This window comes from Homo sapiens, chromosome X (assembly GCF_000001405.40).
Source record: "Homo sapiens chromosome X, GRCh38.p14 Primary Assembly".
In the NCBI taxonomy this organism is placed as follows: domain Eukaryota; kingdom Metazoa; phylum Chordata; class Mammalia; order Primates; family Hominidae; genus Homo; species Homo sapiens.
In genome coordinates, this window is record NC_000023.11 from 63,594,214 (window position 1) to 63,882,571 (window position 288,358).

Consider the following 288,358-nt stretch of genomic DNA (forward strand, 5'->3'; position numbering starts at 1 on the left):
AAAAAGCACAGGTAACAAAAGCAAAAATGGACAACAGGATTACATCAAGCTAAAAATACTCTGTACAGCAAAGGAAACAACAAAGTGAAGAGACAACCTACAGAATGGGAAACAATTTTTGCAAAGTCTTCAACTAATAGGGAATTAATAAACAGAATATAAAAGAACTCAATTTAATAACAAAAAGCCATGAATAATCTGATTTAAAAATGGGCAAAAGATCTAAATAGACTTTTCTCAAAAGAAGACATACACACGTTGCCATCAAGTATGTGAAAAAATGCTCAAAAGCATTAATCTTCAGAAAAAATTGTAAATTATAGCCACAATGAGATAGCATCACTGTCTGGGTTAAATGACTTTATCAAAAAGAGAAATTCTAACAAATATTGCTGAGGGTGAGAAGAAGAGTGAACACTCATTTAATGTTCGTGGTAATTTAAATTAATATGGCTATTGTGAAGGAGAGTATGGAAGTGTCTCGAAAAAGTAAAAATAGAGTTATTATATGATTCATGAATCCTACTGCTGGATCTATGTTCAAAAGAAAGAAAATCACTATATCGAAGACATAGCTACACTCAAGTGCTTATTATAGCACTATTCACAATAGCCAAGATATGGAATCAACCTAAGTTTCTATGATTGAATGAATGGATAAAAAATGTGAAATATATACATGGTGAAACATTATACAGTCATAAAGAATGAAATCCTTTTATTTTCAAGAGTATGGCTGGAATTGGAGACTATTATGTTAAATGAAATAAGCCAAACACAGAAAAAAATATGAAGTATCACCTTTTTACTCATATGTGGAAGCTAAAAATTTGATCTCATAATGGTAGAGACTAGAAGGATAGTTACCAGAAGTTGGGAGAAGTAGTGGGAAGGAAGAATATAGAGGTTTGGCTTAATGAGTACAAAAATACAGTTAGATAGAAAAAAATAAGATCTAATGATTTGTGGTAGAATTGGACAGCTAAAATTAACAATCATTTATTGTACATTTTAAAGTAGCTAGAGAAGGAGATTTGAAATGTTTCCACCACCAAAGAAAAGTAAGTGTTTGAGGTGATGGATATTTTATTTGCTTGATTTGATCATTACATATTGTACACTTATATCAAAATATTACATGTATTGCATAAATATGTACAATTATATATCTATAAAAATTAAAATAAAAAGTTTTAAGAGAAACTTGCAAGCATCTCAAAATCAAACAGAAGAATATTTTCTTTTTGATTTTTATGAAAGAAATTATAGTTTGTAAAACAAATTTTAATTTTTGATTCTTGTGGATACATAGTGTATATGCATATGGGGTTCATGACATATCTTGATACAGTCATATAATATGTAATAATCACATCAGGATAAATGGTGTATACATCACCTCAAATATTTATACTTTTTCTGTGTTACAAACAATCCAATTATACTCTTTTAGCTATTTGAAAATGTAAGATAAATTATTGTAGACTGTAGTCACCCAGTTTTGCTATCAAATATTAGATCTTATTAATTCAACCTAACTATATTTTTGCACCCATTAACAATTCCTTTTTCCCACCTACTACCATTCCCAGCCTCTCGATATCATTCTTCCAGATCTTCATGAGTTCAATTATTTTCATTTTTGGCTCCCACGAATAAATGAGAAGAAACAAGTAATGTTTGTCTTTTTGTGCCTGGGATATTTCACTTAACATAATGACCTCCAGTTCAATCCACGTTTTTGCAAATAACAGGATCTCATTCATTTTTATGGCTGAATAGAAATCCATTGTGTATATGTATCATTTTTTCTTTGTTTTTAAACTTTTTTTTTAGGCTCAGGGGTACATGTGAATGTTTCTTATATAGGTAAACTTGTGTTACAGGGGTTTGATGTATATATTATTTTATCCCTCAGGTATTAAGCCTGGTACCCAATCGTTATTATATTATTTTCTGCTCCTCTCCCTTCTCCCATTCTCTACCCTATGATAAGCCCCAGTGTCCATTATACCGCTCTTTGTTTCCGTGTGATCTCATTATTTAGTTCTTACTTATAAGTGAAAACATGCGGTATTTGGTTTTCTGTTCTTGCATTAGTTTGCTAAGAATAATGAACTCTCCATCCATGTTCCTTCCAAAAATATGATATCCTTATGTTTTATGGCTGCATAGTAGTCCATGGTGCACATATATCACATTTTTTAACCAGTCTTTCATTAATAGGCATTTAGGTTGATTTCATGTCTTTGCTGTTGTGAATAGTGCTGCAATAAACATACACATGCATTTGTTTTTATGTTAGAATGATTCATGTTCAGTTGGGTATATATCAAGTAATGGGATTGCTGGTCCAAATGGTAGTTGTGTTTCTAGGTTTTTCAGGAATCACAACACTGTTTTCCACAATAGTTGAACTAAGTTACACTTCCACCAACATAACTGTTCCCTTTTCTCCAAACCTTGCCAGCACCTGTTTTTCTTTTTTTTTTTGACTTTTTAAAAATAGCCATTGTGAGTTGTGTCAGATGAAATCTCATTGTAGTTTTGATTTGAACTTCTGTAATGATCAGTGATGTTGAGCCTTTTCTTCATATGCTTGTTGGCTGCGTGCATGTCTATGTCTTTTTTCAAAAAGTGTCTATTCATGTCTTATGTTTACTTTTTAATGAGGTGCTTTACTTCTTACTTGCAAATTTCTTTAAGTTTCTTATAGATGTTGGATATTAGACCTTTGTCAGATAGATAGCTTGCAAATATTTTCTCTTACTGTGTAGGTTGTATGTTTTATCTGTTCATAGTTTCTTCTGCTGTGCAGAAGTGCTATAGTTTAATTAGATCCCATGTCAATTATTGTTATTGGTTTATTTGTCATGAAATATTTGCCCATTCCTATGTCCAGAATGGTATTGCCTAGGTTGTCTTTCAGGGATTTGAGAGTTTTTGGTTTTATACTTAAGTCTGTAATCCATCTTGAGTTGATTTTTTTTTTATTATACTTTAAGTTTTAGGATACATGTGCACATTGTGCAGGTTAGTTACATATGTATACATGTGCCATGCTGGTGCGCTGCACCCACTAACTCATCATCTAGCATTAGGTATATCTCCTAATGCTATCCCTCCCCCCTCCCCCCACCCCACAACAGTCCCCAGAGTGTGATGTTCCCCTTCCTGTGTCCATGTGATCTCATTGTTCAATTCCCACCTATGAGTGAGAATATGCAGTGCTTGGTTTTTTGTTCTTGCGATAGTTTACTGAGAATGATGATTTCCAAATTCATCCATGTCCCTACAAAGGACATGAACTCATCATTTTTGATGGCTGCATAGTATTCCATGGTGTATATGTGCCACATTTTCTTAATCCAGTCTATCATTGTTGGACATTTGGGTTGGTTCCAAGTCTTTGCTATTGTGAATAATGCCGCAATAAACATACGTGTGCATGTGTCTTTATAACAGCATGATTTATAGTCCTTTGGATATATACCCAGTAATGGGATGGCTGGGTCAAATGGTATTTCCAGTTCTAGATCCCTGAGGAATTGCCACACTGACTTCCACAATGGTTGAATTAGTTTACAGTCCCACCAACAGTGTCAAAGTGTTCCTATTTCTCCACATCCTCTCCAGCACCTGTTGTTTCCTGACTTTTTAATGATTGCCATTCTAACTGGTGTGAGATGGTATCTCATTGTGGTTTTGATTTGCATTTCTCTGATGGCCAGTGATGATGAGCATTTTTTCATGTGTTTTTTGGCTGCATAAATGTCTTCTTTTGAGAAGTGTCTGTTCATGTCCTTCGCCCACTTTTTGATGGGGTTGTTTGTTTTTTTCTTGTAAATTTGTTTGAGTTCATTGTAGATTCTGGATATTAGCCCTTTGTCAGATGAGTAGGTTGCGAAAATTTTCTCCCATTCTGTAGGTTGCCTGTTCACTCTGATGGTGGTTTCTTTTGCTGTGCAGAAGCTCTTTAGTTTAATTAGATCCCATTTGTCCATTTTGGCTTTTGTTGTCATTGCTTTTGGTGTTTTAGACATGAAGTCCTTGCCCATGCCTATGTCCTGAATGGTAATGCCTAGGTTTTCTTCTAGGGTTTTTATGGTTTTAGGTCTAACGTTTAAGTCTTTAATCCATCCTGAATTGATTTTTGTATAAGGTGTAAAGAAGGGATCCAGTTTCAGCTTTCTACATATGGCTAGCCAGTTTTCCCAGCACCATTTATTAAATAGGGAATCCTTTCCCCATTGCTTGTTTTTGTCAGGTTTGTCAAAGATCAGATAGTTGTAGATATGCGGCATTATTTCTGAGGGCTCTGTTCTGTTCCATTGATCTATATCTCTGTTTTGGTACCAGTACCATGCTGTTTTGGTTACTGTAGCCTTGTAGTATAGTTTGAAGTCAGGTAGTGTGATGCCTCCAGCTTTGCTCTTTTGGCTTAGGATTGACTTGGCAATGCGGGCTCTTTTTTGGTTCCATATGAACTTTAAAGTAGTTTTTTCCAATTCTGTGAAGAAAGTCATTGGTAGCTTGATGGAGATGGCATTGAATCTGTAAATTACCTTGGGCAGTATGGCCATTTTCACGATGTTGATTCTTCCTACCCATGAGCATGGAATGTTCTTCCATTTGTTTGTATCCTCTTTTATTTCCTTGAGCAGTGGTTTGTAGTTCTCCTTGAAGAGTTCCTTCACATCCCTTGTAAGTTGGATTCCTAGGTATTTTATTCTCTTTGAAGCAATTGTGAATGGGAGTTCACTCACGATTTGGCTCTCTGTTTGTCTGTTGTTGGTGTATAAGAATGCTTGTGATTTTTGTACATTGATTTTGTATCCTGAGACTTTGCTGAAGTTGCTTATCAGCTTAAGGAGATTTTGGGCTGAGACAATGGGGTTTTCTGGATATACAATCATGTCGTCTGCAAACAGGGACAATTTGACTTCCTCTTTTCCTAATTGAATACCCTTTATTTCCTTCTCCTGCCTAATTGCCCTGGCCAGAACTTCCAACACTATGTTGAATAGGAGTGGTGAGAGAGGGCATCCCTGTCTTGTGCCAGTTTTCAAAGGGAATGCTTCCAGTTTTTGCCCATTGAGTATAATATTGGCTGTGGGTTTCTCATAGACAGCTCTTATTATTTTGAAATACGTCCCATCAATACCTAATTTATTGAGAATTTTTAGTATGAAGGGTTGTTGAATTTTGTCAAAGGCTTTTTCTGCATCTATTGAGATAATCATGTGGTTTTTGTCTTTGGCTCTGTTTATATGCTGGATTACGTTTATTGATTTGCATATATTGAATTAGCCTTGCATCCCAGGGATGAAGACCACTTGATCATGGTGGATAAGCTTTTTGATGTGCTGCTGGATTCGTTTTGCCAGTATTTTATTGAGGATTTTTGCATCAATGTTCATCAAGGATATTGGTCTAAAATTCTCTTTTTTGGTTGTGTCTCTGCCTGGCTTTGGTATCAGAATGATGCTGGCCTCATAAAATGAGTTAGGGAGGATTCCCTCTTTTTCCATTGATTGGAATAGTTTCAGAAGGAATGGTACCAGTTCCTCCTTGTACCTCTGGTAGAATTCGGCTGTGAATCCATCTGGTCCCGGACTCTTTTTGGTTGGTAAGCTATTGATTATTGCCACAATTTCAGAGCCTCTTATTGGTCTATTCAGAGATTCACCTTCTTCCTGGTTTAGTCTTGGGAGAGTGTATGTGTCCAGGAATTTATCCATTTCTTCTAGATATTCTAGTTTATTTGCATAGAGGTGTTTGTAGTATTCCCTGATGGTAGTTTGTATTTCTGTGGGATCAGTGGTGATATCCCCTTTATCATTTTTTATTGCGTCTATTTGATTCTTCTCTCTTTTTTTCTTTATTAGTCTTGCTAGCAGTCTATCAATTTTGTTAATCCTTTCAAAAAATCAGCTCCTGGATTCATTAATTTTTTGAAGGGTTTTTTTTGTGTCTCTATTTCCTTCAGTTCTGCTCTGATTTTACTTATTTCTTGCCTTCTGCTAGCTGTTGAATGTGTTTGCTCTTGCTTTTCTAGTTCTTTTAATTGTGATGTTAGGGTGTCAATTTTGAATCTTTCCTGCTTTCTCTTGTGGGCATTTAGTGCTATAAATTTCCCTCTACACACTGCTTTGAATGAGTCCCAGAGATTCTGGTATGTTGTGTCTTTGTTCTCATTGGTTTCAAAGAACATCTTTATTTCTGCCTTCATTTCGTTATGTACCCAGTAGTCATTCAGGAGCAGGTTGTTCAGTTTCCATGTAGTTGAGCAGTTTTGAGTGAGATTCTTAATCCTGAGTTCTAGTTTGATTGCACTGTGGTCTGAGAGATTGTTATAATTTCTGCTCTTTTACATTTGCTGAGGAGAGCTTTACTTCCCGGTATGTGGTCAATTTTGGAATAGGTGTGGTGTGGTGCTGAAAAAAATGTATATTCTGTTGATTTGGGGTGGAGAGTTCTGTAGATGTCTATTAGTTCCGCTTGGTGCAGAGCTGAGTTCAATTCCTGGGTATCCTTGTTGACTTTCTGTCTCGTTGATCTTCTAATGTTGACAGTGGGGTGTTAAAGTCTCCCATTATTAACGTGTGGGAGTCTAAGTCTCCTTGTAGGTCACTCAGGACTTGCTTTATGAATCTTGGTGCTCCTGTATTGGGTGCATATATATTTAGGATAGTTAGCTCTTCTTGTTGAATTGATCCCTTTACCATTATGTAATGGCCTTCTTTGTCTCTTTTGATCTTTGTTGGTTTAAAGTCTGTTTTATCAGAGACTAGGATTGCAACCCCTGCCTTTTTTTGTTTTCCATTTGCTTGGTAGATCTTCCTCCATCCTTTTATTTTGAGCCTATGTGTGTCTCTGCACGTGAGATGGTTTTCCTGAATACAGCACACTGATGGGTCTTGACTCTTTATCCAATTTGCCAGTCTGTGTCTTTTAATTGGAGCATTTAGCCCATTTACATTTAAAGTTAATATTGTTATGTGTGAATTTGATCCTGTCATTATGATGTTAGCTGATAATTTTGCTCATTAGTTGATGCAGTTTCTTCCTAGTCTCGATGGTCTTTACATTTTGGCATGATTTTGCAGCGGCTGGTACCGGTTGTTCCTTTCCATGTTTAGTGCTTCCTTCAGGAGCTCTTTTAGGGCAGGCCTGGTGGTGACAAAATCTCTCAGCATTTGCTTGTCTGTAAAGGATTTTATTTCTCCTTCACTTATGAAGCTTAGTTTGGCTGGATATGAAATTCTTGGTTGAAAATTCTTTTCTTTAAGAATGTTGAATATTGGCCCCCACTCTCTTCTGGCTTGTAGGGTTTCTGCCGAGAGATCTGCTGTTAGTCTGATGGGCTTCCCTTTGAGGATAACCTGACCTTTCTCTCTGGCTGCCCTTAACATTTTTTCCTTCATTTCAACTTTGGTGAATCTGACAATTATGTGTCTTGGAGTTGCTCTTCTCGAGGAGTATCTTTGTGGCATTCTCTGTATTTCCTGAATCTGAACTTTGGCCTGCCTTGCTAGATTGGGGATGTTCTCCTGGATAATACCCTGCAGAGTGTTTTCCAACTTGGTTCCATTCTCCCCATCACTTTCAGGTACACCAATCAGATGTAGATTTGGTCTTTTCACATAGTCCCATATTTCTTGGAGGCTTTGCTCATTTCTTTTTATTCTTTTTTCTCTAGACTTCCCTTCTCGCTTCATTTCATTCATTTCATCTTCCATCACTGATACCCTTTCTTCCAGTTGATCGCATCGGCTCCTGAGGCTTCTGCATTCTTCTCGTAGTTCTCGAGCCTTGGTTTTCAGCTCCATCAGCTCCTTTAAGCACTTCTCTGTATTGGTTATTCTAGTTATACATTCTTCTAAATTTTTTTCAAAGTTTTCAACTTCTTTGCCTTTGGTTTGAATGTCCTCCCGTAGCTCAGAGTAATTTGATCGTCTGAAGCCTTCTTCTCTCTGCTCGTCAAAGTCATTCTCCATCCAGCTTTGTTCCATTGCTGGTGAGGAACTGCATTCCTTTGGAGGAGGAGAGGTGCTCTGCTTTTTAGAGTTTCCAGTTTTTCTGTTCTGTTTTTTCCCCATCTTTGTGGTTTTATCTACTTTTGGTCTTTGATGATGGTGATGTACAGATGGGTTTTTGGTGTGGATGTCCTTTCTGTTTGTTTGTTTTCCTTCTAACAGAGAGGACTCTCAGCTGCAGGTCTGTTGGAGTACCCTGCCGTGTGAGGTGTCAGTGTGCCCCTGTTGGGGGTTGCCTCCCAGTTAGGCTGCTCGGAGGTCAGGGGTCAGGGACCCACTTGAGGAGGCAGTCTGCCCTTTCTCAGATCTCCAGTTGCGTGCTGGGAGAACCACTGCTCTCTTCAAAGCTGTCAGACTGGGCCATTTAAGTCTGCAGAGGTTACTGCTGTCTTTTTGTTTGTCTGTGCCCTGCCCCCAGAGGTGGAGCCTACAGAGGCAGGCAGGCCTCCTTGAGCTGTGGTGGGCTCCACCCAGTTCCAGCTTCCCGGCTGCTTTGTTTACCTAATCAAGCCTGGGCAATGGTGGGCGCCCCTCCCCCAGCCTCGCTGCCACCTTGCAGTTTGATCTCAGACTGCTGTGCTAGCAGTCAGCAAGACTCCGTGGGCGTAGGACCCTCCCAGCCAGGTGCGGGATACAATCTCGTGGTGCGCCGTGTCTTAAGCCCGTCGGAAAAGCACAGTATTTGTGTGGGAGTGACCCGATTTTCCAGGTGCCCCAGGTCTGTCACCCCTTTCTTTGGCTCAGAAAGGGAACTCCCTGACCCCTTGCACTTCCCAAGTGAGGCAATGCCTCGCCCTGCTTCAGCTTGCGCACAGTGCGTGCACCCACTGACCTGTGCCCACTGACTGGCATTCCATAGTGAGATGAACCCGGTACCTCAGATGGAAATGCAGAAATCACCCGTCTTCTGCGTCGCTCACACTGGGAGCTGTAGACTTGAGCTGTTCCTATTCGGCCATCTTGGCTCCTCCACATCGAGTTGATTCTTGTATGTGGTATAAGGAGGGTGTCTGGTTTTGACTTCTGCATATGGCTAGCCAGTTATTCCAGCACCATTTATTGAGTAGGGAGTTATTTTCCCATTGCTTGTTTTTGTCAGGCTTGTCAAAGATCAGATGGTGGCCTTATTTCTGGGTTCTCCATTCTTCTCCATTGGTCTATGTATATTTTCGTGCTGCTACCATGCAGTTTTGGTTACTGTAACCCTGTAGTATAGTCTTAATTCAGGTAGTGTGATGCCTTTTTCTTTGTTCTTTTTGCTTAGACTTTGCATGGGTATTTGGGCTTGTTTTGTTTTATATGAATTTTAAAATAGTTTTTATCTAGTTCTATGAAAAATGGCTTTGGTAGTTTCATAGGAATAGCATCCAATCTATAAATTTGGCAGCATAACCATTTTAATGATATTGATTCTTTCTGTTATACAAATGAACATAAAATTTTTTTCCATTTGTTTGTTGATATGGTTTTTCTCTGTGTCCCCACCCAAATTTCATCTCAAATTTTAATCCCCACAGGTTGAGGGAGGGACCTGGTAGGAGGTGATTGAATCTCCAGGGTGGTTTTTCCCATGGTGTTCTCATGATAGTGAGGAATTTCTCATTAGAGCGCATGGTTTTAAAAGTGGCAGTTTCCCCTGTGCCCTCTCTCTCTCCTGTTGCCTTGTGAAAAGAAGGTGCTTGCTTTTCCTTTACCTTCTGCCATGTTTGTAAGTTTCCAGAGGCCTCCCAGCCATGTGAAACTGTGAGTCAATTAAACCTCTTTCTTTATAAATTACTCAGTCTCAGGTAGTACCTTTATGGCAGTCTGTGAACAAACTAATAGAGAATATTCGCATTGGGTTAGCGGGTTATTCTATAAAGATGACCTGAAAAGGTGAAAGTGACTTTGGAACTGGGTAATGGGCATAGGTAGAAACAATTTGGAGGCCTTATAAGAAAACCAGAAAGATGTGGGAAAGTGTGGAACTTCCTGGAGACTTGTTGAATGATTTTGACCAAAATGCTGATACTGACATGAACAGTGAAGTCCAGGTTGAGGTGGTCTCAGATGGAGATGAGGAACTTCTTTGGAACTGGAGCAAAGTTCACTCTTGCTATGCAAAGAGACTGGTGGCATTTTGTCCCTGCCCTAGAGATCTCCAGACTTTTGAGCTTGAGAGAGATGATTTAGGGTATCTGGTGAAAGAAATTTCTAAGCAGCAAAGCAGTCAAGAGGTGACCTGGCTGATTCTGAAAACATTCAGTCATATGTGTTCACAAAAAGATTATCAGAAACTGAAACTTTTATTCGAAAGGGGAAAACAGCATAAAAGTTTGGAAAACTTGCAGCTTGACCATGAGGTAGAAGAGAAATACCAATTTTTTGAAATAAATTCAAGCTGGCTGCAGAAAATTGCATAAGTAACAAGGAACCAAATGTTAATCACCAACACAATGGGGTAAATGTCTCTAGGGCATTTCAGCGATCTTCATGGCAGCCTCTGCCATCAGAGACCCAGAGGCCTAGGAGAAAAAAAAGTGCTTCATTGGCTGGGCCCAGGGCCCCAATGCTTTGTGCAGCCTCAGAACTTGGTACTCTGCATCCCATCAGCTTCAGCTCCAGCCATGGCTAAAAGGGGACAACATACAGCTCAAGGTATTGATTCAGAGAGTGTAAGCCCCAAGCCTTGGTGGCTTCCATGTGCTGTGGGGCCTGTGGGTGTGCAGACACAACAGTTCAGTTTTGGAAATCCCTGCCTAGATTTCAGAGGATGTATGGAAACACCTGGATGTTCAGGCAGAAGTCTGATGCAGAGGTGGAGCCCTCATGAAGAACTTCTGCTAGGACAATACAGAGGGTAACTGTGGGGTAGAAACCAATATCTTGCACCATGCATCTGGAAAAGCCACAGGCACTCAAAGACAGCCCATGAAAGCAACTGTGGGGAATGTACCCTGCATAGCCACAAAGGTGGAGATGCCCAAGACTTTAGGACCCCATCCCTTGCATCAGTATGTCCTGGATGTAACATAGAGTCATATGAGATTATTTTGGACCTTTAAGATTTAATGAATTACCTGCCAAATTTCAGACTTGCATGGGCCTGTGGCACCTTTGTTTTGGTCATTTTCTCCCATTTAGAATGGGAATATTTACCCAATGCCTGCAACCCCAGTGTTCTTGAAAGTAATCAACTTGTTTTTTATTTTGCAGGCTCATAGGCATAAGGGACATGCCTTGTCTCAGATGAGATTTGGTCTAGGACATTTGAGTTAATGCTGGAATGAGTTAAGGCTTTGGGAGACTGAAGGGAAGGCATGACTGGTTCTGAAATGTGAAAAGAACATGAGATTTGAGAGGGAGAGGCCATGGGTGGAATTATATGGTTTGAGGATTATAAAAAAGTCAGGAAACAATAGATGCTTTGAGGTTGCAGAGAAATAGGAATGCTTTTACACTGTTGGTGGGAATGTAAATTAGTTCAATCATTGTGGAAGACAGTGTGGCAATTCCTCAAAGATTTAGAACCAGAAATACCAGTTGACCCAGCAATCTTATTACAGGGTATATACCCAAAGGAATATAAATCATTTTATTATTAAGATACATGAGCATGTATGTTCATTACAGCTCTATTCACAAGAGCAAAGACTTGGAATCAATCGAATTGCCCATCAGTGATACACTGGATAAAGAAAATATGCTACATATACATGATACAATACTATGCAGCCATAAAAAGAAACAAGATCATGTCCTTTGCAGGGACATGGATGAAGCTGGAAGCCATTATCTTCAGCAAACTAATGCAGAAACGAAAACCAAGCACCGCATGTTCTTACTTATGAGTGGGAGCTGAACAATGAGAACACATGGACACAGGGAGGGGAACAACATTGACTGGGGCCTGTTGGCGGGGAGCAGGAGGATGGAGAGCATCAGGAAAAATAGCTAATGGATGCTGGACTTAATACCAAGGTGATGGGTTGATCTGTGCAGCAACTACCATGGCAAACTTTTGCCTATCAGGGAAAAGAGATGATGCATGCTGGGCTTAATATCAAGCTGATGGGTTGATAGGTGGAGCAAACCACCATGGCACTCATTTACCTATGTAACACAACTGCACATCCTGCACATGTACCCCAAAACTTAATTAAAATCAATAAATAATAACAATAAAAAATTTTCATAGCATTTTTATACAGCAACAGTGTTCAATCTCAGAGCCAAATCAAAAATGCCCTCTCATTTAAAATAGCTACCAAAAAATCTAGGGAGACATTTAACCAAGGATATGAAAGATCTGTACAAGAAGAACTACAAACACTGTGGAAAGAAATCATAAATGACACAAACACATAAAAAATTATATGTTCATAAATTAGAAAATTAAATATTATTAAAATAGCCATTCTGCCCAAATCAATCTACAGGTACAATGCTACATGTATCAAATTATCATGTAATTTTTCACAGAATTAGAATAAACTCATTCTAAAATTTATATGGAACCATAAAAAAGTGAGCCTGAATAGCCAAAGCAATCCTAGACAAAAACAAAAACACACAAACACCATAAGCAGTGTTATCACATTACCTGACTTCTAACTGCACCACCAGGACACAGTAGCTCAAACAGCATTTTATTGGTTACAAAAGCAGGCACATAGACAATAGAAGAGGAAGTACCCAGAAATAGAGCCATACATCTATAGTTATCTGATCATTAACAAAGTCAACAAATGTAAGCAATGGCGAAAGAACTCCTTATTCAATAAGTGGTGTGGGGGGCAGTTCCAAGATGGCCAAAGAGGAACAGCTCCAGTCTAAAGCTCCCAGTGTGAGTAACGCAGAAGACAGGTTATTTCTGCATTTCCAACTGAGGTACCAGCTTCATCTCATTGGGGTTCATAGGGCAGTGGGGGCAGGACAGTGGGTGCAGCCCACCGAGTGTGAGCTGAAGCAGGGAGAGGCATCACCTCACCTGGGAAGTGCAAGGGGTCAGGGAATTCCCTTTCCTAGCCAAGCGAAGGGGTGACAGATGGCACGTGGAAAATAAGGTCACTCCCACCCTAATACTGCACTTTTCCAATGGTCTTAGCAAATGGCACACCAGGAGATAATATCCCGTGCCTGGCTCGGAGGGTCCGACGCCCATGGAGCCTCACTCACTGCTAGCACAGCAGTCTGAGATCGAACTGCAAGGTGGCAGCAAGGCTGGGTGAGGGGTGCCCACCGTTGCTGAGGCTTGAGTAGGTAAACAAAGCAGCCGGGAAGCTCAAACTGGGTGGAGCCCACTGCAACTCAAGGAGGCCTGCCTACCTCTATAGACTCCACCTCTAGAGGAAGAGCATAGCTGAACAAAAGGCAGCAGAAACCTCTGCAGACTGCAGACTTAAATGTCCCTGTCTGACAGCTTTGAAGAGAGTAGTGGTTCTCCCAGCATGGAGTTTGAGATCTGAGAATGGACAGACTGCCTCCTCAAATGGGTCCCTGACCCCTGAGCAGCCTAACTGGGAGGCACCCCCAAGTAGGGGCAGACTGACACCTCACAGGGCCGGGTACCCCTCTGAGATGAAGCTTCCAGAGGAACGATCAGGCAGCAGCATTTGCTGTTCAGCAATATTCGCTGCTCTGCAGCCTCTGCTGCTGATACCTAGGCAAACAGGGTCTGGAGTGGACCTCCAGCAAACTCCAACAGACCTGCAGCTGGGGGTCCTGACTGTTAGAAGGAAAACTAACAAACAGAAAGGACATCCACACCAAAACCCCACCTGTACGTAACCATCATCAAAGAGAAAAGGTAGATAAAACCACAAAGACGGGGAAAAAAACAGAGCAGAAAAGCTGAAAATTCTACAAATCAGAGCATCTCTCCCTCTCCAAAGGAACGCAGCTCCTCTCCAGCAACGGAACAAAGCTGGATGCAGAATGACTTGGATGAGTTGAGAGAAGAAGGCTTCAGACGATCAAACTTCTTCAAGCTAAAGGCGGAAGTTCGAACCCAATGCAAAGAAACTAAAAACCTTGAAAAAACATTAGACAAATGGCTAACTAGAAAAACCAGTGTAGAGAAGTCCTTAAATGACCTGATGGAGCTGAAAACCATGGTACAAGGACTACGTGACAAATGCACAAACTTCAGTAACGGATTTGATCAGCTGGAAGAAAGGGTATCAGTGATTGAAGAACAAATGAATGAAATGAAGCAAGAAAAGAAGTATAGAGAAAAAAAGGGTAACAAGAAATGAACAATACCTCCAAGAAATATGGAACTATGTGAAAAGATGAAATCTACGTCTGATTGGTGTACTGAAATTGACGGGGAGAATGGAAACAAGTTGGGAAACATTCCTCAGGATATTATCCAGGAGAACTTCCCCAACCTAGCAAGGCAGGCCAACATTCAAATTCAGGAAATGCAGAGAATGCCACAAAGATACTCCTTGAGAAGAGCAACTCCAAGACACATAATTGTCAGATTCACCAAAGTTGAAATGAAGGAAAAAAAGTTAAGGGCAGCCAGAGAGAAAGGTCGGCTTACCCACAAAGGGAAGCCCAACAAGAGATCAGACTAACAGCTAATCTCCTGGCAGAAACTCTAAAAGCCAGAAGAGAGTTGGGGCCAATATTCAAAATTCTTAAAGAAAAGAATTTTTAACCCAGAATTTCATATCCAGCCAAATTAAGCTTCATAAGTGAAGGAGAAATAAAATCCTTTACAGACAAGCATATGACGAGAGACTTTGTCACCACCAGGCCTGCCCTAAAAGAGCTCCTGAAGGAAGCACTAAACATGGAAAGGAACAACCGGTACCAGCCACTGCAAAAACATGCCAAATGGTAAAGACCATCGAGGTTAGGAGAAACTGCATCAACTAACGAGCAAAATAACCAGCTAACATCATAATGACAGGATCAAATTCACATACAACAATATTAGCCTTAAATGTAAATGGGCTAAATGCTCCAATTAAAAGACACAGACTGGCAAATTGGATAAAGATTCAAGACCCATCAGTGTGCTGTATTCAGGAGACCCATCGCATGTGCAGAGATACACACAGGCTCAAAGTAAAGGGATGGAGGAAGATCTACCAAGCAAATGGAAAACAAAAAAAGGCAGGGGTTGCAATCCTAGTCTCTGATAAAACAGACTTTAAACCAACAAAGATCAAAAGAGACAAAGAAGGCCATTACATAATGGTAAAGGGATCAATTCAACAAGAAGAACTAAATATCCTAAATATATAGGCACCAAATACAGGAGCACCCAGATTCATAAAGTGAGTCCTTGAGATCTACAAAGAGACTTGGACTCCCACACAATAATAATGGGAGACTTTAACACCCCACTGTCAACATTAGACAGATCAATGACACAGAAAGTTAACAAGGATATCCAGGAATTGGACTCAGCTCTGCACCAAGAGGAACTAATAGACATCTACAGAACTGTCCACCCCAAATCAACAGAATATACATTCTTCTCAGCACCACATCGCACCTATTTCAAAATTGACCACATAGTTGGAAGTAAAGCACTCCTCAGCAAATGTAAAAGAACAGAAATTATAACAAACTGTCTCTCAGACCACAGTGCAATCAAACTAGAACTCAGGATTAAGAAACTCACTCAAAACCGCTCAACTACATGGAAACTGAACAATCTGCTCCTGAATGACTACTGGGTACATAACGAAATGAAGGCAGAAATAAAGATGTTCTTTGAAACCAATGAGAACAAAGACACAACTTACGAGAATCTCTGGGACACATTCAAAGCAGTGTGTAGAGGGAAATTTAGAGCACTAAATGTCCACAAGAGAAAGCAGGAAAGATCTAAAATTGACACCCTAATATCACAATTAAAAGAACTAGAGAGGCAAGAGTTAACACATTCAAAAGCTAGCAGAATGCAAGAAATAACTAAGATCAGAGCAGAACAGAAGGAGAAAGAGACAGAAAAAAACATTCAAAAAAATCAGCGAATCCAGGAGCTGTTTCTTTTAAAAGATCAACAAAACTGATAGACTGCTAGCAAGAGTAATAAAGAAGAAAAGAGAGAAGAATCAAATAGAGGTAATGGGATGCAAGGCTGGTTCAACATACGAAAATCAATAAACGTAACCCAGCATATAAACAGAACAAACGACAAAAACCACACGATTATCTTAATAGATGCAGAAAAGGCCTTTGACAAAATTCAACAACCCTTCATGCTAAAAACTCTCAATGAATTAGGTATTGATAGGATGTATCTCAAAATAATAAGAGCTATCTATGACAAACCCACAGCCAATATCATACTGAATGGGCAAAAACTGGAAGCATTCCCTTTGACAACTGTCACAAGACAGGGATGCCCTCCCTCACCACTCCTATTCAAAATAGTGTTGGAAGTTCTGGCCAGGGCAAACAGGCAGGAGAAGGAAATAAAGGGTATTCAATTAGGAAAAGAGGAAGTCAAATTGTCCCTGTTTGCAGATGACAAGATTATATATCTAGAAAACCCCATTGTCCCAGCCCAAAATCTCCTTAAGCTGATAAGCAACTTCAGCAAAGTCTCAGGATACAAAATCATTGTGCAAAAATCACAAGCACTCTTATACACCAATAACAGACAAACAGAGAGCCAAATCATGAGTGAACTCCCATTCACAATTGCTTCACAGAGAATAAAGTACCTAGGAATCCAACTTACAAGGGACGTGAAGCACCTCGCCAAGGACAACTACAAACCACTGTTCAATGAAATAAAAGAGGATACAAACAAATGGAAGAACATTCCATGCTCATGGGTAGGAAGAATCAATATCGTGAAAATGGCCATATTGCCCAAGGTAATTTATAGATTCAATGCCATCCCCATCAAGCTACCAATGACTTTCTTCATAGAATTGGAAAAAAACTACTTTAAAGTTCACATGGAACCAAAAAAAAGCCCACATTGCCAAGTCAATTCTAAGCCAAAAGAACAAAGCTAGAGGCATCATGCTACCTGACTTCAAACTATACTGCAAGGCTACAGTAACCAAAACAGCATGGTACTGGTACCAAAACAGAGATATAAACCAATGGAACAGAACAGAGCCCTCAGAAATAATGATGCATATCTACAACCATCTTATCTTTGACAAACCTGACAAACACAAGAAATGGGGAAATGATTCCCTATTTAATAAATGGTGCTGGGAAAACTGGTTAGCCATATGTAGAAAGCTGAAACTGGATCCCTTCCTTACACCTTATACAAAAATTAATTCAAGATGGATTAAAGACTTAATTAAATGTTAGACCTAAAACCATAAAAACCCCAGAAGAAAACCTAGGCATTACCATTCGGGACATATGCATGGGCGAGGACTTCATGTCTAAAACACTAAAAGCAATGGCAACAAAAGCCAAAATTGACAAATGAGATCTAATGAAACTAAAGAGCTTCTGCACAGCAAAAGAAACTACCATCAGAGTGAACAGGCAACCTACAGAATGGGAGAAAATTTTTGCAATCTACTCATCTGACAAAGGGCTAATATCCAGAATCTACAATGAACTCAAACAAATTTACAAGAAAAAAGCAAACAACCCCATCAAAAAGTGGGTGAAGGATATGAACAGACACTTCTCAAAAGAAGACATTTATACAGCCAAAAGACACATGACAAAATGCTCATCATCACTGGCCATCAGAGAAATGCAAATCAAAATCACAATGAGATACCATCTCACACCAGTTAGAATGGCGATCATTAAAAAGTCAAGAAACAACAGGTGCTGGAGAGGTTGTGGAGAAATAGGAACACTTTTATACTGTTGGTGGGACTGTAAACTAGTTCAACCATTGTGGAAGTCAGTGTGGTGATTCCTCAGGGATCTAGAACTAGAAATACTATTTGACCCAGCAATCCCATTACTGGGTATATACCCAAAGGATTATAAATCATGCTGCTATAAAGACACATGCACACGTATGTTTATTGCGGCACTATTCACAATAGCAAAGACTTGGAACCAAGCCAAATGTCCAACAATGATAGATTGGATTAAGAAAATGTGGCACACATACACCATGGAATACTATGCAGCCATAAAAAATGATGAGTTCATGTCCTTTGTAGGGACATGGATGAAGCTGGAAACCATCATTCTCAGCAAACTATCTCAAGGACAGAAAAACAAACACTGCATGTTCTCACTCATAGGTGGGAATTGAACAATGAGAACACATGGACACAGGAAGGGGAACATCACGCACTGGAGCCTGTTGTGGGGTGGGGGAGTGGGGAGGGATAGCATTAGGAGATATACCTAATGTTAAATGATGAGTTAATGGGTGCAGCACACCAATATGGTACATGTATACATATGTAACTAACATGCACGTTGTGCACATGTACACTAAAACTTAAAGTATAATAATAACAAAAAAAGTTTTAGAACAAAGTCTGGAAGAGGAGTGGTTTTATAACCATAAAATCTGGACTTTGCTGGGAAGAAAAGGGTCAAATTAAATGTATATGTATACTAAAAAAAAAAAAAAAAAAAGAAAGTCTACATATCTTGTAAACCAATATTTTCATCAGTGAAAATTTATTTTTAATATAAATTGTACTAATTAATAAAACCACTGGTGTTGATCAAATATAAATATAGCTGAAGAGCTTTTAACAACTGCCTTTGGAGTACAAAATTTCAATTAAATACTAGCTAATGACCCCTGCAGTGTGTTTACTGGGTTAAGGCAATTGGTTGCTCATAGAATATATATTAAAGCTAATCAATATGCACACATATCACTGACTGAAAGAAGAAATAAAATAACAGAATAGAGATACAACTTTCGATTAAATTGAATAAATAATTAAAATTTATCCCAATACACAAAAATAAACAAGCAAGCAAACATAAAAAATCAATTGGCCCAGAATTCCTGGGCAAGATGGCCAAACAGGAAAAACTCTGGTCTGAAGCTCCCAGCAAGATCAATGCAGAAGGTGGGTGATTTCTGCATTTCCAACTGAGGTACCTGGCTCATCTCATTGTGACTAGTTAGACAGTCGGTACAGCACATGGAGGGCAAGCAGAAGCAGGGTGGGTCATCACCTCATCTGGGAAGCACGAGGGGTTGAGGAACTCCCTCTCCTAGCCAAGGGAAGCCATGAGGGACTGTGCTGTGAGGAATGGTGTACTCTGGCCCAGATACTACGCTTTTCCCATGGTCTTCACAACCTGCAGACCAGAAGATTTCCTCGTGTGCCTACACAACCAGGGCCCTGGGTTTCAAGCATAAAACTGGGTGGCTGTTTGGGCAGACACCAAGACAGCTGCAGGAGTTTTTTTTTCCTACCCCAGTGGCGCCTGGACACCAGTGAGACAGAAGCATTCACTCCCCTAGAAAGGGAGCTGAAGCCAAGGAGCCAAGTAGTCTAGCTCAGCGGATCCCACACCCACAAAGCCCTTCAAGTTAAGATCCACTAGCTTGAAATTCTTGCTGCCAGCACAGCTGTCTGTAGTCAACCTGGGATGCTTGAGCTTGGTGTGCGGAGAGGCGTCTGCCATTACTGAGGCCTGAGTAGGCGGTTTTCCCCCCACAGTGTAAACAACGCCACCAGGAAGTTCAAACAGGGTGGAGCCCACCGCAGCTCGGTAAAGCCACTGTAGCCAGACTGCCTCTCTAGATTCCTCCTCTCTCGGCAGGGCATCCCTGAAAAAAAGGGAGCAGCCCCCATCAGGGGCTTATAGATCAAACTCCCATCTCCCTGGGACAGAGCACCTGGGGAGGGGGTGGCTGTGGGGGCAGCATCAGCAGACTTAAACGTTCCTGCCAGCCAGCTCAGAAGAGAGAAGCAGATCTCCCAGCACAGCACTTGAGCTCTGCTAAGGGACAGACTGCCTCCTCAAGTGGGTCCCTGACCCCTGTGTATCCTGACTGGGAGACACCTCCCAGCAGGGGTCAAAAGACACCTCATACAAGAGAGCTCTGGCTGGCATCTGGCGAGTACACCTTCTGGGATGAAGCTTCCAGAAAAAGGAGCAGGCAGCAGTCTTTGCTGTTCTGCAGCCTCAACTGGAGATACCCAGGCAAACAGGGCCTGGAATGGACCTCCAGCAAACTCCAGCAGACCTGCAGAAGAGGGGCCTGACTGTTAGAAGGAAAACATACAAACAGAAAGGAATAGCAACAATGTAAACAAAAAGGACATCCACACAAAAATCTCATCTGAAGGTCGCGAACATCAAAGATCAAAGGTACATAAATCCATGAAGATGAGGAGAAACCAGCACAAAAAGACTGAAAATTCAAAAAACAGAATGACTCTTCTCCTCCAAAGGATCACAACTCCTTGCCAGCAAGGGCACAAAACTGGATGGAGAATGAGTTTGATGAATTTACAGAAGTAGGCTTCAGATGGTGGGTAATAAGAAACTCCTCTGAGCTAAAATAACATGTCCTAACCCAATACAAGGAAGCTAAGAACCTAGAAAAAAGGTTAGAGGAATTACTAACTAGAATAACCAGTTAGAGAAAAACATAAATGACCTGCTGAAGCTGAAAAACACAGCACAAGAACTTCTTGAAGCATACACAAGTATCAATAGCTGAATCGATCAAGTGGAAAAAAGGATATCAGAGATTGAAGATTAACTTAATGAAATAAAGTGTGAAGACAAGATTAGAGAACAAGAAAAAACAAAGCCTCGAAGAAATATGGGACTATGTGAAAAGACCAAGCCTACGTTTGATTGGCATACCTGAAAGTGATAGGGAGAATGGAACCAAGTTGGAAAACACTCTTCAGGATATTATCCAGGAAAACTTCCCCAAACTAGCAAGACAGGCCAACATTCAAATTCAGGAAATACGAAAAACACTACAAAGATACTCCTCTAGAAGAGCAACCCCAAGACATATAATTGTCAGATCCACCAAGGTTGAAATGAAGGAAAAAATGTTAAGGGCAGCCAGAGAGAAATGTCTGGTTACCCACAAAGGGAAGCTCCTCAGACTAACAGCAGATCTCTCTGCAGAATATCTACAAGCCAGAAAAGAGTAAGGGCCAATATTCAACATTCTTAAAGGAAAGAATTTTCAACCCAGAATTTCATATCCAGCCAAACTAAGCTTCATAAGTGAAAGAGAGATAGAATCATTTACAGACAAGAAAATGCTGAGAGATGTTGACACCACCAGGCCAGCCTCACAAGAGCTCCTGAAAGAAGCACTGAATATGGAAAGGAAAAACCAGTACTAGCCACTGCAAAAACATACCAAATTGTAAAGACCATCAACAGTATGAAGAAACTGCATTAACTAACAGGCAAAATAATCAGCTAGCATCATAGTGACAGGATCAAATTCACACATAACAATATTAGCCTTAAATGTAAATAAGCTAAATGTCCCAATTAAAAGGCACAGACTGGCAAATTGGATAAAGAGTCAAGACCCATCAGTGTGCTGTATTCAGGAGACCCATCTCATGTGCAAAGACACACACAGGCTCAAAATAAAGAAATGGAGGAAGATTTACCAAGCAAATGGAAAGCAAATAAAAAAAAAAGGAGAGGTTGCAATCCTAGTCCCTGTTAAAACAGACTTTAAACTAACAAAGATCAAAAAAGACAAAGATGGGCATTACATAATGGTAAAGGGATCAATGCAACAAGAATAGCTAACTAGCCTAAATATATATGCACCTAATACAGGAGCATCCCGATTCATAAAGCAAGCTCTTACAGAACTACAAAAAGACTTAGACTCCCACACAATAATAGTGGGATACTTAACACCTCACTGTCAATATTAGACAGATCAACGAGAGAGAAAATAAACAAGGATATTCAGGACTTGAACTCAGCTCTGGACCAAGCAGACAATAGACATCTATGGAACTCTCCACCTCAAATCAACAGAATATACATTTTTCTTAGCACTATATCACACTTATTCTAAAATTGACCACATAATTGGAAGTAAAACACTCCTCAGAAAATGCAAAAGAACAAAAATGATAAAAAACAGTCTCTCGGACCACAGTGCAATCATATTAGAACTCAGAATTAAGAAAAGCACTCAAAACTGCACAATTACATTAAAACTGAATAGCCTGCTCCTGAAGGACTACGGGGTAAATAACGAAATTAAGGCAGACATAAATAAGTTCTTTGAAACCAATCAGAACAAAGATACTACCAACCAGAATCTCTGGGACACAACTAAAACAGGGTTTAAAGGAAAATTTATAGCACTAAATTTCCACAGGAGAAAGCAGGAAAGATCTAAAATTGAACTCACAATTAAAAGAACTAGAGAAGTAAGAGCAAACAAATTCAAAAACTGGCAGAAGACAAGAAATAACTAGAGCCTCAGAAATAATGCTACACATCTAAAACCATCTGATCTTTGACAAACCTGACAAAAACAAGAAATGGGGAAAGGATTTCCTATTTAATAAATGGTGTTGGGAAAACTGGCTAGCCATATGCAGAAAACTGAAACTGGACACCTTCTTTACACCTTATACAAACATTAACTCAAGATGGATTAAACACTTAAACCTAAGACCTAAAACCTAACCACCCTAGAAGAAATCCTACACAATACCATTCAGGACACAGGCATGAGCCCAGACTTCATGACTAAAACACCAAAAGCAATGGCACCAAAAGCCAAAATTGACAAATGGGATCTAATTACACCACAGAGCTTCTGCACAGCAAAAGAAACTATCATCAGAGTGAACAGGCATCCTACAAAATGGGAGAAAATTTTTGCAATCTATCCATCTGACAAAGGACTAATATCCAGAATCTACAAGGAACTTAATCAAATTTACTAGAAAAAAAAACAAACAGCCCCTTCAAAAAGTGGGCAAAGGATAAGAACAGACACTTCTCAAGAGCAGACATTTATGCAGCCAACAAACATATGAAAAAAAGCTCATCATCCCTGATCATTAGAGAAATGCAAATCAAAATCGCAATGAGATACTATCTCACACCAGTTAGAATGGTGATCACTAAAAAGTCAGGAGACAACAGATGCTGGAGAGGTTGTGGAGAAATAGGAATGCTTTTACATTGTTGGTAGGAGTGTAAATTAGTACAACCATTGTGGAAGACTGTGTGGCGATTCCTCTATGATCTAGAACCAGAAATACCATTTGACCCAGTGATCCCATTACTGGGTATATACCCAAAGGATTATAAATCATTCTACTATAAAGACACATGCACACATATGTTTATTGCAGCACTATTCACAATAGCAAAAACTTGGAACCAACCCAAATGCCCATCAATGACAGACTGGATAAAGAAAATATGGCACATATACACCACGGAATACTATGCAGCCATAAAAGTGGATGAGTTCAGGTACTTTGCAGGGTTATGGATGAATCTGGAAACCATCATTCTCAGCAAACTACCACAGGAACAGAAAACCAAACACTGCATGTTCTCACTCATAAGTGGGAGTTCAACAATAAGAATACATGGACACAGGGGAGGAAACATCACACACCGGGGCCTGTCGGGGGGTGGAGGGCTAGGGGAAGGATACCTAATGTACATGATGGGTTGATGGGTACAGCAAACCACCATGGCACATGTATTCCTACGTAACAAACCTGCATGTTCTGCACATGTATCCCAGAACTTAAAGTGTAATTAAAAAAAAAATCCACCAGGCCCAGATGGTTAAAAAATAACTTTTTTTTTTTTTTTTTTTTTTTTTTTAAGATAGTCTTACTGTGTCTCCCAGGCTAGAATGCAGTGGTGTTATCTTGGCTCACTGCAACCTCCACCTCCTGGCTTCAAGCGATTCTCCCTCCTCAGCCTCCCCAGTAGCTGAGACCACAGGCATGCACCACAATGCCTGGCTAATTTTTATGTTTTTTTATATAGAGACGGGGTTTCACTATGTTGGCCAGGCTGGTCTGGAATTCCTAGCCTCAACTGATCAGCCCACCTCAGCCTCCCAAAGTGCTGGGGTTACAGGTGTGAGGCACCACACCAGCCTAAACAGATAACTTTTAACACACCCTTAAGAAAGTGATAATCCTAATCATATACAAATTGTTTTAGAGAATGAAAGTGTGACAGCTTCCCAACTTATTTTAAGAAAGTAGATCCTTTTAATGATAACCAAACAAGACTAACTCAAGAAGAAAAAATTACAGGAGAATTTTACCCAGTGATATAGAGGAAATGATTCCAAATCATAAAGCAGAGTTAGCAAATATATTCATTTAAATATAAAATAATAATTTTATAATATTTCATATTGTTTATTTTATTATTTATATTAACATTATTTATTATTTATATTATTATTTAAATTATATTATTTATTTATATTTATATTTATATTATCAATTGTTTATTTAAGATTATGTATAGTTACTTATTATTATTTACATTATTTGACATTAATAATATTAATTTTATATTATATTAATAATAATTAATATAAAATATTAATTTCTATATATTATAAATATATATATATTATGCTTGATGCGCATTTTGGAAAGGATAGCCTTTACAATAAATGGTGTTGGTTATCCATTAGGGAAATTAATCTTAACTCCCTCACATCCTATATAAAAATCAATTTCAGATTAATTATAGAATCTAAATCTGAATGGTAAAATAATAAAGCTTTAAAAAACAAACATATATTAGTTAGCTTTTCTGCATAACAACCACAAAATATCAGTGGCATAAACAATGAGCATGTATTTAGCTCTTGGGTCCATAGGACATCTGGAGGTTGGCTGATCTAGATTGGACACAACTGGGCAGCTCTCCTTCAAGCTGCCAGTCTTATAGGACTTGTTGTTCCTTGTTTTGAAGGCAGCTGAGATGTGCTTTACTTATCTCTCCTTTTCTTGCACAAGTGGGCTAGCTGTGGTATGATTTTCTCAGTGTTGATGGCAGAGGAGTGAGAGAGCATGGCCAAATATGTAATTAATTTTCAAGCTTCTGCTTGCATCTCATCTGTTATCATTGAATTGACCAAAGCATTCACATGGCCAGGTCTAAAATCAAGGAACAAGGAAGTGAACTCTGTTCATAAAGGTAGAAAGGGGAAAGGTAGAACAGGGGAATCTAACCTACCACAGTAGAAAAATATCTTCATGACTTTGAGGTAGGCAAATATTTCCTTGAAAGGACATAAAAACTGTTGTGTTAACTATTAAGAAATTAGACTACCCTGAAATTAAAACTGCTTTATTAAAAACATACTATTTATTAAGAGAGGGTCAGAACTTAACATTAATGCCTTAGCAGGAATATCACAAAAGATGATATCCAAATGGCTAATATTAGTCATTACAAAAACGTATATTAAAACTATCATAAATCCACCAGAATTGTTAAAATAAAAAGATAGCTAATACTAAGTGTTGACAAGGGTGTGGAACAAACTACTGCAACACATGACAGTATAGATGACTTTCATAAATATAATGTTAAGCAAATCCAGATACGACAGAAATACACTGCATGATTATGTTCATATAAAGTTCAAAAAAACAGGCAAAATGAATCCAAGTGGTAGAAGTCAGGATAGTATTTACTCTTGGGAGGTAGTGCCTGAAAGTCATCATGGGATGAAAGGCAATAGAGAGTTTCTGGATAATCTTTTTTTAAAAAAATTATTATTGTTTGAGAGTTGTTTAAATTTGATATTTTTAACTTGTGAAAATTTATTCATCTGAGTCCTTATAATTTGTTCACTTTTCTGTATATGTTCTATATTCCAATTAAAGAGTGAGCATAAAAAATACCATATTTCATGACTAAGTTGGGTTTATCTCAGAAACACATGTTTTTTATTGTTGTTGTTGTTTAGTTTTTTTTTTTGAGATGGGGTCTCTCTCTGTCATCCAGGCTGGAGTGTAGTGGCATGATCTCATGTCATTGCAGCCTTGACCTCCCCGGCTGAAGTGATCCACCCACCTCAGCCTCCCGAGTAGCTGGGACTATAAGTACGTGCCACCATGCCTGGCTAATTTTTGTATTTTTTGGAGAGACAGGGTTTTGCCGTGTTTCCCAGGTTGGTCTTGAACTCCTGAGTGAGTTTTTTTTAAAGATCCAGAAAATATTAATATAACTTACCATATTAATACATCAGGAAAGAAAAACATAATATTGTCTCAACAGATACATAAGATGCATTTGGTGAAATTCAATACACATTCTAGATTTTTAAAAAAATACTTAGAAACTTAGAGTGTAAACTTCTTTAATTTTCTTTTAGAAATGTTAATATATTCACATGATTCAAAAATTTTAGAATGTAAAAAGGTGATCAAGTAAAAGTCTCAGACCCACTTCCATATTCTCAGTCTTTTTATCACAAGAAATTACTTTGTCAATCTCTTATGTATCTTTCCAGTTGTTCTGTGTAAATATAAATGTATGTCTTATTACCCCCACTCACTTTTTATACCAAGGCTAACATAATATAATAAACCATTCTATACCTTTTTCCTCCAAAATCATTTATTGAATATTCTATCTTTTCACCACAGACTTATAAAGCTTATTGTGTTATGTGTTTGGTGACCATGTATTTCAGTTTGTTTAGACTAAAGCTAGTGTACATTTGTTGTCACAGCATAATTATTAGTAGTTCCTCACTTCACTTTTAAATAAGTGCTACCATTTATATAGTAAACTATATGATCACATGAGTTCTAGGCCAATTCTGCTTAAGTTTGTTCTTAGGCTTTCTATATTTCAATGCACTTTTTGTCTATGTCTGCACTTCTTCCATACTGTTTGTTTAAATAGGTTTAACTTTTATAATTGTTTTAGATTCACAGAAACTTTGAGATGATAGTGCAGAGAATGTTCTTATATTCGCCAGTGAATTTCTTCTATTAGCATCTTACTTTACTATGATGCATTTGCCCCAGTTAATGAATCAACTTTGATGAATAATGATTAACTAAACTACATACTTCATTTTATTAGTTTTCACCTAATGTCCTTTTTCTGTTTTAGGATCCCATCCAAGATAATACATTATATTTAGCTATCACTCTCCTTAGACTCCTTTTGACTGTGATAGTTCCTCAAACTTTCCTTGGTTTTTGATGACATTAACAGTTTAAAGGAGTACTAGTCAGACACATTGTAGAATACCCATTTATTGGAATTTTTATGATATTTTTCTCATCATTAGATGGGCATTATGAGTTTGGGAAAGGAAGATCACAGAAGTAAAGTGCCATTCTCATAATATCTACTATAGTTTAGATGTTTGTCCCCCAATAAGTTATGTTAAAATTTGACACTCATTGTTGGAGATGAGGCCTACCAGGAGGTGTTTGGGTAATGGAGACAGATGTATCATTAATAGATTGGTGCTTTCCTTATGATAATGAGTGAGTTATTGCTCTATTAGTTCCCACTAGAGCTGCTTGTTAGAAAAAGCCTACCCACCCATCTCTTCCTTTCTCTGATCCCACATGATCTCTGCACACAGCACCTCCCCTTTGACTTCCACCATGAGCGGAAGTAGCCTGAAGCTTTCACCAAATGCCTAATCTTCCAGCGATTGTTATCATGAGTCAAATAAACCTTTTTTTCTTTATATATTACACAGTCTCAGACATTTCTTTATAACAATACAAACGGACTAGGAGAACATCATAACAAGAACACATATAAAAATGATTTGTCACTTTTGATGTTGACCCTGATTACTCAGCTAAGGTAGTGTTTGTCAGATTACCTGTTATAAAGTTAATCTCCTTCCCACCACTTTCCATGCTGTACTGTTTGAAAGAAAATCTCGTAAATTTGTTTGAGTTCATTGCAGATTCTGGATATTAGCCCTTTGTCAGATGAGTAGGTCGCAAAAATTTTCTCCCATTCTATAGGTTGCCTGTTCACTCTGATGGTGGTCTCTTTTGCTGTGCAGAAGCTCTTTAGTTTAATTAGATCCCATTTGTCAATTTTGGTTTTTGTTGCCATTGTTTTTGGGGTTTTCAGCCCTTGCCCATGCCTATGTCCTGAATGGTATTGCCTAGGTTTTCTTCTGGGGTTTTTATGGTTTTAGGTCTAACATGTGAGTCTTTAATCCATCTTGAATTAATTTTTGTATAAGGTGTAAGGAAGGGATCCAGTTTCAGCTTTCTCCATATGGCTAGCCAGTTTTCCCAGCACCATTTATTAAATAGGGAATCCTTTCCCCATTGCTTGTTTTTGTCAGGTTTGTCAAAGATCAGATAGTTGTAGATATGTGGCATTATTTCTGAGGGCTCTGATCTGTTCCATTGGTCTATATCTCTGTTTTGGTAGCAGTACCATGCTGTTTTGGTTACCGTAGTCTTGTAGTATAGTTTGAAGTCAGGTAGCATGATGCCTCCAGCTTTGTTCTTTTGGCTTAGGATTGACTTGGCAATGCGGGCTCTTTTTTGGTTCCATATGAACTTTAAAGTAGTTTTTTCCAATTCTGTGAAGAAAGACGTTGGTAGCTTGATGGGGATGGCATTGAATCTGTAAATTACCTTGGGCAATATGGCCATTTTCACGATATTGATTCTTCCTACCCATGAGCATGGAATGTTCTTCCATTTGTTTGTATCCTCTTTTATTTCATTGAGCAGCGGTTTGTAGTTGTCCTTGACGAGGTGCTTCATGTCCCTTGTAAGTTGGATTCCTAGGTATTTTATTCTCTTTGAAGCAGTTGTGAATGGGAGTTCACTCATGATTTGGCTCTCTGTTTGTCTGTTATTGGTGTATAAGAATGCTTGTGATTTTTGCACGTTGATTTTGTATCCTGAGACTTCGCTGAAGTTGCTTACCAGTTTAAGGAGATTTTGGGCTGAGACGATGGGGTTTTCTAGATATATAATCATGTCATCTGCAAACAGGGACAATTTGACTTCCTCTTTTCCTAATTGAATGCCCTTTATTTCCTTCTCCTGCCTGATTGCCCTGGCCAGAACTTCCAACACTGTGTTGAATGGGAGTGGTGAGAGAGGGCATCCCTGTCTTGTGCCCATTTTTAAAGGGAATGCTTCCAGTTTTTGTCCATTCAGTATGATATTGGCTGTGGGTTTGTTATAGATAGCTCTTATTATTTTGAGATACGTCCCATCAATACCTAATTTATTGAGAGTTGTTAGCATGAAGGGTTGTTGAATTTTGTCAAAGGCCTTTTCTGCATCTATTGAGATAATCATGTGGTTTTTGTCTTTGTTTCTGTTTACATGCTGGATTACATTTATTGATTTTCGTATGTTGAACCAGCCTTGCATCCCAGGGATGAAGCCCACTTGATCATGCTGGATAAGCTTTTTGATGTGTTGCTGGATTTGGTTTGCCAGTATTTTATTGAGGATTTTTGCATCAATGTCCATCAAGGATATTGGTCTACAATTCTCTTTTTTTGTTGTGTCTCTGCCAGGCTTTGGTATGAGGATGATGCTGGCCTCATAAAATGAAGTGGGCGAAGGATATGAACAGACACTTCTCAAAAGAAGACATTTATGCAGCCAAAAAACACATGAAAAAATGCTCACCATCACTGGCCATCAGAGAAATGCAAATCAAAACCACAATGAGATACCATCTCACAGCAATTAGAATGGCGATCATTAAAAAGTCAGGAAACAACAGGTGCTGGAGAGGATGTGGAGAAATAGGAACACTTTTACACTGTTGGTGGGACTGTAAACTAGTTCAACCATTGTGGAAGTCAGTGTGGCGATTCCTCAGGGATCTAGAACTGGAAATACCATTTGACCCAGCCATCCCATTATTGGGTATATACCTAAAGGATTATAAATCATGCTGTTATAAAGACACATGTACACATATGTTTATTGCGGCACTATTTACAATAGCAAAGACTTGGAACCAAGCCAAATGTCCAGCAATGATAGACTGGATTAAGAAAATGTGGCACATATACACTATGGAATACTATGCAGCCATAAAAAATGATGAGTTCATGTCCTTTGTAGGGACATAGATGAAACTGGAAACCATCATTCTTAGCAAACTATCACAAGGACAAAAAAACAAATACCGCATGTTCTCATTCATAGGTGTGAACTGAACAATGACAACACATGGACAAAGGAAGGCGAACATCACACACTGGGGCCTGTTGTGGGGTGGGGGAGTGGGGAGGGATAGCATTAGGAGATACACCTAATGCTAAATGAGGAGTTAATGGGTGCAGCACACCAACATGGCACATGTATACATATGTAACAAACCTGCACGTTGTGCACATGTACCCTAAAACTTAAAGTATAATAATAAAAATAAAAAAAATTCATTTAGCCTAGGTACGTGGTTCATCTTCATTGCCCGCTGTCCTAGATCATAACTCAAAGGCCAGAGGAATTGCCAGCTGGCCCTGGCTTTACTATCTTCTAGCTATATTTTTACTTGGTAAAGAACATTTAGCTCTCTCGGCCCCAATTTTATCATCTGTTAAAAGAGGGAATTTTTTAACAGGTATGTTGTAATGTAAAAATGAGAAACTATATTGTCTGTAAAAAATATCTGAATGAGCTATAAGATACTATACAACAGTAAAATATTGTAATTATTAAAAAAAAAAAAAAGAAAATCTCTGTGTGTATCCCACAACTACGGAGTGGAGCGTTATGCTGCACTTTCTTGAGGGCAGAGTTTCTATGTGTATTATTTGAAAACATATTGCTTAAGTAGCTATAATTTTATAATCCATCTTAATATCTTACTACTGAATTTCAAAAAGCCTTGAAAAATCACTTTACTTTTCCATATAATGACTAGACTAGGTTCGTCAGGTAACATTAACTGTCTTGATCAAAACTGCATTTACTACATAGATGCTTGGAATAGATGTGCCACTACTAAGTCTTTGCAAACTTTGGACTTGTTACCTAGGTGTTTGGTTTCATGTTTTCTATATTTCACAGTTTTCTCTGTGAAAATCTTACATGTTGTTAAATTTATTCCTAGTTTTCAAATATTATTGATACTTTTGTAAATTTTATCTTTTTATTACACTTACTCTTGCTGATGTATAGGAGTGTTACTGATTATATAGATTAAATGTCTAGCAACTTTGCAGAACTAATTCTCTTAGCAAGTAAGTTTGTAAGTCATTGAGCTACTCTTCATGGTAATGATGAATATGAATTTATCATGCTGATCATATGGTGGTGTATTAGTCAGGGTTCTCTAGAGGGACAAAACTAATATATATATAATATATATATAATATATAATATATATAAATTATATATATAATATTTTAAATATATAATATATATATTATATATATAATATTTTAAATATATAATATATATATAATATATATAATATTTTAAATATATAATATATATAATATATAATATAATATATGATATTATATATTATATGTTATATATTATATAAAATATTATATATATTATATATTATATAAAATATTATATATTATATATAATATTTTATATAATATTATATATAATATTATATATTATATATAATATTTTATATAATATTATATATAATATTTTTTATATATATAAGTTTTATATATATAATATTTTATATAATATTATATATAATATTTTATATATATATAAGTTTTATATATATAATATTTTATATATATTTTCTATATATATACACACATAATATTATATATATATATAAATATTTATATATATAGGCTGAGATGGGTGGATCACTTCAGCTGAGGAGGTCAAGGCCGCAATGACATGAGATCATGCCACTACACTCCAGCCTGGATGACAGAGACCCCATCTCGAAAAAACAAAACAAAAAACAACAACAACAACAAAAATGTGTTTCTGAGATAAACCTGACTTAGTCATGAAATATATATATATGTATATACATATATACACATACACATATGTGTACACACATATGTGTATGTGTATATACATATATACACACACATATACACATACACATACATATACACATACATATACATATACACACATACATATACACATAGATATACACATACATATACATATACACACACATACATATACACATACATATACACATACATATATATGTGTATATGTATATACGTATATACATATACACATACATGTGTATATATGTATATACGTATATACATGTACACATATGTGTATATGTATATACATATATACACATATGTGTATGTTTATATATGTATATACATATATACAGATATATGTGAATATATGTATATATGTATATACATATACAGATATGCGTATATGTATGTGCATATGTATACACATATACAGATATGCGTATATGTATGTGTATATGTATATACATATACAGATATGCGTATATGTATGTGTATATGTATATACATATACAGATATGCGTATATGTATGTGTATATGTATATACATATACAGATATGCGTATATGTATGTGTATATGTATATACATATACAGATATGCGTATATGTATGTGTATATATATACATATACAGATATGCGTATATATATACATATACAGATATGCGTATATGCATGTATATATGTATATACATATACAGATATATGCGTATATATGTATGTATATACATATACAGATATATGTGTATATCTGTATATGTATGTATATACATATACAGATATATGTGTATGTATATGTATATACATATGCAGATATATGTGTATGTATATGTATATATGTATATGTATATACAGATATATGTGTATGTATGTACATATATGTATATACATATATAGGGGAGTTTATTAAGTATTTACTTACATATACATAGATATACACATATATATGTGTATATGTATGTACATATATATAGGGGAGTTTATTAAGTATTAACTTACATGATCACAAGGTCCCACAATAGGCTGTCTGCAAGCTGAGGAGCAAGGAGAAGCAGTCCGAGTCCCAAAACTGAAGAACTTGGGAGTCTGATACTCCATGGCAGGAAGCATCCAGCACGGGAGAAAGATGTATGCTTGGAGACTAGGCCAGTCTGTCTTTTCACATTTTTCTGTCCGCTTATATTCTAGCCATGCTGGCAGCTGATTCGATTGTGCCCACCCAGATTAATGGTGGGTCTGCCTTTCCCAGCCCACTGACTCAAATATTAATCTCTTTTGGCAACACCCTCACAGACACACCCAGGATCGATACTTTGTATCCTTCAATCCAATCAGGTTGACACTCAGTATTAACCATCAAAAGTCCACCCCTTGTCAACATGAACCCATACACATCTCCTGAGATTATACATTATCTTCAAATAAAGACAATAATACGGTCATACTTACACCTAACATAACACAGCTATCCTTCATACAACTGGAAATGCACCCAATTCCTACCCAAATACTATTACATAAGGTTAACAATACTTAAATGCTGATGTGAAATCAATAAATCTTATGTCACAGGATAAAAAAGAAAGGAAATAAAATTAAGATACTTTCTTAGTTTAAGTGTATATATGCCTGAACATTTTTTAACAAAAGAAGGAGAAAATACTCATGACAATTACAGTCCTCTTTTCTCTAGCTGTTCACATGGTCATAGCTAGTATTGATAACTACCTTCTTCTATTGCCCATTCTGTATTCCCTGTGACTTCAGCAAGCACCTCAGCAGGTCACGTTTTTTTTCGTGGTGGAGTGACCCAAATCTTCATTCCTGAGGGGTTTTGGACATTTGTAGTCCTGCCTGGATTGGGCTATTGTAGTTTCCCATTGACCTTAGGATCTTCACAGGGCATGGTAATACTAAGAGACATCCTAATGGATTTGCTGTATTCCATGCATACTCTTCCTTACCTCCATTGTGGAGTAGTAGACTGATTTCATCTTGATAGTCTGGGTCAATCACCCCAGCCAACACTGTAACTCCCTTCTAAGCCTGTTGACTTAAAGGTAGGAAGAGCCCAAAGTGTCCAGGTGAGAATTTTAACTTCCAGTTTAATGAAATTTTTGTTGTGTCTCCTGGTGGCAGTGTTTCTCCCTCTGGAACTAAGAACTCTAGGTCAGCAGAATGTAATGTCACAGGTACAGGAAGCAAAATTTTGCTAGTGGATCACAAGGAGTGATGGTGAGTGGTGCCACTTCCATTTCCACCCCTTGATTCCTGGACCCGTGAATCCCGGCTATTGGAGAAACAGTACTATGTATTGGCCACTGATTCAGAGCATACATGGCCTTGTGGAGAACTTTGCCCAGCCCTGCAAAGTATTGTCACTTAGTTGGTATTGTAATTGTGACTTCAAAAAGCCATTCCACAGTTCTATCAATCCAGCTGCTTCAGGATAATGGGGAACATGGTAAGACCAGTGAATTCCATAAGCATGAGACCACTGCCACACTTCTTTAGCCATAAAGTGAGTGCCTTGGTTAAAGGCAATGCTGTGTGGAATACCATGACTGTGGATAAGGCATTCCATGAGTCCATGGATGGTACTCTTGGCAGAAGCATTGAATGAAGGATAGGCAAACCTATATCTGGAGTAAGTGTCTATTCCAGTGATGACAAACCTCTGCCTTTTCCATGATGGAAGAGGTCCAATATAATCAACCTGCCACCATGTAGCTGGCTGATCACCTTGAGGAATGGTGCCATATTGAGGGCTCGGTGTTGGTCTCTGCTGCTGGAAAATTGGGCACTCAGCAGTGAACATAGCCAGGTCAGCCTTGGTGAGTGGAAGTCCATGTTGCTGAGCCCATGCATGACCTCTATCCCTGCCACCATGGCCACTTTGTTCATGGACCCATTGGGTGATGACAGGGGTGGCTGGGGAAAGAGGGTGAATGATATCCACAGAACGGCTCATCCTATCCACTTGATTATTAAAATCCTCCTCTGCTGAGCTCACCCGTTGGTGAACACTCACATGGGATACAGTTATCTTCACAGTTTTGGCCATTCAGAGAGGTCCATCAACATACCTCTTCCCCAAATTTGTTTGCCACCAATTTTCCAATCATGCTTTTTCCAAGTCCCTGACTATCCAGCCAAACCATTGGCTACAGCCCATGAATCAGCATATAATCACACATCTGTCCATTTCCCCTTCCATGCAAAGTGCACAACCAGGTGCAGTGGTCAAAGTTCTGCCCATTGGGAACATTTCCCTTCACCTGTCCTTCAGGCAGGTCCTAGAAAGGGGCTGTAATGCTGCAGCTATCCACTTTTGGGTGGTGCCTTCACATTGTGTAGATCCATCTGTGAACCGGGCCCTAGTCTTCTCTTCCTTTGTCAACTGATCATAGGGAACTTGCCATGAGGCCATCAGTGCAGGCTGGAGTAGAGAAGGCAGGGTGGCAGGAGTGGAGACCATGGGTAATTTGCGCTAATTCCTCATGTAACTTATTTGTGCCTTCAGGACCTGCTCAAGCCTGTCATGTATATACCACTTCCATTTGATGATGGAATGCTGCTGTGCAGGACCCACCTAATGGCTAGATAGGTCGAAAGCACCCAGTTCATGATAGGCAGTTCAGGTCACATGGTGACTTGATGACCCATAGTCAAACGTTCAGTTTCAACCACAGCCCAGTAACAAGCCAAGAGCTGTCTTTAAAAAGGAGAGTAGTTATCTGCTGAAGATGGCAGGGCCTTTCTCCAAAATCCTAGAGGCCTCCACTGTGATTCACCTATGGGGGCCTGCCAGAGGCTCCAAACAGCATCCCTATCTGCCACTGACACCTCAAGCACCATTGGATCTGCTGGGTCATATGGCCCAAGTGGCAGAGCAGCTAGCACAGCAGCCTGGACATGATGCAGAGCCTTGTTCTATTCTGGACCCCACTCAAATCTGGCAGCCTTTCGGGTCACTTGATAAATGAGCTGGAGTAACATACGCAAATGAGGACTGTGTTGTCTCCAAAATTCAAATAGGCCCACTAGGCGTTGTGTCTCTTTCTTAGATGCAAGAGGCGCCAAATGCAGTAACTTATCCTTCACCTTTGAAGGAATATCTTGACAGGCCCCACACCACTGGAACCCTAGAAATTTTACTGAGGTAGAAGGTCCCTGAGTTTTAGTTGGATTTATTTCCCATCCTGTGGCACAAAAATGTCTCACCAATAAGTCCAGTGTGTTTGCTGCTTCTTGTTCACTGGATCGAATCAGCATAATGTCATCAATGTAATGGACTAGTGTGTTATCTTGCAGAAGCCAAAAGCAATCAAGGTCTCTCTGAGTAAGATTATGACACAAAGCCGGAGAGAGTTGATATACCCCTGAGCTAATACAGTAAAGGTATATTGCTGGCCTTGCCAGATGAAGGCAAATTGCTTCTGGTAGCACCTTATGCACAGCAATGGAGAAAAAGGCATTCACCAAGTCAATGGCTGCTATCAGGTACCAGGAGATGTGTTAATTTGCTCAAGCAATGAAACCACATCTAGTCCAGCAGCTGCAATTGGAGTAACCACTTGGTTAAGCTTACAATAATCCACTGCCATTGGCTAAGCTTACAATAATCCACTGTTAATTTCTTTTGGGAACACCCATACAGACACACCCAGGATCAATACTTTGTATCATTCAATCTAATCAAGTTGACACTCAGTATTAACCATTACAGGGGGTGTTCAGAAATGACTCTTATGGTGATAAGGGGTGTTTCATTTCACTCTCCAAGACCCATCTGTCTTCTGCACAGAGCAAATGGGAGAGTTGAACGGGGATGTAGTGGAAGTTAGCACCCCTGTGTATTTCAAGTCCTTGATGGTGGCACTAATCTTCACAATTCCTCTAGGGATGTACTTTTTTTTAATTTAGAATTTTCCTAGGTAGAGGCAGCTCAAATGGCTTCCGTTTGGCCTTTCTCACCATCATAGCCCTAACTGTACCAGTCAGGGAGCCAATGTGGGGTTTCTGCCAGCTGCTAAGTATGTCTATGCCAATTTTGCATTCGGGCACTGGGGAAATGAACAAAGGATAAGTCTAGGGACCCACTAGACTCACTGTAAGTCAGACCCGAACTAAAACTCCATTAATTACCTGACCTCCATAAGCCCCTACTTTAACTGGAGAACCACAATGACGTTTCAGATCCCCTGGAATCAATGTCGGCTCAGAACCAGCATCCAGTAGTCCCTGAAAGTCTGATAATTTCCCTTTTCCCAATGTACAGTTACCCTGGTAAAAGGTCAGAGGTCTCCTTGGGGAAGGATGAGAGGAAGATTCACTGCATAAGTTGTCAGTAATGTAGTGGGGTCCTTCCTCAAGGGCACCTGGCCTTACCTTCATTCAAAGGGTTTTGGGTCTGTAAACTGGGTCAAGTATGGAAAATGATTGAGGTTGTCATGATTCTGTTTTTATAATTCAAATTTGTCTTTTGTCCATTCTACCTAGAAGCTTTCTCCTTATACAAATTAAGGAAGAATGCAGTAGGCTTCCTACCAATTTCACTTCTAGGAATGCCGTGATTAATTAGCCAATGCCAGAGCTCTACATGAGTCAGACTATTCTGATTGCTGCTTCTGTCTCTGCTGTCCGTTATGGTAGCTATGCCCACCTTGCCATTCATTGATAATTGAGTGCCAACACTTGGCATCTGCCACCTCGAGATCCAATTATTCCCATTGTATTTAAATTTTGTAGTTCAGTGACCATGGTTCCGACTGTTAAATCTGACATACAGAGAAGAGCAATTATAGGGCTCTTCAAAGATGCAAGTGCTGCCCTCACAAATCTATTTTGCAAGGCATTGGTCAAGGGTACATCTTCTGGACCCTCCCAGCTGGGATGAGTAGGTCTAAAGTGACTAATCCAGTCCACCATCCCAGTCTCCCTAAGCCTTTGGATCCCTTCCTCTATATTAAACCAAGGGAGATCAGGCACTTCCAGCTCGCTCACCATGGGCCACCTTTTAATCCATATTTCAGCTAATCAAGCAAATAAACTATTAGAATCTTTTTTTTTAACTCCCCAAGCTGCAACACTAAAAGCAGAGTCCCTATTTAATGGGTCAAATCAGTAAATTCAGCCTGATCCAACTCTATGTTCCTTCCACCATTATCCCATACTCTTAATATCCATTCCCATACCTGTTCTCCAGATTTGCTTATATAAATTAGAGAACTCAAGCAGTTCTTTTGGAGTGTAGCCCACTTTCTCATGGGTCACACTCTCAACCTCACCTCTAGAGGCCCACCAGGACTTTACTCTAGTTATAGGTCTAGAAGCAAACAGGGATGTTGTGGGTTGCTCCTGAGGAAAATCAACATTATCTGTCCTGTCAACTGCCTCAGGGGAGGCCATCACTGTGGCCTTAGGCAATGCAGGGTTTATTTCCTCAGACAAAGGTGGAAAGGCTGATGGCAGCATGGGTCAAGGAGGGGATGTTGCCATTACTGGGGATGGGGAAGCTGTTCCTTCTGGCAAAAAGGTTCATCAGAGTTTACAAACTCAGTGTCCTCAGGTTCATCAGCATCCTCCCAAATGTCTCCATTCCAAGTTCCAGGGTCCCATTCTTTTCCAATCAATGTCCTCACTTTAACAGCAGACACCTGGCGAGGCTGTGCATGCACCTTTCATTGCAGGTCAGCCACATGCATGATAAGAGCTTGTGTCTGTTTTTCTCCTATTTCAACTCTTTCTCTAGAGTAGATAAGACTCTCACTAAGGGCAATCTTAGCAGATTGGAGGCTCAGTATTTGCTTCTGAAGCTGGGAGACAGAATCCATTGAGTTCATCATTTTCTTTCATCACTTTGTCCACTCCTTGCCTCTCATGAGCGGTGAATCAGGAGTATCAAATGCATTTATTTTACATTACTCTCTAAACAGTTCACATCAAGGACTATCAGTGTTCTCCATACTATTAGAAGTACAGTCCTTAGCATTTTTGGGCCTAATCATATTAAGCAGTCAACTCCAGAAACCCCAAAACCAAGGAAAGAACTCTATCCTTAATATTGTGTTCCTCTAGAACCACTCCCGTTACCAAAATTTGTATTAGTCATGGTTCTCTAGAGGGACAGAACTAGTAGGATGTGTGTGTGTATATATATATATATATACACACACACATATATATACACACGTATATATACACACACATATACACACACACACACACATATATATATATATGTAAAGGGGAGTTTATTAAAGATTAACTTACATGATCACAAGGTCCCACAATAGGCTGTCTGCAAGCTGAGGAGTAAGGAGAGCCAGTCCGAGTCCCAAAACTGAAGAACTTGGAGTCTGATGTTCGAGGGCAGGAAGCATACAGTATGAGAGAAAGATGTAGCCTGGGAGGCTAGGCCAGCCTCTCTTTTCACATTTTTCTGCCTGCTTATATTCTAGCCATGCTGGCGGCTTATTAGATTGTGCCCACCCAGATTAAGGGTAGGTCTGTCTTTTCCAGTCCACTGACTCAAATGTTAATTTCTTTTGGCAACACTGACACAGACACACCAGGATCAATACTTTGTATCATTCAATCGAATCAAGTTCACAATCAGTATTAACCATCACAGGGGGTGTTCAGAAATGATTCTTATGGTGATAATGGGTGTTTCATTTTAGGTACCGTAAGAGAGAACCAAGTTTATCTTAGAGTGTAAGACCCCCACCATTTGTCTCCCCACTTCTAGTGCCCTTGGAAAGTAGTCAGGGAAGACTGAGACCCGATGCTGCCCTCTTGCTCTCTGCAGGAGGTAAGTGAGATTTATTTCCAGAAATTGGGGAAGCTAGGAATTGGCAAGATGCAGAAGCGACTGCTGAGAGCTAAGTCCTGCTGATTTTGGTGGGGAGAGATGGCAGACTCTAGGGAAAAGGGAAATGATGGTGATAGCAGAGGAAGGGGTTAAATAAGGAGAGCCAAGAAATGGAGAAAGGGGAAAAGTTAGTAAACGAGAGGAGGGTTTAATTATCACTTTCTTCAAATCAAATCCTGGGGGTGGTGGTGGGAGGATCCTGCAGGCCAAGACAGACAGGGCTCACATTCTAATCCAGAGGCCCAACATCTGCTCCCCCTTCCAACTCTACAGATTGGAATAATTATCTGGATCCTTTTAGTAAATAAGCATTTAATTGGAGTGTTTAGTTGCTCTGAAGAAAGGCAGGTAAGGCAATGCCAGAAAGCAACCTCTATTGGGTTTCCCACAGGGAGCATCAGATACCACATAGAGGCCTACTGACAGCAAGGAACATCTACATCCAGGTGACACCATGATGGAAGAAATAGTAAGGTCACTCCACCCACTCTGAGGAATAGATAAGGAAGATAACTACCTCTGAAGAGACAGGACCAAAGGCTTTAGGAAGGAACTGAGAGTTGCAAATTCCTAAGTCATATGGTCTCTGGATGGGTTCAAAAGGCAGCCTTTAAGCTTCCATGAGGGCCCAGGGCCAGTACTGGACTTGCTGCTATAAGGAAAAAGAGCAAGGTCAGAAATGGACCTTTAAGTCTTGTCAAAGGGCTGGGTGACATGAAGGACAGTCCCATCCATAAAGACATTTGACTGCCCCTGGCTACAGGATCAAACATAGTCCTTGTGGTCCACTCTTCCAGAAAACACATGCAAGGCCATAGGTGGCCCATAGGATGCCTGGGAATAGAACAGCAGGGTGGGCAGGTCAAGGCTGGGTTGGGGTAAGCTGCCCCACACCAGGCAAATTCCCTTTATTTCACAATTGGCAAAACACACACACACACACACACACACACACACACACACGAACGAGAGCTATGCCAGGAGGTGTCTTTTTACTTCTTTTATTGAACTCCATAAATATTTTCATAAGGCTTTGTGTCATTACAACATTTTTTTTGTTAAACATTTTTTAACACACAACTTTGACACTTGTTTGACAGAGTCAGTCAGATAAAAGAAACAAAAGAATAAACTGGCAAATGCAGAGCAGCAAGGGTAATCAAAGTCACTGTTGCCCATCCATCCACCCCAGCCCACCCCATCCCCAAAGCACTAAAAGATCACTATTTGGCTTCACACTAGAATTGTTAGAACTCTCTTGTTGCTGTTCTTATAGATCCATTAGAAATATACACATAGAGAGGGGGGGAAAAAGAGAGAATAATTAGATGTCTGTCTTAGGACTCCCCACAGCAGGTCCCATTGAACACACTAGCAAAGCCTTTTGGAGAGCAAATCCTGGCCTCACTGAGTTGAGGAAAAGGGAGCTCAGGGCCATGCGGAAATTACAACATTACAGAATTACTGGGGTTACCATTGCTGTCAGGACATAACAGGTTAGGATACTGAACCCAGGTATTTAATTGGGCTCCCCTTGGGGCTGTTGGCCACTGGTCTGCTTTGATGCTATAGGCTGAGGGAATACTCCAACCAATGGGGAAATGATTTCTTGTTGTTCACAAATTAGTGGCATCAGGTGATGCCAGTGGGTTCAGTAGAGGAGAAGTGCGGGTTGAGAAGTAATATCCCTGATCCTGGAGCCCTGGGCAGAAGCCCCAAGGAGGGAGGAAATGAGAGGGCCTAGTCAAGAAATGTAGGCCCAGAAACTTGTCCAAGCATCCCCTCCCGGTGTGCTGCCAACCCTCGAAGAAGCATGTCAAGGCCAAGCCTAGTAAGGAGGAGTGAGAAGTTGGAAAAAGAGGTACACTGAAGGGAGGCCTGCATAGCTACCAAAACACTCTGCCAGACAGGATATTTTAGCCTGGGTGCTGGGCACCAGGACCCTTGCCAAAGAGGCTTACGTAGTTAGGTCATGTGCTGAACAGTGGTGGCCAGTCCCGAGCCCCGGCCCTCTCCCCAGATCAGGCTCATCCTTGACTTATAATACAAGTCTGACTTGGTTGTGATGGAATATAAACTTAAATAGCTTGTAATTTGATTCCCACAAAGAAAAGATTCCCAGGCTGGGCAATGCCTGGTCTGGATCAGGAGGCATAGAGCAGTAAACATGCTAGCTATGCTGAAGCCTCCACACAGCTATGGCTGCTGCTTGGTAAGCTGAAGTCCTGTCATGATGAAGTCTTCTCCCATGGGGTTTAGGACAGACTCCCAGTCTCCACATTCCTCACTACAGTGGCTTGCTCTTCACAGCAGAGTTCATCCTTATTCCCTTATACCCTTTTTGTTGTTCAAGGTCTATCCATGAAAAGGGCTATGTGTGGAGGAAAAACAGGTACTCCAACATCCATAGGAAGCCTGCCTCCTTGTGAAAGAAGTTAGATTTTCCCAAGCAAAAAGCTGGCCAAAAGCGAGCCTGAGGGTAGCATCCCTGCCTCAGACACGTTATTCAGAGGGAAAATTGCCCCTGGGCCCCTAACTCACTTGCCCCAAATGTCCTGGGATGAGAGGATGTTGGAAACACGGCCTTCTTTGAGTGCCAGAACAGCTTTAACTATATCAATACCAAAAATCCTCCTGTGCTAGGATGGCAGGAGAAAGAAGAAAGAGAGAGGGAAAGAAAGAAGCCAGGGAAGATTGTCCATGCAATCTGTTAACAATGGGAGAAGTCTCACACAATTTTAGGGTGGTAGAAAATGCAGGTACAATACTGTGGATCAAGGCTATCTCTTTCCATTCCCATCCCTGTTCTTTCTTGTAAAAGGTTACTATCAGACTTGGACCCTGTCCAGGTCAATAATTTGAAGGTAGCTGATGATCTTGATCAGGTGGGCTCTGTCTTGAACCCCTCCATACTTCTATCAATGCTGCCCAAACATCTGTAAATGGGAGCAGGGACAACCAGGACACTGAACTGATTGCTGTAGAGATCACTGCCCTAAACCTATCTGGTACTAGGGGGCAGGTAAATCCCTCTCCTGGGAGGCAGAATCTCAACCTCTGCTTCCAGTTCAGATCTTTTGGGCTAAGGGAGAGACAGGCCTAGGGGGAGACCTATAACAAAAGTGACTTGAAAAAAGAGAATAACTCGATCAAACTAACTCCTAGATGCAAAATTGCAACGACCCAGAAGTGCTGCAACATGGGAAACCCCAGTGATAGAAGAAACAGCCTGAATGCAAAATGTTCCCTGAACAGAAGTCCACTCCAGCATCATCATAGTCTGATACTCCCTTGCTTCTGTTTGGTTTTTTGATCCCTTCACAGTACCTAAAACACAGTAAAAGCAATAGGAATACTGAGCAGTTTTGTCACAGGGCACAACAGAGCATGTCCAGACTGGCATGACTGAGGACAGAGGATGCTGAAAAAAGGTTATTTGGGGCAACTGCAGGGCTGAAGGAACATTTGATAATGATTGGCTGAAGGAGAGGAGAAAGGAGCTCATTCCCTTCCTCAATGGAAAGTAAAAGAGGGGAAAAAACCCTGAAACCTCCCAACTCTACCACATCAAATAAAATTAAAAATTCATCAACATCAGTATCATCAGAAAAAAAACAATACAAACACATCTATCGTAATAATGACAAGGCAGTGAATCACTCACAGGGGAGTAAAGAGATTATCTTAACAAGAAAAGCAATGAATAGAAATGTCAACTTCTGAAAGCAAAGGGAAGGGGGACAGGGTAAAAATGGAAAACTTTTAAGACGGAATCACATGTTTGGAAGTCATTGGTACCTCTTCCTACCAACCACATATTTCACTTCCCCAAAACAACAGAAAACACTTTTGTTCCTTATCTCTCTGTGTGTGTGTGTGTGTGTGTGTGTGTGTGTGTGTCTGTGTGTGTGTGTGTGTATGTGTACTCAAGGGTCTCTGTGTGTGTGTGTGTGTATAAATTTCAACAGTGCTTCTCCGAAAAAAGGTCCATCTATAAATATAATTTTATTTACTTTATTTTAAAATTATCTGCCTCCCTGTAGGTATCATTTTTTGAAGGGGGTTAACCTGCTGAAGTTTTGCCAGAATGGTGACTGGCTGCGCTTGGGTTCGGTGAACTCAAAGACCTGCGACTGAGCGATGCCGTCGGGGACCAGGTACTGGCCGTGGTTTAACGGGTCCTGCGGTGGTGGGTAGGAAGGAGGAACTGAGCGGGCAGAGTTGACACCTAGAGTAGATGAGAGATCAAAGGGAAAGGGTATAAGTTATGTAACAAAGGGCTTCTCAAATTACCCAGTGACCACTCTGGGCAGACAACTCAAGGCAGACTGGTTTAGAGAGTGTGAACTGGTTTTACAAATCATCCAAGGGGAGAATTCCTCTTTCAAACAGATTTTGGAATACCATGGCTACTATTGCAACCCTACACACTTCCACATCTAGTCAGGTATCAAAGAAATTTGGGGTATTGCTATAATCTGTTTTACAGGTGAGAACACTGATATCTGAAAAGAAATGTTATACCCAAGGTCACATGGTAAGTTAGCGACAAAGCAAGGGTTAGAACCTACATTCTTTGACTACTCAGTTCAGAGCTCTTTCCAAGACACCAGAATCCCTTATGCAGGGGTTGGTCCTGCAAAGAACCCAACAAACTCTATTTCGCCTTCTCCAGTCCCCCCTGGAAGTTTTAAAAGAGCCTGGTTAAGAACTATTGACTTCAGGACAGGTTTCTAGGAGAAATTTTCTAAAAGCATAAGGTGCAAGTGATTTAGTGTTCTGTCCTGGGTTGAGAGTGATGAACCTGCACTTAATAGAGAATTGACATTAGTAGGTGAAGGAGAAAGTAAACTTACTACCAGAAGGTATAATTCATGGGGAGCAAGGAAGACGGAATATGTGTGTGTCTTTTCAAACGGAATAGCTTAAATGATACTAATATTAAAAACCTTCTCAACATTTGTAGGTAGGTTTGCAACCATCAAAGCAAAATCCACATTAATGGAGGATTCCAGGAACCTGGAGGCCTAAAGTGAAAGTTTAATCCTGATCTACATTCAGAGCAGAATAGGACAAGACATACAGCATATAATTCAGACATGTCAGGAAGGCTTCTCTGCTGCTCCCAAATACCTTCCTCATCTGCTACTCAGGGTCTGAAATTCCAACATTACAGTTACTTTTTTTGCCTTTGCTTGATGACTAAGTCCCTTTGCCTGGAAGTAGTATCATTTAAGCCATCATCAGCCACTGGCACTTCAGTGAGAAAGATCAGAATCTTTTCTAAGAGCTAGTTTTGCAAGGTGGTAAGTGTCAGAAGTATGAGGGTACTGAATGCCAACAGACAATACGCAGATATTAGAGAGGGAATTTTGTTACTAATTTGATTTTTTTTAAAAGCATTTATTTGAAATCATTACAGATTCACATGCAGTTTTAAGAAATAATAGAGATCCTGTGTACTCTTTACCCAGTTTTCCCAATGGTAACATTTTGCAAAACAATAGTACAATAGTACAATATCACAGCCAGGATATTGACATTATAACAGGATACAGTCAAGATATAGAACATTTCCATCATCACAAGGATCCCTGTTGTTACACTTTTATAATCACAATCTCTTCTGGGTATATATCTAAAATAAAGGAAATCAGTACGTTGAAGAGATATTTGCACTCCTATGTTTATCACAGCACTATTCACAATAACCAAGATATGGAATCAACCAAAGTATCTGTCAATAGATGAATGGATGAAGAGAATGTAGTATACATACACAGTGGAATATTATTCAGCCACAAAAAGAATGAAATCCTATCATTTTCAGCAACATGGATGGAACTGGAGCTCATAATGTTAAGTGAAATAAGCCAGGCACAGAAAGACAAATATCAAATGATCTCACTCAAATGTAGGAGCTAAAAAAGTGGATTCCATGGAGGTAGAGAGTACAATGATGGTTACTAGAGGCTTGGAAGGATGGTGTTAGGGAAATGAAGAGAGGTTGGTTAATGGATTCAAAAATACAGTTTGATAGATGGAATAAGTTCTAGTGTTCAGTAGCACAGCAGGGTAACAGTAGTTAACAATAATTTATTGCATATTTCAAAATACATAAAACAGAAGACTTGAAATGTTCCCAACACAAAAAAATGATACACGTTTAAGGTGATAGATATCCTAATTACCCTAATTTGATCATTACACATTGTATGCATATCAAAATATCACATGTACTCAGTAAAGATTTACAATTATTACATATCAATACAAAATAAATTTAAAAATCAATTGGGCATATTTGTGTACATTTATTTCTGGGTTCTGTGGCATTGATCTGATATGTCCACCCTTCTGCCAAAATTACGCTGTCTTGGTTACTGTAACTATATAATGAGTGTTGAAACTGGGTAGATTGATTACTCACATTTTATTCTTTTTCGAGATCATTTTTGCTATTCTAGGGCACTCATTTGATTTTGTGCTGGCCCCAAGGCCTCTGGAGATGGAGTCTGTGCTCATAGCCATGGGGAGCTCTATACTGATCTAGTTAATTAGGTTTATGTACCAGGAATTAGCATAAAACTTTCAAGAAGTTATATATCAATACTTAAAATGAAAGCAGCGTGAAAGACAAAGGTCAAGTGAAAAGGCCTTTCTTGGAGCTAGATCTGGTATTCTCTACTGTTATTTCAGCCAGGTTCCCCCTCTCCCAGAGCAGTAGACTGAGTTGATAATGTCCCAGTGTTACAGATGGTGTTGGAAAGGGACATTAGAGTAGTTACCTATCTAATGACATCCGCATTGGAGACCTCTTAACAATGCCCCTCACTTCCTGTGATGGGTCATTGAAAAGCTCAAGGAAGCCAGCTTTCATGGTTATCTTAAATAATCCCTTCTTGCTCTTCCCATGTACATATTGTAACTACTGAATTCCTACATTTGAGAACCACTTCCACATGTATGGCACTCTTGAGTCTCAAAACATATCAGTTACTACAGCCCTGGACTAGGAGTCTTGAAGACCAAAAATAGAAATAAGGGAGGAGATTTGTAGTAATCCTGGGAGGTTTGAAACTAAATGAAGCTGGGCGCAGTGGCTCACATCTGTAATCCCAGAACTTTGGGAGGACGAGGCGAGGGGATCACCTGAGGTCAGGAGTTCAAGATCAGCCTGGCCAACATGGTGAAACCCCGTCTCTACTAAAAATACAAACATTAGTCGGGTGTGGTGGCAGGTGCCTGTAATCCCAGCTACTCGGGAGGGTGAGGCAGGAGAATCGCTTGAAACCAGGAGGCAGAGGTTGCAGTGAGCTAAGATCACACCATTGCACTCCAGCCTGCACGATGAGAGTGAAACTCCATCTCAGGGAAAAAAAAAAAAAAAAAGAAAGAAAGACAGAAACTAAATGAATTTCTTTGAAGACTTTAGAATTGCTGTTAAAGAAAGAAAACTGTTCAAGTGAATCAGTATTTAGACACTGGGAGACAAGAAAGGCCCTAAAAGGAATGGCCTGGAGATACATAGGGTGGGGAAGGACCTTGACCAAAATGCTTGGCATGAGTTAGCAGGGCTATCTTCTGGTTAACCAACTCCTGGTTGCTTTATAGATATTCCTTTGTTTGAAGTGTTCTCAGTGAAAAGACAATTCAGTCTCAGATATGCTTGAGGAACCCAGGCTTGGATAAAGGAGTACCATAAAGGTCAGTATGGTGGATGTGATGGTTAATAGTGTCAACTTGACTGGATTGAAGGATGCAAAGTATTGTTGCTGGGTGTGTCTGTGAGGGTGTTGCTAGAGATTAACATTTGAGTCAGTGGACTGGGAGAGGCAGACCCATGCTCAATCTGGATGGGCACCATTTAAACAGCTGCCAGCATGGCCAGAATAAAAAGCAGGCAGAAGAACCTAGAAACACTAGACTGGCTTAGCCTCCAAGCCTACACCTTTCTTCCATGCTGGATGCTTCCTGCCCTCAAACATCAGACTCCAAATTCTTCAGCTTTGAGACTCGGACTGACTTCCTTGCTCCTCAGCTTGCAGATGGCCTATTGTGGGACCTGGCGATTGTGTGAGTTAATACTCCTTAATAAACTCATATAAACTCATATATATATATATGTCTCCTATTAGTTCTGTCCCTCTAGAGAACGCTGAAGAATACAGTGGGGGAAGTAGAGGAAATCAGAGTGAGAAAGTTCAGGAGTTGAGAGCGTCCAGGAGACAAGCTGTTAGGACAGTATCCCTTTTGCAGCCTGAAAACTTCAGTTGGCTGGGCTCTTTTCTGCTCACATTTCTGTCTGAGGAACTGGAGCAAAATCTTACCAAGTTCTGTTAATACAGGTCATATCCTTACTGACATTAACTCCAGATTGCTTTCTAACACCATCTCTCACATGTTATTATAGCAATCAAAAGGTTAGGAGTTAATTCCCCACCTTAAATTAACTCCCAACTTTTTGGTGGCTAATTAAGGCTGGCCTCATTCCCTATATAAGGGGAATCACATTCGCATGATGAGGAAAAGAGACAATAAGGGCCTCCCAAGAGCAAGAAGTAATAAGCAGTTGAAGGGGAGGCATGTCTAGTCAGCGGAGCTAGGTGCACTGCTTAACTGGAAATCAGATGTTCACAGGCATTCAGCCTCAATCAAAAGAAGCTTCAATGGAAAAAAAATAGTGCTTTACATGGCTGCTGGAAATTTCAGGAGACTTGAATCTGATCATTTTGGATGGTGACTCATTCAGAACCACAAAGCCCACTGAGAAAGCAGAAGGAAAGGCCTGGGGAAAGTAAGGTCTCATTAAGATTGCCCACACCTGGGGACAGTGAACATGGCTATCAGTAATAGAAGCAGCTGTCAGTAATTGAGGCAAGACAGAAAACCAAACTCTTCTTTCCAAGCATGGGGCTTCATCAGGACCCTGAGATGGAGAGGAGAAAGCAGTGGACTCTGAGTCAAGTCAAATTAAGTTCAGTTACTTCACTCAAAGACCCTCAGCTACCTCATCTGAGAAATAGAGTTAATAGTGTCCAGCTTCTCAGGATTACCATAAAGATGAAATGAAATAACATATAAAGTGACTGACACTGAATAGGTATTCCAATAAGCAGAAGGTAGTTCCTTCCCTTTGTTTGGCTGAGCATGATAGTTTTGTTCTGGTTCATGAGAAAAGAGAAACTAAAGCTTAACTTCAGATTTAAATTGATTTGCAAGGTATTTTTTCTTAAGTACTTTGGCTTGTAGTTAAGAGAAAGAGAATATCTGAATCTTTTGTCTTGGCTTAGTTTGAGATTCTTTATTGTGATTTGGGTCTCCTGATTTGGCACATGCCTCCAGACCGGTGACAGAAAGCTGAGCAATATCTTTATACTTTTTTTTTTTTTTTTTGAGATGTAGTCTCACTCTGTTGCCAGACTGGAGTGCAGTGGCACAATCTCGGCTCACTGCAACCTCCGCCTCCCAGGTTCAAGCGATTCTCCTGCCTCAATCTCCCCAGTAGCTGGGACTACAGGCACTCAGCTGATTTTTGTATTTTTAGTAGAGGCGGGGTTTCACCAAGTTGGCCAGGCTGGTCTCAATCTCCTGACCTTGTGATCCGCCTGCCTCGGCCTCCCAAAGTGCTGGGATTACAGGCGTGAGCCATCATGCCCAAACTATACTTATTAAATAAAGATCATGTTGTCCATTGATCTATAAATTGTTAGTAAAGTTTCCCTTATTTTTAAGTAAAAAAAAAAAAAAGAGGAACAGAGGTTATATTTTTTGCTATACTCAATGAGCTATCTTTGGATACCAATACCCTATACTATTCACTCCTTAGCCTTAAGCATTTAAAACCATTTGCTACCTGTCATCAAGGACACCTAGGGACCTGGATACTCCTCCACCACCCCCAAGTAAACCTCAGCACAGAAATGGGCCTAAGAATATGTAAGCATATAGCTTATGATTCCATAGTCTTTCACAGAGACTGAGTGGGGCAGCTTTACCTTTTTGCTTAGGGACTTTTCTCACAGTCATTGCAGCCTGCCTCTTCTGGTTTTCAGAAATTTCAAAGCCTAAAAAAGAAAAATATATGATTTTTTAAATGAGAAACACACACCCTTACTGAGTGTATAAATGAGTAAACTTTTCTGTAAGAAAGATTTGCTAAGACATATAAAAAATCTTGAAATACAAAAAAAAAAAAAATCATTCCCTTTAACCCAGTAATTTCTAGGAATTTCACTAAGGAAATTTGTCACAAACTTGAACAAAAACTTAGCTACAAAATGCACAACACAGAATAGAGAGCCAAAAAAAGAATTATGAACATGGGCTAAGAGTCTGTTAATGGAGAATCGTTAAATAAAGCATGACATAGGGAAAAAATATTTTGTAACCAAAAGCAAAATTATAAAGAAAAGGACATAATGAGGCAAAAGATAATTCAAACAGCAAATGTATATATAGATTATAAAAGTTTAAGAAGGAGGAAAAAATCAAATGGAAAATAGTAACAAATAAGTAACAAAACACTCGGTTAAGGGGAAAAAAAGGATATACTTACTGTGGAAAGAATAAAAGGTCTTGCTAAGTCCCAGGCAGGATGAGCATACATAGATGCACATCTACATATTGACTAGTATAATTCCCAAACTTCAGGATAAAAAAAAAATCTGACAAGCTTCACAACAGAAAGGACAGCTCACTTAACAAAAAACAGACATCATAATATTACTAGAATCCTAATCTGAAATATTGGAAGGAATCGCCTTCTATTATTATTATTATTTTTTTTTTTTTTGGAGGCAAGGTTTTGCTTTGTCACTCAGGCTGGAGTGTAGTGGCATGATCATGATCATGGCTCACTGCAGCCTTGATCTCTCAAGCTTAAGCAATCCTCCAACCTTAGCCTCCTGAGTATCTGGGGCCACAGGCTCATGCCACCACACCTGGCTAATTGTTTTTTAATTGTTATTTTTTGTAGACACGAGGTCTCCCTGTGTTTACCAGGCTGGTGTTGAATTCCTGGGCTCAAACGATCCTCCCACCTCAGCCTCCCAAAATGCTAGGATTACAGGAATGAGCCACTGTACCCAGTGTAATAGTCTTCTGAATAAACCCTGGATCAAAAGGAAACCATAACTGAAGTTATAAAATATCTAAAAATAAATAAAAAGGAAATTTTATATTAAAACCTCTGAGATACAGTTGAGACTTTATTCAAAGGAAAATATACTCTAAAATGATTTTTTTTTCACTTTTTTTAATATACTTTAAGTTTTAGGGCACATGTGCACAATGTACAGGTTTGTTACATATGTATACATGTGCCATGTTGGTGTGCTGCACCCATTAACTCGTCATTTAACATTAGGTATATCTCCTAATGCTTTCCCTCTCCATTCCCCCAACCCCACAACAGGCCCCAGTGTGTGATGTTCCCCTTCCTGTGTCCATGTGTTCTCATTGTTCAATTCCTACCTATGAGCGAGAACGTGCGGCGTTTGGTTTTTTGTCCTTGAGATAGTTTGCTGAGAATGATGGTTTCCAGCTTCATCCATGTTCCTACAAAGGACATGAACTCATCGTTTCTTATGGCTGCATAGTATTCCATGGTGCATATGTGCCACATTTTCTTAATCCAGTCTATCATTGTTGGACATTTGGGTTGGTTCCAAGTCTTTGCTATTGTGAATAGTGCCGCAATAAACATACGTGTGCATGTGTCTTTATAGTAGCATGATTTATAACCCTTTGGGTATATACCCAGTAATGGGATGGCTGGGTCAAATGGGATTTCTAGTTCTAGATCCCTGAGGAATCACCACACTGACTTCCACAATGGTTGAACTAGTTTACAGTCCCACCAACAGTGTAAAAGTGTTCCTATTTCTCCACATCCTCTCCACCACCTGTTGTTTCCTGACTTTTTAATGATCGCCATTCCAACTGGAGTGAGATGGTACCTCATTGTCGTTTTGATCTGCATTTCTCTGATGGCCAGTGATGATGAGCATTTTTTCATGTGTCTTTTGGCTGCATAAATGTCTTCTTTTGAGAAGTGTCTGTTCATATCCTTCACCCACTTGTTGATGGGGTTGTTTGTTTTTTTCTTGTAAATTTGTTTGAGTTCATTGTAGATTCTGGATATTAGGCCTTTGTCAGATGAGTAGATTGCAAAAATTTTCTCCCATTCTGTAGGTTGCCTGTTCACTCTGATGGTAGTTTCTTTTGCTGTGCAGAAGCTCTTTAGTTTCATTAGATCTCATTTGTCAATTTTGGCTTTTGTTGCCATTGCTTTTAGTGTTTTAGACATGAAGTCCTTGCCCATGCGTATGTCCCGAATGATACTGCCTAGGTTTTCTTCTGGGGTTTTTATGGTTTTAGGTCTAACATTTAAGTCTTTAATCCATCTTGAATTAATTTTTGTATAAGGTGTAAGGAAGGGATCCAGTTTCAGCTTTCTCCATATGGCTAGCCAGTTTTCCCAGCACCATTTATTAAATAGGGAATTGTTTCCCCATTGCTTGTTTTTCTCAGGTTTGTCAAAGATCAGATGGTTGTAGATATGCATCATTATTTCTGAGGGCTCTGTTCTGTTCCATTGGTTTATATCTCTGTTTTGGTACCACTATCATGCTGTTTTGGTTACTGTAGCCTTGTAGTATAGTTTGAAGTCAGGTAGCGTGATAGCTCCAGCTTTGTTCTTTTGGCTTAGGATTGACTTGGCAATGCGGGCTCTTTTTTGGTTCCATATGAACTTTAAAGTAGTTTTTTCCAATTATGTGAAGAAAGTCATTGGTAGCTTGATGGGGATGGCATTGAATCTATAAATTACCTTGGGCAGTATGGCCATTTTCACAATATTGATTCTTCCTACCCATGAGCATGGAATGTTCTTCCACTTGTTTGTATCCTCTTTTATTTCATTGAGCAGTGGTTTGTAGTTGTCCTTGAAGAGTTCCTTCACGTCCCTTGTAAGTTGGATTCCTAGGTATTTTATTCTCTTTGAAGCAATTGTGAATGGGAGTTCACTCATGATTTGGCTCTCTGTTTGTCTATTATTGGTGTATAAGAATGCTTGTGATTTTTGCACATTGATTTTGTATCCTGAGACTTTGCTGAAGTTGCTTATCAGTTTAAGGAGATTTTGGCCTGAGACGATGGGGTTTTCTAGATATATAATCATGTCATCTGCAAACAGGGACAATTTGACTTCCTCTTTTCCTAATTGAATACCCTTTATTTCCTTCCCCTGCCTGATTGCCCTGGCCAGAACTTCCAACACTATGTTGAATAGGAATGGTGACAGAGGGCATCCCTGTCTTGTGCCAGTTTTCAAAGGGAATGCTTCCAGTTTTTGCCCATTCGGTATGATATCGGCTGTGGGTTTGTCATAGACAGCTCTTATTATTTTGAAATACGTCCCATCAGTATGTAATTTATTGAGAGTTTTTAGCATGAAGGGTTGTTGAATTTTGTCAAAGGCCTTTTCTGCATCTATTGAGATAATCATGTGGTTTTTGTCATTGGTTCTGTTTATATGCTGGATTACATTTATTGATTTGCATATGTTGAACCAGCCTTGCAACCCAGGGATGAAGCCCACTTGATCATGGTGGATAAGCTTTTTGATGTGCTGCTGGATTCGGTTTGCCAGTATTTTATTGAGGATTTTTGCATCAATGTTCATCAGGGATATTGGTCTAAAATTCTCTTTTTTTGTGGTGTCTCTGCCAGGCTTTGGTATCAGGATGATGCTTGCCTCATAAAATGAGTTAGGGAGGATTCCCTCTTTTTCTATTGATTGGAATAGTTTCAGAAGGAATGGTACCAGCTCCTCCTTGTACCTCTGGTAGAATTTGGCTGTGAATCCGTCTGGTCCTGGACTTTTTTTGGTTAGTAGGCTATTAATTATTGCCTCAATTTTAGAGCCTGTAAACGAACAAAGCCTCCAAGAAATATGGGACTATGTGAAAAGACCAAATCTATGTCTGATTGGTGTACCTGAAAGTGACAGGGAGAACGGAACCAAGTTGGAAAACACTCTGCAGGATAGTATCCAGGAGAACTTCCCCAATCTAGCAAGGCAGGTCAACATTCAAATTCAGGAAATACAGAGAACACCACAAAGATATTCCTCGAAAAGAGCAACTCCAAGACACATAATTGTCAGATTCACCAAAGTTGAAATGAAGGAAAAAATGTTAAGGGCAACCAGAGAGAAAGGTCGGGTCACCCACAAAAGGAAGCCCATCAGACTAACAGCGGATCTCTCGGCAGAAACTCTACAAGCCAGAAGAGAGTGGGGGTCAATATTGAACATTCTTAAAGAAAATAATTTTCAACCCAGAATTTCATATCCAGCCAAACTAAGCTTCATAAGTGAAGGAGAAATAAAATCCTTTACAGACAAGCAAATGCTGAGAGATTTTGTCACCAGCAGGCCTGCCCTAAAAGAGCTCCTGAAGGAAGCACTAAACACAGAAAGGAACAACCTGTACCAGCCACTGCAAAAGCACGCCAAATTGTAAAGACCATCGAGGCTAGGAAGAAACTGCATCAACTAACGAGCAAAATAACCAGCTAAGATCATAATGACAGGATCAGATTCACACATAACAATACTAACCTTAAATGTAAATTGGCTAAATGCTCCAACTAAAAGACACAGACTGGCACATTGGATAAAGAGTCAAGACCCATCAGTGTGCTGTATTCAGGAAACCCATCTCACATGCAGAGACACACATAGGCTCAAAATAAAGGGATGGAGGAAGATCTACCAAGCAAATGGAAAACAAAAAAAGGCAGGGGTTGCAATCCTAGTCTTGGTTAAAACAGACTTTAAACCAACAAAGATCAAAAGAGACAAAGAAGGCCATTACATAATGGTAAGGGCATCAATTCAACAAGAAGAGCTAACTCTCCTAAATATATATGCACCCAATACAGGAGTACCCAGATTCATAAAACAAGTCCTTAGAGATCTACAAAGAGACTTAGACTCCCACACAATAATAATGGGAGACTTTAACACCCCACTGTCAACATTAGACAGATCAACGAGACAAAAAGTTAACAAGGATATCCAGGAATTGAACTCAGCTCTGCACCAAGCAGACCTAATAGACATCTACAGAACTCTCCACCCCAAATCAACAGAATATACATTCTTCTCAGCACCACACCTATTCCAAAATTGACCACATAGTAAAGCACTCCTCAGCAAATGTAAAAGAACAGAAATTATAACAAACTGTCTCTCAGACCACAGTGAAATCAAACTAGAACTCAGGATTAAGAAACTCACTCAAAACCGCTCAACTACATGGAAACTGAACAACCTGCTCCTGAATGACTACTGGGTACATAACGAAATGAAGGCAGAAATAAAGATGTTCTTTGAAACCAATGAGAACAAAGACACAACATACCAGAATCTCTGGGACACATTCAAAGCAGTGTGTAGAGGGAAATTTATAGCACTAAATGCCCACAAGAGAAAGCAGGAAAGATCTTAAATTGACACCCTAACATCACAATTAAAAGAACTAGAGAAGCAAGAGCAAATACATTCAAAAGGTAGCAGAATGCAAGAAATAACTAAGATCAGAGCAGAACTGAAGGAAATAGAGACACAAAAAACCCTTCAAAAAATCAATGAATCCAGGAGCTGGTTTTTTGAAAAGAACAACAAAATTGATAGACCACTAGCAAGACTAATAAAGAAGAAAAGAGAGAAGAATCAAATAGACACAATAAAAAATGATAAAGGGGATATCACCACTGATCCCACAGAAATACAAACTACCATCAGAGAATACTATAAACACCTCTACGCAAATAAACTAGAAAATCTAGAAGAAATGGACAAATTCCTCGACACATACACCCTCCCATGTCTAAAATGATTTTCTGATTTTGTAAAAATCAAAATAAACAAAGTAAGTATTCAGTCAATGAAAGAGTGGAAAGGATCTAAAATATTCCTTAAATCCTGAAAGTAGGAAAAAGAAGGAAATAAAAGTGAAAATTAAGAAGAAACAGAAATAAACTGCAGAAGGGATAAACAAACCAAAAACACGTTCTTTGAAACGACCAAATGTAAATTAGTACAGCCATTATAGAAAAACAGTAGAAAAGTTCCTAAAAAAATTAAAAATAGAACTACTATATAATCCAGCAATGCCACTGCTGGGTATGTATCCAAAAGAAAGGATATCAATATACCGAGGAAATATCTATGCTCTCATGTTTATCACAGCATTATTCACAATAACCAAAATATGAAATCAACCTAAATGCCCATCAGTGGATTAATGTATAAAGGAAATGTGGCATATATACACGATGTTATATTATTCAGCCATAAAAAAATGAAATCCTGTCATCTGCAGAAACATGGATGGAACTGGAGGATATTATGTTAAGTGAAATAAGATTATTTTCCCTCATACATGGGAGCTGAAAGGTGGATTTCATAAAGATAGAGAGTAGAATGGTGATTATCAGTGGCTCAGAAAGAAAGGCTCAGGTCAATGGAGAGGGGCTGGTTAATAGGTACAAAAACACAGTTAGAAGGAATAAGATTTAGTTTGTGATAGGACAGTAGGGAAATTAGAGTTAATAATAATTTATTGTATATCTCAAAATAGCTAAAAAAAATATTTGGAATGTTCCCAACACAAAGAAAAGATGAGCATTTGAGGTGATGAATATCGCAATTACCCTGATTTGATCATTACACATTGTATACAGGTATCAAAATATCACATGTACCTTAAAAATATGTATAATGATTATATATACATAAAAAAGATCAATACTCCCTGATAAGCCTGATTAAAAGATTAAAGTGAGAAAATAAAAATATATGAAATATTATGAACCCAAAAGAAGAGAGATAACTACAATTATGGAAGATATGATAATTAGAAAATATTATGTGTAGATATATAGCATTAAATTAAAAATCCAGAGGAAATGAACAATTTCCCAGAAAAATAGAAATTATCAAAAGTAATGTACAAAGAGGCAGAAATGTACAGAATCTAAAGAAAACTCTACCATTTTCCTGAAGCATACAGAACAAGATTTTGATGAAAGGAGAGCAGAGCCTTGTCTTAAATGTGAAAACTTAATAACAATGCCAAGCCGTTACATATTAAAAAATTTAATATAATGCCAATCAGAATCCAAATGGGCTTTCTATGCCAGTTTTTACGGCAGTGTTTTTAAACCTAGAATAAATAAATTTGATATTCATATCAAAGAATAAACATCTAAGAACTGCTAAGAAGCAATGATAAGAGTGAATAAGAATTGATTGTACCAGGCATTAAATCTTTCTCAAAATCTACTGTAATTGAAACAGCATAGTCTTGATACAAGAAATGACAAACAGAAGAGTGGAACAGAATAGAAAGTTTAAAAACACATCTAAGTATATATGCAGAGTTACTATATATGAAAAATGGCATTTAAACTGTGTGGAAAATAAATGATTTATTTAATAAATGATGCAGATGCAACTGACTATCCACCTTGAAGAAAAAAATGAGGTCCCCTTTCTCACATCATATAAAAATGTAAATTCCGGATGGATTACTGTTCTAAAAATAAACCAAAAATATATTTTTAATCAGGAAATTTTATAGTTTGGATGGCAAGAGATCTTAAGCAAGATGAAACTAGGGGCCAAAAAAGGAATAATAGATACATTTTTCAAAGTAAAAATTTAAATATTTATAGAAGTAGGCAATATAAACAAACTCAAAAGACAAAAAACAGACTGGTGAAAACGTGAAATTCGTGACTGACAAAGTGTCACATCAACAATATAGAGTCCTTCCAAATTTATGTTAAAAGAATGAGTAAAGGGTATGAGGCAATTCACAAAAGAAATGAAAATAGCCATTAAGCATATGAAAAAAAAAAGGTTCCAACACTTTTTTTCAATTTACTAGTTGAGAAATGGCAAACTGAAACAAATAGATACTATCCAGTGCTGGTGAGGCTATGCGGAAGTGGGTACTCATAAAATTATGCTAGGAGTATAGATTCTACAAATCTTTCAGAATTTAATATGCAAGTATGTATTAAAACTGTTCACATCCTAACATTCAGTCATTCCACTTTAGGGTACAGATCCTACAGGAATAAAAGCATCAGTAAGTAACAATCAGATACGTACATGGATATTTATTGCAGCAATATCTGTAGTGGGAAATAAAGCTAAATATAAAATGAATGTCTAGCAAAAAACGAACAGTCAGCCCTCTGTAACCATGGGTTCCACATCTGGATTCAATCAACTGTGGATCAAAAATATGCAGAAAAAAGCGGCTGGTTGCTTCTTTACTGAACACATATGGATTTTTGCCTTGTTTTTATTCCCTAAACAATACAGTATAACAATTATTTACATAGCATTTACATTGTGTTAGGTATTATAAATAATCTAGAAATGATTGAAAGTATATGGAGGATGTACATAGGTTATATGTAAATACTATATCATTTTATATAAGGGATTTGAGCATCCATGGATTTTGATATGCACGGGAGTCCTGGAACCAATATCCCGTGCATACCAAGAGATGACTGTGGTTATTACATAATATTATGGAATGTTATACAGCTGTTTATAAGAAAAGTGTGATGAATTTATTGATGTGCCCATTCGACTAGACTGTAGTCCTCACTAATGTAGGTGTTGCCATGAAGGTATTTTACAGATATAATCAAAGCCCCTGATACGGTTTGGCTCTGTGTCCCCACCCAAATCTCATGTGGAATGGTAATCCCCATGTGTTGGGGGAGGGGCCTAGTGGGAGGTGATTGGATCATGGGGGGAATTTCTCCCATGCTGTTCTCATGATAGTGGGTGAGTTCTCACGAGATCTGATGGTTTAAAAGTATGTGGCACTTCCCTCTTGCTCTCTCTCTCTCCTGCCACTATGTGAAGAAGATGCTTGCTTCCCCTTTGCCTTCTACTATGATTCTAAATTTCCTGAGGCCTCCCAGTGATGCTTCCTGTTAAGCCTGCAGAACTGTGAGTCAATTAAACCTCTTTTCTTCATAAATTACCCAGTCTCAGGTATTTATAGCACTGTGAACATGGGCTAATACAGGCCCTAATCAGTTGACTTTATATAAGGGACAATATCCTAGATAATCTGGATGGACCTGACTGAATCTGTTGCAAGACCTTAAAAGTAGAGCCTAGGTCTCACACAGAAAGGGCAGAAATTCTACCTGTGCACCACAGCTTTAGCCCATGTCTGTGCCACTTCATCCTTCTCATGAGCTTCTCTTCCTGACTGCCTGTAGATGACAGCTTTGGCCTATGTCCATGGGTTTGAGCCTGCCTGTGATCCTCCATTTCTGACTGCCTGCTCTATGGAATTCTGAGCCACTTAGTCAACATTCACAATCACATAAGCCAATTCCTTGTAATGCAATTTTCAGCAGTGGTATGATATATCTCCTACAGGTTATGCCTCTTTGGTTGAACCCTAACTGATACAAGGGGTTATAGTTAGATTCTATATTATTTATCTGGGGAGTTACTTATGATAAATTAAGTTTAAAAAAGCAACCTACAAGGTAATATATATAATATAATTTTTGTAAATATAAAAGTATTATGTTTGTATATGTTTATATGGACATGAGATAAGTATGGAAAGATGCATACTGCACTGTTAACACTGGTTATTTCATTCAGTATGGAAGTGACAGAGAAGGGGAAGGAATGCTAAGTTTTCTTTATATATTTCCATATTTGTTTAAATGGTTATAATGGTCATGCATTAATTTTATAATTAAAAAGTAAAAGTTTAAAAAAGCTATGATAAAACTATATGACCCTCATAAAATAATGATTAAAAATATGAAGTGATCTGATAGAAATGCTAATGATATAATGATGAGTGAAAATGAGGATACAAAATTATATCTATCCACTATAGAGAGGCAGGTATGGGGAGAGAAAGAAAAAAGATTCAGTCACCTTGATTTTTCTAATTAGACACATAAAAAAGGCTGGAAATATATATCAAAATGTTTATGAAAGTTATTACTGAGTATGTTCATGTGTTTTTTTTTTTTCTTGTACTTTTCTGTTGCTTTTTCCCTAAATTTCCTACAATGGAAGTGATTTACTGTTATTATCAAACCAAAAAAAAAAAACCTCAACATTTTTAAAGATGAACATATGCCTGTTCAGAAAGTAATTTCTAGAAGCTTTTCTATTAGAAGCAGATAAAGTCACAGGTTTATTAGGGCATTGTGTGGGAGACATTGTGTTAGAGCCAATGGGAATGGCAGGGGCCTTCTAATTGATTCAGGGTCTGAACACTAAGACCATTCCTTTAATAACTCTAACAGCCTAGGCAAGGTCAGTGGCTGCTGCTGCTTGCTATTGAGAGAAGTAGCCAGCAACATTTATATGCCACTCCACATCATGTCCCAATGGAGTGTCCACATACTGAAAGCAGTCTGATTCCAATGAGACTCAAAGTGAGTTATTAATTTGCACTCTACCCAAGTTCTGAGGAGAAGACTGGAGTTAGATTTGTCTTTCTGACCATCCTTTCTTACCTCTGGATAATTTCAATCGCCCACATGGAAGGATAAGAGAACCCTTTTGCACCAGGATTCAATGAGTAGGCCCATTTTTCTAGAGACAATTTCCATAAACTTGAGCTTTCAGGCCTTCTAAAGTACAATTTCACTCCCATAAGCAATAGGGCAAAGACAGAAACTGTATGTCTTCTCAGGGAATTAACAAGTCTGGTTGCTTGGTATTTTTTATGACAGAAAGGCAGGACCATGAGCAAGAGACCAGACAGTACTTTATAAGTCACAAAGCTATAGCCAATGGCGTCTAAATCCCACAGTTGGGAAGCAACATGAAAAATATCTCTACTATCTATATCCCCACTGGAAAAGAGAAACAACTTATTGTAAGGCAAAAAAGTATGTTTCAGTGTGATTTGAAATCATGAAAATGGTCATGGTTTTAAGTCCTGTTATATTTTCTATAATTTACTTTAAATACTTCCACACAGAAAGTGTGAAGTGTATGTGCATATTATTTGAATCTACAGTCTAGGGGGATTTAGTTAACATCTGAAGTATCCTAATCAGGAGTACAAACTATATACCTAATGACAGAGAGCTCAGGCTTTATGAAGATTACAGAACAGGTTGTATAACTGATTTTTGTTTATTTGCTAATAAATGTATGTTTGGGAGAATCAAGCCTGAGGCTGGCTTTCAGTGTGATATTCTTAGCTAGTAGGGGAGGACAACCTATAGTTCAAACCTACCACTGACTAATGGAAGCTATTGGTACTTACCAAAAAGAACCTAATAATAAGGAACCACCAAAGTAGCTTAAGTCAGTTTGCAACAGAAATCTTCCCTCTGACTCCAAGAAAATGGAAACCAATTCAAACCTCCTATGTTCTTCATAGCCATGTTCTTCTTTCTACTCTCAGGTCACTTACCAATTTTTTCATCTTCCTGTACCATTTTCCTCTCTTCTCTGAAAGCCCTGAGCCAGCGTATTTTTTCCTCCAGCTTCTTGGCAAAGAACAGATGTATCTCCTCAGTCTCCTTGTTGTGAAGCTTAAAGGCATTCTTCATGCTGACATTGAAGTCATCATCTCTGCCATCCTCAATGTCAACTACCTCATATTTATCCATGTCAATGCGGCCTTTGTAGTACAGGATGTCTCTCCGGATTAGGTCCTAGATGGGAAGGAAGAGGTTTCTTGAAGGTATGTGCACGGCGAGTACTAGAAGAGTTGGCACAGGGGCACAGCAGAATGCTAACACTGTCACCGTTTTGAAGTACCAATGGGGGTTGGTTTGTTCTAAATTTGGCCAGGTTATACTAGTAGTCTGACACTGACAGGTTGGTTAACTAGATGCCCAAAGAAAAAGCCTCTGTCTCACCTCGAAAGATCATTTCAGACACCAGAATCAATCCTTGGACGTGTGTGCAAGTCTGCTGATGGGAGGTAGGAAACAGTAAGCCACATAAACACGGCTAGCAAGGGCTTCTCCTTTTCGAAAACATCAGCAAGCCCACTAGAGGTATGAAATGAGCTGGCTGGTTGCCTGGAGTGTGTTCAAATATCTGTGCAGGCCAGTGAGACCTGAACATCAGAGGGGGACTGAGTAGTAAGAGTAGCTAGGAGGCCACAGACTGCTGGCAAAGGATTACCTAGGGGGGGTCTAACACTTAGCACTCTGGGGATTTTTAGAAAAGGCCCAGTCTGCCAAGAGAAATGGAGGTAAAATTAAATAAAGAAGTTCACATATCAACACAGATGAATGTCACAAATCTTATGGAGAAAAACAGAAGTTGTAGATGGATACAAACAGTATGTCGCCTATTTGTTATTGTTGTTTTGCTCTCATAGACACAAAATTGGATTAATCCTAACCCTAGTCCATGAGACACTCATAATTGGTCCATGCATGGCATTTTTATTTCTCTATTTATTCATTTACTTACTTATTTTAATAATATAAAGTACTGGTGAATCTGCCACCAATCCCAAAGTTACAACTCCAAGGCATCCTCCATCCTAAATCCTATGTTCATCATTTCCATGGTTTCCTTTCTATATAGTTTTACCTCATCTGTATCTGTTACCTTGAAAAACATACAAAAAAATGCCACATAATGTTTAAAGATACATATGTATGTAGAAAATTATAAAGAAATAAGTGACAATGATATATGCCACGTTCCAGACAGTACAGAGCAGAAAACGGGGAGGGGCAAGAGAGGAAGGGGAAGAAAAAGAAGCAGAAGAGAGGGTGGGAAGGAAAACTATTTGTAATGAATTATTTCTTAATGCGGATAGTAAACACGTGGGTACTCATTATATTATTTTTATATCTTTTTGAATGTCAAATATTTCATAAGTTAAAAAGGAAAATAGAGGGATGGAAGAAATGACATATAGGCCTATGGAATGTCAGATCTTATAAATATCTTGGAGTGGCCTTTCAGCCCCTCCTCCTCTTGGCGCTGCCCTCAGCCTCCTCTGAGAACACATCCACTGCTGGGAGATGTGGTATGGCTGAGTCAGGTTGAGGAAGGCCCCTATGAGTCCTGTCCTGACAGATATCTTCGGGCCAGCTCTCCCTCCTCTCTGCTTTATCTGCTCTTTCAGTCAGCTGGACAGAGTCAGAAATGCTCATTAATTTTTATTAGCATTTTACAGTTCAATTAAACCATTTCCATTCTACTGAATTGCCTAACTTGACTCACTTCTCAGCTGTGTGCTCCCTATGAAGGATCTTCTTTTGCCCACTCACATTCCCAATCCTAACTCTTCACATTGTGCGGTATACTGAGATTTTCAGTTGGGCTGGGAAAGGCTACCTTGCAGGATTCCCAGCATAGCAAGGTTTCCCAGCATAGCTCTGTCAACCTCAAAGGCCCAGGCTGGAAAATACAGATGTCGTTGAATTGCTTTTGAAAAAATAACAATCATGTTACTTTTTTCCTCCCATAATGATTGTTCATATAAATAAGAAAAGAATATAGATGGATTCTGATCTATTGGTTGTCCCCAGGATCAAGTTCACAGGAGAGGAAGAGTTCAGCTATACAGAGAGGGCCAATGTTGCCCCAAGCCTATTTCAGAACCTGGGTTCCTTTTACCATGTTCAGTGTGCACAAGCTCAATCCTGGCCAAAAGGATAGAGTGATTCCCATACACTGAGTTCCACAATTCTCAGGAACACTTTTTGAGACACATGTATAAAAAGTGGGCCCTATCAGGCTAATCTAAGTACAAAAGCAGGATAAGCTAGGCAGAATGTATGAATGTAATTTATCTCGATCTCAGAAAGGTTTGAATTGTGCCTTACCATACATAATATAATACATACAAACCTGGAAAGCCAGATCTGAACCACACATTCTCACCGGACCACATTGCCTAAAACAGGCAGCCTCAACTTCCTTGTTGCTAACTTCAGTCCGCAGCCTCCTTCCGCTCCGCCCCCATTCCGAGTTGGTGTGTCATAGTCATTGAGAGCTTTCAACACATTTGCTAGTTCCCAAAAATAGAAAGAATATGCATGATCTTGGAGCTACATTAAAAGCATCAATTGAATCTCCTATTGTTTCTTTAGATATGTAAGGATGACAAGAAGCTAGAGAGAATTTCTGCTTCTGTGGTGGGGAAACAGGGCTAGAGAGATGTGTTACTAAAATTATCCCTTTGCCTGTTCTCCCTGGTCCCCCAGAGGGTTAAATGTGAGTTTTCAGGCGCTAGATTTGTCATAAGCCAAATGTAAAGATGTGATAGGAATAATTAAGAATGACCTACTAGTTGAGGAACTCCAATCAGAAAGAGTAGCTAAGACTATAAGCAGTAAGCAGCATGGAACAAAAGAAAGAGCATGATGTAGAGTCTGAAGCCCTGAGTTTGATGCCTTGCTGCCTAACCTACCAGCTGTATGGTTACGGACAAGCCAGTTAACCTCTCTGAGCCCCAATTTCCTCAACTAAGAAATGAAGACAGTTATCCTTACTCTGTAAAATAGCTATAAAGCTCTAATATAAACATGTCATTTCCAGGACATGAGGCCAGACTTGTCCACCAAATACAGCCCTGAGCTTTCTTGCTCCTGGGCCAGTGTTTCATAGTCCTTAAAACCCTCTTTTGATAAACTTAAAGGAAAAACATCTCACTACCTCCTTTAGCTCATTTAAACTTTCCAAATAATTTAAATATTGTGAGTAAAAATAAGTCAAAGCAAGGGTAACTCTGAATATTTTTTCAATTTACATAGCTGCCCCACTGTCCCTGGAAATTCTATACATCCTTTCAGGACAGGGTGGTATTTGTCACCAAAATAACAGATATATATTTGGGGTCACACTAATAGCTGCTCTCTGGCCCAACTATGCTTCCTATTCCAATCTTAGCCTTCGAGGTCAAACTTACACATTCTTATTCCTGAAATAAACTTTCTCTGACTGCTCAAGCTGATGTGGCTCCCCTTCTCCAAATTCTGACACCAATTGTGAAGGCCCTGACATACCACACACTTGGCACTTAGCCACCATGCTGCTCACAGCTTTTAGTTTGCCTGCCCATTAAAGGCTGTGCCCAGCACTCTATCTTCTTTGGTCTTGCTTCACTTAGGGATTGTCCAGAGAAGAGCAGCTGACAAAGCCCCAGAGTTTCCTCTGGTTGTCCTCTGCACATGGCAAGGGGACAAAGTCCTCTTGAACCCTGGTTGCCTGTGGTCTTGTTGGAACCAGGCTGCCCATATGCCACTTGTTAATGGTAGTCTGAGTGCCTTCACAGGGACACGGTGAGCAGGTGCTCAAAACAGATGCTATTTGGATCATCACAACTTTCCTGCCTAATGAAGTTTATCATTTCCAATAAAATGCCAGCCTTCCTCCTTTTTCCTTGTGCTCGTCTGAATTGGGAGACATTAAGGGAGCTAGTTCCTCCTTAGTAAGACATTGCAGGATATTCTCTACAAATGACAGATGCTGCAATCTGGGGAATGTAACTGTTCAGGATTGTAGCCTGCTTCACTTGTTTGTAAATAAGGTCCTCCCTGCCCCTTTATAGAGGGGACCCTAGTTACTCTTCTCTAGCCTTTTCTCTCCAGATCCTAGGGAAGGTACATGGGGTTTGGACTGGATTTATTTCGCTCACTACTATATTCCAGCATCCTAGAATGCATGCTTAATAATTACATCAAAATAATAAGAACAACAATAATAGCAACAGTGACCCCTTAAATAGCATATATTATGTACCATGTACTGTCCTAAATGCTCTGCATTTATTAACCTAAATAATCCTCCAATGTAGGTACTGTTATAACCCCATCTGATGAGGAACTATAGACATAGAGCAGCTAAGAAGCTTTCTCAGGAATAGAATGCTTATACACTGCTGGTGGGAATGTAAATTAGTACAGCCATGATAGAAAGCAGTTTGGATATTTCTTAAATAACTTAAAAAAGAACTACCTTTTGACCCAGCAATCCCATTATCGGGTATGTACCCAAAGGAATATAAATCGTTCTACCACAAAGACACATGCACGCGTATGTTCACTGCAGCACTTTTCACAGTAGCAAATACACGGAGTCAGCCTAAATGATGATCAATGATAGACTGGATAAAGAAAATGTGGTACATATACACCATAAAATGCCACAAAGCCATCAAAATAAATGAAATCATGCCTTTTGCAACAACATGGATGGAACTGGAGGCCATTATCCTAAGCAAATTAACACAGGAACAGAAAACCAAATACCGCATGTTCTCGCTTACAAGAGGGAGCTAAATATTGAGTACACAGGGACACAAAGAAGGAAACAACAGACACTGGGGTTTACTTGAGGGTGGAAGGTGGGAGGAGGGTGGGAATAAAAAACCACCTATTGGTACTATGTTCATTACCTGCGTGATGAAATCATTTGTGTACCAAAACCCGGCAACATGCAATTTACCTACGTAACAAATTTGAATATGCACCCCCTAAAGCTAAAATAAAAATTGGAAGAAAAAACAGAAATTTTTCCAGGAATAAAAGCTACTAAATGGCAGAGCTTGGCTTTGGGTTCAGGCTGTCCAGCTCTAAAATCTCTGCTTTTGTTTACAATGTGCTATATTGCCTCTAAATAAAAAAGTACTGAATGAATTATTAGTAACACTGCATATATAGTAATAGTATTAATAGCCAACATTCACTAAGTACCTACTATGTGCCAGGTACTACATCTGCATTGTCTCATTTAACCCTCACAACTTCCCTTCCTTGTAGATACACTGTCATTCTCATTTTGCAAACAAGGGCATAATTATAAGCACAGAAAGTTTGCCCAAGGTCATATAGCTCATGGGCGAAAGGAGATTGCCTTCTAGTCTGGCCCTAGCACCCATGCTCTTAACCCCATACTCCACTGTTCCCCACTACCTCAGGTGGTTCTCTCCCAAAGCCTCTTGAGATGACTTCTATCATCAGCCTGATTTGACACTGAGGAAAATAAGGACAAAGTTAAAGAACTGGCCAATGGTTAGAAAAGTTAGTTAAGAGACAGAGTAAAGTTAAGTACTCAGGAGTTCTGGTTTCAAATCCCCTTCTTCTTTCTGCTCCAGCCCCATCTCTGTTGCTATTATTGGATTTATAAGCTGTCCCAAATAGCTCATCCTCCAAGTCTGACCCTTCAGTGCAAGAAGAAATTGTCCAAATGCAGAAACTTCCCTGAACAGAAGTCTTCTGCCCAACATCATTACACGTTGTTTAGTTCTGATCCCCTTGAATATGGTGAAAGCAACAGGAATAAAGAACAGTTATGACACAAGGGACAACAGAACATGGCCAGACTGGCACAATAGGACAGAGGGTGCAGGAAAAGCGGATCTGCTCCTTTCCACAGTAAATAGTCAAAGAGAAAAAAATCCCCTCAAAGCATCAAAATAATTTCCCAAATAATTATATCACGAAGAAAATAATAAAACACATCAAAAACTAAAATAAAAATTCAATGAAACACAGAGGAGCAGAGACTGACAGTATAGATAATACGAAGAAAAAGAACAGAGTCTTATCTGGATTTTTTGGAAGAAAAGTTAAAAGAGTGGTGACAGCAAAAATTAAAGAAGGGGTCACATAATTAGAAGCCACTGGTGACTTTCCCACACACTATAATTGCCATTTTAAAGGTACCTTCACACATGCCCACGTACTCTCTTGCTCTCCTTTTCTCTCTCTCTCTCTCTCTCTCTCTCTGAAACAAGCTACAAGCTGCATAAGTTGTTTAAGCTGTTCTGAGTGGATTAGTCAATCCCAATTCCCAATGTACAAAACAGGCACATTGTTGCATAATTGACTGGGAATTAAGGGAATCTTAACAGTTGGATGAGAACTTAGTGGTGAGGCCACATGCTCATGGAGAGAGATCAGTGTTTCAATGTTTACTATACTATCTTTGGCACATAATAATCTAGCCCATATTTGGGTACATCTAGTGATGGGGACCTCACTACTTTATAAGGCTGTCTATTTCTTTGTTGGAGGTTGGGTAAGATGAGATTAATGAGTACCAGGCACTCTATCAGGCATTTTATATGCATTGATTCCATTTAATCTTCATGACAATCCTGTAGAATAGTTATTCTCACCATTCACAACTGATATAATGGAGGTACAAGAAGGAAAAAGTCACTTGCTTGAAATCATATAGTTAGCGAGTGTTGAAATCAGGATTTGAGCCCAGAATTGTCTGATTACAAACTTTATGTTTTATCTATCACTCCATATGACTTCTGTCTGCAAGGAAACCATGGGAAAATCTGAAATGCAGGAGGACACTCTCTGTCCTGTGCAATCCTCCTATTAACTAATTAAGTTACTGGCAAAATAGAAACTGAGTTTTATAGGATATGACTTGTTCTCAGAAAGCCAAAGATGACCCCTGTGGCCACTGTATCTCTTTCTAAATGTTCACAGGCTGTTTAATAATCAAGTACAGAATTTTGACAAGCTCAATGGTAATAATGACATAAATATTACCAATGTGGAATCTGGAGCCAGCGTATCTGAATGTAATTCCTGGCTCTATCACTCATTAGCTATTTCACCTTGGGAAAATTATATAACTTATCTAGGTCTCACTTTACATATCCTTAACATGGAAATAATATAATAATAGTACCTACCTCATAGGTTTGTTGTGAGGATTAAATTGAGTTAATAAGTGTAAAGTTCTTAGAACAGAATCATAGAAGCACTCAATAAATGCTAGTTCATTAATACTTTATTGTTGATTTCTACTTTCTAGAACATATTATTTTCTGCTTTGAAAACTGGTACATTTTCCTATGTGTAGTCTTCTCACAGATCTCCTGGAACCCATAATTCTGTCAAGATGACCTAGAGCAATTCCACTTGGGACATCATAGAATTATTTCAGTGCTCTGGGATGTATATATTTTTAAATAACATCATACTTAAGTTCTGTTAGACTAGAATCCTTATGAAAGTAGAGCTGGTTGGCACAGAAGAGGGGCTCAATATCTATAGCATGAAAGAATTCAGAGCAGTAAAGTACTCTCTTACAACCTCAGATCCTTTGGGCTTCAATTCCCTTTGAAACAAGTTTATGACTTCTTTTCCTTGATAGAGAAGGAATTTATATTCCCCTGTTATCAGTAAACCATCTGCCTCAAACAGGGGGTTGTCAGACTATCACTTCTTTTTTCTTCATTTGAACATAGCTTTAAAAGTAATTAAAATTAAGCATTTTTAAAAACTAATTTTGACTCATTCTAGGATTCATGAAACTCTTTTGTCACCCCTGTTAAATATTATATCATATGTAAAATATTATATATTATTTAGCCACTTCCTAGGGGTCTTTGTTTCCTCCTTTTTAAATATGAGATCATCAGAAAGCTTAATGTGGCCATATTTCATTATTTAGCATCCTCACCTCCTTTCTTCCTGGTAAAAAGGATTACTGAACTTTCGGACATCCAATTAAATTGTGTGCCTGAGGTGAACAAGGTGACAGCCTCACTCACCTTGGCCCAATCCAGACATTCCCTTCCTTTCCTCCATGGATTCTCTTTGTCAAAGGAATTTTCACCTCCAGAGAGCCTAGTCCATTCCTCCCAGCTCTATCTCAAGAAGAGAGTCTTTTGTAGTAATGGCAAAAGGTCCCTAAACAACCCAGCAGACAAAATACCTTGTCTCTCTGCATACCTTCTTTTGGTCCCATGATCATTTTTCAAAAGTTTATCCCTACTTGTTGAATGGAAAGTCTTATTGTAGATAACAAATGGAAATCTTCAAAACAAACATCAGGTAGTTTTAATGGCCTTTGAACAATTAGGCTATAACTGCTCGTGTTCTGGGAAGCCAGTGTCAAGAACACCCAGGTATATGGAGTTGGTAGCCTTTATACTCCAGACTCTAGGCTGGCTGTGTCTTGGGAAGAAAGCCTATGGTTCTTGTGAAAACAAGAAAGCTCCCTTCTGTGGGAAGCTATGACTGCTTCGAGGTTTCTCTTGTTTTCACCATCCCTGTTATATGCTTCCCCTACCCTGCCAGCTTAGCTGGTTTGAATCCCCAGCCCTGGCTTGACTTCTAGTTTCTTCCTAATCATTGGCTCCCACTATCTGGCTTAGACATGGCTCATTACTCCATCTTGGTCTTCCACTGCCCGTTGAGTTCTAAGTTAAACCCATTGTTTATCTTGTTTCTTCCCCTTTATTCCTGGCTTCTGACTCACTGTTTTATGTTCTGGATCCTGGTCTATCTCTTATAGCCACTGCTTTCTAGAGCCTAGTTTCACAATTTAGTTAAAGTAATCCCAGCCTTGGCTAACAGATGCCAAAATTAACAGGGCCTAGGGGGTGCAGAACTATAAAATAAGCCAGGTTCCTATTTGTTTACTGCCTCTATGGCTACTTGTTCTGAGTGTAAACACCTTAGTGGGAAGAACAGGCACATTAGTGTTGGTGACATGGCTGATATGCTGAGAATTTCCATGGCCACCTAAATTAACCCTCAAAAATCCTACCTCCTGATTTTATGAAAGTCCTGAGAAGAGTTGGGGGAGCTAAAAAGAAGCATTAGTGTTTGGCTGAGTTTCAGATTCATAAAAGTTCTCTGTTTGAGGGTTAGCTCCATACTGAGGTAAGTTATTATCCCCATTAACTGACTGGCTATTGGTTCTAGAGTGGACATTCAGAGCTTATCACCAAACACTGAGGCAGTCTGAACCTAAGCTCAGTGTTTTTCCCCTCAATCCACTGTCAAAGCAAATGGATAAAGATTCAATACAAGATATGGCACACACATACACACACAGAGGACAGGGGGCTTAAAACTGTGTGGTTCATGTTCCAGCCCAGAAAAATGTAACACTATTTACTCTGGTGTTTTGTGACTCAGCACTCCTCTTCAGAGGCATTCACTACTGGGTGAAGGAGAGGACAAAGGGACTAGATGATGGCAAAAGAGCAAAGGGTAGCATGGTGAATTTGTAAAGTCACTCTAAGCATTCTGGTTTCTTCTTCCATTTTTACTTTCCTTGGTCCCCAATTCTTCCCAGTTAGCCCCTGGAGCCAAAACTGGTCTGAACTCTCTACTGTGAGTGAGGAAGTAGGGGTAAGAGTATCCCATAAGGAGGAGTGACGCTTAGAACATATGCTACCCTTCCCAGCCTCACAAAGGAGAAGAGTCCTAGAAACCAACATACACAGAGTTATCCAGAGTCAGTGACAAGAGTAAGACCTCTCCTCTAATGGATTACAAAGAAGGAAGAGTGGAGAAGAGCACGGTTGGGGGTTGTGGGGAACCAGTGCACCTTGTATAGGAAATAGGTAGAGGCATGGAAAAAATTCCTATATCACAAAGGTACCTACCTGTCAGGGCAAAAGTAGGAGGCTCCTCGTTGGTTCCCAGGGCAGAGAGGGGCCACATGGCCAGAGCCATTAGAGTGGAAATGAGGGAAAGTGCTCAGGGAAACTACTATTTACCAACTAAGATAGACATATTTCAATATTTTTTACAAATGGTGCAGACCAGCAGCTCTGGGTAGAAGAAAGTGAGAAGGAGCACCCCAGGGTCATTAGGGCAAAGGGTAAAAAAAATACCAAGACAAAATGCACCGACTTCAGAGTTTTTCACTGCCCACAAGCCAACCCTGCCTGTGACATTCATGCCACATTAGTGTTCCTGATACAGAATTGCTGCCAATCTCCTGTCTGTTTTCCCCCCATCAGTATTTGCCCACTTTGTTGGGAGCCTGGGGATGATGAAGAGGAGGGTCCGGTACCCTGTTAGGTACCCATCTCCCTCAGGGAAGAAGGGGGCAGGGTTACCTTCTTGCAGAGGACCATCTGGTGGTCAAACAGGAAGAAGACCCGCTGCTGGTTGCGGCCGTAGGGCTGGTAGATCCAGGCCATCTCCCCAGTGTAGATCAGCTCCGAGCTCCTGTCTAGGATGTCCTCGCCCTGGGAAGGACATGTGATGATGAGAGGCAGCCAGGCAGAAGGATGGCACCATCACCTGCCTGGAGGCACCCAAGGCTGGGCATAGACTGGGATAGGAAGAGGCCAGAAAGGGCCTGGTAGAGACAGAGGGAGAGAGGGACTCCTGGGACTCCTCAAAAAGCTTTACAGCTCTGTGAGCTAGGAAGACCCATTTTCTTATTCACCCCAAGGCCAAATGTGCCCTGCCACCCGGGACTGCTACAGCTTTTCTACACCAGTTACCCTCTGGTCCTATAAGTTCTCTGTCTGTCTGTCTCTCTCTGTGTCTGCCTCTCTCTCTCTCTCTCTCTCTCTACATACACACATATATATGTGTGTGGAGAAAGAGAGAGAGAGAGATTTTCTTTATATATATATATATACACACACACACACATACACACATATATATATACATACACACACACACACACACACACACACACACACACATATATATATTTCTCCATCTCTCTTCTCTATAAATCTCTTTTTCTGTCCCAGTCTCTCAATCCCTGCTCTGGTCCCTCAGTCTCTTTCTAATACTTGAAGAACAGGCCTTAATCTCACTGCCTCCCACATGAGTAGAAGGAAACGGGAGGACAAGAAGGAAGATGATAACAGAGGGAGAGAAAAAGAACCCACTCCCCTCTTATAATTGTTTTTCCTTCTCCTCTCAGTTCACTAAAATCTACTGATTGAATAAGAAACTTAACTGCCACATGATTCCTTGGTCTGTTATCCAGAAAGCCTAGAACTACTTATCCTCCTTGCTACAAAGAGTCTGACACAAATAGGCACCAAGACACCTAAGTCCTAGCTAATTCAATTCTACAGAGTTTCCAAGTCCTACTCCTTCTTTATGGCAACTCTGATAGGTCAGAAGTATGTTGCAGGTGTGTGTCAGATGTCAAGGTAGACCTGGCCCCTGTCCTCAAGGAGCTTATGTCTTCATGGAGGAGACGAATGCAGGTATGCTCAAAACTCATGAAACACAAGGCAAACCAACACCGAAGTTGTGGGCACAGGGGTGAGTATTCCAGGGCCTATGTGAAGATAGGGACAAAGAGTAGTGTCCCAAGACACAGAAGAATTAATATTTCCTGAGCACCTATATGAGTCAGACAGTGCGCCAGATATTTTCAATCTATCTTATCTGAGACTCGCGATAGCCCTGGGAAGTAGATATTCTTGCTCCCATTTTACAGTTAGAGGTACAAAAAGATCAAGTGATAAGCCAAAGTTGCCCAACTAGTTAGCTACAGGTCCATGACCCAACTCCAACCTCTGGGGCTCCATAGAATATGCTCACTCCTTGTACTATATTATACTGTCTTTAGGCCAAAAAGGCATTGGAGAACCCGTTCCTTCCTCTCTCTCTAGGTGTCAGTTTTCCCAGATGTAGTATGAGGATGATCTTCATGATAGGGCTGATACCTTGATGCTAAGATCTCAGCCTTTCACCCAAAAGCTTCAAGGCAAGGTTAGAGATGGAGACCTTTATACCTCCCAGAAATAATCAGAGGCAAACACAAATCAGGCAGGGTAGTAGGCCAGAGAGTGGGGCATCTAGAAATGGTGTATTCGAGCATACCATTTTTTTCCCCAGTCTAAAGGATGGGAAGGAAAGGGGGAACTCAGTAGAATTATTTTCTAATAATAGAACCCCCCACCCCACTGCCGAAAAAAAGCTTAGAAATACTGCTTCAACTTTAGGCTCCCGACTTAGCCTCAATATTATCCAGGAACTAGGTAAACACTCCTTCTAGAGGGGCTGACATACTAGCACAGAACCTCTGGAGGCCTGATACTGGGAAAGAAAGCCACCAGGTTAGGGAGCAGTACAGCGATTTCCTGCTGGAGGGATGGGAAGCTGAGAGAGGTTCCCACCCTGATGCAGGCTAGGAAGATGTGCTACAGTCCACTTTGAATATGTATGAAGTCCAATAAAGCCATAAAAGAGAGCCAATGCCATAAGAAGATGGTCAGAATGACTTTTAAATATACAATTTACTAAATGTGGATGATACGACCAGGAGGGCTACCCAGTATTATCTGGTCCATCCACTCCACCAGCCAGGGGCATCTCAATTCTACATTTTTTTTTTTCTTTTTTGAGACAGAGTCTCCCTCTGTTGCCCAGGCTGCAGTATAGTGGCACGATCTCGGCTCACTGCAAACTCTGCCTCCTGGCCTCAAGCGATACTTGTGTCTCAGCCTCCCAAGTAGCTGGCATTACAGGCATGTGTGTGACACCATGCCCAGCTAATTTTTATATTTTTAGTAGAGATGATTTTTTGCTATGTTGGCCAGGCTGGTCTCAAACTCCTGACCTCAAGCGATCCACCGACCTCAGCCTCCCAAAGTGCTGGAATTACAGATGTTAGCCACGGTGCCCAGCATCAATTATATTTTAATTACTTGCAACATGTAACTCCACCAATTAGAAAAAAAATTAAAATAATACTCCTCTATGCTCACCAAGCTGACTAACCTTGAGCAACACACGTAGTCTCTCTATAACTCAGTTGCCTCATCATTAACATGGGGATAATAACAGTACCAACTTCATTTGGGTGTTGTGAGGATTATTTAAATTAAAACATATAAAGTGCCTAGAAGGTACACATCACACTATAAGCTCAACATAAGTGATACTTATTTTCTTGACTATTACTGTGTGCCCCAGTTTCCATACCTATCCTGTCTCCTAGTAATATAGCAACCCAGTAAGTGATGTTTTGTTATTACCCCAAAACCAGGGTCAAAGAAATTGGAAGTAATTTGCCCAAAGGGGCAGAACCTAGGTCAGAAGCCCTCCAAAGCCTATGCTCTTATCCACCAAACCACATTAGAATGATGGCCCCCACCCAATCTCCTCCTACTGTCACCAACCCAGGGGAACAACCAGATGCCATGGAAGATTTCTAAGGTGAGAATCTCAAAAGACCTGGGCTCTGAGTCCAATGCTGCTACCAACTCACTCTTGAGTTAGAAACTAGCTTAAACTCTCGCCATCTGTTTCCTCATTTGTAGAGGGGGAATATTAAAACAGTTCCTGTTTGACCCACTTCACATGGCTGTTTGAGAGCGTCAAATGAGTTCATGGAAAGGAGACAGCCCTCTCATTGTTTAGAGATCTCACCCTTGCTTCCTCTGCTCCACTTATATAACACATCTCTTTGTCTTGCCCCCAAAAGTACAACTCCTTCCAAAAATCCCCAACCGTGGGCCTTTGGATCTGTTCACTCCCTCCAGGATTTTGCTCACACTGTTCCCTCTGCTGGAATATGTTTGTCCGCACTAGATGTTCAAGGCCACATCTCATTGATCTCAATATCCTCATTGCCCAGCATAGGGCCTGGCATATGAGGGGAAATGTTCAAAACATAAGTCTCATAATTTCACGTATTTGCTCAAAAACCCTCCAGTGGCTCCCATCTCACTCAAACTAACAGTCAGTCTTATGAAGACAGGATCTGACCTCCAGTCACCTCCCTAACTTCATTTGCTCCCACTCTCTCACTCACTTACTCTACTCTGGGTAGAGTAACAACACTGGCTTCCGTGTTGTTCCTTTAGCACACACTCCTATATTTCAGGGTCTTCGTGTTTGTTTTCCCCTCTGTCTGGAATTCTGTGCCCCAAGAAAACCACATGGTTTGCTCCTTCCTCTCCTTCAGGTCTGTTCTTAACTGTTACTTCCTCAGGTAGTATCCACATTACTCCCTAACCTGTTATCCTACTTTATTTTTCTTCAGAGGCCCATCTACCTGATGATATATGTTTGTTTGTTGCCTCTTTTCCCTACTGGAATATAAATCAATGAGAGTGGAAACTTTGTCATGTTCACTGATGTCTTTGCAGAACCTAGAATAAGGTCTGACACAGAGTACTTGATATTTAAATACTCAATAAATACTGTTTGACAACTAAATCAATAGGTGTGGAATGAACAGTGGCCACCAAAAACTACCCAAAGCTTTCTTGCCAGCTTATCTACCTTCCTTCCTTGGGGTCAGAGCCCGAGCGAAGAGGCCTCACCCCATTCTAATTCTAATTCACCCCATTCTGCCTGATTTCACCCCATTCTAATTATAGGCCAATTGATGTGGGGCTGTAATCTGAGCAGATCCAGGGAAAGGACAAGGGGAATGCCATACTTTTTAACTAGTTTATTTTCAATGCTGCCTACTGACAGGAAGGCAGAGGAGTAACAAATCCATCTAGCCCTACATTTGATCTTCTTGTCCCAGGAGTATGCCTCATCAAGCCACTTTAGCTTTTAAGTAGATGCTTTTGCTGCCTTCATCATGTTGGGTTTTCTTGTTTCCTCCAACTTCTTTGGATTCAGTCATCAAATAGCAAAGTGGAACAGGTCCTTGGGTATTACACAACCAGGCTGGGAGGAGAGGGATCCCACAAAGAGGAAATTACAACCACACACAATCAAGCTCCCAAATATGAGCTACAATGTTAGGTTCCTGCTACAAATCTCCAGAAAAAAAAAAAGATTAAAAAGAAGCTATCCAGGATATGTTACCTTTCCCTTGTTTTCAAGTGGATTAAATGAGTGTGCAAGGTGGCAAAGTGACAGCTCAACCAAACCTCAGCATCATGGAAATTAGAAATAGAAATTTCCCAGAAACTGCAGTCCCTGGGAACAGATTATTCTCCCTGCTGCTCCCGCATACTGCTCTAATGTATTGATTAGTAGAGAGATGACTGACACTTTTACTCATCCATTTGATTTTCAGGAGCCCTGGGGGGTGGGGTAAAAGGAAAGTTACTTCAGGAACTCTAGTCCCTATAGAATGGTAGAGGGCAGGGATAATAACCAGAGTTGGGCAAAGAGACCAAGAATGTTCACGGAATAAGCTAAGAGAAGGGTCAGGCCTTGATATAATGCAGGGCTTCCTGCTCTCTAGCCAGACACTCTGATCTATTGAGCAGACACTAATTGCCTGCATGCTACCCTCCAAATTCCTCTTCAAGGGAGATTAAGCTCTGAAGGTTTCCCCTATGACTCCTCTTTTTCATTTGACAAATGAAGCTGAAATTATCATGCAGATGCTTTTGACAGCCACTCTGTTTGTTCAAACATCTGGGAGACAAGGGGGGTGGCAGAGACAGCAAAATATGGCATCTTTTTCTTGATTTGCACGGTCTGTTCACAGCAGTCCTCGGCAATCTGGCAGAATGTCTCTCCTTGCCTAGACAACTTCTTGGGCAGGTGGAATGCACAAAGAACCTATACCAGGGAACCTGTGAAATTGGGCCACCAATCCTAACCATCATCAAGCCATGGAGCATCCATGTCTCATTGCTTTCTTGGGGAGACTCCCCAGCACTCACCCACCACCTGACTGGGATTTGGATGACCTCCCCAAGGTAGTCTCACTGTCTTATTTAAATATAAACTCTTTACTACATACAAAAAGCAAGTCGCTGAAATATCACAAAGAACAGCAATTGGGCTGTGAGAGGCAGAAGGTTGAAGGAATATGTGGTACCTTACTGAAAACAATACCACACAAGGAATCAGGGGACTAGATTCAAGTTCCAGCTTTGTCACTGACTTGCTGTGTGGCCTTGGTAGGAAATAAACCTCTCTCTGCTTCTCTGTCTTTCACCATCATTGCAAGGTGTTTGAGAGTAAGTGTGTGAGAGTATGTGTACATGTGCATATGTGCATGTGTATACACACAAGAATCGTCAGGGTTGTAGGGGGAGTCCTCTAAGAGCCTTGGTGATTCTGACATTCTAGAAGTCTTTAACACAGGTATGGCAAATATGACAGAAACTTTAGGCTTGGCCTTTGAAATATATCCATCAGGCTTTACTAGAGAAAAGACTTCCTAGAGGACAACTTCGCTGGAACTGGCAAGTTCCACAGTGACCTCAGTCTGACAAGAAGACCATGAAGAATTTTTCTTCTTACAAATTGCTATAGGCTGAATGTTTGTATCCCCATAAAATTCACATGTTGAAACATAATCTCTACTGTGATGGTATTTGGAGGTAAGGCCTTGGGGGATGATGGTCATGAGAATGAGGCAGTCATGAATTAAATGGGAATAGCATTCATAAAAGAGACCCCAAAGAGTTCTCTCATCCTTTCTGCCATGTGAGGTTACAATGAGAAGACAACAGTCTATGAAGAGGGCCCTCACCAGGCACTGAATCTACTGGTTCCTTGATCTTGGACTTCCCAGCTTCCACAATTATGAGAAATAAATTTCTGTTGTTTATAAGCCACCCAGTCTATGGTATTTTGTTATAGCAGCCTGAATGAAGTAGGATGTCAATTTAGATGAAGAAAGGCTTCACCAAGCAGGAGCGTACAAGGGATGTGTGGGCTTACATGAGATTAGAGTACCAATCAATCAGGCTAATAAAGGAGGCAGACACTGTTAGAACTGTGTTTTTGTGGCCCCATTCAGACATACATGCAGGAAATTCCTTCTGAGATGCTGAGTGTTTAAATCATAGCTCAGTGTTATTGAGCTTGGTGCTACTGAAGCTCCCTGAGTAGGCCAGGTAATTTCATGCTATTTTTGGTTCCCCATGGCTCCTGCTCCAAGGACTGATGTCCCAGAGCACACAGGGGAATCAGAAAGTCTTCTAGGCATTGGGAAGTTGGGGAGATGCTCCAGGGAATAGGAAGACAACTGCTGCTGGGCACCTTCTCTTACAAAAAACCCTGCCAACGAGAGAGAATAAGGCCAGCTAATCCACCTTAATTTTAGAGTGTCTTAGAGTTGATGGGCTTGCTAGAAGTCATTTGGTCCAGCTCTCTGCCTTTAATCAGGCAAATGGCCAAAGCAATGCCAACACAAGGAAAAAAGGACCCACAATTTTCTAGTAAGTCTGGCCCAGTGCTGGCTTCTGCTTAAGAGAATGAGGGTCTCTTCATCTAGACAAATTCCTTTCTCTGCAAATCAAAGTGCTGTTCTACTTATATGGGAACATTATCCTTCAAATATAGCCCAAAAGGATGTCAGCTGATCAGAATTGTGGTCTTTTTCAGCAATCTACATTAAGGTAGGACAGAGGTAGCAGAATAAAAGGAAAGTGACTTTTTTCTGGGCCTTGGTTAAGCAGCTGTTTGTGAGGATGATGCTTGGTTCCCTTGGAACGGGCTAAAATACTTTAAGTATTAAGAGAAATACTACCTCTTAATCACTGAAAATGACACTTGAGTTGAGGTCAGTGGAATAGGGAGCAGACCCTACCTCTATATTGTGACCACAAGGCTTAAGATTGCTAATCCCTCCCTAGTAGCACGTCCAGCCTCTCCTATCTTGGTTATTTTAGCCAGCAGACTATCAGATTGCACAACCTGGGCCTGCAAGACATATGTGAAATGTCATTACTCCTGATACTTTTGGTGGGCATCTAGGAAGGGAAGGTCTTTCAGAATTCAGAGAAGTCATGGCTGTCTGCAATGAAATAATCAGGGATTATTTTAAAAACAGATGTGAAAACTGTGGATTTGGCAGGGATGATGGTTGTGGCCTATAGTGTACAGGCCTAATAGAGAGACCTAATAGATGTGCTAGGGTGAGGTGGTATCACCGATAAAAAAAAAAGTATGTTGGCTGTCCTGCATGGTTGGGAACAGGAGAACCAACCTCGTATTCTGTGTCTGGAAGTAAATTAGTATATACTATTTCTTATCTAAGTGTGAATCTGTTGGTCATAAATCCAGAAAGAGCTTTGAAAGGCTACTGAATCAACCCTAATTGTTCCTTGGCAATACCTGAAGAAATGAACCTTTCATTTCTTAATGAGGTATCATCACAAAAATTTCTCCAAGCTTCTTAGAAAGTTATTCAAGTATCCAACACTTCTCATTAGCAAGAAATTTTACCTTGAGTCTAATCTAAATCCTTACTGTTGCTCTTCAAATGTAATTTCTCTTCACCTGTCCTTAGCTAAGATGGGAAGCTTTTGCCAAGCTATTCAGATTTCCCAATACCCTGGTTGGTAAGTTTCCTACCTCCCAGTCTAGGACAGAAGCCTGCCACTGAGCAATCTTGTCAATATTCTCTAAACGTCGCTTGCGTTCGTTGATCTGCTGAGTCACATTTCTCATGACAGCCAAAGCAGCTGCCACATACCTGTAGTCACTGTGAAAACAAAAGAGTGCAAGTTGAACCAACCAATGTGCCAAAGAACCAATGTGCTAGGTGCCAATCTTAACATCCACTCTCCTCTACCTCCTTAGTAACAGAGTCCTGATTTTCAGATGGGAACCCACACCACCTAAAGACTACATTTTCTATCTTTTGTTTCAGCAAAAATGACTATGCAAGTAAGTTTTGTACACTGATATGTAAATAGAAGTGTTGCGTAGTGTAAGAATTAAAGAAAGAGGAGAGAAACATGAAGGATGGCTTTTCAGTCAACAGGGACAGGTTGATTTTAAATAAACCTGAGAGGAGCGGCTGGCCGAGTTAGGTCAGAGCCACACTTTCTTACAGACTAAGAGTTTTTAAGGATTCAGGGTGGGAGACTTTATCAGAGGCATAGACTGCTTTTGCGCCTCTTTGTTGTGCTTATCTGGGAAGAGAGAGTTGTGTGTCTGTTCCCATACATCTTTTTGCAGCTGCAGGCATATCCCCTGAGTCTGCTTTCATCTTCTCTATCTTAGTGCACCTGAAGGAAAAGGAATGTGTTTATTAACGCCCACTGTTTTACTGGGGCCCATTGTATGAGGGTGAAGTTTGGCAGTTACTCAAGAGACTTTCCCCCCTACCTCCTTCTGTGCCTGAGCTCTCTTACTGTCTGCTCTTTCTGGCTGCTTGTAGTTAGAAAAGAAGTGATTTCCTTGAAATGCATGAGGCTAGAAAGGGAGCTGGAACTTGAAGTGGCAGTGTTTGTCCAAGATGACGGTGCTCCTGCTCTATCAGGTAGGCCTTCTGAGAAATCACCTTTAAGGTAGAGAGCATACGCTTCTTTAGCCTTTACTCAATCCTGATGCTTGGAATGTTGATGTGATGGCCGAACCTCTGGTAGCCATCTTGGACCATAAGGACAAGGTCAATACCCTAGGTATAGGATAGTAGATAGCTGTAGGGTGCTCATGTTTCTGATGACCATGAGGCCACCATACCAGTCATAAACTTCAGAATACATACTTCTTTTACATGAGAGACAAATGGACCACTATTTTGTTACATCACTTTTTTTGTGTCCTATCTGATACAGCCAGCCAAGGACCAAGAAGGGAGCCTCACACATGACACAGTATAGACCACCTTATCATCTCTTCCATCATCTATTTCTATGGAGCTTCTGCCCAAAATCACTCTGAAATATCCTCACGTTTGCTTTTGCACAATATAGAAACAGAATGTAGCACAGTGGGTAAGAGCATAAAGTCTGAAGCCAGACTTTGTGGGATCAAATGCCAGTTTTTCTCACTGACTAGCAGTATGGCCTTTGGCAAGCCTCACTCCCTCTCTCATTGACTCAATTTCCTCATCTGTAAAATGGGGAAAAGTATAGTTTATTGAAGGTTTCATAAATTAAATACAATCATCCATGTAAACTATTTTACTCTTGGCATATAACAAATGTTAGCAGTACTATTATTACAAATCAAACATTTCCGTAGTAGAGCCATCACATGGGATGCCTCTTAAAACCCCTAGTCTCAGACGTGTAACCCTTGGCCCCACATCCTGGGACTCTGGATAGCAGACGTGTTGAGAGTTACATATCCTATCCAGTTTTTTTCTGCTGTTCTTTTCTGATTTGCAATCAAATGGCTCTTGGGAAAGGCAGATTGATAGTGAGATCTCAGCCATTCAGTGGGGGCAAAAATAAACTGAGAAGACAAGAGGATGCCTTACAGTTCAGTGTTAACACCTTTCTTTAGAGAAACTGAAAATGCCTTGTGGTCACTAGTCTGCTTAATCTCTCAGTACCATTTTTTAAAAAAGGAAGGAGAAAAAAATAGATGTGCAACAACCGCACATCTTTGCACAACTGCACAACTGCACACCCACAACATTGAATAGTGGGTTGATGGACCAAAGAAAGGCAGAGGAAAGGGACTTCTAATTGCCAGGGCAGATCCTACGTAGTACCTCCTCCTAGTTCACATCCCTCACTCCAATCTGTGATCTGCACACCTGTCAGAGCCATGGCTCTCAAACAATGTTACATTATCACCTCCAGTGAAAGGCTTTTCACTATACTTCCTAACCAGTCTATTCTGTCTCAAGACAAATATGTTAGAAAAGTCTTTATTCTGAGCCTCAGTGAATGTTAGCTATTATCAGTTTTTCTTCTGGATCCCATTGCTGACCCATATTGAGCTTATGGCCAACTAACACTTCCTAAGTCTCTTCAAAACACACTCTAGAAGCTGTATCTCTCTCAGCCTGTCCGTGAGCTATTTATTTCTTATCTTAGACCCAATGGAAACACTCTACATTTGTTTCTGTTACATTTCATTCTTTTACAGTTAGTTGCTCCAATGTATGGGGATCTTTTGGGCTCTGTGACATCACCGAAGTTTCTCCTTGGCAAGATGTCTGAGCCTGACACTTAGAAGGAGGTAGAGTGGTGACAGAAGGGAAGATTGCAGCACAGAAGCTGCTAACATAAGTAAGTGCTCCTGCTCTTTGGACCCATTTTCTGCCCCTGTACCTTTCCTTTCTCTGATTTGAGGAGATCAGTGCTCTAAACCACTTTCTTGGAAGTAAAGCACAGAGCTGTACTGTCCAACATGGTAGCTATTAGCCATATTTAATCAAAATTAAGTAAAATTTAAAATTTAGTTCCTCAGTTGCACTAGCTATGTTTCTTAGTACTCAAGTAGTCACATGTGGTGGGTAACTACTATATTGAATAACACAAATATAGACTATTTGCATTGTTGCAGAAAGTTCTACTGGGCAGTCCTGGCATGACAATGTTCATTTCCTCTACACCAAGACTACTCAGTCATGGATTCCTCACTGTCAGTGTCCCATACTGCCTATTTTTGCCATCTTTAGCTGGCTGCCTTTCTCAAAATGGCTAGAGGGGGAATGTGCCCATCTCTAACCTGTCCTACTAGTTTTAGCAGTCGGCAGGAGAAGAAAGGAATAGCTGTGGTCCAGCCTAACCCTGGTCAAAGCCCTCAGATGAGGTCTGGGCCCAGCCTCTTATTGGGGAGAACAACAGAACAAAGATTTTCTACTTCCAGACATGTCAGCTAGCCTCCCTCTTACATGCAGTCTTCATTCTCATCAACTTAAGGAAGGTAGGGTAGGGAATTATATCAATCATCTGTAAGCAAAGTCAGTATTCTTCTCTATTTATCATTCTTCATCTAATCTTCTCCCTCAGGGGCCATTCTGACTGCCTGTATTTCAGCCCTACCTATCTGAACACCTATCTTACTAAGCTTCCAAGCTGGCATCAGCCTTTAGTTGCCTTCAAATCCGAGCTACTCTTGACATGCATGGCAGGAGCCATCATCTTAATACAGATTCCTGAGACCTGCCAAAAGGGGTTGTCTATGTCGTGGGAGTTGTGCTGGGCCCAACGGGTCACTCTGAGAAAGGGCAGAAATTGATGTCGCCTGACACTGCCTGAGCTACTCTACTGTCACTCTGGAGCGCAAGGGGTGAGAGGAGAGGGAATCAGGGACCTAGATGGCAAGAGGACTTTGAAGCAGGAGTTCCAGTCACAAGGTGAAAGTGTACAGAAATGGCAAATCCCAGGCGAATGTCCTATCTTTTTGGTGCCCACCAAACCCCCAAAAAGCTCTGAGGTTGTTTTGGCCTAAGAAACTAACATAGCTTTGAGCTATGCTTAAAAACTTTTTTCTGGAACTTTTAAGATGAATTATGCCATATATAATTTACCTAGTGAATATTATCAGTCCACAAGTATGATTTAGCTCCATTGCTTGGTCTCCTTGGGGCTAACTTTCAGACCCAGATGCATGAGCCATGGGTGTGGGCCAGTTGGTTTGGTTTACATCTTTGGGTTCGTTTTTGGATTGATGCTGCTTCTCTAACAAATCATATCTTATATGCTTTAGTGGTTCTGGAGCCCTAGGCAGATTTCAGATTTTAACCCAAATATAGTGGCAAAGGACCCTCCTTTTGTGTGAGTAACAAAGCCAGTGATAGCTCTGCCTTCTGTACCCTGTTGGCTATGAGGCAATCAAGAATGTATCATCCTGTTTTGCAGATAAGTTAACAGAAGCTCAGAAAGGGCAAAAGGACATGTATTCTCAATGAGAACCAACAGATAGAGGAAGTTCCCTCATTCACTCCTGACTCCCTCGATCCCTTACCTGTGGTCTTGGGCAGTATACTTTAGGAGCTCAGCCAACTGTAAGGGATACTTGCAGATCTTCTGCACTGGAGTCAAAAGGAAACCATCGATAGCAATGTCAATCATCTGCTGCAAGAGGCGACAGGCCTCAAAGAAGTGCTGGTAGCGGCTGTCCTTCATCAGTTTGGAGAGCTCCATGCAAGCATCCAGGTGGTTGTTACAATACTCAGAGTATATCCAGAATCCATCTTGCTGTGGGAAAAGAAAAAAAGGAAAGGAAAAGTCTACCAAGGACCCCAAAAGAAGTCTTGAAGTAATGGAAAGACAGATCATATTCTTAGGCAGAAATATTAAAATGATAATGAGTCAATTATTCTTAAATTGATTCATAATTTAATAATAAATATCAAAACAAATTATTCAGTAACAAGACAAACTGACTGTAAATTTCTTATAGAAAAATGAGTACATAGGAATAGTAGGGACATTCTGTAAAAGAAGGGTAATAAGGGAACACTGGCCCTAATAAGAGTAAAACACAGCATGGAAATAAAACTCTGGGACTGGATCACAAAAAGCAAGAGATCAGTGACTCTACTTCTGGCAATGACAGACTAAGTTGTTGCAGGCAAACCCTGCCACTGAGAGTAGCTGGAAAAGCTAAAAATATAAATAAATATCTGTTTGAAGGAATCACACAATCCAGAGCCTGATATTATCTCCATAAAATGTCCCTAAGGAAACACAATGTGATGAAGTGTTTAGAGGTAAGGAATCTAAGATGTATGCAAGTTAAAACACTAATGGCTGAGAAAAAAATGTATGAGTGTGTGTATATGTATGTATGGACATATAAATATGTACATAAAGAGAGGGGAAGAGGAGAGAGTCAGGAGAGAGAGGGAGAGCACACTCAAATGATAAGACAAAATGGTAAAATGTTAACAACAGGGGAATCTGGGTATTTTTTGTATGGTTCTTATTTTTCAACCTTTCCATAAGTTTGAAATTAATTCCAAGTAAAGTTTTAAAAAAACTCTATAATTTTTATTATATATTGACAAGTACTTAATAAAAGATAACCTGATACATTAGAATAGAAAATATTTATAAAACCCAAGAGAAACAATAGGCAATAGAAACTGATCAACAAAAAATCAAGATAGAGTTGTTATATAAGGGTTGAAAAACAAGCAAAATAGCACATAAAAAGAATAATATACCATGATCAGGACAGACTTATCCCAATGTAATTTACCACATTGACAGATTAAAGGAGAAAAATTACATGATCGTTTCAATAATGCTGAATAAGCATTTGAGAAAATAAATTTATGACAAAGACATCAGCAAACTAGAAATAGAAAGACACTACCACAATGTAATAAAGGACACCCATGAAAAACGTTAAGCTAATTACTTGGTAAAATATTGAATGCTTGCCCCTAAGATCAAAACAAGACAAAGATGCCTGTTCTCACCATTTCTAGTTAACACCGTACTGTATATCCCGGCCAGTGAAATAAGATAAAAAAGGAAATAGACAGAATATAGACTGAAAAAAGAAGAAATTAAACTCTTTTTTTCAGAGATGACATAATTGTATATGCATAAAATCCTAAGAAATCTACAAAAAAAATACTGGAACCAATTAGTGAATTTGGTTATGTGTCAGGACACAAAGTCAATGTACAAAAATCAACCGTATTCCTGTGTAATAGTAATAGACTATAGGAAATTGACATTTTAAAATACCACTTACAATGGCAGCCGAAAAAATTTTAAATACTTAGAAATCAACTTTTAGGAGAGGATGTCAGTAAGATGGCAGAGTAGGAAATATCGCCTTCCTTTCTTCAGCAAACAACAACAATTTGGTAGCTATCCATGAACAAAAAATAATTCTGGAAAAGCTTAGGGGTCCACTTAAGAAGCCACAGCAATATAGTGAAAGAAAAAGTCAGAAAACAAATACACAAAACGAGTAGGAAAAACAGTTTCATTTTGCTTGCATCACCCCGTCCCCATAGCTGGTACTGCTCATTATGAAACAGCAACTTGGATCTTGGATCTTGTGTCCTACATACAGGGAGGAGACAGGAGTGTACAACCAGCTTCCCCAGCTTTATGGGACACTGCCCTAATGACCAGCTTCAGTTTCATCCCACCCAGATCTCTGAAAAGACAGATATAGCCTAGATGTCTGGAAACAGCAGAGAGCAAAGAATAGGGATTGGTTATATCAGTATCAGCAAAGTAGCAGGAGTCGCAGTGATCTGCCGTGGCCTCTTTGGCACAGGGCCCCAGTAGGCCTCTCTGTCAAGGACCTCAATAGCCCTCATAGCCACTGGGTACCTCCTGTAGATTTTACCTCTCAAGATTCTTCAGTGTTCACAGTCACAGACCCCAGAAGCTTTTTCAGCTTTTCCTGCTGAGAAAACCAACTGCTAGTATAGTATCAGCAGACGCCCTGCAGCTTATACTGCTAAGGGTCCATGGGTTGTTTTTTCTTCCTTTTGAGTTTTAGGAGAAAAAACAAACAAACAAACAACAACAACAACAACAACAACAACAAAAAACATGCCTGAGCCATGTCCCTTCTTCTTCTCTACTTCCTGGAGCCACCCAGAGCTGCCCAACTGCTGCTGTGGTTACTATAGCCCAGTGGGAAGGGGTGATGTAGGCCAACAGCTTTCACATTCTCCAGATCCCTGATCCACCAGAGCTTTCCCTCCCCCATGCCCAGAGCTGCCTGAGCTACTCCTACCACAGGTGCCTTGGCAAAGGGACTCAGCACAGGAGCCTTTGCATTCTCTAGGTACTTAAGCAAGTACTACCTCCTTGGATGCTCTGGCCCAGTGACCCAGCACAGCTACCATGCATGTACCTGCAAACAGCCCTAGGGTCCCAAACTAGGGATTCTAGTCTCACTACCACATGTTACCAAAGCTGACCCACGCAGACAGGCTATCACACAAATTCTTCTAAAGCACACATGGAATACTGTCCAGAATAGACCACATGCTATACCACAAAATAAGTCTTAGCAAATTTAAGAAGATCAACATCATATCAAGTATCTTTTCTGGTCATGATGATATAAAACTACAAGTCAGTAACAGGAAGAAAACTAGAACATTCTTAAATCAGTAGAAATTAAACAACATATCCCTGAATAACAAATGGGTCAAAGAAAAAATCAAAAGGGAAATTAAAAAATATCTTGAGACAAATGAAATTGAAAGCACAACATACCAAATCCTTTGGGATGCAGCAAAAAAAGTTCTAAGAGGGGCGTTGATAGCATTAAAAAAAATCTGAAATAAACAATCTGATATTCCACCTCAAGGAACTAGAAAAAGAAGAACAAAGTAAACTCAAAGATAGCAGAAGGAAAAAAATAAAAGATCAAAGCAGATATAAATCAGAGAACAGAAAAACTTAGGGAAAAAAATCAACAAAACTAAGACTTGGTTTTTAGAGAAAAAGAATATAGGTAAATAAAATTAGAAATGAACATGAAGATATTACAAAAGATGTCTCAGAGATGAAAAGGATTACAAGGGACTATTATGAACAATTATATGACAACAACTTGGAAACACCAGAGGAAATGAATATATTCCTAGAAATATAAAACCTACCAAGATTGAATCAAGAAGAAATAGAGAGCCTGAACATTAACAAATAAAGAGATTGAAGTAGTCATTTAAAATCTCCTAACAACAAAAGATCATAGGACCAGATGGCTTCACAGCTGAATTCTACCAAATACCCAGATAAGAATTAGTAGCAATCCCTCTTAAACTCTTCAATAAATAAATAAATAAATAAATAAATAAATAAATAAATAAAAGAACTAAAGGGAATACTCCCAAATGATTCTAAAGTCAGACAGAAATACAAGAAAAGGGCCAGGCGCTGTGGCTCACGCCTATAATCCTAGCACTTTGGGAGGCCGAGGTGGGCAGATCACAAGGTCAGGAGATCGAGACCATCCTGGCTAACATGGTGAAACCCCGTCTCTAATAAAAATACAAAAAAATTAGCCAGGCGTGGTGGCGGGCGCCTGTAGTCCCAGCTACTTGGGAGGCCGAGGCAGGAGAATGGCGTGAACCCAGGAGGTGGAGCTTGCAGTGAGCCGACATTGCGCCACTGCACTCCAGCCTGGGTGACAGAGCGAGACTCTGTCAAAAAAAAAAAAGAAGAAAAGAAAACTACAAGCCAGTATCACTAATGATCATAGGTATAAAGATTCTCAATAAAATAGTAGCTAACCCAATTCAGTAACATATCAAAAAGATCATACATCATGACCAAGTGGGATTTATCCCTGGGATGCAAGTATGGCTTAACAAATCCAAATCAATTATTATGATACATTACATTAGCAAAAGGAATAATTTAAAAACCACACGGTTATTTCAATAGATGTGGAAAAAGCTTTCACAAAGTTCAACATCCTTTCAGGATAAAATATCTTCACAAATTAGGTATTAATATTAAAAATTTCCTCAGCATAAGAAAGGCCATTTATGAGATGCCCACAGGTAACATCATAATCAATGGTGAAAAATGGAAAGCTTTTCCTCTAAGATCTGGTATAAGACAAGGATGCCCACCCTTGCCAATTTTATTCAAAATAGTACTAGAAATACTAACCATGGCAATCAGATAAGAAAAATAAATAAAATGCATCCAAATTGGATCAGAAGTAAACTAGCCCTATTTGGAGATAAGATGATTATATATGTAGAAAGCCCAAAAGACTCCCTCCAAAAATTAAAAAGAAAAAAACCTGTTAGAAAAAGTGAATTCAGTAAAGATGCAGGATACAAAAAAAAAATCAGTGTACAAAAATCAGTTGCACTCTTTATACCTATAATGATGTATCAAAAAAAGAAATTTTAAAAAATCATATTTATGATACCATCAAAAAGAATGAAATACTTAAGGAATACATTTATTCAAGAAGGTGAAAGATCTGTGCACAGAAAACCAAAACACCCTGATGAAAGAAACTGAAGAAGACACAAAGAAATAGAAAGATTTCCCATGTGCAAGGATTGGAAGAACCAATATTGTTAAAATGTCCCTACTACTCAAAGTGATATAGAGATTCAACACAACCCCTATCTAAATTCCAATGGCATTTTTCATGGAAATAGACAAAAACATATATAAAATTTCTATGGAACCAAACTAGACCCTTGATAGCCAAAGCAACTCTGAGAAATAAAAATAAATCTGGAGGCATCACACTCTTTGATTTCAAACAATATTAGAAAACTATGGAAATCAAAACAGTATGGTACTAGCATAAAAACAGATATACCAATGTAATAGAATAGAGAGTCCAGAAATAAACCGAAGCAAATATAGTGAACTAATTTTTGACAAGAGCACCAACAGGACACAATGGGGAACGTATAGTCTCTTCAATAAATGTTGTTGGAAAAACTGGATATCTATATGCAAAAGAACAAAATTGGGCCCATATTTTAGACCATACACAAAAATCAACTCAAAATGCATAAGAGACTGAAACATAAGAGCTGAAATAATAAAACTACTAAAAGCACTACTGCTGTGCTTTTTTATATGACACCAAAAGCACAGGCAACAAAAGCAAAAAGAAACAAGTGGGACTGCATCAAATTAAAAAGCTGCTATGCAGAAAAAAAAAGTCAACAACATGCAAAGGTAGCCTATAGACTGAGTGAAAATATTTGCAAACTGTAAAGTGGTTAATATTCAAAATATACATAAAGTGGTTAATATATATAAAATATATAAAGTGGTTAATATTCAAAATATATAAGGAACTCACATCACTTCACAGCAAAAAAAAACAAATAAACAAATAAACTAATTAAGAAATGAGCAAAGAATTTGAATAGACATTCCTCCAAAAAAGACATAAAAATAGCCAACAGGTATACGATGATGCTCAACATCATTAATCATCAGGAAAATGCATATCAAAACCACAATGAGAAATAACCTAGCATCTATTAGGATGGGTATTATCAAAAAGATAAGACATAACAAGTGTTGACAAGGGTTTAGAGAAAAGGAGACCCTTGTACACTGTTAGTAGGAATATATATTGGTACAGCAGCCACTGTGGAAAATAATACCTTTAAGATGTTCCCAAAGAAATCAAAAATAGAATTATCAAATTATCCAGTAATCCCTCTTTTGAGTATATGCCCAAAGGAAATGCACTCACTACCTTGTAAAGATATCTGCACTCCCATGTTCATTGCAGTACTATTAACAATAGCCAAGATGTGGAAGCAAACAAAGTGTCCATTAATGGATAAATGGGTAAAGAAACTGTCGGGTGTATATGTATATGTAATATGTTGCCTATATTTTAATAAATTACCTCTATTTTTAATTTATTTATATATATATTACATATACATACAGAGACACAGAATAGAATATTATTCAGACTTTAAAAAGAAGGAGGGAAGGAGATTATGTCATTTGTCACAACATGGAGGAACCTAGAGGACATTATGCTACATGAAATAATCCAGTCACAGAAAGAAAACTACTGCATGATTTCACTTATATGTGGAATCAAAAGGAAAAAAAAAATGAATACATAGAAACAGATTAGGATGGTGGTGACCAGAGGTGAGGGGGTGGGAGAAAATGGGAAGATATAAGTCAAAGGGCACAAAGTTGTAGTTACACAGGAAAAGTCTAGAGATCTAACCTACAGCATGGGGACTAGAGTCAACATTATTGTATTATACACTGGAAATTTGCTAAGAGAGTAAATTTTAGATACTATTACCACAAAAAAGTAACTATGTGAGATGATATGTTAATCTGTTTGACTGTAGTCATCACTTCATCATTTATATCAAAACATCACATTGTACATCTTAAATTTATACCTTAAATATTTTTTAAAACAATCAAATTTTAAAAGGTCAAAATCATACAATGAAAACTAAAAAACAATCCTGGGAGAAATCACAAAAAAATCGAAATAAACAGTTAAATGTTCATGGATTTGAAGACTCATCATATCAATGTTCCCAAAACTGATCCACAGATTTAATGCAATCCCAACCAAAACACTGATAGGGTTTTTGTTTGCTTGTTTTTGGTAAAATTTGGCAAGATTATTCTTAAATTTATATAGAAATACAAATAACCTAAAATAGCTAAAATTGTTTTGAAAAAGAACTAAGTTGGAGGAGTTATGCTATCTGATTTAAAGACTTGCTATGAACCTATATTAATCAAGAAAGTGGGTTACTATTACAAGAATAGTCATATAGATCACTAGAACAGAAGAGTATACCTAAAAATAGATCTGCACATATATGCTTAATTGATTTTTGACAAAGGTGCCCAGGCAATTCAATAGGGGAATCAGTATTTTTTAACAAATATCCATACAGAAACCAATTAACCTTGATCTGTATTTTGTGCCATATATAAAAATTACCACAAAAGGGATCATAGGCCTAAATGTAAAAAATAAAACTATATAACTTCTATTTTTAAAAAAGTAGAAAACCGTTATGATTTTGAGATAGGCAAAGAAAGTAGGAAACAAAAAGTATGACCCATAAAATAAAATAAAGCGATAAACTGGATTTCAATAAAATTAAGATACTCTTAAAACTAAAAATCGAATTACCATTCAATCCAGCAATCCCATTACTGTGTATTGACTTAAAGAAAATAAATCATTATATCAAAGGAATACTGGCACTTGCATATTTACCGCAGCAACATTCATAATAGCAAAGATAAGGAATCAATCTAAGTGTCCATCAACAAATGAATGGATAAAGAAAATATGGTACTTCTACACAATGGAATAGTATTCAGCCATAAAAAGAATGAAATTATGTCATTTGCATCAACGTAGATGAAACTAGAGGTCATTGTCTTAAGTGAAATAAGCCAGGCACAAAAAGACAAATATCACATGTTCTCATTTATTTGGGGGTGCTAAAAAATTTGAACACATGGAGGTAGAGGGTGGAAAAATAACAGAGACGGAAGTGTGAGCAGGTGAGAAGGGAGAACATGAAGATAAGTGGGTTAAAGGGTACAAACATAAGATAGAAGGAATACATTCAATGTTCAATAGCAGAGTAGGATGACTATACTTAAAAAAAATGCATTGTACCCTAAAACCCGACTTGATCACTATGCATTATACATATGTTAAAAATTTCTCACATACTCCATAAATATGCACAACTTAGAAAAGACACAGTTAAGAAAATGAAAGGCTAAGCCACAGACTGGGATATAATGTCTGCAAATAACTTATCTGACAAAGGACTTGTTAACAAAATATATAATTCTCATAACTGAGAATGTCACCAAAATAGCACAGTATATGTAGCTTTACTCTCCTCCACAGAAAACCAAAAAGAACTAGCCACTGCCCAGATTATCAAAAGGAATATTCCAGAACTCAATGACTGAAGTTGTGACAATCCCAGAGGCCACAGAGAACTGAAAAACTGCAAGCAAAAGGTAAAATAGCTCCTTCCCCAAGCTGCCAGGCACTGTGTAGAAAGGCACCCTCAAAATCAAGGTTCCTATAATACTGGAAAAAATAAAAGTGGACAGCTAGCTTCCCCACCATCTTAGATTCCTTTCCAGAAAAATTATTCCTGCCTCAACCTGTAAGAAGCCTCTTGAATGCCTGCAGAGTAAAAAATCCCAAAGGCAGCTAGAGTTAGAGGGTGGGGGTGGGGTTAGCAACACCCAGTGCATGAAACTCCAGCTTCCCTTCATCTGACCTCAAAAAAGACACCAAATCAGAAAGGCTGTTTAACAGCATCACGTTGCAGGAAGCACACTTCATCAGTCCTCTGGGAACAAACCTCCATCCAGCTTTCCCACAGAGCTGGGGTATCTTTGGGATTCCTCCCCATCCAGGATGAGTAGCACTCTGAAATTGAGAAAGACTATGTCAAATCTGGGTTCAGGGTGCCATCTAGTGTTGAAAAGGAGGCAGTGATCTCAGGCTAAGGGAACTAAATAGTCACTCTGCACAAAACCTCTAGACAGACATACTTCTGAAAGACCAAACCAAGCCAGACAGTGAAGACTGGAATAAAGAACTAATCCTTCAATGCAAATGCACAGACATATATCCATAGAAAGAGCAAACAGGAAACCATGACATTCCCAAATAGACAAAATAAGGAGCCAGTGACTGACCCTAATGAGATGATGTTGTGTGAGCTCTCAGATCAAGAATGCAGAATAGCAATTTTCAGGAAACTCAGAAAATGCCAATGTAACACAGAAAAGCAATTCAGAAATGTATTACAGAAATTTAACAATGAAATTGAAATTTTAAAAAATTAAACAGAAATCCTAGAGCTAAGAAATACAATAGTCAAACTGAAAAATACATGGGATGGTCTCAACAACAGAATTGATCAAGCAGAAGAAAGAACCGGTGAGCCCTAAGACTATTTGAAAATACACAATAAGAAGAGAAAAAATAATGAGAAAAATGAAGAACGCCAACAAGATCTAGGGGATAGCCTCAAAAGAGCAAGTCAAAGGGTCATTGGCTTTAAAGAGGATGTTGAGAAAGAACAAAAGGTAGAAAGCTTATTCAAAGTAATAATAACAGAGACTTTTCCAAACCTAGAGAAAGATATAAATATCCAGGTACAGGGTTAAAGACAACCAAACATGTTCAATCTAAATAAGATTACCCTAAGGCATATAATAATCAAACTCTCAAAGGTTAACAGACAAAGAGGGAAATCTTAAAAGCAGCAAGAGAAAAGAAGCAAATAACATATAAAGGAGTTTCAATTCCTGTGGTAACAGAGTTTTCAGTGTAAGTCCTACAGGGCAGGAGGGAGGGGGGCAACATATTCAAAGTACTGAATGAAAAAAACAAAACAACAACAACAAAAAAACCTCCCATACTGTGCCCAGCAGAGCCATCCTTCAAACATGAAGGAGAGATACAGACTTTCCCAGACAGAAGCTGAGGGAATTCATCAACAGAAGATTTGTCTTACATGAACTGCTGAAGCCAGTTGTTCAATCTTAAAAGAACACTAATATGTATCAAGAAAACACCTGAAGTTATAAAATAAACTGGTAAACGTATATAGACAAATTCAGAATAAACTATGCAGACAAATACTGAATTGTGGTGTGTAAACCGTTCACAACTTTAGTATGAAGACTGAAAAAAATCTATCAAAAATAATGACAATTTATTAAGGTCAGCCTGGCCAACATGGTGAAACTCCATCTGTACTAAAAAATACAAAAATTAGCTGAGTGTGATGGCACGTGCCTATAATCCCACCTACTCAGGAAGCTGAGATAGGAGAATCGCTTGAACTCGGGAGGCAGAGGTTGCAGTGAGCCGAGATCGTGCCACTGCACTCCAGCCTGGGAGACAGAGCAAGACTCCATCTCAAAAACAAAACAAAACAAAAAGGCAATTTATTAAGGGATAGGCAATATAAAAAGATGTAAACTGAGAAAACAAAAAGTTAAAATGGGGAAGTAATGGACTTAAATTTTAGAGATTTTAGTTTTTAATTTTTCTTTTGATCAAAGTTAAGTTGTCATCAGTTTATAATAAGATGTTCTAAGCCCCACAGTAACATCAAAGCAAAAACCTGTAAAAGATACACTAACAAAAGCAAATAATTAATACATGCCACCAGAGAAAAATCACTAAACAACAAAGGAAGATAGTAGTAAAATAATGGAAGACAGGAGTTACAAAACAATCAGAAAATAATAACAAAATGGCAGTAGTAAGTCCTTACCTTTCAAAAATAACATTGAATGTAAATGGGACTAAATTCTCCAATTAAAAGAGAGTGGCTGAATGGATTAAAAAAAACAGCATCCAACTATATGCTGCCTTCAAGAAGTTCACTTCTTTAAGTGAATTTCTAGTGAATAAGACACATAGAGACTAAAAGTGAAGGGATGGAAAAAGATACTGCGTACAAATAGAAACCACAAAAGAGCAGCAGTGGCTACACATATATCATACGAAACAGACTTCAGGTCAAAAACTGTAAGAAAAGACAAAGAATGTCATTATATAATAATAAATGGGTCAATTCAGCTACAGGATATAACAATTATAAATTCGCATGCACCCAACACTGGAGCACCCAAATATACACAACAAATATTAGTAGATTTAAACAGAGAGACAGACTACAACACCATAATAATAGGGAACTTCAACACTCACTTTCAGCAATGAACAGATTATCCAGACAAGATATCAACAAAGAAATACTGGATTTCAGTTGTACTATAGACCAAATGTACGTAACTGAAAATAACAGAACATATCATCCAACTGCTGGAGACTACACATTTTCCTCATCAGCATATAGAACATTCTTGAAAACAGGCCATATGTTAGGCCATAAACAAATCTCAACAAATTTTAAAAAGTCAAATTAATATCAAGTGTCTTTTCTGACCACAATGAAACAACACTAGAAATCAGTAAGAAGAGCACTTAAGAAACTGTACAAATACACCGAAATTAAATACATTGCTCCTGAATGATCAGTGGGTAAATAACAAAATTCTTTTAAAAAATAGAAATTTCTCAAAACAAATGAAAATGAAAACACAAGATACTAAAGCCTATGAAATAAAGCAAAAGCAGTACAAAGAGGAAAATTTATGGCAATAAAAGCTTTCATCAAAAAAGAAAAAGAAAGTCTTCAAATAAATAATCTACCAAGTCACTTCAAAGAATTAGGAAGGCAAGAACAAACCAAACCCAAAGCTAGTAGAAGGAAATAAATAACAAACACCAGAGCAGAAATAAATGAAATTAAGGCTGAAAAATACAAAAGATCAATGAAATGAAAAGTTGTTTTTTTTGAAAAGATACTCAAAATCAACAAATCTTTAGCTAGACTAAGAAAAAAAGAATACTCAAATAAATGAAATCAGAGGTGAAAAGGGAGAATATAACTGATACCACAAAAATACAAAGGATCATTACAGAGAATATGAACAACTACAGGCAAACAAATTGGAAAACCTAGAAGAAATGGATAAATTCCTGGATACATATGACGTACCAAGATTGAACCATGAATAAATAGAAAACCTGAACAAACCAATAACAAGTAACAAGATCAAAACAGTAATAAAAAGTGTCTCATCAAAGAAAAGCCAAGGACCTTACGGTTTCACTGCTGAATTCCACCAAACATTTAAAAAAGAACTGATAATAATTCTATGCAAATTATTTCAAAAAAGTAAAGAGGAGGAATACTTCAAACTCATTCTATGAGGCCAGCATTACCCTGGTACCCAAACCAGACAAAAACACATCAAAAAAAGAAAACTACAGGCCAATATTACTGGCAAACATAGATGCAAAAATTCCAAACAAAATACTAGCAAACTGAATTAAACAACACATTAAAAAGATCACTCACGATGATCAAGTGGGTCTCATCCCAGGGACAAAAGTTTGGTTCAACATATGCAAATAAATAAACGTGATACATTACATTAACAGAACCAAGGACAAAACCTGTATGATCACTTCAATAGATGCTGAAAAAGCATTTCATAAAATTCAAGATCCCTCCATGAGAAAAAGACAACAAACTGGGTACAGAAGGAACATGCATCAAAATAATAAAAGCCATATATCACAAACCCACAGCTATCATCATACTGAACAGGAAAAAAATCAAAAGCCTTTCCTCCAAGATCTAGACCAAGACAAGAATGCCCACTTTTACCACTTATGTTCAGTGTAGTACTGCATGTTCTAGCCAGAGCAATTTAGGCAAGAGAATGAAATAAAGGGTATCCATATTGAAAAGGAAGAAATCAAATTATCCTTGTTAGCAGATGATATAATCTTATATTTAGAAAAACCTAAAGACTACCTACACACACGAAATGCTGGAAATGATCAACAAATTCAGTAAAGTTGCAGGATACAAAATCAACATACAAAAAGCAGGTGCACTTCTGTTTGCCAATAGTGAACAATCTGAAAAAGAAACCAAAAAAGCAATCCCATTTAAAACAGGATTTAAAAAAAAATAGGAATAAATTTAACCACAGAAGTGAAAGATCTCTAAAATAAAAATAAAAAGCACTGCTGAAAAAAATTGACAACTACACACAAAAAGGGAAAGATATCCCATATTGATGGATGGGAAGAATTAATATTGTTAAAATGTACTGCCTAAAGCAACCTATAGATTAAATGCAATTAATTAATATTAAATTAATATTGTTAAATTAATATTGCTAAAATATACTACCAAAAGCAATCTACAGATTAAATGCAATCTCTATCAAAATACCAATGACATTCACCACAGAAATGGGAAAAAAATCCTAAGGTTCATATGGACCCACAAAAGACCCAGAATAGCCAAAGCAATCCCGAGCAAAAAGAACAAAGCTGGAGGCATCACACTACCTAACTTCAAAATACACTGTAAAGCTATAGTAACCAAAAAAGCATGGTACTGAAGTAAAAACAGACACATAGACCAATTGAACAGAATAGAGAATCCCAAAATATACCCATGCATTTACAGCCAATTCATTTTCAGTAAAGACACCAAGAACACATATTGGAGAAAGGACAGCCTCTTCAACTTATGTTCTTGGACAAACTGGATGTCCATATGCAAAAGAATAAAACTAGACCCCTATCTCTCACCATATGAAAAAATAAAATCAAAATAGATGAACGACTTAAACGTAAGACTTGAAACTATAAAACTACTAGAATAAAACACTGGAAAAATGCCTCAGGTCATTGATATGCACAAAGACTCTATTGAGTAATACCTCTAAAGCACAGATAACAAAAGCAGAAATACCCAAATGGGATTATATCAAGCTAAAAAGCTTCTGCACAGCAAGGGAAACAATCAACAGAGTGAAGCAACAACATACAGAATGAGAGAAAATATCTGCAAACTATCCATCTGACAAAACATTAATAGCCAAAATATGTAAGTGACTCAAACAACTCAATAGCAAAAAAACACAAATAATCTGATTTAAAAGTGGGCAAATGCTCTGAACAGACATTTCTTAAAAGAAGACATACAAATGGCCAATAGGCATATGAAAAATGCCCAACATCATTAATCATCAGGGAAATGCAAATCAAAATCACAAGGACATATCATCTCACCGCAGTTAGAATGGTTATTATCAAAAAGACAAAAAATAACAAATGCTGAAGAGGATGCAGAGAACAGAGAACTCTCATACACTGCTGATCGGAATGTAAATTAGTACAGCCATTATGGAAAATGGTATGGAAAACTAAACACAGAAGTACCATATGATCCAGCAATCCCACTGCTGGGTATATATTGTATATAGCCAAAAGAAGAAAAATCAATATGTCAGAAGAGATATTTGCACTCCCTTGTTTATCACAGCACTATTCAAAATAGCCAAGATATGGAATCAACCTAAGTGCCCACTGATGGATCAATGGATGAAGAACATGTTGCTATATATACACAATGGAATATTATTGAGCTATAAAAAGAAAATCCTGTCATTTGCAGCAACATGGGTGGAACTGGAAGACATTATGTCAACTGAAATAAGCCAGGCACAGAAAGACAAATATCATATGTTTTCACTCATATGTGAGTAGGGGCTATCAAAGTTGATCTCATGGAGGTGGAGAGTATAGTAGTAGTTACCAGAAGTTAGGAAGGTTGTGGGGAGAGAAGGATGAAGAGAGGTTGTTTAATGGGTATAAAACTACAGTTATATAGAAGAAATAAGTTCTAGTGTTTGATATCACAGCAGTTAACAATAATTAATGGCATATTTCAAAATAGTTATAAAAACAATTGTAGTTAACAATAATTAATTGCTTGTTTCAAAATAGCTAGAAGATTTGGAATGCCCCCAACACAAATAAATGATAAATGTTTGAGATGATGGCTATCCCAATTACCCTGATTTAATCATTACACATTGTATTCATGTATCAAAACACCACATGTAGTCCCAGCAATTTGGGAGGCCAAGGTGGATGGATCACGAGGTCAGGAGTTCCAGACGAGCCTAGCTAATATGGTGAAACCCCGTCTCTACTAAAAAAATGCAAAAATTAGCTGGGCGTGGTAGCACATGCCTGTAATCCCAGCTACTCAGGAGGTTGAGGCAGGAGAATTGCTGGAACCCGGGAGTCAGAAGTTGCAGTGAGCTGAGATAGCACCACTGCACTCCAGCCTGCGTCACAGAGTGAGATTCCATCTCAAAAAAAAAAAAAAAAAACCACATGTACCCCATAAATAAGTAAATTACATATTAATTTTTAATAAAAGAACTCTCAAAACTAAACAATAAAAAAACAAACAATACACTTAAAACGGGAAAAATACATGAATAGACACTTCACCAGTTTTTATATAGATGGCAAATAAACACATGAAAAAATGCTCAACATCACTATACATTGGAAATGTAAATTAAAATTACAATGAGATACCACTACACACCTACATGTTAGAATGGCGAAAATTAAAAAAAAAAATAGTGACTGGCCAGGCACGATGGCTCACGCTTATAATCCCAGTCAGCACTTTGGGAGGCCGAGGTGGGAAGATCACTTGAGGTAAGGAGTTTGAGACCAGCCTGGCCAACATGGTGAAACCCCATCTCTACTAAAAAGACAAAAATTAGCTGGGTGTAATGGCACATGCCTGTAATCCCAGCTACTTGGGACAGTGAGGCAGGAGAATTGCTTGAACCTGGGAGGCAGAGGTTGCTACAAGCCAAGATTGCACCACTGCACTCCAGCCTGGGTAACGAAGCAAGACTCTGTCTCCAAAAAAAAAAAAAAATACTGATAATATCAAGTGTTGATGACCATGTGGAGTAACTTCAACTCTTACGTATTAGTAGTGAAAATGCAAAATGGTATAGAAACTTTGGAAAATAGTTTGGCATTATCTAATAAGCTAAAAAATCTACCATGCCACCTAGCAACCCTAACCCTGGAAGTCCTTAACCAAGAAAAATGAAAACATATATTCTCAAAAAATATTGTACTAGAATGTTCATAGCAGCTTTATGCATTAGAGTTCAAAACTGGAGACAACTCAAATATCCATTAATTTGTGAATAGGTGGTATATCCATGCAATGGAGTGCTACTAAGCAATAAAAAAGGATAAACGAAAGATATATGCAACAGCATGGATGGATATCAAAGGCACTATGTTAAATGAAAGAAGCTAAACATAAAAGATTATATACTGTATGATTTCACATATATGACATTCTAGAAAAAGCAAAATTTCAAATAAAAAGGAGATCAATGTTTGCCAGTAGCCAGGAGTAGGGGCACAGATTGTTTGCAATGTCTAGATAAGAGGACTTTGTGGAGTTATAGAAATGTCCTATATTTTGATTATTATGGTGGTTACACAACTATATACATTTGTTAAAACTCCTTAAAGTATACACTTAAAATCACTTAAAATGAATGAATCTTATTGTATGTAAATTATATCTACGTAAAGCTGATAAAAATGAAATTCTAGAACTAATAAAAGGGTAAACAATTAATTTTAAAAGGTAAAATAATACATTAAAAGAGATAACACACAGTGTTTAAGTGGGGTCTATCCCAGTAATACAATGTTCATTTCACATATGAAAATCATTCAATCCAAATTCACTGCATTAACAGATTAAAGGTAAAAGTATGTTATCATTTCAAAACATAAGTGATTCTTTTTTTTCCCCAGGGGACATTTGTCAATGTCTGGAGACATTTTTGGTTGTCACAACTGGGTAGCAAGGCATTGCTACAGACATCTAGTGGCTAGAGACCAGGAATGCTGTTAAACATCCTACAATGTACAGGGCAGCCCCCGGTTGAGAACCACTATTCTATATTCTACTTTCCCCATTCAATACTATGTTTCTGATATATGTTGCTATAAGGTACATACATCTAGTCTTCGGTTTGTTGCTACATAATACCTCACAATAAGCAAACCCCATCCACTTATATATCTCCCTGGTGATAAATACCTAGGTTGCTTCTAATGGTATTCCAACACATACGACACTGCCATGCAATCAACAACAGCCTTGTATGTGCTCCCTTGTGGACTTCTGTGAGAGTTTCTCTGGAATATACATTCAAGAATGGAACCAGAAGGTCATACACATCCTTAACATTTATAAATACTACCCAGGTGCTTTCTAGAATGGTTGAATGAGTTTACATACCATACAGAAAAGAGTTATCGTATCAGGCCTGAAATTGCTGTTCTCAGAAAAACCTGCTGGAAATATTTCCCCTTGACTGGCATCTTGAAACTTGGTTCTCAAGAGGGTTCCCCCACTATTCCCTGATAAGAGTGGCTCACTGTGTCCAGACTGCCTGTACAAACAATGTGGTTTATGCTAAATACCTGCTTTCCTTCTGGGAGTCTGTAATTTTAGTACACACTAGGCAGAAGGTGTCTACATGATGAGCCCACAATAAGAACCTTGGACACTGAGTCTCTAATGAGTTTTCTTGGCAGACAACATTTTATATGTGTTGTCCCAACTCATTCCTAGGGGATTTATGTGCATCCTGTGTGACTCCATTGGGGGATGGACTCCTGAAAGCTTGTGCCTGGTTTCCTCTGCACTTTGCCCTGTGTGCCTTTTCCTTTTGCTGATTTTACTTCGAATCATTTTGCTATAATAAATCATAGCTATGAGTATAAACATGTTCTGAGTCCTAAACCACATTCAATATAACCATATTCTGAGTCCAAATCACTAAACATAAGAGTGATCTTAGGGAACCCACCCCAACACAGAGTCTCAGAAGTAAAACAGGAATATTTCCAAGAAGGCTTATTTTTAGCTGCATGCTTTTGTGTGTCATTTGAATTTTATATTAAGTGCACATATTAAATCTTTAAAAATAAATACTTTATTAAAAGGGGAAACATGCTGTCAAAACAACTAGGTCACCTGTGAATGAGACTCAGATGATGTCAAAGAACCAGAGAGATCATACAGTGTAACCTCACATTCCAGATGAACAAACCAAAGCCCATGAAGGACTTGCCCAAAGTAACCCAGACAGACACTACAGATACAGGACTCAAATCGTCACTATCCTGTTTCCCAGAGCTCCATCCTCGAAGTCCATGTGTTCTTTTCCTATTTTTGTCACTTCACCTTCTCCAGTGCCCTTCCCATAAATGTCTTGCAGGGACCACTTTCTTACTAACCATGGTCCTTGTTATTTCTCAGATTCCTTGATTCTCTGTGCAGTGAATATTTTGAATTCCTCCCAAAATACTGAGTCTCATGGAAACTTAACAGAAACAAAAAAGGGAAGATGAAGAAAAATTCTACTGGTAACTGCCAAGAAGGAAAGGGAGAGGGGAGGGGAATGGTAAAGAAGGAGAATCCTAGGTTGCTTCTAATGGTACTCCACCACATACGACACTGCCATGCAATCAACAACAGCCTTGTATGTGCTCCCTTGTGGACTTCTGTGAGTTTCTCTGGAATATACATTCGGGAATGGAACCAGCAGGTCATACACATGCTTAACATTTATAGGGCAAATCACAGCACTTTTCTAAGTCCTTGTTTCCTGGCTAGAGACCAGGGGTCAAAATGAAGGCCCAAGAGGAACCCATTCCCCACTGCAGGAAAAAGGAGCTGAACAGAACCAGACAGCTCAAACGCTCCTTCCATTGTTTCCTAACACCTCTCAAAACCCTCCCCAAATGGATAAGATACTTACGTGCTCTAGGAAGCAGGGTCCTATCTCGCTGAGGTGGGGGTCATCATTGTTATACTGTTTCTCCAGGTCTCTCACAAAGCCCATCTGAAATCTGTAGATATCTTCAATGTTCCCAAAGATTACCTTCAGTTGCTCGTCACTGAACATGTCCCTTCTCTTCCGGCACTGCTTCAGATAGCCCTGTAGACAAAGAAAAAGCCTAGGCTGAGGAAGTCCCTGACTTCCAGAAGGCTTTACACTTCCTAAGCACTTAAGAGCCTCATTTTGGTCCCAAGAAGTAGGCATGGAATAATTATTTTCATTTTTCATATGAGGAAACTGAGGTTTACAGAAGGAAGTCACTCCCCCAGTGAGTAATTAGGAAAGCTGGGTTGCCAGCAAAAGTCTTAAGAGTGCAAAGACTCCAAAGTCTTTTCCCTCCATCCTCTATGAAGAAGACCCCCAAAGTCAAATATCCCTTTCCAAGAAGCTGGTTGAGCACATTTTCACAGGTCTTATTAGCTACTGGTTTAGCTGGATCCATTCACATCTCTAAAGTTCTATTCCTTATAGGACCAAACCAAAGGTCTTAATAACATTGACAAAAAATTGGGAACAGAGGCCAGAACAGAAAAACTTCCCACAAGGGAACAGAAATTGACAAAACAAAACCATTTCTTCAAAAAAAAGTTTCCTCATGAACTTTAATGTCAGGAAATAACCAGGAATAATAGTTGTTTATCATTTTAGACTTTCCCTGTTGTGTACATCAAAGTACACATACAATATTTTCTTAGACATTCATGTCTTCACATACTTTAAGAAAATGCATTCATACTATTCACATTATGCAAATATCTGTCAAACCATTTCTCAAAGCAAATTTCTCAACTATCTGAGGTAGCTGGCCAGGAGTGATCATTTAGATGAGCTCAGCCAACAAGCCTATGTGTGCCTGGACATGGTGTTTTTAACAGAACAGGTGTTTAGGACACATTTATAAATTTATATATATATATATAAATTTATAAATATATCATATATATATATATTTATAAATAAATGTGTCCTAACACGTTAATATGTCCTAACACCTAACACATGTGTCTTAAACACATAAATGTGCCCTAAACACATAAAACACATTAATAAAGATAACCACTGATGAAAGAGAAAAAAAGGATGAAAGAGATTCTTGGTCTAGTAAGAAAGCATTGGGGTAACATAAACCAGACTCAAGGCATACTTAAGTCAGGACAAAAACAGCCCCAATCTAAATTGCATCTTCCATTTGGAACCTACTATCATAGGTTTTCACTTGATAGTTACTGTCCTCATTAGAAATCAGTAACACATAAAAATGTTCTTGGTGAGAAGAAATTATAGTCATTTGCTTTCATCAAAAAGCTAAGTGAAATTATCTTAACACTTTTCTTAAGGGTTGAACCCCTAAGGAAGAGTTTTACAGGGACTGATTTACCACATATAGCCCTGTCCCTATCCTCGCTTTGTCTCCCTTAACACAGCTACCAATGAGGTCATCTGGGCACACTCCAAGAAGATCCTCATCCCTGGCTTCAATGTCTTTTACTGACCTCTACAACAAATCTCACTTCCCCTTCCCATATCTGTTCTCACTCTCCAATTTAGCCATTAATTAGTAGGTGTCTTTAAATAGTTGGCAAATTAATAGTCTATGCCTGTGTTGACATCTGTTTAACTAATGATTTGTGCCCTCATTGACTGACATGTTGAAAATTTCCTGCATTCTTTCATATGCAATTTTTGATCAGGAAGAAAATTCCCAGAACACCCTTTTGGCTCCACTACCTTTACAGAGGTTGCTCCCCAAATTCTGCCTCCCTAGAAAGTTTTACATTGACTACCAGAAGGAATGGCAATAAACTCCTGTAGGCCCTTCCCTACCTAATATGTAATTCCCAGAGCCTAGTATGTCTGGGTTGGTCTGTGCCTGTGTGCCTGTCTATCTGTCTCTTTCACCCTACCATCTCTGGACGTGTCTTAGCTACAATGGAGCAGGGAGAGCAGTGAGCATATCATCTCAACATTAAATGGGAGTGAAGGCTTCCTTACCCCTTCTCCCACTTTTTTTTCCCTAAGGCAGGCTGAGGAGCACAGCTGGGGGAAAACAGTAACAGTGGCACATTCAACATATTACTTCTGGGTAAGCAATAGGTACTGATGAGTGACCACAATGAGAGACAGAAGAGGGCAGCGTAGATAGCTCATTTATCTGCTGAGAAGCCAGTTCAGAAAATATTTAATAGTTGTGTCCACTGCTCCTATTTGAAAAGTCTCAGGGAAGAAACAAAACACCATAAAATCACCAGAATTCAACAATGATACTAGAAGTCAACATCAGCATAAAATATAACAGAAATAAAACTAAGAGAGTGATCTTAGGAAAAGACAATGAATAAAGAATTCAGTCCAACTTCCTAAGTCCCTAAATATGTTATTTATTGCCACTCTCAAGGAAATCATTTTCTTTCTATTATATTATGTATGTTATGGCAGGGGATATATTAGGAAGAATGCCCACAGGATGGTAGGACCTTAGAATGTTTTATCAACTCTTATTTTTAAAGCCAATGATAGATTATAAATATATTCTGGTACATTTAGCTTGATGAAATATTACATAGCAGTTAAAATGATAATTAGGAAGACCATGTAGAAACATGGAAAATTGTTTATGATACAATGTTAAAAAGTAGGACATAAAATGGTATATCAGTGTGATTACAACTCTGTAAATATATACACATATGGACAGATTTGAAGGGATTATGCAAAAGTGCAAATAATTCTGTTATAGTTGATGGATTCTGGCTGGTTTTTGTTCCTATTTTTAAACTTCCTCTAATGCTGTTTTTTAATTGTCTTCATGATCAAAAATGGGATAAAAGTCTTTGCCAGAGAGTGTAAAGAAAAGAAAATGCAGCTATAAGAAGGCTGCCTGGAATGAAATATTATCAAGGAAAGAGGAGGGAAGACCCAATGTCTTCTCAAGATCTCCTGCAGCCATAGTATCTAAGATAGTCACTTGCTAAAGATTACAAATAATAGATGTAAACTGCCCTTATCAAAAAAATAAGCGATGAGACATAAGAATATGGGAGTAGCTGGATAACCCCAAAGGGTCACCCTCGACCTCTATACCACACAAGTTTCTGGAAAAAGAAAGGCCAGGAGAAATGATTAGCTCCCTGGAGTCTTGCTTTTTTTATCCCCTTCTTTTGGCTGGCCTGATGGCTATCAAATTTTCCACATCAGTGGTGAACAGAGGGTAGATTAGGGGGTCAATCAATACTTGTCTACTCTCATTCACTCATTTTTGAAGGTATGTAAGTTTAAAATGAGTTGGCAGTGAAATGTGATTGTCAAAAAGCCTAATACCATTTTCAGTTAGAAAAAAGAAGAAATATATTGAGAGGCAAAAATGGGAGAGGCAATTGGAAGGTAGTCATACCACTGCAGGAGAGCAGAATTAAATTTTGAGTCCACCCTCTTTTCAGAGGAACACCAAGAAAATAGCACACAGCCAGAGGGGAGTGAGCAGGGTAGGGAGGGGCCTGAAAAGCAACATCATGAAGAATGATGGAAGACATAAAATTTGTTTGTCTTAGATAACACTCAGGGCCCATTGAAGGCCTGTCACAGGGCAGGGGGAACAAAAGGGGTCTGTGGCTCTTACTGCCAGGTATGCTTTGAACGCCCCATCTGAATGGTAACAGGGAACAGGGTACTATGGCTCAAGGGAGGCAGTTTCCTAGAGCCTAATCTCTGTCTCCTAGGAGTAAAGTGGGCATGGGTGGGAAGGCAGGCCAGAGAGTAGCTAAGATAAATGTGGGTATTATCAAATCAGTCACAACTGGCATAAATTAGCTCTGGCATTGTTATGGTAACAGCAAGGAAAGCTGCCCATCTATTTCACTTTGTTCTTAAACCCACCAGGGCTGATCTACGAGTTGAGACCTAGTGCATTGATCTAGAAGTAATGCCTTGATATGGGATATAAACAATACCCAAGATCTCCAGAAAAGATCCTAGAAACTACCAGAAAATAGGATGAACCAAACAGCCCCTGGATCATCTGGGGTTTAGGAAATTCTTTAGGGAAGGGCCCTCACAAAAAGTTTAGACCTCAGTGTCTCTGTCTCTAAAATGAAGACATCGAAAAAGATGTCCATGGATCCTTTCAGTTCTGACATTCTAGGGGTTTCATATGTCTTTTTTTTTTTGCCTGGAACCTGAGGCCTGATAGGCGACCTGACAAACATCTTGAAGACATTTTTAAGAAAATTAGGAGATAATGACCATGGTTGTTATTCACAGCCGTATCCTCAAAGTTTAACAGAATACCTGGCATATAGTTGCTGCTCAGTTATTTGTCAACTAAATGCTAATTAGTTCTTCCCATGCTGGTGATGATCAAAGGTAAGTTAGAAGCAGAATGTTCAAATTGGTGGTTTTCTTTTATTTCCTTCTTCCTCTCTTTGAGATAGGAAACCCTTTCTTCAAATGAAGTAAAAAAGTTATTCAAAAACAAGAGAATAAAGAAGATACCTGCAACATGGAAAGTTGACAAGGAGTTCATATCTAGAATATACAAGGAACTCTTACAAATCAGCAAGAAAAAAACATAAGAAACTCCATGAAAATGGGCAAAGTATAGGAACACAGCACAGAATGTCCAGACAGAATGGACAGGTAGGGCCTATGGCAGGCAGAAACCCCTGGGCTTGGCATTTTAGGCTGACTAGCTGACTCATATTTTTATCCTAGGATACTGTACAAATATTACTATCTTATACAATGTGTTATCATTTTCTATGTGCCAAGATGTAAAGACTATTGGGATGTATTGAGATAGGCAATTTGCAGAAGGGAAAACCCAAATGGCTAATACGTTTGAAAACCTCAGGCTTAAAATATACCAAATGGAAATGACTTGAAGCTACAGCATGCCTAAGGAAGAATTTCTTGATAGTGAATGGTATGATCACTAATACAGAGTGAGTGAGGAAAGCTAGGCCAGCTTCTCTGGAGGCATTTGAAGACAGAAGGTATTTCATAGGTATCAGATGGCTGAGATTATCTTCCTCAAGAGAAAGCAGACAAGACAGCTTTATAAAGCATCGTTAGCTCTGCTTACTCTTGCCTCAGTTTCCTTGATTGTACTTTGAGTTCTAAGGTTATAAGAGGCAATATCACCAATTGTTGGTCAAGGTGATCTAGAACTAAACTGAAGGTATTTTATACCACTGTCTGGGTTTAGAAAGAAGAATGTAATCTGCAGAGAACTCATTTGAAAAGATTATGTCTCTTACTGACCTCATTGAATAACTTCAATTAAAAACCCCTTTATTTCCTACTTCTTCATTTGTAAAATAAGGGTGTTATAACTTAAATGTTTGTAAAGCACTTTCTGCTCCCAGGAGGGAAAAAGAATGTCCTCTAATAAATAGTGTGACTTTTTTTATATTGAATATAATTTTCCCCCTTTCCCCTTCAACAAGTACAAAAGTAGGAAGTGTTTAGAGCTCTCCCATAACCTACAGAAAGAGTGGTTTATGCCATGTTAACACATCCATGCTTGAGTAAGACATGCTTCCAATGGTACCAAGAAGGAAGAAGCAGAAAATGCAGAAGTAGCCTGGCTCGCTATCACAGTTTTTCTCTAGTGAGGGCATATCTACATCTTACAGAACTAGAGAAAAAGTAAGAGCCAAACAGAACTTAAAGAGCTCCTCCAACCTATGCAATTTAGAGATGGGGTACAAGCCCTAGGGTGAAAAGACTCATCTGAGATTCCCCAGTCAGTTAGTGACCAAGGTAGGTCCTGAACCCAGCACTCCCAATTCTGAGTCTGGTATTCTTTCTGATAAACCATTCGCTCCTCACAGCTTTTGGTTTAAAGATTACACAATCCTGGGCTAAACTACTGTCTTCTGATCCAGCTAGATGCAGCTTTCTCCACTTCCCTTTGATGCCCGTGATTATAGGGTGAGAAAAGGAGATAGCTCCCATTTAAATACTTACCTTCAGCACCAATAATTGTTGAAAAATAAGGAACCAGCAAATTGTCAACAAAAGGTTTGATTGGGTTGGCTGGATTGGAAACTCCTTAAAGCAGGATCATATCACCCCCTACTTTCTGGAAAGACAAATAACTTCCATTGCTGTCCTGAGTCTGTGTCCCATAGGAAGAGGCCAAGATGTGTGGGAGTTGAGAGAAACTTCTAAGGACTTCCACTGGGCTAGTACCTGAGAGCTCTGGGAAAATAATTTTGCTTCTTAGAGATTAAATCTGTTGATCTAGAAAATAGGAATAACAATAACAACTTTTGTCCTGTTTGAAGATCAAATGACATATGATGTGAATGTACTTTGCCAATCAAAGCAGTACATACATGTGAGCAATTATATTTAATTTTGACTTTAAGCAATATTTATCGAGCATCTACTATGTACCAGGCACTGTGCTGGGGGAATATATCAGTAAATCAATAGATGAAAATCCCTGCCCTTCATGGAAAGTACATTCCAGTAGAGGAGACAGACAATAAACAAAATATATAAGTTAAATATATAATATGTCAGATAGATAAATGTAACAGATAGAAATAAAGCAGGAAAGGGGCAGAGGCAGTGCAAGGTTACAGGTTTCAATAGAATGCTTAGAGAAGTCTCAAGAAGATGATATTTGAGCAAAGACTTGAAGGAGCTGAGGATGGGAGCCATGTAAATGTGGGGTGGGGAGGGGAATGCTTTAAGCAGAGGGAAAAACCAGTGCAAAGGCTCTAAGGGAGGAATATATTAGTAATGCTGAAGGAAAAGCAAGAGGCCAGTATAGCTGGAGTAGTAACGAAAGCATAGCAGAAAGGAGCAGGAGGTGAAAGTCATAGAGGCAAGGATGGGTTGACCACACAGGCCCCTGTAAACAATAATAACTTTGACTTTTACTCAGGTAGAAATGGTGAGCCATTGGAAGGTTCTGAGCAGAGGAGTGATATGACCTGACTTAGATCTTGACAGCATCCCTCAGCTACCAAGCGAAGAATAGATTGTACTTAATTTTATGAAAAACACTATGACATTGTAATATAGGTATCATTTTGGAGCAATGCTCCTCAAACTTTAATATGTATTATACATCAAATAGTAACTTTGTTAAAATGCATAATCTGATTCAGTAAGTCTGGGTTGGAGCCAAAGATTTTGCATTTATAACAAGTTTCCAGGTGATGCAGATGCTGCTCTAAAGTACGACACTTTGAGGCTAGAAGTTATGTCCAGGCCTGGCACAGAACAGAATTCCACTAAAAGTTTGCCGAATGAATGAAATGTCAGTGGTTTGATGCTGAATGCCATGTAGCACATTCCGAGGGGGAATTTTTTTAGCATCAGCCATTGATGTGAAGGGAGGAGGAAGAAGAAAAAGACATATGGATGGATGGGTGAATAAATTTAAAAAGGAGGCAAAAAAGAAAATTACCTTTTTCCAAATACAGCATAGGTTATTGCAATATTCTATTTACTTAATTTCCTCAACAAACTTAAGAGATTGCTATAATGAAGCCCATTGGAAAAATAAGAAAATTGAATGTCAGAGGAGTTAAGGGGTATCTTCAAGCCCACAGGGTTAATTAATGACCAAGTTAGAATGTGAAAAACCAGCATTCCATGTCCCCAGACCTCTTGTTCTTTCTACTCTATCTGCCTCATGGCAGGGCAGGGAGTGGGGCAGTGGGAAAAGATAACTTTTAATCTTCCTGAAAGGGGTGAGAAAATGAGTTGAGATAAAGAAAGTTCAGGCACAAAATCCTTGGCCTTGGTGTTTCCAGAGCTATACTGTTCAATGTGGCTGTCATTACAGATATATGGTTACCTAAATTAAAGTTAATTAAATGTAAATACAATTTAAAATTCCATTTCTCAGTCATACCAGCCACATTTTAACTCTTCAACAACCATAAATTGTTGGCTTATAGCTACTATATTGGAGAATGCAGACATGGAACATTTTCATCATTGCAGGAAGTTCCATTGGGCAGTACTGATGTAGAGAAATAAGAACTTTGAAAAATGTTGGAGCTGTACTACTGACTCCACAGTGGACCCTAGGCTGGGGGACAGAAAATAGAACCTAACCCCTCCTCTGGAAGGAAGGAGACAAAAAGATTCAATGCAGAGTTTTCCGAGTCAAGAAGAAAGATATAAGAGAGAATGTGTGTGTGTGTGTGTGTGTGTGTGTGTGTGTGTGTGTGTGTGTTTAATCCTTTTAAAACGCTGCCTTCATTTCCCATTGGTTTTCCCTTCCTGTTCAGTAAAATGCCCTTTAAAAATGCCAACTTGCAGCTACTAAGCTTAAGAGAGTACGAGAGTGAAGGCTCTCATCTTCATTTAGGACAGAGAGATGGAAGGAATGGGGTTAGGGAATGTAGAGAGACAGCTCTTGGGGAAAAAAAGTGACATACTGAAGGAGCCCAGGTTTGTCCATCCAGCCTCCATCTTCTGTGGAGTCCTGTCTCCAAGCTCTTTTCTGCTTAAACTCACAACCGGTGTTCTCCAAGTGAGAGAGTAGGACCAGCAGCATCAGAATCACCAGGGATGCTCATTAAACCTAAAAATGCTCATGCCTTACCTGAGACTGATAATTCATGACTTGGGGGACAAGAGTGAGAGGGCTGCTTAACAAGCTCCCCCAGAAACTCTGGTACATATTGAAGTCTGTGAATCACTGGCTTGGCGGGAGATGCATTTTGCTTTAATGAGTGAGGTTAAGCCCTTACATGAGATGGCTGTAACTGGATCAGATACCAAAAAGATAAAGGTAGAGATGCAGGGGAGAGAAGGAGGAAGACTAAGAAAGGGTAAAGACAGAGAGACAATGAATATAAATGAATAAATATTAAAACTAGACAGAGAGAAAAATGTGAAAAACAGAGATTGAGAAACCCTAAGGAAGCAGTTTTACCTCACTGACCCTAAGGAAGCAGTTTCACCTCACTGAACAGAATCTGGGAGGCTATGTGCCCTTTCCAACATCTTGGGACTGTCACAGGCAGGGCCCAGGAGGGTTGCTGGTTCTTCGTGGAAGTGCCTCCACATGAACCACCATGGTTACCTCACAAATATCCTTGAGGTGCTTGATGTAGTGACGCTCAGTGCTCATTATCTCATTGATGACATTGGCCCGCATCTGGTCCCGGTTCTGTAGTGGCCGCCCCAGACAGAGGCAGTCTGAATTGGGGTCCAGGTGTCCGTTCTGCACATCGCTGGGCCCCTCCTCCACCTCATCCTCCTGGTTCACCCAGAGCTGTGGAAGCAGGCAAAAGAAAAATAATGAGTTAGCTTCCTTCTTTGGGAGGTTTCCAGGCAAGTAGAAAAAGGATGAACTGAACTTCTCAGGTATTCAGAGAACCTTCAACCAGAGACCTGTGCAAGTAGAATTCGAAACCTGGCTCTAGGGTGACTTTTTGCCCTGGGCATGGGTTTAATCTTCTCTAGGTCTCTGGTGACCTATCTGTAAATAGAGTGGAGGGACTAAATTCATTCATGCTGGAGCACATCTAGGTAGCACAACTGGATTTTTAAAAAGGTTAAGCTATACATCTTGAGTGCCACATTTGGATTGCTGTCAAAACACAGCATTTATGCACCTGCAAGTATAGAGGCCAAAGTTAAATACTAGAGTGGGTGTCTTGAAAACAAAGTTTAGTGTTGATTTCTGTGATGGGATATACAAATAATCATCAAAATTTGACTGTAAAGTGCCTTGGACATGCAAAGATCTCTACCTCTTCAAGACTGGGATAGGGATGGGAGAATACTTCCCCACCACATACTAGCAATAGCTATTAATTGGCACCAACTATACACCATTCACTGTGCTAAGAGCTTGCAATATACTGTATTCAGCCCTGCTAGATAGGTACCACTATTATCACCATTTCACAGAAAAGGAGACTGAGGCTCAGAGAAGTTAAGTAATCTATCCCAAGTCGCACAGGAAGCAGAGGAGCTGGGATAGGAGCCAGTCTGTCTCTAGAGCCTATGCTTTTAAACACTGTGCTAGAATCTTTGTGCCTCTGGTTCTAAGGAAGACAGGAAAAGAAAAGGAAAGGGCTTGGGCCAAGGTGGGCAGACAATTATTAGAATCATCAGAAACTGATAAATTCGCTAACAGTTGAGACTGTCCATCCTAAATCATGAAGGCAGTGGGAAGCTAAAAAAAAAAAAAAAAAAAAAAAACCTTTGGGACGGCCGAGTGAGATGTCTCTGGATATTCTAGATGACTTTGACTGAAAATCAAGAAGGCCCAAGAAGATAGCCCTTCCCGCCACCCCCCACAGTCCTAGGAAGTGGGGAAACCATGGGGGCAGGAAGGAAACGAAGGGTGGGCCCGCTTGGCAGAGTGACAAAATCTGTCAGGGGTAATTAGCCAAAGAGCTTGCCAGTTGTCTCAACAGGTTTAATCAATTCTCCATATTTTCCATATTTTCCCTCCTTAAACCCCAGTTTTTTCCACATTCCTGCCTCAAGAAGCTAAAATCACACAATTTAGATGCATCCCTATTTCTGCCATCAGAAAAGCCTTTTAGTGGGTAATCACTCGGGGGGAAGAGGCTTTGGGATAGAACTAGAAGGATGGTAGTTACTTCCCAACTCTGTATATTCTTCCTTCTTTCTTTTTCTCACAGGAGGTGAGGGGGCATGATTACCACTCAGTGAACTTAGAGATGTCACCAGCGTATATCTCACTGAATTGTCACAGGCCAAAGTAAATAGGGCTCACTCTGTTTTTATGTATTTTGTATATACAGCCAAATTTGCAAAATGTATCTCTATCCAAAACCTATCACCCTCTGCAAGTGCTCCATTATAAATATCTTTCCAGCTTCTAAAAGGTCAGCTTTGTGTCTTCAATATGCTAATAGCTGTCCTTTAATGCAATCAGTAAGCAATATGAGAGATAATTATTCAAAAGAATAGACCTGGGCAAAAAAAAAAAGTGATTTAAGGCACTGAAACAAACATCTCATATACATGATGCTGTCTATTTGTACCAATGAAAACCTCACCCTCTTAATAATCCATTAGCTTTTCCCTGCTTCTCACAAAGCAAGCTAAACTCTGCTATGGAAAGGGTAACATAGGCAGGCCTTTAAGGAATAAGAATCATTTCTTTTCTTCTTAGGAGTTTAAGAAAAGTCAGGTCCAAATGTTCACTTTTGGATAGCTGGAATAAGATGAATATTTTGAACAATTCTAGTGGGAATGAAGACAGGATATGAAGGAAAGGGGAAGCAGATGTAAAGGCAGAAATAGAACCACATTTAGGTTCAAGCTATACACCATGACACTGTCGTTCCAAATAACAATGAGAAAAGACGAAGGCAACTGCAGCCAAGTGAAAACAGATTCCTTATAAAGAATTTGGTAGAGAAGTCCTTCTGGTTATAACTAAAGGCCTGTGTAGCAGGGTCCTTCATAAGGAGCTTCTGAGAAGACACCTTCATCTACTCTACTGCAACAACCCCAGAAGCCCATTCCTTAGGTTAAGATGCTGCTTTCATCCCAAAGAACTACTAACAGATTCATTCATTCATTAAATCTATGCCAAGTGTGGATAATGTGCCAGGTATTAGGGATACAACAGCAAATAAAAAAGACAGAAATCACTGCCCTTTATAGAGCTGACATTTGAGGGAAGATGTTTCTTAGCCTAGAAAAAGGTGGCATATAAGGCCTAACTGTTTTTCTCCTGATCCCAGGTTCCCACAAAACATCCCCCGGGCCTAATGATAAGACTTTCTGGTCTAACCTCTAAGTCCTCTGCTCTTGAGAGCTTATCTGTTCTGTACAGAGGAAGGTCTTTGTCTGCATGTATGTCAGAGTGCACTGACACAGGTCAGCCCATATGCTTATCTGCCCTGGTTGAAATATCAGACCAGAGAGCCATTATCAACCCTGCCCAACAATCCGTGCAGGCTAATGTGTACCTTTTCTTCATTGATGCTGCAATTAGCACATATAGATGCCTGGGTGACAAGTAAGAAGATAGACAATGCCTGGAACATGCCAGGTTGAAAGGCTGTCCTGGAAGTCCTCTTAGAGTGCTTAAAGGCTGGGGAAACCAGCCTTTGAACTTCACTGAACTCCGAAGCAAGGCTGATTAATGCAGTTCAATTTAACAAATACTTTGGACCTATTCTGTGCCTAACCACTAACTGTGAAGGACATGAGGATGAGCAAGACAACTCACTCCTCCCTCCTCCTTCTAAACCACGGAGTGCTTTCCAAATTGGAGACAATCTCTGGTCTTTATTACTCCCTTTTCTATTTTCACTGTCATTGCTCTCATACTTTTATACCTGAACAAGTCCCTGGGTGATCCTCTAGCTTTTACCCTTCCCACATACCACTATTAGACCAATTTCCTTGACTATCACATTGACTGGCTAATCCCATAAACCCAAAATCCTTAATAGCTCTCCACTGATTATAAAGCAAGTCCAAATCCCTCACCCTGACATTAAAATATTACCATAATCTGACTCCAATCTGTATTTCCACTCTTACTTCCTACTACTTCCTTTAGGAATATTGGGTTCCTCCCAGACTGGTCTATTTTCCGTCCACAAATATTCTCATCTATGTCCTTTAATCCCATGCTCAAACATAGAAATACTATAGTCCAAAGGCTTTCAAAAACTTCAGCAACAGTAATCCATCCTCTCAATTTCGTAATAAAGAAACTGATACCCACAGAGACAGCCAGGGAGTTAGCAATATACCCATATCTTTAATGTGCATTTTTATTTTGTGCCTTCCATTTTTTTTTCTATTTTTAAAATTATACATTATACAAGAACACATTTGCCTTGCAAAAAGTTAAAATAGAAAAAATAGATTAAAATTATTAAAATCATGGATGAAAGAAGAAATATTACTACCAGTCTTACAGAAATAAGAATTAAAGGGAATATTATGACCAATTGTATGCCAATAAATTACATAACCTGATGAAATGGATAAAGTCCTAGAAAGACACAACCTACAGAAACTGACTCAAGAAGAAGTAGAAAATCTGAGAAGACCTATAACAAGAAAAAGATTTAATAAATAATTTCATTCAATCTTGAAAACTTCCCACATGGGAGAAAAAAAAAAAAAAAAAAAAAAAACCTCAGGACTAGATGGCTTCACTGGTGAATTCTACCAAACATTTAAAAAATAACTAACATCAATCTTTCACAAACCCTTCCAAATAACAAAAATATAGAAATCCTCAATAAAATACTAGCAAACCAAATCCAGCAACATATTAAAAACAAATTGCCCACCTTACCAGATGCGATTCCAGGAATGGAAGGTTGCTTCACATATGAAAATCAGTCCATGTAAATTACACCATATGAGTGAAATAAGGTTACAAAATCCCACATGATCATCTCAACAGGCACAGAAAAGGCATTTGCAAAATCCAACACCCTTTCATGATTAAAAAAAAAATACTAAACAAACTAGAAATAGAAGGGAACTTTTCTCCAAATAATAATGAACATTTATAAAAAATCCATAGTTAATATCATATTTAATGGTGAAAGACTGAAGGCTTTCATCCTACAATCAAGAACAAGACAAGGATATTCACTTTCATCACTTTTATTCAACCTTATACTGAAGGTTCTAGCCAGAGCAATTGGACAAAAAAAGAAATAAAAGACATTGCATCAGAAAGAAGTAAAACTATCTCTAGTCACAGATCATATAACGTGATATACAGGAAATCATAAGGAATCCACCAAAAAAAAACCTTTTATAATGAATAAATAAGTTCAGCAATGTTGCAGGATATAAAAATCAATTATGTTTCTATATACTAGCAATGAACAATCTGAGAGTTAAATTAAGAAAATGATCACATTTAAATAGGAAAAGAAAGAATACATAGGAATAAATTTAACAAAAGAAGTGCAGTCTTATACAATGAAAACTGCAAAGCATTATTGAAAGAAAGTAAAGAAGAACTATATAGAAAAACCTCTCCTATTCATGGATTGGAAGATTTAATGGTGCTAATATAGCAATACTCCTCAGATTAATTCAGATTCAACGCAATACCTATCAAAATCTCACCTGGTGTCTGCAGAAAATTGAAAAACTGGTACTAAAACTCGTATGGAATTTCAAGGGACCTAGGATAACCAAAACAATTTTGAAAAAGGAGAATAAAGTTGGAGGACTCACACTTTCTGATTTCAAAACTTACTACAAACCTACAGTAATCAAGAGAATGGGGGACTGGCACAAGAATAGATATAAAGATCAATGAAATAAAACCAGGAGTCCAGAAATATATCCTACATTCATGCTGAATTGATATTTGTCAAAGGTGCCAGGATTATTCAAGGGGGAAAATATAGTTTTTTCAACAAATGGTGCTGGTACAACTGGATATCCACATGCAGGAGAATGAACTTTGGCTCCTACTTTACACTATACACAAAAATTAAATCAAAATGGATGAAATATCTGAATGGAATCAGATTATAAAAGTCATTAAAGAAAACATAGAGGAAAATCTGTAACATTAGACAATAGTTTCTTAGATATGACACCTAGAACACAAGCAACCAAGCAAAAATAAAGTGGACTTCAACAAAATTAAAAACTTTGTGCTACAAATGATACCATCAATAAAGTGAAAAGGCAACCCAGTAATGGGAAAAATATCTGCATATCATATATCTGATAAAGATGTAGTATTCAGAATATATGTAACTTAACAATAAAGTAACAACTCGCTTAAAAATGGGCAAAATATCTGAATAGACATTTCTCCAAAGAAGACATATAAATGGCCAATAAATACATGAAAAGATGCTCAATATCATTAGCCATCTGAGAAATGCAAACCAAAACCATAAAAAGATACCACTTCACACGTCCTAGAATGGCTGTAATAATTTAAAAGGTCAATAACAAGTATTGACGAGCATGTGAAGAAATTGGAACTCCCACGCACTGCTGGCAGGAATGTAAAATGGTAGAGCTGCTGTGGAAAATATTTTGGCAGTTCCTCAAAAAGTTAAGCATATAGTTACCATATGATTCAACAATTCCACTCGTAGGTGCGTACTCAAGAGAAATAAAAACACATGCTCACACAAATTCTTGTACACAAATGTTCATAGTAGCATTATACATAACAACCAAAAGTAGAAACAACCCAAATGTTCATTAATTGATGAATGGATAAACCAAAATATGGCATAGTTATGTAATAGAATACTATTATTATTGGAAAATTGCTAAGAAAGTACAGTTTTAAATGTTCTCACTACAAAAAATGATAAGTATGCGAGATGATGATATGTTAATCATTCCACAATATGTGTATACATATATATATATCAAAACATTACATCCCCCAAATATATACAGTTTTATCTATTAAAAATGATTTTAAAAATATGTTCCAGAATTAGACAATGGTGATGGTTATACAACTTTGTGAATATACTAAAACCCACTAAACTGTATACTTTAAAATGGTAAATTTTATGGTATGGAAATTATATCTCTATTAAAATAAATACATAAAAAGCTAAAACTGTCTAGATAAGGTGAAATTTCCCCTGATTGTTCCTCATCCTAACCATATTCTACCTCTCCTGAGGAAACCATGGTTATGGATTTTGTGTGAAATCCTTGTCAACCTCTCTCCTTGCATTTATATACCTATATGCATATTCCAATAGACTCACCATTGTTCCATATGATAAAGTGATGATTACCCAGCCCTTGGTACAACCTCTTCAACATCTTTAGTAGCCCCTCCCTGCAAATGGATCAGTAGTTCTAAAAGAAAACTACCATAATATCCAGCCAGTAATTCCTTCATAAAGTCAATAAAGGCTCAAGGAGTGTCTTAGAAAGCCAGCCGGCCCCTGTCTCCAGCAGTGTAATATTTCTGAGAAGAGAATGGGTAAGCGGTATTGTCTAAATCTCACCTTGATATTTTCAAAGGCCAAATCTAATCAACCAGAGAGGAGTAAAAAGCAAGACATCCTTTGAGAAGGTGAGGGGTTATTGCCAGTCTTATTGAACAATAGACTCTCAGAGCTATAGAATCAGTTTATAAAGGAAATGGAAGGTGGACTAGTCCATGCCACCCCTTGCTCCCCAATCAATACATAAACTCCCTTGACAACATACCCTGCCAGCAATTGCACAGCCTATCTGCTTGAACACAACGAATGATGAGATTACTGTCTCCCAAGGCAGCCCTTTCCTTTTTCAGATAATTCTAATCATTCTAATCATGAGCTCTGTCTCTGTCTGAATAAAGTTGCCAGCCAAAAATCTCAGCAAACACTACAAAAGGGCAAAACACAGATAAAGGAGAGATTGGAGGGAACGTGAACTCTTCAATAACAAAGGTCACCAAAAGGCCTTTTCTCTGCCACCACAGTGAAGCAATGGTGAAGTGTGGATACAAAGGTGAATGTGAGGGACTGAGAGGAACCTGGTTAGTTGCAAGCAGAGCTCCCACTTCACATACACACACACACACACACACACACACACACACCCAGTTTTGGAGCCCCAGTCTCAGCTTTCAGGAGGATCAGAAGTGCTTAGGGATTCCTGAATGTGCATGCCAGGAAGCACTTAGCATTCCTGCCTGGCACAAAGACAATCAGCACGGTATGTACAGTCAGACACAGAAACTACTCCTCTACCCCTCAAGGGAAGATTTAATAACTCTCACTAATTATATGAAGTATCATAATAAGAAGGCTGCTAACAAATTGTTCTCCCTCTCCAGCACCAACACAATGAGAAATAAGGAGCTTCAACCAGAGCAATGAAAATTTTTGTTATATAACAGACAAAAAGAGAAAAAGAAAAGACCTGTGTGAATATACTGTTTTTGCATTCATGGCTTCCCATCAGCACATTAAAATGGGACCGACCCACCGAGTTTCACTGCTCTTCAACACAGACGTGTGACCTCAGGCAAGCTACCCTTCCCATTCATTCCAACACATTCTGTTTATTCACACCTCTGTACCTTGTATCCTTCTAAAGCCTGCCCCCTACTCCTTCTTCAGGAAGGCCTTCCCTACTCTTTTCTATCATTCTTCTTTTGTCCCTGGCTTCTCTGAAAACCTAGTTCAAGAACAGTGTCTTCCCACGAACTCTCTTACTTGGACTTCAAAACAGCCCTGCAAGGCAGGCAAGCAAACCTTTTTATTTCCATTTCCCAGATGAGAAATCCAAGGCCAGACAGGGGGATGCATCAAAGTGGCAGTCAGGATTGAAGCAAAGTCTCTGGACTCTTAGGCCAAAATTAGGAGAGACAGTCTGTGACAGTGGTAAAGGGTGAAGACTCGGGATCCTGATTTCAAATCCTGGCTCTACAACTACCTCTGAGTAACACAGAGTAAGCAACTTTAAGTTTTCTGATCCTCAGTTTCCTTACCTCTGAAATAGAAATAATATCTATCTATCTCATGGGGCTGTTGTGAGGATTAAATAAGGTAGTTTATTTAATCCTTATTAAACTGTGCATGTAAAACAGTTTCTAGCACAGAGTCAAATATTAGCTGTTCTTGTTATTATCCCCTAGGTTGGCATCATCTGCCCCTAGAACAATGAAGCAACATATGAGAAACATTGTCCTCTCTAGTCAGGGAAGAGTTTTAGGAAGTACTTTTGTAATTGCTTTGCAATTGTCCCAAATTTCTTATACCCCAAATGCCACCTCCTTGACAACCAGACTCAAAAACCCTTCCCAACGAATGGAGACTTACTTAGTCGAGGCTGGAGGTATTGATGATTTCTGCCCATGACAAGGCTTCTTAAAGTGAGAACTCAAGCTAGAATGGGGGTGGATTGGAGTGTAGGGAAACCCTTCACAGATAACATAGCTTCCTTCCCAGTCAAGAAAACTAGATGCCTCTAATAAGAACTACACTCCACTCTACCCCTAAGTCTTCTCCTTTCATTGGTTTTCATGGAATTATCCTGCTTAGACGTTGATAGAATTTAGGTTAATTAGTTAAGTAGCCAAAAAAGGAGTGCTCTGCCAGGACCTTTAGAAGTTCATTTATTCTGTATTTCCTTTGATTTTCTTTCTATTTGAGCTAAAATGAAGAGAAGACTTCCATTTAAGCTATTCAGATATGGAAGTACCGATTTCATGATGAAAGCCACGCTAAGCAGAATGCTGAAATCAAGCTGACCTGAGTTACCCATCTCACAGAAAGCTTGCAATTATTTGACAGACATTTAGAAAAGAAAAAAAAAAAACACTTCAGGATGGTGATGTGGCAAACACTGGCTTTGGAGTTGGAATGTGATCTTGTTTGGGCTATGCCATTTACTAACAAGTTAAAGGCAAGTCTGGCAGGGTCTCATTTACTTTCTGATCCTCCAGGATAGTACCAATGCCTTAGATGACACCTGTTCCCTATTGAGGCTTTTCCCGCAACATCTGTCTTATGTTTTTTACTCCTTTTAGCCTGTATCCAGGCTGATGTAGTCTCCTATAGCTACTGAAGTCATATGCCTCTTCCTGACCTCAGTTCCTATGAATTTAATCCCTTCCCTAACTATCCTGTATTTTCTACCTGCTAACATTTGTACAAAACATTATACCATCTACAGACTGAGAGGAGAGAGGAGTGAGGAATGAGTGTGAATGGGTATGGAGTTCTTTTTGTGGTGATAAAAAAGTTCTGGAATGAGATAGTGGTGATGGTTGTACAACATTGCAAATGCATTGAATTGTATACTTTAAAATGATTGAAATGGGGAAGGTGATGTTATGTTTATTTTACCTCAACTAAAACAAGATTAGCCAGGGTGGTGGCTCACACCTATAATCCCAGCACTTTGGGAGGCTGAAGCAGGTGGATTGCTTGAGTCTAGGAGTTCAAGACCAGTCTGGGCAACATGGTGAAATCCTGCATCTACAAAAAATACAAAAAATTAGCTGGGTGTGGTGGCAGGTGCCTGTAGTCCCAGCTACTCAGGAGGCTGAGGTGGCAGGACTGCCTGGGCCCAAGAGTTTGGGGCTACAGCGAGCCATGATCACACCACTACACTTCCAGCCAGGGCAAAAGCATAAGATCCTGTCTCAAAGAAAAAAAAAAAAAGAAGAAGAAATTATGGAGAATGGGCTAGAAAAGTTCTTGGAGTATATCTGTTCCAACCCCTCCATCTTTCAGGGGAGAAAAGTGAGATTTGGCAAAGGTAAAGAACTTGACTAAAGTGACAGAGCTTTGGCAAATCACCTCCCTTATGCATAAGTTTTCACATCTACTATCAGACTCTTAGAGGATGGGCTGAAGTTCTAGAGTACCTCTGTATCTTCTCAGTAGCCATTTGATGATCATCTGTTGGGTGAATGAATTTTTATTAAGTCCTTCATTCTACAAATTAAGAAACCATTTTCACTGCATACTCCCTGCCTCTGGATACCTGGTCACCATGCTTTACCTGCTTATTGAAGCACACTAAACAACCTGACGTTGGACCAATAATACCAGTCACTTGTCATGACAACAAACCACCCTCTGTCTGCTGCCTACTGATGCTACACTCTACCTACTGGGCTGGACTTTCTCCCAATATTTTCAGTTGGGAGGGACCTTACCCACTGCGCACACACTCTCAGCCTATCCCAACCCACAAGGGAAAGTGAACCTCTAGGACCTGCCCCAAATTCAAGTTCATCTGGCTGCACTGTTTTTCAGGGCTACTGCTGGCCCTGTCCCGTATATAGCATCTTTATTAAATGTACGCTTAACAGTAAGCTATGCTTACTTTATATAAATATGGGAATGAGTCCATCGCACACATGGCACATGGCATTCAGGGCCAAGCTCTACTGAGCAGCAATGTCAATAACTGTACTACCTTAATAAGCTTATCAAAACAAAGAGTTGGACCAATGGGCAGAATGTTCAGGTCTATTATTATGGCTTTTTTCCCCAGTATATTTTAAAAAGAAGTTTTTCAATCCATTCTTGGGTTCCTACATATAACACAATGTTCCACCATTTATTTGTTCCTAAATGGAAGCTAACTGCTGATGTATGGCCCCAGTAACATTATTATGCCTCTTGGTAGAGGTCAGAACAGCCAAGAAAGAACATTGTCCAATTACATGTTCAGCAGGGTCATTAGTTGTAATATCATTCCTATTAGTCTTGAAAGCCTGGCAGTGTCAGCATGTCCAGGCCTCCATGTAGCCCATGTTCTCATACAAGTGGCTGAATGGAGTGGGCCTTGCATGCCCGGATGGCCTCAGTCTAGCCACTCACACATAGCAGCAACAAGAAACTGATTCATCCAAATAATGGCTAAAAGGTGAAAGCTCAGAAGCCTGGAGGACAGGAGAGGCTTGGCTGACCTGGTCTGAGGTTTCAGATCTCTGATGGGCTATAGACAGAGTGGAGAGTCAGTATATTCCAAGAGGGTTTGAGAGAGGAGCAGGGAAAAATGAGGACATTATTTCTACCATTTACATTAAGAGTTTGCTGCAAGTATTACCAGTATTATTATTGAGTGTTTCCTATGTGTCAGATCCCATTGTCAGTGCTCTTCCTGTATTTTGTTTAGTTCTCCTGACAACTTAATGAGATAGGTGTTGTTATATCCTCAATTTAATGATGAGATCACTGAAGCATACAATGGCCACTTTGCTAATAAATGGAAAGGCTCTGATTCTAATCCAGAAAGATTATCTCCAGAGCCAGTTCTCTTGGACATTTACACCCTTCCCATGAGTAGAAGCTCCAGAAAGACAGATTCTAGTTCAACTTAAGGACAAACTATTTCAGATCTGTCCTGAGGTATAACTGGTGGCCTGAAGAGGTATGGAGCTGTCAGTTTTCACTTCTGAAAACTAAAAAAAGAGACCAACCCACTTCTGAGTATTGTTTCTCTAGTGACCCTCTAATATAGAGGACAACAGACCTCTCAAGATGCCAGATACCCTTAGTACTTGTCTAGACCACTCCAGGAGGTGGCTGTTGCTAAGTGCTAGACAGTCACTTTTGTTCAGGACTTAGTAAATACTGGTGAGAAGATATTAATAGCACTAGAGCCATGTAAAGATAAGTGGTTTCACTCTTACTCATAATGATAAATATACTGATGAAAAAAGAAAATATATATATACAAGTATGATGATTTTCCAAAAATGTTGTACTTTACAAAGAGCCACAGAAACAGACCTCATCTCCAGGTACTCAGTCATGGTCCTCCTCTCCTCAAGTCATCACACCACCAAGGCAGTATATACACGATGCTAGGAAGGTCTAAGCTAATCCCCAAATAAACCCGGGGGTTGATTACACAGAGAAAAACAGGTGCCAGGCCCAAGATCATAGCCTCAACTCAGGCAGCCAACCAGGTTACAAATCCATGCTATGGGTCAACAATAGGGCCTTGGAAAGCCCCAGAGCCAAGAAAACCATTCAGAATGTCTCCTACTGGTGTCAACTCTTAAATACCATCTTCCTATTGAAAAAAGCAACATGTTTCAAGAAATTGGCTCAGACTACAGCATAAGGGCTAGTAGCTGGAAATAACAGAGTAGTTCAAGCTTGGTTTACAGATGCTGGCCAGGTTCTCAAAAGCCCAGGGTAATTTTAGCTCTGGTCCTGCCTGGAGGCTGAGGGATAGGCTATATGACTCTCAAGGTTGCTTTCAACTTGGGATTTCTATGAGGGTGACCTGTGCTACCTAATTTGGAGGAATCATCTGGGTGATGTAACAGCTACATTTAAGATTCTCTCTGAGCTGAAGAGGTCTCCATATTAAAAGAAAAAAATAAAAAACCTCCAATTAGCCAAATGATGTACTAGATGATGTAATCCAAAAAATGTGCATAGTGAGAAGCCATTAAGATGGATTATGTGAATGCAAATGAGTTATAATAATGTCATTTGAAATTCTAGTACAGGGGAGAGAAATAGCCATAATCCAGGGAGAAAGACTCTCCCTGTTAATGTCAGCCTAAACTCACAACCTATAATGTGTTACCTCTAGGGCCACAAGCAAGACCTTCTACATAAATGATATAAATGTTTAAGACTAGAGACTTATGAACACTTTGAAGCTTGAATGGATAAACAAGGGTTGGTATAGTGAAACTCCTCTCAAGAACGCAAAAACACTATTGCCTTTAGTCTGGAATGGAAGGTAAGTCCTCAAGTGTTAACAGTCTTGTTAGCAGCCCAAGCCTGCCCTTTCTTGATTATGCTATAGGCCAGAAAGCACAGGATTAAGATTCAGAAGGGGACAACATCACTAAAAGTGGTGGAGCAGGGCACACAAAGAATCAGTTCTTCCACTGAAACAACCTTAAACTGGCAATGAATGACAGAACACATTGTTTTGGAACTCTAGAATCTAATCCAAAACTTGCAGCAACTTACAGGGGACTGTGTAATGCAGAAAAGGGCAGCAAAAATTTGGTAAGAGAGCATTGAAGCACTTTTGCTTATCCTCTTACCATTCCCCATTCCCCAGTGGCTGAGGTGACAGTGGCCCACATTCCTGGTGTGGCTTGCTGGTGCCAGGAGATAATGACCTTGTTCTTTACAATATTGTAGCTGTGCATTTTGACCTTTTTGGCACTGAGGGACTAGCACAGAGGTTGACCTCTGGCTGGAGAGGCTTTCCAGGCTGTGGCTGCCTTTGTTGAAAGATTTAAAGACATACACTGCTCATGCCCACTTGGGACAAGGGATTGTGGACAGGACAAATAGCAAACACATGCAATAGCACAGGAAGGAGGAAGCTAAAAAGGAAGTTTCTTTGGGGAATAAGGATTCATAAGGGCCACCATGCATACCAGGGAAGTCACACTATAACACGCATGCCCAGGACCAGATGCATGCTCAGAAAAAAACCTCAGAGGACCATAGGCTTATATTTCTGGAGGATGTGTGATCTACATACAAACAGGAGGAGAAGGCTGAGACAGAAGAGTTGATGACCTGGCACAGTCTCAAGTGGGTACTCCAGCTCAGAGTCAAGCTACAAAAACCAGGAAAGTAGTATTGTTTGTTTCTTCTTGGATCCAGATGTTTAAAGAAATGTCAGGTTATTGGCTGACCAATGAGATAAAAGAACAGAGACTTCAGTGACCATATATAACAAGAATACGGTCTTGCAAAAATAGTTGGAAAAAGTCACTAAACAAATGGACAACCACAGCCCTCAACAATCAACAGTAGAAAACCCTGGGGAGAGAAGAAAATCTGATTTCTAGAGTTACCACATTATAATATTGAAAATGCCAAGTTTTCAACAAAAAATTGCAAGGCCTACAAGAAAACAGGAACATGTGACCTATTCACAGGAAAAAAATAATTTGGCAGAAAACATACCAAAGGAAGCCAAGACATTAAACTTATTAGACAAAGACTGTCTAGTAAAATTGTCTTAAGATTCAGGAGGCCTGGGTTCAAGTCCTGGCTTTGCCACTAATTCCCTACATGAGAAAGCAAGTCATTTCCATTTTCTGGGCCCATGTTGCCTCAGTATTTATACAACGTGGAGGTAGGGTGACCAATGGCAACAAGCTGGGTCCTTGGGAGATAATTTATCCTACAGATGTGTTTTGTTTGACTCTCACTGTGCTTCTTTAAAAATATGAATTCCTCATTAACATTTTTTTAAATATAAAGAGTTTTACATAAAAATCCAATTCCCGGCTTTTCTTGAAATACTAGAAGATCTGGCCCCTCTGGGCTTTCCTCTCCACTATATCCCACTCTAATGATGGGAACCATCCAAGTCACTTTTGCTGTCTTTAGATGGGGCATGGATCTCCCAGTTGGACACAGGTGCCCACTTACCCCTTGTCTCAATTTGTTTCACTCACTTAATTGGCCCCTGTAAGCATCTAAGTTGGCCACTCTTGGCTAAGATGGTTATTTTCAGTTCTAAATCTACAGTGAATCTAGGGTTTCATAGAGGTGAAAAGCTTTTCCCAAGTATCTCTTTTTGCAGCCAAAAAGAGATAATACATAAATAAAAGCCAGGTCACACTCTGGAACAATGGGCTTTCCTTTGAAAAGGAAAAGTTGGGTTTCCATGACATCTGGTCTGTAGAAAGCCAAGAAATGATGGTAATGATTGGCTTAGGTGATCCTTTCATCTCCATACTTCCAAGCAGGCCAGAAACCAGAGAAATAAAGAATTTGAAAGAACAAGAAAAGTATATATCCAGCTCCTGATGACACCTCAGCAAGCTCTTTACTTTCTGACCAAACCCATGCCTTGTCACACGAGCCTCACCTCCCATCAGTAACAGGTTGTCATGTGTCCTGTCCACAACCTACCCTTAATTAGGCAGCAAGCTCTCCTCAGGCCATGGCCCAAAGTCAGAAAAAAAAGGTTCATTTTGTGCACAGTGACAAAGGAAAAGAGCCTGAATGACTTGAAGTTAGGGTCTATTAGACAAAAGGAGGCCCACCACAGAGGTGGGATTTGCTACTTAGAGACACAATCATATCCTAGCAGTCTACCCTTAGCTCCTAGCAGGGAAACCAGCCCAGGAAAACAGCTGACGATGTCGACAACTAGATATGAGGACTGATGTTCAGCAAGTTTAATTCATTTAACCTTACCAACTACTGGGAAGGTATATCAGCTCCTACATTGCTCTTGTGAAGCCATATCCCCAGTACAGAAAGGAAAGAACCTGAGAACACACACACACACATATACACACACATAAGCACATACAAGTATGAAATTCTGAACAACAGAGGAGACAGGTGTGAATAGGTCAAGACACATATACCTGGTAAGTTCCTGTACAGTGGCTAAATGGTATTATAATTCCTCTTTACAAGTATCCAGCATATCACAGGTAACAAAGCATTTTTACAAGACTGAATTGTCCCCATTTTACAAGGAAGAAAACTGATATTTGAAGATGCATAGGAAGCTGCTCAAGTTGCATTTCTAATAATAGAACTGAGGCAAGCATCTGGGTTTCCCAGACTGCAGGTTGGGTTTTAATGTGTAACAACAGGTAGGGCTAACTTGAACAGAACCACACTAACCACCCTTGATTATCCATCCTAGGGTTCAAATGTCAGCAATGAGACTTCCAGGTAGGGAATGAAGATACCTCACCATGTCAGTTACCAATTTAGTCAAATGATCTTATTTTACTAGCCTGGAGGCTGGGTGTTAGTGTTTTTGTTTGTTTGGGTTCTTCTTGTTGTTTTTTGTTTTTTTTTTTTTTTTGTGCTACTGAAGTGATTCTGTTGTATAGCCAGGGTTGAGAACCACTTGAGCTAGACTCTGGCTGCTGGGGCTTTGTTCCTGTAGGAACACTCCTCCCGGCCTTGGACTTAGGGGCATTAATGGCTGCCCACTGATATTCTGAAGTCTGGCTCTGTCATTTGCTTCCCTGAGCCATCCTGGCTTGCTCAATCATTTCCCCCCATCCTTGGATTTACTATTTATTATAAAAGTAACATTTCCTTGAAAATGAAATGCATTTGGATTTGGGTGACATCATCATTTGGTACAGTTTAATCCTTCTTTTAAAGAGGGAGGTCTGTAAGCACAAGACATACCAGCTGTATGCGTACAGGGCCTCACATTAGTCCTGAAGGTCTGTGGTTATTGATACGCTTTTTCTGACTATCCCTGGGACTGATTCTTTAACCAGCAAAGATGAGATGGGACACAGATGGCATTTGCAGACTCTGACTGAAGAGAAGAAAAGATTGGATATTTCATTAGAAGATTCTCATGATAGAAGGGAATGAGAGGTAATTTTGTCCATTCCTCTGCTTCTAGGCAGTGCCCTCACCTAAACTGTCCCAACCAGGTAACAATACTTTCTGGATTTTTTACCTTGAGGAAGGAGGCCTCTATCAACCTCAAGGGAAGCCTTGATACATGGACCTTCTTGGAGCTAAAAAGGTAGTGGTGATGATTATAATTATGATGATAATCATAAAATAAGTTACCATTTGCTAAGTTCCTAATATCTGTCTAGCACTGTGCTAGACACCTTATTGGCATGTATGATCTAATTCCTTATAAAAAGTCTGTTATCCCTATTTTTCAGATGAGGAAATCAGGGCTCAGGGAAGTTAAAAATCTTACCAAAAGCTATAGAGCTAGAAGGTAGTAAAACTGTATCTAGAGTTTTCTAACTCCAAATGCCCTGTTCCTTTCTTTATATCACATTGCCATAATTCTAATATTGGGGCCCTTCAACCTCTAGGAGCCCTAGCTAGCCCTTCTGACCTTTTGTTTGGGGTCTAGAAGACTTCAGCCTAATTTTACAGGAGAAACTAACAAAACGTGATAGGCTGTCGTAAGGATAGTTATAAGACACCCTCATGTAGCTTCAGTACTTGTCTTGCCACAAAGCAGTTTTCGCATGTTTTATCTCATTCACTGTGACATGCCCTGGCATTAAAGAACTGTCAAGACCATTGTGCAGATGAGGAAAATCAGAGCTCAAAATAGTCAAATAGCTGATTCCAGCTCACAATTCCAAGAAAAAATAAGAGCTGAGACACCTAACCAATGTTATTCTCCCATAGCACCCTGAGGTCATAAGCACATTGGGATCACTTCCTTTACAGTGACCCAGAAAAAGCAAAAACTGCTGAGAAATTCCTCCCAAGAGCCTCTCTGTTAAGGGCCAGGTTCTTCATGGTACAATGTCAAAGAGGCAGAAGGCTTGCAAGACCTTACATGCCACTTGCTTCCCACCCCCAGCACATTTAGATCCCAGCCACTTGATTCTCTTGAAAAAAGTAAAATTTGATATCAGTAAGCTCTAGCGCCTGGGGGGCAGGGAGCTCACACTCTTATATTAACATCTGAATACACAGTGACAACACACAGGGGTGTGAGAGGCAAAGAAGTAGACAGGAAGGAGAGAAGAGCAGAGGAGCAAGAGGAGGAGATGGGAAGAAACTACGAGAAGAAAGAATAAAAAAAAGATGAGAAATAGAAAGCAGAAAAAAGAGAGATAAGAAAGACAAAAGTTCACAGCAATATAGGGTTAAAAAGTCTTATTCAAAAACCACCAAGGCCAACCCCAAAAGAGGAAACCAAGACCCAGACAAGGTAAGTGATTTGTACAAAGGTGGGAGGTGGTGGGGCGGGGGTGTTAAACAAGAGACAAATGAAAAGTCTAAAAATTAAAAGGGCACAGATTAAAGGAAGCCCAGGTTCTCTGTATGAGACAATTTTAAAAAAAGGAAAAAAATATGAGAAAAGCCACCAGGAGAGAAATAAACAGGAGAACAGAGGCTGGTGAAGGGGAAGCCAGGTACAGGCAGCCAAGGAAATAGGAGAGGAGAGTGAAGACTGACACTCACCCTCACAAAGCTGGCAGGAAACCATCCCTCCTCATCGTCGATCTGGCCCCACCACCAATCCTTGTTGGAAGCATCCAAGACTTTGATGACGTCGCCAGCTTTAAATGCCAACTCCCGGTTGGCCATGGTGACGTGATCCCATACTGCCTCAGCACTAACGATGGAATCTCCAGTGATCAGCTTAGGAGACAAAATGAGAATGTGTTCAGTCCACACAGCTACCTTGCTTGCCCCTTCCCCCACCCACAGAGCTCTACTACTTACAGAGAAACTCATATACTCAAGTGGTGAGAGATAGGGGTGAGGGGGATGGCACTGGAACAAAAGTTCCATTAGACCGCAAGACAAACAATACTGTCAACTCTCTGTTAGCCAGTGCATGGAATGACCCAGAATATGAATATGTACTACATATGCCTCATGCTTTTTATCCCTAATCATGAACTTCTCCTGTGCAGAACAAAGAAAGCTCCAGTCCATCTCTCCTTGGTGCTTCAAGGCAGCTCTAGGTCAGGAATGGGTGGAGAGGCTGACAGCAATGGCTAAAATGAGACTCAAGCTTATTTGCTTTCAATTCCCTGTGCTCCTCCCCCTTTCCTCCTCCTCCTTGGAACTGACCAATTGAGAGTTGGTGGTACATTATTTAACCCCACCGTGACCCTCCTCCTGGGGTAACAGACCATAACATTCCTCACGCATAATGGACCCCAGTCCTGCAGCCTCCTCCTCTCACTCACACATGATGCCATCCAGAGAGGTCATGGGTAGGAAAGAATATGGCTTTCTGTGATGCCTTGTACCCAAGAAACTCAACTTTAGCACACATTCTCTCAGTGATTTGTACAACCATCCTGTGAGATACAGTAGGGGGAGAGGTCTGGGTTGAATTCTGCATTTGATGGATGGCAAAACTGAACAAGCAAGTGATGAGCTGGAGATCAGCTGGCAAGGCAGGACCTGTGCATGGAATGCACGCTAACCCTGCTCACTAGACTTCACGGCTAGCAGGACTGGGCTCCACACAAGAGCAGGCAGACATCTATTCCACTGCCATACCAGCAAACAGACATTCATGAAACTCATCTAAGCACGGTGATAGGGATGGGGTGGGGGTGGGGAGGTAGTCTGCCTCTCTTTACCATCCTGCTCACTGTGTTATTTGTTCTTTTTCCCTCAACTGTTCCAGCTTGTATGGGCCATCAGTCTTCTCAGCATTTGGGGTAACAGATTCCAGAATAGAGAACACATGGCCTATCAGGCAAAGAGACTCAAGCACTCTCTCCCAAGCATTGAATTTCTGAACAAGTCCTCTAGAAGTCAGCTTTTCCATCAGCCTACTTTGCTCAAGGCAATAATGGCTCCATAAGACCAAAACTAAAACAACTTTAAGACAATAGAAATAGTCTATAGAATATACATCCTGTCTCATATATCTACCCTCCAACATGCTAGCCACAGAATAACCCTAGGTTCTCAAAATAAATGCACAACACATACGAACACATATATATGAACACACACACACATACACACATGCTGATCTTTGACTTAAGTTAACATGTTTTGTTCAGGTCCTGCCAGATGCATCTGTCATGGCTCAGGATTCATCTTTGTGCCTTCCACAGAAGGTAAGGCATAGGGTGAGCTCTTCAGGATAGATAAAAAATAAATTTCCAGCAGGACCTTTCACAACACCACCTTTCAAATACCTCATGCTTTACGCTTTGCTAAGTGTTTTCACATCTACTACATCACTTGATCCTTACGGAATCAACTGGGCCTCACTATTACCATTCATTCATTCATTCATTCATTTTTATTTTTTGGGACGGAATCTCTCTCTGTTGCCCAGGTTGGAGTGCAGTGGCGCAGTCTTGGCTCACTGCAACCTCCACCTCCTGGGTTCAAGCGATTCTGGTGTCTCGGCCTCCCAAGTAGCTGGGACTACAGGCGCACGCCACCATGCCCAGCTAATTTTTGTATTTTTAGTAGAGATGGGGGTTTTTCCATGTTGGCCAGGGTGGTCTCAAACTCCTGACCTCAAGTGATCTGCCCACCTCAGCCTCCCAAAGTGCTAGGATTACAGGTGTGAGCAACTGCACCTGGCCATTTACCTATATTTTAAAGATGAGGAAACTGAGGCTCAGAAAGGTGACCTAGTCCTTCAGCCAATAACACAAGTAATACATTATGAAGCTGGGTCTTCTAACTTTGTGTGCTCTTACAATTATCAAACTGTACTACCAATGTCTACTCATTATCTATACTGAACTCCATCTATGATATCATAAGCCAGTTGGCTCCTATTCTTAAAGAACCCTACAGGAGATGTACACAGCCACCTTTAATCATAGGTGCCCCTGATGCTGAGGACATTCATTTTTATGTTGAACTTGCTTTCTTCCAATTGTACTAAAAGTCAATTTCTCCTTGTTTTGGCCTCAGTGAAGAAAAAGAAAAGCTGGTCACTGGCTTACTAAAGTAAATTTTTATAGAGAAGTCTCCCCTCTCCTGGAAAAGATGGGTCCCAAGTGGGCATTGTTAGAACTCAGTAAGCACATACAGCCCCAACCCAGAGCACCATTAAGACCTGTAGTTTAAAGCTATATCCATAGCTTTTTATCAAGGGTCAAAGAGTATCTCAGTATCAATTACCAACCTTCTGCTCAGGACACTATCTGTGGTGCTCTTTGAGGTCTCCCAGGCCCAGATCTGGCTGATTCCACTGTCTATACTTTTTTACTTTGCAGTCTTCTTTTCAGGAACTCCATGCCTGGCTTTTCCCAGAAGCAGATCGCTGACTTTTGTCCCCCATTTAGTCCAGCTGATATACCTGGGCCCTCAGGTCACAAGGCTCAGCTATACCCTGGACAAAGCCAATCTAGGACCTAGTGGTCACAAAAACAACTAACCAACTTGCAAGCCTGTTGTCAGGGCCTACTTAGAATCAATGACTGTCAGAATTGGACAGAATTTTAAAGATCATCACCTTCATGCCCTCATTTTATAGATGAGGTTTAACAAAAGTAACTTGCCTACAGTCATCAAATGGTCAGCCTTCTGGACTAGTGTTTTTTCTAACATAACACCACAGAGAGGGAATACAGGTAGAAAAAATAATCTGAATTTAAGACCTTGTTATACTACTAGCTAAAGGTGTAATGATAATTATGATGATGTTAGCTAATAAAGAGCGCTATTATGTCAGGCACTATTCTAAACACGTTATATACATTAATTCATTCAAGCCTCACAGCAGCCCTTTAAGGAAAAACTATTACTATTCATATCTTACAGATGAGGTAGCTGAAGCTCAAAGAAGTTAAATAATTTGCAGTTCACACAGCCAATAACTACTGAAGCCATTATTCCAGTAGAGGCACAGTCTGGCTCTAGAGACTCTGCTCTTAACTTATAAACTATTCTGCCTCTGGGTCCCAGTTTCTTCACCTATAAAATGGGGATAATTCTACTCTACCATCTGCTTTGTAGGGTATAAAACACTGAACTGAGAGCTGACAGGTATGTGCATGGAGGTGAGAGGAACGCTAATCCAGAAGGCGTTAACAGCTGTGTGGGGCTTCTGTGTTCTCTCCTCACAAACACAAGCCGGAGCAAAGGGATGTTCCTCCCTCATCTTCTGAGTTGTTTTGAAAATGTAAACTAAACTTAACCTGGAAATTGGTTCCAAATCTTCCATTTGTGTACAGAATTAACTTTTAACTTGCTACAATTTTTGTTAAAATGCACTTTGCTCTGCTCATCCATCTTCCATCCAACATTCATTCATTGAGCTCCTACTGTGTGCAGGGATCTGCTCACTGTGACTCAGCTGCAGTCCTTACCTGAAGAACAAAGGGTTTCCAGGTACCAACAATGCATATCTTTCCAGCAGGACGCAAAGGTGGTTTTATGGGCACGCATACCTACCTTCGATTCTGGGCTTTACTACTTTAGAAAGTAGCAATGACAATAGGAGGTGAGGAATAGAAGAGGAGTCAGAAACACAAACTTAAATGTAATTGTCAGCATGTAATTATGACATCTAGGAGTATAATTTCACAAAAGCCAAAGAGTTTCTAACTATACAACCTTGGGTCTCAGTTTTTTCATCTGCAAAATGGGGGTAATAATGTTTGCCTCACAGGCAGGGTTATAGAGAGGGTGAACTCAGATGGTGGATATACAGTGCCTGGCATGTGCTGGCCTAGTACAAGACTTCAGAGAAAGGAGGTTGATTACACATGGGTATTGGGCTATAGAAAGGTTTTGTGTGGCAATGAAGATAGCCCTTAAAGGATGGGTAGGATGGTACCAGATACAGGAGGAAAGGGAGGGGCATTTGAAGCAGAGAAATGAGATTAAGCCAAGTCTCAGAGAAGAAGACTGGGAAATGTGATGGTGAACAAGTAGTGGAGTTTGGAGAGGTTAGGGTTGGGAAAGGGGAGTGGAGGGAGTGATGGCTAAAAAGGTGAGTGAAGTCATGTTTGAAGGACCTTGAATCTAGTCTGAGGAAAAGAAAAAGGTCAAAGTTAATTTTTGGGTGCAAACGTCAATTAAAGCATAGGACAAATTAGGAGGAAATATTGGCTTGGCTTTGCAAAAGAAGTGATGACAAATTTTCTCTTTAAGGTGTTAAATATGGGGGGCCAGCAGGACATGCAGGTGGGTGGGAAGCTCAAGAGAGATTAGGGTATATATACAGGGTTGGGAATCAATGGCCCAGAAGAAATTGTGAAAATCAGAGTTTGCCCTGGAAAAAAGTGCTAAGGCCAGAAGCCTTGGGAAATCAAGATTTATGCTTAAAGATGGAATGTGAGGTAAGGAACAGAAAAAGAGCTACATAAATAAAACTAAAAGAAGCTGTTAGCACATCATTAGGATACAAAGGAGCATGATCTCTCAAAAGTCAAAGACAAGAGTTTCAAGCAGCAAGAGCTCATCAACATTATCAAATGGTACAGAGCTATAAAAAAGAAAACCAAGAAAAGGCCATTTGGGAGTAGCTATAGCAGAGATTATATTCTCTATTCCCAAACTGGTTTATATTCCCTCCCTGCCAAAATCCAACTGTTACCATCCTTCATCTTGCAAGCCTATCATAAAGCCAGAAGATGGAGCAGCATCATTCTAGCAAGGTACTCAAAGAGCTCTGAGCCTTAGGACAGCACTACTGTGGCTTCTAACAAAATAATTCCCAATCCCCAGGACATTTCAGAGGAAGCACTAAATATAGGGAAGCTCTTGCTCAGACTTACAAGTGAGTGGGACACATAGTGTTTCCCACTCCCACATCAACAAAACTTTTGGACATGAATAAGAGGATGGGGAGGGTTAAGAGTCCTGCATTATGCTTAAAGACAGAATAGGATATTATTTCTTTGTATCCAGATTTCCGAAGACAATCCTAATATCAAATATTCTATCTAATTGCTCCCCAAAGTAGATATATCTGTTTATCAGCTGTCATGTGCCTTGATTTTTAACCTAGAAATATGATTGCTATACCCTGGAGGCACTGGGAGTCTGAGATCTAAGGCTGGTCTCTGTGACCAAAAAAGGCATGTGTGTTTGCAGTGAGCTTGGGGTGGCCAGTGGACCCTTTCAGTGGGAACAGAAGAAGAAATGGGAAAGACAGAAGGAAAGTAAAAGAGTTATAAAGGGAAGGACGAAGCAAGAGAAGCTTATACTTGTAGAAAACATATGCTGCAAACTGGATAAAGGGCTTTCTTTTGTGATTTCAACCTCTATAATTCTCCAATGTAAGCATTAACATCTCCATTTTTACTGAAGATGACTTGTGAGATAAAACAAGTAACCCACAGTTACCCAGTTAGTAGGTGGTGGAGCAGATTTAAATCTCCAGTTGGCCTTACTCTACAGCTTTGCTATTTGCCAGTCCCCCATGGAACCAGTCAAATGGCAGGGAGGGGGACCAGCTCACCCTGTGAATGACCTACAGCAGTGATTCTCAGTTCCTCAGAGGTCTTGTTAAAACACAGGTTGCTGGGCCACATAGGCCTTGAGTATTGATTAGGTAGGTCTGAAGTGCAGCTTGAGAACCTGCATTTCAAATAGATCCCCAGGTGATACTGATGCTGCTGGTCTGGGAATCACATCTGGAGAACCACTGCCCTAATGGACTGTCCTAGTGTAGGCCCTACCCTTGCCTCTTCTGATGCCTCATTCTTCACAGATTTCCCCATGCCACACCATATGTTGTGCTCCCTGCCTCCAGCACTCCCTTCCTATCTACAAGGCCTTCCTCAGTTGTTGGTAAATGTCTGCAAAAGGGTATTTGGGGTCATGTAAGCAGCATGCCCAATGTCAGGCTGTGTTAACACAGGAAAAAACTTGGGATTATGGCTGTCACCCAGTCTTTTAGAGCCATGCCACTTATCTACAACTTCTTGTTCTTCCCCTCTAGTTCAACAGCACCACCCCCAAAATAGACATTTAATTAGCCTTGGTGGCTGTCAGAAATATTAGTGTTTTAATAAGAAGCAGCAGAAGGGAGAATGGGTTAAAAAATGTGAACCTCACATGTATGGAATAGCAAATATGCCAATTGCCATGAAGGTAGATGAGCTGGACCTGCCTTCCAAGAAGCTCCGTAGGAGGAAAAGGAGGGACATGACAGGGGTTTGCCTATGAGGTTTTCTCAGGTTGGTGTCTGCCCGTATCCTCTCAGAAGGCCCCCTTCTCCTGAACAGCTAAACTTGGGCAAGAGCAAATTATTTTCCCTTGCTCCCTTAAGCATATCTAAAACAAGCTGAGATTTTATGCTCTCTCCTGAAAAAGCTAGATTCCTTTTAATACAGCCTTGAAAACGCTCTGGCTATCTTGCCCAAAGTGTTGAAGGATAATCATCCTCCCTATTTTTGGGAAGGTGTGAACCAGGCTGCCCCAACAATAGCTATGAGGTACCATGGTGTACAGTAAAGACTCAGATTGGCTATTGGAAGAAAATCTGCCAGTAACTCACCAAATGATCTTGGACAGGTCCCTTTCCCTGTCTCAGTTTTTTTTTTTTTTTTTTTTTTTTTTAGATAGAGTCTTGCTCTGTTGCCCAGGCTGGAGCGCAGTGGTGCAATCTCGGTTCACTGCAACCTCCACCTCCCGGGTTCAAGTGATTCTCCTGCCTCAGCCTCTAAAGCAGCTGGGATTACAGGCATCTTCCACCACACCTGGCTAATTTTTTGTATTTTTCGTAGAGACAGGGTTTCACCATGTTGGCCAGGCTGGTCTTGAACTCCTGACCTCAGGTGATCCGCCTGCCTTGGCCTCCCAAAGTGCTGGGACTACAGGCGTGAGCCACCGCACCCAGCCCGTCTCAGTTTTTTTACATGTCAAGTGACAGACTGGAACCATACAGATGACCTCTCAAGTCCCTTCCAGCTCTGGTATTCTACTGAGGCTAACACTTACTCTGCAAAGGACGGGGATGTCATTATTGCAGCTTAATTCTCCTCACCCTTCTTTGTGCTTGATAGGATGCTTTTACTGCTTTCTGCTCAAAAAAATGAGAACTTTTTCCTGAAGATAACTCACTCAAGCATTGCTGGCAACACAGTCAGACTACCTGGGAAAATTGAGAAGTGGGCTTCCCACTTAAACCCTTGACTGCCGCATTCAAAAGTCAATAGGGACCTTTGCTTTTTGTTCTCTCCACTTAGTTCTTCAGATGAATCATCCTTCTCATGACATCAGTTCTCGCTCACCTCCAGTCCCATATTTCCTACTGCCTGCTCCACATTTCACTGGATGGCCTGCTACCACCTCCAATAAAATGCAAAATTCATCATATTCCCCCATTCTCCCTCCTTCTCAATTTTTCCCATTTAAGGAAAATCTTCTGGCCCTGCTATTTCTTTCTTCTTCATGTCTCTCCCTCTCAGATACAACGCATTCTCTTCATTCCCACTGTCTTATCCTGGTCCTCATCAGCTCAAACTGTCTCCCAACCGGCTTCCTTGGCCCTTACAGGTCTGTCCCTTCCTCAAGCTATGCCTTAATGATGCGAATCTTAAAGCATTTTTGCTAGTATCACTCCTCAAGCTCAAGAAGCTTCAGTAACTCCCCACTATCTCAAAGCTCTCCTTAATCTAGCCTCATCTCTGGATCCAACCTTTACCTCTAACAAGGCAGGGGCTTTCCACCACTCTTGTCAAAATGAGTCTCTTGCATCCTTCTCATGACATCAGCTGTCACTCACCTCCAGTCCCACATTTCCTACTGCCTGCTCAACATTTCACTGGATGGCCTGCTACTGCCTCCAATAAAATAATGATCAATCCTACTTCTGTGCCTCTGATTTGGCCATATCCTTAGCCAATGGTTACACGTAGCGACACTGGGGCCAGGCTGCTTCTTCCTAGCTGTGTGATTGTGGCCGACCTACTCCGTAATCCCTTCTCTGATGACTCCAGGCTGCATCCTCTCTCTCTCTCTGCCTCTTTCAGTAACCTTATCTACCTAGGATAAGCAGAAAACAAAAATTTGGAAGAGCTATTCAAGTTGCTGACCAGAGTGTTATTCTTCAAATAACCAGAGTATATACTTCTGAATGATAGGTCTAAAACATAAGCTTAATCCATAATGAACAATGTGTATACTCCACTTAAAGTTCTGACTTGAGTTCTAAAAGCAAGCAAACTCTGAGGCAGAACACAGCAATAGAGTAAGCATCTCTGTCAGGTGGCAGAACAATTTATGGGGCCAAGGAAATTGTTTACATAATATGTACCCAGCTGCCCTATATGCCAGTCCATTGTTGCCAGGATTTATTGCTAGGTGGCTTCTATGGCAGGCCAGTTTTTGCTAAAGATCTGCACTGGTGCCCAGTGATCACCAGGGAAAGAGGCAGAGATAGATGCTAGGTAAGAAAAATCCCACTGTGAATATCAAAAACATCCCAAGAGTTGCTTTTTCTTTTCCTCAGGTTTTAACATTTTGCACTTGATTGTTTCCAGTTTCAATGTGGGTGTTGCTATTGCCCACAAGTAAATAATTTCATTTCTTGGCAGAATAATTAATGCACTCAAGTGATAATGACTCTAAATATGCTGAATGGAAGTATGTACATATATTTTTTCATGACACAAAATCATCTTTTTCCTAATTTGGGTGTGTGATTTGTGAGTCATTACACATCAGTTTCCTTCAATATCCCATTATACTATCCAGTTTTCACTTTAATAAAATGAAAGATCTACTGTTCAGCCACACCTGGCAGACACAAAAGGTAGGCCTAGATGGGGTCAGCCTTGAGCAAGACAGACCACCTGATCTAGAGCCCAATATGAACAGTGGTCATAAGCCGATTCACACTTTCCAGGACCTTTTAGGACATTTTAGCTTGGAAAACCCAGAGAAGCCCCTTAGGGCATGATGCCATCCAGAATATTTTCTCACTGAGGCTAATAACAAAGAACAGCTTCTTCCTGCACTTCTTCCAAAGGAAGTTAAAAGGTGATCTCTGCTCTAATGGTGACCCAACAGATGAGAAAAGGGTTGTTGCTTGCTTGTCTGGACCTTAGCAATAGATGGTAAGAAACCCAAGCCAGTAGCTCAGCCAAATGGGCCCAGGAGTTTCTGAAGTGAGACCCAGCTGCTGCCTCAAAGTTCACAATGTTAAGAACTTGGTCTTGTTTAGAGAATGATCCCCTTTAAAGAAAATGCAGCCAAATGGGCCAAGGATTGCACAGATCAGAGAGAAGACATGTTTCTGAATGGCCAACCTAGATGATGTTGGCTAGAGAAGGTCCTATATACTACAACAGCTCCCAATCTGATAAACATTAGCTTGTATCTACAAAATATCTTGGAAACAGGAGTAATTGTCAAGTTATTCTGGGATATTTTGGCACTTCTGACGCATTACAACACTGTTTCTTAATGTGAGGTCCACAGACCCCTGCTCAGAACCACCGTACCATATTTATTAATAACAAGCAACCAGAGTGATTCTGAATCACGTGCCACACTGAAACCAACTGTCTTAATCTTTCTGGGACCAGAGAGTTTATATTGCAGGAATTTCCTCTTACTGCACTGGGCCACTCAAAAGAAACCAGAATCTCTGGAACTCCAACTCTAGGCTTATCCTTCTTGTGTCAGATTCCAGAAAGGCTGAGGAATTACGGTGGCCTGTCGGAGAGGATTTCTCCCAGCCTGCCTTGAGAGACTATTTGCTTCTGCTCTGTTCCACCCTCATTCCCGTCCCAACCTTCAGGCACTGAAGCTACCACTAGTTCTAACAGCAAGTCCTAGCAGCATCTCTCTATGCTATAATCTGGAAGAAATTTCCTAGAGCTGTATTAAATCTCCCCAAGGCAACCTCCAATATTCTAAGAGACAGATGGTTAGTAAAAATAATAATAATGGACTCAGCAATGCCCTCTCCATGAGTTCCTGAGTCAGAACATGCCATCTCAAGCTTGAGGTTACCCTGACCTTCACCCATCTGTTGAGCCAGCGTGGGTCTTATACCCAAAATGTCCCTGCCCTGGGAGCCATGCTCGTCTTCTTGGACTTGGTGTGAATGCCGAGCTCCAGCTACCCACTGGAGACTTTTGTTGCCTTACTACCCTGAGATATGGGAGCTGACCAGGACAAACCTAGGGAATATGCAGGGATGCTCTAAGAGCCACAGATCCCTTAGGCGACCTAAACTCATCTTAAGGTCTGCATCTGGGTTCCTGAATTTCTTCATGTAGTCGCCTTAGGACCAGTCCTGGGAGCTTTAACTTTTCCTGGACTACGACTTGAAGCCAGGCCTTGGAGTTTTCTGGGCAGGGGTGGGGTTCCTTTGTTTCCAGAAGGTAGGAGGAGGGGGCTAGAACTACAAGAAGAATCTGTCCTCCATGACTCCCACATGCATGGTTCTATACTCAACACCACAGGCAGAGGGTGGGTGGGCAAGGCAGAGAGAAAAAGGGAAATTCATTTTTTATCCATTTGTCAGATGTCGTGTTAAAATCTTGTAGAGAAAGGAGAGCTGAAGGTAGCGGGAGGAGCAGGGGAGGAGATAGGTTGGAACTAAGGGTCCTAACGTCGTTAAATGTGACCATCTGGTTTACAGTGACAAGAACAGAAACAACATTTAGTTAGGAGCACTGTGACCTGCTCCTATATCTAGAGATGAAGCAGGAAAAATGAATATATTTCAATTAACTGAAACCACCTTTACGTCTACTGAGCATGCCCAGCAAGGACACAGGCTTGCAAAAACTCTAGACCTTGGCATACGTTTCCAAAGAGAATGTAAGTATCTCCCAGGGAGTTTTTACAGCCCAGAGAGGACATCTGCATTTAAACAGCCCATCAAAAAGTGGAAGATAGTTTCCAGTGGTGCAATGATTTCCCTCTACCTATTGGCTCACTGTGAGAGAAAAGACATCCAGCCAAGGCCAAGGCACCTAGCAATGCCTCTAGTCCATGTCAGAAGCCTTTTATGCTCAGGAATGGACTATGTTCTCCTAAAAAAGTCTAGCCCAGTCCTGGATGAGGAAGTGGCAGAGGGATTCAGTGAGCAGCCATTGGGTCAGGCCCCAAGGGACTCAAACTGGCTGAGCTGGCTTCCCCTCAGACCTTGAAACCAAAGACTTAGCCAGAGGGATACAACGACTAAACCTAGGCTGCCAGAGAGGACAAAATAGAAGCAAAATCAGACACACCCTCAAAGCTCAGAAGGGATGGCACCAGGTCTGTGTCTACAGGAAAAGTGGTTGTGCTTGTAACAAAACAATGTCAAGTAGGTTCGCTAAACTTATGTAAGGAAGCATCTACCAGTCTGGGCTAGGTGAAAGTGGTGGGGGTAGAGAAGGGAAGGAAACCAAGGCAGCTGATAGAGGGATAAAGCATCTAGTAAGGTGTCAGGGCTTGAACTCCTTTTAACTGTCTCAGCTCAAGAGCCCCAAAGGCAGTGGATTCTTATACTCAGAGGTGGTCAGGATTGGAGATTTCCAAGTAACTAGTTAGCACACCTAGCTCAGTCCTCCCTTTCTTACAGGTAAGAAAAATGAGGCTCCAATGAGAAAAGCTTCCTAAGGCATCAAGTTAGTTAGCAGCAGAGCTGCCAAGATTAGAAACCAAGCCTATAGTCTTAGAAGAATGGTAGCCAATAGTTTTTGGATCATGTACCTCTAATGTTAAAAACAAAAATACAAACATTTAGCTATTCTTGTCACAAAAAAGTAATTCTGTGAAATGACAGATATGCTTCACTACAGTAACCATTTTACTATCTATCTATATTACAATATCATGTTGTAAACCTCAAATATACACAATAAAATTTATTTTACAAAAAACAAAACAAGAAACACCTATCCCAATATTTAAATATTAATGTAGTATGTGTTTTATAAAAAAAAACTCCACAAAATAGAAATTAAATAACAATGAGATTAACAATTTAATATATAAAGAACTAATATTTTCTCCCTAAGTCTCACCTTGGAGGTTACCGCTTTCAACATTTTCTGGTGCTCTTCTCTCCCACTGCTCTATAGACATCATCCCTTCAGTACTAAAACCAGAACCTGACTTTCCCTCCCTGCTCAGGGTCCCAAACAGGTCTGACCCTGAAGATTAAAAGATAAGAACACTTCAGTATGAAGGATTAGTAAAGATACTTCCAGAATCTCCCCCACGACCAGATGATTTTTGCTAAGGAATCTCAAATTCAAATTCACACTAAAATGCAAATGTCAGTAATAAAAACTGGGATGGGAAGAATGAGCTCTAGGTGTAGCTTGATTCTGGACTTGCTGTATGAACTTGGGCAGATCCAGCGCCTCTCTGAGCCAGCTGTATTAAATTATTTCAAATGGAAAGTTGAGGTCATCTTTGACATATGCTGCTGCTTTGCTTCTAAAAGCAGGTTTTGACAGGGGTGGGGTGGCCCCCCAAAAAAAATGAAACAAGGAAGTCAGGAGAGGGATGGGGTGGAATAAAAAAGGTCAGAAGACAAAACCTGAGTATTTCAAAATTTTGCCATGGGCTATCTCCCACTCAAAATACAACACCAGTACAGGGATGGCTTTTGGGTTCCACTGGCAGAAGGAAAAACACTGCCTTTTCCACCCAGTTCAGACCACTGGGTTCAAGCCACCCAAAGTAGTGTCTATGAAAATATTAAGTTGCACTTCTTCCATCTGCTCAGAACATCACAATTGCTAAGTTGCCTTCATATTCATGAGCTCACTGGACCCACCCAGAAATCCTGGGGATAAGCAGAGTGGGGATGAGTTGTTCCATTTTAAAGGTAAGGAAACTAATTTGTGAACAAAGGAAGTTACCCAGCTATCCCAGGAGCACAGAGGCCAGGAGAAAACCTAGATCTACTGGCGCTGGTCCAGTGGGGTTTTTTTCCTAATAATAAAAAATGGCTAACATTTATTGAATGTTTACTATGTGTCAGAGACAAATCTAAGTTTTTACATATAATAACTCATTTGATCCCTAGTTTAAAGATAAGGAAACCAAAGTTCAGAAAAACAATGAAGTAACTGTTGAAGTTCATAGAGCCAGAATCCAAACCTGAACCCAGACAGTTTCCCTCTAGAATCAGTGCTCTTAACCTCTACTTTCCACAGCACATCTTCACATCCCCAAAAGGTGAAATTCAATGAAGTATCAAAGAATCTCCAAAGCATAGCAAGGTACAGAACAATATGTGTTGTATATTACCATAAAAAAGAGAAAGAGGAATATATTCATATTTGTTTATACATCCACATAACATTTTTCTGGAAGGACTCATTGGTGGCCTCTGCAGAGGGCAGGGAGTGGAAGGGAGACTTTTCACTGTGCACTCTCTTGGACCTTTTGAATTTTGAAACATGTGAATATATTTCCTATCCAAAAATAAAATTTTAAAAATAAGGTATCTATGGTCAAAAGAGATTAGGAAACTGCATGGCTACTTCTTGGCAGGGCTGTGCCAGCTAACCTTTTCCTATTCACTTCTCTGGGCTCTCAAATTTGAAGAAAAGAAAGTTCCTCTCCCCATTTTTCCTGAAGCACCGCATTCCCCCCACCCCACTTCCCTGCCCCACTGCTTATCCAATCCCACAGAAGACATCCCTCAAAATGAATACTGTAGTCATTTTGGAGGTTTGAGCAGCAAAAGTGAAGATAACAACAGATTGGATTAGGCTCCCACAGCCAATCAGTGGAAGATAGGAAAATAATGCATCAGCAGCAATACAAATGAAGAGAGACACAAAAGCCCTTTTCCTCCAATGCCTGCCCCTCAAGGCCTGAGCTCATCAGATTCCTCCATCTCTTTCCTCTCACCACTCCACTCAATGTGTCACCCCTTCCCTCTTCTGGGCTCAGAATAGCAAAAACAAGCAAGCTAGAAAGACTCCAGGAAATCTGACTGAACACGAGAATCTGTGGTGTACAAAGGAAAACCACACTAAGGGAGAAAAGGTAAGCCCAGCTGGGTTTTAATGTCCTCATTGAGGCCAGGTGAAATTCAGCCCAAATGGTCTCCAGAGACACTCCCAGTTTTGGTTCTTGGATTATTTCCATAATCTTATCCCTCAACTATTAGCACAATCCTCCAGAGATCAAGGCCCTCAAATATATTTCCTTAGATCCCTTTCAGCCAACCCCTTAGGCAGGTCAGGGGTACCCAAAAAACTGTGAGGAGGTGCGGGTGACCAAGGTGGATTTTGTGCCTCCAAGAATCCTCCTATTGTCTTGAAGTGGCTTAAACCGGCAGAAGGATTGCTTCTCACAACAGCCTAACATCTCCAATTCTTCACTGCTTCCAACATGCAGGAGACAGCAGGACATGAGCTGCTGTAGGAGGGATGAAGGGACAATCAGCGTGTCTCTCTTGGGCAAGCAGGGAGAGTGCTGGGTAAAGCTGTGCCCCAGAGAACCCCCTGTACTGCTTGTCAGAGAAAAATCTAACTCTTTATATATATTTACTTAAGTAACCTCTGGCAGATTCCTTTAGCACTGGAATTCATTGGTGGCAGCCCAGGGCCAGAGTACATTGGGTTGGGAATCTGAAAGCATGGCTTCTAGTCCTGAATCTACCACCACCTAATCCTGCCACCTCAGACTTGTTTCTCTTTTCTCTGAGCCTCAGTATCCCCATTTGTAAAATGGATATAATAATGCCTTAAAAGAACGGTATGGGAAAGGGGTAGAGAAATAAAGTGAAGTTTCTCAATTACCTCCAAACTATGTGTAATTACAACCTGGATGAAATCTTAACAATCCAAACAGCAGGAACACATGTTCAACATTTTACAAGACACTTTTCACATCCTATGTCACAATGAAGTCTTGCACTTAAAACTCTTATGAGAGACTACAGTTAAGCCCATTCCACAGACCAGAAAACTGAGGGTCAGGAGAACTTTGCCCACAATGTCTGCAGCAGGGGGAAACTTGAACTACATAGTCTAGTTTCTGACCTTCTCCCTCTCAGCAAACCAGATAAAATGGCCATGAGCACAAACACAAAGAGGATTCTCTTAGAGCCAGAGCTGGCACTCTAGGCTGCCTCCTCTGGCAGGTGGCAGGTACAGGTGACCTGGTCTTGCATTTCCTAGTTTAGGAAGAAATCCCTGCTCCTGATGCCTCCCCTTCTCTCATTACCTAGGAGATTCCTGAGGAGCCAAAGCTACATGACCACCTAAATGCTGCAAATCTGTTTTCTTTCCCAGAATGACTGACCTGGCATTGAAAAGCATCTGTATATGTGGGGGTAATCTCAGCATGACTTTGACCAACCTGACTCCATGAGGGTGTCTTCTCTTGGCTCCTTTTTTTTGGCCTTTGCTGTCTACAGCTACTCCAATAGGAGTCAGGTCCAATTGTTGGCAGGAATTGAATCCAGCTTAGGGACAATGATGATGCAGCTTTATGCATGGAGAAAAGTGTATCTTCAAAACATTTTCTCAACTCTTAGCCTAGCTGAGCCTTTCCATCATCTAAGGGCAATACTGGATGTTTTATAAATAAAGCAAGTAAGACTCAGACAGCAGAGGGGAACGTGACTGAGACACACTGTAAGAGGCAGAGTAGCAACTGAAACTCATGTTTCTTGACCTCAAAGCCAAAGCTGAGAAATGGGCATGAGGCTGTTATAGTTAATAGTAACCCAACTGAGGCTCTGAGGATGCTGCTCCCAGGAAAGCCTGGTATTCCCCAGCTACGTGTCCCCCTGCTTCCCACCCTTCACTCAGACCCAATCTAGGGCCCTGTCTTTCCAGCTTCAGCCTTAGGTACCAAGGACCACAAAGGCTTCCCCAGGACACCATGACCTGGTTTCCAGCTTGAGGAACTCTAAAAATAGCAGGTATTCATTAGTGGGGCCAGATGACCCAAGCTGCTGTGCCTAGGGGCTAGGTTGTGGTCATTAAGGATGAGGCTGGTCTCAGACCACCACTAACCCAGGAGAGGATGGGCCACTGCCCAAAGGGATCTCCCGCTTATGCATCCTACCACTTCCCCTCACACCCTAACACCCACAATTTAGATATCTTTGCTCTAGTCCAGACTGTTATTTCATTCCCAAGAAAGATAAACTTTAATATCCAGTGACTTTAGGCCTTCTTTGACATTGCTTCATAACCATATCACTCCACAATGGTTTGTAAGTGAACTGGGGGATGAAGGAGCAGGCTCAAGCTTTCTGCATTGATCAATCCCAATTTGTGTTTTCCATTCTTCTGCATCTGCCTGTTAACTCACATCTGAGGGCTCTGCTCTGAACCCTGTTTACCTTACAGAGCCTGCTACAAAACATGCCATCTTGAACATCCATTTTATTACTGAGCATACTGCCCTCTCAAGTCTAATTTCAAGGTTAAAGGAGAGCCAGAGCAAACTTATGGAGGCCCACCAGCTGGGACCAGTTCCCTGTCATGCCCACTTAGGAAAAAGTGACAGCTGGCTGGCCCTAAGGGAAGGACGTGTTCTGCATCAAAATATGTCCCACATGGCTGTGTGGAGCATGTGGATATGTCCCATAGGTGTGTTCAAGTGTGACTCAACACTCAAGTGTGGAGTGTTGTTTGCCCAAGTAGTCTTTAGGAGTGTGTATCTCAGGTATAGGAGTGCATGTCCTGGGTAACAGTATATCTGAGAGTGCATCTCAGCATGCCCCATATGTATGTGGGTGCACAATTGTGCCTTATATGCATCCATGTGCATTCACACATGCAGATGCGTACAAGTATCCCTCATGTGTGTTCCTGTGTGTGTATCCTGCCTGTGCTGAGAATGTGCAAGTGTGAATATTCCTCCCATGTTTAACTGAATGTGTGTTCCAAGTGTGTTAATGTGAAAATATGTTCCAGCTGTGTGTCCCATGTGTGTCCCAAATACATCCCATGTGTCTGAGTATGTGTAAGTGTGCATCACATATGATCTATCATGTATGTGTATGTGAAGGTACGGGCATAGAGCATGGATAGACAGCAAAGCTGAACCAATTTTCTTCCCCATCAATTTGTTTCTAACAGCCTTCCTTCAAGTCTGGGTCAATCTGCTCTTAAGCAGGACAAAAGACCTGGGTTCAGATTTCATCTCTGTCACTTCCTGAATGTGGTAATCACAGGTGCTTTTCCCAAGAGGCTTAGCCACCCCTCATTCATCTAAAGAGCCTCACAAATGTAAGGTAAATTAGCCATTGGCTGACTAGAGAGAATAGGCAAAGATCACGGACAAATTCTGAGACTCTGGGCAAGTTCCTGCCTCTCCTTAGACCTCAGTTTCCCCAGAAGTACACTGAAGGAACGAGCTCAATGCTTGGGTTCCTCTCACTGTTACCCAGTCACTTCTCAGCTGAAGTACTATGGACAAACTCTGCTTGCTCCCCCCAACACCACAAAGAATCAGTGTGTAGATATGTGCACGTGGATTAGCACCTGCAGATGTCTCATCCCAGCTAGGCCCCCTCTAACCCTCAGCAAGCTATTGGTTGTCTCCCTATTCTTGTCATTCCACACTCATTTTCCCAGTGGCCTGAACCAACTGGAGTAAAAGGAATGGCATACAATCTCCACCAAAGCCCAGGCAAAATGACATGTAGTTTATCCAAATCATTCTTCCCCATCCTTTGGGATGACCATAGAAACTGGTAATGGTAAAGAGCCTGCTTTTAGGATCAAGGCCCAGTCTTTAAGAACATGGCCAGATAAACCCACAGAGAGAAAGCGTCCAAACTAAGTAGGTCACCAAAGACTACAGAATCTGGGGCCACTTTTCTTCATTTTGAAAGGCCTCTCATGTATCCCTGGACAATGTGATATCCAGATGAATTTATTGTAGATCCAGTAGATGCACCAAAATACCAATTAATGGTTCAATGCCAACCTATCCAATTATCCAGTAGCATATGCCTACTTCTTTCTTCTATCTTGATTAACTTTTGTAAAAATGCTTAGAGCCAGGTGTGGTGGCTCACTCCTGTAATCCCAGCATTTTGGGAGGCTGAGGTGGGTGGATCACTTGAGGTCAGGAATTCAAGACTAGCCTGGCCACCATGGCAAAACCCCGTCTCTACTAGAAATACAAAAATTAGCTGGGCATGGTGGCGTGCAGGAGAATTGCTTGAACCTGGGAGGCGGAGGTTGCAGTGAGCTGAGATTGTACCACTGCACTCCAGCCTGGGAGACAGAGCAAGACTCCATCTCAAAAAATAAACAAACAACAACAACAAAATACTTAGACAGAAGCAAACTACAGAGGGAATCTTAAATGGCTTGCCTAGAGACACTTGGTACTGGTGAGTTGATAATACCTAACGCTATATACTATGTTCTTCCTAGCTCACCACTGACTTTAAGATGCAGTACTGACCTGAGTCAATCAAAGCAATTCTCTGAGCTTCAATTTCCTTAGCCATAAAATTGGGAAAATAATCTTGGCTTTGGCCACCTAATAGTGTAATGGAGAAAAGAACATGTGTCAGGAGCAGAAGGCTATACAGTAGTCTTTATCTTCTTGTCCTGCCCCCAGATCAGTGAGATGTTTCCAAACAAAATAATGCGAGTATAAGTGAAGAGTGTTGATTTGTTCTACACAGCTCATTGGGCAAGAACCTGCAATTTCTAAAACAGTTTTTGATCATATCATGAAAACCCAGTAATCCATCACAAATCCTAGCCAAGGATCTAGGGGCCAAGAATTGTTTTTTAATTGCCATGTGCCTAAGTGGTTTATGGCTTGATGGACTTAAGAAGGTGCTAAATAAAAACACAATTAATTTTGGCTTTCTTCCAAGTTCCTCTTTTAACTTTGCAGGAGATGAGGAGAGACAAAGTTAGTCTGCTCTTCATAGCAGCGAGTGTGTGACTGCATGGGAAATGGAGCTTGGGATAAATAAAAGAAAGCTTATTTAAAAACAACAACAACAACAAAAATCAGAAAACAAAACAGCTTTCCACCAAGCACCCAAGACATGGGCCGGGTCACAGGGCCTTTCTTCTTCCAAGGGAGAGAAGTAAAAAGAGTCCTCCAAAAATGACAGACAGAAATGAGGGACAGAGACAATGGGATTTGTTCAAGGTCACACAGCAACTGACTTCACATTTGCACCTCCTTTTTACTCATGTGTACATCTTCCATTCAACCAAATCTTTATAGAGGGCTTACTGAGTGTCAGGCCTCCACTGGGGCAGTCACCCACAGTTCTGCCTGAACTGAAAAATAACAAACTCCTAGTTCTGTGACACTTTGCTTTCCATCACACCACACAGGTTTCCCAAACAACCCTTGAAAGACCACAGTGGCTTGCACATCTTGCAGGTCCAGGAATTCACATCCTTGCATGGCAATGTTCTAATTCCAGCACTACTACAGATGTACTACATTTCCTGGGGCAAGTCCTTTTCTTCTCTGGACCTAGTTCCCCAGCTTCCACAATGAGGAGATTAGAATCAGGACAGCTCCAGCACCTATTTTTCTAGAAAATATAGCTGTCTGCAGTGACTTTAAGTGGCACTGTAACTTCCAGAGCTGAAGCCCAGAAGGCCAGGCTAGAAGCAGCTATGTGACAATAAGTCTTTGAACATTCTTTTTCTCACCTGTGAAATGGAGATAATCTCTGCCCTACCCACTTCACAGGGCCACAGAGAAAATCAAGTGAGACGATGTACAAAATCCACTGAAAAGTGTAAGACTGTTCAAGAGGAGTAGTTAAGAATCAAGTGAGTACCCACTAGCCCCAGTTGCTTTCCTCTTAATCCAAGTAGAGTGTAAGTCTTCCCATGCAGTTCAGTCTAAATTTACAAGACATGAACTTCAGCTGGTTGCATGCTCCAAAGGAAATTAATAAATCCCTCAACTCCCTTTGGGTCCTAAGCACAAAGCAATCTCATCATTTTGCTTTTGTTCTAAGCCCTCCTGCCATGCAGGGCTTATCAGAGCCCCTCCTAGAGATGCCTAGCTCCTCCTCTGCCTCTATCCCAATGCCAAGGCACCTACTCCCCAGCCTTCTTGCCATCCTGCACAATTCACAGAGGGAGGAGGGAGAGAGTGGGTGGAGGAGAGGCTGTGGGAGGTTCAGCTAAAAGTAGCTACTGCCTTTAGGCACCACACTCTGAGGGGGTGGGGGGTGGGCTCTTAGTACATCCTTCCTGCAGCCAGCTGGGCACGGAGGTACATGGCTTTCCTTTCTCTAATGAAGGCAGGCAGGCGGAGAAATCAGCTGCCAAAGCCATTCCCAGAGCTGGCTATGGATGTGCAGTGCTGGCCTCCTCTGGGCCCTGAGGGTAGATGGCCACTCACAGGGCTGCATCTACTGCTCTGCCTCAGGAGAGCTAATGTGGCCTTCAGGAGACTCTGTGTTCCCCTCATCCCCATCCTACTCCCTGGAACTCCAAGGACTACTAACAGGCCTGCTCCCTCTCCAGGAGGTTATATAAAGCTCTTGTTCTCCCAGCCTCTCGTCAGCTTGCTTTCTCCAACCAAACCTGAAAGAGCATTCAGGTCTCTGATCCAGCCAAGGGAGCATAGAGCCAGAAACCTATAGGGGAGGTAGCAAGTTACAGCAGGCAAGAGCCCTATCTAAAGAATCAGAATTCCAGAACTATCACTGCAACCTTGGACCCATCCCTTTCCCCTCCTGTGCCTTAGTTTTCTCACTTGTAAAAAAAGGAATGGGGGCAGTGTGTTGTACTAGGCACTTTAATATCTGCCCCTAAGTGATTCTCTGTAAATCCTGGCCACTTAAATGAAATACCCACCCCCATCACACAACTCTATCCAAGGATGCTCTATCTCCCCAAGCACTATGGCTGGGCTTGGCAGAGCCATCTCCACTCTTCTAATTCCAGTTCCCCTAATGACCAAAATCTGCATACGCAAGATGGTTCCCTGGAACTTTAGACTCTGTCCTCCATACCTGTCCCATGCCCATTTCAACCAGACCATCTGTGCTTTTTCCTGTTTTATATAGAAGCTTCTGGCTAACATTCCATTTGAGAACATAGTTCTTCTACTGAAACCACTCTCATTTTAGTGACGTGGAAGCTGACGCCTAGGTGGGAAGGGCCTTGATCAAGATCTGGCAGCAAGGTAGGTACAGAGCCAGGGCTTAATCCTAGGGCTCCTAAGGCCTTTTCTTGTTTTTTCTCCTACTGCAAGTCTGCCTTCCCTATGCTATCCTTCTGCCATGCATGTACAACTTTCCTTCTTCTCTGCTACCAACACTCAACCTTGGTGCTCAAAGATCAATGGCCAATTCCCATCAGGGGCCTGGAACTAGCACATAAGAGTGATAAGGGCAAGAGAAAAACTGGCCTGAACACATCCCTCTCTAAACCTTTTTTCTTCCTCCACATTGCCCCTTTTGCTCCTTTCTTCAAAGCTTCCTCCTGAATACTGCTCTATGTCAGTAAAACCCCTTTAATTCTCAGAGTCATGACTGCATCCTGACCACAGAGTCCACTATGCAGGCTATACCAGAAGCACTGCAGGATGTGGTATCAAGACGCCTAGGTTCTAGGCCACTAGAACTACCACTACCACTAGTCACTACCACTACCTGTTTGACACTGAGTAAGCTGCTTAATCTTTATGAGCCTCACTTTCTTAACTACTTTTAGGTTTGAGGAAGAAGCCCATGAAATACATAGGAAACCTTATTTGTTGAAATTCTTATTAATAGAAGTAGTATTATTAACCAAGTGAATGGCTACTTAAAATACTGCAGGAAGGGGCTCTGAGCTGTCAAAGCAATCCATCTTTTTCAGACCTATGAGACTGGTATTATATCTATGAGAGGCAATTCTCAATTATCCATGACATATCTCTTTAATAAACAGAATCCCAAACTGGCATACCCTAGCTACTCAATTCACTGTACCACTTCCTTCCCTGTTTGGCAGCCAATGCGTGTTCATACAGTCTCCTTTCCTGCTTGGCGGCCAGTGTGTGCTCAAAGAATACAACCTAAGTTCACTTGTTCTAAAAGAAACCTAAGCCAAGTATAATTAAGAAGGCAAAACTGCTATCCTTAAAACCACTCTGTGTATTCTAAACCTGCTAAAATGGATCTCTGGATTACCTGCTAGATTTAAATAATATCTGTACTCGTGTTGATCATTAATATTAATCACAAAATAAGCACATATTGTTGGAGCTAGAAGAAATCTTTGAAGTCATCAAATCCACCTATCCTTATTTTGCTGATGAAGAAAACCAAATTTCAGAGGAGAGAAGTAATTTGCCTGAGGTCACTAGCAAATGAGCAGAATCTTCCCCATCATTACAGCAAATGTGTAGGAACTGACTTTTTTTTTATTCCTGAAGTGTTCAAACCATCTCACAGCTGATTATTTTAAATACAATTAGGTCTCCAGACTACTCATTCCCTAGGGTTGATTCCTCCTTTTTAGAGTGAGCACAAGCCCCTGGGACTTATCGAGGCTCCCACAGTCCTAGAATAAAATTTCACCATCTGTGAAGCTTGCCTAGTCACATGTGTGATAAGTCAGACAGGCTGAGCTAACATTTCCTATGAAGCATTCCATAGCAGTCATTCTCACCCCTGGCTGAACATTCCCATCACCTCAGGGAACTCTTAGAAAAATATTGATGCCAGGAAACCACTATGATCAACTCAATCAGATCTCTCCCAAAGATTCTAGGAATTGTTGTTACTCTTAATATTCCAGGTGATTCCGATGTGCAGCCAGTGCTGAGAACCACTGGGTTAATGGAAACAATTAAGCAAAACAACAAGAGAAACATACACAAAGAATTTCCGGAACTCTTTGAGCACAAAATATATTCTGTTTTAAAGCTAAATCCATTATGTCCTGCTTTTTCAAAGAGGAGAAAGTAATACACAGAAACTACAGTTGTAGTACTGACCCTCAGCCAAGTTCTGAACCCAGTTTAGAAACATTTGCATTGTAGGCACAGAAAGAAAACAAGAAGCTCTGGAGCCTGCAACCAGATTTACCATGAGTAAGAGGCCAAGTAACTTATACTGCTTTTTCTGATGGGGCTATCAGTTTGGCAGATGCTTGCTATGAACCTAGCATATCTTGATGCCCACAAAGCATACAACAAATCTATCGTGCTATGTTATTCACATTAACACCCTGGTAGGATAAATGCTGGCACAACCAGGTGCAGTCTGCACTGGTTGACCAGATACATACAAAAATTAACAAGTCCCAACTCCAAGAGGGGCTCTGGTGAGGTGACAGAAGAGCTAGCATTAATCATATCATAGTAAACATTTCTTTGAATCAACGACTCGAATGCCATTTATTTGGTGTTCAAATAATGCAACACTAGAAGAGGCTGCTAACCTGTTGTGTGACATGAAGAAAAAAAATAAAAACCTCCCAAAGGCTAGAACAATAGTCCAACCAAACAAATAGAATTTAACTGATGCAGTGCTAGAAGGGACTGCTAATTTGTAGCACAGCATGAAGAAAAAATTTTAAAATCCACAGAAAGCTAGAATAATGGACCAACATGTCAAGATAAAATGTAGCAAGTTTGGTTCAAAAAACCCTGAAGTGGCCAACTTCACAAGAGAGTAGAGGACTGGACTAGACAGTAAATGGTTTGGACCTACATGCTCAAAAGGCTAACTCTTAACCCTGGCTGCACATTTGAATCACCTTAGGGAACTTTAAATTAAAAAAATAAATAAATAAAGCTCCCTGGGATCTAGCCCATGAAAATTAAATCAGAATCTTTCAGATAGGGGACCTGGCATGGGTATTTAAAAAAAAGCTTCCCAAGTGATCTGAATGTTCAGTGAGGGTTGAGAATCAGTAGAAGGCTGCATTATTAGACATTTCACAGACAAAACAAAGTTCTTTTGCACTTGATCTCAGTCAGGTGGCACCTAGAGTAGCATGAACAGTTCTAGGCAGCAGATTTTTAAAGAAATATAGAAAAATAAGTGTGCTTCAAAGAGAAGAACAATTGTATTAAAACTACAGTTCCTTGAAAACATTCTGTATTTTAGGCTTCAGCAATTCACACTGGCCTCTCACCTTGAAGATCCCAAATAGTGAGTTTTCATAAAACTAAACAGAACTCTTTGATGCATATTCAAGACAAAAAGGCATTTTATAGAATGAAAATTCTGAGCAAAAGTGCTATACAAATGAAAGTTATTAAAAATGTGAGTAGCTGAGGAAGCTAGTATGACTTCAGGGATGACTCCCAAATCTCCTTTCTTTCTTTTGTTTCCTTTTCTTTCTTTTTTTTTGGGACGGACTCTCGCTCTGTCACCCAGGCTGGAGTGCAGTGGCATGATCTCGGCTCACTGCATCCTCCGCCTCCTGGGTTCAAGTGACTCTCCTGCCTCAGCCTCCCAAGTAGCTGGACTACAGGCGTGTGCCACCACGCCCGGCTAATTTTTGTATTTTTAGTAGAGACAGGGTTTCACCATGTTGGCCAGGCTGGTCTCGAAATCCTGACCTCAGGTGATCCACCGGCCTCAGCCTCCCAAAGTGCTGGGATTACAGGCGTGAGCCACCACGTCAGGCCCTCCCTCCCTACATTCAACATCACACTAGTTAGGAATGACCAACTCTGACTCTCCTCTCTATTTGAAAGGCAGACCCACTCCCATCCCAACAATCTTGCTGACCTTTACTTTCCTCATCTGTAACACTGGGAATTACAATCATCTCTACCCACTTCACAAGGCTGATGTGATGCTCAAGTTAGAAAGGATGTGAAATTCCTTCATAAACGCTATAGGCCCGTGCACTGATAAGGAGTTATTAGTATTGTCATTACTGGACTGCTTCCTGAGCCTTCTCTCCCCTCTATGTTCTTCCCCTTCTAGTTTTTCCTCTTTGTACTTTCGTGCTAGAGCAAAGTACAATAAACTAAATACTCTATGGAGCTAGATCCACCTAAGACAGAAGGAGACACTCTGAGCAGATACTGGAGAAGCTAAACCTTCATCAAGGATTCTTGGAAAGCCAGAGACTCAGTTGGCCTAGAACAAGTTGCAGAGCTGGAAATAAGAGCTAGAGAGTCCAAGATTCCCCTCCTCCATCCCATTTCTTGGGGCAAAGCCACTGGAGCAAGATCCAGATGCCTTGTAGGAGGTCTTCTGAGGAGGCAGTTATTTTGGGAGAAAAGGCTCAATTCTTATATCCCTGCCCAGAGCAAGCACTCTGCAGGTCAAGGGACCAGAAACTGAGATGGCAGACAAAGGCTAAAGAGGAAGACATGCTTTGTTACCATCCTTCAAACCACCAGACTGTGCCCTCTGGTTGCTCTCAATCTGGGCCTTACCTCAAGGGCAGAAGAGCACCTCACCTACAGCCTTTTTGGGATCTTTCAGCTCCCTAGTAGCTGAATCACACACACACCGGTGGGTGAGAGTCTCTGAGCCAGGGTCCAAGCCCTGTTTACCAGCTCCATTATCAAACTTGCTCTTTCAACTTGTCCAGCCTCCCCCGTCAGAAACTACTACACCAAAACCACAGAAAGAAAAATTCCCAAATTCTATAAAGCTAGGCTGATCAGGATTCCCCAAGCCACAGACAAAATTGGGGCACACTGCACAAGCACACTGCAGGTTCTGACAGATGGAGGCTGTCTCAATGGAAGAAGAATGCTGTTCAGTTTGTTCCCACCAAGATATCACTTCACCCCCTCCCTGATGCAGCCAAAAGTTAGGGTGAAAAAAATTGTTTTTTCAGGACCGGCAGAGCTTCTGGCACTAAAGCTAGGCAGTAAAATGGCACAGTTAATCTTAAGGAGATGGGACTGACTAGAAAGGAATTTGAAACCAGGAGTTTTCTAATAAATAATCTCATAGCTGGACGAGGCTAGGCTCTACATGTCTGCTGTGGACATGTTTCCGAGGCATTTGCAGGAAATTGGGATTCTGTTCTTTCTTTGTTCCCTCCCCAAAAGCATCTCTCCAAGTCCCACTAGGCTCTAGTCCCCTTTTTCTAGAGTTATTGGTGCCTGGGCCTTTAAAGGGTGGGCTCTGGAGCTCAGTGGGTGCTCAGTGATACAGGGGTTGCTAGGATACCAGTAGAGGGCATTTTCTTTAATTCTTTGATGGGGATCCAGGAGCGAAAATCCCTAAGCTGGGATTTTGCCCCTCCTACATGGCAAAAGCTTATCCTCTACTCAAAGGGGCCAGAGAGGAGGGAAGGGAATGGAGGAGCTTTATTGGGAAAAGTTGGGACAAATCAGAGAGGAAAAGTCCTCTTCTCTTTTTTACTTCTCACCCATTTACAGTGGGGAGGTGGGAGGAGGAGGTGGTGTCAGGGGTGGGAAGAAAGGAAGAAGGAGAAAGATTAAGAGAGAAGGCAGAGGAGGAAGGAAAAAAGAAGACAAGTCAAAATGCATAGGGTTCCGCTTCTCTGGGCTGCATTTCTCATTTTCTCCCACTCTTTTCTCTTTTTGCTAGAGAAAAATATCCTCACAAGTCTGAAGCAGAAATGCCAAACCTTTAGGATTCACACAAGTAAAAAGTCACACTGCTACCTTTTGTTCTCTACTCTCAAATTCCCTTCTGGTTGCTAGATGGTGGCCTGCCATCTGGCTAGCAACATCCCTTTATTTGCCTGGAGACAATTTTAAAAGCGCTAACCCATTTCAACAGCTAAATTACTAATGGAAGGGCTCATTCAAGACACCTCCTTAGCCTGAGGGGTTTTAGGTGGTGAAAAGAGGAATGGCATGGGTGATACCCATCCATCCCAGCATTTGTGAAATCCTTATAGGTCCTAGCACAAGGAGGCTATTCAGAACTGTGGAACTCAATACTGTCTTTCTTCATTCCTACCACCACACCCCGCATCCACACTCAGGAGTGTGCTCCCCCCCACACACCCCCATGAACATACTGCCACACACCCTACACACACACATACATTCCCAGAGGCTTTCTGCCAAAGGTCTGTCAGGCTCACAGAGGAGAAGGCATTTCGTGACACTATTTAAGTCATAAACCTAGATCAAAGACTAGTCTCAGAGACCCCTTCTCCCCTTGGGGGAAAAAAAGTCAAAAAGCATTCCCTTATTGCTGTCCCAGTTTCCTTCCCAAATAACTAGGCAAAAAAAACCCCTTCGCTTAAACTTGTTATCCAGGCTGTAGTACCAGATATCCTTCCCCTCCTCCCATCACCCTTTGATTAACATTTTCTTTTCCTTTTCACTTGTCTTTCCAGCTCATCCCCCCCACCCCCCACAACTTCAAGTGTCTAGGGGTCATAAAATCATAAAATGCAAGAACTTGGAAGTCACCTAGTGGAGCCATCAAAAAATGCCAATGTTACTGGGAATCCCAAACCCACCGAGGAGGAAAAAAATTGTCCAAGGTCAAACAGCTGCTGAATGGAAAAAACAAAAAACAAAACAAAACAAAACAAAAAAACAGGTCTGCAGCTGCCCAGCATAGAGCCATTCCCCACTCTCCAACACTGTATCAAAACAAAGTGCCCAGAAAAGATATAAGCTTACTTTAAATAATACAATGAAGCTAAGGGGGGAAAAAAACTCACTAAATTATCTTTGCAAAGAAATAGGTTCTCAGTTCCATCCAGGGGGTCTCCACAAACGGACCAAAGAGTAATTAATAAGAACCAATGCCAGCAAACCTCCCAGATCATGTTTACACCATGGTACTAATCTCACAAAAACCTCAGCTTCTCACCCACACCAAGTCAAGGATAGCATGCTTTGAGGCCCAAAACACCCTCTGACGCCATTAAATAATACTCTCTGGGTCCTGTGGCCAAGACAATTTCAAAGGCCCCCTTCACAGCCCCTCTCCTTTCATAATCATTTCCAAAGAGACTGAACAACCGGACATGGAACTTGACAGCATAATGCCAGCAGATTTGCACATCAGACATGAACAGCCACCCACATGGGTGGAGGGGGAGCATGTGTGTAGATGTGTATGTGTCCTGATTCACTGCTATAATACATGAGCCATAAATGGCATTATTTCAAGCCAGGTAAGCAATGGAATGGGGAAAGCCTGCCTACATTAACAGGGGAGAAAGAAAATCAAAACGCAAAAAAACAAGTATTATACAGACTGGCATGAGACATTTTTTTTCCTGGCTCTGCCAAGAGCTTTCTCAGAGGAAACAGAAATATAAAAATAATAGCAATAGCAATAACAACAGAAACCACCACCACCATCTGATACAGACAAGCAGTCATATCTCAAACTGGAATGTTGCTTCCAGCTCATGTTTTCCATGCTCTCATCCCTTTCCTTCTAGACGTTTTTGGGTTTTGGTGGTCAAATTTAGCACCAAAATTTGATAACTCTTAATTTAGCACATTACAGACTTTCAGTTTGTTATGGGAATGTTTCAATTACAGAGACCTCTGATCTTAAAGTAACAAACGGGAGCAAACAATAGCATCACCACTTTCTCATCAGCCTTATCAAGTTACATTTAAAATGTAGTTCAAGAACATCATTGCAAACGAGATTATCCCAAAGGAGCCATATCCAAATACTATTATTCCCAAGGTGGATAAAGAGCTGTTTTTTCTTTCTTGTGGGGTTTTTTTTTTTTTTTGATGAGACAAACAAAATCCCCAAACTCAAATCCAGGGGTACAATCTTTGGGAAAGGGAGCCCAAATAGCTCCTGTCAAAGTCCTCTCTTGCCAGTTCAAAAAATCAGAGAATGCTTTCACATACTATTTCATGATTCCAAGGAAATTGACATTTTAAATATCTTAAAGCTTTAAGGTTCAAGAAGTGTTTTAAATGTGGCTTCTTTCAAAATTGAAAATTGTGAACCCTGGAGAGCAAATTGAGATTCAAAGGACACAGTCACCAACTGCCAGCACAACACACCCGTGTCACTTCCCAAATTCTTGCTTCTCCTTAGACACTAAAGAAGCATTTTCCCTAAATCCATTCCTTGCATCGATTATTTTCCCTCTAAATATCCACTGCAAAGACTGTCTTTCCTATGATGTCAAATATTCATCATGCTCTTCCACAAACCCTTTTCCCCTCAAACAAACCCAAATGCACTCCTGATGGCAAGAGAGAAATTTTGACTAAAATTCCCTGATGGAGTTTAAAGGTAGTCTTCAAGGAAATGAGTTAAGACACCACAGACAGCAAAGCCACTGTTTAAGGACGCAGAGCTTGCTCCATGAACGCCACATAGATTAAAAATGCACACACGCATGCACACTTAAATAGAAAGCATTTCTTCATCAACAATTTCACTCAAGCAATAGGCAACTATACGCGCAGGCATTCTTAAAAGACAAGACACGACAAAAGATTTAGGGAGAGATAATATACCAACGTCATACATATCACAGCGAGGCCATGTTGAAGCTCAAAACGTTTTCCCCCCTGAGTAAGAAAGCTTGTTCTTTCTCTCTCTTTCCCTGTCTCTGTCTGTGATTTTTTTTTTTTCTCGGTGGCTCTCGGGATGAAATCAAAGCGAGAGTTCGCGACAGCTCAGGTGGCTGGACTCCATTCAGCGCGTTCCCAGGAAAAACATGAGTATGACATTGACAAGCAGGAGGACTACAATCACGGCAAAAACGACTACAGTTTGCACATCCAGGGTCATGGTGCAATGCAGAACACTGTAGTGTTCCAGGTGGGGGGCCGGCAGATTGGGAGATGTCAGTCTCTGTTCTGTCAGACTGTCCATACAGCCACCATGCTAGAAAGGAGAGGAGGAAGTAGGGTGGTTAGAGAAGGGCTGGGTTTGGCGCCCGAGTTTAGTCGGGGGAGGGGAGGGGGATGGGGACGGGGTGCTTGGTTCCCCCCTTCTCAGGATTGGGCTGATCGTTTGTCCCTAGCTGAGAAATCTTAGCTTGCGCTGAAGTCGGCAGAGTCCAGCATTCTCTCTCGGGCGCCACGGGAAAGGCAAAATCCTAGCTTTCAAAGGGAAAGGCGGGGGGAACCTGTGAGTGGTTCTCCGGCGCCTGCTCAGTCTGTCCGGGCGTGCGTCCGTCCGCCTGCCTGGCTACCGGTCAGTCTCAGTCTCCCCTACTCCCTTTACTTCGCTCGTTTTCCTAAGCTTGCTCGCTCTCTTCGCTGGGCTCCCGGCTGCCAGACACTCGTTCGATCCCTGCCTTGCTGGCCCTATCCCTCTTCTCTCCCCATCCCCCGCTCAGCCCATAGGCTGCCTTTTTATTCACCGAGCGACTGCGGGCGCTTGCGTGAGGCGCGGCCAGAGCCACTGACATACCCGCCGACCAATAACAGATGCCGCAGTAGCACGTTCGCTGCCCAGGGGCGGGACTTGCGCTGGCGTGCTAGCCGCGACCGCCAATCAGAGCCTCAAGGCTCCCAAGCAAGCTCGCTCTCCCCAGACCGGCGAGAGTCACCAGCCACCAGTTCTGGTTTGGGGGTGGGGAGCTTCTTGGGGGCGGATAGAGGGGGTATATAAGGAGATGGGGAGGAAAAGGACTGGGAAAGAGGGAGGGAAGGGACCCAATAGGATGCAAGGGGAGGAGATCACGTGAAGAGGGAGAAAAAGAAGAAAAGACGAGGAGGAAGGAGAAGAGAGGGAAGATAATGAAGAAAGAGAATTGTGGGGAAAGGCAGAAAAAAGGATGGTGAGGAGAAAGAAGGAATGGGGGAAAAACGGATAGGTAGCTGTGGAGAATGCATGTGCCTAGCAGCCACTTTGTTTGGAGCCTGGGCCAAGGAGGAAGCAAAGGTGCTTTTGGCCACTGCCTAAGAATTTACAGGCAACCCACAATTAGCTATAAAAAGCCAACAAACCAGTGTTGTGGACAGAATCACAGGGACACACGACAGAATTTCCAAAATCCAATTCTATTTGGCTTTCCCTGATACCACTGCCCTTACCTGGTCAGATTTCCTTTCTTGATTATAGATTCTTCAGACTAGGACAGTTAGCTTGCAATTTTCCAGCATTCTGGGTACTATGAAGGGAAGCCAGCATAGGGTTAAACATTCGCCATGGAAAATCCTCTACAGAACTTGCAATCTGCTTCTAATCATTGCCCTGCTCTGTGACCTGGTATCTAGAGCTAAGGAGGGAAAAGCCATGGAGTGGAGACCAGAAGGTTTCAAATTTACTCTCAGCCCTACCTCAAACTTGCTGTATGACTTTTGGGCAATTCCCTTTTCCTCTCAGGGGTCTGTCTTCTGTCTCCCTCCTGTCAATGAGGACTTAGACTTATCTGAGAATTCAGTTAAACCTCAGAACACTCACCTCAGAAAAAAACAATTTCAGTGGTTCCCTGGGCCTTCAAACCAAGGATTCCCTTATACAGGAGATCTCTCAGAGCCTTTTTGCTCTTATATTATAGGATTATATGACTGAACAGATAGGTATATACCTAAGAAAAATGAAAACATGCCAACACAAAAACTTATACATGAATGCTTATAACAGCATTATTCACAATAGCCAGAAGATGGAAACAATTCAAATGTCCAACAACTGATGAATGGGTAAACAAAATGTGGTATATACATACAATGAAGTATTATTTAACCATAAAAAGGAATGAACTACTGATACATGCTACAACATAGATGAGCTTTGAAAACATGCTAAGTGAAAGACGTGAGAAAAAGGCTTTTGTAAGATTCCATTTATAGAAAATGTTCATATAGTTAGCGTAAATACTGTTTCATGATGCTTTTGTTTCAGTTATATATAAATATAAATGTACTGGCCTGTAATGTGAAATGTGTTTCTTATAGCAAGTAATAGTCAAAACGGTTTGAAAACTACTCTTCTAGATTATGTTGAGACAGATACTGGTGATCAGGACAGTACCATAATATAAACAACTACAGTCTTTCTCCTAGTCTTTGAAAGTTCAGTCTTATCCTGTCTCTATTTCCTCATTATCTTTTGACCCCTCAACCCACTGCATCCTGGCTTTACCCTCATTGTCCTATAGAAAACTGAAACCTCTTGTGAATAGGAAAAAAAACAACCAACTTGTTACTAAATCTCATGGCCAACTTTCAATCTTTACCTTTCGTAACTTTTCTCCCATTTGACTCCACTGATGCCTTCCTCAATCCTGAAATGCTCCTTTTCCTTGGGAACACCATCCACATGACCTGTATGTTTATGCTGTCTTCACTTCCTGCATGGGTTCTTCTTCATCCAGTCATTAATGCCATGATTTCTGAGTTCTTCTGATTGCAGTCCCCTTTTCTTCTCATTCTGCATTTGCACTGAATGGGCTCATCTACTTCCAAGGCTTGAACTACCATCTACATTGCACATTGATGCACCTCCTTTCTACAAAATTACACCACCACTGGGAAACAAAACAGACATAGGACCTTGCTTGCACGTAAGCAGAGAGCTGCTGATGACTCCAAGGTAGCTCTCCTGGACCCCAGAATGAAAGTTCTACTGCTTTCTGGATATCTCCTCCTTAGTATCTCACAAGCATATCAAACTTAAAAAGTCCCAAATTGAAGTCATCTCCTCCCACTCTTGCTGGTTTCCTTCTTCCCCTGAGTCCTTTGTCTCCTGGGAATGGCAGTCACACACTGAGCTTGCCAGAAACCAAGAAAATATCTACAAGTTTTTTCTCTCCCTCACCTCACTGGTGGCCAACAAGTCTTTTAGTTCTGTTGATCCTCTTCCTCCTTAATCTCTCTCATTTGTCCCTTTCTCTCTTCCTGCTGTCACTACTTTTAATCAGTTCCTCATCATCTCTGATCCATCACAATTCATTACCAGTTATCTTATGCTGCTCTCCCTCCCCAATTAAGCCTCTACTCTTCTGCCCAAATTCTTTCCTCAAAAGCAGTTTTGCTCTTGTCAATCTTGGGTAGATACTCTGGATTGGTTTTTAAGGATCCACTCCTTCTAGCCTGCCTTCCTATATTGCTGAAAAGCTAAAAACCAAAAAAACTACAACAACAATAAACTGGCATTTCCAAGATTCCTTTGCAGCCAGCGTTCTGGATATGACATAGTGATGCCAATCATATGCACATGCACAGTATTTAGAAGGAGGTGGTTGGTGAGCCAGAAGTCATGTCTCTGTTGCTTCTGTTGGAAAGCACAATGGTGAAAGTGTTGGGGTTTTTTTGTGTGTGTTACCGTAGGTTCCAGTGTCTAGCCATTGGCTTTGTGCATTCTGAGAGCCAGAGAATGGGACTTTTTTTTTTTTTTTTTGTCACTGAGGATCTGGTAGGCATAGTGATACTCTAGCCAACAGATGGTTAGAGCTGTGGCAGCTTCCTCATTCCTAAATTGCAGACAAGGCAGCATGCTCCTAGAGCCCCTGACGCCTCATCTTCCTGCTTGTCAGAGAGAGCAGCTACCCTGACACTGTTCTTGGAGGCATAGCCTAAAGCTTGCCCCTCCAGCCCTCCCACCAATTTTGTAAGCACTTTATTTTCTATATTAAAACTCCTTCTGCTGAAAAGAACTACAGTGGTTTATTTTTGCAGCTGAAACCTGACTTATATAATGCCTCTGTTCAAAGGCCTTCAATAGCTCCTCGGCGCATTTAAGGCAAATTCTGTAGTGTGGCATAAAATGTCCTGCCAATCTGATGTCCTTCGGCCTCTGTATCCTCAGCTCTTACCAGTGCCCTCTCATTCTCTGTTCTCTAGCTACATAGAACCTACAGTAGTTCTCATAACTCATGAGGTTCTCTTGCCTCAGGGCCTATATAAACTGCTGCTTTATTTTTCCAGCTCCCCATTTCAAAGCTCAGCTGAGGTGCCACCACCTCCAGAAGGCTTTCTCTAATGTTCTCTTCCTCAACAATATTCTGAATGATAGTCCTCTCCCATAGGATCCTACGTTTAGCCCTCTTGAAACATTTATTAAACTGTATTGTATTTTTTTCTTGTTTGTATCCTTTACTGGACTGTGAAGCTAGGAGGGCAGAGACCACGACTGTCTTGTTCACTGCTTTCTCCCTTTGTGCCCAGCGCAGTGTCTGACACTTAGCAGGTGCTTCATAACAAACACCTATTGGATGCATGAATGTCTCCTTCATCCACTGGTCTCCACTCAAAGACTCATATCTTCCAACCACAGAAGGCAGGACCTGATGGAACCACAGAGAAAAATCTAAGCCCTTATATTCCAGGTTCACAGAGAAGGGAAGCAACTTGTCAAAGATTATACAGCTAATTGCTGGCAGAGTGGGAACCAAAGCCCTTGTATCTTAAGTCTCAAAAGTACTTTTGAGAGATTTCAGACCCTGGAACACGGTATTTGATACCAGCCCTGTCCATGTGTGGGTAGCTTTCTGAGTTATGTGACCAATCAACTTTGCTCACAATTTTTTTTAATGGAGTCCTCTACATTTGGAGTAGCAATACCCCTCCCGAGATCTATTCCTTCTTGCTGACAAGTCTCAAGGAATTAGATAATCTCTTGGTCTAGCACAACTCCAGTTCCATCCTGCCATCCCTTCTGCAACATCCCCACTAATTGGTTATCCGGTCTCAGCTCCAACACCTATAATGATGGGGCAGTTCCTCCCTCCCAAGACAGCCCCTTCATCTTTGGGACAATCTCAGATGGTAGAAAGTTCTTCCATCTCTTTGAGCCAGATGTTGTCACTACTTCTACCACAGCCAGGGCTGAGGAGCTAATCACTCCATGAGAGGGTCTGGGATAATAATGCCCTCAAATTCACACTAGTTCTCAGATCTGAAAGGCAGTTCAATAGATTATGATAATGATAGTTAACACTTACAAACTGCTTACTCTGTGTCAGGCACTGTTTGAAGCCCTGTACATACATAAACTCTTTTAATCCTCACAACAACTCTATGAGGTAGGTACGGTAGGTACTATTATTGTCCTTATTTTATAGATGAGGAAACTGAGGCAGAATGAAGTTAAATAACTTGCCTAAGGTCACATGGCTAGTAAGATATGGAGCGCAGATGTAAACTCAAATTGTCTAGCTCTAGAGTCTGCTATTAAACACTATTCTATATAAATGCCAATAAGTGACACATGTCCCATCTTTCAATAACATCTGACATGATGTCTCCTAGGTCACAGGGATAAACTGTTTCAGTGTCTTCATCTGGGCCTCAGTGGCCTACCTCCCAAACCCAAGATCCCTAGTTCTCAAACCTTTTCCTTCTGTCAGGGAAAAAAAAAAATTCCTGGTTGTCCTTTGCTTCTCATGTTTTGCATAGCTCCCAAAGACCCACTTCTGCCAGGAAGCACTCCCAGGCAAAGTTCCATTTTTTTTTGTCCCGATCTCCACTGCTGCTCACTTCCCATCCAACCCCTACCCTAGCTTCCTCATAGTCCCTCATGCTTGCTACAGTCTACAGATACTGAATCCTGTCTGTTTATTGTCTTAGCTACTGATACGACTAGATGCTCTTGCATGTTCATGGGTATCATCTCTATTTAAGACAGGCTGCCCCCTAAGGACAAAAACTCCTGTTTAGTTCAATTATTCAGCACAGAAATCACTACTCCTCCAAAATCAGTTCAATTCAATAAGCCCTTATTCTGACAGCTAAGGGATACAGAGTGGATCTCAGGGATTTTACAGTTTAGTGGGAGAGCTAATCAGTGATGCACATAATTTCAATGTCATACAGTAAGTATCCCAAGCACAATCAGGTGATGAATAAAGTTGTTGATGATTACGAACAAATAAATAATTTTATGTTCAAAAGGGAAAAAGAGATCATCTCCTCCCAACCTCCCTGTGTAGGTATCCTCTCTATAGTACATGAAAGGTGAGGGGGAGGAGGAGAAGGAAACACCTACTCACCTACTTTGGGCCCACATGGTGCTAGGCCTTTTAACATATTATTTTACTTAATTATCCCTAGAAGTTTGAGAAGAAGAAATTGTTATCATTATTTTAAAAGAGTAACTATACCTGAGAGTGTTTACATCATTTGCCCATAACCATACAAGTTTGAGGAAGCAGTAGCAGGATTTGAATTGAGATCTCTTTCCAAAGCCACTCTTCCAAAGCAGTTTGTAAGTGTTAACTATCATTATCATAATCTATTGAACTGCCTTTCAGACCTGAGAACTAGTGTGAATTTGAGGGCATTATTATCCCAGACCCTCTCATGGAGTGATTAGCTCCTCAGTCCTGGCTTTCCAAAGCCACAAATCACCCATGGTCATTTGTGCAGGTTACCGCCTGAGACCAAGGGTATGCCTGCCACACCTTTGGCAAGGCTGTTGAAGATTTAAAACTACCAATGCTTTTAAAAATCTACCACTAAAAATAAGTCAGCCGTTTGAGCTTTTGGGGAGACAAGAGACTTGTTTGAGGTCACACAGCTACCAAGAAGCAGAGGCTGGACTTACATCTGCCTAAAATATTACATATTTTTATTGTTTATTGATTTATTGTCTCCTTTATAAAATGTAAGCTCCATGAAAGCACATTGCTTTGTTCATATCTGTATCCTCAGCACCTAAAATAGTGCTTAGCACTCAATAAATATATTTTTAATGACTGAATAACTAAATTAATGAATGAATGAGTGAATGAAGAGCAAGGCATAGCCCTGAGGACTCGCAATGTAAAATGTAAAGGAAGTCTTGTTATGGAAAGTATTCTCTGCTACAGCCTGAGAATACCAATCTTCACCCTTCTCCCACCCCAAGGGCCTTCATTAGTAAGTACTCCTCCAAAAGGTACTATAAAGATTACAGTTTGAGAATTTCAAGATCTCTTTAGTTTTCTGTTCTCCGATGACATAGTTGCCACCCTAAACCACCACCCAGAAACTTTTCCCTCAAGAAAAACTGCCTATACCACCCTCCTGTGGCTAATGACTGAATAAATACCTGAGTAAATACCCAGGAAACAGCAGTTTCCTTCTGTTCCTTCACATGAATCTATTTTGGGCCTATTTCACATTTATTTTAGGCCTCTTTCAGTTCTATTTCAAGCAAGCTAGTAGGCCAGACCATCTGGCTCTACTCAGGGTAGAGAGAGAACTGGTTGGAAAAGAGCAGCAAAGGTCTAAAAGCCCCTTTAGAGGAAGTACAATGGTTTTCTGTCAAGCTCAGGATCTTTCTGGGGTAGCTAAAGTCAATCATGCATCAGTTCAAGACTGTGGTGGGGAGTGAACATTTCTCTCAGTATCAGAACCCAGTGTTTAGTTGTAGAGCCTAATCTCCTGGATAATTCCACTCCTGAGCCTCATAACTCATTCAGTCAGCTAAGCCCCTCTGACCTCCATGTCCAGGTGTATTTGTTTACAAGCTTTATTTGAACTGCAAGCCATTGGACATTCGGGACACAATCACTCATCATCAAATTAAGCATGGAGCTTTGCTTATAAGAGGTACTCAACAAGAATCACATAGATAAGCAGGTAGGTGGGCAGGTAGGTAGCCAGGATATGGTAATATGTTGAAATTGCAAAACAAGAAAGGAGGTAAGTATAGCTGGGGAGTTTGTAAGAGGCTAGATTATATGTCGGAGGGAGACTAAGGAATTCACTTTGAGGAGCTGTATTTTCTGTAGAAGGCCAAGATAGTCTAGCAATGAGACTCTAAGTGAAGATGTTAAGAAAGGGCTGGACATCCCCAAATATTGGTAAAGAAGAGAAGAGTGCAGGACACATAAATAGATGGGGGCTTATAGAAATTCATGAGGGCCTAGCTAAGACTGCTGAAGCTCTCTGTGGACTGATAGGGAGAGATTTTGAAGATATGCAATGTGGAAAAAGCAAGATGCAGAATACTGTTGACCCTTGAACAACACAGGTTTGAACTGCACAGGTCCACTTATACCGGGACTTTTTTCAATAAAAGTTAATACCAAGTATACCTGCCTCTCCTGCCTCCCATTCTACCTCCTTAACTTCGTCTGCCTCTGCTATCCCTGAGACATCAAGACCAACCCCTCCTCTTCCTTCTCCTCTTAAGCCCACTCAATGTGAAAACACTGAGAATGAAGATCTTTGTGGTGATCTACTTCCACATAATGAATAGTAAATATATTTTCACTTTCTTAGGATTTTATTAATAACATTTTATTTTCTCTAGCTACTTTATTGTAATAATACAGTATATAAAACATATACAAAATATGTGTCAATCAACTGTGTTTGTTATAGATAAGGCTTCCAGTCAACAGTAGGCTATTAGTAGTTAAGTTTTTAGGGAGTGAAAAGTTACACGTTGATTTTCAACTGCATGGAGGGTGGGATTTGGGGCCCCTAATCCCCATGTTGTTAAAGGGTCAAATTTAGTATTATGATGTGTGATCTTTTAGGTAAAGAAGAGGGGAAAAATATATTTGGATTTGCTTATATCTGCATAAAGAAACTCTGGAAGGATACATAGAAAGCCATTAAGTTTGTGATCTCTGATGGGTAGATAGAGAGACAGACTGTACACATTTTTATAGTTTGATTTTTTAGCATATAAATATATTATGTATTAATATATTAAATTTTAAAATGTTAAATCCATTATGTGATCTTAATAAGTTCTCTCTCTCTCTCTCTCTTTCCCCACCCCCTCCCTCCACCCCGTGCTTCAGTTTATCAAGCTAGGAAGATCCTAAGAGTTAGAAGTAGTATATAGCCTAATGGCTAAGAATACAGGCTCTAGAACCAGCCTACTGAGATCCAACCTTAGTTCTTCCAGTTGCTAGTTGTGAGAACTTGAACAACTTATTTAATGTCATCGAGCCTCACTTTACTCATCTTTAAATCAGGGAGAATGGTATAATGTCATGATACTCATGCTGCCCCTCATTTCGAGCAAACCCCTGACTCTCAGTCACCTAGTTTCCTCATTTACAAAACAGGGGTAGGTTTTCATGAGGATTTAATGAGTGAAAAGCTGTAAAGTACTTAGAACAATGTCCAGCACATAGTAATGCTCAGTAAATGACAATAAATACTATTATTTGAGGGTGTGATTATATGTGCCTAGCTTTAGGCAAATCATAACCTCTCTGAGCCTCAGTTTCCTCATCTATAAATAGAAGACATAATACCTGTCAAAGAGATGATGAGATCATGGATTTGAAAGTACTCTATGGAATGAAAAATTCAGTTAGTATGTCAAAAATTGTCATAGTTCAACTTACAGAATGGAGGAACATTGTTGCAATGAATCCATCTGACAAAGGTCTAATATCCAGAATCTACAAGGAACTTAAACAAATTTACAAGGAAAAAACTAACAACCTCATTAAAAAGTGGGCAAAGGACATGAACAGACACTTCTCAAAAGAAGACATTCATGTGACCAACAAACATATGAAAAAAGCTCAACAATACTGATCATTACAGAAATGCAAATCAAAACCACAATGACATACCATCTCATCGCCATTCTGACTGGCAATTATTAAAAAGTCAAGAAACAACAGATGCTAGCAAGGATGTGGAGAAAAAGGAATGCTTTTACACTGTTGGTGGGAATGTAAATTAGATCAACAAGTGTGGAAGACACTGTGGCAATTCCTCAAAGATACAGAAGCAGAAATACCACTTAATGCAGCAATCCCATTACTGGGTATATACCCAAAGGAATATAAATCATTCTCTTATAAAGATATATGCACGTGTATGTTCACTGCAGCACTACTCACAATCACAAAGACATGGAATCAACCCAAATGCCCATCAATGATAGGCCGGATAAAGAAAATGTAGTACATATACACCATGAGATACTATGCAGAATTAAGAAGGAATGAGATCATGTCCTTTGCAGGGACATGGATGGAGCTGGAAGCCATTATCCTCAGCAAACTAATGCAGAAGCAGAAAACCAAACACTGCATGTTTTCCCTTATAAGTGGGAGCTGAATGATGAGAACACATGGTGGGGGAACAACACACACTGGGGCTTGTTGGTGGGGCTGGGGGAGGGAGAGGATCAGGGAGAATAGCTAATGGATGCTGGGCTTAATACCTGGGTGATGGGTTGATCTGTGCAACAAACCACCATGGCACATGTTTACCTATGTAACAAAGCTGCACATCCTGCACGTGTACCCTGGAATTTAAAAGTTGAAGAAAAATAAAACAACACAAAAGAATTGTCATAGTAGAAAAAGGTGAGGTACTAAATGAAGATCTCACCTATTCAAGGCTCCCCCTTCCCACCCCCAGCATTCCAAATGAGATTGTATCACAGGGGCAAGTGGAAGTCTTTAAAGGCCATGAGTCATTTGTGTATTAAGTTTCAGGAAATGAGTCCCAGTTCCCACCTCCCAAAAGCAGAGTGGACAAAATGAGCTGCACATCAGTGGTTGCCAGTCTATCATGAGATGCCAAGTGTTTCCATGTAACTGTTCCTATTTCTAGGAGATGCTGGGGCTCAGTGCTGCCCCTGCTCCCCTCAGCTGCTTCTCAGAAAGGAAAGGAAGTAGCACCAGTTCCAAAGGCTCACTCTCACCACTCCACACATACACCCAGTTAACAAGGATAAAAAAAATTAAAAAAAAAAACCCTCGCTTAAGCAGGAGCACCAACTCTCTAGATCTTAGCAACCTTAGCAACCAGCCCTTACAATCTTATTTTATGACATAGAAAGTTGTTTCATAAGCATTATCTGATTTGTACCTCACAAAAGCCCAAGGAGACTGGAAAGGGGTAGTGGTGGGGGTGGGGTGGTTCATCATTCCCATTTTCCAGAAGGGAAAGACTGTTTCTGAGGAAGCAAATGAGTTGCCACTGCTCTTACTGCTTCATGGAAGAGTGGAAAGAACAAAGGATTAACAGCCAGAAGACCCAGTTCCGGGAAAAGTGTTTTAGAATCTGTACAGTTCTACACATTTGGGATTTTTAAAAATTGTCATGCTAGAGTGAAGCCTAGAACCTGAGTTTCCCATCCTCCCGGCCAGAATTCTTGAAGCTTTACTATACTGTTAATGGAGAAGGGAAGAGCAAATAAGGAACTAGAAAAAATTATCGCCCAAGAATAACTGCACCTTACATGTAAACGGAACTTCACAGCTTCCTAAATACTGGGCTTTTTATCACATATCAACCTCATGACAACCTTGTGAGGGAAATGCAGCAGGAAATAGGAACCTAAAATTTTAACCACCCACATACATATTTCTTATCCCTCTTCCCCGCTGTATTTTTTCTCCTTAGAATGTAAAACTACCATATTACATATTTAGTCATTTACTTAGCATATAACTTCCTTCTAGAATATATGTTCCCTGAAGACAGAATTTTGGTCTGTTTTGTAAACCATCTGTTTTGTCTGTTTTGTACACACATCTAGTGCCTAAAACAGTGCCTGCTACATAACAGATGCTCAATAGTACTGAATGACTGAATGAATGTGTGTGTATGCACACTGAGAGGAGGAAATGGAGGGAGGGAGAAAGGCCCCATTTGTGTGTGAATAAACTGATATCCAGAGGAGTTAGGTAATTTTTCTAGGAATGACTTCTGAAGTGTTTTGTTTCAGCCTGTTCCCCTCACCCTACTGCTTGGCTGGTTCAGTGGCATCTTACCTGGGCCAAAAGAAATGTTTGCTACCAATGCCTCTGTCCTCTCTTAGGGCCAGCTCCAGGCTTGATGGCTACAGGTTGCCTGAGGTTCACGGTAACAGAGTGCCTGTTATGTCTACAAAATGCATTCTGTCAGGCATCACTGCCTTTACATACCCCAATGTATGCACCTCACAAACACTCAAAGGACTTCTCTGAGTTTTCATCCTCTCTGGAATGTACAATGGTGAAAGAAGAAAGGGCAAAAGTCATTTGAGTCTTCTCAGCGTATGAACTGAGTGTCCCTCTCCTCCATGCCCTACCTGCATTTTCCTCACTAAAGAACTGTGCCCCTCTATCTCCCATCTTGTGTCTCTGCATGTGCGTGCCTAACCTCAGCTGAGCCATCCAAGACCCCTGATCACCAACCCTAGTCCCCCACGCGGCCCCTCATCCACTCCGACAAGATGAAAGAAACAATCATGGGCCAGGAAAACCCACCAAACTGCAGGAAAGGAACTGCTCACAGAAAGAAGGAGGTGGTTCATAAAACAGCCACAGCAGATGATTAAAAACTTCAGTTCTCCTTAAAGAAGTTAGAGGTAAACACTGTCTCTGGTATTGAAGAGGTGAATATGTTTACAAACCAAGGAACAGTGATCCACTTTAACAACCCTAAAGTTTAGGCATCTCTAGCAGTGAACACTTTCACCATTACAGGCCATGCTGTGACAAAGCAGCTGACAGAAATGCCATGCAGCATCTTAAACCAGCTTGGTGCAGTTTGGCTAGTTTAAGGAGACTGGCTGAAGCTCTGCCTAAACAATACGTGGATGGAAAGCACCACTTGCTACTGGAGAGGATGACGATGATGAAGTTCCAGATCTTGTAGAAAATTTTGATGAGGCTTCCAAGAATGAGGCAAACTGAATTGAGTCAACTTCTGAAGAAGATAAAACTTGAAGAAGTTACTGGGAGCTGCTATTTTATATTATGACTGCTTTTAAAAAATTTTTGTTTATGGATCTGATAAAATCTAGTTCTGTAATATTTTTAAGCCCAAGCCCCTTGGACACTGCAGCTGTTTTCAGTTTTTGCTTATAAACAATTCACCCTTTGCAGCTAATTAAGATGAAGAAGCCTGGGAATAAAGTTTGAGACAAAGGTTAATAAAGTTCTTTAGTTAAAAAAAGAAGAATTGTGCCGACCTCATAAGATTGTTGAGAAGATTGTATTAGATACACATGCAAAAACATTTAGAACAGTGCCTGGCACAAAATAAACGCTGGCTTGGGAAAGGTAAGCTATCTTTCTTAAGACATACTGTATTTATAACCTTATTCCTGGTACCCCTCACCTCTAGAATGAAGGAGGCTGGGCAGCGTTCACTCCTGGCAAGTGAGAAGAGTAATGACCAAATAACTACTATGGTGTTACACACCTGGTTTTCATTCTGGCTCTGTTTGGAGATAGTTGCATGGAGAAGATATTCCCCCTCTTCCAGCCTTAGTTTCCCCACCTTTAAAGTAGGGAGAGTGTTGTTGTGAGGATTACATGAATTCATGCATGTCAAGGCACTTTTTCTTTATTTCAGTAGCTTTTGGAGAACAAGTGGTTTTTGGTTACATGGATGAATTGTATAGTGGTGAAGTCAGATTTTAGTGCACCAGCCACCCAAGTATTGTACATTGTACCCAATATGTAGTTTTTTATTTTTTGTCCTCCAACCCTTCCCCTTCTGAGTCTCCAATATCAATTATACCACTTTGTATGCCTTTGTGTACCCATAGCTTGGTTCCCACTTATAAGTGAGAACATACAGTATTTGATTTTCCATTCCTGAGTTACTTCACTTGTAATAAGAGCCTCTAGCTCCATCCAAGTTACTTCAAAAAACATTACTTAGTCCCTTTTTATGGCTGAGTAGTATTCCACGGTGTTTATATACCATATTTTCTTCATCCACTCATCAATTGTTGGGCACATAGGTTAATTCCATATCTTTGCAATTGTGAATTGTGCTGTGATAAACATATGTGTGTGGGTGTCTTTTTGATATAATGACTTCTTTCCCTCTGGGCAGATACCCAGTAGTGAGATAGCTGGATCAAATGGAAGATCTACTTTTGGTTCTTTGAGAAATCTCTATACTGTTTTCCATAGAGGTTGTACTAATGTATACAATATTGTTTGACTCTGTGTCACCAGGCAAATTTTACCTTTAATTGTAATAATTCCCACATGTTAAGGGAGGGGACAGGTGGAGGTAATTAAATCATGGGGCAGTCTCCCCCATATGGTTCTTGTAATAGTGAGTGAGTTCTCATGACAGCTGATGGTTTTATAAACATTTGGCATTTCCCCTGCTGGTACATTTTTTCTTTGCCTGCCACCATCCACTTAAAATGTAACTTGCTCCTCCTTGCCTTCCACCATACTTGTAAGACCTCCCCAGCCATGTGAAACTGTAAGTCCAATTAAAACTCTTTCTTTTGTAAATTGCCCAGTTTCAGGTATGTATGTATCAGCAGTGTGAAAACAAACAAATACAGTAAATTGGTACCGGGAGTGGGGTGCTACTAAAAAAAAATCCCAAAAATGTGAAAGAAACTTTGGAACTGGGTAACAGGCAGAGGTTGAAACAGTTTGAAGGGCTCAGAAGAAGACAGGAAAATGTGGGAAAGTTAAAAACTTCCTAAAAACTTGTTACACGGCTTTGCCCAAAATGCTAATAGCAATATGAACAATAAAGTCCAGCTGTGGTGGTCTCAGATAAACATAAGGATCTTGTTGGTAACTGAAGCAAAGGTAACTCTTGTTATGTTTTAGCAAAGAAACTGGCGGCATTTTGCCCCTGCCCTAGAAATTTGTGAAACTAAACTTAAAAAAAAAAATTTAGGGTATCAGGTGAAAAAAAAATTCTAAGCAGCAAAGCATTCAAGATGTGACTTGGGTGCTACTAAAGACATTCAGTTTTATAATAAAAGCAAAGCATAAAAGTTTGAAAAATTTGCAGCCTAACAATGCAATGAAAAAAAAAAATCCCATTTTCTAAGGAAAAACTGAAGCAGGCTGCAGAAATTTGCGTAAGTAACAAGAAGTTAAATGTTAATCCCCAAGACAATGGGGAAAGTGTCTCCAGGGCATGTCAAAGGTCTTCATGGCAAGCCCTCCCATCATAGACATAGAGGTTTAGGAGGAAAAAATTGTTTCTTGGGCCGGGCCCAGGGTCCCTCTGCTGTATTCAATCTAGGGACTTGGTGCCCTGTGTCCCAGCCACTCCAGCCATAAATAAAAGGGGCCAAGGTACAGCTCAGGCTGTTGCTTCAGAGGGTGCAAGGCCCGAGCCTTGGCAGCTCCCATGTAGTGTTAAGCCTGCAGATGCACAAAAGTCAAAGATTAAGGTTTAGAAAACTCCACCTAAATTTCAAAAAATGTATAAAAATGCCTGGATGCCCAGGCAAAAGTTTGCTGTGGGAGGGGGAGATGCATAAAAAACCTCTGCTAGGGCAGTGTGAAAGGAAAATGTGGGGTCGAGCCCCCACACTGAGTCCCTACTGGGCACCACCTAGTGGAGCTGTGAGAAGAGGGCCACTGTCCTCCAAACCCCAAAATGGTAAATCCACTAACAGCTTGCATCTTGTGCCTAAAAAAGCTGCAAACACTCAATGCCAACCCGTGAAGGCAGCCAGGAGGGAGGCTGTTCCCTGCAAAGCCACAGGGGTGGAGCTGCCCAAAACCATAAAAACCCACCTCTTCCATCAATGTAACCTGAATGTAAAATATAAAGTCAAAGGAAATCATTTTAAAGCTTTAAAATTTAACTGCCCACCTCTTACATCAGCGTAACTGGAATGTAAAGTATAAAGTCAAAGGAAATCATTTTAAAGATTTAAAATTTAATTGCTCCGCTGTATTTGAAACTTGCATGGGGCCTGGAGCCCCTTTGTTTTGGCCAATTTCTCCCATTTAAAATGGCTGTGTTTACCCAATACCTGTACCCCCACTGTATCTAGAAAGTAACTAGCTTGCTTTTAATTTTGCAGGCTCATAGGTGGAAGGAACCTGCTTTGCCTCAAATTTTAAAATGTAAACTTTTGGGTTAATGCTAAAATAAATTAAGGCTTTGGGGGACTGTTGGAAAGGCAAAATTGGTTTTAAAATGTAAAAACATAAAATTTGGGAGGGACCAAGGGCGGAATAATATGGTTTAGCTCTGTGTCCCCACCCAAATCTCACCTAAAATTGTAATAATCCCTACTTGTTCAACGGTGGGGCCAGGTGGAGATAATTAAATCATGGGAGTGGTTTCCTCCTACTACTCTCATAATAGTGAGTGAGTTCTCACAAGATCTGATGGTTTTATAAGTACCTGGCATTTCCTCTGGTGGTACATTCTCTTTGCCTGCTGCCATCCACATACAATGTAACTTGCTCCTCCTTGCCTTCTGCCATAATTGTGAGGCTTCCCCAGGCATGTGAAACTGTAAGTCCAATTAAACCTCTTTCTTTTGCAAATTGCCCAGTCTCAGGTATATCTTTATCAGCAGCGTGAAAACAAACTAATACAGTACATTTCTACCAGCAGTATATAAGTGTTCCCTTTTCACCACATAAACGCCAACATCTATTGTTTGTAGACTTTTTAATAATAGCTATTCTGGCTGAGTAAGGTTGTATCTCATTGTGGTTTTAGCTTGCATTTCCCTGGTCATTAGTCACACTGAGCATTTTTTCATATGTTTGTTGACCATTTGTATATCTTGTGAAGGTACTTTGAAAATATGAAATACCAAATGAATGTGAAGGATTATTATTACATTGAAATAGTAAAGGCTATCATTAATTGGGCCCTTGCTATATGAAAGACACTGTACCAAGTGCTTTAAATGAATATTATTCACTTAAATTCATATTATTTCATGCTCAAAACAATAGTACCAATGACTGGATATTATCATTTTTCCAATTTCATAGGAAAGGCATGATGGTCAATTTTATGTATCAACTTGGCTGAGCCACCGTGCTCAGATAATTGGTTGATTATTCTGCATATTTCTGTCAAGGTATTTTAATAGACGAGATTTACGTTTAAATTGGTGGACTTTGAGTAAGGCAGAATACCCTGCATAATGTAGGTGGGCTTCATCCAGTCAGTTGAAGAACTTTTTTTTTTTGAGACAGAGTCTCATTCCATCATCCAGGCTGGAGTGCAGTGGTATGATCTCAACCCACTGCAACCTCTGCCTCCTAGGTTCAAGTGATTCTCATGCCTCAGCCTCCCGAGTAGCTGGAATTACAGGCATGAGCCACCGCGACTGGCTAATTTTTGTATTTTTAGTAGATACAGGGTTTCACCATGTTGGCCAGGCTGGTCTTTAATTCCTGACCTCAAGTGATCCACCTGCCTCAGCCTCCCCGACTGCTGGGATTACAGTCATGAGTCACGATGCCCGACTTGAAGATCTTAATGCAATTAAAGTCTGACCTTCCCTGAGCAAGAAGGAATTCTGACAGCAGACTGCCTTTGGACTCTGACTGCAACTCTTCCCTGGGTCTCCAGCCTGCCTACCTACCCTGCAGATTTTGGACTTGCACCACCAAAACTGTGTGAGCCAATTCCTTAAAATAAATCTCTCTTTCTCTATGTATGTACATATCTTATTGGTTCTGTTTCTCTGGAGAACCCTCACTAATAAATATGGAAACTGAAGCTTAAACAGGTGAAGTCACTTACTCAAAATTACACAGCTGGTCTGTGGCAGAGCCAGAAACCTAGGGGTCATCTTCCTTGTTACCTCTCTGTCTTATATGTCTCTGAATTAATTCACCAGCAAGTCCCATTGATTTTATTTCAAAAATGGATGTCGGTCTTCCTTCCTCTATCCAACTCCAATAGCTGCATGGATTTTTGCAGCAGCCACTCAATTGGGCTTACCATCTCCTATCCATTCTCTACAGGGCCTGCAAAAGTCCTTTTCTTGTATCACAAAGCAGACCCTATCATTCCACTCTTTCGAACACTTCCTATTGTGTTTAAAATAAATAATGCTTGCCATGTGCCTAGTACTGCCATGCACACTGTGAGCATGTTAACTCACTTAATCCTCACAATAACAGTATGAATAGTGTCATTATTTTCCTCACTTTTCAGAGGGCATTACTGAGGCACAGAAAGATTAGGTAACATTCTCAAGGTCACATAGCTAAGAAGTGACACAGTCAGAATTTGAACCCAGGGAGTATGGTTTCAGAGTCTGTGCTATTGACCACTGAACCACACTAACTTTGAGTATAGCCAATGCATACTTTCCTAGGGCTTACAAGGTTCTCTGTGAGCTGGTCCCTGCCTTACTCTCTACCCTCTTATCATGCCACTTGTCCCCCTCTCTCACTGTGTCAGTAACACTAGCCTTCTTTCTGTCTCTCAAGTGTACCAAGTTGTTTCAACCTGAAGCCCTTTGCATATGCTATTCCTGCTGCCTCCCCTCAACTTCCCGTAAGCCTCACTGTCTCTTCCTTTTTTTAATTGTAATCCAAATGTGTCAGGATCTTTCCCCAAGTCTCTACACAACTGACTCAGCTGAAATGTCACTTCTCTGGTGTGCTAGGATGACCCTTTGACAGTATATGTCCTCATGGCAATAGGATCTCTTAGAGATAGCTAAATGCATTTCTCTCCTCCACTGTCTAGTTTCCATCATCTAGCAGCTTAACCACTTACAGAACTAACCACATTCTAACACACATACACACAAACACAAAAAACAAAATCAGCATCATATGAAAACTTTAAAAGCAATGATATCTTAAGAAGAAGCTCCTCACATTATATCATAGGACTGTTTGGTGTTTTCTCAGTCTTTTCTCTAGCACAGAATCCAGGAAGCCTTGGGTTGGGGCAGGAGGGATTGTTCCTTGTGAATAAAATTCCTATTGGATTTCTTAGCACTCATAGAAGGAGAAGGTATGATCTTCTAAGGTATAAATTCAGGGAAGTGGGAAAGATCATACTCTGCCCACCCAAGTGTGTGTCTCCTCTGTCCTGTCAGGAATAATAATTACTCCCCACACAGATACAGAGTAGCGCAGTTCACACAACACTTTCCCATCTATACCTACTCAATCATCTGATTCTCACAGCAGACTGGGAAGACAAGCAAGGGCTATGTGATAGTTAATTTTAATGTATCAACTTGACTGAGCCACAGGGTGCCCAGATATTTGATCAAACATTACTCTGGGTGTGTCTGTGAGGACTTTTCCAGATGCAATTAGCATTTGAATCAGTAGACAAAGTAAAGAAGATTGCCCTCCACAATGTGGATGAGCCTCCATCCAATCAGTTGAAGATATGAATAGAACAAAAAGGCCAAGTAAAGGGGAATTCCTCCTGCCTGACTGCTTGAGCTGGGACATTGTTTTTTTCTAGCCTTAAGACTTTGGACTGAAACATCAATTTTTCTTGTGTCTCAAGTCTGATGGCTTTCAGACTGGCATTCACACCATCAGTTCTTCTGGTTCTCAGGCCTTCATACTAGGGCTACACCTACACATTAACTCTCCTGGGACTTGAGCTTGCAGAATGCAGATCTTAGGACTTATCAGCCTCCATAATCATGAGCAAATCCATTATAATATCTATCTATCTATCTATCTATCTATCTATCTATCTATCTATCTATCTACTTATCCACTCACCCATCCATTCTATTGGTTTTACTTCTCTAAAGAACCTTTACTAATACAAGGTATTACCCTCATTTAATTGATAAGGATCTGAAGTTCAGAGAGGTTTAGGATTCTGGCCAAGGACACATTGTGACAGCTGCTGGTGGAGGCAGGACTCAAACCCAGGTCCATCTGACTTTTAATCATACGTTTTTCCCATGAAACTTCTACAACAGACATTCATTTCAGTCAGAGTATTTGAGATTGCCTATCATAATATCTGTGTAATTTGCCTCTGGTTGTCAAATGCAACCCCTCTCCTTTTCCAACCCACTCTGCCAGTGTCCTGTGTTGCCAAAGGAATCCTCCACTACTTTGTTTCATCATGTATCCTTTCTACCAAGCAAAGCTTCTGAGCTCTTGTTCTAGCCCCAGTACACATTGCCAGAATTACAGGCTCCAGCCACACCAGAACACTAATGTGCTATTTCCAGAACTTATTATTCCTTTAATGCCTTGATTCTTTATCTTATGTTGTACCCTCTGCTTGGAACAACTCATGCTTCACCTACCATGCCTACTCCCCATCCTATGCAACTGTGCTATGTGAAAGGCTGTAAAAATGCAGTTTATATAAAAACCCTAGAAGATAACATAGAAAACACTATTCTGGACATAGGCCCTGGAAAAGATTTCATGACAAAGACACCAACAGCAATTGCAACAAAAACAAAAGTTAACATATGCAACTAATCAAACTAAAGAGCTTCTGCACAGCAAAAGAAACAGAGTAAACAGACAACTTACAGAATGGGAGAAAATGTTTGAAAACTATGTATCCAACAAAGTTCTAATATCCAGAATCTACAAGGAACTTATACAAATCAATAAGCACACACACAAAAAAAATACAACCTCATTAAAAAATGAGCAAAGGACATGAATAGTCATTTCTCAAAAGAAGACATACATGTGGCCAAGAAGCATATGAAAAAATATTCAACATAATTAATCACTAGAGAAATGCAAATCAAAACCACAATGAGATACCATCTCACACCAGTCAGAATGCCTATTATTAAGAAGTCAAAAAATAACAAATGGCTGATGAGGTTGCAGAGAAAAGGCAACACTTATACACTGTTAGTGGGAATGTAAACTAGTTAAGCCACTGTGGAAAGCAGTTTGGAGATTTCTCAAAGAACTTAAAACAGAGATACCATTTCACCTAGCAATCCCATTACTGGGTATATAGCCAAAGGAATATAAATCATTCTACCATAAAGATATATGCACATGTATGTTCGTCACAGCACTATTCACAATAGCGAAGACATAAAATCAACCTAGATGCCCGTCACAGTGGATTGGATAAAGAAAATATGGTACATATACACCATGGAATACTACACAGCCATAAAAACGCGAGAACATGTCCTTTGCGGCAACATGGATGGAGCTGGAGGTCATTATCCTAAGCGAATTAACACAGAAACAGAAAACCAAGTACTGCATGTTCTCACTTACAAGTGTGAGATAAACATTGAGTACACATGGACACAAAGAATGGAGCAACAGACACTGAGGCCTACTTGAGGGTGAAGGATGTGAGGAGGGTGAGGACTGAAAAAATACCTATTGAGTAATATGCTTATTACCTAGGTGAAGAAATAATCTATACATCAAACCCCATGACACACAATTTGCCCATATAACAAACTGGCACACATACTCCTTGAACCTGAAATAAAAATTAGAAGATAAAAATAAAAAATAAAATCAAAAGTACATTTAAATACTGTCTCTTGGAAGCCCTACACAATACCCTGAACCCCTCACCCACCACGTTCTTGCTCCCCTATTTCCTTACATTATCTTCTATATACATTCCTAAAGCATTTAGTCCAGCCTGTCTTTATTTCCCCCCTACTCAATACTAAGCTGCTTGAAGACATAAGCCACATCTTCCTTTGACTCTCCCACACCTCAGCCCAGTACATTTTGTGTGGGGGATAGAGGGAATGCAGGATGAGAAAAACCCCTTTTTCCAAAATCTTAAGCAACAATCCAATGTATAAAGCAAAGGCCCCAGGTGCTCTAGACCAGAGGTGAGAGATCCACACTCCTTTCTGCTCCTTTCTCCCCCTCACCAAGGCACTGCCATGGTAACCCTAGGGTTCAGAGCCAGGAGTCTGCAAACCTTTTCTGTAAAGGGCCAAATACTGAATTTTTTAAGCTTTGGGGGCCATATGGTCTCTGTCACAACTATTCAACTCTGCTTTTGTATCACAAAGGCAGCGATACACAATAAGCAAATGAGTGGGCATGGCTGTGTTCCAATGAAGGTTTATTTTTGGATGCTGAAATTTGAATTTCATTATAATTTCATATACTTGTACCACCAAACACTATTCTTCATTTGATATTTTCCTAACAATTTAAAAATGTAAAAATCATTCTTAGCTTGTTGGCTAGATTTGGCCAGCAGGCTATAGTTTGTTGACCCCTGATCTAAGGAGTTGAGCTAGATTATCCCCAAGGTCATCCAACTTGGACATTATAGCTCAGGCAGTCCAGAAGCAACATGAGCACTGTGCAGAGAGTAAAGCCTGAAACAATAGTGCTGACATGTAAATTCTAGAAAGTAGATAACAAAGTGGACTGTTCCAGGTTAGGAGAATTAAAAAAGAAGGAGATTCAAGTTCTGCTCCTACCTCTCACTTTCCCAAGCTGTACGGCACTTTTAAATGCTAGGTAGTTCATCTACCCTCAGAACTTCAACTGTCATCAATACCTCCCAATCCCTCTGAGCTCAATATCTGATCACCAACTGCCTATTAGATATCTACAATGTAAGATTGTCCAAGCATCTGAAACTCATCAGGGCTGAGACTGTACTACTGTACTAGTCATCTCCTCCCGCTAAATCCTCCAGAAACACTGCTCTATTTTGCACCCCCTATCTCCAGGAAGCATGTCATGTATTAGCCCATTCTCGAACTGCTAATAAAGACATATCTGAGACTGGGCAATTTATAAAGGAAAGAGGTGTAATTGACTCACAGTTCAGCATTGGCTGGGGAGGCCTCAGGAAACTTACAATCACGGCAGAAGGGGAAGCAAACACATCATTATTCACATGGAGGCAGCAAGGAGAAGTGTAGAGAAAAGAGGAGGAAAAGCCCCTAATGAAACCATCAGATCTTGTGAGAACTCAGGCACTATCACAAGAATAGCATGAGGGTAACTGCCCGCATGACTCAATTACCTCCCCAGGTCCCTTCCATGACACATGGGGATTATGGGAACTACAATTAAAGATGAGATTTGGGTGGGGACACAGCCAAACCATAGCATTCCACCACCGGCCCCTCCCAAATCTCATGTCCTCACATTTCAGAACACAATCATGCCCTTCCAACAGTCCCTCAAAGTCTTAATTCACTCCAGCATTAACTCAAAAGTCCAAGTCCAAAGTCTCATCTGAGACAAGGCAAGTCCCTTCTGCCTATGAGCCTGGAAAATAAAAAGCAAGTTAGTTACTTCTTAGATACAATGAAATTATAGACATAAAGATGCCTAGATACAAAGACATTGGGTAAATAAGCCTATTCCAAATGGGATAAATTGGCCAAAAGAAAGGAGTTACAGGTCCCATGCAAGTCCAGAATCCAGTGGAGCAGCCAAATCTTAAAGCTCCAAAATAATCTTCTTTGACGCCATGTCTCACATCAGGTCACTGTGAAACAAGAGGTGGACTCCCACAGGCTTGGGCAACTCTGCCCCTCTGGCTTTGCAGGGTACAGTCCCCCTCCAGGCTGCCTTCATGGCTGGCATTGAGTGCCCATGGCTTTTCCAGGCACACAGTGCAAGCTATTGAATCTATCATTCTGGTGTCCGGAGGACAGTGGCCCTCTTCTCACAACTCCACTAGGCAGTGCCCCAGTGGGGACTCTGTGTGGGAGCTCCAACCCCACATTTCCCTTCCACACTGCCTGAGCAGAAGTTCTCCATGAGGGCTCCACTGCTGCATTGAACTCCTTCCTGGACATCCAGGCATTTCCATACATCCTCTGAAATCTAGGCAGACTTTCTTGGGAAGGTTTGGCCTCAATTCTTGACTTCTGTGTACCCGCAGGCCCAACATCATGTATAACCTGCCACGGCTTGGGGCTTGTACCCTCTGAAGCAATGGCTTGAGCTCTACGTTGGCCCCTTTTAGCCACAGCTGAGATGCAGGTCACCAAGTCCCAAAACCTTACAAAGTAGCAAGGCCCTGGGCTGGCCCATGAAACCATTTTTTCCTCCTAGACCTCCAGGCACTTGATGGGAGGGGCTGCTGGGAAGACCTCTGACATGCCCTGAAGACATTTTCCTCATTGTCTTGGCAATTAACATTTGGCTCCTTGTTACTTATTCAAATTTCTGCAGCCAGCTTCAATTTCTCCCCCAGAAAATGGGTTTTGCTTTTCTATTGCATGGCCAGGGTTGCAAATTTTCCAAACTTGTATGCTCTGCTTCCCTTTTCAACATAAGTTCTAATTCCAAGCCATATCTGTGTGAATTAATAAAACAGAATGCTTTTAAGGGCACCCAAGTCATCTCTTGAATGCTTTGCTGCTTTGAAATTTCTTCCACCAGATATCCTAAATCATCTCTCTCAAGTTCAAAGTTCCACAGATCTCTAGGGCAGGGGCAAAATGTTGCCAGCCTCTTTGCTAAAACATAGAAAGAATCACCTTTGCTCCAGTTCGCAATAAGTTTCTCATCTCTATCTGAGACCACCTCAGCCTGGACTTTTTGGTCAAAACCATTCAGTGGTTGATCAGTGTCAATTCATAGTAGATCCTCTACATTTGTGTTGAATAAATTAATAACCTGAAAGTACCTATAAAAAGGCACTTTATCCCCATTTTATGTAAGATAATACTGAGAATAAAGTAGATTTGCCAATTGGTAATAGTTTCAGGACTGAGAAACGTAAAAGCCAGGTCCTAAACCTAGGCCCTAAACCATTCTCTAAGAAGCTCCAAACTTTCCCACATCTTCCTGTCTTCTTCTGAGCCCTCCAAACTGTTCCAACCTCTGCCCGTTACCCGGTTCCAAAGTTGCTTCCATATTTTGGGGTATCTTAATAGCAGTATCCTACTCTACTGGTACCAATTTACTGTATTAGTCCATTTTCATACTGCTATGAAGAAATACCGGATACTAGGTAATTTATAAAGAAAAATAGGTTTAATGGACTCACAGTTCCACATGGGTGGGGAGGCCTCACGATCACGGCAGAAGGTGAAGGAGGAGCACAGGCACATCTTACATGGTGGCAGACAAGAGAGCCTGTGCAGGGGAACTGCCCTTTATAAAACCATCAGATCTTTTGAGAACTCACTTACTATCATGAGAACAACATGAGGGTAACTGACCCCATGATTTGATTACCTTCCCCCAGGTCCCTCCCATGACACATGGGGATTATGGGAACTAAAATTCAAGATGAGACTGGGGTGGGGACACAGCAAAACCATATAACCATCCATCTAGTTTCACAAAAAGACTGTCACTAGAAGGAAGCATAGGAGGACTAGGATATGTCAGGTGTTTATTGAACCTTCACAAGATTGATAGCAGCATTTTTACTATTAGCAACATCTATCAGGCTTTGGCCCACAGTCCAAAGCTGACTACAAGCCCTTAGATTCTGTGTTTCTACAATCGCAGGCATATAGTTCAACTAATCATGACAATGACTGCAGGTTGTCTCCCAAAAACATCGTTTTTCCCTTCTTCCTCTGTATTAGAAACCCTACTCCCAATTTTTAGGTGTACACTTGCCACCTAGTTTATATAACTGCATTTCCTAGCTTCCCTTGCAGCTAGCAGCAGCCATGTGACACAGTTCTTCAATGAGACATAAGTAGAAGTATTAAATAGGACTTCTAGGAAGACTTCTTAAAAAGGAGGGGTGAAGAACTTTTCCTTCTCTTTTGCCTTCCAAAATTATGGATGTTAATAGATTTTCTTGAGCTTTAGCACTCATCTTGGACTATGAATAATGGAAGCCAAGTGCTATGGATGATAGAGGAGAAAAGTCTCTAAAGACTTCCTGAAGCTGCCATACTGGCCCAGGTATGCCTGTCTCCTGATTTTTTTTTATGTGAAAAAATAAAACCTGTGTGTTTTAAGTCAGTATAGATATACTTCTGTTATTCATAGCTGAATAAAGTAAAATCAGCTGTTAAACCTTGCAGTTGGTCATTCCATCTGGAGAGATGGCCACCGAGTCATATATGACTCTTACACAGGTCATATGGTATTTGGCATGGAATTGGTCCACAATTCCATATTCTTATCCAGAGTGGTGGCACACCAAAGGTGTGGCAATGGGAGCAGACAACCCTGAGTGCAAGCAACAAGAGTACACTAGCTATAGATAATTTTTTTTAAGACTAAAAGTCAAAGCGTTTTATATCACCTTGCACCAGCAATTTTAAACAATGTTAGAAATAAAACACTCCTTCCTTAATACAAAAAACAAACAACAACAACAACAAAAACAAAACAAAACAACTTTGGTTGGTCAAAGTTTAAAACAATTGTGGTTACTTTTAATAATATATATGAAGCTTGAAATTAGCACCTTTTTATTTATCCTTTAATCGACACTTTATTCTACATGGAAGTTGACTCAGAGAGCTCCCAGTTGCATCGTTGGCCCCTGACGCACACAGTTGTAACTACAAGTGTTCGTTCAGCTCATTTCAGTTTGTAAAGGTTCAAAATCATTCAAGATACCATTAGGTCAGTTTTGTGTCCACAATCCCTCTGGTACTATATGTTCCAGCATTTACACAGTAGGTTGAAAGTAAACAATAATAACATAGTGATTATAAAGACAAAAAAAACAGAATGTGGGTCACTTCAATTCTGTCATTCTGTGTGACCAATTGTAGTTTTATGTGTGCTTAAAATCTAAAACAGTGAAACAATGAAAATTGAAAGGTGTAATACTTCTATTTAGTGAGTGCACATTGTAGTTTATACATGAGTTAAATTTTGAATTTGAATATCTTTACCATTAAAATGTATTGTTTTCCTCGGTAATTGAAAATAAAAGAATAAATCAAGAAAATAATAAATAGTACTGATTATTACTGAAAATAATTTTTTCATATATAAGACTATTAAAAATGATCCATTCTAGATATTACAGATAAACAGTAGGTGTACCACAACACTGAAGTGCTAATAATACACTTAATCTTCTTCTCCAGAATTCCAGAAAGCAGGGTATTAATTTATTGGTAATCCACATAGAACCAAGTCTCAATTAGCCCTACCATGGTCAGAAGTCCAAAAGCAGATCACTCGAACATTGACTTAGATATGAAATGCCCCTCCATGTATAGACCCACTCTATGTTCTTTCTAGCCCCACTCTTAGCGATCTGAGGGTCCGAGCAGGTGATCAGAAAGGAGAAAGACACGTATCATCTATAAACAATGATGTCAGTCATTTCATATAGATCATCTCCACCATTATCACCCTGATCCAAGCAACCATCACGTCTAACCTGGGCCTCCTCACAGTTCTCGTCCTTGTCCCACTACAATTTAGCCTCCTGTTAAAATTTAAGTCAGATCATGTCCCTCATCTGTTCAAAACCTTTCAATGGCTCCCAATCTCACTCAGAATAATGCCCTATAAAAGTGGCTGTTTTCTCTCTGATTTCATCTATCCTTCTTCCATGTACTAATTCTTTATCCCAAGGACATTGGCCTCCTTGCTGTTCTTTAAACAAACCAGTTGTGTTCTTTCTGGATGTTCTTTATGCCTAAAATCCTCTTCTCCTAAACATATACACAGAGCTTGTTCCTGCACTTCCTTCACATCTTTGCTCAAATGCCCCTTAACTAGTGAGGCTTTGATGGATCTAATATACCATCCAACTTCCCATGTGTCTCTATGCTCTTAACAGGTTTTATTTTTTTTCCTAGTGATTACCACCTCCTGACATAGTGTATATTCATTTCTGTTATGGTTTAATGAACTTCACAACCCCTAGAATATAAGCTCCATGAAAGTGAGGAATTTTTTTTCATTGTGATCTCCCCTGAACTTAGATCAGTGTCATTTCATAGCAGATCCCCTACATTTGTGTTGAATAAATTAATGACCCGATAGTACCTATAAAAAGGCACTTTATCCCCATTTTATGTAAGAGAATACTGAGAATAAAGTAGGTTCGACAATTGGTAATAGTTTCAGGACTGAGAAACATAAAAGCCGGGTCCTAAACCTCTGATTTGTTACTCTGAGAACAGTGTTCTTTCCAATTTAGGCATACTGGCTAACCCAGCACAAACTGGCATTGCAGAAAGAAGCCAAGAATAAATAACAATTTACCGTCCAGTGTGAACTCACAGTTTAGCATCCTGTATCTATGAGACAGATTTTATTCTGTAAAATCTTGAACAATGTTTTATGTTCAAGGCCCACGATTTACATGTAACACTTGAAATAAGTTACTACAGTCAAATGTACTAAAAAGAAATCTCACTGTTATAAAAAGCTCAGTTTGTACTTCGGGCACCTTGCAAACGAAAGAACAAGGAGCAAAGATCTTTCAGCTAGCCACGTTATAAAATGGTGGCTAGATACACAATCCCTATTTGTTCGTAATGAGCCACTAGTTAAATTTTATCCAACACATACTTCTAGGAATCTGAGAATCTAAGGCCTAGAAGGAATTTTGGTGCTTATTAACATCCGCATTTAATAGGTAAGAAATCTGAGGCCCAAAGGATTTCTGTTAGTGGCAAGGCCAAAACTTAGAGGTTCCCTGCCTCTCAGGCAAGAATAGAGTTTACTACTCCCATCTCTTGAATTCTGGTAAACAGCTAAATAAATGCTTTCATCATATAATATTCATTGTCTCAGTCCTCTAAGAATATTATGAGATTTTTCCCCATCAACCAATCCTTAATTACACAGTCTCCACAAGATGTCTGCCACCCTTTTCTCTCTCATACACTGTTGGCAAAACTTCAAATTTCTTCATTAATTTAACCTGTTGTCAATGAGTGGCTCTGGGCCCCTATACTTCAATATATTTGGGAGAGGAAGTAAGTCTCACCCTGACCCAGTTCCCAGTTGCCAGAAATGCCAGGACTGGCATGGATTTTTTTCGGGTAATTTTTTTTTTTTTTTTTTGAGATGGAGTTTCGCTCTTGTTGCTCAGGCTGGACTGCAACGGCACAATCTCGGCTCACCGCAACCTCCCCCTCCTGGGTTCGAGTGATTCTCCTGCCTCAGCCTCAGGCATGTGCCACTACGTCCAGCTAATTTTGTCTTTTTAGTAGAGACGGGGTTTCTCCACGTTGGTCAGGCTGTTCTTGAGCTCCCGACCTCAGATGATCCACCCGCCTCGGCCTCCCAAAGTGCTGGGATTACAGGCGTGGGCGGCCGCGCCCGGCTTTCAGGTAAATTTAATGGCACTAGATCATCCTGAAGAAAGTCCTTTCCCAAGATCATGACTATGTTCCTTTCTTCCCCTCTCAGCACCATTTGAGCAAATGATTGGTGGAGCAGTGGGGAAGGACTGTGGCAGTCAGGAGACTCAAGTGCTAGACTCAGCTTTGCCTCCAAGGAGTTTGTGGTCCTGGGCAAGTCTCTCCCACTCTCTGGATCCCAGCTTTCCTGGCTGGACAGCAAGGACTCTAAGGTCTTTACCTGCTCTAATCTTTTCTGGTTCTACAAACATTTGATGCAGCTTTAATGGGACCTCAGGGAAGTAGGGAGGTCTGGGAAGAAGGGTCTTTTGAAGCCCCAGCACATAGGCATATGAACCGGATGCCCTTAAGAACCACTGAAACAGAGATCTAACAAAACTCTGAGGAAGGGAAGAGGACAGCCCCTCTGAATATAGTCCTAGCCCACACCAGATTCCCTCTTCCCCTCCACAATGAAAGCAAAAATGGAGTTAAATATCAGTTTTTGCCCAACCACTTCAGGCTACTTTCCTTCATCTGCGGGTTATGGGTGGCAGCGTAGAAGTGTGGGCTATTGCCATCAGTGCCTGCTGACCCAACCTAACTGCCTTCTAAGGCCCTTTTGCTTATGCCTCCCAGCTGAGGACAAAGTCATGGGGGCCTCCCACTCCCCAGAGGCCCTAACCAGGCTTAAGCTGCTCCTGGCTAAGTCAGAGAGGCATCAAAATGCAGCCACCACTTCCTCTCTGCAAAAGGAAGTCATTCCAAGGTCTCCAGGTGGAGAAGGGAACACCATGGCATAAAATGAACTGTTGGAGGATTATACTAAACACACACACAAGCACACACTCCTTGGGAGGGAGAGAAGAGCTCTGTTAACTGACTGTGGCCCAAGCCCATTTCCAGAATGTGGGTTTCTGCAGCTGTCTCTCCTTGACAAAGCCCCAAGTGTGGACAGGGTGACCCCAGCCCGGACAAGGAAGGGCTTTAGGGCTCCCTCAGGCAGCTTCCTGAGAGAGAGAGAGTGGCTCTCTGGCCCTCATGCTCTGGGGCTGACCAGGGAAAGGAGTTGCAGAAAATCTAGTTGGGGGCAGGGGGGAGTCATGCAGCTCTCCCATAAGGCCCCCTCCACAATTCCAGGCTTTGTGACCGTCCCCTCCCCCCACAACCCCGTGCCAGCTTGTCAGCCTCCTGCGAGCTTCACTGCTTCCAGAGAAGCCCTCTGCCATCCCCCTTCCCTCTCTGGCCTCCCAAGTGACCCCTGGGATGTTCCTGGGCACATAATCTGGCCCCCACCCCTATTCCACCTTAATCTCAGAGGGAGATAGAAAAGTGGAGGGGGATGGTAGGGGGGTTTCCTGGGCAGGCAGGCTAGCAGGGACTCCTAAAATGGCCACAGCAAGCTCACTGGTGTCTCAAGGACGGCGGCTAGGGCGGTGGGCAGAGGCCAGGGTGCTCACTGCCTTGTGGCTCGTTGGAGGAACTGGAGGTGGGGCTGGGGGACTGAGAGGCTCAAGCAAGGGAAGCCAAGGTTACATGCACTCACCATTCCCGATCCGCCCCTTATCCACTGCATGGTGCTTGCGAAGTCCGGCTTCTCTGAGGCCCCGTAGCTGGCGCGAGTTGTCGCGGGCTGACTAGAAGGGCTGGGCTGAAGCAAGCGAGAGCCCCAGCGCCCCCTCCGCCGCCCCTCCTCCACAGCCCTACAACCCAATCCCCTCCGCCCCGGACCTCGCCTTCAGTCAGTTTGTTCCATGCCAACCGGCAGGCTCTGTCTCTCCGCCCTGCTGCTCCTAGAGGTCTTGGCAGGGAGAGGTGCGAGTGTGGGGGGGTCCTAATGGGCTGCTTTTGTCCCCCACCAAGGCTTGAGAACTGTGGGGGTGGGGTGCAGGGAGAGGATGGGGGCGAATAGCCTCCGCCCGCCCAGGAGAAGGCAGCTGCTACCTCTGCCTGCCTCCCGCTGCGCTGGAGTTAGATGCTGTTTATTGTGGGGCTTCCCAATTGTGTCGAGTCAGCGGAAAGTCCTTTCCAAAGTTACCAGAGGTGTTGTGCCAATCTCCAGAATAATAAGATCCTGCCCCAGTGGAGCCAAGCCAGCACTCTCATGCCTCCCTCCCCCACCCTCCCTCTGCATACTCCCCTAGGGTCTTCTCTCTTTGTGTACTATCTGAGAGCTTTCATCTGCATTACTTTCACTTCTCAGAACAACCCTGTAGAGGCAGCCATTAGTATCTCCAAGTTATAGATAAATAAATGGAGGTTTGGAAGAGGGAAGGGGCATAAGGTCACATTAAAGAAAAAAAAAAGATAAATCCTCGACTTTACCCTCTGCGGCTTTCCAAGCCTCTTTCGGCTATCTCTCCCTTTCTATCTCACACACACCACTCCAGGCTTCTCCTTCATGCCCTTAGGAACATGAAAGGTAGCTTGTTGATGGACGAATTTTCCATTTGCTTATTTTGCTGAGAATGAGTTGAATGCACATCAGCGAAACAGGCAAACGGAGAAACCACCCACCTCTTTATGATTCCCCCAACTCTGGGGAACACAACACAGGCTGGTACCTTTGCTTAGGCTAAAAATTGACTTTGTCAGTCACACTAACATCTGTTATTATCCCTTATAATCCTCACAGTAACTCTATGAGATGGACACAACAAGGATTCTTAATTGCCCACCATTACAGACTTGAACACTGAAGCCCAGAGATTGAAAGACTTCTGCTTAAAGTAGCACAGCCAAACAAGACAAGAATCCAAGGCTCCTGACTAGAAGAGCAGGTCAGGCAAAGACAGAATTGCAAAAACAGAGGTTGCAACCAAAGTAAAAGGAGTTACAGTATGATATTAGAAAGAAGTTCCTGGAGATAATTGACATGAAGACATCACTGGCCTGTTACACGTACTTTATTTGTCCTCTTCTTTTTAGCACAACTTCTGCACTTCATCCAACCTGTTGTTTTGTCCATGCAGAGCTGGGCAAAGATAGAAGCAGTACCTTAATGAGCACCCCATCATGGGAGGTGTACAAGCAGAAGCTGAATGACCCTTTGGCAAGGGATTCCTGAATCAAATGGGAGGTTGCCCTGGATGACCTTTCAACTTCCCTCCCAAGTCTGGTAACCCAGGCATCAGTGATTCCACAATGTTCTCTCACTTTCCCATCTCTGGGCCTTCTTTCATGCTCAGTATCTTGGATGCACCTCCCCTGCCAACCAGCCCATTCAAACTGTCATGACTGTTCAAGATCTGGCACCAGGCACACCACCTTTAGAAAGCTTTCCAGGAATACCTCCAGGCCCTGATTTTGTCATCTTTCATTTGATTCCTATAGCACTACGATTTCACTGTCTCGATTAAAAATGATCTTTTTATTTCCTGGATGTTACGGGCTGAATTGTTTTCCCCCAAAATTTATATGTTGAAGTCCTTCCAGTACCTCAGAATCTGATGACTCGGAGAAGACAGTCATCTAAACAGCAAGCCAAGGAGAGAGGCCTCAGAAGACCCAACCCCACTGATACCTTGTTCTCAGACTTCTGGCCTCCAGGATTATAAGAAACTCAATTTCTGTTGTTTAAGCCACAGAGTCTGTGGTATTTTGTTATGGCACAGCCCTAGCGAACTAACACAATGGTCATATGAACATTTTACTGTCCCCTTTCACTTAAATGGCATTATGTGTTTTTGAAGCAGTGGCAATGAATTACTAATTTCTGCATCTTCTACAACAGTGACTGGCACATAGTAAATACCCAATAAAAACTTGGAATTTTTTGATGGATGCATTCATTCAACATTATCATTTAGCCCCTGTGTGCCAGGCATTGTGACAGATGCTCAGGATACAAGACAAAGTTCCTCATGGACCTTACAATCTACTTACAGAAGAGAGATAGACAATAAATAAGTAAACAAACAAAAATATTTAGAGATTGTAATATGTGCTCTGAAGGATATAAACCAATTTATGTGATGTGAGTAGCCCTGGAATTGTGGAAAGTATCTGTGCCGGTCATGGTCCAATCAGGAAAATAAAAACCACCCTAGGTCTTTTAAACTGCGAGCATTTAATGCATGACACTTACAGAGCTAACAAGCCAGACAGAGGATGAGGATGCAGCAACCTAGCATTTAACAAACACAGAAAGCTGCTACCACTCGTAGGGATGGACGGATAACAGATGAAGCCATGCAGAAGCTAAAATCATGGGTTGGACAGCCTATTGGAAGCAGGTGCCATGAATGGAAGAGTTGTTCAAGAGGAGCTGGAGCCATGGAGGAATACAGCTACCACCAGAAAACACCTCTCTGATACAGGTGGTGGGAGAAATACCCTGGGTTCTCCCTTCCTCCTAGCCACCAATCTCCTGTACATGTCTCCCATTGGACAAAAGAAGTGAGAAAGCAAGGAAATCTAACAAATGTAATTTTCAGGAGAAGAGTGGAGAATGGATCTGGATGCAAACAGGCCAGTGTTAATATAAAGCCTAGGGACTCCTGCAAAAAACAGGTGCCTAGAGACTCCTGCAAAAAACGTGTTGATCCCAGAGGTGTAAATAGATGCTGTTGAATCCAGTCATTATGTCTTGAGCACCTATTTGCCTAGAACCATATGAGTAGTTAGAGGAGACATAATGTAGTTGGTAGGGCATAATCTCTGAAGTCAGAACAACTTGGATTGTATTCAGTTATTGGCTTTGCCACTTACTTGGGCAGATTATTCAATGTTCTATGCCCTGACAGTTTCTTTATCTGTGAATAGGGCTGACAAGATAGTTACAAAGATTTGATAAATTTGTCCAAGGAAAGTACTTAGCACAGGGCCTGGAAGCCAGTAAGAATTCAGGACAGGACAATAGAAATCTGGAAAAGGGGTTTCCATAATCTCTGTGTTCACTCTCTTGAAGTCCTGTGATCTCCCAGAAGCCTCTTTGGTACCTAGCCAGGCACCAGCTCTCCACTCTAGTAGAGGGCCATGAGCAAAATGAAGAGAAAGACAGTCATGTCCCAGCTTATCTGTGACTCAGGTTCTCCAGTCATACAATGAACACACTAATTGTGTACCTAAGAGTGTTAAAGAATCACTGATCCATAGATATCAGAGTTGGCCTTAATAATTGTAAAGATTATTTCCTCCAACAGTCTCATTTTACTGATGAGAAGATATAGCCCCAGGGAATGGAAGGAGCTCCCAAAGTCACAAAGTAAGTTAGTGGCTGAGCTGGGATAAAAACTCAAACCCTTGATTCTCCAGTGAGTGGAGTGCAGTAGTGAAAACGGGTAAATACTGAAAGGACACAACTACTATAATTCCAAATATTGGAGGCCCAAGACTAACGTGTATATTATAAACTCTTATCTTTACAAAGCAATATTTCGTACATACATTACTACCTATTTTTATTTATTCATAAAATCAATAAATATGTGTGCCTACAATGTGCCAGGTATAGTATGTTAAGCACTGATGCCATAGCAGTGAACAAGATGGACAGAGTTCATGCCCTCATTTCTATTCAATAAACAACTAAATCTGGTAAGCAAATGTGCTAATACAGATGGTGATAAGTGCTATAAAAGAAAGAAAGTGAAGGGATAGAGTAACTCTGGGGGAGGAAAGGGAGTTTAGATAAGGAAGGCTTCTCCAAGGAGAAGGTATTCAAATTAAGGCCTAAAGGCTTAAGGCGAGCCAGCCATGTAAGAGGTAGGGGGAAAGTATTCCAGGCACAGAAAACAGAAAGTACAGAAGCCCAAAGGATTGAACTGGCATGTAATGTTGCAGGAATTAGAAGCGCAATGAGGCTGAAACCTAGAAAGAAAGAGGGAGAATGATAGGAGACAAATTTGACAGAAGCCAGGTCATATAAAGCCTTGAAGACCATAGTAAAACAATCTGGATTTATTCTATGAACTACAGGGAGAGAGGCGTGGGAACTGAGGGATTTTTAAGCAGGAGAATTAACTGATCCGATTTACATTTTTAAAAGATTTACATTGTCTTTTAAAAAACTGTTGTTTTTACAGGGGAAAGATGATGGTGACTTGGACTGGAAGAACAGTAAAGATGATGGACAGAGGTAAAAAGATTTGAGATATATTTTAGAGATAGAAATAACAGAGCTTGATGATGGATTGGATGTGGAGTGTGAGGGAAAAAAATGAAGAAATTCCAGAAAACTTTAGGTTTTTGGTTTGCAATACTGGGTAGATGGTGGCACTTTGGCTAATGTGGGGAGACTGGCATAAGCTCGGGTTTGAAGAGGGAAAAAACTCAAGACTTCCATTTGAATGTATTGAGAGTGAGCTGCCCAATAGTTATATTATTAGAGGGGATGTCAGGAAGACAACTAGATATGAAAGCCTGGAGCTCAGGAGAGAAGATCTAGCTGGACATACACATTTTGGAGTCTTCCTCATATTTATGATATTTAAAGTCCCAAGACAGGATGTAATCATCTAGGAGGGAACATAGATTTTAAAAAGGGCCCTGGACAAATCCTGAGGTTCTTAACAATTAGATAAAAGTTCCACAGAGAAGGAGAGATTTATCTATAGAGACTGAGAAGCAGTGGCCAATAAGGTAAAAATAAAACGAGGATAAATCATATTCAGGTGAATGTTTCAAGACTAGGTGTGTGAAATGTTGAAAAGTTAAATGATATGCCCATTGTACTGGCAACAAGGTTGGTGATTTTGACAAAAGTAGCTTCACTGGCATGAGAGTAAGAAAGATCATATTGGAGGGGTAGAGGAGTGAATGAAGGGAGTAAAGAGTGAGCAAAAGTAAACAAGTAGAGACAATGAGTGTAGACAACACTTTGAGAAGTTCTCCTGTGAAGGGAATAAGACAAGACAATATTTGGAAGGGGATGTGAGGTCAAGGAAGTCCTTTTTATTCTTTTAACATGCAAATAAGGACATATTGATATAATGATGGGAATGAGAGGAAAGGCTTATCACATAAGACCTTGCTAGTTGAAGCATGGTCGACAAACCAACAACAACATCATCACCTGGGTGTTTGTTAGAAATGTAGAACCTCAAGCCCCATCCCACATCTACTTAATCATAATCTACATTTCAACTAGATCCTCAGATGATCTGCATGTACATTTAAGTTTGAGAAGCACTGGTTTAAGAGAGGGGATACCTGCAGGAGCAAAGTCCTTCAGAAAGTGAGAGGGGATGGATTCCAGAGCAAAAAAGATTTGCCTTGATAGGAGCAAAATCACTTCCTGAACTCTAGCAGACAAGAAGAGAAAATGGGTAAATGTGCAGGTGATGGTGAGCCTATAGATTTGGTGAATAAAAGGGAAGGAAATACCCCTACAACGTTTTTAAAATTTTTCTCCATGAAGCTGAGAGAGGATTATGGAGGGAGGTGTCAGTGGAGGTTACAGAAAGGAGGAGCAAGTGTGAAATAGTTCTTTCAGCACAGTGGCTCTCAATCTTGGCTGCACATTGGAATTATGTGGGAAGCTTTAAAAACCATAGATGTCTAAATCCCACCTTCAGGGATTATTATTTCATTGGAATAGGATACAGCCTGGGCATCAGGATTTTAAAAAGCTCCCCAGATGATTCTAATGTGCAACTAAGGTTGAGAGATGCTGTCTGAGAGGCAGTGGAAAAGTAAGCACATCAGGGACATACGGTAGGGCTTGCAGGAAATGTTAAGTATCTACAAAAAAATAAATAAAAATCAGTATATCTTAGGAATAGGGGCACACACACAAAAAATAAATGTTGAGTGCCTAATTCAGACTTGTGGTAAAGAAAAATAAATCAGCCCAACTGTAGCAATTGTCTCCAGTCTATTTTTATCTTCAGGCACGGGTATAGAGATGACAGGTGGGTGGGTGAAATCTAGAGGAGATTTGCCGTGCAAATACAATGGGAAAATAAATGGATAATAGAGTTGCAAGCATTTGCAAGGAAGTGATCATAATAGTGGACCAAGGAATCTAACCCAGACACAAGGAAAAAGAGGTCATGAAAAAAGGTGTTGGGTAATGGGGTAAGGTCAATTAAATGGTAGGGACAATGAATTGGAGATTCTGATATGTGGACGAATTGTTGGAAATGTATCAAAGTGAACTGGAATAAGAGGACACAGTAGTCAGAGAGAAGACGCTTGAAATAAATCAAGATTGTGAAAGTAATCCAGTTGGTTACTGGTTATGACAAGATCTAGAGTGTTATCACAGAAGTGTTCCGGCTGAGTGAAGTGCAGAAAAAAGCTGTGAAAGGTGAGGTCAAAGTTGAATAGGCCACCTACAGGAATGTTGAGGTCATACAGACAGAAGAAAGGATTAAGACAAGTGATGATCTAGAAGTTAAAGTCTTCGGTGAATGAAAAAGAATGTCCAGAAAGACAGTCTATGCACCAAGAATTATGCACCAAGTGCCTACTATATGCCAAGGTCTGTTCTAGGTGCTGGGTATATAGCAGTGAGTAAGACAGACTAGGCCTCTATCCTCCAGGAGCTTATGTTCTAATACAGATTTAGACATTGAACACAAAAACAAAAAATAAGGTAACATAGGTACTAAATAATTATTATAAAAATAATAATGTAATAGCAGGTGACTGGTAGAGGGAGATACTGCTTTACCTAGGCACACAAAGTAGGCCCCTCTAAAGAAGTGACATCTGAGTTGACACTGGAATAATTAGAAGAAACCATTCATTCAAAGGTCTGGGGAAATAGCATTCCAAACGAGAAGGAACAACAAAAGCAAAGGCCCAGAGATGGAAATGAGGCTGAGATGCACAAGGGATAGGAGAAGGCCAATGTGACAGAGTTTGGGTAACTATAATTATTGATAGAAAATGATATCAGGGACTCAGGCAGGGCCAGAACGTCAGGAAATGAAAGCACAAGGAAGAGATAGTGGGTGGCAGAGGCAGATGGCATGTGCTGCAAAGAAGCCGGGGTTCTGAAGGCAGAGGGGAAGAAATGGGAAACATGATAGATGTTATCCTCAAATAAGCTAATACAAAATAATTTAAAGCAAGATGTTAGTGCAATAGGAAAAGTGCATATAGGTACATACATAAATATAATCTTAGACTTTGAGAAGAAAAATCCAGCTGAACGAATTATCAAGGTAATCTAGCCCCTTGATACTACTCAAAGTATGGGGCTTGGAATAGCAGCATCAATATCACCTGGGAGGTTACTAGAAATGCAGAATCCCAGATGTACCCCAGACCTACTGACTCAGCATGAAGATTTTCATAAGTTCGCCAGTGACTCATGTGCACATTAAAGTGTGAGAAGCTCAGCTCTAGACCAAACTCCTGTCATTGTGTTGGAGCCATTAAGGTAATTTTATTTGCCCTCCCCCGACCTCAAAAGGAAACATCTTTATCAGCATTTGGAAGCACGATAGTCAGAGATGCTGAGGACAGGCAGAATTCCTGATTTTAAAAAAAGGTTTACTGAGCATGTGGGCTCCCATCTCCTCTGTGGGAATATCAGCTAGGTAGTCATTCCCCTCAGAACACAATTCTTCATCCCCATGTTTTCCAAACATGTCCCTGACACTGTAAACCCATGATCCCCAGGGAAACTTGAAGCAAGCTCTTGAAGCAGCTCCAAGCAGATCAAGGAAGAGCAGGAAGTGGTCATGCTTGTCTTCCTTCAGACAACAACAGTCAAAGCTTGGAGACAGGATCAGATGCTGCTCAATAGGCTGCTGTAGAAAGCATCACCCTGGAAAGTAGGGGGTCTTGGCCCAGTACTCTTCCCCCAGGCCACTTCAGCTTGATCACCCAGTCAAATGAAAGGCCTGTTCCTTCCACCAAGGTATATACCCACTAGTTAGTCTCGTTCTTTAAGCTCTCCATGGGCTCTCTACTCTCAAATTTGTAGAACTGAAGTGACTTTAAGTTCACTTCTTCCTAACGTCTGTCTCTTTTCTCTTTACCTCCCTCTTATCTTCCTCCCATGCCATGCCTTCAGCCTCAAACAGCTTCTTGTCTACCAAATAATTTGCTCTCCAGTTCACTATTGATTTTCAGGACAAAGGCAGGAACTGAAATAATGGCATGAGGAGTTTCAATTAGATGAGCAGATTTAACCTCTATCCAGACAATGGTGTTGATTAAATCACTTGGGTGGATTCAGGACCTGCAAATCTCACATATATTATGTATCTCTTCAAAGATTCTCTGAAAAGCTAAATTCAAATATTAATGTCCAACCTTATGAAATCCCATCACTGAAGGTATCCAAGCAGAGTCTAGAAAAGTACCTGCCAGAGATGCTGTAGAATGACTCTTCCATTGATAGAAGGCTGCACTGGAGAACCATGCAAAGAAGTCAGTGAGCCAAGGGGAGAAGGGCACCGGACTAGCAGTTGGGTGACTGCTAACTTCCTATGTAGCCTCGGATAAGCTACTCAGTCTCCTCATCTGTCAAATGATGTGTGTGATTAGAACCTCTCAATACTTTTTGACCTCTGCTTTTGTAGAATGTAGGGAGGGTCCTTCAGAGGCTACTTCTTGTCCTGGGGTACATGTGGGAGGCTGACTGGGAGGAGCTCTAGGCTCCACTTTAACCAAAGTGGTTCTCCTTTCACCTGTTTTACACATTAAGCTTCCAGGTAAGATTATGATTGAACATAGTTCCTGCTTCTAAAAAAACAAAGTGAAACTACATCAAATGGAAAGTCTGGGCAACTGACCTCCTGTTTTATTTGCCCACCACAGTGTCTTAAATGCTTGTTGGAGGCTAAACAATATGTATTTCAAAAAGCTCAATATATTTTACATAAAAATCTGGACTTCATATAAAAATACAGCTTCTCTTGAAACACTGGAAAGTCTGGAAGCCCTGGGCTTGTATTCCCACCTTGCAATAATGAGCTTGAGCTCGGCAGCAGCTACGTTCCTTAAAGCCAGAGCCCCTGCCCACTGGCCCCTGCCCAGCTTCTGCAGGCATCTGCATGGTGACCAGATGCCTGGTCGCCAGAGACCACTGCCCTCCAGGTCTCTCTGATTTTCAGCTTCTTTACCCCTCCACAGGTCTAGGAGACCAAACCCAGAATGGGTTGTTCTAGAAATGGCTGTGTCCATACATGAGGGGTGAGGTCTATGTAGAGCAGTGCTTCTCAAACTTTAATGTTCATGGATGTTTTTGTTAAAATGAAAATTCTGATTCAGTAGGTCTGGGGTGGTGCCTAAGGGTCTGCATTTCTAACAGGCCTTCAGGTAATGTGGATACTGCTAGTCCAGGGACCACACTTTAGATGTTAGGGGCCCGTAGAAAAGAGAAACAAGTGAGGAAACAAGAGGGTTGGCCTTCAGCCCCTATTCTTACTAACCTTCAGTATTCTGGGGAAACCACTAAACCTTCTGTTTGGTGGGCCTGCTAAGCCTTTCTCCAGTGAGGTGGTGAGAAGACAAAAAGAGAATCTTCCAGCCAGAGGAATGCTTGAAGAGAAAAAGAATTACAAAGAAAGCCAGCATGGTGTCTGTTTAGAGGGAGGTGAGGCTTCTTCCAGGGGATCTGACCCCCTTCCCTGACCTCAAATGTCTTAGGCCATCTCTCAGGTTTGAGGAGCTGATTCCTGAGCTCCAAGGGAAACTTGCATTACTGGTGAAAGTTTTGAGAGGGTGAAAGAAAGGAGAAGAAAAGGAGGAAAAGGAGGAGGAAGATAAACAGGAGGATGAGGAAGAGAGGGAGGGGACGAAAAGGAGAGACAAGAAAAATGGAAAAGAAGGAGGATGAAGACATGGTGATGAATGAGGAGAAAAGAAGAGGAGGAGGGGGAAGGAGAGAGGAGAAGGGAAAGAAGGAAGGATGAGGAAGAGGGAACCTTAAGAGATCAAGCCTGAGGTTTTTCCTAAAGTCCCTGTATTAGTTCATTCACATGCTGCATGAAGAAATACCCGAAACTGAGCAATTTATAAAGAAAAGAGGTTTAATTGACTCACAGTTCTGAATGACTTGGTGGACGGTGGCTCAGGAAACTTACAATCATGGCATAAGGCACCTCTTCAAAGGGCAGCAGGAGAGAGAATGTACAATGAGTAAAGGGGAAGCCCCTTATAAAACCATCAGATCTCATGAGAACTCAGTATCATGAGAACACCATAGAGGAAACCACCCCCATGATTCAATTACCTCCCACCAGGTCCCTCTCTTGACACATGGGGATTTTTACAATTCAAGGTGAGATTTGGGTGGGGACACATAGCCAAAACATATCAGGCTTCTCCCTTGCTAGAATCCTCTATCCTCATCGGGCCCCTCCTCACAGTAAGGCATTCTCACAGGACAATCCTAAGGTCCACTTTCCAGCTCTAAAATTCAATGCTTTTCTGAAGTGCTATGACAACAGAATGAGCTGGCTCCATCCAGCCTGCCTATGGTGAGCTGTCTCCTCTTCCTCTCCTGTCTCACAGCAGGAGCCACCCAACAAAGCCAATGCTTCATCTTCCTGATACGATAGATTCCCAGAGATCATATAGGCTGCTGTGGAATCCCTAATGGGGTAAACTGGGAAGGAGAAGAGAAGGCATTGCCTCTACAAATATACATATTAGTTGCCAAGGCCTGTTACCTCTACTCCTATGGCATTTCTTCTGTGTGCCCCCTCCTCTCCATACCCATAACCATTACCCTGGGTTAGACTCTTGTTTATTATATCTCTCCTGGACCATCCCATCAGCCTCCTATGTGTCCCCTCACCTCAATTTTTGCTGCCTTCCAATAAATTCTCACAAGGCTGCTGAAGTTATATTCTGAAAGCACTGCGTGAATCAGATCCTCCCCTGATCAAACACTTTTAATGACTCCCAACTGCATACAAGATTAACTTCAAATTCCTTAGCAAGATATTAACAAGTATCTACAACCTGTCCCTAAGTACTCTTCTACCTACTCTTTAGTCTCTTTGTATATTCTTTCAGAATTTATTTTCCCCTACTTCTGGCTGTCTACGTCCTAGCCATCCTTCCAGGCCTGGATCAAATGCCATCTATTAATTAAAGCCTGGACCCAAGTTGAAATCCATCTCCCTTTCTGTAAATGCAAATGATGTTTTGCTGGTGCACTTTTTCAGCCACTTGCCACAGCTTCGTTTATGTAGTTAGCCATTTATGAACTTGTCTCCTACATATAATTTTGCTTGCTCATAGCCTCTGTCAGAGCCCCTAGTGTTGAGAGGCTCTCAGAAAATGTTTGTTGAGTGAATTGGTGTTCAGAGAAAGGAGAAAAAAAGGCCAGAGCTTGGGTTCTGAGAAAGGCAGAGCAAACTCTGAGAGGACTAGAGCAAGCCATGCAGGGTCCAACTTTCACTACTCTGAGGCTTGCTAAGGATGCCTCCATCTCCTCTCATGCCTCTCTTGATGCCTGAAATTCTGCAGAGTGACACCTTTTGGGGTTGGAAACATTTTGGAGGTATCTGAGAAATGCAAACAGCCTTGAAAGAGGGACACACCTAAGGCAGTGATTCTCAAAGGGTGGTTTGCAAACTTTTAGTGAATGATGAAGTGGATCCATATGTGTGGTAAAATCAATTAGATATATCCTGATGAGATTTTTTTTTGACAGGAAATATCAGACTACAGGTAAGGTTACACCAACATCAGCTGGAAGCAATATAGAACTTGAGCTAGTTTACCTCTCTGTACCTCAGTTTCTCCATCTGGAAAACAAGAATAATATTAATACCTATATCAAAAAGTTGCTCTGAGGAGTAAACAAGTGAGTTCATGTAAAGTTTTTAGCACAATGCCTGGCATATGTTAGCTCTGTTGGGTGGAAGTAGAGGTAGGGTTGAGGGGATTGCAGAAATGACCACTAAGGATGGTGAAGGACTTTGCCATACCTGATGCAGACCATGTGGACTGACACCCATTCATGATGGGTGCAGATATAAAAAGACTTGTGTGGGCAGCTGGCAAGATGGCCAAATAAGAAAAGCTCAGGTCTGCAGTTCCCAGCAAGATCAACACAGAAGGTGGATGATTTCTGCATTTCCAACTGAGGTACCAGACTCATCTCACTGGAACTGGTTAGACAGTGGGTGCAGCCCACAGAGGGTGAGCAGAAGCAGGGTGGGACATCACCTCACCCGTGAAGCTCAAGGGGTAGGGGAATTCCCTCCCCTAGCCAAGGGAAGCCATGAGGGACTGTGCCATGAGGAAAGATGCATTGCAGCCTAGATACTACACTTTTCCCATGGTCTTCACAAGATATAGACCAGGAGATTCCCTCCAGTACCTATGCCACAAGGGCCCTGGGTTTCAAGCACAAAACTGGGTGGCTGTTTGGGTGGACACCGAGCTAGCTGCAGGAGTTTCTTTTCATATCACAGTGGTGCCTGGAATGCCAGCGAGACAGAACCATTCACTTCCCTGGAAAGGGGGCTGAAGCCAGGGAGCCAAGGGATCTAGCTCAGTGGATCCCACTCACCATCTTAGCAAGCTAAGATCCACTGGCTTGAAATTCTTGCTGGCAGCACAGCAGTCTGAAGTCGATCTGGGATGCTCCAGCTTGGTGGCGGTAGGGGCATCCACTATTACTGAGGCATGAGTAAGCAGTTTTCCCCTCACAGCATAAACAAAGCCACTGGGAAGTTACAACTGGGCAGAGCCCACTAGTCCACCTCTCTAGATTCCTCCTCTCTGGGCAGGGCATCTCTGCAAAAAGGCAGCAGCCCCAGTCAGGGGATTTTAGATAAAACTCCCATCTCCCTGGGACAGAGCATCTGGGGGCAAAGGCGGCTGTGGGTGCAGCTTCAGTGGACTTAAACATATTTCTGCCTACCAGTTCTAAAGAAAGCAGTGGATCTCCCAGCACAGCACTTGAGCTCTGCTAAGGGACAGACTGCCTCCTCAAATGGGTCCCTTACCCACGTATCTCCTGACTGGGAGACACCTCTCAGCAGGGATTGACAGACACCTCATACAGGAGAGCTCTGACTGGCATCTGGTGAGTACCCCTCTGGAACGAAGCTTCCAGAGGAAGAAACAGGCAGCAATCTTTGCTCTTCTGCATGCTCTGCTGGTGATACCCCGGCAAACAGGGTCTGGAGTGGATGTCCAGCAAACTCCAGCAGACCTGCAGCAGACGGGCCTGTTAGAAGAAAAACTAACAAACAGAAAGGAATAGTATCACCATCAACAAAAAGGACATCCACACCAAAACCATGTCCAAAGATCACCAACATCAAAGACCAAAGGTAGATAAATCCACAAAGATGGGGAGAAACAAGTGCAAAAAGGCTGAAAATCGCAAAAACCAGAATGCCTCTTCTCCTCCAAAGGATCACAACTCCTCACCGGCAAGGGAAGAAAACTGGATGGAGAATGAGTTTGACAAATTGACAGAAGTAGGGTTCTGAAGGTGGGTAATAACAAACTCCTCCGAGCTAAAGGAGCATGTTCTAACCCAATGCAAGGAAGGTAAGAACCTTGAAAAAAGGTTAGGCAAATTGCTAACTAGAATAACCAATTTAGAGAAGAACATAACCTGATGGGGCTAAAAAACACAGCATGAGAACTTCGTGAAGCATACACAAGTATCAATAGCTGAATTGATCAAGCAGAAGAAAGGATATCAGAAATTGAAAATTCACTTAATGAAATAAAGCGAGAAAACAAGATTAGAGAAAAAAGAATGAAAAGGAACAAACAAAGCCTCCAAGAAATATGGGACGATGTGAAAAGACCAAATCTACATTTGATTGGTGTACCTGAAAGTGATGGGGAGAATGGAACCAAGTTGGAAAACACTCTTTAGGATATTATCCAGGAGAACTTCCCCAACCTAAAAAGACAGGGCAACATTCAAATTCAGGAAGTACAAAGAACACCACAAAGATACTCCTTGAGAAGAGCAACCCCAAGACACATAATCATTAGATTCACCAAGGTTGAAATGCAGGAAAAATTGTTAAGGGGAGCCAGAGAGAAAAGTCGGATTACCCACAAGGGGAAGCCAATCAGACTAACAGCAGATCTCTCTGCAGAAACCCTACAGAAGAAAAGCCAGAAGAGAGTGATGAATATTGATTCAACATTCATAAAGAGAAGAATTTTCAACCCAGAATTTCATATCCAGCCACACTATGCTTCATAAGCGAAGGAGAAATAAAATCCTTTACAGACAAGCAAATGCTGAGAGATTTGGTCACCAAATCTGCCTTACAAGAGCTCCCGAAGGAAGCACTAAACATGGAAAGGAACAGCCAGTACCAGCCACTGCAAAAACATACCAAATTGTAAAGACCATCGGCACTATGAAGAAACCGCATCAACTAACAGCCCAAATAACCAGATAGTATCATAATGACAGGATCAAATTCACACATAACAATATTAAACTTAAATGTAAACGGGCTAAATGCCCCAATTAAAAGACACAGACTGGATAATTGGATAAAGAGTCAAAACCCATTGGTGTACTTTATTCAGGAGACCCATCTCATGTGCAAAGACACACAGGCTCAAAATAAAGGGATGGAGAAATATTTACCAAGCAAATGGAAAGCAAAAAAAGCAGGGGTAGCAATCCTAGTCTCTGATAAAACAGACTTTAAACCAACAAAGAAAAAAAGAAGACAAGAACATTACATAATGATAAAGGGATCAATGCAACAAGAAGTGCTAACTATCCTAAATATATATGCACCCAATACAGGAGCACCCAGATTCAGAAAGCAAGTTCTTAGGGACCTATAAAGAGACTTAGACTCCCACACAAAAATAGTGGGAGACTTTAACACCCCACTGGCAATATTAGACAGATCAACGAGACAGAAAATTAACAAGGATATTCAGGACTTGAACTCAGCTCTGGACCAAGCGGACCTAATAGACATCTACAGAACTCTCCACCCCAAATCTACAGAATATACATTCTTCTCAGCACCACCTCACACATATTCAAATATTGACCACGTAATTGGAAGTAAAACACTCCTCAGCAAATGCAAAAGAATGGAAACCATAACAAACAGTCTCTCAGACCACAGTGCAATCAAATTAGAACTTAGGACTAAGAAACTCACTCAAAATTGCACAACTACATAGACACTGAGCAACCTGTTCCTGAATGACTACTGGGTAAATAACGAAATTAAGGCAGAAATAAAGATGTTCTTTGAAACCAATCAGAACAAAGATACAACGTACCAGAATCTCTGGAACACAGATAAGCAGTGCTTAGAGGGAAAATTATAGCACCAAATGCCCACAAGAGAAAGCAGGAAAGATCTAAAATCGACACCCTAACATCACAATTAAAAGAACTACAGAAGCAAAAACAAATTCAAAAGCTAGCAGAAGACAGGAAATAACTGAGATCAGAGCAGAACTGGTAAAGGTAGAGACACGAAAAACTCTTAAAGAAATAGGTGAAACCAGGCGCTGGTTTTTGAAAAGATCAACAAAATAGATAGACCACTAGCCAGACTAATAAAGAAGAAAAGAGAAAAGAATCAAATTGATGGAATACAAAATGATAAAGGGGATAGCACCACTGACCCCACAGAAATACAAACTAACATCAGAGAATACTATAAACACCTCTATGCAAATAAACTAAGAAATCTGGAAGAAATGGATAAATTCCTGGACACATACACCCCCTAAGTCTAAACCAGGAATAAGTTGAATCCCTGAGTAGACCAATAACAAGTTCTGAAATTCAGGCAGTAATTAATAGCCTACTAACCACAAAAAGTCCAGGACCAGATGGAGTCACAGTCGAATTCTACCAGAGGTACAAAGAGGAGCTGGTACCATTCCTTCTGAAACTATTCCAAACAATATAAAAAGAGGGAATCCTACCTAACTCATTTTATGAGACCAGCAGCTTCCTGATACCAAAACGTGGCAGAGACACAACAGAAAAAGAAAATTTCAGACCAATATCCCTGATGAACACTGATGCAAAATTCCTCAGTAAAGTACTGGCAAACCGAATCCAACAGCACATCAATGTAAAAGCTTATCCACCACAATCAAGTTGGCTTCATCCCTGGGATGCAAGTCTGGTTCAACATACACAAATCAATAAACGTAATCCATCACATCAACAGAACCAATGACAAAAAACATACAATTATCTCAATAGATGCAGAAAAGTCCTTTGATAAAATTCAACACTGCTTCATGCTAAAAACTCTCAATAAACTAGGTAATGATGGAACATATCTCAAAATAATGAGAGCTATTTATGACAAACTCACAGCCAATATGATACTGAATGGGCAAAAACTGGAAGCATTCCCTTTGAAAACTGGCACAAGACAAAGAAGCCCTCTCTCACCACTCCTATTCAACATAGTATTAGAAGATCTGGCCGGGGCAATCAGGCAAGAGAAAGAAATAAAGGATATTCAAATAGGAAGAGAGGAAGTCAAATTGTCTCTCTTTGCAGATGACATGATTGTATACTTAGCGAACCCCATCGTCTCAGCCCCAAAACTCCTGAAGCTGATAAGCAACTTCATCAAAGTCTCAGGATACAAAATCGATGTGCAAAAATCACAAGGATTCCTATACATCAGTAATAGACAAACAGAGAGCCAAATCGTGAGTGAACTCCCATTCGCAATTGCTACAAAGCTAATGAAATACCTAGGAATACAACTTACAAGGGATGTGAAGGACCTCTTCAAGGGAAACTACAAACAATTTCTCGAGGAAATAAGAGAGGACTCAAACAAATGGAAAAACATTCCATGCTCATGGATAGAAAGAATCAATATCGTGAAAATGGCCATACTGTCCAAAGTAATTTATAGATTCAATGCTATCCCCATCAAGCTACCACTGACTTTCTTCACAGAATTAGAAAAAAACTACTTTAAAGTTCACATGGAACCAAAAAAGAGCCCACATAGCCAAGACAATGCTAAGCAAAAAGAAGAAAACTGGAGGCATCATGCTACCTGACTTCAAACTATACTACAAGGCTACAGTAACCAAAACAGCATGGTACTGGTACCAAAACAGATATATAGACCAATGGAACAGAACAGATGCCTCAGAAATAACACCACACATCTACAACCATCTGATCTTTGACAAACCTGACAAAAACAAGCAATAGGGAAAGGATTCCCTATTTAATAAATGGTATTGGAAAAACTGGCTAGCCATATGCAGAAAACTGAAACTGGACCCCTTCCTTACACCTCATACGAAAACTAACTCAAGATGGATTAAAGACTTAAATGTAAGACCTAAAACGTTAAAAACACTAGAAGAAAACTTAGGCAATACTATTCAGGACATAGGTATGGGCAAAGAATTCACGACTAAAACACCAAAAGCAATGGCAACAAAAGCCAAAATTGACAAATGAAATCTAATTAAACTAAAGAGCTTCTGCATAGCAAAATAAACTATCATCAGAGTGAACAGGGAACCTACAGAATGGGAGAAACTCTTTGCAATCTATCCGTCTGACAAAGGGCTAATATCTAGAATCTACAAAGAACTTAAACACATTTACAAGAAAAAAACAAACAACCCCATCACAAAGTGGGCAAAGGATATCAACAGACACTTCTCAGAAGAAGACATTTATGCAGCCAACCAACATGAAAAAATGCTCATCATCACTGGTCATTAGAGAAATGCAAATCAAAACCACAATGAGATACCATCTCATGCCAGTTGGAATGGAGATTATTAAAAAGTCAGGAAACAACAGAAGCTGGAGAGGATGTGGAGAAATAGGAACACTTTTACACTGTTGGTGAGAGTGTAAATTAGTTCAATCATTGTGGAAGAAAGTGTGGTGATTCCTCAAGGATCAAGGACCAGAAATACCATTTGACCCAGCAATCCCATTATTGGGTATATACCCAAAGGATTATAAATTATTCTACTATAAAGACACATGTATCTGTATGTTTATTGCAGCACTGTTCACAACAGCAAACACTTGGAACCAACCCAAATTCCCATCAATTATAAACTGGATAAAGAAAATGTGGCACATATATACCATGGAATACTATGCAGCTATGAAAAAGCATGAGTTCATGTCCTTTGCAGGGACATGGATGAACCTGGAAACCATCATTCTCAGCAGACTAACACAATAACAATAAACCAAACAGCCTGTGTTCTCTTTCATAAGTGGGAGTTGAACAATGAGAACACATGGACACAGGGAGGGGAATATCACATACCGGGGCCTGCTGGGGGTTGGGGGCTGGGGGAGGGCTAGCATTAGGAGAAATACCCAATGTAGATGACGGGTTGATGGGTGCAGCAAACCACCATGTCACGTGTATACCTATGTAACAAACCTGCACGTCCTGCACATGTATCCTAGAACTTAAAGTATAATTTAAAAAAATTTTTTTAAACAAAGACTTGTTTGTATGCATTCACACAGACACACAGAGTGGACTCACAAGCCCTTAGTCTCTGTCAGGAGCCAGGTATGCTGGTTGCTTCACTCCTATGAGGAATCTGTGCCTGTCACAGAATTAAGGTGCTTGAGGCCAAGAGGAGAAGGAGGCCCAGGCTTGTGGCGGCAACTATTAGAAGCAGTGAAAATATCCCAGCCCCAAACCCCGGAGCCTAGATTGAGAAAGTCTCATGAAACCCTGGCAGCCAGACAAATTAAATCCAGGCAGGCATAAGACAACGTGTTTATTTTTCTTCACTCTTTCTCTCCTTTTGTGCTATGATTCTTTTGTGAGCCTCCCTCTAGAACCTCTCAGGGTGTTTAGGTTTATTTTATATTCTTGAAGAGAAGGAAAGCAATAAAGGGAAGGATACAGTGGGGGAAGCATTTGTTTTATTTATTTATTCAAATAATATTTATCTCATACCTTCTATGCGCTAGGCACTGTTCCTTTTCCAGGCATTGGGGATATTTTGGTGAATAAAACTGTCAAAATCCTTGCTCTCATGGTGCTTATATTCTAGCAGGGAGAGACAAATGACAAACAAATAAAATATATAGTATATCAGATGGTTATAACTGCTACTGACGGGAAAAGCAGAGAGGGTGGGGAAAAGTATTATGCAATTTTTAAAATGATGGACAGGGTAAGTCTCATTGAGAAGATGACTTATAAACAATACTTGAGCAAGGTGAGATGGCCAGCCATGCAGACATCTGAAAACAGAATGTTCCAGGTGAAAGGAATAGCCAGCAAGGCCTTAAGGCTGGCATGTGCCAGGCAACTCTAAAGAAGAGTGGGGAGGCTGGTGTGACTGAAGTGGAATGAGCACTGAACTATAGTAGAAGATAAGGTGACTGAGGTAATGGGGACCTGATCATGTAAGGTCTTAAATATCATTGTGAGAATTGAGCATTTACTCTTAGTGAGATGGGAGACAACTGAAGGATTCTGAGCAGAAGAGTGACATGTGATATGATTTGACTTAAGTTTCAATACACTCAGACTGGATATTGTGTAAATAATTGACTGTAGGACGTTAAGAGAGGAAACAGAGCAGTAAGGAGGATATTGTAGCATTCCTAGATAACAGTAGTTTAGACTAGAGTGACAGCAGAGGAGGTGGTGAGAACTAATCAATTTTAAATATATTTTGAAGGTAGAACCAACAGGATTTCTGGAGGGATTAGATGTGGGATGTGGAAGAAAATGAGCCATAAGGCTTTTATTCTGAGCATCTGGAAGGAAGCATCTGGAATTTGCTATTAATTGAGGTAGGGAGGGAAAAGTGCAGAAGAACTTGATCTTGATTTTTGTATCAGGAGTTCAGTTTGGGACATATTAAATTTGTAATGCCTATTAGATATGTAAGTGGAGAGGTTAAGTAGTCAGTTAGATATACATGTTGAAGGAAAAGGCCAGGCTGGAGATATAAATTTTGGAGACATTAACGTGTTAGTTTTACTTAGAGTAATGAGTCTAAATGAGGTCACCAAGGAAGGAAATAGAAATGAAGAAAAGAAGAGGTCCAATGACTAACACCTGAAGACTTCTAATATTTAGAGGTTGGGGAGGTGAGAAGAAAATAGCAAAGAAGTCTGAGAAGGAGCAATCAGTGAGGTGGGAGTGAAACTAGGAGAGTCTTGAAAGCCAAGGAAGTCTAGGAAGCCAAGGAAGAAAGAGTTTCAAGGAGGAAAGAGTTGTCAACTTTGTCAAGTGCTGATGAGAGGAATTCTTTTGTGGTTGAGAAGAGGTCCAGCTCCATGACAAGCTGATACAATGGTGGTATATGTTCTCAAGGAATAGGGGAGGTTGAAAACTCCTTGAGTGGCTTATACAGAGGCAGTGTGGCATTCAGGTTCTAGGCTGAAAGGCACACTAACCTAGGCAAGATTGGCCAGCAATTCTGTGTGTCTGGTGTGTCATCTGAGGCATTTAATACAGACAGCAGAGCTGATGGAGCAGCGAACCTCACTGGAAAACCTGGCCCACCAGTCACAGATGTAGAGAAAGTGGCTACTCATAGGGTACAATCAGACGCATGTTAGAGAGGTCTCTGTTTCCAAACATACCTCCACCCTTTCAACATCAGAGTCTAGGGTCTCTTATTTATCTGACAAGAACTTATGTGTGAAGCACTTTTCTAAGCATTTACAAATAACAACTTAGTGAATCCGCACAACAACCCTGTGAGGTAAGTTCTATACTTATCCCATTTTTACGGATGAAGAAATGGAGGCAGAGAAAGGCTAAGTACCTTCCTCAATTGCACATAGTTATAAGAAGTAGAGCCCAGAGTCAAGTATTATAATAATAATAATAATAATAATAATAATAATAATAATAATAATAAAGAAGTAGAGCCCAGACTCTAACTCTGCTGTCTCCAGTGTCCATGCTTTTAGCATTTACACGTAGGCACTGGCCAACTACAGTGTGAGCCAAATCCTGCCTACAGCCTGTTTCTGTATATTTTTGTACTTTTCTATAGGATTGTTTTAAAAGAAAAGAAAAACATGCAACATGCACCTAGTTTGGCCCATAAAGCCTAAACTATTTACTGTCTGTCCCTTCACTGAAAAAGTTTATCATCCCCTGCTTAACACTATAAAATGGGCAAGACTACACCTCTAATTCGTTTGTGGGTAGATCAAATGATGTAATTTATAGGAAGTGTTGGTAGGTATTCAAAAAATAACAGATTTTATGATTAATTTTATACTCCTTCTGCCATTAGCTCTTTGCTTCCTGCACTCTCCCCCAAAGGAATTCCTCTTAGATTTGACTCATTCCCAGCCCTCATGTTTCCCTCAGCCTTTCCTGAAAAGTTATTATAGACAGCCATACCAATCATTATTTGTTGAACATATACATTAAAAGAATAAGTTAGTAGGAATTTCAGTAGCTTTAAAATACCTAAGTGAAATGGATGAAGCAAGTAGGTTCTAACTAAGGAAGTCTTGGCAATAAATGCTCAATAAGCCACTAGATGTTTTTCCCAAATGGCAATTGTAGAGTTAGCAAATAAATATATAATGGGTTATGTCCCCTAAAAGGTAAAATTTGAAATCAGCATTAAAATTTTTTAAAGCAAGTAATCTTTCATTTGGTTATTAGATATAAGGAAAAATTATAGAACATCAGAACCTGAAGACTCCATAGAAATTCTCTAGGCAAATACCTCAGATTAAAGATTGGAAACGTGAATCCCAGAGACCGAAAGATACTTGCACATGGCCACACAGCAAATTGAGCTAGAATCTTGTTCTCCTAATGTAGTGTTCTTTCCATTACACCAGTGCTTGGAAACTAGTTATGTGGGGCTGGATTCTATGTTTAGTTTGTCCCACATAATGTAAAAATGAAGTTGATCCATTATTTAAAGAGCAAAATATTACATAAGAAAATCTGGATTTCCAGATTCCATTGAAGAAAATCAGAAGATCTGGCCATTTAGGAAAATCAACTAGAACTGGGTAGTGGCTGGCTTCATTTAGACACAGCATGTGATCTCTAGTTTGACATACTCCCCATCACTCTTTTTTTTTTTTTTTTTTTTTTTTGTGAGATGGAGTCTTGCTCTGTCACTCAGGCTGGAGTGCAGTAGCACAATCTTGGCTCACTGCCACCACCGCCTCCTGGGTTCAAGCAATTCTCCTGTCTCAGCCTCCCAAGTAGCTGGGACTACAGGTGCACGCTACCACGCCTGGGTAATTTTTGTATTTTTAGTAGAGAAGAGGTTTCACCATATTGGTCAGGCTGGTCTTGAACTCTTAACCTCAGGTGATCCACCCGTCTCGGCCTCCCAAAGTGCTGGGATTACAGGTGTGAGCCACTGCACCCAGCCCCACCACTCTCAAATGCAATGTCTTTGTCTTTCATGTAACTTACCAACCAATTCTATATAAGATTTTGCAGTTGACCTTCCCTGCCCTACAACTTGCAGCGTTTTCCCAAACAAGGGGTGAAAGCTTCCTTCTAAGGGTTCCCAGGAGGACCATGGGCTGAGGCATCATAGCCATGGACTATGGTAAGACACTAGTTTTTCATTCTTGATAGTTGTGGTAGAGAGACTACCAGTTACCTACTGAAAATCAAATTTCCCTGAAAGCTGTCATGCACCATTTTTGTTTTTCCCACTGTTTGCAATGGGGATATGATAACTGGAGCTCCACCAGCCATCTTGTGACCTTCAGGATAAAAACCATGGTATGAAGTTACCATACCAACCCTGAACAGCCTATCTCTAGATCTTTTTTACATAATATAAAAATAAATGTCTGCCTCATTTAGGCCACATTTATATCCCATTTCTGTTACTAGCAGTCAAATGTAATTCCTAATATATAAAACAAGCATAAAAGTTCTTGGCCTTGGGGTGGTAAAAATAATTAAATCATATAACTACTTAACCTCTGCATGCTTCAGTCTCCTTGTACGTAAAGTGGAAGTAGTAATACTGTCTACTTCAGAGGATTATTATATGAGTTTGATACATATGAGGATTAAATAAATTTAATACATAAAAAGTACTTAGAATAGTGCCTGATGCAGGGTGTGGTAGTTATAATAAAGACCCCCTCCCCCATCCACCAAACATATTCACATACCACTAATCCCTAGAAACTGTGAATATGTTAGGTTACATGGCAAAAGGGGCATGGGGAATTAGAGTAGCAGATGGGATTAAAGTTGCTAATCAGTGACCTTAAAATAGGGAGATTATCCTGGATCACCCAGGGGACACAATGTAATTGCAAAGGTGCTTAAATGTGAAGGAAGCAGCAGAGTTAGTTTCAGAGTACTGCAGTGTGAGAAAGACTTGCCTAGCCATTGATGGCTTTGAAGATGGAAGGGAGCCATGAGTCAAGGAATGCTAGCAGCCTCTAGAAGCTTGAAAAAGCAGGAAAGTTCCTCCTCTAGAGCCTCCAGAAAAGAATGCAATCCTGTTGACAACTTAATTTTAGCCACTGAGATAAATTTTGGAATTTTGACTTCCAGAATTGTAAGATAATAAATGTTTGTTGTTTTAAGCCATCAAATTTGTGGCAATTTCTTCAGGAACAATAGGAAACTAATATACATGGTAAATGCTCTATAAATGAAAAATATAAAACTAAATAATTCAATCTAAGTTTGTATTTGCAGAAAAGAATGAAGACATTTTTCATTTGATATTTGCAAACTAGTCCCATTTTATAGCTGGGAAAACTAAGGTTCAGAAACAAGTAATGACTTACCTAAATTCAGCCAGTGAGTTAGCAGCAGGGTGCTTTCTCCTTACTTGCTACCAGCAACTGCCTGGCTACCCTGTAACTTGCATCTCCAGCTCCAGCAGTGGCAATTTTGCAGACAGACGCCCACATCTGCTGTAACTAAAGTGTGATAATTGGTTGCTAAGCCATGCAATCGGTTGCTAGGCTCCTTTCCCCCTTTCAGGCTCCAACACACTTCAGCAACTGGAAGTTAATAATCTGCCAGCAAATTAAATTTGGTGAAAAGATCAGACAGCATGTTAATCGAGAACCAGGCAATCCAGGCTCATCTCAGAGGACTGTGTGAGCTTCTACCAAGTACACTCCCTGTGTGGGCTGCAGCTTCCATACCAGATACATGAACTCCTGGACCTCCGTGTATCTAAAGGGGGTTAGATACATTTCTTTGAGCTGCTAACGAATATCTTCATGCCTTTTCCTGAGCATTTCTCTGTCTCAAATGCCCGAAGCTTGCTCGTGTTTCCCAGAGTGTTGTAATTAAAGGGGTGATTATAGATGGGTGGCAGAGGCCTTATTGCATAGGGCAGATGTTCTCACCCCTGGCTGTACATGAGAATCAGCTGGGGAACTTTGCAAAGACCCAGATGCTGGAGACCCATCCCAAATATTCTAATTTAATTGGTTTGGGTGGGGCCTAGACATGGGTATTAAAATAAAAACAAACACAAAAACTCCCCAGGTAACTCTCACATGCAGCCAAAGGTGCTCTCCCCTGAGCACTGCTGGAGAAGTCAATCAGCAAAGAGACCTGGAGCACAAAGCCCAACTTTGCTACTTACTATTTGTGCAACCCTGGTAAATTGCTCAAATCCTCTGGGCTATAGCTTCCCTGTCTATAAAACACGGAAGACAATACCCCCATAGCATAACACTGCCACAGGGATTAAATGAGTTAGTACACATAAAGCACTTAGGAACGAGCTGTGTCCGGGCAAGTGAAATTATTGATTTGTAGCACTTAGAACTGCTCCTAGCAGTACTCAACAAATGCTAGCTATTATTACAGTAACAACACATTTAATAGATGTTTATTTTTAATGTGTATTTAAGAACAGATAACTAAATCAATTTACAGCACTAGAATAAAGCTCTCTTTTTAAATTATTTAACTTTCCAAAATTGAGTCACTTTAGGGAAAATAGTATGCAAAATGATGTCTGTAAATGACAGAAATTATTGTGTTTGAAAAACAGTGACCTAACCTCTTCCCATCCTTCCTCTCCTCACTAACTCCGTATTCCCAATCCTACGTCTTTTTCCAAGCCCAGAATAGCATAGTTGCCACCTTCACTGGAAAACCCCCTCCAATTTCCTCACCTGGAAATATGTTTCTCCTCCTCTGGATTCCCAGTTTTTTTTTTTTTTTTCTCTTATATATGCATCTTAAACTTGGCCAGTAAAGGCTCTTGAGTTTCACTGGTTTCATTCCCCTCCCCCACCCCATATTCCCCATTTCTTCAACTAGCAGTGCCACCATTCATGTAGTTGATGGGGCCAAAATGTAGCAGTAATCCTTGATTTCTCACTTTCCCTCACACTCCCTACCTAGTCTGTCTGCAAAGCCTGTTGTTTTACCTTCCAAATATATCCAGTCACTGGCCACTTTCCATCCGCCTTGCTCTAAGTCAACACCCTCTCTCACTTGGATATTACAATAGCCTCCTCACTGAGCTTCTGGCTCCCTTGACCCCTACAGACCATTCCACACACAGAAACCAAAGAGCCATTTACGTCATGCCACTGCCTAGCCCAAATCTTTCCAGTACATTCTCATCACAGAATAAAATCCAAACTCTTTATTATGGCTTCCAAGGCTCTTGCAGGATCCTGCCAACCTCTTTGACTTCATTTGGCTACCACTACCTCCCAACAGCTATAGCCACATGGACCTCCTTAAGGGTCTAAAGGGCCTTTGTCCAAAAACCAAAGGAGAGCCATTTAACGAAGTTTGTTTATATTTACATTTCAAACACACTACTGGCTAAAGTGTGGAGAATAGATACAGAGGGGCTATGAAGGTAGACAGTTGGGAAGGTTTCTCTACCCATAGGCTTGGCTGGAGGAAAGACAAGAGTTCAAATGCCAACTCCAACACCTACTAGCTTTGTGATGTTGTGTCTCCGCTCTTAAAACTTATGTTATTTGGTGGGACTGTAAACTAGTTCAACCACTGTGGAAGTCAGTGTGGCGATTCCTCAGGGATCTAGAACTAGAAATACCATTTGACCCAGCCATCCCATTACTGGGTATATACCCAAAGGATTATAAATCATGCTGCTATAAAGACACATGCACACGTATGTTTATTATAGCGGCACTATTCACAATAGCAAAGACTTGGAACCAACCCAAATGTCCAACAATGATAGACTGGATTAAGAAAATGTGGCACATATACACCGTGGAATACTATGCAGCCATAAAAATGATGAGTTCATGTCCTTTGTAGGGACATGGATGAAACTGGAAACCATCATTCTCAGCAAACTATCGCAAGGACAAAAAACCAAACACCACATGTTCTCACTCATAGGTGGGAATTGAACAATGAGAACACATGGACACAGGAAGGGGAACATCACACACCGGGGACTGTTGTGGGGTGGGGGGAGGGGGGAGGGATAGCATTAGGAGATATACCTAATGGTAAATGACGAGTTAATGGGTGCAGCACACCAACATGGCACATGTATACACATGTAACAAACCTGCACGTTGTGCACATGTACCCTAAAACTTACAGTATAATAATAATAAAATTTTAAAAAAGGAGTAGGAAGTTACACTCAACCTCTTTGAGAGTAAAATATCTATTATAAATAAATCATTTTGAATTATTCTGCAAAAAAAAAGAAAAAAAAACTTATGTTATTTGCTTGTAGTAGTAACTCATGTAACCTTTCTAATTCTCAATTTCCTTTTGTCAAATGGGGATTTAAAAATACAGTCCCTGACTCTCAGGGTTATTGTCAAGATTAAAGACATTGTTCATTTGTAATGACTGTTATCACAGTGTCTGATAGTCAGCACTCAATAAATGTTAATTATTTTACCAATCTAGGCTTCAGAAACAGAAAAGAATATAAAGTGAATGTATTTAGGCAGTAATTTATGAGAGATGAGCACAGTGGACTCTGAGGCCAGACTATCTGAGTTGTGAATCCTTTCCCTTCCAAATCCCATGTTGAAATGTGATCCTCAATGTTGACGGCAGAACCTAGTGGGAGATGTATGGGTCATGGGGGCAGATTCCTCATGAATGGCTCGGTGCCTTCTCCACAGAAATGAGTTCACAAGAGATCTCGTTGTTAAAAAGAGTCTGGGATCCCCTCTCTTGCTCCTTCTCTAGCCATATGACATGCCTGCTTCCCCTTTGCCTTCTGCCATGAATAAAAGTTTCTTGGGCCTCAACAGAAGTCAAGCAGTTGCCAGTGTCATGCTTGTACAGCCTGCAGAACTATGAGCCAAAAACTGCCCAGCATCAGGAATTCATTTATAGCAACACAAATAGACTAATACACCCTACCATTTACTAGCCCGTAGAACCCTCGTCACAGTATATAACCTCCCAGTGCCTCATTTATCTCATGTGTAAATGGGTATGATAACAAATGCACCTATCTCCATAGAGTAGTTGTAAGGATTAAGCGAATTGATATGCATACATTGCTTCGGTGTTTGACCCATAGTAAATGATGCAATAAACTCAATAAGCATTTAACACGAAAAAATGTTAGCTATTTTCACTACTGTTGTGGTCTGAGGCATGTCTGCCCCATTCTGCTGAGTCAGTGATTTTATTTGCCCATTTTTTTTTTATCATCATAGATTCAAATTTCTTACAGACTCAACTCATTTCAGTTAGCTGTTAGGTTTTGTTTTCATGTGTATATGTTTTCGTTTTGTTTTTTCACTTGTCACTATTTGGCCAGTGGGGGCGCTTTTCAGGCTGGATTGTCATTAAACAACAAAATTACCTTACAACTCTAAAAAGACCCTTTCTGAAAGCTTGTAGCACAGTATTTACAAGTATGCATTCCAAAATCAAACTACCTAGGTTCAGATCCCAGATCTGCCACTTACTGGCTGTGTGACCTACAGCAAGTGATTTCACCTGTTTGTGCATCAGTGTCACCTCTGTTCAACAAGGTTGAAGATGATACTAGTAATTACCCGCTAGAATTGTTGTGAGAACTAATTCATGTGAAGCTTACAGAATAGCATCTGACAAGGAGTAACACTACAAAAGTGTCAGCTACCATTATTAAAAACATGTAGCCCAATATAGATACTCAGTACATAGTTAGAGTTAATATTACTGTTAGCATTCATACATATATATCATTTTATAATTTTTTACTCATTTTGACATTCATGATCACATCTTAGTTATACCATGGTCCTGCTGAACAACCAAAAAATAGATTATCAATTCCAGTTTACAGATGGGAAACTAAGGCTTGACTAAACTCTTTATTCACATTTCTCATGCTTTACATGGTCATTTAAAAATTTTGCATGAAAATCCCAAAACTCCAATGTAAGATTAGGTGTTGTTTACCACAATGTTATCTTTTAAAGAAAGTTTTTAAACTAGTAAATTATCTATGATTCCTTTAAGAAAAGTGACTGAATAAAAGTACTCTGACCTTATTATTAAATATCAGCTGTAACCTAACTACATGAAAGTGTTAAGCTGTAATAGTCAAAAGTAACATGTAGCTGTGAAATCCTTCACTGTATAAGAAATTAAAGGTGTGTAGGTGTGTGTGTGTGTGTGTGTGTGTGTGTGTGTGTAAAAGAGAGAGAGAGAGACCTCCTAATGTCATCCAGAACGTAGCTTGGTGCCACCCTCCACAGATAATCTCAGATATCTAACTCACTATATAAAGGCCACTAGTCTTATATACACCTTAATTGTCTCAACTTGCATTATAACTATAGCCAAAATCCCACTGAATCCTGTCCCCAGGGAGGGTGCCCCCGATACTGCACCCCAACCTCAGAACACTGCATCTTGTATGACTTCTCTTAGCATAGTGCTTTCTCGTCCATTTGGTCCCTCACCTCAGGAGCTATACAGGGTAAGCATTATTGCATTGCACAGATGAGGAAATGGAGGCCCCCCAAAAGGGGCAGTGATTAGAGCAAGTTCTTAACTTATAACCTATAATCTATGAGCTAGGCACAATTCTAGCAACTTTATCTGGAGGAGGAGATCATTGAACCCTCACAACAATCCAGTGAGACAGGTATTATTATCATCCCCAATTTATAGACAAAGATACTGATGGTAGAGAGATTAAATATATTGTCTAGATCACACAGATTGGCAGTAACAGAGGCAGGCTCCAAACACAGCAGTTTGTTTTCAGAGCCCACACGCTTTCACCATTATGTTCACAGCAAGCAAATGACAAGGAGAAAACCAGTGATCTTGCCATGCAATCTGCTCCTGCCATAAGGGGGAAGAAAGGCAGTCTTATATGGCAGCCCTATCAGTGGTATCATAAGAAATGATAAGCCCACGTTGGGGTCCCAAGTAAGCTCTCCTTTCCCCTCCACTGAGAGGCCAAAGGTCTGGAAGCCATTCCTGACTCTGTCTCACTGGAACACGGGCTGGAGACATGGCACCACCAGGGTCTTGCTAGCTTTCAGTGGGGAAACAGGTACTATGGGACTGGAGGGGAAAAAGCCAGAAGAGAATGTACTTGGACTCTAGACATTGAATCACCTTGGCCAGTATTTGTGGCCCTTCCAGTTCCCTAGACCCACTATGCCTCTGGGTTTGGTAGGCCTGACTATAGCTTCAGCAGATCTCTGTGAGAAATTCAGCTCAGAACAGTAAGGACTTGTATGTCTTTTGCCAAGGATCAACACTGGATTTATTCCCTCGGCGGGACTTGCTAAAATTCTGGTCACTTTATAAATACATACACCAACACAAACACACACACATCATGGAACTAAAGCTCTGTCACTCACCTCCAGTCTCAAATATGGGAAAATAAAGATCTCTTACCCTTAACCCAGTCAAAAAATCCCCAGTCTGGGATCATTTTCTTACTTTATCAACATCTCCATACTGTGTTTCAAATCCCAAGGGCCTGGGAAGTCTTCGGCCTGGCCTGTCAGGGCCTTTCCAGCTCTTTCCTCTCCCGCTCATTTATAAGGTCAAGCTCAAATGCCATTTTCCTTCACCTTCCTCTGAGCTTGGACACCTGTCAGGACAGCATTCTGAAGAGGGCTGGAGTTAAATGGAAGGGCAGACAGGTGGGCACAATATTCACTGCTCTGACACATCCCTTTTGCTAAATTGTAGTTTAGCCTAAAGCATTCATTAGGTACTATGTCTGTGCCAAGCACCTTGCATGCATTCTCTCATTTACCCCTCCCCATATGCTGGGAGGTGAGGAGATTGTTTGTAAATATTCCCCCTACTGGAATGTCAGCTCCACAAAGTTAGAGATTTCTGTCTGAAGTGTTCATTGTTGTATCTCAGGTACATAGAAGAGTACCTGACTGGTATGTGTTCAGTAAACATTTGTGAATAATGAGTTCCATTTTCTAGGTGAGGAAACTAAGGCTTGGAGAACTTAACTGACTTGCCCAAGGTCACTGGGCTAATATGTAGTGAAATCAAAATTTGAACCGAGGCAGACTAGTCTGGAGCCAATGCTCTTACATGCTACCTAAGAAGTGAGGGACTACTGCAGCCCTTACAATCATATTATATATTCATGCAACAAACTACTTCTCTTTCTGTGGCCCTTAACAACATACATTGGGTCATTTTTTTACTGCCTGTCAGATTCCAGGCCTGCATTCTAAGGCTGTAGGCAATACATTTTCCTTGCCATTTGTTGCAGTGATGCTCTTAGGTTTTCTAGGCCTCAGATTTTTGCCTGGAGATGCCTCTTGACCTGCTCCCTTCAGTCCTTTGGAGGCTCCATTCCCAATCATCCATCACTTCATCCTTGGACTCTTGTAAAGAGAAATGATGGCAAGGGCAGCTTCTGATTTCCAGTCTGGGCCTGCCCTTGCCGTGTGACCTTGGGCAAGTCAGTTCTCTTTTCTGATGTCTCCAGCTCCACAGCTGGGAAGCAGGCAGAAGAAATAGTTTTGTGTCCAGATTTAACAACACAGTATGTAAAAATGATGACTTTTGTATACTAAGTGACAGCTTAGGAGCAAAAAAAAAAAAAAATAGCCATCATTTCAAAGAAAGGTCAAAAGAAGATTCAAATGAAGAAGTTTAAAATGGGGGTGGGCTGAAGAGGTATCTGCTGCTAAAAGTCTAAATGGGCCCTCAGCTACTGTAGGTTTCACATGATAAGCTATCTTGCCATTAAGGTCACCATGCATTTTTTTCCAGCATAAATCAGGTTTTGACCTGCATATTTGGCCTTGTTGCTCTCTGAGCCTCCCCATCCTACTGCTGAGCAGCTGCTGCTAGATGGGGGGAGCTCGTTCAATCCCTCTTTGCCCCCACCTCCCTATCCCTCTCTGAGAGGTGCTTGCTGAGTTGGGTGCTGAGCATGAAGCAGCTGATAAGCCTAGTCTATAAGCTGACCCAATTTGGAAGATTTTTTAAAAACCTGAGAGTGCTGCTTTTTATGCTGCACTACAGCAGTACACAGAGAGACTTGAGCAGAAAGCTTCAACGTTTTCCAAGTCACTCAAGCAATATTTATTAGGCACCTGCTGTGAGCCAAACATCGTGTAGAACACTATGATGAGGAAGACTCAGACTCTGCCTAAACACAATCATATTGTGTTAGTGTATGTTTGGAAGAGTGACAAAGGAGATATGTAGTTCTGAGACAGGGTAGAATATGTTAAGTGCTACTGAAGAGATATAAACACAGCCTGAGGAACAAAAGGTCATATGGGATGTAAGGGCTTTGTGGAGACTGTGGCCTTTCAGCTAAAAATCTACTTAGGTGAACAAAGGGGAGGACATTATAGAGAACAGGATTGGCACAGGACAAGGCTCAGAGATTGGGAAAGCAGCTGTTTCTGAGGAGAGAAGCCACTGGCAGATCTGTGCTTGATGATGGTGACTCTTGTATGTCAGACAGGATAGACCAGAAGGAGAGGCTAAATGGGAGGCAGGGAGAGCAGCTGGGAGGTTACTGTACCCTTCCAGGTGAGAAGAAATAATGCCATTTGATTAGGGCAGTAGCAGGGGAGAAGCAGGGCAAGACAAAATCAAGACATCATAAAACTAGAATCTGCAAGACCTTGCAAGTGATAATACAGAGAGAGAAGAGAGGAGGAATTAGAGAAAACTCTGAGGTTTCATAGCTGCATAACTGGGATGATGGTAAAGCTAATAACCCAGAGGGATCACTCAGGAGGTGAGCCAAGTTTAGGTGAGGTCATAGCAGTGGTAGAAGGTAAAGCATATTGATTAGGACAGAGATGCTCATGGGATTTGTAGATATACTTAGTCCAGCAGGCAGTTGATATATAGGTCTGACTATCAAGAAACAAACTGATACTGATAGTCTTTGGGGGAGAGTCATCAGATGATGAGTGTCATGGGGTAAATTGTGTCCCTCCCACAAATTATTATGTTGATATAACTCCCAGGACCTCAGAACGTGAACTTATTCAGAAATAGGGCGGCTGCAGATGTCATTAGTTAAGAAAATATGAGATCACCCTGGAGTAGGGTGGGCCCGTAATCCAATATGACTGGTGTCCTTATAAAAAGGGGAAACTTAAACACAGACACAGATATACACACACACACATACACACACACACACACACACGAAGAACACCATGTGAAGATGAAGGCAGAGATCTAGGTGATGCAGCAGAATACAAGGAATGCCCAAGATTTCCAGCAAACCACCAGAAGCTAGGAGAAAGCCATGTAACAGATACTCCCTCACATCCCTCAGCAAATGGGAGTTCTAGTGCTGGCTGAGCAATTAACTTATCTCTTCAGGGAGGTCACTTAACTCCATAGCACCAGAAAACTTGGGGGAAAATTTAAGATGGTGGTATGGGTTATCTTCATGAAGCTTTGGTGGAGTTGGTAAGTTTGTATTCACACTGTGAGGAGATTGCTGTACCCCGCCCGCCCGACCCAGGGTTGCCTTTTGCCTCTTTCTGTCTCTCTCATCTGCATTTGCTCTGACAGCCTGGAATAGTACCAGATATGCTTGTCACTATTTACTGAGACCTTGTTTTCCTTCCATGCCAATTTCTAATTAGTCCCCAGTTCCAACATCCCTTGACCGTTTTCCTCTTTCCCTTTTGCATGTTCCTGTTACCATAACTTGCAATGACTTCCTAGACCATACCCACAATATTCTCAAGGTACCCCAGGCTGGTTCACAGCCCCTCTAGTCCAGATCTCCTTCAGTGGAGATTCTGTAAGGGCAGGGCTTGAATGACCAGATGACAGCAAACCCCAAGGCCAAGGAAATTGCCTAACATCCTTGTTTTCCTTAGTAATCTATTATGCTGCTGTCATTCGACTACTTAGCTCAATCTTTTTTATTTTATATTTTTATTCACAGATAAAATTGTTTGTATATGTCATGTAGAGCATGATGTTTTAAAGTATTGTGGAATGTCTAAATCTAGCCAAATTAACATAACTTTACCTCACACGGTTATAATTTTTGTGGTAAAAGCACTTTATATACACTTTCTTAGCATTTTTCAAGATATATTAACTATTGTCACTATGTACTATAATAGATCTTTTGAACCTAATTCCTCCTATCTAACACAAATTTTGTATCTTTTGACCAACATCTCTCCAACCACCACCTCCTCAACTGTCCCAGCCCATGGTAACCACCATCCTACTCTCCAGTTCTATGAAAACATTTTTTTAAGGTTCCAAATATAAGTAACATCAAGCAGTATATGCCTTTCTCTGCCAGGTTTATCTCACTTAACATAATGTCCTCCAGGCTCATTCGTCTTGTGGTAAATGGCAAAATTTCCTTCTGTTTATGGCTGTATAGTATTCCACTATGTATATATGCCACATTTTCTTTATTCATTCATCCACCCGTAGACACTTAGGTTAATTCCATATTTTGGCTGCAGTAAACATGGGAGTGCAATTATCTCTTCAACATTACTGATTTTATTTCCTGTGGACATATGCTCAAAAGTGAGATTGCTTGCTCATATAGTACTTCTGTTTTTAATTTTTTGAGAAACCTCATAAAGATTTCCATAATGGCTGTACTAATTTACATTGCCACCAACAGTATGCAAGGGTTCCTTTTTCTCTATATCCTTGCCAATACTTGTTTTCTTCTGTATTTTTGATAGTAGCCATTCAAACAGGTGAGAGGTAATATTTTCTTTTGGTTTTAATTTGCATTTCCCTGATTATTAGTGATGCTGACTATTTGATCATATAATTTTTGGCCATTAGTATGTCTTCATTTGAGACATTTCTATTCAGACCCTTTGTCCATTTTTTAAAATTTAACTTTTATTTAAGTTCAGAGGTACATGTGCAGGTTTGTTAAACAGGTACACTTGTGTCATGAGAGTTTGTTTTACAGATTATTTTGTCAATCAGATAATAAGCCTAGTACCTATTAGTTATTTTTCCTGATCCTCTCCCTCCTCCCACCGTTCATGCTGAAGTAGGCCCCAGTGTCTGTTGTTCCCCCCATGTGTCCATGTGTTCTCATCATTTAGCTCCCACTTGTAAGTGAGAACATGTGGTATTTAGTTTTCTATTCCTGAGTTAGTTTGCTAAGGATAATGGCTTCCAGCTCCACCCATATTCCTGCAAAGGATATAATCTTGTCCTTTTTTATGACTGCATAGTACACCATGGTGTATATGTACCACATTTTCTTTATCCAGTCTACCACTGATGGGCATTTAGGTTGATTCCATGTCTTTACTATTGTGAATAGTGCTGCAATGAAAATACCTCTGCATGTGTCTTTATGTCTTTATGACAGAACAATTTATACTCCTTTGAGTACATACCCAGTAATGGGATTGCTGGGTCGAAAGGTATTTCTGTTTTTAGGTCTTTGAGTAATCGCCACACTGTTTTCCACAATAGTTAAACTAGTTTACACTCCCAACAACAGTGTATAAGCATTCCTTTTTCTCCTCAACCTTGCCATATCTGTTATTTTTGATGTTTTTTAAAATTATTATTCCTATAGGTTTTTGGGGATCAGACTGTGTTTGGTAACATGGATAAATTCTTTAGATGTGATTTCTGAGATTTCAGTGCACCCATCAACGCAGCAGTGCACACTGCACCCAATGTGTAGTCTTTTATTCTTTATTCCACTCCCTCCCTTCCCCTAGAGTCCATTATGTCCTTCTTATCCCTTTGCATACTCATAGCTTAGCTCCCACTTATAAGTGAGAATATATGATGTTTGGTTTTCCATTCCTGAGTTACTTCACTTACAGTAATAACCTTCAACTCCATCTAGGTTGCTGTGGATGCCATTATTCCGTTCCTTTTTATGGCTGAGTAATATTCCATTATATATATATATATATATATATATATACACACATATATATTATATATATGTATACATATAATATATATGTATATATATACACACATATATACATATATACATATAATATACATATGTATATATAATATATATAGTATATAATATATACATATATAATATATAATATATACATATATAATATATACAGATATAATATATAATATATAATATATATTATATATACATATAATATATAATATATATTATATATACATATAATATATATAATATACATATATATTATATATACATATAATATATATATAATATACATGTATATTATATATACATATAATATATAATATACCTGTATATTATATATACATATAATATATATAATATACATGTATATTATATATACATATAATATATAATATATAATATATACATATAATATATATAATATACATGTATATTATATATACATATAATATATAATATATAATATATACATATTATATATATTATATATCCATATATAATATATACATATTATATATATTATATATCCATATATAATATATCCATATATAATATATACATATTATATACATAATATATCCATATATAATATATACATATTATATATATATTATATATCCATATATAATATATATTACATATATATAATATATACATATATAATATATATACACATATATATATGTCACATTTTCTTAATCCACTTAATCCACTCATTGGTTGATGGGCATTTACTTTAGTTCCACATTTTTTCAATTGCAAATTGTGCTGCTATAAACATGTGCATGCAAGTGTCTTTTTTCATATGATGACTTCTTTTCTCTGGGTAGATACCCAGTAGTGGGATTGCTGCATCACATGGTAGTTTTTTAGTTCTTTAAGGAATCTCCATACTGTTTTCTATAGTGGTTGTAGTAGTTTACATTCCTACCAGCAGTGTAAAGGTATTCCCTTTTCAGCACATTCATGCCGACATTTATTATTTCTTTGATTTTTAAATTATGGCCATTCTTGAAGGAGTGAGGTGGTATCACATTGTGCTTTTGATTTGCATTTCCCTGATTATTAGTTGTATTAGACTGCTTTCATGCAGCTGATAAAGACATACCCAAAACTGGGAAGAAAAGAGGTTTAATTGCACTTACAGTTTGGGATGGCTGGGAAGGCTTCAGAATCATGGCAGGAGGTGAAATGCACTTCTTACATGGTGGGAGCAAGAGAAAATGAGAGAAAAAGCAAAAGCAGAAACCCCTGATAAACCCATCAGATCTTGTGAGACTTTCACTATCACGAGAATAGCACGGGAAAGACTGGCCCCCATGATTCAATTACCTCCCTCTGGGTCTCTTCCACAACATGTACAACATGTGGGAATTCTGGGAGATACAATTCAAGTTGAAATTTGGTTGGGGACACAGCCAAACCATATCATTAGTGATGATGGGCATTTTTCATGTCTGTTGGCCATTTGGATATCTTCTTTTGAGAATTGTTTATTCATGCCCTTAGCTCACTTTTTGATGGGATTTTTTTTTCTTGCTGATTTTTTTGAGTTCCTTGTAGATTCCAGACATTAGTCTTTTGTTGGATGCATAGTTGCAAAGATTTTCTCCCACTCTGGGAGTTGTTTGCTTACTCTGCTGATTATTATTATTATTTTTTGCTGTGCAGAAGCTTTTTAATTTAATTAAGTCCCATCTATTTATCTTAGTTTTTGTTGCATTTGCTTTTGGGTTCTTAGTCATAAAGTCTTTGCCTAAGCCAATGTCTAGAAGAGTTTTTTCAATGTTATCTTCTATAATTTTTATGCCTTCTGGTTTTAGATTTAAGTCTTTCATTCATCTTGAGTTGATTTTTGTATAGGCTGAGAGATGAGGATCTGGTTTCATTATTCTATAAGTGGCTTGCCAATTATCCCAGCACAACTTGTTAAATAGGGTATTCTTTCCCTACTTCATATTTTTGTTTGGTTTGTCAAAGATCAGTTGGCTGTAAGTATTTTGTTTTACTTCTGGGTTCTCTATTCTGTTCCATTTTTCTATGTGTGTATTTTTATACCAGTGCCATGCTGTTTTGGTGACTACAGCCTTATAGTATAGTTTGAAGTTGGGTAATGTGATGCCTCCAGATTTGTTCTTTTTGTTTCGTCTTGCTTTGGCTATGCGGGCTGTGTTTTGGTTCCATGTAAATTTTAGAATTGTTTCTTCTAGTTTTGTGAAGACTGATGATAGTATTTTGATGGAAATTGCAGTGAATTTGTAGATCGCTTTTGGCAGCATGGTCATTTTTACAGTATTGATTCCATTCATCCATGAGCATGGGGTATGTTTTCATTTGTTTGTGTTGTCTATTATTTATTTCAGCAGTGTTTTGTAGTTTTCCTTGTAGAGGTCTTTCACCTCCTTGGTTATGTCTGTTCCTAAGGATTTTATTTTATTTTTTGCAGCTATTGTAAAAGGGATCGAGTTCCTGATTTGATTCTCAGCTTGGTCACTGTTGGTGTATAGCAGTGCCCCTGATTTGTGTACGTTAATTTTGTATCCTGAAACTTTACTAAATTCATTTGTAGAATTAAGGAGCTTTTTAGATGAGTCTGTAGGGTTTTCTAGGTATACGATCATATCATCAGCAAATAGCGACATTTTGACTTCCCCTTTAGCAATTTGGATGGCCTTTATTTTTTTCTCTTGTCTGATTCCTCTGGCTAGGACTTCCAGTACTATGTTAAATAGAAGTGGTGAAAGTGACAGCTTTGTCTTGTTCAAGTTCTCAGGGGGAGTGTTTTCAACTTTTCCCTGTTCAGTATAATGTTGGCTATGGGTTTGTCATACATGGCTTATGTTACCTTAAGGTAAGTCTCTTCTGTACCAGTTTTGCTGAGGGTTTTAATCATTAAGTGATGCTGGATTTTGTCAAATCCTTATTGTGCATCTATTGAGATGATCATGTGATTTTTGTTTGTAATTCTGTTTATGTAGTATATGACATTTACTGACTTACATATGTTAAACCATCCATGCATTTCTGGTAGGAAGCTCTCTTGATCATGGTGGATTATCTTTTTTGGATATGCTGTTGGATTCCATTTGCTAAAATTTTGTTGAGGATTTTTGCATCTATGGTAATCAGGGATATTGGTCTGTAGCTTTTTTTTATGTCCTCTGGTTTTGGTATTAGGGTGATACTGGCTTCATAGAATGATTTAGGGAGTATTCCCTCTTTCTCAATCTTTTGGAATAGTTTCAGTAGGATTGGTACCTATGCTTCTTTGAATATCTGATAGAATTCAGCTGTGAATCCCTCTGGTCCTGGACTTATTTTTGTTGAAAATATTTTATTACCATTCAAGCTTCTTGGAGGCTTTGTTCATTTTATTTTTTTAATTCTTTCTTTGTCTTTGTCAGGTTGGGTTAATATGAAAGCCTTGTCCTCAAGCTCTGAAGGTCTTTCTTCTACTTGTTCAATTTTATTGTTGAAACTTTCCAGTTTAGTTAGCATTTCTCTAAGTGTGGCTTTCATTGCCAGAAATTGCGATTGTTTTTTATTTATGCTATATATTTCTCTAAAGATTTTTTATATTCTTATCCTGTATTATTATTTTATTTTCTTTAATTTGGTTTTTGCCTTTCTCTGGTGCCTCCTTGAGTAGCTTAATAATCAGCCTTCTGAATTCTTACTGACAATTCAGAGATTTCTTCTGAGTTTGGATCTATTACTGGTGAGCTAGTGTGATCTTTTGAGGGTGTTAAAGAACCTTCCTTTTCCGTATTACCAGAGATGTTTTTCTGGTTCCTTCTCTCTTCTCATTGGGTAGGCCATGTCAGAAGAAAGATATAGGGCTCAAGGGCTGATGTTCAGATTATTTTGTCCCACAGGGTGATTCCTTGATGTGGTGCTCTCCCCATTTGCCTAGGGATGGGGCTTCCTGAGATCCAGACTGCAGTGATGGTTATTGCTCTTCTGGGTCTAGCCAACCAGTAGAGCTACCAGGCTTCAGGCTGGTACTAGGGAGTGTCTGCAAAGAGTCTTTTTTTTTTTTTTTTTAGTATTTATTGATCATTCTTGGGTGTTTCTTGGAGAGGGGGATTTGGCAGGGTCATAGGACAATAGTGGAGGGAAGGTCAGCAGATAAACAAGTGAACAAAGGTCTCTGGTTTTCCTAGGCAGAGGGCCCTGCTGCCTTCCGCAGTGTTTGTGTCCCTGGGTACTTGAGATTAAGGAGTGGTGATGACTCTTAACGAGTATGCTGCCTTCAAGCATCTGTTTAACAAAGCACATCTTGCACTGCCCTTAATCCATTTAACACTTAGTGGACACAGCCCATGTTTCAGAGAGCACGGGGTTGGGGGTAAGGTTATAGATTAACAGCATCCCAAGACAGAAGAATTTTTCTTAGTACAGAACAAAATGGAGTCTCCTATGTCTACTTCTTTCTACACAGTCACAGTAACAATCTGATCTCTCTTTCTTTTCCACACATTTCCCCCTTTTCTATTTGACAAAACCGCCATCATCATCATGGCCTGTTCTCAATGAGCTATTGGGTACACCTCCCAGATGGGGTGGTGGCCGGGCAGAGGGGCTCCTCACTTCCAAGACGGGGTGGCCGGGCAGAGGTGCCCCCCACCTCCCAGACGGGGTGGCGGCTGAGCGGGGGCTGCCCCCCACCTCCCGGACGGGGTGGCTGGCCGGGCGGGGGCTGCCCCCCACCTCCCGGACGGGGTGGCTGCCGGGCGGAGACACTCCTCACTTCCCAGATGGGGTGGCTGCCGGGCGGAGGGGCTCCTCACTTCCCAGAAAAGGTGGCTGCCAGGCGGAGGGGCTCCTCACTTCTCAGACCGGGCGGCCGGTCAGAGACGCTCCTCACCTCCCAGATGGGGTGGCGGTGGGGCAGAGACACTCCTCAGTTCCCAGACGGGGTCATTGCCGGGCAGAGGCACTCTTCACATCTCAGGTGGGGCAGCGGGGCAGAGGCACTCCCCACATCCCAGACGATGGGTGGCCGGGCAGAGACGCTCCTCACTTCCTAGACGGGATGACGGCTGGGAAGAGGCACTCCTCACTTCCCAGACTGGGTGGCCGGGCAGAGGGGCTCCTCACATCCCAGATGATGGGCAGCCAGGCAGAGATGCTCTTCACTTCCTAGATAGGGTGGCGGCTGGGCAGAGGCTGCAATCTCAGCACTTTGGGAGGCCAAGGCAGGTGGCTGGGAGGTGGAGGTTGTAGCGAGCCGAGATCACACTACTGCACTCCAGCCTGGGCAACATTGAGCACTGAGTGAGCGAGACTCCGTCTGCAATCCCGGCACCTCAGGAGGCCGAGGCTGGCAGATCACTCACGGTCAGGAGCTGGAGACCAGCCCGGCCAGCACGGCGAAACCCCGTCTCCACCAAAAAATACGAAAACCAGTCAGGCGTGGTGGCACGTGCCTGCAATCCCGGGCACTCGGCAGGCTGAGGCAGGAGAATCAGGCAGGGAGGTTGCAGTGAGCCGAGATGGCAGCAGTACAGTCCAGCCTCGGCTCGGCATCAGAGGGAGACCATGCAAAGGGGAGAGGGAGAGGGAGAAGGACAGGAAGAGGGAGAGGGAGAGCCTGCAAAGAGTCTTATGATGTGATCAATCTTCAGGTCTCTCAGCCATGGATACCACAGCCTGCTCCAGTGGAGGTAGTAGGGAAGTGAAGTGGACTCTGTGATGATCTTTAGTTATAGTTTTGTTTAGTGTGCTGGTTTTCTCAAATGCTGGTTGTACTAGCAGTGAAGATGTCAAATAGGCAGACTCAGGACCTCTGGATAGCCAAGATTTTAGCAGGTGGTGAAAGTAGATGTTGTTTTCTCCTTCCTTGAAGCAGGGTTGCTCTGTTATGAGTTGCTGTAATGGCTTGAGTTGGTTGGCCTACAACCAGGAGGTAGCATGCTAAAGAGAGCATCAGTTGTGGTAGTATGGGGGGATACAAGCTTGACCTAAGGTCGCCCAGATAAGTATTCTTTTGACATTTTAATAATAGCCATTTTGACAGGTGTGAGATGGTATCTCATGTGGTTTTGATTTGCATTTCTCTAATTATCAGTGATATTGAGTTCTTTTTCATATGCTTGTTGGCTGCACGTATGTCTTCCTTTAAAAAGTGTCTGTTCATGTTCTTTGCCCACTTTTTAATGGGGTTGTTTGTTTTTTTCTTGTACATTTAAGTTTCTTACAGGTGCAGGATATTAGACCTTTGTCAAATGTATAGTTTGCAAAAATTTTCTCCTACACTGTAGGTTGTCTGTTTACTCTGTTGATAGTTTATTTTGCTGTACAGAAGCTCTTTAGTTGAATTATATCCAATTTATCAATTTTTGCTTTTGTTGCAATTGCTTTTCGCATCTTTGTCATGAAATATTTGCCCATTCCTATGTCAAGAATGGTATTGCCTAGGTTGTCTTCCAGGATTTTTATAGTTTTAGGTTTTATATTTACATCTTAATCTATCTTCAGGTGATTTTTGTATATGGTGTAAGGAAGGGGTTCAGTTTCAATCTTCTGCATATGACTAGCCAGTTATCCCAGGCACTATTTATTGAATAGGGAATCTTCTCCTTGTTGCTTGTTTTTGTCAGCTTTGTCAACAATCAGATAGTTGTAGGTGTGTGGCCTTATTTCTGGGCTTTCTAGTCTGTTCCATTGGTCTATGTGTCTGTTTGTGTACCAGTGCCATGCTTTTTTGGTTACAGTAGCCCTGTAGTATAGTTTGAAGTTGGGTAGCATGATGCCTCCTGCTTTGTTATTTTTACTTAGAATTGCCTTGACTATTCATGCTCTTTTTCAGTTCCACATGAATTTTAAAATAGTTTTTTTTTCTAGTTCTATGAAGTATATTCTTGGTAATTTCATAGAAATAGCATTGAATCTATACATTGCTTTGGGCCATATGGCCATTTTAATGGTATTGATCCTTCATATCCATGAACACGGAATGTTTTTCCATTTGGTTATGCAATCTCTGATTACTTCAAGCAGTGTTTTGTAGTTCTCCATGTAGTAATCCTTCACCTCCCTGATTAGCTGCATTCAAAGGTATTTTATTATTTTTGTTCCTTGCCCATTTTTAATCATGTTATTTGTTTTCTTGTTATTGAGTTGTTTGAGTTTCTTATATATTATGGAAATCAACCTCTTATCAGATACAAGATTTACAGATATTTTCTCCCATTCTATATGTTGTCTCTTCACTCAGGCTTGTTTCCTTGGCTGTGCAGAAGCTTTTCAATTTGATACTATCTCATTTGTTAATGTTGCTTTTGTTGCCTGTACTTTCAGGGTCATATCCAAAAAACCAATGTCATGGAGACTTCCCCCTATGTTTTTTTCTTGTATTTTCATAGTTTAGAGTCTTATACTTAATTCTTTATCCGTTTTCAGTTGATTTTTTTTATATAAAAGGAGGTCACAGTCTAATTTCATTATTATACATGTGGATATCCAGTTTTTAAGCACCATTTATTGAAGACTGTCTTTCCCTCAATGTGTGTTCCTGGTACTTTTGTCAAAAATCAGTTGGCTGTATACAAAAAGGAATAAATTAATAACACTTTCAGTGACCTGGATGAGATTGGAGACTATTATTTTAAGTGAAGTAACTCAGGAATGGAAAACTAAACATTGTATATTCTCACTGATATGTGGGAGCTAATCTATGAGGATGCAAAGGCATAAGAATGATATAATGTACTTTGGGGACTTGGGAGGAAGGGAGAGGGGGGCAAAGATAAAAGACTACAAATATGGTGCAGTGTATACTGCTTGGGTGATGGGTGCACCAAAATCTCACAAATTACCACTAAATAACTTACTCATGTAACCAAATACCAACTGTATCCCAATAACTTACATAAAAAAAATCAGCTGACTACAAATGTGTGAACTTACTTCTGGCTCTCTATTCTGTTTTTTTGCTCTATATGTCTGTTTTCATGCCCTTTCCATACTGTTTTTGTTACCATAGCTTTGTAGTACATTTTGAAGTCAAGTAAGTGTGATGCTTCCAACTTTATTCTTTTTGCCCAGGATTGCTTTAGCTATTCAAGATCTTTCATGGTTCCATACAAACTTTAGCATTGGTTTTTCTATTTCTGTGAGGAATGTCATTGGTGAGAAGAGCCTGGTTCCTGGGGTGAGTGATGTTGCTCCTGAAGTGGTGCAGACTGGAAATGGACTCTGCCTCACAGACGTGAACTGGGGCTGTAAGGTCCCACCTGCTACCAGGATAGGTCTGGTGTCTAAGTCTGCAAGTTCCTACCTGGAGTGTGGAGCCCTGGTGACCTGCCTGGTGCTTGATTTTACTGTGGCAGGCCCAGTGTTCCAGTCTAAGGCAAAGGTCTCTGCTCACTTCCTTCTTTTCCCCAAGCAAGTAAAATATCTCTCTACACTGTGCTAACTGGGGTTGAGGGAGGGGTGACATGGGTCGTATAAGACTCTCCTTCCTACCCACTTCCATGTGTTTTTACTTATTATTGTGCTACAATCCGGTGCTGTGGTTTCCTTAGCTCCTGTTAAGATATTTTCATCTGTAGATAGTTGTTTGAATTGATGTTTCTGTAGGAGGGCTATGACTGCAGAGTCCCATTCCACCACCTTCTGCTGCCTCTCCTCAATCTTATTTATTTATTTAATCTGGGAAAAGTGGTGAGATATAGTGGAAAGAGCACTGAACTAGGAGTCAGAAGACTATGCTTTTGCCTTTCTGCCTTTCTTCAAGAAGTCTACCTACCTCAGTACCTTCCACCAATCTACCTCTTCTCTTCTCCCTTCACTCATGAGTGATCAGTGCATTTTATTCTTCACCATTCCTCACTCAGGATAAGGCTCTATGTCACATGCTCAGAGTGTAGAGAATAAAAAAAAAAACACATAAACTGACCTTGATAACATGTTTCTGACCCTGAGGATACGTTTCTTACCTTGAAGAAACATTCCTGAACCTGAGGAGCAACCAATGTGGTAGGAGGTCTGTGTTCTGGAGGACACAGCACAAAATTTGGAGTTAGAAACCCTGTCTACACTTCCCCACTCTGCCACTTAACATTTCTGTCACCTTGGAGTAGCCATTTTAACCTATTTGAGCCTTAGTATCTGTATTTACAAAACAGAATTAATAATATTTTACTGATAATTTGGCTGTGTCCCCACCCAAATATCATCTTGAATTGTAGTTCCCATAATCCCCATATGTTGTGGGAGGGACCTAGAGGGAGGTAATTGAATCATGGGGGCAGTCCCCCCATGCTGCTTTTCTCATTATACTGAGTGAGTTCTCATGAGATCTGATGTTTTATAAGGGCCCTTTCCCCTTTTTGCTTGGCACTTCTCCTTGCTGCTGCCATGTAAAGAAGAACATGTTCGCTTCCCCTTCTGCCATGATTGTAAGTTTTTGGAGGCCCCCCAGCCATGAGAAACTGTGAGTCAATTAAATCTCTTCTCTTTATAAATTACCCAGTCTTGGGTATGTCTTCGTTAGCACTGTGAGAAAGGACTAATACAGTAAATTGGTACTGGCCAGTGGGTTGCTACTGCAAATTCCCAAAAATGTGGAAGCAACTTTGGAAATGGGTAATAGGCAGAGGTTGGAACAGTTTGGAGGACTCAGAAGAAATCAGGAAGATGTAGAAAAGCTTGGAACTTCCTAGAGACCTGTTGAATGGCTTTGACCAAAATGCTGATAGTGATATGGACAAACAAGTCCGGGTTGAAGTTGTCTCAGATGGAGATGAAGGACTTGTTGAGAACTGGAGTAGGCATGACTGCATTTTGCCCTTGCCCTAGAGATCTGTGAAAATTTGAACATGAGAGAAATGATTTAGGATATCTGGCTGAAGAAATTTCTAAAGAGCAAAGCATTCGAGGGGAGAAAGAGCATAAAAGTTTCAAAAATTTGCAGCTTGGTGATGCAGTAGAAAAGAAAATCCTGGCTGGGTACAGTGGCTCACGCTTGTAATCCCAGCACTTTGGGAGGCTGAGGCAGGTGGATCACGAGGTCAGGAGTTCAAGACAAGCCTGGCCAAGATAATGAAACCCCATCTCTACTAAATGTACAAAAAAAAAAAAAAATTAGCTGAGTGTGGTGGTGGGTGCCTGTAGTCCCAGCTACTTGAGAGGCTGAGGCAGGGGAATCACTTGAACCTGGGAGGTGGAGGTTGCAGTGAGCCAAGACCATGCCACTACACTCAAGCCTTGGTGACACAGCGAGACTCTGTCTGAAAAAAAAAAAAAGAAAAGAAAAAGAAAAACCCATTTTCTGGAGAGAAATTCAAGCCAGCTGCAGAAATTTGCATAAGTAATGAGGGGCCAAATGTTAATCACGAAGACAATGAGGAAAATGTCTCCAGGGGATGTCAAAGACCTTCATGGCACACCCTCCTATCACAGTCCTTTAGGCCTGGGAGGGAAAAATGGTTTCCTGGGCCAGGCTCAGTGCCCCCCTGCTCTGTACAGCCTTGGGACAGGGTGCCCTGAATCATAGCTGCTTCAGCTCCAGCCATGGCTAAAAGGGGCCAAGGTACAGTGCAGACTATTGCTTCACAGGGTGTAAGCCCCAAGCTTTGATGGCTTCCATGTGGTGTTGAGCCTGTGGGTGCACAGATGTCAAGAATTGAGGTTTGGGAACCTCCACCTAGATTTCAGAGGATGTATGGAAATGTCTGCATGTCCAGGAATAAGTTTGCTGAAGGGGAAGAGCCCTCATGGAGAACCTTTGTTAGGGCAGTGCAGAAGGGAAATGTGGGACTGGAGTCCCCACACAGAGTCCCCACTGGGACTCTTGCATCAGAGTAATCTGGATGTGAGACATGGAGTCAAAGGAGATAATTTTGGAACTTTAAGATTTAATGACTGCCCTATTGAATTTCAGACTTGCATGGGGCCTGTAGCCCCTTTGTTTTGGCCCATTTTTCCCATTTAGAATGGGTGTATTTACCCAATGCCTGCACCCCCATTGTATCTAGGAAGCAACTACCTTGCTTTTGATTTTACAGGCTCATAGGTGGAAGAGACTTGCCTTGTCTCAGATGAAACTTTGGACTTGGTCTTTTTGGTTAATGCTGGAATTAGTTAAGATGTTTGGGGGCTGTTGGAAAGGCATGATTGTGTTTTTAAATGTGAGGACATGACATTTGGGAGGGGCCGGGGTGGAATGGTATGGTTTGGCTGTGTCCCCACCCAAATCTCATCTTGAATTGTAGTTCCCGTAATCCCAGCGTGTCATGGTAGGGACCTGGTGGGAGGTAATTGCATCATGGGAGCAGTTACCCCCGTGTTGCTTTTCTCATGATAGTGAGTGAGTTCTCATGAGATCTGATGGTTTTATAAGGGGCTTTCCCCCCTTTTGCTTGGCACTTCTCTTTTTTGCCTCGATGTAATGAAGGATGTGTTTGCTTCCCCTTCTGCCGTAATTGTAAGTTTTTTGAGGCCTCCCAAGCCATGCAGAACTGAGTCAGTAAAGTCTCTTTCCTTTATAAATTACCTAATCTTGGGTATTTCTTTATTAGCAGTGTGAGAACAGACTAATACACTTACAGTGTAACCTACCAATGTTGTTGTGAGGTTTACATAAGCTCACATATCTTGCTAAACTTTTTAAACCAGGAATTCTTAGCCCTGGCTATGCATCAGAATCACCTGAGAAGATTTAAAAATTAGAAATTTCCAGTCCCCACCCCAGACCAGTTATGTCAGAATCACTAGGTATGGCACTCACGACTCAGTAGTTTCTAAATATCCTTAGGTGATCCCAATGTACAGCCAGGACTGAGACTTTGATTTTTTTCTTTTTTCTTTTTTTTTGAGATGGAGTCTCGCTTTGTCACCCAGGCTGGAGTGCAGTGGCGTGATCTTGGCTCATTGAAACCTCCACCTCCCAGAGAACCTTTGATTTAAACAGCAAAACATACAGAAATAATACCATCCCCACTGACTGAACATTGGACTGAATAGTAGGTGTGTTTCAGGTAATTTCTCTTACGGTAGTCCCATTAAGATAGTCACATGTAAATGATGACAGCACATGGCAATATACGGGGATGTTATAAGGGCTGTACAAAGAAAATTGTTCTGGAAATATAGGAAAGAAAGAGATTGCTTCCAACTGAAGAGCCCAGAAAAGGTTTCATATAGGAGGTAGCATCTGAGCTAGACTTAAAAGCAAGGTAGTATTTCAAGAAACAGAAATAGAGGGACAGTATGGAATGATTAGTTCAGGCATAAAAATGCATAGCCTAAATTATGTATGTGCCTTATACATATTTAATCTTCACAAACACTATATAAAGGTTGTTAGTACTATTTTACATATGGGGAAACTGAGGCACAGATAAGTTGAGGTCATACAGCTAGGAAGTAGCCCAACCAGGATAGTTGTCCAAGCAGGCACCAAGATGTAGAGCATCTCTGACATGTGCAGTGCTTTTCCTTGGGAAGATTAATCTGGCCATAGTATAGATGATGATGACCGAAGGAGTGAAAGATGAGGCCGAGAGATAGGCTAGTGCAATATTTAGCCTCGGATGTGACAGAGGTTTGAACTAGAATATTAAGCCCTTGAGTTATTACTATAGGTAAGGCTGCTCTTCTCTATGAAGGAGAAGAGGAAATGGGCTTATGTTTTATCAGGAAGGATTTGAATTAACTCTGAGAAAGGACTGCCCTATGGTGAAGGTTGGTAGAAAAGGAAACAGAACTGGAGGGGAAGGAAATTGGGGTATCTCTTAGGAAGGTTGGGAGATGGAGAAGACCTCCTAGCGTCCATCCAGGTCTTAGACTCTCTGAATCGGCTATGCTTAATAAATAGCCCACCTGGATCCATGAAACATGATGGAAATCTAAAATGTACACAAATGAGCAGAAAAACCATTCTTTTCGTTAAGAGTCTGAACTTGCTAATGAGTAATCTTCAGGCAGAAAGGGTTTTTCTTAGCTAGGCTGGAACTCCCTGCTTCCATTCCGCAAAGAACAGTAGCGCCAGAGGCTGACCTCTTCCTTCAAGGTGATTCTCCAGAATTCTATGCTCCATACTTTCTCTTGCTTCTCCCCTCTCTCCCTTCCCTTCCTTTTCTCCGATCCATTGGCACTAAGCCCAGGATACTCCTCCTACAAGGAAGGGCAGTAGGCTCATCCACCCAGTTTAACCAGTTTGCAAGCACATCCCACCTTGCTGTTCTGAGACCAACAACCCGTTTCTTCTCCCATACTGAAAGACCACTTTGCCCCACTCTGTTTGAGATTTGCCAGAACAAATAGGGAAACCTACCTCGATCTATTTTTTTCAGATGGGGACTTCCCAAACTATGCCATAGGAATACTGGGTTGGAGTGGGGGCTAGAGAGCCCTAGGAAACTAAGAGGATGTTCTGCTTAAAACAGAAAAAGTAGGCAGCCCTTCCCAGTGTGGTCTTCTTGACCTACTCATGAAGTGCCTCAGTCAAGAGCCTGGTGGTATGTGGCACAGGGCATAGAATACTACATGGAGAGTCAGAAGACCTGGGCTACATAGAGTGCCCAGTTCTGTCAGTCTCATCCTGGTTTGAATGTGTTTCCCTCATCTGTAAAGAAAAGAGATGATGTTATCACAGAAAGAGAGCTTCCAGATGGAGGGACACAACACTATCTGTGAAGGAGTTTTGCCAAAAAAACTGAATCGGAATCTGATCAAGTCTCTATATCACCTCAATTTACAGGGAATAGAACATAGAAAAACATTATATCAAAATATATGTAGTCAGTAAAATGCCTTTCACATTGTGCAAAATGCTAAAACAAACAAAGAAACAAAGAAAAAAAAGCTTCCCCAATAAATACAAGGAGGGAAGGATAGAGGCAAGGAGAGGGAGAGGGAGATGGAACCCAGAAACTAAGCTTAACAGAGCCTTAAGAGACATATCAGTCATTCGTAATATACGGACCTTTGTATTCTTATGGGAACACAGCTGTTTGAAAATTAAATTTGTGAGACACTCAGTGAAATCTGAACACTGAATGAATACTGTATGATATTAAGAATGTATTCTTAGTATTTTTTTAGATTTGATAATGGTATTACACTTATAATTTTTAAAGAGTCTATATTATTCAGAGATACATGCTATTTTCAGACAAAATGATATGATGACATCAAGGATTTGCTTCACAATAACCCAGAGATGTGTGGTGAGGGAGTGAATGGAGAAATAAAGTTACTAGTTGCTGAAACTGGATAATGGGTATATGAGGGTTCATTATACTGTTTTCTCTACTTTTGTATGTGTTTGAAAGTTTCAATAACAAAATTTAAAAACAGAAAGGATCGTCTACTCCAGCAATTTTGGAGTCCCAGAATTCTGAGAAAAGACCTGGAAGGCTATTATAAGGTAAGAGGATGTATGTATGGGAATGAAGGCATATAAAGCCCATCCCTGCTTCATTCTCAGCAATGCCACTTTAATATGTTTTCTGGATAGCTTGAATACTCTATCTTTGGCAGCCCAGGCATACTTGAGCTTGGTTTGAGGCTAGCCAAGCTGCTTACGCTTTAGCCTGAGGGAGATCCACTTTCAAACTTTTAAATACAAGCAAAAGTAGAGAAGAGTATAAACCGTAGATTTTCCAGCCAGCATTCTTGGGCTGCTCTGCAGCCTGAGGTCCCTGGAATTTATTGCCTCCTGAATCAGGGGTCTCTAAGACCTCTACCCTGGTTCTAGGCACAGTCTGTAAGTGTCAGGAATATAATTTCCAGTTTGCCTCAGAGAGCCCTCCCTCACTGCCAGGCCTCCTTCTCTCCCCTAGTGAATAAGGCACACCGACACCGCCAGCCTAGATGACTCATTCTTCAGAGGCCTACCTGCCTCCACTCTTCCACTCCCAGTAGTTTTCTGGAACCAATCATTACCTTTGTGTTGAAAATGCCTTTCACATACAATACAACGAAAAGTCATAATTTTCAGGAATAGGAGAGCTAGAAAGACTTTAGGGGAGGGCCAGGGGAGGGTCATAATTTTGTGTCGGGTCTGCCTTGGCTAGGGAATAAATGACTGTGCGACTTAGAATGTGCAATGACGTGAACCCTACTGATATGGTTTGGCTCTGTGTCCCCACCCAAATCTCATCTCTAATTGCAATCTTCATAATCCCCATGTGTTGAGGGAGGGGCCTGGTGGGAGGTGATTGGATCATAGAGGCAGTTTCCTTTATGCTGTTCTCATGACTGTGAGTGAGTTTTCACAAGATCTGATGGTTTTATTAAGTGTTTGACAGTTCCTACCTCACACACGCACACTTTCTCTTTTTCCTGCTGCCTTGTGAAGAAGGTACTTGCTTCTCCTTCACCTTCGTTCATGATTATAAGTTTCCTGAGGCCTCCCCAGCCATGAAGAACTACGAGTCAATTAAACATCTTTCATTTATAAATTACCTAGTCTCTAGTAGTATCTTTATAGCAGTGTGAAAATGGACTAATACATCAACCAAATGAACATGTCAACAGGCAGGCATATTGTTAAATATTCTGTTGGGGTAGGAGTCAGCTATGGATGCTGAGCTGGAAGAACAAGGTCACTCTCAGAGCCTGGATGAGACAAAACGTGGTCCTCAGTTGATGCCACAGTTTAGATATTTGAGCCTTCCAAAACTCATGTTAAAATTTGATCCCCAGTGTTGGAAGTGGGGCATGGTCATGGGGGCAGATTCCTCATCAATCGCTTGGTGCCTTCCTCGAGGTAATGAGTGAGTTCTTGCTCTATTACTTCTGCAACAGATGGTTGCTTAAAAGAGCCTGGCACTCCCTCCTGTCTCTCGTGCTTCTTCTTGCCATGCGATCTGCACATACCAGCTCTCATTCATGTTCCACCATGAGTAGAAGCTTCCTGGGGCCCTCATCACAAGCAGATATTGATGCCTTGCTTTCAGTACAGCCTGCAAACCATGAGACAAATAAACCTCTTTTCTTTATAAATTACTCAGTCTCAAGTATTCCTTTATATCAATACAAAAATAGGCTAAGACAGCTGGAAGGGAAGACCCTGTCAGACTGCCCCTCTCATTCTCTAACTTCATAGACCTCTCCTATCCTATGATAGCCCTAAAACGGAAATAGAAGTAGCTCTGAGAGACAATTCTAGAAGCACTGAAGGGGAAGCTTCAGTGACTTGGCGGCTTCCGAGAGTCAGTCAATCAGATGGGAGCTAGGATGCTGAAGTAGGGCCAGTCTACCAGCCACACTTTCTGAATTTTACTTCAAACCTGTGAAAAACAAATCCTTGCCTACCCAGAGAGGTATGCAGCACCTCATTCCTGCTCCCAATTCTCGCTGTTGGCTTGCAGCCATCAGCTCTCTGCAAAATCCAGCAAGCATACTGTCATATTTAGAACCAATATGAAAGGACAGCTTTCACATTCTCCCCAAATTTACTTTTGCTGAATGTCAACTTGGAGGAAACATTTCCCTACTTGCCCTTATCCCAGTCTCTGTTCATCCCTAGCAATAGATTCTTTCCAAACAGCTTGGGTTGGAGATGCCTGACAGGGTATCCTTTCAGTGTGTCAGGATCTAATGAGATGATAAGTTCTGCTTTACAGAATTTGGTACTCATCTTCAAGCCTTCTCCTCCCTCAATTGGTGGAGGCACCAGAATGCTAATTATAAAAATGCAAGGCAGCTCCAAGCACCAGATACTCAAGCTCTTAAGGAGAGGAAGCATCTTTTCCTGGGATTGGAACCCAAGCTTCCCTCCTGCCTGGGACCCATACAGCTGCTGAGCATTTATGCACATGGCCCACTCCACCAGTAAGTGAAATCCACAAAGAATCTGAAAACCTAATTTCAGCTACTATCATATTACCAGAACTCCCTGCTCCACTACGCTTTTCCTCATTTTACTTTTTAATATGGAAATATTCAGACATCCATACAAATAGAATCATATAGTGAATCCCCATTTACCCACTACCCAGCTTCAAAAGTTAAGAATTAATGGCCATTCTTGTTTCAAACTTCCTTTCTGGAGTATTGTAAAGCATATTGCAAGCACACCATCATATCTTTTCACCCATATATACCTCAGATTATACCTTTTATACTTTTTTTTAACCAGATATAAACAAAAGATATAAAAGGCCTCTTTAGAGGTAGATAAATTCTGGTCTTAGTTCTGCCACTGACATACACTTTAATTTTGGGATAGTCCCTTTCCCTCTCTAGACCTCAATTTTCTCATCTGTGTAATGGAGTAGAAAACGTTGAAGCTGTGTGTGTGTGTATCTGTGTGTGTGTGAGTGCACGTGCCTTTGTGTTGTGAGAATGGCATACTAACCTAGTGCTTTTCAAGTTTTAAAGTGCACAGGGGTTCCCTGCTACAATGGATATTCTGATTCAGTAAATCTGAAGTGGAATCTTGGATCATGCATTTCTAAGTTTTCAGGTAATAAAACTGCTGCTGATCCACATGACACACCTTGAGTAAGAAGGCTAAGTATCTCAAAGTCAGGGATATTCCAAGTTTTGCAATTCCACAAGACCAAAATTCCTGATAATTTTGTCCATCTTTCTACCAGTAGGTGGGAAGCATGGATTAAATCCTCCCAGGCAAACTGGCCCAATTTTTAAATCTTCAAGTGAAGGCTAATCACAGATTCCAGGCAATGGTGTGTTAAAGCCAGCTCACACCAACTCTCAAGAGCTGATTGTAAACAATTTTCAAGAAATTTGTGAGCCAGTTGTCAAAAATCAAACCATCATTAAAAATTAAATTAGCATCCATATTCCTAGTGGTATTATTTGCAATAGGCAAAAGATCTGCCCACAGATAAATGGATAAATGAAATGTGGTATACACACACAATAGAATAGTATTCAGCCTTAAAAAGGAAGTAAATCCTGGGGAGGCAGCCAAGATGGCCAAATAGGAACAGCTCCAGTCTACAGCTCCCAGCGTGAGTGACGCAGAAGACGGGTGATTTCTGCATTTCCATCTGAGGTACCAGGTTCATCTCACTAGGGAGTGCAAGACAGTGGGTGCAGGACAGTGGGTGCAGTGCACCATGAGCTAACCAAAGCAGGGCGAGGCATTGCCTCACTCGCGAAGCACAAGGGATCAGGGAGTTCCCTTTCCTAGTAAAAGAAATGTGTGACAGATGGCACCTGGAAAATCGGGTCACTCCCACTCTAATACTTCGCTTTTCTGACGGGCTTAAAAAACGGTGCACCAGGAGATTATATCCCGCACCTGGCTCAGAGGGTCCTACGGCCACAGAGCCTCGCTGATTGCTAGCACAGCAGTCTGAGATCAAACTGCAAGGCGGCAGCGAGGCTAGGGGAGGGGCGCCCGCCATTGCCCAGGCTTGCTTAGGTAAACAAAGCAGCTGGGAAGCTCGAACTGGGTGGAGCCCACCACAGCTCAAGGAGGCCTGCCTGCCTCTGTAGGCTCCACCTCTGGGGGCAGGGCACAGACAAAAAGAGAGCAGTAACCTCTGCAGACTTAAATGTCCCTGTCTGACAGCTTTGAAGAGAGCAGTGGTTCTCCCAGCAAGCAGCTGGAGATCTGAGAATGGGCAGACTGCCTCCTCAAGTGGGTCCCTGACCCCTGGCCCCCAAGCAGCCTAACTGGGAGGCACCCCCCAGTAGGGGCAGATTGACAACTCACACGGCCAGGTACTCCTCTGAGACAAAACTTCCAGAGGAACGATCAGACAGCAGCATTCGTGGTTCATGAAAATCTGCAGTTCTGCAGCCACCGCTGCTGATACCCAGGCAAACAGGGTCTGAGTGGACCTCTAGCAAACTCCAACAGGCCTGCAGCTGAGGATCCTGTCTGTTAGAAGGAAAACTAACAAACGGAAAGGACATCCACACCAAAAACCCATCTGTAAATAACCATCATCAAAGGCCAAAAGTAGATAAAACCACAAAGATGGGGAAAAAACAGACCAGAAAAACTGGAAACTCTAAAAAGCAGAGCACCTCTCTTCCTCCAAAGGAACACAGTTCCTCACCAGCAATGGAACAAAGCCAGACGGAGAATGACTTGGACAAGTTGAGAGAAGAAGGCTTCAGATGATCAAATTACTCCGAGCTACAGGAGGAAATTCCAACCAAAGGCAAAGAAGTTAAAAACTTTGAAAAAAATTTAGACGAATGTATAACTAGAATAACCAATACAGAGAAGTTCTTAAAGGAGCTGATGGAGCTGAAAGCCAAAGCTTGAGAACTACATGAAGAATGCAGAAGCCTCAGGAGCCAATGCGATCAACTGGAAGAAAGGGTATCAGTGATGGAAGATGAAATGAATGAAATAAAGCGACAAGGGAAGTTTAGAGAAAAAAGAATAAAAAGAAATGAACAAAGCCTCCAAGAAATATGGGACTATGTGAAAGACCAAATCTACATCGGATTGGTGTACCTGAAGTGGTGGGGAGAATGGAACCAAGTTGGAAAACACTCTGCAGGATATTATCCAGGAGAACTTCCCCAATCTAGCAAGGCAGGCCAACATTCAGATTCAGGAAATACAGAGAATGTCACAAAGATACTCCTTGAGAAGAGCAACTCCAAGACACATAATTGTCAGATTCACCAAAGTTGAAATGAAGGAAAAAATGTTAAGGGCAGCCAGAGAAAAGTCGGGTTACTCACAAAGGGAAGCCCATCAGACTAACAGCAGATCTCTCAGCAGAAACTCTAGAAGCCAGAAGAGAGTGGGGGCCAATATTCAACATTCTTAAAGAAAAGAATTTTCAACCCAGAATTTCATATCCAGCCAAACTAAGCTTCATAAGTGAAGGAGAAATAAAATACTTTACAGACAAGCAAATGCTGAGAGATTTTGTCACCACCAGGCCTGCCCTAAAAGACCTCCTGAAGGAAGCACTACACACGGAAAAGAATAACCGGTACCAGCCACTGCAAAATCATGCCAAATTGTAAAAAAACATCGAGGCTAGGAAGAAACTGCATGAACCAATGAGCAAAATAACCAGCTAACATCATAATGATAGGATCAAATTCACACATAATAATATTAACTTTAAATGTAAATGGACTAAATGCTCCAATGAAAAGACACAGACTGGCAAATTGGATAAACAGTCAATACCCATCAGTGTGCTGTATTCAGGAAACCCATCTCATGTGCAAAGGCACACATAGGCTCAAAATAAAAGGATGGAGGAAGATCTACCAAGCCAATGGAAAACAAAAAAAGGCAGGGGTTGCAATCCTAGTCTCTGATAAAACAGACTTTAAACCAACAAAGATCAAAAGAGACAAAGAAGGCCATTACATAATGGTAAAGGGATCAATTCAACAAGAAGAGCTAACTATCCTAAATATATATGCACCCAATACAGGAGCACCCAGATTCATAAAGCAAGTCCTTGGTGACCTACAAAGAGACTTAGACTCCCACACAACAATAATGGAAGACTTTAACACCCCACTGTCAACATTAGACCGATCAATGAGACAGAAAGTTAACAAGGATACCCAGGAATTGAACTCAGCTCTGCACCAAGCAGACCTAATAGACATCTACAGAACTCTCCACCCAAAATCAACAAGAATATACATTTTTTTCAGCACCACACCACACCTATTCCAAAATTGATCACATAGTTGGAAGTAAAGCTCTCCTCAGCAAATGTACAAGAACAGAAATTATAACAAACTATCACTCAGACCACAGTGCAATCAAACTAGAACTCAGGATTAAGAAACTCACTCAAAATCACTCAACTACATGGAAACTGAACAACTTGCTCCTGAATGACTACTGGGTACATAACAAAATGAAGACAGAAATAAAGATGTTCTTTGAAACCAATGAGAACAAAGACACAACATACCAGAATCTCTGGGACACATTCAAAGCAGTGTGTGGAGGGAAATTTATAGCACTAAATGTCCACAAGAGAAAGCAGGAAAGATTCAAAATTGACACCCTAACATCACAATTAAAAGAACTAGAGAAACAACAACAAACACATTCAAAAGCTAGCAGAAGGCAAGAAATAACTAAATCAGAGCACAACTGAAGGAAATAGAGACACAAAAAACCCTTCAAAAATTAATGAATCCAGGAGCTGGTTTTTTGAAAGGATCAACAAAATTGATAGACCGCTAGCAAGACTAATGAAGAAAAGAGAGAAGATTCAAATAGACACAATAAAAAATGATAAAGGGGATATCACAACCGATCCCACAGAAATACAAACTACCATCAGAGAATACTACAAACACCTCTACACAAATAAACTAGAAAATCTAGAAGAAATGGATAAATTCCTTGACACATGCACCCTCCCAAGACTAAACCAGGAAGAAGTTGAATCTCTGAATAGACCAATAAGAGGCTCTGAAATTGTGGCAATAATCAATAACTTACCAACCAAAAAAAGTCCAGGACCAGATGGATTCACAGCCGAATTCTACCAGAGGTACAAGGAGGAACTGGTACCATTCCTTCTGAAACTATTCCAATCTTTAGAAAAAGAGGGAATCCTCCCTAACTCATTTTATGAGGCCAGCATCATCCTGATACTAAAGCCGGGCAGAGACACAACCAAAAAAGAGAATTTTAGACCAATATCCTTGATGAACATTGATGCAAAAATCCTCAATAAAATACTGGCAAACGGAATCCAGCAGCACATCAAAAAGCTTATCCACCATGATCAAGTGGGCTTCATCCCTGGGACGCAAGGCTGGTTCAATATACACAAATCAATAAATGTAATCCAGCATATAAACAGAACCAAAGACAAAAACCACATGATTATCTCAATAGATGCAGAAAAGGCCTTTGACAAAATTCAACAATTCTTCATGCTAAAATCTCTCAATAAATTAGGTATTGATGGGACGTATCTCAAAATAATAAGAGCAATATATGACAAACCCACAGCCAATATCATACTGAATGGGCAAAAACTGGAAGCATTCCTTTTGAAAACCAGGACAAGACAGGGATGCCCTCTCTCACCACTCCTATTCAACATAGTGTTGGAAGTTCTGGCCAGGGCAATTAGGCAGGAGAAGGAAATAAAGGGTATTCAATTAGGAAAAGAGGAAGTCAAATTGTCCCTGTTTGCAGATGACATGATTGTATATCTAGAAAACCTCATCGTCTCAGCCCCAAATCTCCTTAAGCTGATAAGCAACTTCAGCAAAGTCTCAGGATACAAAATCAATATACAAAAATCACAAGCATTCTTATACACCAATAACAGACAAACAGAGAGCCAAATCATGAGTGAACTCCCATTCACAATTGCTTCAAAGAGAATAAAATACCTAGGAATCCAACTTACAAGGGATGTGAAGGAACTCTTCAAGGACAACTACAAACCACTGCTCAATGAAATAAAAGAGGATACAAACAAATGGAAGAACATTCCATGCTCATGGGTAGGAAGAATCAACATCGTGAAAATGGCCATACTGCCCAAGGTAATTTATAGATTCAATGCCATCCTCATCAAGCTACCAATGACTTTCTTCACAGAATTGGAAAAAACTACTTTAAAGTTCATATGGAACAAAAAAGAGCCCGCATTGCCAAGTCAATCCTAAGCCAAAAGAACAAAGCTGGAGGCATCACGCTACCTGACTTCAAACTATACTGCAAGGCTACAGTAACCAAAACAGCATGGTACTGGTACCAGAACAGAGATATAGATCAATGGAACAGAACAGAGCCCTCAGAAATAACGCCACATGTCTACAAATATCTGATCTTCGACAAACCTGACAAAAACAAGTAATGGGGAAAGGATTCCCTATTTAATAAATGGTGCTGGGAAAATTGGCTAGCCATATGTAGAAAGCTGAAACTGGATCCCTTCCTTACAGCTTATACAAAAATTAATTCAAGATGAATTAAAGACTTAAACGTTAGACCTAAAACCATAAAAACCCTAGAAGAAAACCATGGCATTACCATTCAGGATATAGGAATGGGCAAGGACTTCATGTCTGAAACACCAAAAGCAATGGCAACAAAAGCCAAAATGGACAAATGGGATCTAATTAAACTAAAGAGCTTCTGCACAGCAAAAGAAACTACCATCAGAGTGAACAGGCAACCTACAAAATGGGAGAAAATTTTCGCAACCTACTCATCTGACAAAGGGCTAATATCCAGAATCTACAACGAACTCAAACAAATTTACAAGAAAAAACAAACAAGCCCATCAAAAAGTGGGTGAAGGACATGAACAGACAGTTCTGAAAAGAAGACATTTATGCAGCCAAAAGACACATGAAAAAATGCTCATCATCACTGGCCATCAGAGAAATGCAAATCAAAATCACAATGAGATACCATCTCATGCCAGTTAGAATGGCAATCATTAAAAAGTCAGGAAACAACAGGTGCTGGAGAGGATGTGGAGAAATAGGAACACTTTTACACTGTTGGTGGGACTGTAAACTAGTTCAACCGTTGTGGAAGTCAGTGTGGCGATTCCTCAGGGATCTAGAACTAGAAATACCATTTGACCCAGCAATCCCATTACTGGGTATATACCCAAAGGACTATAAATCATGCTGCTATAAAGACACATGCACACGTATGTTTATTGCGGCTCTATTCACAATAGCAAAGACTTGGAACCAACCCAAATGTCCAACAATGATAGACTGGATTAAGAAAATATGGCACATATACACCATGGAATACTATGCAGCCATCAAAAATGATGAGTTCATGTCCTTTGTAGGGACATGGATGAAATTGGAAATCATCATTCTCAGTGTACTATCGCAAGAACAAAAAACCAAACAGCGCATATTCTCACTCATAGATGGGAATTGATCAATGAGAACACATGGACATAGAAAGGGGAACATCACACTCTGGGGACTGTTGTGGGGTGGGGGGAGGGGGGAGGGATAGCATTAGGAGATGTACCTAATGCTAAATGACGAGTTAATGGGTGCTGCACACCAGCATGGCACTTGTATACATATGTAACTAACCTGCACATTATGCACGTGTACCCTAAAACTTAAAGTATAATAACAAAATAAAAAGTAAAAAATAAATTAAAAAAAAGTAAGTGAATCCTGTCACACGCTACAACATGAATGAACTTTGAGGACATTTTGCTAAGTGAAATAAACCAGTCACAAAAAGACACTGTATGATTCCACTCATATGAGATATCTGAAGTAGTGAAATCATAGAGGCAGAAAGTAGAATGGCGGTTATTAGAGGCTGGGGGAGGGGGAAATGAGGAGTCGTTGTTTAATGGGTATAGAGTTTCAATTTTACAAGATGGAGAAGTTCTAGAGATCTGTTTCGCAACAATGTAAATATACTTAACACTGCTGTGTTTTTTTAGTGCAATTGAATTTTCATTAAATTATATAAACTTTAAACTATATTAGAAACAAAAGTGATAACTATTCAGCATTCATCATTTCCAAAATATTTTACTACATTTTACTATTGTCTGTCATATTATTACTATATTATACATATGTATTATATATGTAATATATAACAAGTATTTTTACTATTTTATTTGCATGTTAGGAACACTGTATAATAGTGTGCTACTGTGTGTCTCTTCCCAATTCTGTATTCAGTAGCATGGAGTTGATAGTTTGAAACTGGCAAATGCTGCACATTAGGTTGCTCCCTTCCATCCATGTCCTGGAGAGCTGCTTGTTAAATATCTACCAGCCCACCACTTGTTCCAGGGCCTAACAAACTCTCACTGCTAGTAAATGCTTCCTCTAGAATTACCTCAAAACCCACCTGTTGCATTTTAAAATTTCTTTTCCAGAATGGAGGTGGAAATCAAGTTTTTGTTAAAGCATAGCTTTAAATTGACCTTCCAGCCACTATGGTAAGGAAATAAGAATGAGGCTTAGAACAACTCATTACTCAATGAATATTAACTGAGCATCTATATGTGCCAGACTCTGAAATATTAAAACTGCAAATAATTTAGAAAACCTATGCATGACAGAATTCATCTTTGAAGAATAATCTGGCACTGGCCAAAACTGGTTCTGTGACTTCTATTAAACCATTTTTTTGCATGAGTGGTTTCACCTTAGTATAGAAAGGGCACTGGGTTAAGAGACCTGGGCACAAATATTGGGTTTAACACTAGCTGTAGGACCTTAAGCAAATTATTTCAACTCTCTGTGCCTCACTTTCCTCATGTGCCACATGGGAGTAGAAAGCATCATCATCATCATCATCATCATAGCTAACACATATATATATATGCTCACTGTGTGTCAGGCACTGTTTTAAGGGCTTTATGTAAATTCACTCATTTAATCCTCACAACAACTCTAAGAAGTTATTTGCTATTAGTTTCATCGCCAGTTTACTGATAAGTAAACTGAGGCACAGATAGGTGAAGTTGCTTTCTCAAGGTTATAACAGTTAGTAGATGAAGGGGGGTTATTATAGGACCTCACAACTCAAAGAGCCATTCAATTCTCTTCTGAAGGAACCATTGCCAAGCTGAAGCTGGGAGCCCTGATTAGGCCTCAAGGCTACACTCTGTTGATTAAACCTGAGTCACAGGGCAGGACCTCACAGATCTGAGAAGCAATGAGGGCAGATTTGAGTCTCTTGAGACTTGGGAAATGAAGCCAGGACTTATCTGTTCAAATTGAAGCAGGAAATCCAGAGGGCAGGACAGGTGGTGGGAAGTCCCCTTCTATAGCTTCAGTCTAGAGACAGAATGTCACATTTTCATTGGCAACCCAGATTCCAGCAGGTTCCATCAAATGTTTTACATGGAATGTTCTCAAGGTTGATGTTTGGAACTGAGCAGGGTCAGGAAACTGGTTCTATACTGTTTCTTGGTGGACTTAGTTTGTTCTCTGGATTTGAGTGATTTGTATGCATTTCCCTTGACCCATGGAGGCCCCAAAGGACAAAATGATAGGTGTTCCTAATTGGAATCTGCAGTGAATTCACTCTTTCACTGAAAGAAAAAAATGTTACAGAGTTACGTGTCAGGAACTTGGGTATCATTTGGCTTGGCCAAAGGCTCTCATGAACCATTCCCCAGCCTTCTCTTCCATGGACAGCTTCTTTACTTGGCTTCTTGCTTTTTGCCTCCAACCTGAAAACTATTTCCAAGCACCACAACAACGTAGAGAGCCACTGCAATGTTCATTTAAAAAAAACCCTTTTCTCATTTGTCCATCTACCAAAATGTCCCAGGGAAAGGTAATATGCCCACCTGTAAGAATAACAAAATATATCAAAATGTAAAGAGTTAAAAATCAGCTTGTTCTCAAAGGCACCAGAGCCATTTCACCCAAAATGAAACTTTGTCAGAGGCCAGAATATTAGCTACTAATAGTGACTCCAATATCTTATTGTCCAGAAAACAGGAAGCTAGAAATGACCTTGAGGCATCATCTGATCCAGCCCCCTTTTTTTTAGTTGAGTGACTATACCAGAGATCGGCTCACTTATAGGGACAACTTCTGGGGTGTTGATGACCAATTTGCTTTTAACACAAATTGGCTTATCTACCAACTTCCTAAGGGATGCTACAGGTTATGTTCATTCCACTGGAGAGACTCTATTATGCTTCAGATCTCTCTTGGTCTCCAGTCTATTGTGATTATAATTTCATCTTCCACATTGCTGCTGTTGTTTGGAAAATGACTACTTTGTGGAGAACAACAAACAGAGGCTAGTCCATATAGTGTCATACAGTTCAGAGATCTATTATTATCCTCTAAATGTTCATTGATACTGAAGACAAACCTGGAAATCTGATACCTGTCCTTGGAAGCTTATAATTCTTCCTTTTATTCTAACTCAAATCTAACCAAGGACCTCACACAAGGTCACTCTCTAACAGATGTAAATGCATGCCTGCACCAAATGAGAGGCAATGTGGAGGAGTGGAATGAGCACGGGTTTTGGAAACAGGCTTTTGGTGTCTCAGTTTCCTCATCAATAAAATGAATGTAGTGTATATAAAAGTCCTGGCATGGAATAGGAATTTAGTAAGTGTATGAGTTCTTAGCAAATGATAGTCCAGTACAGGGGTGATCATTTCCCGCTTTCCTTCAACAGTGCTCCCCAACTCAATTCCACCCCAAAGGCATTGAGGACACTGGAGCCATTCTAGCCTGACCTTCCCATTTCTTGTTCTTTCTTTTTTTTCTGTTTATTCCTCCCCATTCCCCCTCATCTTTAATTCTCCTCTTCGTCTTTAATTTCTCACCATCTCCTTCACCTTACTTCTTTTACCTCCCCCTCTAGCTAACACAGTGAGTTCTGTTTGCACACAGCAGGTGTGAAAATGTAATTCAGCTAGATGGCAAATGACTTGCCAAGTGGATTTGAGGGGTTGCAGTCCTCCTTCCTGCTGTGGTGTGTGATTATTATTTTGATTAAGCCTCTGGAGAAAAGAGTGACAACTGAGACAGATACACCAATGTATGCCTATCCCATAGGCTTTTGCTGTAGGCCTAGCAGTTGACCCGTCCTTATCTACGGGACTTATCTATGGGATTCAGGCAACTCCCAGCCCCCAATTTAGAGTGCCAGAAAAATTAGCTCCTGATCTTAAAACACTCTGTTCTTGGGGGGAAGAGGAGGGAGGAATACAGTCTCTGTAACTAAAAGGGTTATGGAAATTGCCTAGCTAGGGGATCATTTCTAGGCAGAAAGTGATGATAAAAATAGTCACTTGTAACTGAAATAAAGCTACACCCGGGTGGCTTCAAATAATGTTTCCTTCTTCTTTTACTGACACAAACACATTTCTGCTACAGTTAGCACCACACAGGCAACTGGACAAGAATAGGGCAGTGTGAATCCAGACCCTAATGCGTCTGCAAAAGGGCTGTCAGCAGAATGCCAGCAGCAGCAGCAGCTTCTGCTGGTGCATTTTGGGGACTGATGACTGAAGCACAGCAAACAGGGCTGAATTCCCAGGAGACAGTGAGGATCCTCGGACTCAGGTGGAGTTTGTTGGACTGTGTATTAGTTAGTATTGCCATAATCCTGTGTATTAGGATTCTACCACAGACTGGATGACCTTTACAACAGAAATTTATTGTCTCACAGTTTTGGAGGCTAGATGTCTGAAAGTGTTCGGAATCAACTTAAGTGTCCATCAACAAATGTACAGATAAAGAAAATGTACTAATACCATACAAACCAGAATACTCTCCAGCTTTAATAAAGAAGAAAATCCTGCCATTTGCAACAACATGAATGAATCTGGAAGACATTTTGTTAAGTGAAATAAGCCAGGAACAGAAAGACAAATACAGCATGATCTCACTTATATGTAGAATCTTAAAAAGTTGAACTCATAGAAGTAGAGAATAGAATGGTGGTTACCAGGGGCTGGGGCTGGAGGTGTTGAGGAGATGTTGGTCCAAGGACACAAAGTTTCAGTTAGATTTAAGGAATAATGCAAGACATCTATTATACAACATGGTTACTATAGTTGATAGCAATGTATCATATACTTAAAAATCACTAAGAGAGGAGATTTTAAGTGTTCTCAACACACAAAAAAAGTTTGAGGTAATGCGTACATTAATTCGCTCAATCTAGCCATTTCATATTGTATACATATTTCAAAACATGTTGTACATGATAAATATACGAAATATTTACCTGTCAATTAAAAGGATAATTAGATTAGAAAAAAAAAGAAAACCTAAGTGCTGTGGAAATGAGGGCTTATTGATAATCCTGAGGATGAAATAGCCAGTGTCTGTTGTTATTCAAAGCCTATGGTAATATCCTGAGCTCTAGTAACATCCACCTAGCCTGGGCCACCTAGTTTGAGGCCATTATCTTACACTGTACTTCACTTAACTCTTCACTTTCCAAATTCCAAAATGAAACCACCGGAGTGACCTCCCTGTACTTTTAAATTAGTTGAGAATGCTTCAATTTTCTCTAATGGATGATCTGTCCTTTTTCCTAAATGAAATTAGCTGGTAGCAGGAAGCTGGAGAATAAAAAACAACATTTTTCATTAATCAGAAAGCTATTTTGTAAAAGTTGGAGATGCAGAAATTATTCCAGAGAAATGGTTGCTAGCTATGTCTACTTTCACTCTTCCTATATCTGTGGATCATAAAATTGCACCATTTCTATTCTTTCTTGAAGTTAAACTGTCAACTCAATGTTTTGCACATATTTATCTCTCAACACATGTTTGCTAATGGATTGACTCATGCTACTCAAAACTGAACCATCATATAAATGTGTGGCCTGAGAGCTACATGAGAATGGAGTCCAAAACTTGGCTTCATGCAGCAAGATACACAAGATAACTTCACATGACATGGATATTGATAAACTTTTTAATTTGTAAATATTGTACATTAGATTATATCTTCTTATTGGGGAGAAGAGTTCTCAAAACCAACTCTAGGATTCCAATACGTTTTGAAACAATTGACTAAAACTTCTGCTAGTTTTTAGTAGAGACCTAAGGAACCATTTCAGTTGGCAAAAAGCTTCCAGGCCATGGTGTCTCTCAATTCAAGTACTGTGAGGAACGAATAATGTCTTTCTCCCCCTACGCCATACTACTCTCAGTGTAATCCCTAACATAATTAAAATTTATGGAAAATTAGAGCTGGCTGGTAGTTTTGGGAAAATTTAGTGGCTAAGCTTATTGCTATGGTTTGAATGTCCCCTCCAAAATTCATGCTGAAATTTAATTGCCATTGTGATGGTATTAGGAGGTGGGACCTTTAAGAGGTGATTAGGTGATAAGGGCACTACTAATGCTGTTATTACAGGAGTGGGCTCCTGATGAAAGGATAAATTTGGTCCTGATTTTCTACCTGTTGCATACACTTCCTCACCATGATGCCTTCAACCATGGGATGACCCTCATTATATGCCAGTGCCATGCTCTTGTACTTCCCAACCTCCAGAGCAGTAAGCCAAATAAATACCATTTCTTTATAAGTTGTCCAGTCTGTGGTATGCTGTTATAGCAGAAAAAAAAGACTAAGACACTCATCTTGTCTTCAAAAGTGAAGATGAAATCCTTACCAATGAATAATGAATATAGCACTCCCTTCACAGTAGGTTGGCAGGCCATCTGCTGCCAATTTGAGGTTTTGAGCAGCTTTTGCCTTGTGCCATTGCCTCTTGTAGCCATTCCCTACTAGACAGCCCCTGGAGGAGGCTGTTGGGTCTTTGAATTGGCCAGTCTACCTGTTGGGCTGGCCTTCTGCTGAGATCAGACTGGCCAGCCTCCTCTATGTAAACTTGCCAAGTTACCTCATTCTTTTTACTATCTACTGTTGTCCTAAAGTAAGACTTTCCTGAGAATTAATCAATGGAGAAAAATTAAAGGACTTGGGGTTAGTTGATGGAACAAAGAAAGAGAAAAGTAAAGAAGGATAGTTAACACTTTATTGAATTAAAAGCCATTTTATTTATTAAAGAACATTGTTCTTGGTGAAAACAGAAAAAGATAAACTAAACTAGGGCAACAACTTTAAATACTTAAGTTATATTTAAAGAATCATTTTGGGAATTGAATTGGAATGATAACCAAGAGAGGAACATCTTCCTGGAGCTCTTTAGGGATAAAGATGGGGGAAATGTGGAGACAGGCACCTCACAAGGGGCTCCTTGCCCATTTCTGATGCTTACACACCTCTTTACGGTTTAAAATGCCATTTCCCATGGACTTAGTGGAGGAAAGCGGGAATATTAAAGAGGCAACTCAGCCACTCTCTAATTTCAGGTCCATGTTTACATTCTCCCAGGAGGAAAAAAATCTATCCCATGTAAAAGAACTCCAGAGAAGAAAGTTCTGAGGGCTCTCTCTCATTCATCTTAAAGTTTAACAGCTCTCAATGTCAAGAACGTTGCTTTATATTTATCCCAAATCTTTCTTATTAAAAAGAATCCATTTTCTTTTGTTCTAGCCTCTGGAAACAAAGAACAATTGGTCATACATGTGAAGACCATTTTTCAATAGCCTCGAAGTCTCCTTTTCTCCAAGATAAACATTCTCAGCTTCTTTAATCTTTTTTGAAGATGTTCCCAATGCCCTTTGTGCCTCTCCTCAGGATTCCCTTCACTCTCTCTTCATCTGCCTTTAAGCATGGAACCTAGAATTATATAAAGTCTTCTAGTACGTTTTTGAGTACAATAGAAAGCTCCCTTTTTCAGTGATCAGTCTGTTTTTGCATATTCAGGTTGCACAGCCTGTACTGTGATAATAGCTACACTCCTGTTATTGGTCACTGAGGTTGTCTTCCATTATTTTTGCTTAGTAAATTATGGAATCACTCAATGGAATATTATGCAGCCACTGAAAAGGATCATAATTATTAAGAGTGCATAGCCACAAGTGGAGAAAAAGTTTATTTTTAGCAGATGGGTAAGTGAAAAGATGCAAATTACAAAATTATGTGGCCTCTTATCTATGGACACACGGTACTTTATACACCACTTTATTACAGCACTTAGCATTTTCTATTACTGTCATTTGTTTCTGTGCCTATCCATTCTTCCAAGCCAATGAACTCTGAGGGCCTAGGTAGTACTTGAGTCAACTCTGTTGTGCCAGCACTGTGTGCAGTTCCAGGCAGAGAGTGGGTGCTCAGATGTGTTTGTTAAATGAATAAAGTGGATAAATTTCATGCTATATAAAAATACCTAAGCATGGAAATAGAGACTTGGATATAATAAGAGGAAATCAAAATAAGTGTGCTAGTATGGTAAAATTACAAGGGTTTCATTCTTCTCAATTTTTTTTCACCTATTGTTATTACCTGGAAAAAAAGGGAGGACAGGAAATCAGGCTTACAGTGTTTACTCCTGGCTGACAGGTCTCTCAATGTCCTACTTTCCATGCAGCTTGTTTCATTGTTACTGGACTGTGCACTGTCTTAGTATCTGAGTGGACCATTTGGTTTACTTTTAGTAAGAACCCTCAGAAATTTTGAACTGCCTTCCAAAGGCACTGCTTACCAACATCCCCTTTCCCCCAACCTGGTCCTCCTTCTCTCAAACCACACACAGTGTGACCATAATAAACAAGTATTAGGGACATCGTCTCATTTTAACTTTCTAACAACGTTGGAAGGTAGTCAAGATAGGGACAAATCTATGTTTGAAAGATGTGAAAACAAAGGCTTAAAGAGGCCCATGGTGACAGAGCTAATAAAGGGAAGAAAAGAACTAGAACCCAGGTTCTGACTTCAAACCCATGAATCATACTGTCCACTACTGTGCTGCAGGAACTCAGATCTAATGACCCTCAGATTCCCTATGCCCCCAAGCCTATAACTACTTGATCCTTTCAGCTGCTAGGTGAAAAGGCAGGTAGGGATAGAAATGAAAAGTTAACATTTACTGTATGCCTACTATGTATCAGTTAACCAATCTCTGGTATGTACTATTATTATCCAGACTTTTTAGAAAAGACGCAGCAGGCTCAGGGGGGTTAAAGTGATTTCCCATGGTCACACAGCTGGTAAATGGCAGAGCTGATATTCAAACACAGATCTGTCTAACTCCAAAACCCACGCCCTTGGCACTACATCAGATAGAGTATAAGCTTTACCTCAATTTAGTAACATGACCCAGGCTCCAAGATCAACCACCGACAAGCTCTTTCCTTGAACCCCATCTTAGACATATCTCTTGGAAGGGAGAAGGCGGGCTTGGAAGAAAAAGCCAAGCTTGGCAGGTAGCAGCTGTGGCTTGAATTTCTGTTGAGTGACATTAACTAAGTCAACCATCTGCTGCTCCCCAGCCTGCAGGTGTCACTCTGAAAGGGTTTAGCCTTTCTACCAGGTCCAGAATTATGCTATTTCAGTTTTAATCCTATGTCAAACTAAGTGTCCCTTCTCACCATCACCAACCTCTTTGCTAATCTGTGTTAATATGGGTAGAATAATGGAAGGAACATAAGCCACTGCATTCTCAAAGTGCTCTGTGCCAGATATGTTCTAAACGCCTAACATATTTAATCCTTACCACAACCTTATGAGGTAGATACTCTCATATTCTCAATTTTACTAAGGAGCAAGCTGAGGTACAGAAAGGTTAAATAGGTGCCCAAGATCACACAACCAGTGAGTGGCAGAGCTGAGATTTGAACTTGAACAAATCTGCAAGAGTGCACGCTTTTAAGCACAGCAATGTATTGATAGCCCAAGAGTGATGTGATAGCAGCAAAAAAGCAGGACAGGAAAGGCCTAAATTATTGCTAAAGCTGACAATAGCAACAATATAGCTTCCATCTAGACAATGCTTTACAGTTTGCATAGCACTTTGCTCATCTATAGACTCAATTCGTCCTCACAACAATGGCATGGGGAAGGCAGCATTAATTTTATGAGCCTCCATTTTTAAGGAGGCAGTATAGAACAAAGGTTCCATATCCATGTTCTGGAATTTGACTTGGATTCAAGTCCTGGCTCTGTTCTTTCTTAGTTATGTTTCACTAAACATATCTTTTCTAGGCCTGAAGATTTTCATATGTAAAAATAGCTTCATAGTGTTATAGGGAGGAATGAATGCAGCAATATACATACCATGTTTCACAGAGTTCCTGACCTAAAGAAAGCCATCAATGAATGTTAGCTATTATGATTAGATGATGGAACTAAAGGCCTAAATATAGAGGTACTCATATATACAGCATTCAGGAAGGCAGGAGCAGAGCAGTCTAGATTCCATGCTCTTTTCCCCATTCCAGTGTTCTTCTAGGATTTCTCACCCTGAGGCTGCCATTTTGTGTTTTGACAGATAGGCCAGTGGCCTGCCACAAGACTGCTGAGGATGAGCATATCAGATCAGAATGTTCACTTTGTCTGCCACTTCCACCCCCTCCTTGCCACTGATAATTGAAATACAGCACCTGGCATAAGGCTGGCCAATAGCAGGCCCTCAGTAGGTATCTACTGAATGAATGAAATACCTGTGCCATGAAAGTGTTCCCATTGTATCCGAGAGAGAGAGAGAGAGAGAGAAGAGAGAGAGGAAGAGAGAGAGAGACAGAGATAAATTAAACCACAGTCTTTGCCTTCAATAAATTTACAGTCCTACAAGAAATGTAGATTCCCAAATCAATGATTGCCCAATAATGTGATAAATAATGTACTATAAGGATAAAAAGGAGCTACAGGAATACCTTGGAGGGGAGGAAAGCCTCTTTCTATCCATTTGTTACTAATCCCACCATCCTCTGGAAGCAAAGAGAAGAAAGTGACAAAATTATTTCTAAGAAAGTGGATACCCTGAGGTGACAGCCAGAGCTCAATTTCTGACCTCAAATCCAAAGTGTTTTCAGTGATAAACTTCTGTATTTCTAGATGAGAACTAGCTTTCTTTACTATCAAAAAAGGGCAAGCAGCAAGGGACCTGTATTGACTTATCCAAGGGGACTAAAGTTAGCTTTTTTTAAATTAAGAACTCTTTAAATAAGGAGTTGGGAGACATTGCATGGCACCGATCCAAGGTAGGTTTTAAAATCTCATGGCTGTGTCAAAGCCTAGAAGATTGCCTGTCCAAGATTATTAGGGTGTGAACTGGAGGCAAAAGGAAATCCTTCATACCTTTGATAGGGCTCTACTCTAATAATGACTTGGAGCATCAAAATGGATTTCAGTTCTGCTAAGTAAATGGGCCTCTTAAATCAGGGCTATAGATTAGGCATTCTGAGCTCACTGGGCATTGAGCATGGCAATCCATTGCCCACTGGGAGTTTATGGTCAGAGATAACAAGAAAACTGCCAGTTTTATTCCATGTCTATTTGGCATCACTGCAGAACTATATGTACCCCTCAACCTGCTGCAGGAAGAAAACATAAAAATGATTACTCTGATTATTAGCAGCATTATCTTATTCAGTTATTCCACAGAAATTACCACTCAGCATCAATACCTAAAAAGAAGAACTGCATTTTGTGCCCTTTCTAGAGAAACAAAGGGGGTTTTGGCATCTCTGCCCTAACCCCTCAGACCCAACAGTCTCTCTCTGTTTCACTCTCTCTCTCTTCCCTTCTCCCTCTCTCTCAGTCTCTGTCACATGGACACACACACACGTGCGTGCACACACACACACACACCATTTCCTTCAGCTCAGTTTGATATCTAGGCCAATTCATTAAACACTAGTTCAATTATTTATTAGCTGTGTGACCTACAGAAAGTTACTCAACCACTCAGAACTTTTTTTAATCTTTAAAATGCAAATACCATTATCTACCATAGAGAGAGCTTGGTACCCAGTAGGGGTGTTCAATAGCTGGAAACTGAGTCAGAGTAGGTGCTACCTCCTGGATGGTAGAGAGGGAGTGTCTCAGCATGGAGGAATGTGAGTTGAAAAGTGCTGGTTTTTCTAGGCATTTGAGAGACTGAGATGGGCTGACTCATTAGGCATTCTGCTTGCATCAGGCAGCATCAGTAATCTTAATGCAGGCTATTATATAAGTTACAAGACAAAGCAACTCTCCTCTGGTATTAACACTTACTTGGACAACAAGACTGCTGTAAAAGCATGATTTCAACTCTTCACCTCCTTTCCACCTACCCCAGACCCCTGCCATTTCCAGATCCTTTCACTCACTGTCCCATGCCCACCACATCCTGTAAAACTCCAAACTCATTTTGTCACTCACTTACCATCCCATCTCTCCCAATTAAAACAACACACGTTTCTTCAATTATCCTCCTCCTGCTGGCAGATGACAAGCGTGGGCTGTTATAACAATGGATTCCCTAGGTAGGTTTTCAAAAGAAACCAGGGGATTGAAGATGATGTATACAGAGTTTTGGAATATTTTAATTAAAGTGTATAAAAATGAACTGTTTCACTCCAGATACAGTGGTGCTGCTGCTGTGTCTTGTCACTGCAATATTTATCTTCTGGCCATGTGATGAGAGGACTTGTGCTCCCCTCTACCTGACAGGCCAATAAGTCCCCCGTGCTCTCCTCCCCTGGGGCCAATGTGTGGGCAGAATTTTCAGCAGGGTCAGCTCTTTAAGCAGACTGCAGCAAGAGCAGCCTGGTAGAACTGGAGCAGCAGTGTTGTAAAGGGCCCTCAGAAACCCAGTGCTCCATAACTTCAACTGGCCACTATAGACAAAAGGGAGAGAGGAAATGAAAAAGAACAGATCCTGAGGAAAGGACAGACTCAGAGAGAGATTCAGAATAAGATCCATGGGCTACAGAAAAATAAAGGAAAGAGGGAAAAGTCAAGTAAGAGAGAGAAACTAAGCATGAGAAAGAACAAGAGAAAGACTGGCCAAATGTGAGAATTTGAGACAACAGAAAGAAAAGAACAAGATAAAGAAAAACTTAGAAAAAGACAAAAGTAGCAAAAAGGCCTTTGAAGAGAGGAAAAATGAGAGGCAAAATGAAAAGAAAGATAAAAAAGAAGCAATTACATGGGCTGTTTGGGGGAGGGGCAGAAATTACCAGGGCCATAACTAATCTGTTTCTTACTTGGCAGTAAATAACTCTTGCTATATTCATAATAGGATTACACTTGACAGATGTCAGGGTTATCACCTTGACAAGCAAGTGTGGAAGATATTTGTTTTGATATCCACTGCACACCTGTCGACATTTAGAAGCTGCAGTAATTAGGGCAAGTTGGGAAGAGGCAAAGAAAGAAAAGCTAGGAAGAGTCTTGGCAAGCCCAGAACTTTTGCCCAAAGGTAGGGAGGAGAGAGAGAGAAGAAAGAAAGAAAGAAAGAAAGAAAAAAAGAAAGAAAGAAAGAAAGAAAGAAAGAAAGAAAGAAAGAAAGAAAGAAAGAAAGGGAAATAGAAAGACAAATGTACACACATGCACACTTTGACGCTAATTTTTGTTTGGAAATTAATAGCTTTGCCATACACTCTTCTAGCAAATGAAATTGGCCACTTTTTCTGTACCTCCATTTCCAAAGTTGGCATCCTTTTCTCCATCACTACAACCCAGCCTCTATACAGGTGCTCCTAAATCGTCACTTGGGGTGATTGGAACCCTATCCTTCCTAGCCTCCCTGCCTCCAGCCCTGCCTGCCTATCTAAACCCTTACTCCCAGTCATGTTCTGGACCATCCTGCACTCTGGGATGTTTATCCTGGCATGCTAGAGTTGGGGGTGCCATGGCGGCAGTGACAGACTTGTCCCAAGTTGAACAGTGGTGACTGGGCTATAGTCTGAAGAGGCTTTCACTCTTTTTTTTTTCCCTGTAAATAAAAGAGGTAGAGGGTTTGGGAGACTGAGGCAGGAGGATTACTTGAGGTCAGGAGTTCAAGACCAGCCTGGCCAAAACGGTGAACCTTCATCTCTACTAAAAATACAAAGAATTAGTCAGGCGTGGTGGCATGTGCCTGTAGTCCCAGCTACTTAGGAAGCTGAGGTGGGAGGATTGCTTGAGCCTAGGAGGCAGAGGTTGCAGTGAGCTGAGATCATGCCACTGCACTCCAGCCTGGGTAACAGAGCAAGACCCTGTCTCAAAAAAAGAGGGTGGAGAGGAAGAAGATTTTGTGTTTTCTACCGAACTGTTTTTCTATCAACTTAATTTACATCATTGTTCTATTAAAAACACAAAGTTAAATTAGTTCAGCCCAAATGGTCTCCAATTACATACAGACAATTAACATGTTCAATGATTAAGTATAACTATGGTCTAGTATAGAGAAAACATAACTTAGAGTCAGGCCAATCCTCCAACCTTTCCCCTTTCATGTGCCTGAATGCTTCGTTCCCACCTTGCCAATGGCATGTATATAACATGTGTATAATTAGAAGTTGACTTTCTTGTCTCCTCAGCTGGACTCTTGAGTTTCTAAAAGGTAACCATTCCTCTTTCATCTCTGGACAGCCTAAGAGATTCATAAGAGTTGGCCTTAACAAACATCTGTTTGTGAATTAGAGCACTTTCTTGTCTAGTTAAATCCTGTAGATCCAATCACCGTTTAGATAAGCAATGAAATTCTTCTCTTGGAAGGGGGCAGGGAAAGGGGACAAATTGAATGAACATTTATTGAACACCTATATATCAGGCACTGTGCCAATCCTTTTCACACACTATTTCCTCCAATTCTCAAAATAATACTCAGCAGTAGAGATTACTCTCATTTGATAGAAACCTGAGGTCCTAAGAGGTTGAATGACTTGCCCATTGTCACTCAGCTTATAATTACCAGAGTTTTAGGTTTGGATGCAGGTCTACTCAATTGCAAAGCCCATGCTCTTATCTCTAGAATACCTTAGCTCCTAAGGTTAGTAAAAACTCTATGGCCAAAGCCAACTGCCTTTTTTTTTTTTTTTTTTTTTTTTTGGGGACTTACCCTATTCAATTCCTCTGAATACTGATACCATGAAATTATTTCTACTTCTTGAAAACTTTTCTTCCTGTGCTTTCTGTGGCACTTTTCTGCCCTGATTTTATTCCTATGCCTCTGACCACTACTTCTCAGTTTTCTCTACCCTGCTGTCCCAGACTCTTAATTCAAGGTCTTCATATTCTCTTTGGGCAGTATCATTAAATCCTACATTTTCTCCAAGCATTTAGATGTGCTAGGCTCCCAAGATTGTATTTTCAGCTCAACCCTTTTCCCCAAGGTTAGACTAAAATCATTACTGCCTCCTGAGCCTTACTACATGAATAGGGTACTGTCACCTCAAAACCAACATCACCAAAGTTCAACTTACCAGCCTTACCCCCACCAAGCCAAGGTGGGGGCTTCCCCACTTTCTTCCCATCTCCAGCATGACAATTCCAGTATGTGAATTATATCTTAATAAATCCCTTATCTCAACAAAAATATAAAGATTTTCACTAATGCACTATCTTTTTATTGTAGTAAAATATACATAAGATATAATATATCATTGTAACCATTTTTTTTTGAGACAGAGTCTCACTCTGTCACCCAGGCTGGAGTATAGTGGTGTGACCACAGCTGACTGCAGCCTCGACCTTCCAGGCTCAAGCAATTCTCCCAAATCAGCCTCTTGGAGTAGCTGGGACTATAGGTGCACACCATCACATCTAGCTAATTTTTTGTTTTTATTTTTTATAGAGACAGAGTCTCACTATGTGGCCAGTGCTGGTCTATTGTTATTATTGTTTAGAGACTGGGTCTTGCTCTGTCACCCAGGCTGCAGTGCAGTGGCACTATCATAGCTCACTGTAGCCTTGAACTCCCAGGCTCAAGCAATCCTCTTGCCTCAGCCTTCTGAGTAGCTAGGACTACAGGCATGGGCCACCACACCCAGCTGATGTATGAAAAAAAATTGGTAAAGACTTGGTATGTTGCCCAAGCTGGTCTCAAACTCCAGGGCTCAAGCTATCCTCCCACCTTGGCTTCCCAAAGTGCTGGGATTAGAGGGATAAGGAACCATGCCCTGCCTATTATAACCATTTTTAAGTGTACAATTCAGTGGCGTTAATTATATTTACAATGTCATGCAACCATTTTTCACTATGTATTTCAAGAACATTTTCATCAGCCCAAACAGACACTTTGAATCCATAACTCTCCATTACCTACATCCTGCCCCTTGGGCCTTCTGTCCTTATGAATTTGACTACTCTAAGTACCTCACATTAGTGGAATGACACACAATCTGTCCTTCTGTGTCTGACTTATTTCAGTGAGCATAATGTTTTCTTTATTATTATTATTATTATACTTTAAGTTTTAGGGTACATGTGCACAATGTGCAGGTTTGTTACATATGTATACATGTGACATGTTGGTGTGCTGCACCCAGTAACTCGTCATTTAGCATTAGGTATATCTCCCAATGCTATCCCTCAGCCCTCCTCCGCAAAAAACAGTCCCCAGTGTGTGATGCTCCCCTTCCTGTGTCCATGTGTTCCCATTGTTAAATTCCCACCTATGAGTGAGAACATGTGGTGTTTGGTTTTTTGTCCTTGTGATAGTTTGCTGAGAATGATGGTTTCCAGCTTCATCCATGTCTCTACAAAGGACATGAACTCATCATTTTTTATGGCTGCATAGTATTCCATGGTGTATATGTGCCACATTTTCTTAATCCAGTCTATCATTGTTGGACATTTGGCTTGGTTCCAAGTCTTTGCTATTGTGAATAGTGCCGCAATAAAAATACATGTACATGTGTCTTTATAGCAGCATGATTTATAATCCTTTGAGTATATACCCAGTAATGGGATTGCTGGGTCAAATGGTATTTCTAGCTCTAGATCCCTGAGGAATCGCCACACTGACATCCACAATGGTTGAACTAGTTTACAGTCCCACCAACAGTGTAAAAGTGTTCCTATTTCTCCACATCCTCTCCAGCATCTGTTGTTTCCTGACTTTTTAATGATTGCCATTCTAACTGGTGTGAGATGGTATCTCATTCTGGTTTTGATTTGCATTTCTCTGATGGCCAGTGATGATGAGCATTTTGTCATGTGTCTTTTGGCTGCATAAATGTCTTCTTTTGAGAAGTGTCTGTTCATAACCTTTGCCCACTTTTTGATGGGGTTGTTTGTTTTTTTCTTGTAAATTTGTTTGAGTTCATTGTAGATTCTGGATATTAGCCCTTTGTCAGATGAGTAGATTGCAAAAATTTTCTCCCATTCTGTAGGTTGCCTGTTCACTCTGAGGGTAGTTTCTTTTGCTGTGCAGCAGCTCTTTAGTTTAATTAGATCCCATTTGTCTATTTTGGCTTTTGTTGCCATTGCTTTTGGTGTTTTAGACATGAAGTCTTTGCACATGCCTATGTCCTGAATGGTATTGCCTAGGTTTTCTTCTAGGGTTTTTATGGTTTTAGATCTAACATTTAAGTCTTTAATACATCTTGAATTAATTTTTGTATAAGGTATAAGGAAAGGATCCAGTGTCAGCTTTCTACATATGGCTAGTTAGTTTTCTCAGCACCATTTATTAAATAGGGAATCCTTTCCCCATTGCTTGTTTTTGTCAGGTTTGTCAAAGATCAGATAGTTGTAGATATGTGGCATTATTTCTGAGGGCTCTGTTCTGTTCCATTGGTCTATATCTCTGTTTTGGTACCAGTACCATGCTGTTTTGGTTACCGTAGCTTTGCAGTATAGTTTGAAGTCAGGTAGCGTGATGCCTCCAGCTTTGTTCTTTTGGCTTAGGATTGACTTGGCGATGCAGGCTCTTTTTAAGTTCCATATGAACTTTAAAGTAGTTTTTTCCAATTCTGTGAAGAAAGTCATTGGTAGCTTGATGGGGATGGCATTGAATGTATAAATTACCCTGGGCAGGATGGCCATTTTCACGATATTGATTCTTCCTACCCATGAGCATGGAATGTTCTTCCACTTGTTTGTATCCTCTTTTATTTCATTGAGCAGTGGTTTGTAGTTGTCCTTGAAGAGTTCCTTCACGTCCCTTGTAAGTTGGATTCCTAGGTATTTTATTCTCTTTGAAGCAATTGTGAATGGGAGTTCACTCATGATTTGGCTCTCCGTTTGTCTGTTATTGGTGTATAAGAATGCTTGCGATTTTTGCACATTGATTTTGTATCCTGAGACTTTGCCGAAGTTGCTTATCAGCTTAAGGAGTTTTTGGGCTGAGATGATGGGGTTTTCTAGATATACAATCATGTCATCTGCAAACAGGGACAATTTGACTTCCTCTTTTCCTAATTGAATACCCTTTATTTCCTTCCCCTGCCTGATTGCCCTGGCCAGAACTTCCAACACTATGTTGAATAGGAGTGGTGAGAGAGGGCATCCCTGTCTTGTGCCAGTTTTCAAAGGGAATGCTTCCAGTTTTTGCCCATTCAGTATGATATTGGCTGTGGGTTTGTCATAGACAGCTCTTATTATTTTGAGATACATCCCATCAATACCTAATTTATTGAGAGCTTTTAGAATGAAGAGTTGTTGAATTTTGTCAAAGGCCTTTTCTGCATCTATTGAGATAATTATGTGGTTTTTGTCTTTGGTTCTGTTTATATGCTGGATTACATTTATTGATTTGTGTATATTGAACCAGCCTTGCGTCCCAGGGATGAAGCCCACTTGATCATGGTGGATAAGCTTATTGGTGTGCTGCTGGATTTGGTTTGCCAGTATTTTATTGAGGATTTTTGCATCAATGTTCATCAAGGATATTGGTCTAAAATTCTCTTTTCCGGTTGTGTCTCTGCCAGGCTTTAGTATCAGGATGATGCTGGCCTCATAAAATGAGTTAGGGAGGATTCCCTCTTTTTCTATAGATTGGAATAGTTTCAGAAGGAATGGTACCAGTTCCTCCTTGTACCTCTGGTAGAATTCGGCTTTGAATCCATCTGGTCCTGGACTCTTTTGGGTTGGTAAGCCATTGATTATTGCCACAATTTCAGAGCCTCTTATTGGTCTATTCAGAGATTCAACTTCTTCCTGGTTTAGTCTTGGGAGGGTGTATGTGTCGAGGAATTTATCTATTTCTTCTAGATTTTCTAGTTTATTTGTGTAGAGGTGTTTGTAGTATTCTCTGATGGTAGTTTGTATTTCTGTGGGATTGGTGGTGATATCCCCTTTATCACTTTTTATTGTGTCTATTTGTTTCTTCTCTCTTTTCTTCTTTATTAGTCTTGCTAGCGGTCTATCAATTTTGTTGATCCTTTCAAAAAACCAGCTCATGGATTCGTTAATTTTTTGAAGGGTTTTTTGTGTCTCTATTTCCTTCGGTTCTGCTCTGATTTTAGTTATTTCTTGCCTTCTGCTAGCTTTTGAATGTGTTTGCTCTTGCTTTTCTAGTTCTTTTAATTGTGATGTTAAGGTGTCAATTTTGGATCTTTCCTGCTTTCTCTTGTGGGCATTTAGTGCTATAAATTTCCCTCTACACACTGCTTTGAATGTGTCCCAGAGATTCTGGTATGTTGTGTCTTTGCTCTCGTTGGTTTCAAAGAACATCTTTATTTCTGCCTTCATTTCGTTATGTACCCAGTAGTCATTCAGGAGCAGGTTGTTCAGTTTCCATGTAGTTGAGCAGTTCTGAGTGAGTTTCTTAATCCTGAGTTCTAGTTTGATTGCAATGTGGTCTGAGAGACAGTTTGTTATAATTTCTGTTCTGTTACATTTGCTGAGGAGTGCTTTACTTACAACTATGTGGTCAATTTTGGAATAGGCGTGATGTGGTGCTGAAAAATTATATTCTGTTGACTTGGGGTGGAGGGTTCTGTAGATGTCTATTAGGTCCGCTTGGTGCAGAGCTGAGTTTAATTCCTGGATATGCTTGTTAAATTTCTGTCTCGTTGATCTGTCTAATGTTGACAGTGGGGTGTTAACTTCTCCCATTATTATTGTGTGGGAGTCTAAGTCTCTTTGTAGGTCACTCAGGACTTGCTAGGATAGTTAGCTCTTCTTGTTGAATTGATCCCTTTACCATTATGTAATGGCCTTCTTTGTCTCTTTTGATCTTTGTTGGTTTAAAGTCTGTTTCATCAGAGACTAGGATTGCAACCCCTGCCCTTTTTTTGTTTTCCATTTGGATGGTAGATCTTCCTCCATCCCTTTATTTTGAGCCTATGTGTGTCTCTGCATGTGAGATGGGTTTCCTGAATACAGCACACTGATGGCTCTTGTCTCTTTATCCAATTTGCCAGTCTGTGTCTTTTCATTGGAGCATTTAGTCCATTTACATTTAAAGTTAATATTGTTATGTGTGAATTTGATCCTGTCATTATGATGTTAGCTGGTTATTTTGCTCGTTAATTGATGCCGTTTCTTCCTAGCCTTGATAGTCTTTAAAATTTGGCATGTTTTTGCAGTGGCTGGTACCTGTCGTTCCTTTCCGTGTTTAGTGCTTCTTTCAGGAGGTCTTTAAGGCAGGCCTGGTGGTGACAAAATCTCTCAGCATTTGCTTGTCTGTAAAGGATTTTATTTCTCCTTCACTTATGAAGCTTAGTTTGGCTGGATATGAAATTCTGGGTTGAAAATTGTTTTGTTTAAGAATGTTGAATATTGGCCTCCACTCTCTTCTGGCTTGTGGAGTTTCTGCTGAGAGATCCGCTGTTAGTCTGATGGGCTTCCCTTTGTGGGTAACCCGACCTTTGTCTCTGGCTGCCCTTAACATTTTTTGCTTCATTTCAACTTTGGTGAATCTGACAATTTTGTGTCTTGGAGTTGCTCTTCTCGAGGAGTATCTTTGTGGCATTCTCTGTATTTCCTGAATCTGAATGTTGACCTGCCTTGCTAGATTGGGGAAGTTCTCCTGGATACTATCCTGCAGAGTGTTTTCCAACTTGGTTCCATTCTCCCCGTCACTTTCAGGTACACCGATCAGACATAGATTTGGCCTTTTCACATAGTCCCAAATTTCTTGGAGGCTTTGTTCATTTCTTTTTATTCTTTTTTCTCTGAACTTCTGTTTTTGCTCCATTTCATTCATTTCATCTTCCATGACTGATACCCTTTCTTCTAGTTGATCACATTGGCTACTGAGGCTTGTGTATTCGTCACGTAGTTCTTGTGCCATGGTTTTCAGCTCCATCAGGTCCTTTAAGGACTTCTCTGCATTGGTTATTCTAGTTAGCCATTTGTCTAATTTTTTTTCAAGGTTTTTAACTTCTTTGCCTTGGATTTGAACTTCCTCCTTTAGCTCGGAATTGTTTGATCTTCTGAAGCCTTCTTCTCTCAACTCATCAAAGTCATTCTTTGTCCAGCTTTGTTCCATTGCTGGTGAGGAGCTGCATTCCTTTGGAGGAGGAGAGGCACTCTGCTTTTTAGAGTTTCCAGTTTTTCTGCTTTGTTTTTTCCCCATCTTTGTGGTTTTATCTACCTTTGGTCTTTGATGCTGGTGACGTACAGATGGGTTTTTGGTATGGATGTCCTTTCTGTTTGTTAGTTTTCCTTCAAACAGTCAGGACCCTCAGCTGCAGGTCTGTTGGAGTTTGCTGGAGGTCCACTGCAGACCCTGTTTGCCTCGGTATCAGCAGTGGTGGCTGCAGAACAGCGGATTTTGGTGAGCCACAAATGCTGTTGCCTGATCATTCCTCTAGAAGTTTTGTCTCAGAGTAGTACCCAGCCGTGTGTGGTGCCAGTCCACCCCTACTGGGGGGTGCCTCCCAGTTAGGCTACTTGGGGGTCAGGGACCCCCTTTGAGGAGGCAGTCTGCCCCTTCTCAGATCTCCAGCTGTGTGCTGGGAGAACCACTACTCTCTTCAAAGCTGTCAGACAGGGACATTTAAGTCTGCAGAGGATTCTGCTGCCTATTGTTTGTCTGTGCCCTGCCCCCAGAGGTGGAGCCTACAGAGGCAGGCAGGCCTCCTTGAGCTGTGGTGGGCTCCACCCAGTTCGAGCTTCCCAGCCACTTTGTTTATCTACTCAAGCCTTGGCAATGGCAGGCACCCCTCCCCCAGCCCAGCTGCCACCTTGCAGTTTGATTTCAGACAGCTGTGCTAGCAATGAGGGTGGGCATAGGTCTCTCTGAGCCATGTGCGGCATATAATCTCCTGGTGTGCTTTTTGTTAAGCCCTTTGGAGAAGCACAGTATTAGGGTGGAAGTGACCCAATTTTCCAGGTGCCATCTGTCACCCCATTCTTTGACTAGGACAGGGAATTCCCTGACCCCTTGGACTTCCCAGGTGAGGCGATGCCTCGCCTTGCTTCGGCTCACGCATGGTGCGCTGCACCCTCTGTCTGGCACTCCCCAGTGAGATGAACCCAGTACCTCAGTTGGAAATGCAGAAATCACCTGCTTTCTGCATCGCTCATGCTGGGAGCTGTAGACTGGAGCTGTTCCTATTCGTCCATCTTGGCTCTCTTCCTCAGTGAGCATAATGTTTTCAAGTTTCCTCCATGTGGTAGCATGTATCAAAATTTTATTCTTGTTTATGGCTAAATAATATTCCACTTCATGTGTATATACCACAATTCACATATTTTTATCCATTCATCTGCTGATGGACACTTGAGCTGTTTCTACCTTTTGGCTATTGTGAATAGTGCTTCTATGCACATAGGTAGATAAGTATATGTTTGTGGTCCCTGCATTTAATATTTTGGGGTATAGTGCTAGGAGTAAAATTGTTGGATCATATGGTGATTCTATATTTAACTTTTTGAGGAGCTCCAAAAATGTTTTTCAGAGCATCTGCACCATTTTACACTTCCACCAGCAATGGAAGGGGGTTCCATTTTCTCCACATCCTTGTCATCACTTTTTTTTTCAGGTTTGTGTGTGTGTGTGTGTGTGTTTTTTTCTTTTGATGGTGTCTCCCTCTGTTTCGCAGGCTGTAGTGCAGTGGTAACCTCTGCCTCCTGGGTTCAAGAGATTCTCCTGCCTCAGCTGCCCAAGTAGCTGGGATTACACACTTGCACCACCAAGCCTGGCTAATTTTTGTATTTTTAGTAGAGATGGGGTTTCACCATGTTGGCCAGACTGGTCTTGAACTCCTGACCTCAAGTGATCTGCCTGCCTCAGCTTCCCAAAGTGCTGGGATTACAGCCATGCACCGCTGCACCCAGCTTGTGTGTTTGTTTTTTAATAATAGTCCTCCTAATGGGTGTGAAGTGGTATTTCATTGTGGTTTTGGTTTGCATTTCCTTAGTGACTAACAATATTGAACATTTGTTTTTGTGCTTATCAGTCATTTGTATATCTTCTTAGGAGAATTGTCTATTCAAGTCCTTTGTCCATTTTTTCATTGGCTTGTTTGATTTTTTATTGTGGATTCATAAAGATTCTTTATATATTATGGATATTAATCCCTTATCAGATATATGGTTTGCATATATTATCTCTCATTCTATGGTTTTTCTTTTCACTTTCTTGATAGCGCTCTTTGAAGCACAACAGATTTTAATTTTGATAAAGTCCAATTTATTCTTTCATTACCTGTGCCTTTGGTGCCATTCCTAAGAAATAATTGACAAATACAATCATAAAAAGTTTCCCTTATATTTTCTTCTAAGTATGTTCTAGTTTTAGCTGAAGCATTATCTCCAATAGTAAAAAAAAAAAAAAAAAAAAAAAAAACAAACAAACAAACAAAAAAAAAACAGTAAAAACCTAAATGGCCACCAACTGAGTCCTGGAAAATAGTTAAAATATTTAAAAGTGATGCGTAATGTAAAGTATTTGGTAACATTTTGTACTTTTTCTGGGTAGAAATCATTATTGACTCGGTAGAATAAGGTAAACATCCTCAGGCAACATTGATAATAAGTAATTATAATAAAATAATTAAATATGATTAAATGTTTATATGAGATGAGCACAAATCTAAGCACTTTTCATTATCTCCTTTAATCCTCACATGAGTCTAAAAGGGGAGGTGTAGTGTCATTATAACCATTTTACAGTTGAAAAAACTGAGGCATATCCATGTTCAATACCTTGGCAAAGATTACACAGCTGAGAAGTGTTAGGTCAAGATATGAATCCAACCAATCTGGGTTTCAGAGCCCACATTCCAATAAAACATTATTCTGTATTGTCTCACATGTGGGTCAGAAAACTACTTGGGAATGCAGGCATGATGAGGTAGAAAAGACTAATTTTTGCTTTCTTGCAACTAGAAGAAACAGGGCAGAACTGAGAGGAGAAGGCAAAGGAAACTTGCCTGATATCATGTGAAGAAAGATTTAAGTTGAGGGTAAGAGGAGACAGATTGAGTTGCCACAGGCATGCTATTTCTCCCACTGACCAGGCCTCAATAAACCACGTATTCAAATTAATTGATGCTACCTATACTAGATCACCCACGGACACCACATGATGGTCCAGAGCTCAGGACTACAAAGTTAATTAATCCCTAATGGCTTTGGAGAAGTAACATAGGTTACTAAGTTACTGTGGCAACCTGAAACTGTGACTGTTTTCCCTACTCCTTTGCATTCTCATGCCTCACTCACCACTTGCTGAACAAATCAAGAGAATTGATTCCTCTGTGCCTTTACTTAGGCTGTGCATTCTCCCTGGAATGCTTGTCACTAGCCCTAACGTTTTGTATAGTTGGAAAACACATACTAAAAAATTCCCTAAAAAATCCCATTCACATGCCATCGGCCATGATAGCTTATAAATTAATGAGTTCCTTCATTGTTCTCTAACACTTGTTATTTCATCATATGTCTGTATACCGTTCCTACCCTTCATTAGACCATCTGCACTTTGAGAGAACATACTGTGCTGTGTCTGACTCATCTCTGTAACCCTCGTACATAGCATAGTGCCAAGAGGGGAAAGGCAAGAGCAAATATTAAATTTTCATCACCATCATGGTTGTGGTATCTCCACCCCAAAGGCCCAATCTGAACTTATCTAGTCATGGGGCTGAGGTAAACCATCTATAGGTGCACAGCTTCATGAAAGCATGACCTTCAGAACCAGGTAGATGTGGGTTTAAATCCCAACTTTACCACTTACTGACTATGTGACCTTGGATACGTCATATTACCCCTCTGAGCTTCAGTTTCCTCATCTATAAAAGAGAAATAATAATTGCCTTTCCCTCATAAGTTTGTATAAGGATTAAATATAATCATGCATGTACAGCACAGAGTATTTAATAGACACTTAAATAGTAGCTCTTATTAATAGGGGAGTGTACCTGTGGGTACAAGTGGAGACCTGTGTCTGCTTAGGCCCAGCTATTTGTCTATTATCACTCATTTTCTCAGCAACTCCACAGCAGAAATGTTGTATCAAGCCGTCCCAGGGGCCTTGAACAGGCCCACAGATGACAAAGGAGCCAGAGTATAAATTTCTGCTATGGACGCAAGAAAAACCCCTGTGGAGTTAGTAGCCCATTGCTTAGGAGAAGAACTTGGTCCCCAATTCCTGAGAGGACTCCAGTAAAACTGTTACATCTGTCATCATCTAAAAAAATCTTAGCGTGGAGATGTGAGTCTGAGGGACCAAAGTGAACCTAAGATGGAAAAGATGACTCTTTCCTTCCCCCATAGCCTGGCTTCTGGCCTTAGCTCTATCACAAACTGGACAAGTTACCTCCCTTCTTTTGACCTGTTTCCCCAGCTGTGCAACAGTGCTATTGGATAAAATGTTCCATCCAGGCCTTTCAGCTCTGACACTTGAATTCCTGTTTTTCCTCCTTTCCTACATGGCTCTCTGCCCTTGGCTAATTCTAATGTCTCAAGAGCCAAGGTGGAATCTACTGACTGAAAGGATAGAAAAGATATACTCTCTACAACAGGAGGTGGCCGCATCCCAAAGTAGAGCAGCAAGACCCTGGCGTTTGACATTCTAAGTTATGGCATGTGTGCCCATACTTGCATGCCCAGAGTGATGGGGCATGCTGTCTCCTAAGTGAAGAGGGCAGACAGAAGAACACAAAGAGAGGAGACCCTCCCAAGGGTGCTGGTGTTTTTAGCAACCACCACGTGACTGACAAGTAGCCAAGCCTGGGCTAGGATTTTGGTCTATCCAACTCAGTCCACACCATCCCATGAAAGAAAAGGAGAAACTAAGGGAGACAGGGACCCTGGCCTCCAGAAGTGCCGCTCTCCCTCTGCTTGCATCTGATATCCAGAGGCTGACTGATGTGAAAAGCCATCCCATTAACTCACAAAGATTTAGGCAAAAGCCTCAGGTCCTGTGGGCTAGAAGAAACTTGTCAAAGGAGTAAATGCAATTAACATTTGTTGAATCTTTGCAGTTGTCATGTAAGCACATGGTAACCTTAGAGTAACCCAAGAAAAGTAGGGTGGAAAATGCTTGCCCAGATGTAAAAATGCAGTGAGGATTTATATTTCAGAAGCTATGAATATTTTTATTTTCTCAAGAGATCTCTGTCAAGAAAACAGATGTCTAAGAGTGACTCCTCTTCTGGCAGAGACAGGAACTAGAACTAAGTGTTGATATAGAACAAAATAGTAGGAATGGGCTATAGTGGATCCAGCTAAGTGTCAAGAAGGGAGGTAAGTGGCCATTATACAGGCCAGTAAAAAGAAAGAGGGGAGCTACATTTCAGAAGTAAAGTGGCAGAAAGAGAGTTAAGTGGTAGTGAAAGGTATTAAGAGAGAAGATGGGGCATAGAAAGTATATAAGGGTTTAGAGAGAAGTTGGAAGCTTCAAGAAGGAAGCGAGCCACAGCTAAAAGATAGGGAACTGGCAGAGAACCAGCGGATAAGTGAGGAAAGGAAAGAGTTTGAGGGTTATAGAAGAGGGCCAGAAGGAGGTTGCTGGGGCCAGCAGAAAAGGATTCCACCTACAAAACTAATGCTTCCGCAATGGGAAGAAAACAAGCAAATGTAGATACAGAGGGAAGAGTGTCTTAGAAGGTAGTCAAAATAAATAAGGGGTTGGGAACTCAATGATTGGATAGGGGCTTAGAGTGAGGGAGTTTCTAAGAGAGGTGACCAGGGCTGTATGAAGGGTAAGAAGTACTGTCATGAGATGATGTTAACTGAGGGATAAAGCTAATTAAGCCATGAAGACATGTGAGGGGTAGGGATAGGAAATAAAGAAAAGAGAGGGGGTCGTAGTGAGCAAATGTGAGTAATCCAGGGGATTAGGATGAGTGATAGAATGATCATCGATCATTATGCATATGGGGGCTAAGAGAAGGGACAGGACCTTCAGGATGAGGTGCAGTTGACTGTGGAAAAGGTAGCTCAAAGAGAAAAAGAGGGCTCAGGAGAAGGGGATTTAGTAAGGAAAAATGAATTACAAAAGAAGGAAGATTCACTAGGGAAATGGGAGCTCTGTGAGTGACTACGGTTAAGTGAGAAGGGGCCTCAAAGAGAGATGAGGCTTCAACAATCATCAGTAAGGAGAAGGGAATTCACTAGGAAAGGAGTTCAGTGACAGAGTATGGGTTCTGTAAATTTGAAAGTATATGAGAGATGGAACTGCAGTTTGGACTGGATGTTGAAGACCCATTTCTCTCTGATCCTCTTTGTTAAGACGACTATAAACCCTGGAAATAATACAGGAAGCAACCAGAGGTTAACTATGAAAGGTAGTAAGAGAAAAGCAGTCTGGTTAGGGACATCAGGACTAAAGGAGTAACACAGAAGCCTGGCATCGTATGACTCCCTCCCATCCAACAGAGGAAGGCAGCCCAAACCCAACATTTCACAACCTCTATTCTAGCAACTGAAGGCAGCCTAGGTAGATTCATCCCTCCCCTGATTGAAGGGAAGTTCCACCAAAAAGGTAAACTAACAGAATGAACAAGGAGGATACATTGAGATCCCCACTGACAATAAGCAGTCAGATCAAGCACTCCTTTGCTGGAGCTGACACTACCTACTGCCCCAAGAGATATAGGGGCAGGCAGGCAGAACCACAAAACCAACAAAAGAGACTCAGCTACAGTAAGCAGCCTATTCATGAAGTCTCTATGTACCCACATGTCTGAGAGTGTCCTTCCCCTCCTAGACAAACCAGGACAGCTGGGAATCACCAGGGAAGAGATCTAGTCACATGCACTGAGCTAGAGAAGCTTCTTTGTTTCCATGGGCCTCAGAATCCAGTCCCCACCAGTTATACTGGGCTGCCAAGGGACACGAGCAAGGGGGATCCACCAGAACAAGAAGCCCAATCCAGAAAGCTTCTTTGTCCCAATAGCACTAGATAATTTAAGGAAACCATAAGAGCACCACAAAAGGCTCTAAAAATTAAATCGTCATTGGAATGGCAGCTCACAAAAATAGGTAAGGACCTGTGTGCTAGAGCCAAACATGGTGACAGCCTATTAAAAGAAAATATGTAAGAAAATATTTAAATAAGATCCAGAATTGTCACACATGATAGCCGATATGTCCAGGATACACTGAAAATCACCCATCATACCAAGATCCAAGAAAATACAATCTAAATTAGAAATGACAACCAACAGATGCCAATGCCAAGATGAGTAAGATGTTGGAATTATCCAGCAATGGTTTTAATGCAACTGCCATTATAATGTTTCAAAAAACAATTACAAATTTTCTTGAATTTATATTTTTAATTTTTATCTTTTTAATATATAAAGTTGTAAGAAAAGAAATAGAAGTTGTAAATAACAAATGAAAATTATAGACTAAAAATGTACATTAGCTGAACTAAAAAAATGCTGGATGGGCTTAGTAGTAGAGAGATGACAGAGGACAGAATTAGTGAACATGGAGACTGACTAACACAATTTATGCAATCTAGACAGAAGTGAGAAAATAGAATTGAAAAAATGAACAGAGACTCAGGATCCTGTGGGACTATAACAAAAGATTCTCACGTCCATATCATCAGATTGGCAGAAGGAGATGAAAAAGAAAGTAGAGCTGAAAGTGTATTGGAAGCAATAATGGCTAAAAATTTCCCAAATGTGGGAAGAGACAAACCTACAGATTCAAAAACGTGCATGAACTTCAAACAGAATATATCCAAAGAAATCCATGGCAAGAAACATTATAATTAAACTTATGAACACTAAAGACAAAGAAAAGTAGATGAGTAAAGAGATTGAATTAGTAGTAAACAATACCCACAAAGAAATGCCCGAGCATAGATTACTTCACTGGTAAATTTTATCAAGTATTTAAAAAAGAATTATTAACAATACTTCATAAATTATTCCAAAATATAGAAGAGAACACACTTTCCAACTCCTTCTATGATGCCAGTATTAACTACCCTCAAACCAAAACCAGACAGAGAATAAAGAAAGAGGAATGGGGAGGGAGGGAGAAATGGAGGAAAGAAAGGAAGAAAGAAAAGTAAACTACAAACTTACATCGCTAATGAACATAGAATCACAAACTCCCAAAATATTAGCAACTGAAAACCAGAAATGTATAAAAATTCATATATTATGAGCAAATCAAATGTATTGCTGGAAACAGAATGGTTCAATATCAATCAATGTAATTCCCCAAATCAGGAAGCTAAACAAGAAAAATCATATGATCATAACAATTTATGCAGAAAAAATATTTGACAAAAATCAAACAAGAATTCATGATAAAAACCTGTCAACACAAGCAAGGAATACAGGATAATTACTTTAACTTGATAAAGAACATCCACAAAATCCCTACGTTAACATCATATGTAATAGTGAAAGACTAATATGTTTCCTCTAAGATGGAGAGCAAGACAAGTATGTCTACTCTTACCACTACTATTCAACATAGTACTGGCAGTTCCAGCCACTGCAGTAAGGAAAAGAAAAGAAATAAAAGACATGTGAATTGGAAAATAAGAGATAAAAATATCCTTGTTTAAAATAAGCTAATTAAGACAAGAAATATAAATAAAAAGCATACAGATAGGAGAGGAAGAAATAAAACTGTCTTTGTTAAACAGAAGACATCATCATTCACATAGAAATCTAAAATCATAAAAAAATTTTCCTGGAACTAATAAGTGATTATAGCAGGGTTGCAGGATTCAAGATTAGTACACAAAAGTCAACTTCTTTTTTTTTTATCTTTTTTCTTCTTTTTTAATTTTATTATTATTATACTTTAAGTTTTAGGGTATATGTGCATAATGTGCAGGTTAGTTACATATGTATACATGTGCCATGCTGGTGTGCTGCACCCATTAACTCGTCATTGAGCATTAGGTATATCTCCTAATGCTATCCCTCCCCCCTCCCCCCACCCCACAACAGTCCCCAGAGTGTGATGTTCCCCTTCCTGTGTCCATGTGTTCTCATTGTTCAATTCCCACCTATGAGTGAGAACATGTGGTGTTTGGTTTTTTGTTCTTACGATAGTTTACTGAGAATGATGATTTCCAATTTCATCCATGTCCCTACAAAGGACATGAAGTCATCATTTTTTATGGCTGCATAGTATTCCATGGTGCATAGGTGTCACATTTTCTTAATCCAGTCTATCATTGTTGGACATTTGGGTTGGTTCCAAGTCTTTGCTATTGTGAATAGTGCCACAATAAACATACGTGTGCATGTGTCTTTATAGCAGCATGATTTATAATCCCTTGGGTATACACCCAGTAATGGGATGGGCCAAATGGTATTTCTAGTTCTAGATCCCTGAGGAATCGCCACACTGACTTCCACAACGGTTGAACTAGTTTACAGTCCCACCAACAGTGTAAAAGTGTTCCTATTTCTTCACATCCTCTCCAGCACCTGTTGTTTCCTGACTTTTTAATGACTGCCATTCTAACTGGTGTGAGATGGTATCTCATTGTGGTTTTGATTTGCATTTCCCTGATGGCTAGTTATGATGAGCATTTTTTCATGTGTCTTTTGGCTGCATAAATGTCTTCTTTTGAGAAGTGTCTGTTCATATCCTTTGCCCACTTTTTGATGGGGTTGTTTGTTTTTTTCTTGTAAATTTGTTTGAGTTCATTATAGATTCTGGATATTAGCCCTTTGTCAGATGAGTAGGTTGCAAAAATTTTCTCCCATTTTGTAGGTTACCTGTTCACTCTGATGGTAGTTTCTTTTGCTGTGCAGAAGCTCTTTAGTTTAATTAGATCCCATTTGTCCATTTTGGCTTTTGTTGCCATTGCTTTTGGTGTTTCAGACATGAAGTCCTTGCACATGCCTATGTCCTGAATGGTAATGCCTAGGTTTTCTTCTAGGCTTTTATGGTTTTAGGTCTAACTTTTAAGTCTTTAATCCATCTTGAATTAATTTTTGGATAAAGTTGTCCCTGTTTGCAGATGACATGATTGTATATCTAGAAAACCTCATCGTCTCAGCCCAAAATCTCCTTAAGCTGATAAGCAACTTCAGCAAGGACTCAGGATACAAAATAAATGTACAAAAATCACAAGCATTCTTATACAGCAATAACAGACAAGCAGAGAGCCAAATCATGAGTGAACTCCCGTTCATAATTGCTTCAAAGATAATAAAATACCTAGGAATCCAACTTACAAGGGACGTGAAGGACCTCTTTAAGGAGAACTACAAACCACTGTTCAATGAAATAAAAGAGGATACAAACAAATGGAAGAACATTTCATGCTCATGGGTAGGAAGAATCAATATCGTGAAAATGGCCATACTGCCCAAAGTAATTTATAGATTCAATGCCATCCCCATCAAGCTACCAATGACTTTCTTCACAGAATTGGAAAAAACTATTTTAAAGTTCATATGGAACCAAAAAAGTCAACTTCTTTCTTACATATCATCAATAAATTTGTGTAATTTGAAATTCAAAATACAATGCCATTTACATTAGCACCACCCCAAATGCAACACTTAGGTATAAATCCAACAGAATATTTACAATATTTGTAAGAGAAAAAACACAAAACTCTGATGAAAAATAAAATAACTAAATAAATGGAGACATATTTCATGCTTATAAATACGAATACTCAATATTGTCAAGATGTCAGTTCTTCCCAACTTGATCTACAGATTCAACACAATCCCAATAAAAATCCCAGCAAGTTGTTTTGTGGATATCAACAATGTGATTCTAAAATTTATATGAAAAAGCAAAAGACTGGGAATAGTCAATTCAATATTGAAAGAGAAGAACAAAATCAGAGGACTGACACTATCATACTTTAAGCCATACTATAAGGCTACAGTAGTGAAAACATTGTGGTACTGAAAACGAAACAAAACAAAACAAAAAAACAGAGTAATGGAACAGAATAGAAGGTGCAGAAATAGACAAACATAAATATAGTCAACTGAATTTTGACAAGGGAGCAAAAGCAATAGAATAGAGAAAAGATAATCTTTTCAAAAAGTCGTGCTGGAACAACTAGACATCAACATGACAAAAAATGAATCTACACACAAACCTCAGGTCTTTAACAATTAACTCAAAATGGATGAACTTAAAACAGATCTAAATGTAAAACATAACATGATACAAATCCTAGAAGACAACATAGAAGAAAAATCTAGATCATCGTGGGTTTGGCAATTTTTTTTTTTTTTGACAGAGTCTCACTCTGTCGCCCAGGCTGGAGTGCAGTGCTGCGATCTCAGCTCACTGCAAGCTCTGCCTTCTGGGTTCACGCCATTCTTCTGCCTCAGCCTCCCAAGTAGCTGGGACTACAGGCGCCTGCCACCACGCCCAGCTAATTTTTTTCGTATTTTTTTAGTAGAGACGGGGTTTCACCATGTTAGCCAGGATGGTCTCGATCTCCTGACCTCGTGATCCGCCTGCCTTGGCCTCCCAAAGTGCTGGGATAGCAAGCGTGAGCCACCACGCCCGGCCCGCGATTACTTTTTAGTTGCAATACTAAGGACACAATCCATGAAAGAAAAACGTGATAATCTGGGCTTCATTAAAATTAAAATTTCCTATTCTGCAAATGACACTGCCAAGAGTATAAAAAGAAGGCAAAAGACTGAGAGAAAATATTTGCAAAAGGTATTACATAAAAGACTGTTATCAAACATATGCAAATAACTCTTAAAACTCAATAAGAATGCAAACAATCAAATTTAAAAATGGCCTAAAAATCTTAACAGACACTTCATTAAAAAAGACATAGAAGGTTCCTGACTTATGATAGTTAAATCTATTATTTTTCTACTTTATGAGGGTGTGCAAGTGATATATATTCAGTAGACACTGTACTTTGAGTACTTATACAACAAATTTGTTTTTCACTTTCAGTACAGTATTCAACAAATTGCATCAGATATTCAACATTTTATTATAAATTAGGCTTTGTGTTAGATGTGTTAGATGATTTTATCCAATTGAAGGCTAATGTAAGTGTTCTGAGTATATTTAATGTAGGACAGGCTAAGCTATGATATTTAGTAGGTTAGGTGTGTTAAATGCATTTTCTATTTATGATAGTTTTAACTTATAAATGGTTTATCAGGACATAACCCCATTGTAAGTCAAGGAGCATCTGTGCAGATGAAAAACAAACATGTAAAAAGATGCTTCACATTATATGTCATAAGGGAAATGTTAGTTAAAACAACAATGAAGTACCATAGCACATCTGTTGGAATGGCCAAAATTCAAATGCTGAAAACACCAAATGCTGGTGAACAGGTAAAACAGCAGAAATTGCTGGTTGGAATGCAAAATGGTGCAGCCATTTTGGAAGACAGTTTGGTGGTGTCTTACAAAACTAGACTCTTACCATATGATCTAGCAATCGGAATCCTTGGTTTTTGCCCAAAAGAGTTGAAAACTTATGTCCACATAAAAACCTGTACATAAATGTTTACTTCAGCTTTATTTATAATTGTCAAAGCACAGAAGCAGCCAAGAGGTCCTTCAATAGGTGAATGGATAAACAACCTGTGATACACTCATGCAATGGAATTTTATTCAGTGATAAAAAGAAGTGAGTTATTAAGCCATGAAAACCCGTGCAGGAAACATAAATGCATATTAGTAAGTAAAATCCAAAATTAAAAGGCTGCATATGCTATGATTCCAACCATATGACATTCTGGAAAAGGCCAATCTATGAAGACAGTAAAAAAAAAAAAATATCAGTAGTTGCCAGGGGTTAGTGGGGAGGGAGCCATGAATAGGCAGGGCACAGAGAATTTTTACAGCAATTAAAATAATTGGTGACACTACAATGGTAGATACCTGCCATTAAATATTTGTCCAAACTTATAGAATACACAACACCAAGAGTGAACCCTAATGTAAACTACAGACTTTGGGTGATAAGGATGTATCAATGTGGGTTAATCAATTTTAACAAATGTACCACCCTGGGGGAGTTGTATACGCATGGTGGTGAGAGGCAAGGAATATATGAGAAAGCTCTACCTTCTGCTCAATTTTATTGTGAACCTAAAACTGTTATAAAAATAAAACCTATTAAAAATGTCTATAGGGGAGGGGCTTCAAGATGACTGACTAGAGGCATCTGGTATTTACCTCCTCCACAAAGAAGAACCAAAATAGCAAGTAGATAATCATACTTTGAATAGATCATCTAAAAGGAAACACTGGAATTTTCGGGAGAAGTGACAGGAAGCATCTAAGGCAAGGGAGGAGAGGGAAGTGAGTGAGGCAGCCTTCTCATCCAGGATTGGCTGGGAGCCCAGAGAGGCTTCCCAATGCAAAGAAAAGGTGAATGAGACATCTCCAGCAATCCACATTCCCACTGAAGACTCCTGCAATCCTAGCCACAGGAGAGTCCCTCGACCCTCGTGGGCCCTGAGACTAACACAGGGAGATGCATGGAGATCATATGACAACATTGCTCCAGAGACAGATAGCTCATGCTGAGTCCCACACCCCACAAGTCCTAAACATTTACACCATAGAGCCATTTTGAGAGCCCAACATCCCACCAGACTGCATCCTGTTCTGGGGCCCAACAGCTCTCACACCTCCACATCCCTGGATCCCCATTAATTTCCACCATCCACAGCCACTGACACTGCTGGCTGCTGCCACCAAGGTAGGAGCCATTGGCAGTGACCATGCCATCCCCAGCAGCACGGCTGCTGCACATTTTCACATGCCCTGAGTACAGACTTTCCTAGCCTGTAACCAACAACACTGCTGGCTGCTGACACCAGGGCAGAAGGGTGAGCCACTGCTGGCAATCCTACCATCCCCAGCAGGACCTCTGTGCATTTACAATCACCCCAGGGATAGGCTACCCCAGGTACGGATGCCACCTGAAACCAAAGTATGTGCTCCCCAGCCACCTACCAATGGCTGCTGCCACTGAAAGAAACCTGACCCTTCTCAGCAGAAGGGCTACAACAAAGCCATTGCTGCCCCTACCTGAGCATTCTGCTGGAGGCCTAGGTATTATTCTTCCCTTGCTTACCATAGCCAGTGCCTACATGCACTGAGAAGGAGGCTGAGGGCACATCCACCTGTACTGGCTTTGTCCTCGGTGCCCAAGTACACCATTTGGGGACTTAGAGAATACCTTGCTCCATCACCACCATTAGTACCTGAGCATTCCTACCAGGGGCCTGAGGACAGGTTCATCCAACCTGCCACCATGACCACAGTTGGCACCCACTTACATGTGTCACCTGTGAGCCTGGGGATTGGCATGCACAGCCAACTGCAGCCACTGCCGACACCAGTGTGAACTACTTAAGAGTGAGCGAGTTGTGTACCATGGTTACTGCCATTGTCCAGACCACACCCACTGCCAAGGGGCCAAGAATGTGCCCACCAGTCCATGCCACCACTGCCACTGCTGGCACCTGAGGACCAAGAATCAGCCTGCCTGGACACACTTCCACCAGTGGAAGGATATGCCATCATGGAGCCCCAAAACAGGCATGCTCAGCCTACAACTGCCACCACTGGGGCCAGAGAACTGGCCCAGCTGGTGTCCCTGTGTCCAACAAGACATCAGCAAAGCCTTCATTAAGAACTGCACCCCAAGCTACTGAGGAAATCACAGACATCACTAACATTGTTTACAGTCAAATAAATTATACAAATGGAATACTGTGTGCACCCAGGATCAAAGCCAAAGTGCCCTGCTCAACCAATACCATAGATGTATCTTCAGGGAAAAGTCCTCCCTTGCAAAAATAAAGCAAAAAAAAAAAAAAAAAAATTAAAAGAAATGACTGTTACACCAGATGCACAGATATCAAGGTAAGTACCTAAGAAATATAAAAAAGAAAGAAAATATAACATCTCCAAAAGAACACAGTAATCAAAAATTTAATACAACATGATCAAGTGGAATTTATCCCAGGGATGCAAGGATGAGATGTAAGCAAATCAAAAAACATGATCCACCACATCAACAGAAAGAATGATAGAAACCATGTAGTCATCCTGTAGATACAGGAAAATCATTTGAAAAAGTTCAAATCCCTTTATGAAAAAGACTACGCATAGAAGGAACATACCTCAACATAATAAAGGCCATAAATTACAAACCCACAGCCAACATCACACTAAATGGAGAAAAGCTGAAAGCCTTTTCCACTAACAACTGGAAAAAGAAAACAATGCCCATTTTTACAACTCATTCAATATAATACTGGAAGTCCTGAATGGTAATGCCTAGGTTTTCTTCTAGGGTTTTTATGGTTTTAGGTCTAACGTTTAAGTCTTTAATCCATCTTGAATTAATTTTTGTATAAGGTGTAAGGAAGGGATCCAGTGTCAGCTTTCTACATACGGCTAGCCAGTTTTCCCAGCACCATTTATTAAATAGGGAATCCTTTCCCCATTACTTGTTTTTGTCAGGGTTGTCAAAGATCAGATAGTTGTAGATATGTGGCATTATTTCTGAGGGCTCTGTTCTGTTCCATTGATCTATATCTCTGTTCTGGTACCAGTACCATGCTGTTTTGGTTACTGTAGCCTTGCAGTATAGTTTGAAGTCAGGTAGTGTGATGCTTCCAGCTTTGTTCTTTTGGCTTAGGATTGACTTGGCAATGCGGGCTCTTTTTTGGTTCCATATGAACTTTAAAAGTAGTTTTTTCCAATTCTGTGGAGAAAGTCATTTGTAGCTTGATGGGGATGGCATTGAATCTATAAATTACCTTGGGTAGTATGACCATTTTCATGATATTGATTCTTCCTACCCATGAGCATGGAATGTTCTTCCATTTGTTTGTATCCTCTTTGATTTCATTGAGCAGTGGTTTGTAGTTCTTCTTGAAGAGGTCCTTCACATCCCTTGTAAGTTGGATTCCTAGGTATTTTATTCTCTTTGAAGCAATTGTGAATGGGAGTTCACTCATGATTTGCCTCTCTGTTTGTCTGTTATTGCTGTATAAGAATGCTTGTGATTTTTGTACATTGATTTTGTATCCTGAGACTTTGCTGAAGTTGCTTATCAGTTTAAGGAGATTTTGGGCTGAGACAATGAGGTTTTTTAGATATACAATCATGTCATCTGCAAACAGGGACAATTTGACTTTCTCTTTTCCTAATTGAATACCCTTTATTTCCTTCTCCTGCCTAATTGCCCTGGCCAGAACTTCCAACACCATGTTGAATAAGAGTGGTGAGAGAGGGCATCCCTGTCTTGTGCCAGTATTCAAAGGGAATGCTTCCAGTTTTTTCCCATTCAGTATGATATTGGCTGTGGGTTTGTCATAGATAGCTCTTATTATTTTGAGATACATCCCATCAATACCTAATTTATTGAGAGTTTTTAGTATGAAGAGTTGTTGAATTTGGTCAAAGGCCTTTTCTGCATCTATTGAGATAATCATGTGTTTTTTGTCTTTGGTTCTGTTTATATGCTGGATTACATTTATTGATTTGTGTATATTGAACCAGCCTTGCATCCCAGGGATGAAGCACACTTGATCATGGTGGGTAAGCTTTTTGATGTGCTGCTGGATTTGGTTTACAAGTATTTTATTGAGGATTTTTGCATCACTGGGCAAGGACTTCATGTCTAAAACACCAAAAGCAATGGCAACAAAAGCCAAAATTGACAAATGGGATCTAATTAAACTAAAAAGCTTCTGCACAGCAAAAGAAACTACCATCAGAGTGAACAGGCAACCTACAAGATGGGAGAAAATTTTTGCAACCTACTCATCTGACAAAGGGCTAATATCCAGAATCTACAATGAACTCAAACAAATTTACATGAAAAAAAACAAACAACCCCATCAAAAAGTGGGTGAAGGATATGAACAGACACTCCTCAAAAGAAGACATTTATGCAGCCAAAAAACACATGAAAAAATGCTCACCATCACTGGCCATCAGAGAAATGCAAATCAAAACCACAATGAGATACCATCTCACACCAGTTAGAATGGCAGTTATTAAAAAGGCAGGAAACAACAGGTGCTGGAGAGGATGTGAAGAAATAGGAACACTTTTACACTGTTGGTGGGACTGTCAACTAGTTCAACCGTTGTGGAAGTCAGTGTGGCGATTCCTCAGGGATCTAGAACTAGAAATACCATTTGACCCAGCCATCCCATTACTGGGTGTATACCCAAGGGATTATAAATCATGCTGCTATAAAGACACATGCACACGTATGTTTATTGTGGCACTATTCACAATAGCAAAGACTTGGAACCAAC

At 40.5% G+C, this 288,358-nt stretch overlaps 2 protein-coding genes, 1 long non-coding RNA gene, 1 other non-coding gene and 1 pseudogene across 30 annotated transcripts, besides 4 other annotated features; 1 reads left to right on the forward strand and 4 right to left on the reverse strand.

The window, feature by feature from the left end:
* Positions 40,754–191,001, reverse strand: ARHGEF9 (Cdc42 guanine nucleotide exchange factor 9). Of its 27 annotated transcripts, none has more exons than NM_001369037.1 (12): positions 160,806–160,910; positions 160,102–160,463; positions 137,793–138,097; positions 130,319–130,498; positions 112,045–112,236; positions 102,912–103,091; positions 84,127–84,359; positions 79,825–79,954; positions 71,673–71,804; positions 61,281–61,524; positions 49,767–49,835; positions 40,754–43,996 (listed from the first exon to the last, which is right to left on the reverse strand). In NM_001369037.1, exons 4-12 carry the CDS (start codon positions 130,442–130,444, stop codon positions 43,815–43,817), a joined length of 1,488 nt encoding a protein of 495 aa, NP_001355966.1. In that variant the 5' UTR covers positions 130,445–130,498; positions 137,793–138,097; positions 160,102–160,463; positions 160,806–160,910; the 3' UTR covers positions 40,754–43,814. The 27 variants fall into 27 exon arrangements, with proteins under 27 accessions (NP_001355966.1, NP_001355974.1, NP_001317424.1 ...); NM_001369045.1 differs by lacking the exons at positions 71,673–71,804; positions 137,793–138,097 and adding exons at positions 107,277–107,429; positions 108,957–109,071 and having other exon boundaries at positions 160,091–160,463; positions 160,708–160,910; NM_001330495.2 differs by lacking the exons at positions 137,793–138,097; positions 160,102–160,463; positions 160,806–160,910 and adding exons at positions 161,621–161,697; positions 190,903–191,001.
* On the reverse strand, positions 75,983–77,289 carry ARHGEF9-IT1 (ARHGEF9 intronic transcript 1). The gene is made up of 2 exons (NR_138419.1): positions 77,036–77,289; positions 75,983–76,128 (listed from the first exon to the last, which is right to left on the reverse strand). It is a non-coding gene; the product is annotated as an ARHGEF9 intronic transcript 1 (long non-coding RNA).
* Positions 123,983–124,032: a silencer, noted in NCBI's record as "silent region_20875". NCBI's record gives its function as "represses an Ori minimal core promoter by ATAC-STARR-seq in GM12878 lymphoblastoid cells {active_cell/tissue: GM12878}" and the evidence as "EXISTENCE:reporter gene assay evidence [ECO:0000049][PMID:35858748]".
* On the reverse strand, positions 160,272–160,451 carry LOC128031833 (uncharacterized). Its single transcript, NM_001414729.1, has one exon. The coding sequence runs from the start codon at positions 160,449–160,451 to the stop codon at positions 160,272–160,274; it is 180 nt and encodes a 59-aa protein (NP_001401658.1).
* Positions 160,796–161,090: an enhancer, noted in NCBI's record as "tiled region #13270; HepG2 Activating DNase unmatched - State 4:PromP, and K562 Activating DNase matched - State 11:FaireW". NCBI's record gives its function as "activates a minimal TATA promoter and a strong SV40 promoter by Sharpr-MPRA in HepG2 and K562 cells {active_cell/tissue: HepG2 | K562}" and the evidence as "EXISTENCE:reporter gene assay evidence [ECO:0000049][PMID:27701403]".
* Positions 160,796–161,109: a biological region, named in NCBI's record as "Sharpr-MPRA regulatory region 13270".
* Positions 160,950–161,109: a silencer, noted in NCBI's record as "silent region_20876". NCBI's record gives its function as "represses an Ori minimal core promoter by ATAC-STARR-seq in GM12878 lymphoblastoid cells {active_cell/tissue: GM12878}" and the evidence as "EXISTENCE:reporter gene assay evidence [ECO:0000049][PMID:35858748]".
* On the forward strand, positions 172,546–173,375 carry BTF3P8 (basic transcription factor 3 pseudogene 8; annotated as a pseudogene).
* Positions 191,789–191,874, reverse strand: MIR1468 (microRNA 1468). The gene has a single exon (NR_031567.1). It is a non-coding gene; the product is annotated as a microRNA 1468 (primary transcript).

Coding starts and splice junctions, on each gene's coding strand:
- LOC128031833 (NM_001414729.1), bottom strand. CDS start 160,451: ATGGACAGTCTGACAGAACAGAGACTGACATCTCCCAATCTGCCGGCC.
- ARHGEF9 (NM_001353923.1), bottom strand. CDS start 160,992: ATGTCAGTGGCTCTGGCCGCGCCTCACGCAAGCGCCCGCAGTCGCTCG. Junction 71,805..79,824: donor CTTCTGTCCTAGACTGGGAG/GTAGGAAACTTA, acceptor TGTCCTTCCCAG/GGCGAGGACATCCTAGACAG. Junction 61,525..71,672: donor AGATGGTCCTCTGCAAGAAG/GTAACCCTGCCC, acceptor CTTCCCATCTAG/GACCTAATCCGGAGAGACAT.